This window comes from Petromyzon marinus, chromosome 13, assembly GCF_048934315.1.
Source record: "Petromyzon marinus isolate PM22_M1 ecotype Great Lakes invasive population chromosome 13, UKy_Petmar_22M1.pri1.0, whole genome shotgun sequence".
Taxonomy (NCBI): domain Eukaryota; kingdom Metazoa; phylum Chordata; class Hyperoartia; order Petromyzontiformes; family Petromyzontidae; genus Petromyzon; species Petromyzon marinus.
Window position 1 is genome coordinate 7,702,734 of NC_133679.1, and position 288,358 is coordinate 7,991,091.

The window sequence follows — 288,358 nt, forward strand, 5'->3', positions numbered from 1 at the left end:
GGCAGGGAAGAGGAAGAGAATGGGCAAGATGGAATAGGGAAGCCTTGCCATCTTAATCATTACGTATGTATGTTGAACTTCTTTCGCACCGTACGTAGCCAACCGTGATAATCGCAGGTGCGGGCGAAGGACAACAAACTAAACACAAAAAAGCAGTTCAAAAGAAATGCGTTTTTCAATTCAAGATGGCAAAGGAGGCTAGGAGTAGATCTCGTACAGACCACGCTTTGTGCGTTCAGAAGGGGACCGGTGTTTTAGGCCAGGCGCAATGCAGCAATGAAAACGCGAAACGTGTCTGGTTCAATAATAAAATGCTTATAACACGCACGGCCGTGCTTTCTGCCACAGCCCATTTGATTCATTCATCAACAAACCTCCCCAGCATGTGATCAATAATGCTCATGTGCCACTCGCTGTCTGCGGGCTCTCGGCTCATAGCGCTCACTGTCCTCTTTACTCAGACGGGGTGGGCGGCGCGTTCCGTTGCCACGAGGAACTTTCCCCTCCACCTCAAGGCCGGGCCTATACGGGGATGATCAATAACTTGTCCTTTTCACCCACTAAAGCGGAGAGCGTCACAAGTCCCCGACGAGGAATCCGAGACATCACTTCTGTGTTACCGGTTACAAGGACACGCGGCTGTCATGTCCGATCGCTCGCCGGAACGCGTCTCGAAAGCGCGGTTTGTTTGTGACACCATCGTGGGCGGGCCGACAACGGCGGAAACAGACTGGCGGGCGTTTTGCGCCGCTTGAAGCAAATGTTCCGCCGTTCAGATCAACGATGATTTCATTAAAGTTAGAAGAACACGTGGCGTATTCGTGTTTTGAGATCACGGGTTATTCGTGTGCTGATTTGCGTACTTGAGCATCGGCTGACCCAAGGTGAATATCCCGCACAACCTCTCCTGTTGTCAGTCTGTCCACAAAAAAGTGAATGCTGGATTCATATAGCGTATGCTGGCATTTAACCATTGGCAGCCACTAACTGCACTACTTCCTTTGCTTAAAAACTTATGTTTTGCAAATGTGATATACGTCTGACCCAATAGCCATTTCTGAAAGAAGAAAAACAAGAAACTATAGCAAAGATTCACAAATCAAAGCCTGCTATTGTCTCGTGGCCCAGTCGCCCTTGAAAAAGAGCTCAATGAGCTTTAATCGACAAATACACTTCTTCTAAACTTATTGACTGTTATTTCAAAATTATTAAATGAGTGGTCTTTCGCCATTGTCATTATGATGCATAATTGCAAGACTACCAGATGAAAACAAGATCGCCGTAATAATAAAACCAGAGCGGCATCAATTCAATGTAGTATGGTTTATTAAATTTTAAAACATTCAATTGGATACACGAAGTTACTGCACATAGGAGTGCAAAATCCAATTGCTGATAATCACCGTACGCACTGCCTGTAATTTAAAATGGTTAAATGAGATGTTTGTTCGGGTCACTTATCTTTCAGTGCACATTTAATCGCCCTAAAGTACCACCACACCACCAGATTGGTGCTCATCAGGCACTTACCAACAGTTCCATTCACGGCTCCATGCTCCTCGCCGATTAATGTTTTGCCCTGGGCAGTTGGGTCACGAACATCTGTATGACATTGTGGTGGTGGGTCCCTTTTTTCCCAAGTGGACTCTAAATAAATACTTAGCAGGACCACACGCAATAGAAGACTTGTCTTTCTGTAAACTTCTCCCCGTGTTTTTGGTAAAACGATCCTGACACTTTACACTGATTTCACAAATGAACCCTTTAGAGAATCCCCCCACTAATCACGAAAGTTCACAAGACTGCAACAAACAAAAACAAGTACGTTTAATGGTGTGTATTGCACGTTTTTTTTATTTCCTTTATAGCAGTTAAAAACGTTTGACAGTTTAAGTCTCATAAACAATGCATACAAATGTATGCGGTTATGCCATCGCTATCAATAGACTTTGTCTTCAGTTATTTTTCAAAAATAGTGTATGCTTTCATTCAAAGTATTGCGTAGCAATGCCAAAGAAGTTAGGGCGCAAACCCTTCAGCTTAAAAGCCCCATTGAATTATACATTCTAGATTTGAAGCTTTCGTGACTGCAAGGATTCATACTCTTTGTTTTTTTTTCCGGTAAAGTCACGTAGGTAAAATAAAAGAAAAGAAAACAATTAAATCACGATTTTGTTAACAAAATCGTTATTAATCAGAGTAACATCCCGATTTCGGACAATCTGAAAACAGTACTGGCTAAAGGACTACATTTTGCTGTCACCCCTAAACATATACCAGTAGAGGATATCATCTCTCAGGTCGATGTAGCCCTCAAAGGCATAGGACACATCCAAGCAGACGTTGCGAGAGCTGAAATAGCCACTATTAAGAATGCTAAGAAACCCATTAACAACATCAGGAAAAACGAATGCTGTGAACTCGCAAATTTAAAAAAGAGGGATGATATAGTCATCCTCTCGGCCGACAATCCAGGACCTACTCAATGATGGGAGTTACTCAAAAATTAAAAATGACCCTACTAACAGCCTAACGATAAAAACCAACAAGATCATCACTAGTTCGACTTCCCTAATCGAACCATCGAAACTTCCCTCCCTAAAACCCTCTGCTGCAAGACCTCCCAGATTATATGGTCTTCCCAAGATCCATAAAGAAGGTACCCCACTACGACCCATCGTGTCCACGATCAACTCCCCTACCTACAAGCTAGTCCGTTTTCTGTCAGATACTCTGCTTCCCTTCACTGGCAAGACCACCTCAGCAGTACTTAACTCAACCCAATTGGTTTATATGGTCAAAGACATTGTACTATCTCCTGACGATATCCTTGTCAGCTTTGATGTGGTCTCTCAGTTCACCAAGGTCCCAGTACCTGATACCATAACAATAATTGAAGATTTGGTCCAACATGGACTGGACCCTGATGTACCTGCGCTGGTTAGGCACTGCCTCACCAACACCTACTTTACTTGGAATGGCACCTTCTACAAACAAAATGAGGGTACCCCTATGGGTTCCCCCTTGTCACTAGTGATAGCCAATGTTTTCGTGGAGAAATTTGAATCAGACGCCATCCAGACATCCACCCTTAGTCCTTCCCTTTGGAAGAGATATGTGGATGACACTTTCGTCATTTGGCCACATGGCCTCCCAGCTTTGAACCATTTCCTAGACCACATCAATTCCAGACACCCATCCATCCATCAAATTCACCATGGAAGTGGAGAAAGATGGCAAGCTGCCATTCTTGGATGTTCTGTTTGAGAGGAGAACTGATGGCTCGTTGGGACATTCTGTTTACAGGAAGTCCACCCACACAGATTCATACTTGAAGCCTGATTCCCACCATCACCCGGCTCAAAAGAATGCATTCTCTCATCAAAACATTATACCATAGAGCTCATTGCATTTCTGACCAAGAACACCTGACCAGTGAATGAAAACATGTACATCTAGCCCTCCAGATGAACGGTTACTCTGACCATATCATCTGCCAAGCTGTTTCTCCCACCATACAGAAACAACCACTTGACACTCCAATCAAAATCATCACACTGCCATACATAGCAGGCGTTACCAAAAAGATTTCCAAAATTCTAAACAAACACAAGATCCAGGTTCGATTCAATACAGTACACAAAATCCGTGATCTGATCCCATCCGTAAAGGATGTCATCCCTGACTTACAGTACCCCGGTGTTTACAAATTAAGTTGTATCTGCGGTGACTGCTATATCGGGGAGACAAAACGACATATTTCTGACCGAATTCGCGAGCACAAATCAGATTTGAAACACGGCAGAACGAATTCGCTGGCCGTAGCTGATCATTGTCTCAACACAGCAGGTTCTCATGAGATTGTTTTCTCCGATACCAAAGTACTATGCAAACCTCCCGGTCATTACCAAAGATTTGTCCATGAAGCCATCCAGATATACAAACATAGACACAACTTCAACCGAGGCTCTCAGAGCTTCCCCACTTGATGCAGCGATCTTGCTGTGACTGTTCCACCTGAAGAAGGAAGCTTGTGTTGCCTCCGAAACGTCGTGATTTAATTGTTTTATTTTATTTTACCTACGTGACTTTACCGAAAAAAAACAAAGAGTATGAATGAGACATGTAATGCACCAACACTGATCTCACTGCTGTTCCCCTGGTGGTGCTTTTATTTTGACAGATTGCTCAGTGCTGTCTTATTGGGATTGACAGGGTATCAGGTGACCACTTAACCAAAACACTAATTAAGGTTATTTTTTTTTCCCCCAAGCATGCGGGGGAACTTTAGAATGCCATTTCGAAAGGGTATGATGTAGTTTAGACAAACAATGTAACGATCAACCCACTCCGTCTAAAATATTCAACAGCTGCTTGGTAAACGGTATTCTGGGTAATTCGTTTCTGTCAATGCAACTTATGTTTCTCTTGCAAAGTGTACCATTATAACCAAACCCCTGTTGTCGAGAACAATTCGGCAAAATTCACACAGTTCTCATAACAACGTTATACACGTGCACCCCGTAAACTCTGCCCATCCAAAATACAACTTCGCCAACGCACGTACGGGTGTGCCAGGAAGTGTGACAACACAAATTGGGATTGCTCTCCCAGGGACCAACATGTACGGTTCGTATACTCTACACATCTGTTATGTGAACGAACATATCCACAACAACAAACCCCACGTATTATGTCGCAGCGTTGGGATATGCATACAATGGGAAGCACGCTTGAAGTGTACGCTGGGAATTGAACGGCAAAAAAATCTGCACCGCCACCACCACGCTGGGAAAAAGGATCGCGCAGCTGGTGTGTGAAGTGGCCTGGCACGGGCCCTGCTCAGCGCTGTCTCTGTGTCGCCACCTCCACACCCGTGGAGGTGGCCGGCTGGCGTCCCCCAATATTGGCCCTGGAACAGACAGAGAGCTTGCAGATTTCATCAGCAAAATCCATTTCGCAAATTTGCCGAGGCAGACAAGCGCTCCCAATGGTATACAAGCGAGGCTAAAAGCCTACTCCAGGAACCTTGACATTTTTCTGTGAATAATGATGCACGCCTTCACTTTTCAATTGCTATTTCGCGCGTGCGTAGGTGCGGGTGCGCGCGCACGCAAACACACGCGCACAACAACCCATCCCTACTTTTGCAATGCGATACATGTAGCATTTTCAAGTCTCAGCAAACCCAACAAACCAATGTCCTCAACAACGGAGAAACGTTGGTTGACTAACAATGCTTTCTTAGCAATGGCGATATCGTACGACATCGTGTCGTTTTAAAACTCATCATGACGACCTCCCATCACAGCTTCCATCCAGGTGTGTCAACTCCCATGTTGCCTAAGTGTTCTCACATCACTCCATCACTCAGGGTGGAATAAAAGTAGTAAGCAACAGTATAACATACACATGAGCAGGGCTTAGTTTCAGATGGGAGCTGTCTTGGGCTCCAGAAAGTACTTCAATGCCCTCCTCAGCCCCAGAAAATATTCTGGGGAAATTTAATTAATGCCCAAGAGACCGGGATTTAGTGGCATTTACAAGAGTGGCCTGTGTCATCAAAATGACTAAAGCAGAACTAAGTACAGCAATGAAGAAAATATTAATCGGAGAAAAAATTACAGCGTCACGTGAGAAATCAAAAGTATTGCACAAACATGAATGCTGATAAAATAAAATACATGCTATACTGCTGAAGAACACCCTTTCTGCACCAATTTGGTTTTGGATAAAAATAGGTTTCGTTAAACAGACCCATAATATGCGTGAGGAGACCACGATATTTCACGTAATATTGTACACGCACTAAAATACCATGAAAGGCACGGAAATGTTACATGGTATAAAATGTATTTTGTGAATTCCTATAATGCCATTATGTAATATATAATACAGTATATAATCCATTGACATGGACTGGAATTGCATTATAGACTGTCATATAAAATATGTATTCAATGCACTGGGATGCCATTATATAATATATGATATACATTTACACACGATAACCTGCTTCATGCAGTATATAACATGTATAATATGCACTTCAATGCATTGTGTAGCCTATAATGCGTACTAAATTCACTAGATTACATGTCGTATTATACAATGTATTCAACTAAACTTTTGTTTATTTTACAAGGTAAGGCACACTCAGCCATATAGCTCGTTTTCAGAAGCGACCTGGCCACAAATGATATCTCAATGAAGTGGCTTATCACGTGGAAATTCATATCAGCCAAATACTCTAAACGCATGTTTCTAAATGTAGAGGGAAAACCCAGAGGACGCGGAGAAACATCCACGTGACCAGGGGGAGAGAGACACCGCAAGCTCCACATATACAGCAGCAGGCGTCAGGGTCGGGGTTGAACCCACAACCTCCTGCATACCAGGCGAGGCAGTAACATCTCGCCACCATGGCGTCTATATGTTCGAGAGACGAGAATACTTTACGTTGCCCTCGGTAGACAGGCACCTACTTCAACCGACGTCACCTCTCACACGTTTTAGACCCTTGTCCTCGCTCTCCCTCCCCACGGAGATCATGAAGGCGCTTTCTTAAAGTCTCTTCCAAATGCCCCTCCCCCGCACTAATTTAGTTCATTTAGCCATAGACAGCCCACCACTCCCCCCTTTTGTCCATCTTTCCCAGAGTAATGATTCAATTCTGCATAATTAACCTCTCGGTCAGTTGTAAAAGCCATTTAAATGGGCCATTGTCATCCTTTGACTCAAAACTTTCGTGACTGCAGGAATTCATATTCTTGGTTCTTTCGGTAAAGTCATGTCGATAGAAAACAACAACAATTTTTTTTTATTAAAATGAAAACAAAACCCACGACATTTTGATCGCAACACAAGCGGTCTTCACCGCCTGATGAAGACCGCTTGTGTTGTGATCGAAACGTCGTGGTTTTTTTATTTCCTTTTTAATTTTACTTTATTTTTTAATTTTATTTTATTTTCTATCTACGTGACTTTACCGTAAGAACCAAGAATATACATTGTCATCTTGGCTGGTCTTTCCTGTGTCGCAACCTACCAAGACAACAGGCGTTAATGCACCCCTGATTTACCAAGCTTCCATTCATCTGCCTTGTTACAAAAGGTGTGTTTATATCTTTGAAAATCCCTATAAGCTTACATTGTCTTTGCTACGAAGAAGGGTCATTGCCCGAAACGTTGTCTATTATATGTTTTCCTTTTAGGGCAATGTTGTTGACGAATGTGTTGAGGTGTTATTAAGTGTGCATGCGCACCGCTGACAATGCAGAACAATGTTTCGCCTAATACTGGATGAGTAAATGCACCCATCACAGTATCGGTTTGCTACGTTTACAATGCCGTCTTCACGAATGCTCATTGGCAGGAGAACTGGCAGATCGTTGTTTATTTCGAGTGTGCCATTCATTATTCATTTTAATTGTCAAAATGTACAGTACTGGCAATTTGCATCATAACTCAATGGAAGCAGGAGACATTCTCTCAATTTGTAGTTATATAAATGTGAGAGGGAAAATGCAGTTATCACATGCGCACATGCATGCTGATGTATTCAAATTATTTTAAAATATTGTAATTAACGTATACCTTACGTGTTTTATATTTATTATGTTTATAAATGAGTATCTATAAACACCAAAATATTACATTTCATCAACATAAGCTGTGCTATAAAACAAATAAATAAATTGTTCCAATAAATATTTTTGGCAAAAGCCATTCACTACGGTGGAACACAACAAAGAATGTCGTTATAATGGCGCTGTCCATCCCACTATCCTCCTGCCTTTTCAACAAAACGTACAAAATAAGAGCTGAACTGGTTAAAAGAACAGTCCAGAGAATGCGATTTTTTTGCAAACACCCTCACAACGATGTAAAGACATGCAGCAGTATGTGCATTAACTGTATCATTTACTCTGCCACTTATTTTATGATAAATGGGCTCTTTCCATCTTTAATGCCTCATTTAGCTTTGCATGAGACCGTTCACATTGTGGCTATCACAAAGTGACGCAATTCAATGCCTTATTAACACAGACCCTTCTGGTTTTTGTGCACCCACTTTGCATATGTATGAAGTCAAAGATCGCCCTTGCTTTTAGCATTTTTATGAGTTGTCGATTGCAATATCATTCATAATAAAGACAACACGGCATGAATTAAGGCCACCGAACTCAGACACGTTATAGAAATCTGAAGTTGGATGGGTTAAATCTGCCACAAGAGGGAGCCCACATATGCAGTACTCTAACTATGTCATGGATACAACAAACAGACTGAAAAGCACCCAAAGTACGAGCGTTGCTTGTAATAGAAGGGTTAAATCGCGACATGACATATCAACAAAGGCTTCAGGCAGAGCCTTCTTAACATTCCTCTGCATGTGCACTTTCATTGTCAGAGAAGGGGCTCGTACAGTGTTGTGTTGTAGAGAAAGTCACCTTTAACCAAGAAAATGTGCCTTTTTTTCATGTCAGCTTAACTGCATATGGATGCTTCCAAGTTTATCACAAAAAACCCATGATGAGGGTTCTCTTCCTCTAAGTGCATTTGCATCAGCCACAGCCGTCCATAAATGTACCCTTCTCGCCCAAAGCGAAACGGCAAAGTGCTCCCTAACAGCATTTGCGGCTCACTATGATCTTCATGTTTCCCAGTAATTAGTCTTACATTGCTATTAGCCTCCAAAGTGTGACCAATCTAGACGCATGTCGCCCTCCACAAAATTCCGCCACTGAATTCATGTATTCGCGGAGAGCTGACGTGAAACGGGAAATGGAAAAATCACTTATTATACTTTATTAGCCGTGCCTGAACTTTGAACTGTCCACAGCTTGAATATGAGTAAAGAGCTTTCAGTTTAATCACGAGAAAATGTTTTTTTATATATATAATTCCGAGAACAGTTGAGGTTAATGCTTCTTTTTAAAGGATTTAGCAGAAGAAATATGAACCCGAGTGGCACTGCGATCCTTTCATTCCGGTTAATGGCACACACTCAGTCTCGCTCCGTCACGACTCGAGATCGGTGTGTCCTATTGTGCTCCCAGGCCCCGCATTTATCCGGGTCCTTCAGCAATCGTAGTCGCCAGGGTAACTCAGAAACCCACCTGTCTCATTATCTCAAAAAATCTGCTTTAGTACACATTGCAAAATAAATCTTGATGGTCTAGAGCTTCAGCTGCGTTTAACGTGCTTGTTTGTATTAAACCAAATGTTTGTAGGACTGTATTTGCAAAACGTTGGTTATTCGTCATTTTTGTTTAAATTACAGGGCATGCGATGAGATAGTTAAACATTCAGTTTGTGTACCGCCCATAGACACAATCTTGCGTCCTCTTCCTGGTGATATAATTAATGTTCGTCATGAACAAACAATTTTGGTGGTCACGTGGGTCGAGCGGGCGCACGTCTTTTTTTTGGCCTTGTTTGCAGAAGTGTCGTGATTCGATCCCAGCGGCAACCCTGGTTAATACTGCCGCTATACTCGCCAACAACAATAAAAAAACACGTCGCCTGTATCACAGTGGATGTGAAAGATCCCCGTGGCGTTATTTGCTTCTCAATTTGGTCGCAATTTCACGATTACTCATCACGGTCCAATTTAGAAAATTACTCGCAATTTACTTAATTGGTTTTAGAACACAACAATATCGTCTCCCTAAGTACTACAGACTTTACTTGCATGGAGCGCATTCATGAATAGCCTTGCATTATAAGAATTCCATGAATACCAAATGTACTAAATAAGAACTATTATTGTATTTTAAAAAGGCAAGAGAACCTAAGTTATTTTCATGACTAATTACTGAGGCATCACTTTAAATGTGTCATTCAAAAAGTGTTAAATAATTACATATTGTATTGTACTAATCTACAAGTGACATTAAATTACAATATAATTGTATTCCACAGCAAACAAACGATGTTGAAATGGGGACCAAAATATAGAATGTTTGTTTAAATCGCTCGAAGGTTTAAATGTGTTCTCAATGTAACTTGTTATCACTCCCCCTCCCCACCCCAGCCATCCACGTGTTCCTCGTTATCACTGCTTAAACTAACAAAAACATAAATACCGATTTCGTGGCGTTCTGCCTCACTGCATCACAGATTACCGTGAGCGCATACAACAATTCTTCATTCAGTGGGGCAGCGGTCCCCATAACTCAACGGCTCTATCTTTGCGATGCGTTTACCCGCGTGGCAAATCGGATGTCGAGAAGGCCTAAGGCGTCCTAACCACGTACACATATACCAGTACATATATACCTTTGGCCCACCACCGACTCTACGCTACTGCCTCATGTGCATACAGATGTATCTGGCTACGTCCATGACGCCATTCATATATATCTCTCAAATAAATGACCACATCATGAAAGTATTGTAACGCCCATTTGCTCCGGTTGTCATTATGCGTAATGAACTGTCTCAGCAACCAGTTTCACTTGAGCGACGGCTAGTATTGATAATTACTGTGCGACCAATCGCGAGTGGCACCACAGATTAATTAAAATATTCTGCAAAGAGGACAAAGACTTTACGATGGGTTTTCGTGATAGGAAAAAAAACATCCAAATATTTAAATTCCAAAAATAAGATTTCGAGCATGAGCCCACTAACGTATAAAAAATACCGCAGTTTTGGAAGTGTAATTATAATGGAAATTTTAAAATAAATTACAACACAGTAATATAAATTACTGTGTTGTGAAAATGTTTATCGGATAGTTTTTGGTTCTCATTATTTAAAGGGTTAATACTGCAGAGTATATCGGGTTTTTTAGATATTGGGCCGCAGCAAACTAGTGGCATGAATATTTCATTTATTAAAGAATATATGCCACTAAGCTCTTTTTTTTCTTACATCATCGATGTCACCGATGTCACATCGCCCGGCAATAAATCAAGCGCACATAATGGTTTCGTGAAAATGCTGTTACATCAATCACCGATGCTGGAGTGGCCATTTTAATCTGGAGAACATTAGTGTAAGTTGATTTTTACAGCACATACCCATCAACGTCGTGATGGTCCGAGGAGTTTCCACGCAACAAAAATGTTGATACCATATCCCAAAATGCTGATGAGAAAAGGGTTATCTCAGGTCCAGCCTACACGCAGCACGATGATGACGATGTGTTGTTAAAACACTTATTTAACATCGCGTGTCGCGGGTTGGTTTTTCATGGCAGCAAACGCTCACGCAACACTGAACAGGCTGGAAGAAGAAAAAAATACCTTTGCGAGGCCGTTTACTCTGTGGATGTAAGCAAGCCAAGCAAAGGCTTGGGGCCGCAAGAGGTTTAAGTGGACCTGGATTCGTGAGAGAAAAAATGCGTGCATCTAATATCACCTCAAATACAAATGCTAATAAACATATCAGCTAATAACTATGAAAAGCCAATGAATCTCTCTCACGTATATTTTGTCTGTATCTCATCTATTAACTCACTAGATCCCTATTTTTTGTCTACATGTAACTAAATCTCGTGCCAATATCTCTAATATAGTTTCACACAGATTTTGTGAATTGAAAGGGGAGGGGGTGGGCATTAAATATAATTTCTGCTTAGGGCCTTCATTGCACCAGCACCACTGATAATCATCATTCATGTTTCATATCACTTGTCTGTAACTTGGCAGCAGCATGACAACCACACGAATATGCCCACAATTCTTAATAATGCAGCCTCCTTTGCATGCACTGAAAGGCATCTCTATGAGACTGCTGTGACGGAATTAAGGGAATAATTTTGTGAATATAAAAATATTTATGCACGTTGGCGCATACAATATTCTGTGTTAAGGTTCCTCTAAAAGTATCTTGTGTAATTGTCTCAGCCTAGCAATGCTCATACCAGTGCATTACCGAATTGCCCATACGTACGATTATCAGTGGTATAATATACAGGTATTATTTGTGGGTGTCGCCATTCTAATTGAATCTGCACACTGTATTTGTCAACTACTTTTTCTATACCGTATATGTTATCATGAAGTTGTACTTACCCTTGACCACGTAAATAAAATAACTAATCATAGTATCAATCATTTTTTTTCGATAGACGAGTGAATATGACACACCATCCATAATAAACGTTTTTTGGGTTAGATCGCGTAAATATATAAATGTGTCGTTAAAACCCGCCACCACCCGACACAGCCAACTAGTAAGGTTTGTCACGTAAACAGAACGCGGCCAAATTCGTCACTAGTACAGCACACCGGTGTGTTGGAGAGCCAAGCCACAACATTTACAATCTGGGTGCGACGTTTCGCCAGTAATAACAACTAGCTTCATCAGGCGACAGCCAGATTTGTGGAGAAGTCTTACTGCTTCGTTCCTTACAGAGGCGTAGATGTGTTGACCACACTTTTGCGCTCTTGCACAATGTGTGTGGGGGGGGGGGGATTACTGAGGCAACGTACAATATGCATTATACGAGCCCTTTAAACTTGTCCTTCATGTCTATTGTGTTTATTAAAATAGCCCTACCAACGGTAATCCATATTGAAGTATACTGCCCTTTGTAGGCGTGCATTTAAATAATGCATTATTTGATTATTCGCTTCCACGCAGCACTAAGGCGGTAGCTATCCGAACGGTTAAAGTTATTTTGATTTCTTTCAATTTCGATAGATTATCTAATTAGTCTTGGCCAGTAGCAGCTAGTTTTGCACAAAACTTCAACATTATCAAAATCAATTGAGTGTCCGTGTTGGCACGCGTGTTCTGTTACTGCTGACAGTTGTATTTGGGATAATTTAATATATTGGTCGTGAAAGCCTTCGTGTTAAAATTAAACACTATTAGGCTTGACTTTTGTTAGACTAAATAAATGCTTTTGAGCAGGGGCGGAGCCAGGATTTTGACTTTGGAGGGGCTGACTTCAATATTCAGAGATATCCAGTGTAATGTTTTCCAATGGGCGCCACAAATGTATAAACTAATTTTATTGGATTTGAACGCGAAGTTTATTAATAGGTCGGAGCTGCTGATGTGGCTAATAAGTTTCATCAGTTCGAAAGGCTGCCGTTCAAGCAGCCTGCAGGGCAGCACAAGGTGGCAGCCTGGATTTTGCAGCAGCTGAGCCCCCCCCCATCCCCCCTGTGGCTCTGCCCCTGCTTTTGAATCGACGTACAGTGTTGCAGCTATCCAAGCTCTTGCAATTGCCTTAATGAAAATTATTTAGAAATGATCGAAACCATTTACAAACATATACTGTAACAGTTACACTGACATCATGTGTAGAAAGTAGCGGAATGGAATATTTTACAGGATTCCCCCAAGCCCCAAAGAAAAGCAAACAGTTACCTGAACATTAAAACAAACTGTAAAGGATTCTGAACCTGCGTTTATCCGAAGTCGTTACTCGAGCTCAGTATATTATAGTGACACACGTGTGCAGACAACTGCCTTAAGGGGATTTTAAACAACAGGAATATTCATGTACTTTAATGCAATCCTACTGCATAGTCTATTATTTTATTTTTATCAAATTCACTTCCAATGAAACAAACCAAATCACACGGCAAACGCAGCTTGCATTGGTTTCGACCAAACGCTTTAAACTTTGAATGTGTTGTTGGATTAGTGTCTCTGAGGACACACAAAACCATGTCACAATCAACCATATGTAGTAAAGTTTGCAAAATTAATTAAAATATATTTGCTATTTTATATTGTTTCCAGCGTTTGTATATTTTTTTCCAGCTTTATTCTGGTTTTTTATGATATTTTATGTATTTTTTTCCGAAATGTATCCTGATGATGAGAAGAATCCATTTAGAAATGTCGTAGAGCAATGCAACCACACGCCCCACAGAGAATGACCCGTGGAAGCAGACATCACAGAACAACGACTGAGATCCTTTTAAGTGGGGCAGCAATTTCCTACCTGCCCTCGTCCAAAGTGTCATGTTTGTTACATGACAGTATGTGTGTTGAACTTCTTTCGCACCGTACATAGAAAACCGTGCTACTTGGAGGTGTGGGGGAAGGACAACAAACGAAACAGAAAATCAGTTCTAAAGAAATTCGTTTTCAATCTAGATTTTAAAGTGCATAGCTCCAGTGGCTGGATCGTGATCCCTACTTGAACCACACCCTGCAGACAATGGCTTGTTCAAGGAAAGTTGTTTACCAACTACATCAGGTTGCATTGGGGTGGCCTGTCTGTGAAGTTAGGCTGCCTAAGATGGCTTCAACCCGGCTGCTCCAGCTACAGGATGCAGTTGATGTGTTGACGACCCAGACCCCCAAAAAAGTCTGAATCCAGGCTGCCTTAAAGGTGCGTGTGGACACAACACAATTAGTGTGCGCTGGTAGGGCCGTGCGGTAGCAAGAGAGAAACGAGCAGTATTTATCAAGACATGGCTGGGACTTGAGGAAGACGGAAGGCTTGACCGGTGTTTTGGTATGGTCTGCAGGGCACATCTGTGGGATGTGATGTAGACTTGGAAAGATGAGCCCCAGCTGCAGTTATTCAAGACACCCATTCACTGCTCTGCTCAGCCAAGCCGCTCCATCCGCTGGCCTTTACATTTACTTTACTCTATGTACCATTTACTAGTTTAACACAGATTTTCGAAAACTTTATTTATTAAACAGCTCCACAGTTGGCTGCAGTTGCCAGACATGCAATTTATGGTAAGACATTGCAAAGCAATCAGTTAAAATAACAAGAAGCCTGCCAACACAAAACTGGCTATTCCATTCACCGCCAATGGAGGATGGATTTTAATTAAAAGCCCACCATAAATACACGAGTGAATGGCAGAGACTAATGATTTACCCCCCCCACCCCCCCCCAAATTGATTAACGATCTTACAATGGACAGCAGCGCACTCGCAAGCTAATGCTACGTTAATAACAGATTCTACACTTTTCTTTAGAGCAGTTATCGGCAAGACTCCTGTGAGCGGAACATATGTCCGTCAAGAGGCCGGGGATTTGTGCATACTCTTGACAGCATAATGGAAGGATTGACGTTTTCAGCCGTACCGCAGCCAATTGAACACGTGTAATTGTGAAACGCATGTACTGGGTATTACTTGCTTCAGCACCTTGGGCTTTGTCACTCGCAAAAAAAAACGTGGCTGCAAATACACACGTCCAGCGATATACATCCTGCTGACCTCTTGTGCTCAAGAGGTAACGGAGAGTTTCACTTACAGGACATATTGGCATGCTCTGGGCAATCATGAGGGAGCAGTGTGTGCCTCTCCAATTGCACGGCGTGTTGGAACATTCTACTCAATCAGCCGGTGGTGCTCGGGCTATTTGGATCCTCATCAATTACAAGTGGCTAAATCTGCCACTGTAGAATCGCTTAAAGGCCCCCTGCGATTAGTTCATAAACCAACGATGTTCCGAGCGGCACGGTCTCTTGTGTTCCTTGTGTCACAGAATCATATTTATTTATACTGCAGGAATCCGATCAGCAATGAAGATATTTTTCACACACGTCCAGTAGGGGCGGGTCAGAACGTTACAACAACAAATAATACAAAAAGAGGAAAGGTAAGCAAATCACAAAAAAATACAAATAAGACAAAGCTGTTTTTATTTTATCAGGTAAAAGCCAATGAGCTATTATCTTATTTTTTTCCGAAGCGACCTGGCCACAAATGATAGCTCAACGACGTGACTTAACGTGTCGAAAAATCAAGCAGCCAAATAATCTAAATGATTGTAACGCATGTTTCTTTTTGTGGAGCGAAAAACCGGAGGGCCCGAAGAAAAAAATAGACGCGACCACGGGGAGAACATGCTCACTCCAAGTGTACAGGTGTCGGGGTTGGGATCGAAGTCCCCATCTCCTGCGTACCAAGCGAGGGCGATAACATCAAGCCACTGTGGCGCCTCATAAATAAATAAATAACGTGCCATTAGCAGCACACTCCGAGTAAATTTTCTTAATTCCCAAAACAAGCATCTCCACACCTGGCTGCCCTTGTCGGAACCCTTGTCAGAATTCTACCTCCTTACGATGACAATTTTTGAGGAAATGTCACGGGTTCTCCTTGCAAAAGTAACAAATCCTCACGAGGCAAATGACATATGAGTGTGAAATTAAATGTAAAGCAACGACATTTTTTTTCTCTCCTGTGGTAAGTAAAATTAAGTGCGTAATTGTGCAATGCACTGTTGCTGATGTCAAGTAATATTTTTCTTCTAAACCTACCCAAGAGATGTGACCAATGCGTTTACCCAAGCAGAAGTGCGGGATTTGTGATGAGTGTTGGCTGCTGTAATGGCTGACATTGCATTACACTTGCTTAAGTAAAGGGTTTAAAAAATATATATGTACAATATACGAAAGACACACGTCCATGCATGCATAGCAGAGGAAAACATTTTAATCTTAAGAATAAAGCTTCCATTAACTACATAAATTATAGTTGTCACCAAACTGCAAGACGTTCATGGTAGAAAATACACAGATGCCAGATGCGCTGAATTCTGAACACATTATTACTGTGCTTCATATCGACAGTGAATGCTACAACATTCCAGAAACATAATGAATTATATATTTTTTGGCTCGCATTTCACTTAGAATAAAGGTTTTACAACGTTTTAATATTTCTGTCAGTACACCATGTTCCTGGTAAAACATATATTTATTTATAATCTTGCAACAAAAGCTGCACTGCTTGCACGAATATTAACCTGGATGTGGCAGTTTATCACAAAATCCCTCTGTTGAGTTGGACAATTATTGCATTATTCCCACACGTGTGCCTCACCCATTGCATTAAAGTAAAATTACTGCACTGGCTTCACGTGTATTTTTTGCATGCAGATATGTACTATTTCGGTATATGTCATTGAACGGGTAGACACATTGAAGCTTACAATGGAATGAATTGCAACCCTAGTAAACAACACAAAACATAGGGCCCATTATGTGATAGCTTTCCACATTTAGAATAATGTTTTTATAATTTGAGTCGTAAAATGTAATGAAATATTGATAGGCTGGCAAATATTTTAGCAGTATAATTAATGTGATGGGATGCAGGCTACAGCCCCGTATATGAAAACATTTACACTTAAGTTTCAAATATAATTAGCATTCGTATTAAATGCCCCCAAATATTTAAAGCGTGTTTCATTACTGCCAAGGTGGTGTATAAATTTGTATGTTGTGCTACTGTTACCATTGTTTGTGCAATACATCACTGTTAATGTACAGCTTGCACCAAAAAAACACATTCTGGTCATATCAAGGGAGCATTCGTGCTTACCGAATGCTCGCGTATGAACTCTATAAAATGTGTTTATGGAGTAACTATATAAATCCTTTGACTTTCTTCTTATTCTTCTTGGCGCACTGCCTGAATGTGGCGAATAATCTTGAGTGCCTTGTAGACCCGAGTAGCACACGGTCGTACAGCCTATTACACCTGTTATGCACGGTGCTCGCCCATGAAATCACTATCCAGGCTCAACCCTTCTTACCTTATGGGATCTGACGAGATTTGGGTGCATTCCATGTGATTTTGTCATAACCATCGTACATACACACGTAGAGAGACAGACACACATGCACGCCATTCAGGAATGACTTTAAATACCAGTTTGATGGAGAGAAACAAATTAAAGGAGCATGATTATTTTTCACTTCCTACATCGGTGGCAGACAATAATGCACAATGCGCGCGAAACTATTCATCATTTAATAAACAACGTAGGACACATCCAAAATTGACACACAGAAAAACCCAGTTTGATTAATGTTGCTCCACCTCGTGGTAATTAAATCGGGCTCCGACATTAAATGCATGAACGCATGCACGCTAATGAACACATTATTATTTTAATTAGTGGGTGAATATGTCTATCCATAATAAATCATGCCATTAATGAGCACTTGCATAGGTTTCAGGAAATTACACCTGGCGCATTGCATTGTGGAAATGACGTTGCACCAGAGAGTCTTACTGAACTAAAATCAGAAACCGGTTTTAACCGGTAACTGTGTTCAACTGAAACCTAATCTAAATAAAAATGTGTTGCTCTTGAATGACACCCAAAAAAGAGGATGCGGTTACCGGTTTAAACCAGTTTTATGGGGGGGGGGGGAATCAAAAACATATATGGCTCTTTGTAGTTGGGGTGTTGAAAGTAAGAATGGCCATGATCCCTCAGCCAGTTTCAGTTCTAACCAATCATGCTAGTGGGCACATTAGTGGTGTTCCCTCAGTCATTAAGTGCGACGCCGAGTACACAGAGCTGCAGTACTCGGCATTGAATCAACACAAGGCCACAAGGTGACATGGCCACACTCTGTGCCCCTACATCTACAGTTCTCTCTGTATCTCCATCTCACCGTTTCTTGCAAGTTGCAACACAGAGAGAGAATCGGGTTTGAAGTGTTTTAAACACATCTCTCTGCTTTGCAATAAACATTGCGCAATGGCTCACAAAATATCAAAACGAACAAAATCAAAGCCTCCCGTGCAGCCTGCAATGTAGGCAAATCTGCAAATTTGAACCGGTTTTAACAATTTTAGCAAACGATTCACAAGAACAGAACCTTTGCAAACCACTTTGAATCTATTGAACCGTAGCCGACTCAAAAACCCAATAAGTTCAACCCCTTGCATGGCACCATGAATATGGCATCGCATAGCACTACATTAGTAGCATAGAACTTACAGTTGTATGTATTCGTAAGCAAATATAAACCTAGTGTGGTGCAACTACACCTCTTTTGTATGGTCGGGAGTTCATCATCATTGTTTAAATGTGAATGTCGAGGTTGGTGAACCAGTGATGAATATCTGGAATCTTGCCAATATTTAACAAAGATGACAAAGAACAATCGTAATAAAACAATGGGTTTGGTTTTCATTGTTTCCCTGTCCACCACCAATTGTGTACACTGTTAATGCAAAGCACATGTTTGTATTTTAGATATTGTAAATGCTGTGACACGCCAGAAAACTTTCGAGCCTCTATTAATGGGAATTAGCGCTTGGCTTGATGGACACAGTTCCATCTCTGAATCCATCACTGTGTGACGGTACAATTAAACGATGCTATTCTTGAATTAACACCTGTCGTGACCCGCACATCAATTTGCATAAAGTTATTTGCCTCGTGACTAATTCGGTTCGTAAATCATTCCCTGTCACGTGTTACCGTGGCGCTTTTTTCCGGTGGAAGAAAAAGAAAAACATCAACTTGACACGCAACAACAAAAAAGAACACAACGGTTGATTATTGAATGCAGCCAAAATGATAAAGCGATTGACCTGATCACCACCTTAGGCTGTTATAATATCCACAGTGTCTTATTAATGTTTTTTTTTTACAAATTTTATAATTGAACAAACGTGCCTAACCAGCGTTTGACAGCAAAGTAATAGCTCTTACAATGATCATAAATTCTGGGTTTTCCTCGACCTCGCTCTTAGACCTATAATTTAGTTTGGAAGAAAAGCCCCAGCCTGAGAAGCTGGCCGCAACCCTTTCTGGGCACCCGAATGCTGCGGCCGATCTGTACACGAACCACTGCACCACTGCTCTGGCGAACTGGTGCGTAACTAGCACCAAAAATGCAATTGTATTCAGTGCTGATCTATCCTGTGACGTGAGACGTGTTCATTTTCTGAGTTTTTATCTTCACAGATTATTACAGGAAACCGTCCTGAGACGAGCCCACAGTCGTCAGCTAGAAAACTTTTGAGCAGCCGACCGCCTCTGAAGCTGCAACCTCCTCTGACTTACACAGTAAATATGACAAATGTTTCAATGAAATTGGATAATCATCCCTGTAAAATATCTGCCTGACCTTCATATGCCCTGTAACGTTTTAAACAAGAAACGTACATGATATGCAGTTTTAATTGTGTCGTGCCTTCATATGCTCTTGCAAAGTCAAAATGAAACAACATGAAATACTTTGATTTTCACCGCAACGACTCTTCTTGCAAGGGAAATCCATGAGAAACAAAAGTACGGGCATCCGTTATGACGGTAACATTAGCCATGCCCAAAGGTTCCATGTGCTTAATTGCATGATAATTGGTTACTTGTTAGCTACAAAGTGACTGTAAGCCCTTCCGTTTACTGGTTTGTTAATCATGTTCCAATCACTGGAACAATCGATCCGAATGGGACCATTCCACGCAAAAAATGCACTTCATCCGGTATTTTAAGAGTCGATTTTAACTCTTATTCGTTAAGCCTATATTTCTGATAAAGCATGAGCATTTACATTTTAAAACAGTAATTGACTCATTTTAGATCTCCACTGCAATATGCAAACCTAGTTAATTTCATAAAGATAATCTGACATTAGTGAAAAAATTCAGGCAACAAAACTAAAACCTTTTTACAAGGATTCATGTCTGCATTAACCACAATACCTGCAGTCAAAATGCAAACAAAAAACATACTATGATAATATATGCATTGTCCTTGAAACTGATTGGTCCACACCAAGGGACGGCTTTCTTTTGAGCCTCGACCCAATTGGTGCTCGACCAGATGACGCCAAAAGGGTACAGCTCAAAGACAATGCATTATCAAAGTAATGAGGGCTCGGGGTGAGGATCTACATCATTCGACCTCCTTTGCCAGTACCAAAATGTAATAATAGAGTTTTCCCTTTTTTTCTGGCAACAAAACTGAAACCTTTTTACAAGTTTGATTCCCCGTCACGGCTAACATCATTCGTGATGCACACTTTTACCAAGCCACACTTTTACCAAGCCACGCTCACGAGTGCGCGGAGATGTACGTAAAAAACTACCCACATGGCCGGGAGGTCGGCAACCAAAATAACAAGAAGAGCCGTTTTTTTCTAATTCTGTGAAAAAAAACCCCCTCATGTTTCAAGATCCGCAATGCCACGTGAATACGAGACGGCGGTCCTTAATAAGTAACGCCACGAAGCAGTCCTCACAGAGCCTCATGCAGCTCAGAAGCCGCAGGCTGCTGGCCCCTGCCCATGACCAACACAGCGTTGAGAGATCTTCGGCCGGCTCTGAGCTATTTTTTGTCATAGCAGTCTGATCACACGTTTATTATGTATTAGTATCGCATGTTTTTGTAGCTACGTAACCATGAAGTGCCAATGAGCTGCACAGGCCTACAGTGAATGTCGGATCACACCTACTCCCACATTTGACAAATGTTGCAATTAACATTCCGTTCTGCTTGTAATTTTGATATTGCTGCCTTTACTTTATAAAATTGTTCCAAGCTTATTGCAATCACCGAGACATAATGAGGGTGATTTCTAGTTATTTATTATAATCTCCTATTATGCCATGCCATACAGCGAAATAATTACTCATTACAAAATTAATGCAGACACGGGGAAATTGCATTGTTGAATAACTTTTAAAATAGCGTACTGTGTAATAAGCTAAATAGATCTACGCTGCATGATAATGTATACTGTTAGAATATAAAAATCAATGTTAGTACACATGCTTAAGATTCTGCTGTGGTTTAATGGTTAGCACACAAGATTTGACATTTAGAGGTCACCGGGTGAAACATCGGGACGTATTTCCTTTTCTTTTTTATTCCCATAAGATGGTACAACCACAGTAATTCTATTGATAGGTCATGCGTGGTGGGTACTCCCACCTCTTCAAGGATGTATAGGCCACCTCTTTAAAAAAAGAAAATCGAGCCAACGTGGCAGAGTCGGCCAAAATACCCTCGAGAGAGGACTCCATAAAGCCCCTTCTAGTGGGTGACCTTATGCCAGCAGTGGCGTTAGCAAGGATTTTCATGCTGGCGCCTTCACCTTTCACACGCTTAAAACATACTGTACAAACCATCTGGATTATTTATGATAAAAACGAGCACTACTTACTCCAAGAGAACCCGTGATTAGCATCATTAATTTGATGCCGCAGTTCAGGGTTTAACCTCGGCAGGTAAGTGGCCAATTCTGAATCTACGTTCCTCAGCATCTTCATCATCATTCTGTACTCTGCCTTGTTTATTGAGCTATTGGAGCTGAGTCTTCTATGCCCGCTCATACAAACGGCGCTCGCTGCGTTGATTAAATGATTTCAAATTCTCTGTAGCTCAAGTAAACATACTTCAGCTCCGATCAATACAAGACCTGTGCACAGAATAAAGCAACAAAATCAATTAGCTAGCAGCTTGTCACATTGTCACTGCCGAGGAATAGTAAAATAAAAACTAATTTAGCTGTCTAAAATTTATGTATTGATTTTCTGTTCAGTTAAAAGTTGTGTACTTTGTACAAATATAAATACTGCATTTGATGTACGGGTTTTTATACAAATTCATTTTACGTGAGCTGATTGTCCAGAGAAGGTAATGTGGTCATGGTGTCAACCGGTGATGTTTAGAGTGAATGAAAATAATCATAATATTGGGCAACATAACTCACCCAAGTTTGACAATAGGGGTTTCCCCTTTTTCTGGCAACAAAATAGGTGTTAAGATGTTAAAACACCGAACTGAAGCCTTTTACGAGGAATGATGTCTGCATTAACCACAATGCCTGTGGTCAGAATGCAAACAAAAAACGTACTCTGATATTATATGGATTGCCTTTGAAACTAATTGGTCCACACCAGAGGCAGCTTTCTTTCACGGTCTTTTTTCTTCTGATTTGGTATGTGAGTACATGTTGAGCCATAGTACTTAATTATGCTTTGTAAACATCAATCATGGAAATGAGGAAACACGGCATGGACTCTATAACGTAGAAACACGTCAGGCGTGGAGAGTCAAACTGCTGCATCCTAACAAAACGGGAGGGCGTGGTAATGATTTACAATGGAACAGGACGTCTACATATTAAAGATGGATACAGCATATAACTTTCAGGTACATTTTACTGGCGTGAAAATAAATAAATGAATAAATAAACGCCTAAATAATGTTGTGGTGCAGGGCAGGATCGTGCACAGGGGCAAGTCGGCTCAAGCAGCCTCACGAGCTTCTGCAAATGTGATGACGCTTCGCTTGGGAGCGGTGAGTGATGTGAACAAAAAATATATATATCAGCCCAACTGCCGAGCTCTCGTGCCAATGTGGAAAAACTCCGTTCGTGAATCATGTTCGCCAATATTTACGATTCAATACTTCTCAGTTTTTTACGCAGAAAAAAATCCCACGCAAGTCAGATGTCCCATTTGTGCCGTGGTCACGTCAGGACCACTGTAGTGGCCTCCAGTCTAACTGAAAGTCAGATTATAGTAACGGTTGTCCTTAAACAAACACTAAATTGATTCACCTCGTCCGTACATTTCAATTATAAGCAATACCGTGAGTGGCTTGTTATTGTTTTTGGCACAGCATATCAAAGCACAGCACAGTACAGTGGAATTGGGCAGGACACGTCCCTCAGTATGCATGGTGAGTGATGGTCAACTATAATAATAACGAAGTGGCAGCCAATGAATGACGCACGTCCACGAGAACGTCCACCGAGGAAAATATAACGATGAGATCAGCTCGTGTGCAGGTGCTGGGGTGGAATGTTACATCGCCGGATCGTGAGAGGTGGCGGCAGCTTAGGAAGGCCTTCATCCAGCAGCGGATTGACCACGGCTGTTGCTGCCGATGGATGATTTCTGCTAAGGGAAAACTATTTTATGTCATTTGACTTTTGGTATGGCTTGCGAAATAATCCCGTCTCACTGCAATGCCACTAAGTACGGTGCCAGTGGTAATGCAATGGTTTGTTCTCACACTAGTTCCCGTTCTTTCTTTGCTTTACAATTCCTCTCCGCATGAAAACGCCTACAGTTTATTGACTCATGCCAGTGTGCATATCGCTGGGGATGTCTTAAATAGTGGGTGAAATAAGCCTTTTATAAGAACAAAGTCTATTCAAATGCCACTGAAACCGACTAGTCTTGGTATTTATTCTATACTCAGACATCCTGTGTATATTTTTTTTCTCACGATTGTGTAATCCTAACAAACTGACAAGTAAAAATTGACAGATGTATGACAGTTACGTGGCAAAACATTTGATATTGGCAGAAAATCCAGTAGCTTTGCTCGATGCCAGCAGCAAGCCGGCATGTGGCCTGGCTCCTATACAACTCATCATTACCGTTGCAAAGGATTCCTGCCAAAAGCTGGGCCTCTAAAGGAGAATTTTGGCTGCGTTTTATGAACCGGGAAAGGAAAATGTGGCTCCAAGCATGATGGAGTTATTTTGTGCATGAATACACCGGAGTCGCCAGGGACACAGATGGTCGATGCGCACACAACGACAGTGCTGATAGCTGATTTTCTAAGAAGAAAAAATATATCACGGAACATCAAAGACAAAGAATGGTAGTTCCCTTCAGTATTCGACAGACGTGGGTTTGTAAATTATTTTATAAGAAAACATTAGCCCTGCCATTGGCCAAGGCCCAGGACTGTACCACTCTGATGAGGACCCACATGAGGGTGAAATTAATGTCCCTGGATAATGTATTTTTCGATACAAAGTGAAATTGCAGTTCTTGCTCTTGATTTACTTATTTTTCCTCAGGCAATCTGGCTAAGGGAAGTTTACTACAAAGCACGGGAGTTGTTTTCCAACACAAATTGCCACCGCTTACTACATGGTGACTATGCATCCATGACTGACAGGCCAATGCATAGCGGTGCAGTCCTTTGAATGTTTTAGTATATACTCCTCCCAGAAAAAGAAACTTTATTTTTCAAATGAAAACAACACAATCTAGATTTGAAGTTTTCGTGACTGCAGGGATCCATACTCTTGGTTCTTTCGGTAAAGTCACGTAGGTATAAAATAAAATTAATTAAATCACGTTTCGGGCGCAACACTTCAGCAATTCATATTCTTAGTTTTTTTTGGTAAAGTCACGTTGAAGGGAAACAACAATATAATAAAATATATATTTTTATTGTTTTATATATTTTTATATATTTTTTATTATTTTGTTGTTTCCCTTCAACGTGACTTTACCGAAAAAACTAAGAATATGAATTACTGCAGTCACGAAAGCTTTAAATCAAAACTTCAGCAATTGTTTCTTGCTGTGGTTGTTTCCACCTGATGACGGGCACTTGTGTTGCGCCCGAAACGTCGTGATTTAATTTATTTTATTTTATACCTACGTGACTTTGCCGAAAGAACTAAACTAAAGAGTATAATAAAAACAACACACTTTGAAATAATAATAAAAGCCATGCAATGTTTAATTCAACATTCATTTGCATATCAAAATTAAACCTCAAAACACAGGGGAATCATATGCTCGCCTTGCATACACTTTGCAAAGGCGAAACCCAAAATAGTTATCCACGTGTGCATGAGGTCGTTAGGACAATTGCACAGTCCCAAGTATGAAATTTGCTAATTTATGTCAATGTTTGTTTGGAAGTAGCTTCTAGGAAGGGAGGGATCCTTGTTTAATATGATATATTATGAACTGCAAAGAGACAGAGCTAGCCTGTTCATATGTCTTCTCAAAATACACTCAACGGAATGTGTAAAAAATCTCACCTGCACTGCGTTATTTCTCTAAGGTCTTGACACACTTATGGTTCCATACAACATTTTTTTATGTTAACATTTTCTTTTATCACTTTGACGCCAGGTGTTTATATCATCACCGTCACTGGAAATTACACAGCATCATAGGATTTCGTTTTAGTTTTTTTCTCACCAAAAACAGCACCAACATCCACGTCCAAGCTCACACGAGCACGTAACTACGACCATATTTCAGGTTGGTGTGTAACGCACGTCTCGCGATATAATTAGATTTAAGAAAGCAAATCCAGTCAATATATCGGGAATTGTGAGTGTCTTATACTGCAACTGAGCCACACAGCACAACTACGAAAAACGAAATGCAGTCATAGCCTCCAGACTACGTTGAGGTTACATCCTTGAACAGGAGAAAACGTATAATGTAGCACTCGAGACACGTAACCAGAGGCATATTAATCCAATATAATATCAGCTGGCTGCGCAAATAAGTCAGCTTCATAACGCTATGTGTGTGCCTGGGTTTGCCCATACGAACTGATAATTGTTGTATATTTGATCTGACATTATTTTTTATAGAACAAATGTAGATATGTAACATTACAGTATTGAGTCATGTTAGTTTTACATGTACAGTATGTAAACATATATTGTTACCCTGCATACACGACATCCACTACGCGTGCATGCTATACACACCTGTCCGCATGCATACATGTGTTGCTGGCATGAATTCCTTGGCGATCAAAGGGGTTTCCTGTCCGAGTGGGAGGAAGGGATGAAGCTATGGCTCTGTAATTACTCCTGCTGAAGTACCAATGAGGAAGAGGGCCTGCTGTTTTTAATGTGACACAGAGCACAAGGGACCAACAACGCGAGCGAATCACCTAAAGCACAACGTGCAATGTAATCACTGAAACACACGCAGGCCACCTTGTACTTTAAATGTTCATATCCCATAAGTGCGCATTACGAACACAAGTCCTTAAATACCGTTTTTTTGCGTGAAGAAAACCCAGGCGTTATAAAGAGTACAGTATTTACAAATTATATCAATTCTTGAAAATAGGTTTTCCCTTTTTTCTGGCAACAAAATAGGTGTGAAGATGTTAAAACACCAAACTGAAACCTTTTACAAGGAATCATGTCTGCATTAACCACAATACTTGTGGTCAGAATGCAAACAAAAAACTTACTCTGCTAATTTATGCATTGTCTTTGAAACTGATTGGTCCACACCAGAGACAGCTTTCTTTCGAGCCTCGTCTCAATCGCCTTTTGGCGTCCTCTGGTACTGGCAAAGGAGGTCCCATGATGAAAATCTATTCTTGGTATGCCACTACAAAGCAGAGGACATGTTGCCTTGGCATTTGTTGTGATTGCTGGAGAGAAAAAATACTGGCAATTGTTTTGCAAAGGGATAGAGGATGCTTATTTATGACTTAATTTACCATAGGTGCATTGGGCACTGAACCGAGACAGTCCCATAACGAGATCAAGCTTTCAAAACGGCTCTTCAAATTGAGCGTGGTATTTGTACCTTAATTTTAACATCAGCAGCAGTGTTGTGGAGCTTACAGGTTAAATAGAAAAATACAATTAAGCATGTTTACCGAACTTGGCAAGCATGAATGATACCAGTTATCTTGCTCTTCTTACAACTTCATATTATTCTCATTCGTAAGCTATCTTTAAAATGGACTCAATAAAAAAGTTTTGCTAAAAGGTAACTGATCCATCGTTAAAAACATGTCATCTAGTCACGTGACAATGCATGTTTAATATCCCTAAGCAGCCGCCGCATTTATAATATAATAAAATGCATAGTCCATTGCCCAAGTTATTAATATTACGCATATAGATTGCTGTCGATGGATTAACCGCTTCGGTTTGAAGCAATTCCGGAGCAATGCGTAATGCGCAAAAAAATGTGTTACTATTACATGCAACAATTTTTCATATATTTTATTGAGCACGAGATTAGTTACTGAAACACACAGGCGAATGATAAGCTGTGCACCATTACAATGTGTGATCTGCCATAACATATGGCTATACAAAGACTCAAAATACAGCACTTAACGGATCAACAGCAAAGTATGTACACGGCTGCATGTAGAAAGAATCCACATCAGAGTATAAAAGGGGAGAATTAAAATTCACGAGTGCATAACAGGGGAAAATAAAAATCCACGAGTGCATGCAACGTATCCCGCGTTTGTAACAATCAAGGGGTCAGCACCGACGTGACTTTCGAAGGCTTGAGCTCTGCTGGAGACGGAGTCTGTGTCCTACACGTGGGACATTTTTTCTATTTACCGAGGGTTCACAAGGACCAGAGTATTGCATGTCATCCGTCAACATACACCTACAATATGGTGAATGTTTTTTTTTAACACATTTTACATGAACAAAAACGTAAAACTACATCCGTGGAATTCAACAACCACCCTTTTGTGAGGGACACTACTATGTAACCGGTTGGATGAACACTACTTCATGAACACGTATGCTTTCAAAACTAATATTATCCATTCATGAAACGTTCCAAAAGAGGGTTTTTTTGGGGCGAGAGCACGTAAATTTACACGATCTAACCCAAACAAAAACTATTTTACGGACTGCTTCGTGAATAGCGAAAGCACGGTTACAACAAAAGCACGACACTGGGATGCTTGGAAGAGCACCAATATTATTGGACAGGTCGAGCTGCTCTTTTAACCACAACGACAGTCTGCAGATAACATTTTAACAAGACCTATAATTTTGAAAACGTAACTATACGGCTGCGAGAATAACACTGAATAACCAATCCTGCATTGCAATAGCATGCATCATAGTAGGAACATTAAGATGCATTTTTTTTTTTAGACGGTAAACTTAATTCGGGCACAAAACAGGAGAGGAGAAAACCAGTATAATTGGCCAGATACGAGGCACTCCAAAGTTATCTCCTCATAAACTTACGTGTATATATGTAATCATGAAACAAAAACGAAATATTTCTTGTAAATAATCAATCATCACAAACTGCCAAAAATCTAATTTCTTACATTACCTGCTCTTAAATTTCCAACTTTGGGTATAATTATCCAGCATCTCAGGGAACCTTTGATCGTGAACAAAAATACGATTTAGGTTGACAAAAGATAAAACAATTCTGTATTCAAATAACAGGTTGTTTTGAGTTAGCTGATCTCAAGATTTGTTTTTTAAAAAGGTCATGCAACCATGCAAAAGTTGTATACACAAAATAATTGGCACCACGTGTAAAGACAACATAATACAATTATGATATTGATGTTTACTCATATTTTGATGTTTTATTCATCAATACTAAATTATAAAGTTCCACCCCTGTCTTGCTTTCCCATTAATGTGGCCCTAGTGTGATACAGATCCACAATATTTTGGTTGCTGTAAGAGTGAAAGGTATTCAATAAATAAATCTAAATAAAAAGACCACTTTGGTTTTTGTACCTTATTGAAGCACAACTTATTTACACAGAACATATCAAAGACACGAGAACATTTTTGATCCGATATAGAGAAAATGTAAATTTAAAAAATCTCTTCGAAAATGAAATGCTGCTGCTGCTGATGAATTTGACACCGTGAAATTAATGGCTGGAACACCACAGCAGGTAATTTAACGCTAACGGCTGCCACCAAGCAACTTGACCAAGCTGTGAATGTTTTACAACCAAGAGGTGGAGAATTACTTATCTTGCATACATGTATTTTCATGGTGAAATTCTCTGCATTTATAATAACACAGAAAAAGATCAAATGTCAGTTGCAACTAGGGAAAAACAGATCGCTTCACTATTTATCAGCCGATGGTTATTTTGTCTCGTCCCTTGATGCAACCTTGTGCAAGAAAATAAAAAAAAACTTTCACACGACCGTTTTTACAGATGTAACAAACCTAAATAACACATTCTGATTAAAGTAAAGCATGGTAAATGGCATTCAAATATATTAGCAGCAATGAATTAAAATGTATTATTTAATACACAAACTATTTTACCATGGTTTGAGATTTACAATATTTGCATATTTCTGAGATTATGAAAGTTTTAGAGTTTCAATGATAGTATGTATAATGTGTGTATTCCAAGTTTTGCACATGATTTAAGAGAAATGTTTGAATGACCTTACCAAGGGTTTCTAAATCAAAACCATAAGAATTGAACCGAACCATCCACCATCGTGTTTGAATAAAAATGCAATACATACATTTGCAACAGTGGTGTTAACGTTCATTCGAATCAGAAGTTACTACTGACCAGTACAGAATGTTAGAAGGAAATCTGACTCAAAACGACTGATGCATGAATGTTAAACGCAGATCAATTGTCCATCACCTTGCTTGACCTCACACCAGTACATCTGGACTCCAAACAAAGTTGCTCTAAAGTTGGTGCTTACAGAACAGAGGAGGTATAACAACCAGGGTTTAAGTGACCTATCGAACACATGTGATTGCTTGCATACCAACTTGCATCCCTGCAACAGGGATTAGAAGCCCACAATTTTCCTCCACATACAGCTACACGACTACACGATACAACTACACGACATTAACCATACCGAACTTACTTTACATCATCAAATGCCCTCGAATGTTGTGCATTTTACAGCGGCAAAAGCAGACGTCGCTGCAAACACGATATGTACAAAAGTCAGTGAATGACAATGCAACCGTTGGTGGTTGTTAGAAACCTGCAGCAGATAGCTGGGCACAAAGTACATAACCGTTCGGCCAAAGTTAGGCGACTGGAGTGAGACCCCAACTCTCTCACGTGGGTTTACGCTTTAGTGCTGTGCCACTATAAGCATTGACCCGGGATCGTCTGGCCTCAAGTTCAAGTTGTGAGCCTATATATTTATTTGCCTATTTATGGTGGTTTCAGTTCCAAAGTTGTGAAAACGGTTTCTCTGCAAACACCAGGGGGTAACTGCATGTTATTTTTCACACGCGACGTTGAACCGAGTTGTATCTGTGAATACCGGGTGAGACCCCCGACCGGTGCATTCCGTTTGTAAATCTACAGAACATAGAGACACATTTCACCACAAACCTCCAAATATCGTTGCACTGCACCACAAATCTCCAAATGTTTCACTTCCCCACAAGTGTTGTGCGCAGGTGCAAAAATGTCACCCACTTAAGTTGATAAATAAGTAAATAAGTATGTAAATAAATAATAATTGCCCCCGGCTCTCGTTTTGCATGACTAATTTAATGAGAATAACAAGAATTTAATTATAGTGGCAGTCACAGACAGATGCCAAATTTGGCTGTAAATGCAAGTGTTGCTTGGAAATGTGCTACCTGCTTTTCCCAACTTTTCCCGACGTTGAAAGAAAGCAAAGATAATGCAAAGAGGCAGCGGTGTACCCTACCCTTACTGCCTCTGAGGTTATAAAGAACAGAGCTCTCTCGTGCGAACAAACACGGTACCAGGTGGAGCATCGACTCGGCCCCAGTGCGGGGAGAACCACGTCAAAACAGAGACCAAGGAGAATTATTTATCTTCCCCACGGAGGGCTGCAATCAAACCAAAAATACGGGGAATGATAAATAGCACATGAGCCACTGGGCAATCTATAATATTGCATATTCCCTCAAGAAAAAATATTAATTACTAAATTTTGAATCATGTAATTGGACTTTAAAAAGTGTTCTCGTTGCATGTTGCATAGACGATCTAATACACCATTTGTTACCATGCATGTGTTTTTTTAATATTTACCATCCCCCAACTTTGCGGTTTTGATAACATGAATGCATACAAAGTGCAGTAATATGTGAGTTTTTGGTTGTCGACATAAAAAGTTGACTCAAGAACATTCAATGTAAAATTCGTTACAGACTCTAAGCATAACACAAATAAGGTCAGGTCAAGTAATGTAAGGAAAGTGGTTTCAAGAGCTGTCATTTAGCCTTCTGCAAGCATCCTCATAAAAAAATGAGCAGATGCGCACGAGCCTTTTGCCACGGGCGGCAGTAATGAACTGATGCTCATGACGGTTTGAGTGAAAACGCTTTACAAGGAGTGCTACAGCTGCACTAAGCATTCCATTCCTTTCTCACAGCACATTTCCAGCATTAGCACAGCCAACGGAAACCTCCTATGAGAATTCAGGAGCAGATAAAAAAAATGGACAAATATTACTTCATATTTCCACATAAAGAGACTGCATGGCGCAACAGAGGCTCAAGTGAGTGAACGGTGTGCGTAAAAGTTGGACCAAAATTGTAAATACAACACGTGTGTGTCTGCAAAGAGCTCAATTTAATCTTGATAAAAGTATTGATCGCCTGCCAAAATCGCACAACTTTAAATTGTTTTCCATGTCTGGTGCTCGGCAGGTAACGCTTGCACTACAATTATTCGATTGCTTTCATCCCACTGCAAGGGCTACAGTCACGAATGACGTGTGCCTGCTCCATAAATTAGGGCGCACCCTCACATGGTGTTGATTTGTACGCAGCTGCCTGGGGCTTTGAACATTTGGGCAGCTGGCGAGATGAGGACACCATGCAAAATAAAGAATCCTTACTGAGACATACGAGTACCCTGGGCTAGCGTGCAGCATGCACAAAGTGCTATTGACCAAAAGTATTCCATTTCAACTAAATGTAAAGGATGAATCATAGTCATCGTAAACTTGCCTTGCCATCGAGTGATGTGCAAGGAATGGCAAATGCACTATTGGTGCAATTATTGTGTGTTCATGTGGATCCGTTTCATCCAAGCCTGTAGGTTCTTATTAATTTGAATATTTTAATGAGCATTAACCTGCGTATGATTTAAAGGCTTCAGTGACTTCCGCTATCTCCCTTAATTTGGACATTTTCTATGAAGATATGCCTCTCATTTGTATGCTTTGCTCAGCATACACAACCACGTTATTTCATGTTCAGTGAAGCATGAACAAAAAATAATTTGATCCTACTTCCCTTCATTTGGTTTGTAAATATGTTTTGGCAGGAAGACGGTGATGTATTTTTTACTTTATATTTCTGAGATGCTTACAGCCTCCATGTACAGTATATTATGGCAATTAAAGCAAAAATGAAACCATTTTTTCACCTGTCAAAGTTTCCTCAATGACTTAAAACGTACCATTTATGTCTTGGAAATGTGCCCCATTGCTTTACAGATTTGGTTTTGAGTGCCGAGTTCTGAGGGCCGCTTGTCTGATGCACATTATTTGCATTTGCTTCAAGTGGCATCTGTTTTAAAATGTCTCAGATACACTAACCTCTTTTAGTGAGATTCAGTTGTCGTTAGCGCATGTCTCTATACATGACAGCACTATGCTCCTTTTAGTGCATTCTCCAGAGGCACGAGATGGGATTTTAAAGCACTGTCATGCACAGCTCTCGGGCCCACACTCTGCGCATGTTGCCAAATATTTTTTCAAGTACAGTATCTCATTCCAATTAATGCTTGTAGATGTGAAGAACATTTTACTATGGAAATAATTGTAATGATCATAATGTGGCCTCGTCTTTCTTGTTCATGCTCTGTAATAAGCTACCATTGTGGCTTAGTGTCAGTTGTATTTACTTTGTCTCAACACCATTATTGTGCATCCTATATTTTCGACGATGCAATCAATAACATGAGTATATTTCAATTATATGAGTTAGCAAAATATATTAGAATTTTACAATTAACCTGAAACTGTATTTTTTTTTTACATTACCCTGTTAGTACACATTTCTTGCTTTTACTGATGTTCTGGACACATAAAAAAAAATTACAATAATTTCCTTAATAAAATATAAACTTACGAACCAAGCAACATTTACCAATTTTTAGAAATAAACCTCGGCTGCGGATTTCTTTACGGAGCAAGACAGCAGCCACCAACCCCCACCCCCAGCACTGCAGAGTGAGCGAGGGGTCGTGACCCCACCGCGCCTCTAACAGCACTCCCTGCGACCGGTGAGCACGTGTGGTGGCCGGTTCTCGTCACTATCGTCTGGCGCAGCAGCAGCGGCGGCGGCGGCAACGGCGGCATCGTCGTCTCCGCCTTCCTGCTCGTCCAGGCTCTCGGCGCTGTAGTCGATCTCCTCGGCGAAGCGCGGCTCATCCTCCAGCGAGAAGAACCTGCTCACCAGCATGCACAGAGACACGGAACCACCACCACCACCACCGCCAACCCCCATGTGGCCGTTAACAAAAACTCAACGCACAACCATTAATTACACTGCTTGCAATAGATTTTTGTGTATATATGTAATAGGAAACGATTCAAGCAATGGTCCTTCTTCACAGAAAAGTAAGGCTTCGAGAGGAACCCACTCACTCCTGCACACACACATATACCCTGCGTAGCCTTTTAAGAGACTGTTGAGGCAAGTGCGGTTAGCATGCAAGTATGAAGCCCGGCACAGCACGTGAGGAGGTGGTGTAGCCAACACCATGCCAGGCCGCCTTTGTCTCCACAGTGTTTATGTTCTATGTGTCGCGCCAGGGACTCGTTTAAGGCTGCGTCGACCTGGAGGAGGCCCAAGATCAATCCAGATATCACTTGCCACTCATGTTAATGCGTGAATAGGATTTTAACCCAGGCAGCCAGATTTGTAGTGCGGTGAAATAAAACCACTGCTCCCACATGCACCCAAACATGTATACACACACACATGCACAACACAGATGCACGTACGGGATTGTTAAGACACCGTAACAATCCACACAACCTTGTAGCTCATGCTTTTATATGAGAAGATAGGGTTAATGTTGGGAACTGGTCATCACCACCATTTGTTTTTTTGTGATTCACAACACAGGTCCCAATGCTCAAACTATAAACGGCACGTGCAGGTGCTTTGAACTGGTGACGCCATTATTTATATAAGACAGCAGGTTTAAATCTGCCATGAGTAATTGTCCAACATCAGGAGTGCCAGGGTGGCCAGGAGGTTATAGCTTTCACCACTGATCCAGTTTGCACGCAAATGACAGTTTGATTCCTGCAGATGCCCAGGAATGTCTGTGAGAAATTACCAGAGCTTGCCATCGGCTATGCTTTGGACATTTAAAAAAGAAGTGTCATTACTCAAGTGAATATGCAATGGTGTGCCACCATCAAAGCCTACTTATATTATAGAATTACCCACAAATAAAATGCAGAATATTAACAACTGCCTCCTAAGTAACTGCTTTTAGTCAGCTCTGTCTCATACTCTTTGGTTTTTTCGGTAAAGTCATGACTTGTAATCATGACTTGCCAATAAGTCATGATTTTCAATGGGTTACCATCTAATATACAGAGAGATAATGATCATAAATGTATTATTGTTTTAAATATAGCGCCAATTACGCAGGGGCATCTCAGGTGCCCTGCACATTACATCTCATCGCAATACACTTGAATGAGCACCCCCAGTGGTGGCTGTGGCTGTGGGCACAAGGTACAGTGAGGGGAAAAAAGTATTTGATCCCCTGCTGATTTTGTACGTTTGCCCACTGACAAAGAAATGATCAGTCGATAATTTTAATGGTAGGTTTATTTGAACAGTGAGAGACAGAATAACAACAACAAAATCCAGAAAAACGCAAGTCAAAAATTGTATAAATTGATTTGCATTTTAATGAGGGAAATAAGTATTTGACCCCCTCTCAATCAGAAAGATTTCTGGCTCCCAGGTGTATTTTATACAAGTAACGAGCTGAGATTAGGAGCACACTCTTAAAGGGAGTGCTCCTAATCTCGGCTTGTTACCTGTATAAAAGACACCTGTCCACAGAAGCAAACAATCAATCATATTCCAAACTCTCCACCATGGCCAAGACCAAAGAGCTCTCCAAGGATGTCAGGGACAAGATTGTAGACCTACACAAGGCTGGAATGGGCTAAAAGACCATTGCTAAGCAGCTTGATGAGAAGGTGACAACAGTTGGTGCGATTATTCGCAAATGGAAGAAACACAAAAGAACTGTCAATCTCCCTCGGCCTGGGGCTCCATGCTAGATCACACCTCGTGGAGTTGCAATGATCATGAGAACGGTGAGGAATCAGCCCAGAACTACACGGGAGGATATTGTCAATGATCCCAAGGCAGCTGGGACCATAGTCACCAAGAATGCCAATGAACATCTGAATGATTCAGAGGACAACTGGGTGAAAGTGTTGTGGTCAGATGAGACCAAAATGGAGCTCTTTGGCATCAACTCAACTCGCCGTGTTTGGAGGAGGAATGCTGCCTATGACCCCAAAAACACCATCCCCACCGTCAAACATGGAGGTGGAAACATTATGCTTTGGGGGTGTTTTTCTGCTAAGGGGACAGGACAACTTCACCGCATCAAAGGGACGATGGACGGGGCCATGTACCGTCAAATCTTGGGTGAGAACCTCCTTCCCTCAGCCAGGGCATTGAAAATGGGTCGTGGATGGGTATTCCAGCATGACAATGACCCAAAACACACGGCCAAGGCAACAAAGGAATGGCTCAAGAAGAAGCACATTAAGGTCCTGGAGTGGCCGAGCCAGTCTCCAGACCTTAATCCCATAGAAAATCTGTGGAGGGAGCTGAAGGTTCGAGTTGCCAAACGTCAGCCTCGAAACCTTAATGACTTGGAGAAGATCTGCAAAGAGGAGTGGGACAAAATCCCTCCTGAGATGTGTGCAAACCTGGTGGCCAACTACAAGAAACGTCTGACCTCTGTGATTGCCAACAAGGGTTTTGCCACCAAGTACTAAGTCATGTTTTGCAGAGGGGTCAAATACTTATTTTCCTCATTAAAATGCAAATAAATTTATAACATTTTTGACATGCGTTTTTCTGGATTCTGTTGTTCTTATTCTGTCTCTCACTGTTCAAATAAACTTACCATTAAAATTAAAGACTGATCATTTCTTTGTCAGTGGGCAAACGTACAAAATCAGCAGGTGATCAAATACTTTTTTTCCCTCACTGTAGCTTAGCACCTGGCCGGCAAACGGGCATTAGTCTGCCAGTAGGGGCCTGTGATTGCGGTGTAATCCCAAGTGAGTGATGTCAAGTGTTTATGTGCAACTTGTTTCAATGGGTGCCCTGCCCCCGCAATAACGACCTCATTATTATTTGCCATGAATAAGCGGGGGTGATGTTATGCTGTATGCTCTCAACAATACAAGTAGCAAAAAGAAAAATACATTCAGCAAGCGTGTCACGGTGCCCTTGAGAAGAAGTATATTCCCTGAGTGTGACTGCAACCAGGCTACATTAATGCGGAATTCCGAAATCCTTCAAGCCAACAAATGAATGACAAGGACTTCATCAAAGAAATTGCCACAAAAGGGATAGTACATTTTTATGGGGTCCGATAGAGGTGGAACAAACATTGAATCATCGATTACTATAGACTCAGAAGCTTACGAAACATGCATCAAACTGCGTGTGTAAGAATCAACATTAATGTTTGCATGTTATGGACTTCACACTAATCCTGCGGCCAACAAACGCGTGAGCATTCACCGCAATGTTTAAACTAGGATTGATCCTTGAATCGAATTGCGACAAGTCACTAAAGCACTAGGTGAATCCTTTACACCCAAGACAATCCCTTATCATGATGGCTCCATTTATAAATAATCTCACAACTCTCCACCCGAGTCACTGCACTTCAAGCGTGCATAAAAAAAAAACATATAAGCCACGATCGCAGAAACATCTCTGAAATCACATCGCATTTTCCAAAGCAATTTGATTTGACATATAAACTGAACATCACTCTAAAATGTTGCTAGTCCCCCCCATAAAACATTGTCAGCAGAAATTAACGCATTCTGACCCCGGTGGACCGGGGGCGTGTGGCTCACCGTGAGGGCTTGTACACAGTCTCGATGGTGTCGGGGTCAGGTCCGGCCCAGGCCCCACGTTGGGGCAGCAGCAAACTCTCAGCCGGTGCGAGAGAGCTCTTGAGACGAAGCAGAGCCACGCAGAACTTGGCTCCCATCTCTTCCAGCTCCTGGGAACCCATCTGGCTTCCCTGGCACCATTCACGCACGCACGCCCGCCCGCCCGCCCTGTTATGAACCAAGACTTTACTCGGGATTAGATTTTGGACTTGGTTGCGTTAAAGTGTTAGCAATTATCATTGCTGTTGGATTTTTTTTGCTGCTTCTTCTTCTTCTTTATTTTGCCCCCTCTTCACCCTCCCTTTTTTGTAGCTAAGTGATTTGTTGCTCAGGATGCCTTTTAAACACTTTAATTACTGAAACTTATTTTTTCTCTTACACTGAAAAAACAACAAGGAGAGGACGTATTCCAAGCCGTTGTTGATTTCACTTGAACATTTCCCAGGGCCTAAGCAGTGCATGGAGTAATTTGACCTCTTTTTACACACCAGAAATTAAATTTCTATCCCTGCAAGCTCTCTGGCAACTGTTTCCAATTATAAACACCATGTCAAGTTTAAAGCGATATTTCCCAATTGTCCTGCTTACAAACATGTGTTCGCCCAACATACAATTGTGGTTTATTTTTACATAGCAGTCCAATATACACAACATTGGTATGAAGCAATTTAATCTGTGACATGACATTATTAATTCCGCATTGTCATCAACGGGATTAAACATAGTGTTACAACTGCAATGTCATGCCAATGACTATCTTGCCATACCTATGTGTTGCACATTGAATATGTACTATGAAGACAATCCATCAGGGCTTCATGCCATTGGTCACTATAGATACCAAACAATACATTGGTTGTACATGATGGCCACATATTTAAAATAACAGGTTTTCAAACCACCAAACCAACAGATTTGTATCATGCCATAGGAATCGGAAGGAACAAGGTCAGCTAAATAATGATATTTGGAAATTGTCTCTTTTTTCATCAGTCTCACTTTTGACGATTGGGATAATAATAGGCGTATATAGTCAAATGAAGGGAAAAATAGGTCAAAGCGGTCATTGCAATTGTGTTTTTTTGCACATAAATGCATAATTGAAGTGAACAAAAATACCATATCTCTATGGAACTGAATTCCAGGTACCACCAATGTGATCCCTCCCTGGCACGCACAGGTACCTTGTAGATGCCCTGGTCACAGCCACAATAGGTGCTCTCCATTGTGTAGCTACGCAGCACACCGATGTCCCTCCACACCACGACCCGCGCCGTGGATGCCTTGGACTTCTCCACCACGAAGTTACAGCTGCTCAGGCAGAACGCGGGCGCAATCTGGTGCAGGATCCTCGGCAAGGTCTGTACATGCAATGGGAATAGCAGTTTTGGTGGCGGTGATGGTGGCACACCATCATTAAGGCTCTCAGAGAACCCTCTTGACAGCACTGCAATTTGCATCGTCCCACACTTAATGTCATGTGGCGACGTGGCATCCATACTCTATTAACCCCGATAAGTTATACAGTTGAGCCACTCAGCCACTAAGACGAGTCACGCAGAAATGTAGCAAAAGCATGACCCCAACGCCAATCTCATGATGAACGAGTGGCAATGCTGACCGTGATCAAGTTGCTTTTTGCACGAAAGTCAGTGTCATCATTTTTTTTTAAAATTTCCAGACTGTGCACAATACGTCCATCATTGTTAAATGGCATGTGTGGGGTGATAAAGAGCATGGGTATTTCAAGTCAGCTTTAATTCTGGTAATAGCCAATTCCATTTAATGTAATGTAGTTTGAAAACCCACCACACATTATAAGCAGATTCGACTCTATGGCAATTTATATATTTCCACTTTCTTGAAATAAAATTGATTTTTTTTATGGTAGTTCGACTGCTGTTCACATGTAAAGCATACAAAACAGACTGGCAAAAATCCCAAAGTAAACAATGACAATGCAACATTATTGACGAATAAAGTTTTTCAAATTGTTAGCTTTTATGTTAGCAAGAATAAAAGCAGCAACTTATCTTTAAACAATTATATTTAGTAGATATTTTGACCGGTGGACATGCATAAACCTTATAAGAAAATAATAATTATATAATATCTGCGCTAGACTGAGAGGATTCAGATAGCAGATGTATAAATAGTAAAAGTACACACAAGCTAAACCTCAATTTGCATTATAAAGGCAACACTCCAGATATGTATTTTACCAAATCACTTCGCACACCATTATTGATAAGTGCAACACAAAACAGGGTGCCACAAAACAGGGTGCCGTGCATATAGAAAAGAAGGATGTTTGTTTAGGATGCATTGTTTGGATATTATTTCTCTAAACAATAAGAAAACGCTGACACGACAACAAGGAATAGCTTTTAAATGTGCATGGTGAACCAAATTAGCTCAGTTTTTCTCTCGTGGATTTCAGTTGTGATTTAAGAAGTTGTTTATTTTGTAATCATTAAGAAGTCACCCAACAGAGCGTTGCAAACTGGCAATTCCCCACAGAAAAGTCAATCTGCTGAAACAACCTAAAACAGCAACTGGTGTAATGCCATTTAAATTGGCATTGAGGCAATGGAACAATCTTGACGTGAATTGCACCATGTGTTGTGTCGTTTCGCTTTGTTCAGGGGATTTCGGTTGGAAATCGGTAATTTCTACTTAACTATTACAATGTTACAACAATTAACAAATCTTAATTTTTGCCCATGTACATCTCATTGAATTACCTGCGTTAAGATTTGGTTTTACAAAACAATTCATTAACTGGCAATGTGATGACCAGACTAAAAACCATGCAGTGGCTGGTTTCCAACAAGTGTACATCCTAAGTGAGTATGGCAAGATATTTACCTACCTACTTTCACATCGCTAGGTACAGCACATAACGTATTTCAATAGGAAAAATTTCAGAGCTCAACTGTGGACTGTTATATGCATGATTCTTTGGCCCTACACATGAAGGTAACTCGATGCAGTGGCTGTTGATGATAGTCATTGCCACACGGTCATTCACAATTCTTAGACATGACCCATAGATACTAGGCATTGCAGTCTATAATTATCCGGACCTCCAATTGACTAACATTTTAAATGTAACCATGAACCCGTGCATACCTTTGGTATTGAGAATAAAAGCAATAACTCTATGGAGCTATGTAATCAATTGTGCATGTATAATTTGACATGGCTCATTTATATATTTATTATTTATCTTACCTCATGCTCCTCAATGCCCTTTATCGTTTTTTTTTAATGTAGTCTAGTTAAGCACTGACATCTTGCCTAGGATAGATTTTATATTGTCGAGCTAATTTAATCATGAAAATCTCAGACATGTCCGTATAATTGTATCATGTATATGACTAGAATTATTTCTCTGCAGAGAAAATTACTTCATTGTATTAGACCACAAGAAACTCTTCTGTCAACAATCCCTAACTAAAAGCACACACAATACTTGTACATACATACAAAGACATTCGATATGGTTACTATGCGGGATCTTAATGAATCCAAAATCCCACCCTGTTGCCGAATGCATCATTTGCACTCAACCTAGACACCACTGTGTGTGGTGCGCCTACCCTGTAGCTTAAATCCTCGTAGACAGAAGATGCTTTGGCCTCAGCAGCAGTTTGCCAGATGGTCTCCTTCATGCTGCAGCCATACAAGAAAACATTCTTCTTCCTCGAGTGGCCATGGTAGTCACAGTAAACCTGCCCAAGGGGTGTAAAACAACACATTATTCCACGTGAAATTACTCTTGAGCAAGCAAAGTGATACTCAGCTTGCCTGTGTTCAAACATGTACGTGGATATTCTGAATAAATGTCATTTTTATCTTCAGAAGAGTCAATGAGTCTCTCAAAAATTTCAGGAGATCCATGCATTATACAGAATGATGGGCCAATCTGTTTTAATGAGTACTTGAATGTGAGAGAAAACCAGAGTACCCAGAGAAAACCTACACGTAGGAGGGGATAACAGAGGTCCACACAAACAAATTTAAAACCAATTTTACACAGTCATCCCAGAATCAACTCACAGTTTTAAGAGTATAACACAATAAAATGTGATGCACCATCCTGGCCTTTGAAGTGCTGAATTACAGACATGTGTCACTACATCCAACAACACAGGAGCCTGTGTATGGCATGTAGGCTCACCCACCAGCTAAAAGAAGCTTTCTGAAGTGTTAACACTGGACTCGTACACAGTGTATCCATAATGTAAGGACGATGATAGTCTGATTATTTTTCCTATAAGCTGCTTTTATATAACAAAAAAAGTTAAGTTTACATAGTCAAGACAATGTTTTTATATAAACAATAATATGGATCACTGCTTTTATTTGTTAACTTTACTAAAAAAATAACTGAGTTATAGATGACAGACCCACTGAAACCTTTAAGAAAACAATTGCTTTTAAATACTCGGCTTTATAAACTATGTGCACATCAAACTTTATTTGGGTACATCTAACTGAGGTGTTGGTGTTTCCAGTGAAAGTATCACTGGAAAGTCAGTCCCCCGGTAACTTTCATGAGTCTGGCTACAACTACGGCAAAAATTTGGAGATGAAGTTTAAAACATCAGCAATCCTATTGCCAAACGATCCATTGCATGCCAAGTCTCATTAATCAAACCGCTAAATGCAATGCATGTTTGAGCCAAGAGTATAAAAGCAAAATCTTTCCAGGCAAGTTTTCCTTTCCTTTATGTAATAACTCCTTTTAATACACTTTTGACTTTCATTTATGTTTGAATGGCCGTTTTTTTTAAATAAACATGACATTTTACACTCTCTAATTTAGCACGTGGTTTATGTAATACGTGTTGTGACTTTAAAATCTCAACAGGAACTGAACATTTGCTTTATTATTTTGCTGAAACTGCTCATGTGAATAATGCAAAATAATCCTGCATAATGAAACTTCCAAGTGTTTACTTGAAAGCCATTCAGCTCCGTCATCACAGATTTCACGAGACATCTGTTTCAACGACTTGCAAAGCTGCACTCTATGAAGATGGAAATCTAAATTATTAGTCACGCTCTCACGTGCCAATAATGGCATTCTATCCCTCAGTGCTAGTGCTAGGGTACCGGGAGTTCAATTCTCTGACTTAACTGACATTACATCCTGCCTATAAATGTATTGGGTTTGCATCTGCCGCCTTTGCATGCATTTGCCAAGACTGTGGAAACTCTACCCCAACTGTCAGACAGATAAACTTGAGCTTTTGATGAAATATTTCAGGTCTAAACGAGAACGCTATATTGTATTGCCTTTCGTAAATGTTTATATATTCAGTCTATATATGACTTAAAAAATACATCTAATGCGTTCTGTAAACATAACGATTCGTACTTCCCTGCATGGAATAATATTTGCTCATAAGACATGCGAAGTCTTCTTTAATACTCAGAACTTAGAACAGCCCGAGGCAACATACCATTAGAGAGAAAATAAATAACATTAAACCGCAAATCATGAAATAGCGCACGGTTTACATTTTACAAAGTGAACGTTTGTGTCGAAAATTGTGACCATTTGAACATTTAAACAACGGTCATAATTAAACAAGGATAGAAAATAAATAAATACATGGAGAATCGGCGGATTCATTTCATCCTCACCAGCGGAGTGTGGGCGATGCTAGCCAAGTACTGCAGGAGCCCTTTCGTGTGAAAGATGGTGGGATGCAGCTCGGGGTCTGGGCTGGACCACTGGCGATTGAGATCCTCTCCACCCAGAGAGCAGCGGTAGCTGAACAAACACAAACACAACCGCTGTCAACAGCGGGACTTCACACACACACAACGGTGGAGCACCACTGTGGCGATTAAGCCGGCATCATAAACAAACTTGATCCCATTCACTCATGCAGAACCACGTTGTGATGCGTAATAACTCCTATGTAATGAAGGCCAGCGCATTGCACACCATGGACACATTGGTATAAAAAAAAATATAGCGGAGGAACAATTCAGCTCCCCCGCCTCCAACCACCCCAGTCCAGGCGATTCAAAGAATTGGCACGATTCAGGGTCACAATTTAATGCCATAACGAATTAAGATTTGATGTATTCAATGCAAGCTTATATAATTACGTGAATTGATACATTGATGCACCCCTACTAGCAATAATATTACGAATATTAAACATTTACAAAGCAAAACAACTATTTTTGAAAACTTTATATAAAATTATATTTCAGGACGTTAGTAAATTGAGATATGTGTTAAATACAGTAAATTCATGTGTAAACAGGACAAAATTAATATATGACTGCATGATGGCTTTCTCAAGAGCCTTTCTGGAATCACTTATATCAAGTGATATAGATGTCTGGAATATCTAAATAATAAAAATGTTTGTTTCGTTTTATATATCGGAGTTCATACAAATTGCATTTCACAGCGAGGAACCACAGGTATAAATTGAAGGCAGCCAGGCTGTGAGCTGGTGCCAACAATTATCCAAGCTCTGCAGTCCTCTATGTATTCAGATATTTTCAGCCAATTCATGAGTGTTGATACACGTGGAAGGAAACTGAAGCACCCGCAGAAAACCCACACGTGCGAGGGGGCAACACTCTATCCCATATAGAATGGACAGATGATATCAATCTTCACTTTGCTGTACCACTTTCTTCAAGCAAGTCAGGGTATGGATGGGCACCTCGATGTCCACGGGAAAGGATTTTACAACATTTGTGCAGTGATTCATTAACCCTCGCATGCACAGTGCTGGATTACAGGCATGCGCCACCACTGCTTGGCTTTGAGTTTAAATCGGAAATTAAATTAAATCTAAAACAATGCCTGCAATTCCAGAAACACAGATAGCAGTAATTTTTCAGCAACTACATTTATTACAACGCAATCCAATATAAATTCAAACAGCAGCATTTATTAACTATATAATGACAGGGTGCCATCTGTTGACCAGGAGGGGTAATCACGAGTATGGGTGCATTATAGAATAACCAACTAGAAAGGGGGCGTAACTGGGTTAAAGGTAAAAGGTGGGGTCAGTCGGGAAGCTCTGGGAACCTGCCCTAAGGTTCTAGAAGGGGGCGTGGCCAGAGGCGGGGCCTGGCCAAGCCGGGAAGTATATAAGGGGTACGTGACCGAAGGTTCGGGGCTGTCGTGGGGTCCGGGTCCTGGCTGCCGTTGCTGTCATCTCTCTTCATCGTCCGGCCACGTGGCCGATCCTCTGCACGGCTACCATCGTCGTCGTTGCTATATTAGTCAGCCAGCTATATAGTTAAGACGCCGCCGATGGGGCTGTGCAAATGGGTCAGCTATGCGTAGCCGTGTATATATGTCGCCCAGTGATTTTCCTGAAGTGTGAGAAATAAATAAGAAGCCCTCTACACGTTGTGTCTCGGAAGTCGCTCACAACTACATGACAATGAATACACCAGCGTGAATACGTCAGTATGCTCTTCCAACAAGACTTAGATAAGCCGAAACTATGAAGGGTAAAAACACACTAAATACTGCAGATGGCCGAGTTTGCTGAAACATAATAAAGAAACCCCCGTCTTTTTATAATGTCACATGACATACAAAGTGTCTAAAAACAACACATTTTTTATCCTGCCATGAAAGATTAAAAGCAGTGTATGTAGAACATAGGACCCATGACATGGAATAGAATATATCACCGCAATCACATATCAGTACCAAGAAAAACACATCTGCTGGAGCACATCTCTAACATAAATACCAATTAAAAATTTCTCCCCACGGGTTGGCTTTTCTGCAGTGCTCCACCTACACCCTAGTGCTACTACAGTAAGGCAGGGCACATTCCATCCATAGAGGGATAGTGTCTCCCTCCATTAGTGGTATTTTGTCAATGAAGCTATTATTCTCCTGCAAGACACTTGCAACAACACCCTATGCGTGTCCCACTCTCTGCATAGCATTCCGACAGCCGTTAACCTGCATGAGCATTTTATTAAATTCCCCGTGATAGAGGCAGCCTTAATTTAGTGATAGTGGCATGGTGGTTCTTTGATAGACGTGTTAATGTAATCTATTTAATATTAACCCCTGTTAATATCATGGAACAAAACATTTCTTGCAGCACAATTGCAGTAGGCGAATGTTACATTTCACAAGTTTTTTTATCTCAATGTTTTTTAGTCTAGGAAGCCAACGTGCGGCCAACATATTTCTACAAAAAATGGAGTAAAACGCACCCATGTGTGCGATTGCCACATAAGTGTGCTTTATGCAGAATCTCAGCGTTAAACCACATGATTTCAGCATAAGAGACCTCTTAGGGAAGTGTCCTGAATAGAGTTATGGCAGAGGCTAGCATTACGAAAGAGGCGGCGTGCTGAGATATCTGTGTTTCTCCATAAGGGTTTTTCATTGGCTGGAACAAATTCTACCCAAAGACTTTTTCTCCAGTACTGCCTTTTACATTTCCTGTTTAATTAAAGAGTGTTGCAGAGCTTGATTGGTTGCTTTCGTGACTGCAGGAATTACTCTTTGGTTTTTTTGTGACTTTACTGAAAAAACCAAAGAGTAGTGTTGCAGAGCTTGAAGTGAACACTTAATTTGTTCACTGTGGTCACATAATGGCTTACTTGTGGATCTGTTACCACACGAAATAGGACAGGGTTCTCTTCGACAATAAGGGCTCCTTTGTTGTTGATTCGAACAGCTTACGGGTGTTGGTTTGTAAATTGCAATGTCTCAGAAGTGATTACGGATCCTATCTGGCTTCTGATGAATGTGAACTCTGTACAGGTGTGTAGTGTATTTGCAAAAAGCGATCATGTTTGAATCGCATGGTGTGTGCTTGTATATACATATATACACATCATGCAAGATATTGCAGATGGGTCCTGTTTTTTGTTCCTTCAGAAGGTACATGATATAACGAAAATCATATTGCACATGTCTCACAGGCAAGACAGTGAACAGTTTCGGTACAGGCAGAAGAGAGGGTAAATCAAGAAACTATAAACCCTGCCATTTCCCTGTACTCAGTAAGTAATATAAACTATCCTCTAACATATACACTGACGTTCAATGTCAAAGCACTTTTTTATTCACGCGACTTTGTACGTGACTAATGCTAATAGAAAGTCCAAAAATACAAAGCAAGCTGGTGAGCCATTTATTTAAGAAACTTCAGTTTTAATTCTTGAATTTAACAGTATGAAGGAATGTGCACCTGGGAATGCATAAACATACGCAGAATCAAAAGTACGTGTTTGGTGTGAATGCTTAAACCCACGTGTTCGAGCTTTAATGCTTGCGCTTAAGCCCACATGCACGCCTTCCAATGCAAGTACATATGTAGTGTAACAGCGCCGGCTGGTGGACAGCAGCGGCAACTGTGGTGGACAGATAGTGCTCACACCAGTGAGGGTGTGCACGGTGTGTTGGCAGAGGGGAGGAAATAGGGTAAGGATCACGGAGGACCCCAGCTGGATGCCCCTGGAACCTGCTTGCGGGTTCGAGAAGGGAGGCACTGTTGTCTCATCGCCGTAGTCGCTAAAACGTCTCCGCTAGATATTGCGCTAAGATTGATATTAGTTGGATATCTCAGTCAGCGCTGTCGGTGTTAGACGGCTAGTGTTATATACAGGCTAGGCTGAGCGACTGTGGAAAGTGTGCGGACGAGACCGTGAAAGTTGGTAATAAAGAAAGTGCCTCCTAAAAACTGTATCTTAATTGTTGCCACACACATATTTAGCGACATAGAATGAGTCACTGGAACGCATAGCGCTGGGGACTGTTAGAGAGTGGGATTATGAGTACCAGCCCGGTCTACCAGTGGGACACGTGGGCAAAGCCCGGAGCCTTCTGGGGGAATCCAGAAGGGGGCGTGGCCGAGGGCGGAGCCTGGCCACGCTGAGGAGGATAAAAGGCGAGCTCCGATTTACAGTCGGGGCTGCCGTGGTCTGGAGTGGAACTCGTCATGCTGCCGTCGTCATGGTCTTCGCCTCTTCAAGCTAAGGGTCAGGAAGCATGTCGGCTGTCCTGACCCGGTGTGTAGTTATCCCCTATGGCTGTGAAGGCCGGAATAAATGAGAGTGCCTCCTACTAGTGTCTCTGAATTAGCACACTACACGTACATACACACATAGATGCACTTTCCAATGCCTGTGTTTACACCAATGCAACTATGCGCACACATAGATGCACTTACATACAATAACACGTTAACACCTACATGCACTCACACAGGAGCATAACCCTCGTGCATGCCTTCTAGCGTACACGCGGAAGCCAATGATCCCCAAAAACTATACAGATCTCAATATTGGTATAGATCAAATGTGTGGTATGTTTCATGTTAATCAGCGTAGCCTCTTTTAGCTTTCCTGAAACATTCAAAATCATGGATGGACAAACAGATGGACATACAATGTTTCAGGCATAGCAATAAGCAGCAAATATTCTTCTCAAAATGTTGATACATTACATGTTAAAAGGATGGAGAAGCACATAATGTAAAACCCTGTTAAATCGTGAATAGATCTGTTGACCGAGTGGGAAATAAGACATGGTATATTAAGACTGTTTTCGATTGCTCTGAAATTATACCTTTTGTAGTCTGCACAATGCATGATCTTCACAAGATAATTAACTCCAATAGTGATGATGTCACAGCACACATACTTGTGTTTCTGAAGTCATAGTGTCTCGGACAGAAATGCATATGTTTTAAAAAGCAGAGTGTCCAACAAGAATCAATGACGATTAAAACAATACTATATATTATACATTCTGCTACCAAAAGCAACCTACGTTTATTTATATAATTGCAGAAAAGTAATTAAAATAATCGCTGTCACAGGTGAAAAGATTTTATCATGCACCTATCATTTGGTGATGCTGCACCGGCAGTGGTGCACAAGCACAAATAACAATAAACTTGACACCTTTGTCAATAAAACTACCATAAAAGGAACGACATTTCAGGAAACATCCCTTCTGAGCACGTAAACAGAGAGTCTACACCATGAGGCCCCTCTGGTATATAGAGCAGTCTCCAACTGACCTCTACTTATGCGCTATGACAAAGGGCCACTGCCTGAAACGCCACCCGTTATATATTCTAAAATGCATTGCACCACTTAGTACATCTCACCTCCCATTGATGACCCCGTCAGCGTTGAGCATGGGGACAATTTTGAAGATGTACGATTCGCGCAGGCTCTGGGCCAGGGGGTCATCACTCATGAGGAACTCCAGCGAGCCTTTCATCACCCAGCTGGAGTTGCTCTCGCCGGGATGCACCCGTGAGGTGAGGAAAATATACGGCCGATTCCCTTCGCAACGCACACACGCGCGCAGTCAGGCACATGCGCAAAATACATACGCGCGCACACATAGGGAGCATCGCAATGTACAACGTTCCATATTACCACAGCCTACATCGTTCTTTACGTGGGAAAACTACGACCACAAAAGAGTAACATATCTAAAAACAAGGTGATGTGTGGAAATTTCATGCCGGTGCAACTTTCTTCTATCATCCACACCATTCATTGTCATCTGAAGTGCTGCACTCCCAGTGGCGTGCGTGTACGCAAATTACCCTGTAAGCAGCAACAAGGGCACAGAGTGTGAGCAAGGGCCGAGGAAGGGAGTACACATTTTCAATAAGCCACAGTCCATTAACCCTTTGTGTAGTCAGCCCGAGATTGGGCTTGCTTTCCAGCGAGAAAATGAACCACACAATCGGAATGGGAATGTGCCTGTGAAGCTCTGCCAGCTATTACATCCGGGAAACAGCACTCACAATCGGTTCACAATTTCCGTGAGATTAACATGCGTGTGTGTACTCGTCCACGGTGTTCCACAGCCAACTTTTTGGGGAATTGCTTTGGTGTACATTATTCCACGAATGGGATGTGCCATATGAGCACTTCTGATTTAGCAAATGTGTTGGTATTTTAATGGAGACCATGTGTGTAATGCGTCACAAATAATATTACGCTATAATGTGCAAGCTACTGTGTGGTTTTTGTTTTGTCTTTTACAAATCACATAGTAACTATAGTTTAAATTCAAGCTTGTAAGATATCATACAAGTGCTGGAAACTGGCTTTCATTTCAACTGCTTCAGCAGCTATCAGCCTCGTTACACACATATACCCTACCAAAGAGTAAGAGAACTGCATCTCAGGAGGAAAATTGCCTTTGCATAATGGGCAGTTGTAGAGCTTGCATAGATGCTAAAAGTTGTTGAAATCTGGATAATGACATATAAAAGTGAGAACTGCATGAAAAATGCACCTAAATGCATTTCAACATCACTTTGTAAGCATTATAATACCATTACGATTTACAGCCATAATTAATGTAAAGAATAAAAATGTTAATGGTGTTTCTGTTCGTAATAAATTACAGGGGCATACGTACCAGCACACACTGCCATCATGGCATAACCTTTTGCATTTCGGCTTGCTTATGAATTTTTTATAGACATTACAGGCTCCCCAGCATCAGACTCGAGCGAACACTGCAATTTGTCATACTGGCAGTGGCACCTACAATTTATAGTAATATCCATGAGGCATACCAGATAAGACGACAGGCTTAATGGAACGTTTAAAAGCCAGTGTCAGTTTAGACAAAAACTGGAGCCAGTGCTCCAGCATGTTTAATACTTTTCAACTATGACAGTAAATATTTTTTAGAATTTTTATAATTGAACATTAATTGTACAGATTCAGTATATGCAAATATATGCAATAAATTATTATATTTTATATTTCTTGATATATACAAGCAACCCACGTGTCCCTTGGACATCCGTCCATTGCTCCCAGCCATCCAGCAAAAATGTTAATCTTGTATTAGGGCCCTGTCTCTCTCCACCTTTATACTGCCTTCTCTGTGCTTCACATCCAAATTTATATCGATGTTTAATGTCTGTTTCTCTCTGTTTCTCTATGCCTCTATCCTCCCTTCTACCTCTCCCTCCCTCTAAATTCCTCTCCTCCAATAGCAGCCGCCATTCGCCATTAATCACTTCATGGTATCGCCACAGCACTTGTGCCAGGCTAGGTGCACAATGAGGCCATGTGAAGTGTCGCCCTTTCACTCCCTCCCCACCTCTATCCTCCCCATTGCTCTCAATCTTTCACTTTCCTCCATCTCCTTTCCCCACCTCCCTCCTACTGATTATATCTAGATTGCAATTAACAACCTCCATTTGGCTGAGATGACGGTATTAGTTGTGTTTAAAATAACATGAAAAAACGTAACGGATGGGCCACACGAAAGCTACCGTCTCGGAAAGAACCCTGGCGAACAGTGGAACAGCGCGGCCATCCAGAATAAAAGTCTCATTCGAGATCCAGACATTGCACCTCCTCATGTCTTTGACATTTCCTCAAACACAACGACTGGCGTGACCATCAACCGCATCAGAACATTAATAAGCTGTGATGAACAACTCCAAAGCAAGTTGAGCTAGAATTTGCAGTGCTCTTAGATAACAGGGTTTTGAAGGGTTATCAGAAGCAATTTGGTGATCTCACCTTCCAGAGGAAGTTCTCTAATAAGGGGGGGGGGGGGGGTGTTCTGCTTTCTGAAAGAGTTTACATAGGAATGTATTTATCTCATACCATGATTCCTTGCACAAATGGAATATAATTGACAAAAACTAAAAATGCCTGACCATAACTTGGTGGAAACAATTCACCATAACTTGGTGGAAACAAGTTATTGTTTTCAAAACTTACTGACCACCCCTTTGAGACTTCTTTCGCATGGTACGTAGCCAACCATGCTAATTTGGAGGTGTATGTATAGCCTTTATTTAAACAAGACAACAGCCAATCCATTCTTTATGCCTGTTATTACTGAAGGGCAATGCATGTCATAAAAAATACAGTAAACACTACACAAAACGTCAAAATATCTTACATCGTAAATCTTACATCAATATGAACATTAAACAACCATTAATAATAAATTAACAATCACAAAATATGTACGTACATAAACAGTTAGGGTGTAATACTGTAAACAAGTATAGTGAACATTTACATTGTATGTTACAGCTGCATAGGGTCACTGGCCATAAAAAAAACACCTTACACGTAAGGTTCTTTGAATTATACAACACACTAATTAACAACAAACATTGATTTACAGGCACAATTAATTAAATACCACTTCGTCAGCAGCTGCTTAAATTTCCCTGTTTTGAGGATCTGCTTACTGAGCCTGTAGATGTCCTGCCAGCCGGTGGATTGTGGGGCGGCTGTGATGGTGACCACAGGGCACCCGTTTCCGCCCATGCTCTGGCACAACGTCTGCTGCTTAAAGTATATCTGTCGCTGGTCACAGGCTGCACCCAGGCCCTGTAGGTGAGCCTGTATCAGGAGGACAGAGCAAAGAGAAAATATAAAAAAACAGCACTGCATTCCAGCTACGAATGTAGTTGTGCAATGTGGTGCAAATGAAATATCTGATGTTTCCCCCTTTGTCTTTTTTTCCCCTAACCTTCCCTTCATTTTACAAAAAAATCCATTCTCCTGATCATTGTCCCTACGTCAGTCGGGTAGGCGAGCCCATCTCTCTCCCTTTCCCCTGCCCCGTGAGCACCGCGCCTTTGGCTTTTGTTAGCGGGATTTCTGTGCCTCCTTTACTTTTTTTCCCACTCGTGCTCTGTACCGAGACTTTTCGCCAAAACATATATATACGAAATAAACTTCTGATGTTTTGTAGGTGTGATGATGTTCATGACACAGAAGATATCCTTTTGAAATGCTGTAACATGCAATATACTATTTGTACAGCCCTGTGCTAATCCACTGCTGTATGAAGGCCTTCATGTGACGTTTCAGGCACAGCTGTTATTTGACCGTAGTTTACCATGCCAGTTCGTGCTGGATGGTGAAAGAGAGGGGATTGCCCACGACTGGTTTACAATATCATTCACTGCTGATGTTAGCCGTGACTGGGAATTGAACTCAGGTCGCCTGATTCATAGCAAAGTGCGCTCACCACTACGGGACCAGCCTCTAAGAAAATCCATATGACTATGGGAATTCATTTTTTTTAATTAACTGCTGCTGATGCTTAACAGGCTATAAGATAAACATAAACTCTCCTCTTCAGTTGGAAAATTCTGTCTGAAGGTTATGCATTGATGAATATTAAATGTGGTCACTGGCCAAAATCTAATAAATAATTGTTTTAGGTATTAAAAAATATCTTTAATAAAGAGAGCACATAGAGGAAAGATATATTGCTGGGTATGCCATTTTTACTAAACACTGAAATTCAATCACGGGTCCTAGCAAAAGAATTGCTTTGAAATTGAATTGTATAGATACAGCCTGAAAATAATTGAAAATGCAGTACAATTTCCAGCTGCCTTAAGTGTAAGGGCATGTACTTAATGGGGCATTGTATTACTCGTAACTTTACCATCATTTCCAGAAACATTGTACAGTACAGAGTAAAACCACCTTTTAGGGGCACCACCAACTACAAAACGCCACCGTTTTTGCTGTCGATATTCAATCAATTATTAACATTGCGCCCTTGAACTATGACTGAGGTCGAAGATATTAATTGAATATGGCTGCTCCAAGTTATTCCTGTGCTTAGTGTTTCATATAGATCCTATGCCAAATACAAATATTAATGGTCAAATCTAAAACCATTAGCATGAAGATGTAAAGGTTTTCAATGTATATGTCAGGGTACCATAGCATGGCTACTTGAGCCTTAGCCATTTTCTCCGAATCACAAATAACACAACAGTAAGCTGCACAACATGTATTCATGCAGGCAAATGTTAAGGCAATCTCCTGCAGAAAAATCACAACAAAAGCATTACAGCAAATATAAATATACCCAACCTGTTGGAGAGTAAAATCTTTGAAAACAGCACTTTGTTTCAACAACACTAGGACTACCAATTTACTATAATTGTCAATTATTGTTTTGTTTATTTTTACGGGCACTAAGGTACGATTTGACAAGTGCACCTACCAGAGCACAAACGGGCCGCTCAGGTTCTGGAAAAAAAAACCACGTAAGTGCACAGTGCACTTGCGTGCAGCAATGCAGGTATTCGTGCAGCCATAAAAGGAGAAATTGGCGGCTTATGCATGAAAACTATACGAATGGTATATCCGTGCTCACGTACATGTGTGAATTAGGGGTGGAATGATTCACCAACCCTCCCACACAGCAATTCAATTGTCACAATTCAGGACCGTGATTCAATGCAACGGTGGATTACTTTTTTAACATTGTGGCGAATGAAAGCACCTCAAGCGGTTGCAGAGGTGACTTGAACCCATTATATATAACAAGCACTCATTGGGGAAAAGCACATTTATATATGTATGTTTCAATGCATAATAGGCAATAACTTCTGTGTTGACCGAGGAATGACAGCCATTTTCAAATTTAACACCCTAGCTGCAAAGTGCGATATACATTTTGAACCGGCTAAAACCGGTGACCAAATCTATTTTTTTGGATTTCATTCTGGAAAAATACATTTATTTAGGTTTGTTTTTCAGTTTTGCTGAAAAAAAGGCAGTTTATTCCAGTTCTTGATTCTGGTTTTTGGTTCCACTCTCTGAAATAAGTATTTATACATAGCTCTCAGAGCAAGCAAAATTATTAATGTTATTATTATTTTTAAATGTAAATATTTAGCATATAGAGTGAGGGAAAAAAGTATTTGATCTCCTGCTGATTTTGTACGTTTGCCCACTGACAAAGAAATGATCAGTCGATAATTTTAATGGTAGGTTTATTTGAACAGTGAGAGACAGAATAACAACAACAAAATCCTGAAAAATGCATGTCAAAAATTGTAAAAATTGATTGGCATTTTAATGAGGGAAACAAGTATTTGACCCCCTCTCAATCAGAAAGATTTCTGGCTCCCAGGTGTCTTTTATACAGGTAACAAGCTGAGATTAGGAGCACTCCCTTTAAGAGTGTGCTCCTAATCTCAGCTCATTACCTGGATAAAAGACACCTGTCCACAGAAGCAATCAATCAGATTCCAAACTCTCCACCATGGTCAAGACCAAAGAGCTCTCCAAGGATGTCAGGGACAACACTGTAGACCTACACAAGGCTGGAATGGGCTACAAGACCATTGCCAAGCAGCTTGGTGAGAAGGTGACAACAGTTGGTGCAATTAGTCGCAAATGGAAGAACTGTCAATCTCCCTCGGCCTGGGGCTCCATGCAAGATCTCACCTCGTGGAGTTGCAATGATCATGAGAATGGTGAGGAATCAGCCCAGAACTACACGGGAGGATCTTGTCAATGATCTCAAGGCAGCGGGGACCATAGTCACCAAGAAAACAATTGGTAACACACTACGCCGTGAAGGACTGAAATCCTGCAGCGCCCACAAGGTCCCCCTGCTCAAGAAAGCACATATACATGCCCGTCTGAAGTTTGCCAATGAACATCTGAATGATTCAGAGGACAACTGGGTGAAAGTGTTGTAGTCAGATGAGACTAAAATGGAGCTCTTTGGCATCAACTCAACTCGCCGTGTTTGGAGGAGGAGGAATGCTGCCTATGACCCAAGAACACAATCCCCACCGTCAAACATGGAGGTGGAAACATTATGCTTTGGGTGTGTTTTTCTGCTAAGGGGACAGGACAACTTCACCGCATCAAAGGGATGATGGACGGGGCCATGTACCGTCAAATCTTGGGTGAGAACCTCCTTCCCTCAGCCAGGGCATTGAAAATGGGTCGTAGATGGGTATTCCATCATGACAATAACCCAAAACACACGGCCAAGGCAACAAAGGAATTGCTCAAGAAGAAGCACATTAAGGTCCTGGAGTGGCCTAGCCAGTCTCCTGACCTTAATCCCATGTAAAAATCTGTGGAGGGAGCTGAAGGTTCGAGTTGCCAAACGTCAGCCTCGAAACCTTAATGACTTGGAGAAGATCTGCAAAGAGGAGTGGGACAAAATCCCTCCTGAGATATGTGCAAGCCTGGTGGCCAACTACAAGAAACGTCTGACCTCTGTGATTGCCAACAAGGGTTTTGCCACCAAGTACTAAGTCATGTTTTGCAGAGGGGTCAAATACTTATTTCCCTCATTAAAATGCAAATCAATTTATAACATTTTTGACATGCGTTTTTCTGGATTTTGTTGTTGTTATTCTGTCTCTCACTGTTCAAATAAACCTACCATTAAAATTATAGACTGATAATTTCTTTGTCAGTGGGCAAACGTACAAAATCAACAGGGGATCAAATACTTTTTTCCCTCACTGTATATTGTTTTCTAAGACAGTATATTTTTGGGAAGCTATAAATGTAACACATGGAGCACACCTGTGCACAAATAAATACAAAAATGACCAAGATATATGATTTCGATGTATGTGAAGACTCTGTAGTGCCTCATGCCTATAAGCTGTACGCTCAGCTTGAACAGGGTTGACTTAAAACATAGGTTTTCGTAGCCAATAATGTGACCCATATTTGGTGTGATAATGGATTCGGCCTAAGTTGCATTGACAAAAAACTAATTGCGGCAGGCTCACACATTGCACGTCTAATATGTAATATGTCACGTAATTAATACATGTATAGCGAGAGGTGACAGCTCACCATTAGGCTGGTGTATGTGTAGGGGAAGTGGTAGGCAAAGTAGCAGGCGTCATCCTTGTGAAAGAAGGTCACCGTGAAGGTCAGAGTGTAGTAGGATTTGCCGCGCTGCCCACCAGCTGCTGCCGAGCTGCGCGAGAAGCTGTTCCTAAAAGCACACCGTAGCTATTCAGTATTAGAATCAGAATATGTATTTATACTGCAGGCATCTGATGAGCTATAAAGTTCCTTTTCACAGATGTCCAGTAGAGGCAGGTAGGAACGTGACAACAAACAGTACAACAACACGTGGTAAGTAGCGCAAAGTGCAAGAAAGGTAAACAAACCGCCAAAACACATACAAATAAAACTAAACCATCCCCATCCTATTGAGGAGCCTTTAAAAACCATCACTTTACCCCACATTGCGGGGATCACAAAAACGATCTCCAAAATCTTAAATAAACACAAGATCCAGGTCCGTTTAATCCTGGTTCCGTCTGTAAAAGATGTGATTCCGGACATACAGTACCCTGGTGTCTACAAACTAAGTTGCCTCTGTGGTAGTAGTTACATTGGAGAAACCAAACGCCATGTCTCGGACCGCATTCGTGAACACAAAGCAGACCTTAAAAACACGGTAGGACCAACACCTCGGCCGTGGCAGATCACTGTTATAATTCAGTAGGCTCACATGACATTGACTTTTCCAAGACAGAGGTTCTTTGTAAGCCATCTGGCTACCATGAGAGATTCGTTCATGAGGCTATCCACATATACAAGCACAGAGACAATTTCAACCGAGAAGATGGATTCTGGCTTAGCAATCATTGGAAAGATTTGATTAACCATTTCAGGTCTTAATTAATTGTTCACGCTTACAGTGGCTTTCAGACAGCATACATTAATTTTTCGTCTCCCCCCTCCTCTTTTCAGAACATAGATGGACTAGTCCTTCTAAATAAACTGCCAAATCGCCGCGCGTGGCGCTGACGGTTTTTTAATAAATAAATAAATACACCGTTTAAAAATAAATTAATTAATGCGGACCGTCACACCTGATGACGACCGTTTGTGTTATGGTCGAAACGTCGTGAGAATTGTTATTGTTATATATATTTTATTATTTTATTGTTTCCCTTCAACGTGACTTTACCGAAAGAGCTAAGAATATGAATTACTGCAGTCACGAAAGCTTTAAATCAAAATTCATCCCCATCCTACCAGGCAGAGCCCACTAAGGTATTAACTTATTTTTCAAAAGCGACCTGGCATTCACAAATGATAGTTCAACAAAGTGGCCCATCATTTTGACATTTATAGCACCATATATATAATCTAAATAATCTCAATGCATGTTTACAAATGTGGAGGGAAAAACCGGAGACATGCAGGCAGCCACAAGCAGCCACCCTACGACTTAATGTCACGCGGTCCACATCACTTCGGCTGCACACCAGCAAATGGGGAAGATGATGTAAGAAAGCTAAATGGGGCAATGTCAAGCTTATTTTGCTTTACCAAAAGTCAGAACTCAATTGGCCAGGATTTAGTAATTTGCAAGAATGACCTGGGGGTCACCAAAATGACAAAAGATAAACAAATAAAATACAGTACAGCAAATAAGAAAACAAGCACAATGTATGTTCACAAACTGCAGAGCAGGAATTCTCCTGTTTTTTTCCCTAACGTGCTGGGAGCTTCTTCAGGTACTGAATCGAGTGGCTTACTCCCTCTCTCTCTCTCTGGTATATAGCATTGCTGGCTGCTGTTGGCATATATACGTAGTTGAAGGTGATTGGCTCAGTTCTCTAACATGTGTTTGTAACCAAAACTGAATGCGTAAATTAACCAGCGTAGTATATATTTAGGCAAGCTTGGTGTTTAATAATTGAAATTCGTCATTGTAATCTGACCAAAAGCGTATCTTAATTTTATATGTCTTAACTATTATAAATGATATTTAAAAAATAGTTGCCACACTATTAGTATTGCTGTTTTATATATGTTTTAAATCACTTCAACAGATTGTACAAGTTAAATTAATAGCAATGTACATATTTTAATGGCTTATGAGTATTTTTTACCATAGGAATTAATATCAGAAGCACTTGTTACAGTACAGAAAATTGGCATGGAAGATATGAGATTTTAAACCAAATGTGGTTGACCTTTACATAAAATCATCATGCAATATCTCTGCAGATTGAATCTATTCATGGTCTGGGTGGTGTTCACCTATTAATTTACCTGGAACACTTCATTCTTATTAACAATTGTGTAAAAAAGAATCCACCACTTAAATGGGCAGAGACCATCGCCATCATATGCCTATAAATTACAGACTTCAGCTATAAGTAATGGAAGCTAAATCCAAACTAGCCATGGCTACACCACCATGAATTGCATATAGTAATGCGCATAGGGCATTACATTTAACTGCTACGATAATCTCAAATCAGTTGTGTGAATTATAATGCTTTACGGCGCTGTGGGGGGCGGGGGGGGCAAGGTCAAGAGGGCATGCTCAATTTGCTGGGGGGAATCAGCTTCAACAGAGCCTCAAGCGTCTGGACATATTTATTGGCATGAGACTGACCTTCACCCCCCTCGCAAACAAAAGTGGAAGAATGATAACTAAAAATTGACAAAGGTAAGTAGAGGAATTCTGCTGAATAAAAAAACATGGTGCATTAACGATCCGCCACGCTAAACGGACACCATCCGGAACTTTAGGTAGCCATGAGGTGCTTTGTTCCTGTGTGGTCAACAAACATGCAGGAAGTTTGTGATCTTTTGTGTGGCAAAAAAAATATTCAGTTACACTTGATACCATCATAGAATAACGTGTTAGTCAATATTTCCAAGGATATTACACCTTGTGTAAAATAGCTAAGGCAGCTTAAGAACGGACTAACAATACACAGTTGGAAAAGACGTGAACCACAAACCATCAAACACCAATGGGAAATTTCTAATACGCAAAATAGGACTATAACATTTCATCACATGACATGATAATGAGCACACTGACTAAATTACTATATGTGCCTCTCTGTGGATTCACCACGGAGGCCAATTAAAAAGGGCCAAAATTACTGACGTAGTCAGTGGAAACTCTCTGTATCCATTCGTTGATTTTTGCTTGTGTACACAATCAATAATGCGCAAACATTACAGCAAGAACACAACATGCAACATGGTCGTAAAGTAGAACAAGCATAACGCAGGCGCCTATATCCATGGGGCGTGGTATTAAAATTATGACTGTGCTTTCCCATAACAAATGCTGCTAGTAATAAACAGGTGAAAAGAGAAGCAGTTAAAATGCATCTTTCCTTCAGCCAGGTTGTTTACGGCTCTACCTGAATTAATGCTCAAATCCCATCTATTATGTAGTCGCTCTCCATCCTCGCCCACCGAAAGTGAACTACTTAGCCTAATCAATATGTTTGGGCCACAGGAAATGGCCGATTGACTAAGGAGATAGCGATGGGTCGAACAATGACTCCAGAGCAGTGCTTAACTCTTCCCCATCTATTCCCTGTCCGCTAATTATTCTCAAGGCTTTTTTTCCTACACGTTCTCTGCCACCCGGTTCTCTCAATAACCCCTTTAATTCATCGCCCAGTGCAGCCGATGCAAGACAGCTCTGTACTCACTGGTCACCCATCACCCCATATGCTCACCCAAAAAACCTATTGATTTTTCATTAAGGTAAATAAAAGTCCCCAGTATAAGAGGTCAGAGCATGTCCCATTATGCTGATATTGACTCTGCGCTGACATGGGTAAAACAACCTAAACAGATGTTTTTTAACAGCTTGGTAATTGTTAACTACCATTTACAATATGAACCATAAACAACTAAAAGTATTTTAGGAGGAACATTTCAATAAAAAGGTAGTTAAATTAGTGGTGCATCTCCATTGCTCTCCAATAATTGTAATAATGCTGTTAACATTTTTATAAACATCTGCATTGTTAAAAATGCTTGATATACAAAAAAAACTTGATAGATTTTACAAAAGTAAAATTGCATGGTAAATTTTACATCTTAACTCTACCCCAGGCATCTGCTTGCTTTCTCAAATTGGCTAAGTCAAAGACCATGAGTTCACAAATGTTTATTTTGCCAAACAAATGCTCTCAACTTCAATAATGGAACAAATGCATGCTTTTGCTTCTCCAAAACCAAAGAGATCAGGACGAACCACGTACAGAATATCATCATGTATATTCAATAACCTCCTCCACCAAAGGCTTTTGTAATAAGTGTAAAAATATTGGCGATTGAAAAACGGTCTTTTGGCAGGTCCTGATGTTTTAATATAAGATGATGAGTAACTCGTCAATTGTGGCACACGGTTGCACACGATAAGTTTTGATTTGTGCACGTGAACGTGCGGTCTTGACATGCGCAATTGAATTTCCACTGTCCACAACGTGGGAAACGCACACCACCGCTTTCCCTGTTTAATGATTCGGTAATCAATGCAGACCGCAGTTCAGAATTTGCCAGGCCCTAATCTATTCCAATTAACTTTTAACGCTGAGCCCCAATGGGAAGGGCGTGGTTGGACACCGCGCTTGACCGTTAGTAAATTGAATGCCTGTAATTGTCTTCAAGTTGTGTTTTCCTATGTGGCACACACGGTACAAAACATGTGACCGCCCACACAGCCTGCCCATATGCAATGCTGCTTAAAATGTGATGCTAGTAAATTGCCAGCTATGCTGCAGCTCATAAAGTTACCGTACTTGTAGTAGCAGATGTCTGTGCCGGCCCGTACCCAGTGAGGTCGCCCTGCCATTGCCTCCCGTACTGAATACATGACAGGCTGCATACCTGCAGGACACATGCGGACACACACATTCTAATACACATCAAACTAGTATACGTAAACAAGATATATCCTGATTATATACGAGTTTCCCACCTACAAAATCAGTGGAAAAAATAACTATTCGCTGCTTGAATTAAAATTTTAGTTGCTGGGGTAACTATAAAAAATTGCGTACTTTTTACCATTCGATATTTAAAACTGATATATTTACTATGTACATTTCCCTGCAAAAAATATAGATTTTATATTCTTTCTCTTCCAATGTCATATAACCATGTTGCTGCTGACGTCCCCCATTAGCCTCTGGAGGCTTTAGGGTATCCAGTAGCATTGGGGTTATGATAACCATCTAAAATTCACCTTATATATGCGCCTTGCTCCTGCCATGTAAGCCTGCACCCAAGGGGTCTACAGGTCAGTGGGCAGACCATCTGTACTGGCAAGTAAAATGTGCTTAAGCCAGAGAGACAAACAGACTTGTAGAACCCAATGTCCCTTGGTGGGTAAGTCAATCATCTGCAAACGGTTCAGTTTCAACTTGCTTTTAAAAATAGAATTCATATTGATCTTGGCCTTGTTGTGCTGGCATTACATTGCAATAAAAGCCTTATGCTTCCATTTGAATTCCCAGTGATCCGCAAAATGTTTTACATCATAATCTCATTATTATAATTACAACTATATTTTAAAAATATGAAATTACTCCTTGTCAAAAATGACTTATAGTCTGATAATTACAAAATCTTTCTTCCTTAAATTTACAAAAAATCAGTAGCATTATTTGTCTTGAGCTTGATAGAAGCTAAAGTAACTTATTTGGTGAAACCCTTGAAGACTATTTGTGAAGATTAATGGTGCTGTGTAGACTACATACAGTAAACTGCTTATGATGGGTGCCATTTATTCTCAAAGAGGTTTAAATGCCAGAGGTGCTAAGGATGCTCAAGGTTTCAGACAGAAATATGTCTACATTCTGATGGCACTCACTATCCCCTGAACATTGCAACACGTACCATAGTTGAACTGGCTGTTGACCTTCTCGCAGTTCACGATATTGAAGCGGTACGGCACTCCGCTTTCCATTCCACTCACTTCAAAATAGAACCACTGATGGTGACGGTTGCTGTTAATGTCCGAGTCCAGAATCAGGTCATACTCATATCTGAAGGAGAACAGATAAATCAAAGGCATCAACAGCGGAAATGGACCAATGTGTCATTTGAGGCTTCAATTTTAAGGTGGTCAACTGAATTCACGAGAAGCTGGCTCAAACAATGCGCTCCCTGAATCTGTTGGACGAACAGGAGGATGTCATGTGATGAATAGCATGGTTGTCCACAACTTCAAATACAAATATATCAAATAGCCCCACTAACCACCATCATCGGCCATGGTTTATACACTGGATTAAGGCATCACCACATTATTGCCATCATCTTGTGATGCATCATCTATCTTTCTACTTCACGTAAGCTAATCTCATCCTTTCAGGTGAGTTCCCTCCATTGGCTGTCATTCCATCACCAATCTCATTCATGGCCTTCGTCCGTTCTACCGATGTGTCTTGCCAAAACCAACTTGTTTTCCTTACCAGTCAACAAAATGTCTCTATATTTGTTCTCTCCATGATTGAAATTTCGAAGTGTTAATCTTCTCTCCATACTTGAAGTTTTTATTTACTTTACTTTGTCCGTTTCCAGGACTCAAAACCATACGTCAAAGCAAATAGTGAAGAATATTTTGTTTCGTACTATTAATACCAAACAATTTTAAAATGCTCTTACCATCTGTGATTTAAAGTATCTTTAATGAGATGGTTTCATATAATTGAGCATCTCTGCAGTGACTACTTTAAATTGGCGAAGCAAGCAGGCAAACAATAAATAACAAAGGAGAAACATGTTAATTATTTTTAAAAATTCATGAAAAATGACCAAGAAATAATGAAATATTACTTTATAAATAAAACGAAACTGTGCTCAGAAAAGCAATCAAGCACACACGTTATATTTTTCTGTGTTTAGTTTGTTGTCCTTCCCCCACACCTTCCATTTGCATGGTTGGCTAAGTACGGTGTGAAAGAAGTTCAACATATTACATGACAAGCACATATTTTGTGCAGAATCGAGTGGCCATTCTCACCCTTCACCTGACTACATTATTAGTTCACGTAAATTGTATAACTCATTTCACAGCTTTGACCAATATAACACTGTAGATTTCAATAAAGCTAACCATTTGAAAAGCAAATGAATGTACTCTTCCATGAGGTTCCCCATACACAAATGTATACATGCCAACAAAACTATTCCACATTTAATTTATATGTTCTACACATTGTATGTATGTATGTAGAATTTCTTGCACACCGTATGTAGCCAACCGTGCTAATTGCAGGTGTGGAAAGGCCATCATGTATAACACTCAAAGTTTAATCAAACATAATCAAGCTTTTTTCTTTGGTTCCAAAAATTCCTGAATGGTTGCTTTTCCCTAAACCTGTCGACATCTGTGCTCCCTTGCTCCCTGTCTCCCTCCCCTCTCTCCTGCACCTTTTCCTGGTCGCTCATCTGGGACCCAGCAGTGTGGGACAAATGGTCTGGCAAAAAGCATGAAAATAGTTTTTGAAAAACTGCCAAAATGCTGAGCAACTTTACTCGTTAATTAATGGACTCGTTCTCGGCTATCATAAACGTGTCCGGCTTCATTATAAACAGAGACATGTCCAACAACTGGTTATACGCTTTGCAGAATTACGAAAATTTTGACAATTACCTGCGAATATGAATGGCTTTTCGAAGATTTCCAGACTCAAATTCTGAGCAAAATTTCAGGCAATCTCCATCTTCTGAGACCAAGCTGAAATACATGTCAAAACAATACAGCAAGCGCTCGGCATTAAGCTCTACTTCCAACGGAGGCTTTTAAATATGTACACATAATGGCAAGCATTAAACAAATCCATGTTTCTGAGTATTACCTGGGCATATCAAGGTCATACACCACTCGATCTATAATATCACCAGGGCGAATCAATCGCTCAATGTCTTGAAATATCTTGGACCTTTAATTAAGAAGTTTCAGAAAAAATACATTTGAATGTTAATGACACAGTGTGACAATCGCAATCTGTAAATGGCACACTTCCAAATACATACCAATTAAAAAGGAAAAATGCGAATTTACATAATGTAAAGATAAATTACTTTTGCTATATCGCATAATAAAATTAATCAGATATCACTTGACTTTTATCGTCACTGCATTGTATAAAGATGATTTTTAAAAACAGCACAACAGGCATATTTTGGAATCATATATTTTATAAGTCTTGTGTTATGTGGTTGTGTTATCATTACTCCTGTGGGGGGTGCGAATTTCGCCATGACTCCGATTAAGTCAATTACCTCTGAACGCCATATTCTCTCTCCACCGATGGCTCCCTGTACAGAGGGGGTATATGCCCATAGTAGTCGGGAAAGGCCATTTTGCTGAACCCCGCCACAGATTTGGTATTTCTGGCTAGCAGCGAGTAGAGTTCGTTGTCGTGTGAAGGGTCCGGCTTGTCCCTGGACTCCTTACCACCCATCATCTTCTCCTTCAGATCCCGCTGGACAGACGCTGAGGTCGGGGCTCCGCCAGTACATTTTACATTTGCCTGGGCCTTCTTGGACGCAGCTAGCTTTTGACACCAGTTGGCACCCTCCAACCGTTTGGCTTCCTTCACGCTCAGCTCCGGCGTGTTCTTTTTCAAATCGCCGAACCTGCTTGCGTCTACGTGAATGCACACCTTTGCGTTCAAGCACCCGCAGATTAGCGACTGTTCTGACACCTCCAAGCACAAGCCTCTGAATCCGATGACGAAATCGCGAGAATCGGCACTGTGCCCACAACCCTGCGGATCTTTGAAGCTGTTGCCTTTTGCCATTTTCTGGGCTCCGGGTTCAGAACGAGGTTTCTGCGTTGAGTCGTCGCCATCAATGAGAGGTGATGCCACGCTGTTCTGAATGGGCAGCCCCTTACCTGTTGAGCTACTGCACTTGTCGTTGCTGCTTGCTGTTGGTATTACAATGGGGCTGGGCATGTTCTTTGCACTTTGGTGATTTATATTTTCATTTACTTTGGAAAATGTGTCCTATAGATGGGATGCAAAATGATGAGGAAATGAGTGCAATCAAAGCAAGTGAACATAAACAACACAATTTGATAAGGATACTCATCCTGAACTGTTACTCAAATGTACTTCAATGATAAAAAGATCACAGTGTGGAAACAATCATTAGTTTAACAATGTAAAAAAAATATACAAAAACATTTAAAAAAAGAATTTACAAAGATAATGTATTCCACAATTAAACTTCAGACAATTAAAAAAAATAGTTCTGGCTGCAGAGAAGCTCCAAAAACTGAACAAATTACTTGATGATACTGCATTGCCAGTGGTGCCTCATGTCATTTTCCTCTTAAGGCCACAGTGACATTGACGAATGTGTTGAGTTTTGTACAAACACTGAGGCACGTTGCACTCACCGAAAAACTGTCCAAGAGCTCTGGGAAAAACTGCTCGTACATTTTGAGTGCATCTTCTGAGCGATCAAGCGTAGGCTTCATCTTTAACTTGTCCAGATCGGTCTCAATGTCAGGATCCTGAATAACCAACAATGTTTTTGCATGACACTTTCGCATGCCTATGGACTGAGCAAACACAGTACGTCAAAATAATGTATTCCTTTTAAAATATATCTCAGCTGACTCATGTAATATATAATTTTCTTCCAGTACATGTTTCTATACAAAATGGTCACGTAAGCCATCGTTTAAACTTTTTGAGGCTAGGTGTGCCAGTCTTATTAAATTCACTCTATTGATATGCATATCCATATATATGAATAAATCTGCCTATGACCAAGTCACCTGGAAATACAATGGATCTTGTCATATCCCCGAAGTCAAGCAAGTTTGAGCCTGGTTACTGTTTTAATAAGTGACCACCATTCATAACCACCATTGACACAATGTGGGGAAACACTTATCCAGAATTGGGATTTAAATTTGGCTGTACATGTCCACACTGATATATGTGGTAATATACCGCCTAGACGAGATAAAGACCCAGCTTTCATGGGTACAGTGACCATCTACAGTTTATCACAAAATGTATGTAATGTGCAAACACAACTATTCAGTAGACAATCAGCACTGCAATCACACTGAATTACTGTCCAGCACAGGTAGAGGGGGGAATTAGGAAAACCAATTTTTTTTTTAAAGTTCCGCACAAAATTGTTAAAAGCTTATTATTTTAGAAAACAAATGTATCTCAGCAAATGCAGCCAAGGTTAAATAAATGTCATTCAAGTACTGCAGAGGTGCTTTCACCTTCTCTAAAAAGTCCTCTTCTTCTTCATTTTCATTCTCCTGCTCGGAATCTTGTTCAAGGTTATCATCACTTTCATCGGCCACGTCATCCACTGACAAAACAAGGCTTTCAATTAGGGAAGCGCGCAATCAGTCTAAACAAAGCCTCATCCGTCAAAAAGACGACGACCTTCAGTGTAAAGTGAGATATACAAAAGCAGATTGCTCGTGATATTAGTACTGAAAAGTTGGCTACCTCCGGGGGGTAAGTTGTAGAGCTGTGCCACTGGGCCCGTGGTGGGTATGACAGGCAGCGGGAAGTGGTGAACACTTCGGATGGTGGGTAGAGGCAAGCGGTTCTTGGGGCAGCACTTTCGCATGATCATGGTAGACAAGTTCACCAGCAGGTCCAGTCCTCGGCTGGTAAGGCACTCCTGCCAGGGGGTGCGCATTCGGCAACAATGAAACTTGTTGGCTAGCCATTTGACGCGTAACGTACCTTTGAGATGTGCGACAATGAGTTAACAGTACAGATGGTTATAGTGACACAAGCACTCAAATGCAGCAGAAAACTTTCATTTTTAGCAACTGGAAACCGTGCACATGCAGCTTATTGTGTGGATGGTGTTAACGTTCAAAATATGGATTATTTTCGACAGAACGGGTTTTAAAGCAAGTGAATATATGCAATCCTGCACAGCGGTTTTCAATAAAAGCTTACACAGTGTATACCTGTGCAAGAAGTTATCAGGTGGGGGGGGGGGGTGGGGAATTCCATGCCACCCAGGTCGCAAAATAAATAAAATTCCGCTACGCTTATTCAGTGACACCACGGCGGATTGCCCCATGATCCCACATTTATGATGCCCCTGCTCTTAGGTGATCAGTGTGGTGAGCGTGGAATATCCACTTATATATTTTTAGTTAGTGAAAATAAATATTTCAGATGCAACGTCCATACTTCTCAGCACTATTCTGGCTCTTGAATAAGCTTTCGTGATTTGATGCCATTGTCGCAAACACCTATTTGCCAGGATACAGTGAGGGAAAAAAGTATTTGATCCCCTGCTGATTTTGTATGTTTGCCCACTGACAAAGAAATGATCAGTCTATCATTTTAATGGTAGGTTTATTTGAACAGTGAGAGACAGAATAACAACAAAAAAATCCAGAAAAACGCATGTCAAAAATGTTATAAATTGATTTGCATTTTAATGAGGGAAATAAGTATTTGACCCCTCTGCAAAACATGACTTAGTACTTGGTGGCAAAACCCTTGTTGGCAATCACAGAGGTCAGACGTTTCTTGTAGTTGGCCACCAGGTTTGCACACATCTCAGGGGGGATTTTGTCCCATTCCTCGTTGCAGATCTTCTCCAAGTCATTAAGGTTTCGAGGCTGACGTTTGGCAACTCGAACCTTCAGCTCCCTCCACAGATTTTCTATGGGATTAAGGTCTGGAGACTGGCTAGGCCACTCCAGGACCTTAATGTGCTTCTTCTTGAGCCACTCCTTTGTTGCCTTGGCCGTGTGTTTTGGGTCATCGTCATGCTGGAATACCCATCCACGACCCATTTTCAATGCCCTGGCTGAGGGAAGGAGGTTCTCACCCAAGATTTGACGGTACATGGCCCCGTCCATCGTCCCTTTGATGCGGTGAAGTTGTCCTGTCCCCTTAGCAGAAAAACACCCCCAAAGCATAATGTTTCCACCTCTATCTTTGACGGAGGGGATGGTGTTCTTGGGGTCATAGGCAGCATTCCTCCTCCTCCAAACACGGCGAGTTGAGTTGATGCCAAAGAGCTCCATTTTGGTCTCATCTGACCACAACACTTTCACCCAGTTGTCCTCTGAATCATTCAGATGTTCATTGGCAAACTTCAGACGGGCATGTATATGTGCTTTCTTGAGCAGGGGGACCTTGCGGGCGCTGCAGGATTTCAGCCCTTCACGGCGTAGTGTGTTACCAATTGTTTTCTTGGTGACTATGGTCCCAGCTGTCTTGAGATCATCGACACGATCCTCCCGTGTAGTTCTGGGCTGATTCCTCACCGTTCTCGTGATCATTGCAACTCCACGAGGTGAGATCTTGCATGGAGCCCCAGGCCGAGGGAGATTGACAGTTCCTTTGTGTTTCTTCCATTTGCGACTAATCGCACCAACTGTTGTCACCTTCTCACCAAACTGCTTGGCAATGGTCTTGCAGCCCATTCCAGCCTTGTGTAGGTCTACAATCTTGTCCCTGACATCCTTGGAGAGCTCTTTGTTCTTGGCCATGGTGGAGAGTTTGGGATCTTGATTGATTGATTGCTTCTGTGGATAGGTGTCTTTTATACAGGTAACAAGCTGAGATTAGGAGCACTCCCTTTAAGAGTGTGCTCCTAATCTCAGCTCGTTACCTGTATAAAAGACACCTGGGAGCCAGAAATCTTTCTGATTGAGAGGGGGTCAAATACTTATTTCCCTCATTAAAATGCAAATCAATTTATAACATTTTTGACATGCGTTTTTCTGGATTTTTGTTGTTATTCTGTCTCTCACTGTTAAAATAAACCTACCATTAAAATTATAGACTCATCATTTCTTTGTCAGTGGGTAAATGTACAAAATCAGCAGGGGATCAAATATTTATTTCCCTCACTGTATATGATGTTGAAGTACAACACTTGCTTTTGCGATCTCTGTCGACATGTCTTGTTAATTTCAAAGCTGGCAACCATATATATGGGTGGGCCAACCTGTGAGGTGGTGTAGAAAATCTTCATGCCGTCGGCCTCCAGGAAGGCCCTTCGGCCGTGCTTGATGGCGGTGATCTGCTTGAGGCAGGTGAGCAAGCCACGACGTACAGGCACATGGCTGTGGCGAGCGTCATGACGGTGCCAGTCTTGGTACACGTTGAGCAGGAAGACAATGTTCCCCCGGTCTACCGCTCTTCTCGCATTCGTTTCTGCAGTGAATTTCACAAGCAATGTTGTTAATTTATCCAATTAAATGTGGATGCTTGTATGAGCTATAACGATTCTCAGCTTACACCCCTGTTGGTGATTTGGTGCATTGTTCAGATTCAGTGTCGAAATTATATTTTAAAAATCATTTTAGAAACAGTGTGTTGGATGTGGTAGGGTCTCAAAGCCATTGCATACAAGATATGCAAATTCACAAACAATGAATCTTACACATGCAATTCAATGCACGTATTGTGAGCTGAAGAATATGCATGTATTGATATAGTGCATTTTAACGTCTCTTGTTTAATCTTTAACTTGTCCATTCTGGAATTCACAAGTGTTTACATACTTATTTGTAGACTAACTTCCTGGATTCAATATTTCAACTAAAGGTTTACATAAAAACTATGTATTGAATATAAAATTAAGCACGCTTCCCATATTGACACTCACAACAGACCACTGAAGTTACACTATATATTTTATACTATGCTATTCTTTAAGCTTAAATGTAAATCGAGCAATTAACCTGTTTCTGATTATGAAAACATATACCAAGGAAAAACAGGCAGATTCCCTATACTCAATGCTAACTCCAGTAACCCTGAGAACCCACAACTTAATGTAATTGTTTAAATGCAGCCCATTTATCACTTACTTGATTTTAGTAATGTTGCAAGGGTATCCAAGGTGATCCTGTCAAGGTAAATGAAAGACAAATATAAGTTCCACAAATGTAAGGCTAGAAGGCCAAGGTAAGATTTATGGGAAATGCTTTATCTGCCAAAGGGTCAAATCCATTATATAACCAGCATTCTGCATCGTATTACAACACAGTTGCTAATGCTTGATACTCTCCACTACACAGTACACCCACAAATGAATACTCTACATCTGTGTGCTGCCAAATCCACCCTTCACTACATGGTTGTGTGGCATTTTAGTGTGGGGCATATTCGGTTGCAGTGGTGAGATGAGCTACAGTCCGCTTCTGTTCAAGGGACCCCTGATGTTTTATTTGACTACATGCAGCCGGTCGTACAGTGCCCTCTGCTGGGAAAACGTGAACAGCACAGTCCTATTCATCAGATCTCTCACAAGAGCTTGGGAGCCTGGATTGACGGCACGCTTGAAAGACAATGTTACTAGAGGTGGACGGGTGGTTCAGAAGTCAGCGCACTTTGGTGGCACTGCTGAGATCCTAGGTTCGCATCTCTTATTAAACCGGATCGTCAAGTTTAGCGAGTTTACGATCTCATCCGGGTCACCAATTACTATACACACAATTCGTTTCTGCACTTGCTAAAAAACGCTGAAAATGTAAAATATCAGCTTTACTATCATATAATGAAAATTACTCTCAGTGGCTCGGTGGGTGGGAAAGTTAAGTCCCTTATTGTATGGACCAGAGGTTTGTTGAAGTGATCTCAAAAGGTGGCACTGTGATATGTGATTATGACAAAAATGGCAATAGCACAATTGGACATAAAACATTTGAAAGACATTTTAAAATCAAAAGACGATGTGACTATTGCTGAAAGGTTTCTCCCCAGAGATATAGACAGAGAAGAGACGAACAGTTTAATAGTGGTGAATGATGTTTTAAGTGGAAGAGGCCATACCCTTTCAATCACAAGGTCGGCTGCTGCACACAGAAGTGTTACGCTTTGCAAACCTTTTTAACACTAGACAGGCATCCATTACACTGATGACATCATGCACATAAGCAAAGGTGGCAGTCGCCTGCTCTGCTTTAGGTTATTTCAGTACTCTGCTACTTCAATTACAGTGTGACTCGCACTGCAAAAAAAGTATTTATAACACTTGTGTTGTATTGTTATTTTAAATCATTTCAGTAAACGTATCTCACTTTAGCTAAAAAGTGAACCATACCACTTTCTTGGGATTGTTTTGGTTATATTTCATCTGGATATTTTTAAACCACATAATACATACCTCTAATTGTACTGAGAAATACCTGACATAAAATGTGATAACATATACACGCCACAAATGCTAATATTGTGTGGGACATTCCGTTGAAAAAATGCATTTTAATAACCGAATAGAAATATTTAATAAGATTAAATTGTGGGATGTATAAGCCAGTTAAGTTGAAACTTTAATGCCACACAACCAAAGCACAACCGCTACACGCTTGAGAGCTTGGCTTTGAAACTGCAATTATAGTTCTGATCCCCAAATGCAAAACTGGTCAGTGATGGGTGAAGTCTTTAAAATGCTCTCATTGTAAAACGTGTGGAAATATATTACAAACAAAACAGATCAAAGATGTCAAAGTACACGTGTGAGCATGCATTTCAACAGAGGCTGCAAAAGTGAACTGGAAGAAAGCTATATATTATATTCCATGCTAACAAGAACACAACAGTTGAACCGTCGGCTTTCGCGACTAATATCATCCATAAGAGGTTGTTTTGGGTTAGATCGCGTAAATATATAAATGTTTCGTTAAAAACATCCCCCCCCCCCACACTTTGGGCAAGAGCGAAGAAGCGTGGTCACCACATCTACGCCTTTATATAAGGAACGAAACAGGTGGATTACTCCACAAAACTGGCTGTCGCCTGAAGAAGCGAGTTGTAATTACTGGCGAAACGTCAAACTCAAATAAATTGTAAATGTTGTGCTGTACTAGTGACGAATTGGCATGTTCTGTTTACGTGACACCCCTTACTAGTTGGCTGTGTCGGGTGGTGGCGGGTTTTTAACGACACATTTATATATTTACGTGATCTAACCCAAAAAAACTCTATTATGGAAGAACACAACATCCAACATGTTGCAATGAATTACAGCACATTGCAGTTAAACCAATGTCAATATAAAAGGTCTTACATTCAGATTTGCTACATGCTAATAAAGCTCTGAAATACATTTTTCCATTGTGTGCATTAATAACCATAATTAGTGATGTATTATCATTTTTAACAATGTTAGAAAACGTGTTTCTTGAATGTATTTCATATTAAATGTGACTACACATACAAGGCTAATGATTGTGTTATTTAAAGCGATGGCTTTATGCAGTTCAAAGTGATTGCACAGTTGATTTGTGATGGTATTGGCATTGACTGCTTACTCACTTGATGAAAGTGCTTTGTCTTTTGCTGAATGGGCCGACGATTTTGAAAAGCAGTTCCACCGCACCATTTCTCCCAAGCGAGACAGCATTCACAACTGCATTGATGACAGCAGAAGGCCATGCGCATAAACCCCACCGCTGCAGAAAGTCTCCATTACCATGGAGGCAAAGCCAACTCATCAACCAGAGGCCCATTTACCGTAAATCGCTTTGCATGCAGTGCATTTTTTTGTTTAAAGATGAAAGAGATCAAATGTTGCCAAGTGCGGACGCTCACTGCTGGCGGAGTAGGCCTTGATGGTGTGCATGCAGGGCAGGAGCAGGCGTTGATTGTGCAGATTCTGTTTGACAAGCGTCAGCGTTACTGGCAACGCACCGCACAGTCTGGCTTTTGTTGCAAACTTAGCATCTGAAATCATAAAATAAATTACATGATTGATATAATATAACAAAAGTAGATATTTAATTTATTATCAAACATTATATTTCCACAGTAAAACGGGTTGACATATTCCCACAGTCTTTGGTTCTATTCGGTAAAGTCACGTAGGTAAAAAATAAAACAAAAATCACGACGTTTCGGCCACAACACAAGCGGCCTTCATCAGGTGAAGGGACCAGACTGTCCCGAGGACAGCGCTGGAGTGAACACAGCTAAGCTCAGACCGCGACCTTTAAGCTGTGTGAGAAGAATCAAGGTGCCTTGACAAAGGAATTAGCATAAAAAAATAGCATTTAATTGGCGGGCTTAGCATGATGAAAGGTGAACATGTGCAGGTCGGCGAGGGGGGGAGGTGTGAAAGGGAAGAAAAGGGAAGCACGAAAGTTTGGGGTACCACTACTTGAAAAAATATACTGTACCATTGAAAATTAGTTTAATGTTTGGTTCGATTTAGAACATCTTTCCAATGGTTGCTTAATTTGAAACCATCTTCTCGGTTGAAATTGTGTCTGTGTTTGTAAATCTGAATTGCCTCGTGAACAAATCTCTGATAAAAACCCGTGGGTTTGCAAAGAACCTTGGTATTGGAGAAAATTATATCGCGATCACCCACAGCATTGTAACAGTGATCAGCTACGGCAGAAGAATTCGTTCTGCCATGTTTCAAATCTGATTTGTGCTCGCGAATTTGGTCAGAGATATGTTGCTTCGTCTCCCCGATATAGCAGTCCCCGCAGGTACAACTCAATTTGTAAACACCGGGGTACTGTAAGTCAGGAATAACATCCTTTACTGACGGGATCAGATCAAGGATTTTGTGCACAGTGTTGAACCGGACCTTGATCTTGTGTTTGTTTAGAATTTTGGAAATCTTTTTAGTAACGCCTGCTATATATGGCAGTGTGATGGTTTTGACCGGAGTATCAAGTGGTTGTTTCTGTATGGAGGGAGAAACAGCTTGGCGGATGGTACGGTCAGAGTATCCATTCCTTTTGAGGGCCAGGTGTACATGTTTTAATTCACTGGTCAGGTGGTGTTGGTCCGAAATGCAATGAGCCCTATAGTATAAAGTTTTGATGAGATAATTATTTTGGGCTGGGTGGTGGTGGGAATCAGGTTTCAAGTAGGAACCTGTGTGGGTGGGTTTCCTGTAGACAGAATGCCCCAATGAGCCATCAGGTCTCCTCTCAAACAGAACATCTAAGAATGGTAGCTTGCCATCTTTCTCCACTTCCATGGTGAATTTGATGGCGGGATGTGTGGAATTGATGTGGTGTAGGAAAAGGTTCAGAGCTGGGAGGCCATGTGGCCAAATGACGAAAGTGTTATCCACATATCTCTTCCACAGGGAAGGTCTGAGGGTGGAAGTCTGAATGGCGTCCGATTCAAATTTTTCCATGAAAACATTGGCTATCACTGGTGACAAGGGGGAACCCGTGGGAGTACCCTCATTTTGCTTGTAGAAGGAACCATTCCAAGTAGGTGTTGATGAGGCAGTGCCTGACCAGTGTAGGTACCTCAGGGTTTAGTCCATGTTGTACCAAATTTTTAATTATTTCAATGGTATCAGGTACCCGGTCCTTGGTGAACAAGGAGACCACATCGAAGCTGACAAGGAAATCGTCAGGGGACAGTGCAACGTCTTTGACCATTGAAACCAATTGGGCTGAGTTAAGTACTGCTGAGGAGGTCTTGCCAGTGAAAGGTAGCAAGGTATCCGACAGAAAACGTGCTAGCTTATAGGTAGGGGAGTTGATCGTGGATACGATGGGTCGTAGTGGAGTGCCTTCTTTATGAATCTTTGGAAGACCATAGAATCTAGGGGGCCTTGCAGCAGAAGGTTTTAGGGAGGGACTTTTTTTTGTTGTTTTATTTTTTTGTTGTTTTATTTTTTACCTACGTGACTTTACCGAATAGAACCAAAGAGTATGGATCCTTGCAGTCATGAAAGCTTCAAATCTAGAATATTCCCACAGCAAAACAGGTTGACCAATAATTGTAGCGAGCGCTTACAAACTTGTGAATACAAAAGTACATAGACACTATATTTTATGATTCACTACATGTGCACCAATCAACTCCCATGCAATTCGATGAATTGTCACAAAAGCTCATGATTCAAAAATAAATAATTTTATTTTTCTAGTGGCTGCAGTTAGTCAAATTAACCAATTATGAATAACGTATATGACTCGAAAATAATCAATTCTCACACTCAATTCAATACATTTATCTTAATAAGAACGGATTTCAAAAGATGAATCAATGCATCATTACACTATTTACTTTTCTCACGCTGACTACATATTTTATGCATCGCAGTTTCTGAATTTGATAATCAATTTAGTAAGCAACACATGCTTCTGCCTACCACAAAGAGCCATAAAGACCCAAATGAAACGCAATTGAAAGGCTATGTTGAATGCTGAATACTGACAACTCTAATGCACGTGAATAGTGACTACTGAACGCCTTGAAGAAAGGTTAAATACATCATGATTAGAAAAAATTGCAATACATTCTGACGCACAACATTCTATGCATTCATCACGAGCACTGATTAATAAAAAAAAATGATAAATGCCAACAACGATTAAGGCATAGATTTGGACAAACAAGATGCCAGGCTGGCTGGATTCAAGACGGACCAGGTGAGAAAAGCTGCCCAACCTTTTGGTCCCACTTTGGCAAGCAGAGAGTGAGTGACCAGCATCAGCTCATCATTGGTGGGGCTATCCTTGGCAGCCCTCACCAGCGTCTGAAGTAGAATCTGAGAGCCACCCTTACACACCAGATTGCTCACACGACCTCCGCTGCCTGGACACACACAACAGCCCCCACCACACGCACAGGTGGACAAAACAATGCCGTTAAGCCATGTTATTTATAGTCTTCTTCATTTAAATGTCAGTAACAGCGAACAAGTCCTTGTGCATGTACAACCCTCTGGAAATCCACCGCTGGATGAGGTTGGGTCGTGGGGGTTACTTGACCATGCTTCCCCATGCTGGTCAACGCGGGTTGGCGAAAGTAGGGACAACAGCTGTGTATGCAGCAGCATATCAACATTGTAGTGCTCAATATAGCCCTCCACGGAGCTCCAACGTGGTAGCTTCCTGTTGTACATGGGGCCCATTCACACAAGTGCTATCCAGGCTCAAACTACGAATTCTACAATAGTTTGTGGTAAGGAACTTGCAAACGAGATTTAACTATACATTAGGTTGCTGTGATATTTCTGCGTGCTCAATTTTGAAGAACTTAAAGTAACTCATGTTTTTTAAATATAAACTGTGAGCATGAGCTTGTGAGTTGCCTCGTAAATGCTTTGTGACTTAAAGATAATTGCACATTTAACAATTATGGAGTGCTCTGAGCCAAATTACTCAAAGGCAAAAATTCACAGAGGGTAACACCATTGCATGCATAAGCAGCCTTACACAATTTATATGCATTGCATTACAAGCCAGATATGTTTTTGATAGCTTTGTCCCCATTATGTGTATGAAAGTCCAATAAATATGTAGCAATACCAGCTGAAAGCAACTCCAACAAGATATTCAAAATGTCCATTGTGACCTGGTGGTCCTTTGAATTCTGAAACAGAAAGATTTGTTTACAAAGTTAATAACCTAATAATAATGTACATTCTCAAACCAGTATCGTGATGGATGAAGACCTGCTCACACCTTTTGGTCATATGTTTATTTGACCATACTTCACCAAGCTGGGAGTGCGGGTCAAAGAAGGGGAGACCGAGGACCAGTTTGGATATTACTCGCCACTGATGTTTGCAAAGGCCAGTGATTGGAAGAGGGTTGTTGGGTTCATAGTATAGTGTGTTCACCACTGCCTCACCAGAATGAAGCAGTATTCAATTGGAATATACTTGACTAGATGAGTAATAGTTTCATAATTAAAACAAGCAATAAACAAAACTTAAAAATAAACCCAAATTTATTATCTACTTTATGTTCATTGAGCAGGGCTAGAAATATCAATTTCAAGTTCCACAGATAAACAAACACAAAAATACAGCCGTACACAGTATAAGTATACAGAATCGTATGTGTACATGTGCATCCATGCCCTCATTTGTAAAAAGAACAGAGCCTGCAGACATTCATTCAACATTTCACATGTCTGAATGACATTACACGAAATACTTTTGTGAGCAAAATACACCTGGGCACAATCCCAACACATTTTCTGAGAGCTCACACCTCCAAGGTTGTCAGCATTACATCCATTCCACTGGAGCCCTTGCCAGCCATTTCTTTTCGGGTTTTTTCTGCAGAGCAGAGAGGACCATAAGCACCAAATGATTAGCAGAAGCCTGCCAAAAGCGCAAAAGCAAATATGGCATTTATACAAATAGCCTAATTCATTGGATTGACAAAAACATGCTGCGTAATATTACATCAGCTGAAAAAAATATTTTTTCAGGAATCAATTTATTATGGAAAAGGCTAATATACAGTGAGGGAAAAAAGTATTTGATCCCCTGCTGATTTTGTACGTTTGCCCACTGACAAGGAAATGATCAGTCTATCATTTTAATGGTAGGTTTATTTAAACACTGAGAGACAGAATAACAACAAAATCCAGAAAAAACGCATGTAAAAAATGTTATAAATTGATTGGCATTTTAATGAGGGAAATAAGTATTTGACCCCATCTCAATCAGAAAGATTTCTGGCTCCCAGGTGTCTTTTATACAGGTAACGAGCTAAGATTAGGAGCACTCTCTTAAAGGGAGTGTTCATAATCTCAGCTTGTTACCTGTATAAAAGACACCTGTCCACAGAAGCAATCAATCAGATTCCAAACTCTCCACCATGGCCAAGACCAAAGAGCTCTCCAAGGATGTCAGGGACAAGATTGTAGACCTACACAAGGCTGGAATGGGCTACAAGACCATTGCCAAGCAGCTTGGTGAGAAGTTGACAACAGTTGGTGCCATTATTCGCAAATGGAAGAAACACAAAAAAAACTGTCAATCTCCCTTGGCCTGGGGCTCCATGCAAGATCTCACCTCGTGGAGTTGCAATGATCATGAGAACGGTGAGGAATCAGCCCAGAACTACACGGGAGGATTTTGTCAATGATTTCAAGGCAGCTGGGACCATAGTCACCAATAAAACAATTGGTAACACACTACGCCGTGAAGGACTGAAATTCTGAAGCGCCCGCAAGGTCCCCCTGCTCAAGAAAGCACGTATACATGCCCGTCTGAAGTTTGCCAATGAACATCTGAATGATTCAGAGGACAACTGGGTGAAAGTGTTGTGGTCAGATGAGACCAAAATGGAGCTCTTTGGCATCAACTCAACTCGCCGTGTTTGGAGGAGGAGGAATGCTGCCTATGACCCCAAGAACACCATCCCCACCGTCAAACATGGAGGTGGAAACATTATGCTTTGGGGGTGTTTTTCTGCTAAGGGGACAGGCAAACTTCATCGCATCAAAGGGACGATGGACGGGGCCATGTACCGTCGAATCTTGGGTGAGAACCTGCTTCCCTCAGCCAGGGCATTGAAAATGGGTCGTGGATGGGTATTCCAGCATGACAATGACCCAAAACACACGGCCAAGGCAACAAAGGAGTGGCTCAAGAAGAAGCACATTAAGGTCCTGGAGTGGCCTAGCCAGTCTCCTGACCTTAATCCCATGTAAAAATCTGTGGAGGGAGCTGAAGGTTCGAGTTGCCAAACGTCAGCCTCGAAACCTTAATGACTTGGAGAAGATCTGCAAAGACAAGTGGGACAAAATCCCTCCTGAGATGTGTGCAAACCTGGTGGCCAACTACAAAAAACGTCTGACCTCTGTGATTGCCAACAAGGGGTTTGCCACCAAGTACTAAGTCATGTTTTGCAGAGGGGTCAAACACTTATTTCCCTCATTAAAATGCAAATCAATTTATAACATTTTTGACATGCGTTTTTCTGGATTTTGTTGTTATTCTGTCTCTCACTGTTCAAATAAACCTACCATTAAAATTATAGACTGATAATTTCTTTGTCAGTGGGCAAACGTACAAAATCAGCAGGGGATCAAATACTTTTTAACCTCACTGTAGCTTATCAATAATAGCCATTTTCTTCCAAAAGTAAGTTTGGCACTGGAGTGTCACACTTGAGGAAGTCAAGTGTACCCTTCACAGCATTCAAATGGGCAACACTCCTGGACGACATGCAGTTAATGTGGACATCAACAACAAATAGGAACAATTGTTGGAGTTGTGTTAAAAAAATTTATGTAAAAATAGACTATTGATATAATGAAATGCCTCAATCATTATTCTATGCAATAAGGAACATAAAACTGAATTGAAGAACTATAGTCCATTCATCATCTCTATGCAAGTACAGTATACACATTATTGATGAATATCAATAGGCACGGAAGAATGAAATATGTCAAGGACAACCAACCATGGGAGCAAGCAGCGTTTAGGAAAGGTTTCTCTACGTTGTAGTCAGCCAAGCTCTCACAAATCAAGGACTAAATAAAAAATAATTAGAAGTGATGTAAACAATAGCAAAAATAAACAGCCATAATGAAATGACAAGAACAAAGTACTCAAATTATACTGAAAGGGGAGTCAGACAAAGTGACGTGTTCACCAAAATTATTCAGTGATATTAGAAGATTATTTCTGAAAATGAGATTGGACAAAGGTAAACTTATTCATAGAAAAAACATTAGCCATCTCTTATTTTAATAAGGACAAAAAAATCATCTCGAACAATCAGATATATGCAGTATGTTATAAGGACAAACCCGGAAAATAGCAGATTGTGTACATTTATATATTTATGACAGCTATTTAAGACTGATTGAGATCAAAGTGATGAGAATGGAGCACTTTTGGGAAGATACATTTTGATAATGTAACGCAACACACCCATGTGTCTAAAGAGGACAGTTTTTAATCAATGCATGTTAACTGCGATGATACATGAATCAGAAACATGAACACTGATGTTCAAAATTGTGCACAAAAGTGTGGAGAGATGCATGCTTAGGTTCACAGAGATAGAGAAGAACACATGGATTGGAGAACATACACAGGTTAAAGACATAACTTTAAGAAAAGTAAGCGGGCTTCGGTGGGACACTTTGCTCAGAAGGATGATGGCTGGTGGGCTATAATAACGAGCGTTGCAGGTCAAAGGAGGTAACATGTCTGAAGGGACATCTGCCACCTAGATCAATCAATGATGTCAGCTCCTTTGCAGGTGCTGGGTGGACTGTTACATAGCAGGACCATAACAGACGGTGAGAGCATGGGGACACATTCATCCAGCAGTGGACTGATTATGGATGGTGATGATGAAAAACATGTGAATCCACTACAAAATGTGCAGAAAGATATTAAACAACAACAATTTAATAACCCATCAAAACGCATCACACCCACCGGCTTGAAGTGGCCAGATGCAGGAAATCAAGCAACAGGCACCCTTTGCTTGTGCTGACTTCAAGGTTTCATATATGTTTGAGATTGTCCAGAGGAAGTTGCTATATATATACCGAGATAGTTTTGACCAGGGGGTGTCTGCTCTTCCCTGTCTGACCCAGACAAGCCCACCACCCAGCACACAGCCTCATTTTCCATCTCACTCGCTACCAAGCAAGAGCGTAAGCCTTCTATTTCTGGACGAATGCTGGGGGCACTGCGACTTTTTATTCAGCGTATCGCATATTAATAACGCGAAGCTGGTGTGTGTAATCCAGCACTGTGGGAGGCAAGGGTTAGTGGATCGCACATATGTTGTGAAAACTCCCTTACCATGTGCATCGAAGAGGTGCCATACCCTGGCTTGGCATAACAATGTGGTAGAGTGAAAGTGGCCCTTTCCTCTCCCATTTGTATGGGATACGTGTGGGTTTTCTCCAGGTGTTCCGGTTTCCTCCCACATGTACATACTTATGGCCGAAAAGCCACTACAATATATAAAGTGCCAGTGCTCGAGAGGGAATTTGGCACTGGCTCATCGCCTGCTTGCTCGTCTGTGGTTCCCTGAGCGAAGCGTTCTCTCTCTTCAAGCGTGAGCGAATATTGCACTGCGCGTTACAAGTTGAAATTACTATTATTAAACCATGCTCCAAGTTAGTCCGTAAAAAAAGAAGTAGCTTTCAGTGGTTAGAAATGTACTGTGTTGTATCGTTCTAAAGTTAGATCGAAACGTAATCGGCGAGCGAGCTACTTCTTGTAATCGGACCGCCCACAGCACTTGCTGGTGACAAACGATGGCCAGGTCTTAAATCTGTCGAGGCCCATTGTGTAAAGAAAGACAACTGAAAGTCACGCATGTTAACAATGGTGCCAGAAACTCCAGTGCCACTAATGTCTGGGCACGCTCCACTTAGCAGTAAACACTACTTTAACACACACAGTGCAGCACGTGGTCATTGTTTATGTATTTAACATAAACATATAATTTTAATACTTGTGTCCCTTTGAACCGTCCAGCTGCTGTGATTAGTGGCTCAGCTATTTTGGGGCAATAAAATCTTGTTAAGAATAGATAATATATCTTCATGGTTTCCCTGCTAAAATAAATATTCCTCTTGTTTACTGTGGATGTTTATTTGCATCAGTGTTCCTAGGCACCAAGAGCTGAATAACAAGCATTTGAATCAGCTGCTTATTTCAGATTGCTCCAGTGGACATAATCCATTTACAAATATAGCATGCATTAAAATACCTACAGCACCGCAATGCATGGAATTTGAATGAATTGGATAACTACCATCGTAGGCAATGGTCAAAAATACACTCCTGCTCATTCTCAGTTTTCACTCAACAATGGCAAAGATAATATCACCCAGTCAACCTATTTAATACATCTATTCTTTTTCATTGAACCATAACCCAAAAAAAAACAATTACTGCATCTCTTATCTTGGTAATATGTACCTAGAATCATAGGATTTCCAACACGAGTTTTAACTTTCATTAATGGGGAAAAAGAGGCAACATAGTTAGTCTGGTCCTCCACTAAAGCATCCGTTCCTGCAACATCACTCCCATACGTTTTAATATGACATCAAGACAGTACTGTTACTAGAACGCTACAACACGTGATTTGCTAAAATATGTTTTCATTTACAAACCTAGAAACTCCTATCAGAGATTCTGGGACACACTTCCTATGTGTATGCTAAAACTCCAGGCAGTCCCCGACTTACGATGGGGTCGTCGTAACGCATCTCCATCGTAAGTCGGGGGACTACCTGTACATGCAATTTCTAGTGATTTTTGTTGTCCTTTTGAAGCAGAATAATAAGGCAAAAAGTGAACCATACCTGCACAACATACTATACCGAGATAGCCATTGGAGACATGTTTGCAAATACAATGAAATATTTTTGTTTTAAATTACAGTAGGTGAAAAAAACACAACGGTTCCTCAGCTATCACTTTCTCATCAGCAGCCATGTTCAATCAACTCCTGTATGAAGAATGCTCCAAGCCGCCACCACCATCTCTGACAGTCCTTTAATGTAACTACCCATCTAGTACTTGCACAGGAGCTAATTTAATCACTTCATCGAGGGCGTGTTCTCTTTTTTGGCTGCCACTCAATCATTAGTCTCGACCACCTGGCATTGTTCCTCCAAAGCAACTACAATCCACTGCGTAGAGGCCCTCATCCAGCATCGGATTGACAAAAGGGATGTGCATGTAGGGATAACGATGAGATAAATATATTAAACGTTTAAATTTGTTTATATTTGAATGCCTTTTTTATTAAAAGCAATATTATCACCACCTATCACGTGAGAAGTAATGGTAGCTTTGAGAAGCCTTCATCCAGCAGCCTTGGATTGCTGTCACAACATGAGTGCTCTGTGATGTGGCTCAATAGTGTTCTGCTTACATTGCCGTCTTTAAAATTCTGCCGTTCGTGTTCTGTGCAAGATCTCTATTACATCTCCATCTCAAAGCAAGATGAACAAATTAAAACTCGCATGTCACTGCAACTTTATCTCAATGCCTCCACCAAGTATACATTTATAGCCTCTAACGCTTGTTCTACAATCCATCAGCCATAAGCACATGTGCTTTTTATTTTATAGTCACCCATCATTTGATGATTTCCTATTATTGTTGTAGGTGCCAAAGTCAAGAAACATAAAATTATCAAAATTTAAATACTCTACTCCATTCCATAATAACTGTGATACAGTGGCAGAATTTTTTTCCATAATAGAGGTTTTTGGGTTAGCTCGCGTAAATATATAAATGTGTCGTTAAAACCCGCCAACACCCGACACAGCCAACTATTAAGGGCATTATTTTCTATAAAAACCGAATGCTCTGATCATTGTGGAAGTGCTACCGGGCAGACAGAAGCATGGAATGAGCTTTGTATTATTTTGTTTTAAATTCTCGCTGTCAGCTTTCAGCGTTGATCCCTGCCAGACACGCAATGGACAGCGGCCTCCGTGCTGACACCGTGGGTCCATCAATCTACCTCCACTCCTGTCTCGGGAGGGCAGCTTTCCACCAGGCAGCCGAATGAATTTCCGCTCCTGTCATTGCAGTATTAATTTAAACACATCATGCTTAATAAATAAATGAAAAGACATATGATGCTCCAGGGACAAACTGTGGTATTTTTTCTAAGTAACATGTTAATGTATTATTTGTGGCTTTCTCAGATCACATGCTTGCCTTTCCTGACCATTAGACTGATCTGTCCTCTTGTTCCTATAACCTCTTGTCCACAACACATGCCATAGTTTAAAACATCCCTCATTGTCACGCTGTATTACCGCATTGCATGCTGGGTTGTACATTTCAAAGGAGTAATAACGTGTCACAAGCTGCCAAAGCAATTACAAGTAAAAACATTGATTTGTTTTTTATAAGGCATGTATGTCTGTACCTCTAAATACGGCACTGGCAGAATTACCAAACTCCAAAATGCATTTTTGTTGTTTAACCAGGAAATCCGGACTATGTTGCAGGCCTTTTTCAAGAGAATACTGCCAAATGCTTGCAGTAGGAGGCGATGTTGCTATGTGTAATCCCAACGGAGTCATCTGAAGGTTAAGTTTTTATCCTTGAAATGTTAGGCCAATACCAGTTACACTGTATATAGTTTTGTTATTGGAGGAAACAGGGGAACTAAGAGGAAACCCACAAGCAAACAGGGGGAGAATATAAAACTCCTAACAGAAAGGCACTTGAGTCAGATGTAAATAGCAGACTTTTCTTTTTGTGAGGCACAAATGTTACCACTGCGCCACCATGCCACCCTAAATGCATAATGTGTTTTCAAATGCGAGGGAAAAAGGTTGCTCAATGTGGTTTACAAGCGGGTTTTTAAAATCTTGAACGCGCCTTACAAAATAATCTTTGTGAAACATGTATGGTCAATGTTACAAAAATTCCAATTACAAATCCAAAGCACATGACATGACAGCAAGTGTATGACGTGGGTTGCTAATTGTAAGCAGTATGTGATGGCATTACATTTTAGATACATCACAACCAGGGACAGGATATTTTTGATTGTGAAGTTGTGTCTTTTAAGTGGATTAACTAGTTTCAATTGACCTGTCCAGTTTAAGCTCCATTGTGAAAATCTCTATAAATTGGACAAAAAGACAGGGACACGGTGGTACCTCACTGTCAAGTTAGCAAGTCCATGAGTGGACAGTGAGCAGAACAGCAATGAAAATAGATAACAAGCAATGGTTCAACCACAAGTCACGGTTCCACATAGCTAGGAAGTGTATTTTTTTTTAAAACAACAATTGAGAGCCATACATATTCCAGACACTGTGATGCAAAGTACCAGCATAGAACTACCCCTGATTCTCCTGTTATTAATGTTGTTTTGTGTGCAATTTGCATTCCAAAGGTGGCAAATGGAAAGGTATCTAAGACCGCATTAGAAACACTACACTATATCTCAAGAGTGCAAATGAGAATGAGACACCAGAATGATGCATAAGTTAGATAGCTGTGCAAACCCATGGGAACTGATGTCTATTCTAAGAACTTTGCTTTGGTTTCATGCTTTTAATATCAACTGCCTTATGCCCATGATTGTCTGCATATCACTAGATAGCAGTGGGGATCTGGAATAATGAAAATATGATCTCCATTGGAAATATATTAAACTAGAACTGTGCTGTTGACAATATTACTTTTGTTAAAATAATGGTTTATCAGTGCACCCAAAACAAAAGTATCCACTAAATCACAGTATTGTAAAGTGGTTTTCAGCTTTTATAAGCAAGGCCTAAAAGAGAAAGTGATCTGACATGTTTTTAATGTCAAGAATTTAAAATTTCTCAAGTTTTTGCCACCAATTTTTTTTAGACATCTCTTATCCGCTCACTGTACTGCAGTAAGCTGTTTAACGTTTCTGTTAAAAAGTGTAACTGGACACGTTTCATTTAACAAGATGAATGTGACGACGTTCAAATGGGCTATTTTAAAGATTACACACGAGCAGTACAACACTTATGTATATAATGTATAAATACAAAGGACTGGCCTTGCAATTTCTAAGTTAACCAGAGGCACTGCAACTCTACACTCCGGCATCACTCAGGCATGCTAAGGAATCGTTCCCCTGGTTTGGATCAGACATTGTTGTGTTCGTAAAGGGGTCGGGAACCAAAATAAAAAGAGCCTTTTGGAATTCGGTAAAAAAAGCTCAATCTTTCACGAGCCACGGTGACATGTGAATAACATCATGAAGAAGTCCTGAAAGAGCCACATGTGGCTCAGAGCCGCAGGTTACTGAACCCTGTGCTAAGTACAAGAGCTCAAACTTGTTATAACTTTGGACCCATAACTATTTGCGTGCTTCCATTATACATGAGACCAATAACCCAGTGCACACACACATAGGCTCACCACCCATAGCTAGATACCTACCTATGCAACAAACCACAAACAGAAGTGTATAAAGGGCAATATATCTCAATTGTTTACATGTACTGGTAATACCATAAAACAAACTTTTTCTTTTATATTTGCTCCCAGCCTGTTGCACTTTTACAAGACAGAGAATGAGTGAGTCGTGAGCGTTTGGTGTCTCCTGCGTGATAAAGGTGGGCACGGAGTAGCCGGTGGCTGTCAGGTATCAAGTGAATGGTTACTGTCCTGTAACAGGTGAGTGGTGTCAGGTGAGTATCTGATAATGGTATCAGGTGAGTGTGACCAATGGGGGAAGGGTGAGGTCAGCCGGGTGGGGGCCAACAGGGGAGCGAACAGGGCTGATGGGGAAGGTTCACCCTGCCCATAGGACATGCTGTTCATTATTATAATTCAAGCAAGGGCAAGCAGTCATAATGCAATCATGTGCGCCTTATATCAATACAAAGCTAAATATAGAATACTGCACAAATATAACCACAAAAAGACTATTTCACAACTTTCCCTACAGAAACATTTTAACTAATTAACACGTTTGTGAATTTTAGATTTAAAGCTTTTGTGACTGCTAGGATTCATACTCTTTGGTTCTATTGGGTAAAGTCACGTAGGTAAAAAATAAAATAACAAAAATCACGACGTTTTGGCCACAACACAAGCGGCCTTCATCAGGTGAAGGGACGAGACTGTCTGGAGGACAGCGCTGGAGTGAAAAAAGCCACGCTCAGATCACGACACAGCTTAAAGGTCGTGATCTGAGCGTGGCTTTTTTCACTCCAGCGCTGTCCTCCAGACAGTCTCGTCCCTTCACCTGATGAAGGCCGCTTGTGTTGTGGCCGAAACGTCGTGATTTTTGTTATTTTATTTTTTACCTACGTGACTTTACCCAATAGAACCAAAGAGTACATTTGTGAATGTGCAATACCACAACTAGTATAAAAAGTAAAAGTACTACAACACCTGTCCTACGATCCCCCTATTAGATCCTATATAACTAAGTATAGAATGCTATCCTGTCATGTAAAATTTATGAGGACTGTGAATTATAATCGTAAAACATGGCTTGTAATTTCATAGGGATGGAAAGGAACAGTTGAATTCAACAGAACCACAACATTAATATTTGTCTTCAATGTATTTCTAGTAAACAAAAATATAATATCAAAATATGGTACTGTTGGTGCATGTTAAATGGCTATACCAAAACGATGAAAATGTTCGCAACATAAATTATACGTAAGCACATCCTTTGACCTAAAATCTTACACCGATTCATTTCACAAGCCATTCTGGAAATATTTAAAATATGTCCACTCATCCCTGTGGCAGTGAAGAATCTGAAAGGAGAAATTGTAAACGCACCAGCCAAATGTTTTTGTCCTTATCACACCAATTCTATGTTACAATGTTCAATATGAAAGGTTTACATCTCTTGGTTAAAATGCAAGGTCAAAACTGTCAGTGTTTCCTGCATGAAACTGTTCAATTCCAATACAATTGCACCTGATTTGACCAGTACTTAAGTTCGCATCGGTGAAATTTTTAGGGATCGCCATAACAACCAAGTGTGGCACATTTTAAAAGTGAGTGGAAAATCAGACAATGGTATTCACAGTTCCACTTGATTTTACTTGTGCATTGTAATTTGAACCATCGCCATTAGTTTCAATGTGGGGTATGAAAGGTTCTTGGTTGTGACTAAACAGGTCATTGAGTGGCTACGATGGGCACCTTGTCAAGTCCATGCTGACAGAATCCACAAGACATCTCACTATCTCCAGGTGATTTGTTTGTCAGTTTCCATGTAGTTTCTTTGTTTACCAAAGTTCCTGTGCCTGACACCATTGCAATCATTGAAGATTTGGTCCAACAAGGACTGAATGCTGATGTACCGGCCCTGGTGAGACACTGCCTTACTAACATTTACTTCACCTGGAATGGTACATTCTATAAACAAGTTGAAGGTACCCCAATGGGCTCTCCCTTAGCTCCAGTGGTAGCCAATGTTTTCATGGAATATGTTTAGACAGATGCCATCCAGGCATCCATCCTGCGTCCTTCCTTGTGGAAGAGATACGTAGATGACACGTTCGTCATCTGGCCACATGGCCTGCCAGCATTGAACCAATTCTTCAACCACATCAATTCCATACACCCAGCCATCAAATTCACCATGGAGGTGGCAAAAGAATGCAAGTTACAATTCTTGGATGTTTTAATCGAAAAGAGACCAGATGGCTCATTGGGACACTGTCTACAGGAAAGCCACCCACACGGATGCCTTTCTAAAACCTGACTCCTACTACCATTCAGCCCAGAAGAATTCCCTCATCAAAATCTACACCATACAAGATCCAGGTTCGATTCAACACAGTACATAAAATTCGTGATCTGATCCCATCTGTGAAGGAAAGTGATCCCTGACATGCAATACCCCAGTGTCTACAAACTAAGTTGTGTCTGTGGCAATAGTTACATTGGGGAAACTAAGCGACATGTCTCAGACCGTGTTCGTGAACACAAGGCAGATCTGAATGGGAGGACCAATACCTCGGCCGTGGCTGATCATTGTTTTAACGCTGTGGGCACACACGAAATTGATTTTTCCAAGACGAAGGTACTCTGCAAACCTACTGGCTATCAACAAAGATTCGTTCATGAAGCCATCCAGATATATAAACACAGAAACAATTTCAACCGAGACGATGGGTACAAACTGAGAAATCATTGGAAGGACGTTATTAACCAGTTTAAGTGATAACTGGCTCTGATGTTTCCATCCTACCTGCCGATGTTAGCAGTTATTTCCGACTCTCTGAGTTACATTGCCAGGTTGGAGGTCTTTGCATTGACAGGCTGTATGTCTTACTTGAACAGTCACCAATGCTCCTTTCCCTCGATGTGGCGATGGCTCTCACAGCCTCAGGACGCCCTCCGTTCTCACAATACATTGACATGCTAATCTCTCTCAATACAATGGCCAACCCCACAGCCAAAGAGCGCCCTCCGATCTTACATTAACATGCTAATACCATCTCTAACCCCGCCCACTTACCCTTGGGCTGCACCCATCTCAGGCCTATATAATGTCCTGTTTCAGCAGCTCTCTCGCTGTATTTTTTCACCTGAAGACGATTGCTTGTGTTGCGATCGAAACGTCAAGATTTTTTTATTATTTTTCGATCTACGCGACTTTACCGAAAGACCCAAAGAGTATGAATCCACAGGCTTACATCAGCATGATGCAAGTGAGCAATAGTTTGGTGGAAGCGTAAAAAAACACATTTCACCTTCCACTTATTCCTCAATTCCTACTGCTGATTAGAATGCTTACAATTGAATAGCACTGTAATAATGTACAGTTCTTTGCGATTTCACTGCTGGAGGAAGGCCTCCCTAAACTTGTCCGTCATGGGGGGTTGTTTGACCATACTTCCCTGCCATCAGTACAGTCGGTGAATTAGTGGGGGTCCCAGAATCAATTCAAGTACCACTAAACCTGAATGAGTGAAATGATGACGTCACCCTGCTGCTCTATTTAAGACCGGGAGCAAGTGAGGGTTTTACCATGCTGGTGAATTGCCCGATGATGCTGGATGTAATTACCAGCGAAACGTCGTACTCAAACTGTAAATGTTGTGGATTCACTCTTCAACACACCGGTGGGCTAAAGTAGTGAACTATTTGTCTTTTGTCAACGTGACACTTTTTGCTGATTGGCCGTGTCGGGTGGTGAAGGGTTACGACACATTTATAAATAACGCGATCTAACCCAAAAACCTTTATTACGAATAATATTGGTCGTGAAAGCCTACGTGTTAAAGCCTACATGTTAAACTGATGTATTAATTGTACAGCTTCTCAGTAATATATTTTTTTACTGTGTCTGTACATTTGCTTTATGCAGTCTATTACTAGTAGATAGGCATGCAACTATGCACTAACCACTCACAGGTATGCTGAGTGCATGGCACCAAGGAATTGATGCTCAGTCTTCACTGCTATATATAACGGTGCCCTGATCACACGACCCCAATTCATCACAGTATATCGCATTGACAAGAGAATGCTGTTATGTATGTTTTATAATTAGCACCAAAAGGAACATATAAACTTGTTTCAGTATAACATGGTTTAAATGTAATTGTTTGCATGATGGTTGACTTTTGCTTTCGAGAAAAAATCCATTACAAAAATATTTTTCAATAAGTACAGTGAGGGAAAAAAGTATTTGATTCCCTGCTGATTTGGTATGTTTGCCCACTGACAAAGAAATTATCAAGTCTATAATTTTAATGGTAGGTTTATTTGAAAATGTGAGAGAAGAATAACAACAACAAAATCCAGAAAAACGCATGTCAAAAATGTTATAAATTGATTTGAATTTTAATGAGTGAAATAGGTATTTGACCCCCTCTCAATCAGAAAGATTTCTGGCTCCCAGGTGTCTTTTATACAGGTAGCGAGCTGAGATTAGGAGCACACTCTTAAAGGGAGTGCTCCTAATCTCGGCTTGTTACCTGTATAAAAGACACCTGTCCACAGAAGAAATCAATCAATCAGATTACAAACTCTCCAACCATGGCCAAGACAAAAGAGCTCTCCAAGGATGTCAGGGACAAGATTGTAGACTTACACAAGGCTGGAATGGGCTACAAGACCATTGCCAAGCAGCTTGGTGAGAAGGTGACAACAGTTGGTGCGAATATTCGCAAATGGAAGAAACACAACAGAACTGTCAATCTCCCTCGGCCTGGGGCTCCATGCAAGATCTCACCTCGTGGAGTTGCAATGATCATGAGAACGGTGAGGAATCAGTCCAGAACTACACGGGAGGATCTTGTCAATGATCTCAAGGCAGCTGGGACCATAGTCACCAATAAAACAATTGGTAACACACTACGCCGTGAAGGACTGAAATCCTGCAGCGCCCGCAAGGTCCCCCTGCTCAAGAAAGCACATATACATGCCCGTCTGAAGTTTGCTAATGAACATCTGAATGATTCAGAGGACAACTGGGTGAAAGTGTTGTGGTCAGATGAGACCAAAATGGAGCTCTTTGCCATCAACTCAACTCGCCATGTTTGGAGGAGGAGGAATGCTGCCTATGACCCCAAGAACACCATCCCCACCGTCAAACATGGAGGTGGAAACATGCTTTGGGGGTGTTTTTCTGCTAAGGGGACGGGACAACTTCACCGCATCAAAGGGACGATGGACGGGGCCATGTACCATCAAATCTTGGGTGAGAACCTCCTTCCCTCAGCCAGGGCATTGAAAATGGGTCGTGGATGGGTATTCCAGCATGACAATGACCCAAAACACACGACCAAGGCAACAAAGGAGTGGCTCAAGAAGAAGCACATTAAGGTCCTGGAGTGGCCTACCCAGTCTGCAGACATTAATCCAATAGAAAATCTGTGGAGGGAGCTGAAGGTTCGAGTTGCCAAACGTCAGGCTCGAAACCTTAATGACTTGGAGAAGATCTGCAAAGAGGAGTTGGACAAAATCCCTCCTGAGATGTGTGCAAACCTGGTGGCCAACTACAAGAAACGTCTGACCTCTGTGATTGCCAACAAGGGTTTTGGCACCAAGTACTAAGTCATGTTTTGCAGAGGGGTGAAATACTTATTTCCCTCATTAAAATTCAAATCAATTTATAACATTTTTAATGCGTTTTTCTGGATTTTGTTGTTGTTATTCTGTCTCTCACTGTTCAAATAAACCTACCATTAAAATTATAGACTGATCATTTCTTTGTCAGTGGGCAAACGTACAAAATCAGCTGGGGATCAAATACTTTTTTCCCTCACTGTAAACTACTTATTAATTCATTAATTAGTCATGTATATTGACCATGTAATAGACATGACATGTCCATTACAAGTCCATTACATTGCAGAGTACATATGGACAATCCTATGATCAAATCACCCGGAATGCACTCAATCTCATCAAAATTCAGCCTAGACGGTGCTGGTTTGAGTGACCACAATGCACAACAGGTATTATACGCTGCAGGACTAGATGGTGACCAGCAAAGGGCAGTGCAGCAAAATAAATTGTTGTATTGTACTTTTATGTTCCCCACCTTTCCCAGCTAGTATGGTGGAATATGATAAAATAATCCCCACGACCTGTATGGCATAGGGATGCCTTCATCCATAAATGAATTAACATTCATACATATGACATAGTGATGAGTACAATGCACTATGGTCCCTGTGATCTGGATTAAATTACTGATCATGTTTACTATTAGCAACTACCAATTGGGATATGTGCTTGATGATAACGTCTCATCGGTCAACTCCCTCTAAAAAGAGTACAGTAAATCCCCGGGTTGCAGAAGACCCGACTTACGAAAATCCGACTAAGGAAATGCTCCCATAACTCATGTCAAAAACATTTAAATGTGGAAATGTTTGCGTTAGTTATGTAAGCGCAAATAGTACAGCGCAGTGAGGTTGCGGAGAAAATAACGCAGAGCGAGGTATAAGCCCCTCCACCAAAACGCCACCTTCACCGAGCCAAAGCTTCACTAGGATTAAGGTAAATGGAATGTTTAGTAGCATTGCAATTATTTTCCTTTTGTAGCATTACGTAATTGTTTTCTATGCTTACAACTATCTTTTCTCCCATGTTTCAATTTCTAGTTTCTTAATTTTAAGTTTATTTCACGAATAATTTACTGCATGTACTTTATTTAACACAATTACACTTCGATTATGGTCTCAGCCAACAGCGACCGGAGAGGTCTAGTTCGAGCCTAATTCGGAAGTGACTGCTTTCTGTTAATAATTCATATTAAAATGTTTCGTGGTATTCATAAACAATTGGACACAGTATACATTCCATTTGTTTAATTATGGGTAGTGTTAGGGTAGATATTCGATTAAAGAATAATAGGAAGTACAGAGCGTATGTATAGTGATATGATACGGGATGCGATAGAAAACAGATCACAGCCCGATCCAGTACTGAGTGAAAACGACCTAGTAATCGGGTAGGGGAGGCACAACTATTTCCGACTATGGGATTTTATCTTCATTTTGGGGGGGAAAATTTTCAATTTCCGACATACAGAAAATTTCGGGTTACGGATCATTCTCTGGAACCTAACATTTCCGTAACCCGTGGACTGCCTGTACCTAGTGTAGGTGTCAATACCAACACTAGAGCAACAACAAAGTTTCTGGCCTCATCACTCAAAAATTAGTTCTGCTGGCCATAGTCAATGCCCACCAACAGCACTTGGCCTCAGAGTGAAATATACGTTTTCCTCTGGTACGTATGTATGTTGAACTTCTTTCGCACCACACGTAGCCAACCATGCTAATCGGAGGCGTACATCCTAGGAGAACCAGCAAAACTGTTTGCATTACGTGCTTTTCCACTGGACCAAAATGCGATAGGTTGGCTTCACGTGACATTTGAATCTGGCTGGAGTAAAAGAGGGCTATTTGCTGGGCTAATGATACATTGAATACACGTGACATCGGTCAGTACACCAAAAGGACACAAGGTCACCACGTCATCTACATATGTCGTGACTCGTTCAATGCATGTGACGTCAAAAGCACAGCTCAGCTTCTGTAATGGAAAATCAACTTGGCGTCTCCTGACCCATGCCAAATTGTCTCGGCAAGGCCCCAGCACGGCTCAGTTTTACAGAGGAAAAGAGATATTTCACGAGATGGTGATTTTTTTGTCTTACGGGAGCTGTGTAATACAAGCTATCGGCAAATGAAAGTACACTAAATCTGATAGCCAGAGGTGGATGAACCATCTGCACCTTGTGTCTGCACCAGTTGCAGAAGCTTGCAGCTGACGCTGCGTGCCTGCTCCATATCGCCGCGACCACTTGACGTCAGACATTCGTCCAGTTGAGCCAGCAGGCTGTTAAGCCGGGAGACACTGGCCACCAAGAACACCAACAAAAACGAGTACATTATTTGCATAAAGGAGGCAAGCGGGAGAAACTGCACCGTATGTTTATTTCGCGCTGAACCGTTGCGGTGATGTGGCATTTATTAATGGTCAATAACCACATGCCTTCTTAAGCATTTGCAATTTTTGTCACCATGTCTCAATACGATGTTAACATTTCGCTTGGAATATGTATTACATTGATAATAAATAGCACGATACACTGAAGTGGATAGTATGACATTAGAAATAAATAAAATCTATAAAATAAATCAAATATATCTAAATCTATATTTCACTTTTGTAAATTGAAAATGTTTGGAAATACTGCAAGCGCGGTTGAAATGAAGCAAAGGGCCAATGATTATTGCGAGCACTCTGCTCTGCAGTGTGTGGTTCTTGACAGCCTTCCACAGATGAGATAGTATAGCAGCGATAACATGTCTCACACCTGTGTAGTTTCTATAAGTATAAAGAGCATTTATAGCAGATGATAGGTGTGCCACATACATTTTAAAGTACTCTGTAAATTAATGCTGTGTTTATGATGCTTAATCATTTCCACTAAAGATAATCACGAGCAAGGGTTATGTATGAATAACATGGCAGGTAAAATGCATTATATGCAATTATGAATGACCACTTCATTGCATTTTATATTTTTATAATCATAAACATTACTTCCAAAAGGCAATGTTTCAGCATTAAAGGTAATCACTATAATTAAGCATTTGTTTTTAATTGAATAAAATTAAACCCATATAATTGTAAAAAATTCGTACAGCTTACCTTTTGTCTGGAGTAGATTTAGCCTTGATCATCGTCTCTTGTCCTCTGCCAAAATCACATCAATTATTCATCCACAAAAAGGTGTCCTAGAAAAATGAGTCAATCACCACAGGCAAAAGGAGTGTTATAGTGGCAAATGTTGCTCTCAATACAGTACTGCAATATATATTTTTAAAAATACACGTTATATTGCTGTTTCATATTGCCACGCTGCCACCTCTAAAGTTGTTAGTCAACAATATAAATCAATGTATACTGCGTTAAAATAGGCCTCAAATGCAGAATGTGATCTGTACAGAACTGCTATCCAACACAGAGCAAACAATAACGCGGTCTATCAAAATGCCGTACCGTTTGCTTGTAGCGGATTTCCATTGTTGAATGCTCATTGTTGCAAAACACAAAAGCTATTCTGCCGACTGCCAACATTATTTTTTGCTCCATGTGCTTCACTGCCTATGCTATTATTGCCCTCTAGTGGATAGTTGTATAAAACAGCATAAAAACCCCCATGCAGTGAAAAAGGCATCGTTATAGATTGGTGTTCCACTCATAGTGAACAGAACCCTGGCTTAGCACACGTAACATAAGAAAACACTATTATTATTTGTGTAGCCTATATAAACGTGATAGCTTTTCTGAACATAAGCAAAAACTGATTTCTAATGTTTAGTTAAAATCGGGTTAAAACAAAGGCAGAGGCACCATGTGTTTAAGTGTCTATGTGCCACTTAAAACGGCTTATAATCGTATCCTGTGCTATTGAGGGCCATTGCCCGAAACGTCGCCTACTATAAATTATACATTTTTCCATTTTCAGGCAGTGTTATTGACGAATGTGTTAAGTGTTCTTTTTATTTGTGCTTGTGCACCACTGCCACCGCAACATTATTAAACAATATTTAGCATACTCTTTGGTTCTTTCGGTAAAGTCACGTGGTAGGTATAAAATAAATCACGCCGTTTCGATCGCAACACAAGCGGTCGTCCTCTGGCGGAAAAAAATATAATCCAGCAATGGAACTGCTGAACTAACGAGAGAGCAGCTACACCAAGGCTATATATATAACAAGGCTATATGTAGCTGCTCTCTCGTTAGTTCGGAAATTCTACTGCTGGATTATTCTAGATTTAAAGCTTTCGTGACTGCAAGGATCCATACTCTTTGGTTCTATTCGGTAAAGTCACGTAGGTAGAAAATAGAACAAAAATCACGACGTTTCGGCCACAACACAAGTGGCCAATGGGATTATATTTTTTCCGCGTGAGGACGACCGCTTGTGTTGCCATCGAAACGAACGTGATTTATTTTATTTTTTACCCACGTGACTTTACCGAAAGAACCAACGAGTTATGGATTCCTGCAGTCACGAAAGCTCCCAAATCAGCATTGAATGTTTAGCACTTTAGCCTGCGTAGTTGCCTCCGGGCACTGTATGTACTGGGGTAGCCGCCCAGACACAAAAAACACTTTCAAACTTGCCAATGCGGGCCTCAGACAAAGCGGCGCTTTCCTAAATAAATGACCCGTCACTAATCCAGTAATTGTATCTATATGTCTCCATTGGCCCAGGACAATACTCCCAAGGCTTTCACATATGCTCATTAATATGTATACCACATCAATCATCACATTATATACTGCATGCTAGGTGAACACAAATCCACATCCGTTTTTTGGTTAACGTTGACATTCGATGTTTAGCCGCTCAAAGATGGCAATTTGAGCGAAACATCGTATCCATAATAATGGTTTTGGGTTAAGAGCGCGTAAATAACAGGTCCCTGCAGGGTGGGCTGGTAGGACAAGTCTCTGCGCTGTCTATTGCTGATTTTACACCCAACAGCACGAGATTTCACTTCGTTAAAGTATTGAAAGGGGACGGACGGACGGACACATTAATCTATTGCAGGCTGGTACACTCAGTTTACAACTTCGTTCCTACCAGTATAAACGTGTGGTTAAACCCGTCACCACCGACAGCCAATTAGTAAGGTTTGTCACCTAAACAAAACATGCCAATTCGTTACTAGAACCGTACACCGGTGTGTTGTTCAAGTACGACGTTTCGCCAGTAATTACAACTAGCTTTACTCTCCCATCACACCGGTGTGCTGTACTAGTAATTGGCATGTTTTGTTTACGTGACAGACCTTACGAATTGTCTTTCGGGTGGTGGCGGGTTTAACGACACATTTATATATTTACGCGATCTAACCCAAAAACCTCGACACCGTAGTATGGATGGATATTGGTCGCGAAAGTGTACGTGTGAAACATCGTATGTTGATGTTCAATTCTGCCATGAAAACCACCGGTTAGCCTTATCGGTGATAATATGATCGAAACACTGGCCTGTTTAAATAATATCTCTGTGAGCGTGACAACCTTGTTGGGTTAATGACAAGAATACCGTCATAACATTACCACGTAGCATAACCAAAAACACAAATGTTTCATCGCGTTGGCCACAAAAACCTACATTTCAGGAGATAGTTCAATAAGGCCAGATAAATCCCAGCTAGGTGAGGCCACGCATTGTTGGGACAACGTATCTATTACAGGAATGGGACTTCAAAGGTTTACATTGGTCCAGCTGCGGGTAAACAGCCCAGACAGCCCCATTATCTGTAATGGGCCTACACTAAACACAGAATTCAAGTGTATTTTTACGTGGCTAAACACATTCTGTCAATGCATTGCATATTTTTTTTTTAACAATACAAGGCAGCGTGCATTTTACATGTGCACGTCTTGTGGCCAATGTTGCTTCAAGGGCCCACATCAAGAGTGTTCACACGAGGACTGCAACACTGCGGATGCTAATAATCGAAGAGAAAGCCGTGACAGATGTGCCTGCTTAAATAAATGTTGCCGGCAAATACCAATGAGGACCACGGAACTTGACGTTATTTTATGGTGGCGAAGCAGATTCTGCCTCCCCAATCTCTCTTCTAATTCTGCAACTACCCGTGCCGTGTGCGCTGCTACGTAAAGGTGCGTTCACGAATCCACTGCAACAGTTGCTTGCTTTCGACGTCCGAAACATTTGAAGCCTTTAAGTCGATCTACTGCTCTCAAGGCCACCGCCGTCCATAAATGACGTCACGCGATTTTGGACGATTTTTGACCCCTCCCCCCCCCCTCAAATATGACGTCACAAAGCTCTGCCCCCCCCCCAAAAAAAATATATAAAAATGTGCTTCAAATCGCTTTAAACTATTGCCATTGTAGTGCTTATTTAATGTGCCGCTGCACTCTGATGTTGTAGAAGAACACATTTATTAAAAAGTATATTTAATTAAGTAGAACATGTTGTCTATATTTATTTAAAGTTTAGTATTTTGATCTTACATCACATTTCTCAAACAACCCCCCCCCCCCTCTTCTTTGGTTCTTTCGGTAAAGTCACGTAGAATGAGAATAAAATAATAAATTAAACCAGTAAAATTCTCACGACGTTTCGGCCACAACGCAAGCGGCCTTCTTCAGGTGAAAGGGACAGATCTGTTGGGACGACAGAGCTTCAATGAGACAGCGCTTCAATGAAGCTTCAATGAAGCTCTGAAGCTTCAATGAAGCTTCAATGAAGCTTCAATGAAGCTTCAATGAAGCTTCAATGAAGCTTCAATGAAGCTCTGTCTCATTGAAGCTCTGTCGTCCCAACAGGTCTGTCCCTTTCACCTGAAGGCCACTTGTGTTGTGGCCGAAACGTCTTGAGAATTGTTTTATTTTATTATTTTATTCTCAATCTACGTGACTTTACCGAAAGAACCAAAGAAGATGAATCCTTGCAGTCACGAAAGCTTTAAATCGAAATTTAACCCCCCCCCCCCCCCCTAGGTGCGTGACGTCAATTATGGCCGGCCCCATACATCAAGCACGCTGGTCAGGCCTGGTTTGGTGGGACGGGGTCAGGGATGGGATGGGGGGAACCAGGACCGGGTCAGATACGGCTCGCCACTGACGATTGCCGTGCCCGGGAACCGACGTCAGGACAGGTCGGTCCCGTGCTGCACTGCGTGAACCAACTGCGCGCTCGTTGCAACCGGGCAAACACAAACATCGTCATATACAAAATCAACAATAGCCGATTAATAAATTACACAACGCTTGCTTAACAACCTGCCCCAAACACGGGTCAGCTTGGCACGCAGTTACTATGGAAACATTGCGAAATCACACCCCACGGCACACCGAGCCACAAAAACACAGGAGCTCTGAGCGTTTGGCGCCCAACGTTTCGCAAAAATCAAATCGCATTTTGCGGAAGAAGAAAAAAAGAGGTGGTGGAGGGAGGTGGGTGGGCAGGCGGGCGCGCGGTTTGTAACTGCAGAGTTATAATAAATACCAAACAGCGGCGAGAATCCATCGCCCGCTTCTTGTTGCAGTGCGTGCACTTGCGAACGTCAGGCCGGTCCTCGTTACATCGCGTACGTCGCACTGGCGTAGCCTCGCTACGATTGGCTGCAAACCCTCCCCCCCCCCCCCCCCGGTGTGGGCCCTCGACCAATCGCGAGGCGGAAGCCAACCAGGCTGGCGAGGGGCGCTCCGCCAATCACCTCGCGGCGAACAAGCCCAGCGCGTCGGCTTATGCGGTCTACCGAATGTAATTGCGCGCGCAAATCAGCCGTGGAATTTATTTATTTATTTTAAAATATCTATTTTTTTAAACATTTTAAACATTCAAACAATTAAATCTCTCCGGCTGGTGTTGCGACTCGTGGGTCAAACACACCCGTCAACCCCTTATCACACTGCCTGCCTCATTACGCACCGCGAGCGAGGAGAAACACAAATCGGCAACAACATGAAACTGCTGGCCGTGTTTGAAACGTCTGTACGCAGCATGGACGTGAACGCTCACAATTTGCCTGGACAAGAATACGGTGTCGAGAACCGTGTGTATTGACAGGTACAGGCACGGACTAAACGTTAAGAACCGGTGGAACAAACGGGACAATGCACCCGATCCCCCCTGGATCATGTTGTGTAACACTCCCGCTGCTCCGGACCCGCGGTTTGTTATTTTTTTTTGGTCTTGGCTTGAACCCCCTGAAATGTGCACGTTGTAATTGTCGCTTCTGCGTCTTAACATCAATCGGCTTGCCCGTCGTACGAAGCAAGCCGCAACGACCACACAAAACAAAACAAACCCCCACGTGGCCCGCACCTTGGTGTTGTTCTTGTATCCTCGCGTCAACGCGCGCATATTTAACGACCAAATCGACGACGCCGCAATCGACGCAGCTCCGGAGGCTAAAACTTGACGGGTGTTGCAAGCGCGGCGTGGTGGTGGGGGGGGTGGTGGGGAGGGTGGTGGTGGTGGGGGGGATTTCTTTAACACACCAGCCCGGCCACCAAGGCCAACTAAGCCGCGTTTGTTACCACCAACAACAACACCACCAACAACAACACCACCAATGAGAATTTCGCGTCGCCAATGGCGCGCGCGGGCTCCAGAGGAAACCACGTGCGCGCTTCGCGGACCGATCTGTTTAACCCGTTATAAGGATTTTCGTCCCATAGCATACACAGGGTGCTTCAAAGAAGGGAGAGAGAGAGAGGGTAGGGGAGGTGCAGGAGGAAATGTTTTTTTAACGTTTCCGAGACATTTGCAACGATGCCACGAGAAATTGCGCTGCATCAGGAGCTCTGGGGAGACCACCTGGACAAGATTCCAAGGCACGCGTTGACAACGATAGCGAACAAGTGGAGACTCCCTTTTTGACTTTTTAAAGCTCTTAACATTTTGTTATCATGTTACAGTGTCTTCTTTGGTTCTTTCGGTAAAGTCACGTAGAATGAGAATAAAATAATAAATTGATAAAATAACACAATAATATTCTCACGACGTTTCGGCCACAACACAAGCGGCCTTCATCAGGTGAAGGGACGAGACTGTCTGGTAGGACAGCGCCTGATGAAGGCCGCTTGTGTTGTGGCCGAAACGTGAGAATATTTTTATTTTATCAATTTATTATTTTATTCTCATTCTACGTGACTTTACCGAAAGAACCAAAGAAGATGAATCCTTGCAGTCACGAAAGCTTTAAATAGAAATGTTACAGTGTATTATCCGTTCTTTTTCCGTTACAAACGATAGGCCCCACGTAAGTGTTAACATTTTTGTTGAAGAACCCTGTAACGGTGTTTTTTTTTTGCTCTCCAACACAGCGGTGTTGCTGTTCTGGTTAATTGGCACGTTCTGTTTACGTGTCAGGCCTTACTAATTGGCTGTGGCGGGTTTAACGACACATTTAGCGATCTAATTCCTCCCAAGAACCCCCCTCTATTATGGGTTATAGAGCGATGTTGGGGGTGGGTTACAATCGCAGCTATCTTGCTGTGACTGTTCCACCTCAAGACGCAAGCTTGTGTTGCCTCCGAAACGTCGTGATTTGATTGAGTTGTTTTATTTTAATTTTGTTTTACCTACGTGACTTTACCGGAAAAAAACAAAGAGTATGAGTACAATCGCCGTGTTTGTCAAGGGGGTAGGGGTGGAGAGGAGCCCGCACCATCACAACGCCGGGCGTCGTTTAAAGACCGCGTTGAGAGATGGTCGCTTCCTTCAGCCAAACCACCCGTCCCTCGTCATATTCTTAGCTCTTTCGGTAAAGTCACGTTGAAGGGAAACAATAAAATAATAAATATATATAAAACAATAAAATAGATTTTATTGCTTCCCTTCAACGTGACTTTACCGAAAGAGCTAAGAAAATGAATCCCTGCAGTCACGGAAGCTTTAAATCAACATCTCCCCACATCGTCTTTATACAGCGGCTGGGTTGCTCGCTTTAGACGACGACGTTGTTTTGACGATAGCCTCCCCCGGGTTTCAACACGACGGACGTCAACCCCCCCCTAGTAAGATGGCTAGGGGGAGAGTCACAATAAGTTGCATTAGCAAAGGGCAGCAGTTTGCGTGGGGGTTTGCGTTGGGGACATCTCCATCGCCGTACACGACGGCTGCACGCTGGCTTTAGACGACGTTTTGCCGTGTTGACTATAGCCCCTGGATTCAAACGATGTCAGGCGCGCGTCAAAAAGTAGCATGAGCAAACGGAAGGGCACTCGACGTAGGGCCGCCATCTTACTGAGGGGTGGTTTTTTTGCACACAGCGTCGGCGGCGTACGGTGTTGTTTTTTTTTTCAGGAATATTTTTATGGGTTTTTTTTACCCCCCCCCCCCCCCTGGATTTTCCTGTCTGCACAGTCACATAGTCACTTGAAGATGTTTTTTCTTGTTCGTGTTTTTGTTTGTTTGTTGCGGTTGCACCCGATTCAAGAGCCGAATGGCTCACAGGGGCTATACCAAAATAAATGAAACTATGAACGTCTAATCGACTTAATACCAACGACGGCTGGGCTGGGTTTGCTCGCTTTCAGATGACGTCACCTTTGTTGACGGACCTAGCCCCCCGAGTAAGATGGCAGGCGCGAGTCAAATTTTTTTTTTTAAAAGAGGTCGCGTTTCACAAAACGGAACAAGCATTAGGTGGTGGGGCCGCCGCCTTACCGAGGGGGAGTTGCAACGTCTCGTCGTACCCCCTTTCAATAACGACGACGACTTTGTGCTCTCTCCCCACCCCCACAGGTATTAAAGCACGAGGGACGTTAAGCCCCCGAGTAAGATGGCAGCGCGCGTCCTCGCGTGCTGATCGCGTTGCGCCCTCGCCGCCGCCGCCGTCACCACCACCACCACCAAAGGCGGCCGTAGCGACTACCTACGGCTCTGCTCTCCGCCAGTCCTCGTTCTCCTCGTCGCGGGGGTCAAACCTGGGGCTGGGGTTTGTCGCCGCTTATGAATGGTCAGCGTCTAAAGGGGGCTTTGTTGTGAAAGGTATCGCGAATCGGCGTTGCTGCGGTTGCTGTTATAATAGCCATCGCAGCCTGTGGACGACAGTGTCCGTGGCCTGCCCACCTCCGCCTTAACCAGAGAGCGTCTTTCCCTTGCTCGGCACCTGCAGTGAAACAACATTGTGCATTAAGTATACTGACAAGAGGTTTGAGAATTTACGTGTTAGAATAAACCCTGAAGGTGCATTAGTGTGTGCATTGTATTCGCCTCTTAAGCCTGGCTTATAGAATTCAACCCTAAGAATCCGAAAGTTCCCTCAGTCTGACTCGGCCTCCGACAGAAACCTGACGAACCGTAAAGGTGCCTTAATCTTTCGCGGTATCTTAGTCCGGTTCTATCAGTGCATCAAAATTCAAGGCTAATTATCCTAAAGGTGCCACAGGGTCTTTGAACTTTTGGCCATAACATTTAACCCTATGAATCCCGACGTTTCCTTCGGCTGAACTTCAGGCAAACGCATTGAACTTGAACATCAAAAAGGTGCCTTAAGTCTAGATCTTGTAAATGACAATACAGTGATGCATTTCGCCTCTTTTTTTACAGTTGTATCGTATGTATTCCACAAGCTGTCATCGTCTGACAGCCTTTGGAAGTAACATTGAACCCAAAGATTAGAAAGGTGTCTAATCGGACTGGGAGCCAGAACCACTAATACTGTACTCAACTAAACAATAAACACCAAGCATCTTAAATGTTCCTTGTTCTGACTGAGCCTTGGGAATTAACATTTCATACAAGCATACTTCTGGCTCTGAAATTCAGGCATTAATCTTGAGCCCCAAGATTACTGGAAGTACCTTCATCTTTACTCTGTGGGTCAAAATGAGTATAGCAGCAGTAACCATTGCGTGTTTAACACAGGAGGCCACTATGGTAGTTTGCCAAGCAACAGAAGAGGAGGAGGTGAACTGGGGCATGGGTCTGACTGAGAAGGCAGAGAAAGGCCCAACAGAGTGGATGGAGATCTCAACAGACTTTACAGACTCCTGCAAAGGTAATGCCACACTAAAACAGGCCCGTGTATATACAATTCTAAAACACATCAGACTGTTTGCCTCGGACAGTTATTAAAATGCTTTTGTCCTTTTGCAGAGCTCAAGCTGGGAGAATTAATTCATGACAAGGGGTAAGGAAATTCACGTTCTGCAGTACACCCCCTCCAAAATTAAATTGTCACAATTTAACGTCTCCATTCGATAAAAATATTTGTTTTGTTCCATTGACCAAAATGAAATGTTCTAAGAAAAAGTTCATGCATCACAAATAACCTATTTTTATTCACTATACAATTTCATACAGGCACAGAAAAAGGATATGTTTTAACTTGTGATTGCAAATTCCTTGTAATCTATTTTAATTGGTTTGACTTTTTAAGAATATTAATGCTGACTATATTTAAGCCAAATTTGTAAATACATATTTTAAAATATATTTCTATTTGTATATGTTATGACATTCTTTGAAACATACCTGAAGTCAAAACAAGTTGATGGAATCTTTATTTGTGTATCTCACTTATTTAGTTTTGGCTTATTTGAAGCCATGTCAGCCATCGAAATGATGGACCCGAAGATGGATGCGGGTATGATTGGCAACCAAGTGAATCGGCAAGTTCTCAACTTTGAGCAAGCCATTAAGGTAAGAACATGTCACTTTAACAGGTTATTTTCATTACCATTTACTGTCAACAAATTGTGATGTGTTTAAGGAAAAAGTGTTTATTCCATACTCATTGGTTCTTTCGGTAAAGTCACCTATGTGCAGTTTGCCGTTATCTGTGTGCTCTGTGTGTGATGTCCCTCTGTGTGTTCCCTCACGATATGTTTTGCCCCATTTTCACCTGATGATGAGCACTTGGGTTGCGTTCGAAACGTCGTGATTTATTTTATTTTGTTTGTGATTTATTTTATTTCTATATACGTGACTTTACCGAAAGAACCAATGAGTATAGTAATTACTGTAGTCACGAAAGCTTCAATTCTGCTTATTCCATATGTTGTTATTCCAAAAATAGCTGGATTTTTTAAAATTGTTCCCAAACATTTGGCTGCTTGTTCAAGATACCTGCATAAGGTATTTAACATTTTCTTACTTACCCCAGTGGATATGTTTTGTTTTATAGGAAGGTGCTGTTAAGACCAAGGACTTGACTTTATCTGAACTGATTGGGATAATTGACACGTGCTTCTGCTGCTTGGTGAGTGCATCAATTAAAAACATGTTCATGCTGTTTGTTACCTACCGCAGTGTGTCACTTTAAGACTTGAATGAGTGTTGCAGTCTTTATAAAGTCTGCATTGTCAAAGAATAACTTTCTATCAGAGAGCACATGGCAATTGCACCTCATTGTAATTACAATGCTGCAAGTGGAAGTTCAAACATTACACGTACTTAGGGGGTTTGATATATTAAGCAACACACTGTGTTCTGTCAAACCAACAGATCACATGGCTGGAAGGTCACTCTCTGGCACAGACTGTGTTCACGTGTCTGTATCTGCACAATCCTGAGCTGATCGAGGACCCTGCTATGAAAGCCTTTGCCTTGGGCATCCTGAAGGTGTGCGACATCGCCAGAGACAAGATCAACAAAGCCTCTGTCTTTGAAGAGGTGAGCGGGACAGTTTGTTTTTTACATACACAGCTTGTCAGAGAAATATTCTCATGTAGTGTTCACCAAACCTGGTCCAGTTGCACTGTCCTTAGAGCACACAACTCACAGTGAGAATCTTCATCCTCATCAGCCATGTAAATTTACTGCTGGATGAAGGCCTTCTCATGCCTCCACCATCTCTGACAAACCAATGATGTGTTAGTCCATCTGGCACTTGCACACGAGCTGATTTCATTGCTCCATCTCCTCGATGGATATACTTTCAGATCCAATCCTTGGCTGCCTAGCCTTTGTTGACAGTGGGACGTCTCATTCAAATTCTAATTGTTGGTCAACTCAGCCCTACATCCCACTGGGGTCAATAAAATACTACTTTATGAGAAGTCCGTAGTGGTTGTTATTTAAATAAACTGAACCCTACAGTAGGAATGTGGAATTTCCATCGCTGACTTGGGATAAAATAAGAGATGAGCACCACCGAATGTTCAGTTGAGTAGGAAACCACTTGACTTTGAATAATCACCAAGGCATATATCGTAGGAACATTACTGTTAAAAATATAGTAAATTATGCTAGACGTGATGTTTTAAATGCCATTGTAATTGAATGTTTACAGCTGCGAATATTGTTGGGTTGTTTTATAGGAGGATTTCCATTCAATGACATATGGATTTAAAATGGCGAACAATGTGACAGACTTGAGAGTAACAGGTAATGCTGTTAACACGCATTTTATCGCTGAACATTACAACAGTATATGATGTCGAAGTGCATGAGCTGAGAAGTGTCTCGCTTGCAGGGATGCTGAAAGATGTCGAGGATGACTTCCAGAAGAAAGTGAAGGTAATTTTATCTGCTCATATTGGCAATACAATTGAACATGCTTTTTAAATTATTTTTGTTCATGCATTCTCGTGAAAAGTGCAATACTAATGGTATTAGTAATATAATATACCATTTTAGTAACTCAAGTAACATGAGACAAATATTGGTTTTGCAGAATACAAGAAGCAGACAGGGTGAGGAGAGAGACCCAGAAGTCGAGCTGGAGGTGAGTGTCGAATGACGTGAGAAACTCGCCTTGTAGGTGTTAGCGATGCAGTTTGGTACAGTGGTTCTCGGTTTGTGTGTTGTCTATTTTACTGAATGTTACTGTTGTCATTTTCAGCATCAACAGTTTGTGGCGGTGTTCACCCGGCTGAAGTTCACACGATTGCTTCTCACGGCTCTTATAGCGTTTACTAAGAAAGAGGTGAGATCTTACAGCAATATTTATATATCTGTTTATGTCAGGTAACTGCAAACATGACTGAAATTCATTTTCGATTTAAAGCTTTCGTGACTGCAAGGATTCATCTTCTTTGGTTCTTTCGGTAAAGTCACGTAGAATGAGAATAAAATAATAAAATTAAACAATAAAATTCTCACGACGTTTCGGCCACAACACAAGCGGCCTTCTTCAGGTGAAGGAACAAAAAACTGTCGGGACGACAGAGCTCCAATGAACGCTGCTAAGATTCGTAGCGTCTTTTAAGCTGGTTGAGAGAAGAGAGGGCACCTTGAATGTTACTGTTGTCATTTTCAGCATCAACAGCTATTTCAATGATACATTCTCCTGTTTGATATGTTAACCCCTTTGTCAAGGTGCCTCTCTTCTCTCAACCAGCTTAAAAGACGCTACGAATCTTAGCAGCGTTCATTGGAGCTCTGTCGTCCCGACAGTTTTTTGTTCCTTCACCTGAAGAAGGCCGCTTGTGTTGTGGCCGAAACGTCGTGAGAATTTTATTGTTTTATTTTATTATTTTATTCTCATTGTACGCAACTTTACCGAAAGAACCAAAGAAAATGAAATTCATGTTTATTAGTTTTTGGCAATGCTTTAAAAGTCATTTTGAGCAACATTCCAGCCGATAATGGTTTGGGCTTGTTAACATGTATTTGGTTACGAATGAGCGAAAGTGCCTTGTTTTCCTGGCAGATGAGCGCGGTGCAGGAGGCTCAGAAACTGATGGTGCAAGCGGGTGACCTCTTGCCCTGCATCCTTGCTTCACTCCCCTATGGCATCCAGGCCCAGACAGACTCCAGCAAGGGTGGTGAGCAGCTGTGGTAGTGTGCATTGAACATCCAACATAGACTTCTGTATCTAACGCTGGAAAGTGCATTCATGTTATTTTATTTCCACCCAGGGATTTTTTTTTGTTTGCATTGGAATGTAAATATGTCTTTCCCCGCATATTCATGTTGGGAGCAGACCAGCCGGTGATGATGGGGTTTGAGCCACTCGTCAACCAGCGACTGCTTCCCCCAACCTTTCCACGCTACGCCAAGATCATCCGCCGGGACGACATGGTGGAATACTTTCGGGCACTGATCGAGCGCATCAAGGCTGTGTGTGAACTCATCAATCTGGCCAGCTTCCACAGTGTTCTGGTACGACACAGCGCACTGTAGATCCTATTATTTTATATTTTATTCAGTTGGTGTTTATAAAGCAGTGTCCCAAAGCAAGGTTATCTTAAAGCTACTTATAGACATGACATGGTTACATTTCAGGTGGGTGAAGTTATAAGTGCACAGCCACATCAGGAATATGCTCCGTTGATGTTTTAATTAAAATCTGAATGTGTCTTTAACATTTTCCATTTTTTCCCCCAGGAGTTTTTCATTGCCTTCAGTGAGCAGTCTCCATGTGTGCTGTCACGGTCCTTACTGCAGGTGTGTTGTCCACAGACAGCGCTCTTTCAGCCTTTATTATATATCGTGGGCTACGACTGGTGGTATATAATATTTTTTTCAGCAAGAAATCCTGAACTGCTCCCACATGATTGTTGGCTGTGCTGGCTGGCAGGTAACCTTCTTGGCTGACAACAAGAAAGTGTTTGGGACCCATCTACTGCAAGAGATGCTGCGTGATGCCCTCAGAGCCTTTGTGAGCCCGCCGGTGCTATCCCACAAGTGAGGCCTTGCTTGCTTTTATACATCTTAATGAGTAGCTCTCCGTTGTTTTTTATTGGGTTGTACTGCGTGTTTGGCATGATGTCAGATGTTTCGCCACCCACAAACTGAGCCACTTGAGGAACATGTGAAACGAAATATCGGACACCATGCTGAAGAACACGCGGTACAACCCGAAACCCATCTGAAAACTATCGAGCATAACCACAAAAATCTTTGCAATGGTATTACTGAAATGTGTATTTCTAAATGTGTACATTAAAGCTCGTGGCATGTGTCTTTAATAATGCTATAAGTACCATTAAATCATTTGGGTGGAACACAGTTCGTTTCATTGCATATTGTAATCGCATATAATGTGAAAACTACTTCAAGGATATTGAATTAAATGCACTCTGATAATTGCCTTATTAAAACTCTATTGAGCGTTTCATTAAGGTTATCCATTCAGATTCGTTCTGAGAGTCTGCAACTCGGTACGCTTTATTGTTTGAAGTGCGATAATTATATTGAGATAACCTAATTGCTACTGTGAAACTTTTCAGGTGCTCACTGTATAACCATGCCCAGGCCAGGGAGTACGTGGAGACGTTCTTATCTCATGCTGTCAGGGTGAGCGTTCGCATCTCTTCTTCTCACTCTCGACATTCATTGAGCACTCTTCAACACTACATCCCTCTTGAACCTTTGCACACCCTTATCATTGGTTTTATTCCTGAATAACATGCTTTTTCATGTTGTATTGCTTGTTGTTTGGCATGATGTCCGATGGTTCACTCTACATGCACCTGGAAACCTATATATAATCAAGGATGAACGTGAGCTGCACCATTAAATTCCTGAAAAGTCTCCCAGAACTTGGAGCAAAACATCAGACATCATGCCGAACATTGCGCTGTCCAACCTGAAAACACATCAGAGAGCTACAAAGTCGTAATAATTGGTTCCTTGAACATTTTTTCCTTCTGGGTGCAGCCATTCTGCAGCCTCATCCAGATACACGGGCACAACCGTGCACGGCAGCGAGACAAGCTGGGCCACGTACTGGAGGACTTCTACACCCTGCAGGATGAGGTGGGCATTATCAGTGGCAATCTACATAAATATGAAAGCATAGGTCGATGTGAGATTAAAAGTGCAGCCCTGCAATTACTTGCTCACACCTCTGCTGGCAGAAGAGCCTCTTGGAATGGCTGCCCATCTATATGATATATATATGGCCTATAAGCAGCATTAAGACTGGTCAGTACTCGGATAGAAGTTTATCAGGCAACACCAGGTGTTGTAGGAATGTGCGGCATCTTTGCAATGCGTTAAAAGTTACCCCGTCTTATGCATGGGTTTTCTCCAGATTCCCTCCAATGCAGGCATCATGGTCCAACTTTGCTGAATTTTCATTTAGAATATACACAGCGAATCATCTGAGACCACTGCGAAAACCTGGCAGGACATTCAAGAAGGGAGTAATTTGACTCCATGAGGCTTTTTTGAGTAAACAAGTGTAATATTCAAAGCAATAATTATTGCTGGGTTGTACATTTTGTTTCCAATGTTATGTGGGTGCATACATCATATGGGTTTAAAGAGGGCAACGTTGCGTTTGCTATTCCGAAGGCAGAGAAGGTGGATGCGGCGCTGCACACGATGCTCATCAAGCAGGAGCCACAGCGACAGCACCTGGCATACATAGGCACCTGGGTGCTGTACCACAACCTGCGCGTCATGATCCAGTACATCCTGAGCGGATTCGAGCTGGAACTCTACAACGTGCATGAGTACCACTACATTTTCTGGTGTGCACCTGCATATTCCTTTTGTTTTGATAATCCATATTTGTTGTATTTGTAACAGCTGCGTAAGGTGGAGCAGTGGTGAGTGCACGGCGCTGTGAACCAAGTGGTCGCATTCGATTCCCAGCCATGGCTAACAGCAGCAGTGAGTGATATCTGAACCAGTGATGGGCCCCCTACAATACGGTGTGGAAGACCATGAAGCAGTGGATAGTCAACGTAGATTTTTATCAGCTGCTGTTGGTGAGCACTTGTTGCTTATATTGTGGCACAGCAGCTGCAGACCAGTGCTTTGTAGACAAGGCTTGCTGGATATGTGAAACATTTCTGGAATTCCAGAGCCTGCTGGCCTGCAAAGTGGCCAGGAGATTGTATTAAAGCAAGTGGGTTCACTCAGCTATCTGTGCGGACATTTCAATATTCTTTTATATTTGTGGATTATCTCAAGGTACTTTGGTTTCCTCCGTGGAAAATAATCTTAAAATAGAATTGGCTTGACATCTACTGAAAAAAGTATTGCAACTCAGGGATAGTGTTCTGAATATGTAAATTACAGCAACATTACCATATCGAGATTATAAGGTGCACATTTTCTCATGTATTTTGAAGAAAAAAGTTGGTGATGCTGCTTATCCCAGTGTGTGTGACCAGAGTTGTAAAATGTTATTTACACCTGACACAAGTTTGGGGCCCGTCTTAGTTTCCGGAGATTTTTATCATCTGGAGAATGCGGTGATATAGTTGTTCAGCCAGTTCAGGCACCATGCGCCCTAAGCTTCCTTTATGTCCTTTGTCATAGAGGGCCCTTTTGGCAACTTGCCGTGTTATATTCGATGCCCCACAGGTACCTGTCAGAGCTGCTCTACGGATGGCTCATTTCCACGCTCTCACGAGCTGACGCAGCCCAGCTAGCCGAGGAGAAACTTTCTGAGGAGACTCAGAAGGGGCGGAGCAGCAAGAAGTCCAAGAAAAAGAAAAGGGGTACGTTAACAGCAGTGATGCCTCTTATGTAATGGGTGAGCTGAATTTATGTACTAGGTGGGAGTCTCTCAATGTTTCCCTCATTGTATTGGAACGTTTCGGTTAAATTATTTTGATACTTTGAATGGTAATATGTAGCCTGAGGATTTAGTTCGTCGTACAGTCATTTTAATGTTGCAACTTTTTTCATAATGTAAATATCGTTCCTCAAATAGGAGAAATGCTCTGATCTTTGTATGTATGAACTTCTTTTCGCACCATACGTAGTTAACAGTGCTAATCGGAGGTGCGTGAAAATGGTCATATGTTATTCAATTGTTTTACCTGGATAATCCCTTGCGATGGAACGTCTCAGTTACAAGAATGTCCAGGGTGTTCTGTGTTGTACCGTTGCACTTATAACAACTATGTAAAAAAAAAGTCGCTTCGATAGTTTTTGAATCTATTAACGTGCAGAAATAACACAAATGTGATATTGTATTGGTTTTAGCACGACCACTTGGAAAAGAAATCGCTATGAACCAAGCCTATCAGAGCTACTGTGCAGGCATGTATAAGGCAAGTGCTAAACATATGACATACCTTATTCATACACATGGGGGTGTATTATATCATTCTAGCAGGAACCCACGGAACTTCTGCAGTAAAGATGGTGAATATGAAGATTCATAAACTTGGAAATAATGCATTTTCATACTTATAAGCTGAAAATAAATAACAATTCACGATTGTACATGTATTACAATGCATGTCATTGATAAAAGCATTTTAAAAAACAATGTGGGCAATGGTTAGCAGGAAACACTAGCAAAGAGCGTTAGAGACAAACAAGATTCATACAGTAGGATGAAACAAAACTTCAGGAAGCACAGGCTGCACTCTCTACCCACTGCCAAATCCCACGTGATGCCATCAACCCCTTGTCATCACCACTCCCTCTCCAGCTCACCCATGTCGCATGAGGCCATCAGCCACTCTCCTCACTACCCCCTCCTCGCCAACTAACCCCAAATTTGCGTGACATCACCCTTCTGCTCTGACTCACCAGCGTTGCGTGACATCATCACTCCTCCCCTCTCAACACCCCAGCATCTCTGACGTCATCAACCCCTCCTTTCCACCTCACCTCAATCGCGGGTGATACCGTCAGCCCCCCTCTCCCCAGCCAGCCAAACTGTTACTCTTTTATTTTCGGTATGTTACAGACAGACAAACATGCGTATTATATAGAGATACGATATTAAAGCTAAATATCTTAGGAACATATGGAGATTGACCATGTGATTTAAAGGTCCGTTTTGTTGTGTTCCCCCTTGTGCAGGCAATGGTGGGCTTTGACCTGGATGGGAAGGTCGTGAAGCCCACTTTTGAGCTGGATGGCGAGCAAGTCCGTTTCGAGCACCGCTTTGCGCCCTTCAACAGCGTCATCACCCCACCGCCCGTGCATTACGCACAGTTCAAGGTGTCCACTGCTCCCAGCACTTGTCGTGGATTCCAGGGAGAGAGAGTTTATTGCACTGGTTACGTTTGGTGGTGGCGGTGTTAAAAAAAAGTGTAACAGTGGTGCACTGAATTTAAAGCTTTCGTGACTGCAGGGATTAATATTCTTGGTTCTTTCGGTAAAGTCACGTAGAAGGGAAACAATAAAATAATAAAAATATACAACAATAAAATTATCACGACGTTTCGACTGCAACACAAGCAATCATCATCAGGTGTAAAAACCACAGCAAGAAAATTTGAAAAAAGTGGTGCACTGGTTTAAGAACAATTAATGCATTTGCTGTTTGTTTGCAAGGAAATGACAAATCTGGCCAAGTACAACCCCCCGCTGCAGGCTGAGGACTTCTACAACTCTGCTGGGAAGCACTTCCAGCAAACCAAGCTCATCCTCGACAACATGGCCAGCCCAGATCCTGAGGTTAGCACACATTTGGCACAGTCCCCATTCTAAACCCCACTGTATAGGGTCATTCACTTATAGATACCCCACTAATTTCTAATGACCCTGATCCGGTCCAGTACGTGACTGGTCGATGTGGAGCAATCACATGCCCTCCCCCCGTGTACGCCTGACGTAACTTTGTTGGAATTTTAATTTTAGGGTCATGTCAAAGAGCACATGTGCATGTGGAAAAACCATGAGATATCATTTACCTTAGCTTGCACATTATTGAATGTTGTAAGCAAATCACACCGGCTATGTTGGTCAAAGTGTAGCAGGAGAATGTCAAAATATTTCATTTGTGTTGAGATTTGTGGAAGGCATATAGATGGTCTTAAATAGAATGAAAACACGTTGTTCATCAAAGCCTGTTCCTTAACCTATCACAAGTCGCATTGGCTTGACATAGCAAGCTCTCACAAAGTCTAAAAGCTGAAAACTAACACAAACCCTTTAACTCCACACCATATAAACTTAATGTAGCCTAACTATAGGTTGCACCACTGTCCATATAATTACGCTGCTGTTTATGATAGCAAAAACTTTCAGAAACATGTTATAGACAAAAGTTACACTGTATGTATGTTGCACTTCGTTCTCACCATACTTAGCCAACCGTGCTAATCAAACATTCAGGAATAAGTGATGTGGTCACAGTATGCATACTTCAATTATTAAACATGCATAAATAACATTTCAGAATTTACTCATGTTTGGTTGGTGCAATTATGTACTGTTTAAATAAAAATACAGAAATTGAGGATTCATTTATTTTTTCCAGATCAACAGTCTGCTTAAGATTGTGAAGACCAACTATGTTGTAATGAAGCTTCTTGCTGGAGGCCACAAGAAGGATTCAAAGGTAAACCATTCTGCTACACTGTTACCTACTGCAGTCTATTGTAACTTCTTAGTCTCTACTGCATACCACAGTTACATCAGAACTGCCAAATGTATCACTGGAAGTACATAAACATACTGATTGTACCTTATTCTCCTTTCCAGGTTCCTCCAGAATTTGATTTCTCAGCACACAAGTACTTTCCTATAATCAAGCTTGTGTGAACCCCTGCAAGAGACAGAAAATAAAGAATATTAAGTGAAACTGCCTAGATTTTTAATTGTCAATTCAAATGTTTCTGTTCAGCAACTGCCATGCTACAGTTCTATTTTTTGTATATACATAAAACTTTAAATGACTCGCTACACACCTTTTACGAGCGATGTAGTGGTTAAAGAATGGCCGATACAAAGGAGTCTACTATGAAAGAAAAAAAATATCTGCACCAGCCAAAGCTGATGTGTGCAAGCCATAAAGCAATCATTTAAATACTTTCTAACAGGACTGAATACAGTTAGCATTCTGCAACATTGAGATGAGGATTGCTCGTATTGTTTTACTTGGTAAAATTATTGCATTAATTGGTCATGGAATTGTCAGTTCTTTAGGAAAAAATGGAGCCCCATGAGCATCATAAAGGTGTACTTCAATTTAGAGTGTTCAAGTCCGAATTTCATTTAGCTACCGTTTGTAAGTTCATACACATTTGATCTGCAGTATTTGTTAAAAGTATTCCTAAATGTGCTTTGAAATGTATCAAATCAGATGGTTAAAACAACGATCCTACTATGATGTCTGCTGTAAAATACCCACGTGAACACTGAACGCTTATCAGGATTTACCTTGAAGTTGAGTAAAAAATGGTTGTCCTTTTTTAAGATTTGTAAAAACATAACAGATTTATTTATTTGCCAATACATTTTTATTACAATGTGATGCAATGATATATGGACCCACAAGAATCACAGTGACATCAAAACCTGTCGTAAAAAGGTTTTTTATCCTGTGATCTCGGTGTACATAAGTCGTGTAATGAAATTAATGGTAACTGTTGATGACATTTTCACCTGTAATTGATCCTTGTGTTTGGTTGAGATTTAGCAGTTTTCTGTTTCCATGTGTTTAATAAAAACTTGCAGCAAGCCTCTTAAGGATATGTTTGTCATTTCAGCATTTGACTATATAGAGCCTATGCAATGTATTACAAATCTGTGATGATACTTTGACAGTGGTACACAAGCACATTTATCAATAACTGCCAAAGAGGAATATATATACAGTACTAGAAGACAGTTTTGGAAAATGACCCTACTTAATAGAGTAGGAAACCCTTTGCCTAAAACATCGTCTGTTATAAATTTGCCAAATCAGGGAATTGTTATTAATGGGGTTTTTTTACATTGACAATTGTACATTGTAGGCCTACGTGTGAATGATTGTAAGAAAGAATGTAATATTCCAAAGAGAGGATTTAGGACATAAAACCTGAAGTAGCCAATTGGCTCCGGGGTATAAAATGTCAGATCACAGGACTGGTAAACCGGGTTCTCAAGTGGAGCGAATTGTTGGTCACCGCAAAGATCGCAAAAAAGCACTTTTTTTTCTCAATTCATTCAAGCTCCTGAAATATTTTGTTCGACATGCGAAGAAAGCTCTTTGCTCGGCACATACAAGTTATGCCCCGAGTGTGTATGAATAGGCCGATTCTATTGTTGCGTGTGGCAATATGTTCAGGAATTAAATGCTTATGTCGAGGTCTGCTAGCCACGAGAGTGCTTCAGCAGAGAGTTCGTGTAGTTTTGCTACTCCGTTAAAGGAGCGCAGAATGCGGTGGTTTACGATGTGGTCCAAGTTCGGGTGGGAAACTGTCGCCTTCTCGTGGCCCACATTCTACTCTACATGTTCTCATGTTACCCTAAACACAATTGTAATCTCGGCGAAATTGACTTCAATCATTCGAATATGCCGATTAAAGTGGTTTCAAAGTAACAAAATAATACAGACACAATATCCCCTTCATATATCTGGCTGTCCACATAAATACCAGTGTTTTTAACTCTTCCTGCCAACAAGGCATTCTGCGAGTGCATAATTTCAGCATTATTATGTGTTGTGATCGTATGTGGCTATTCTATAACGAGGATTCCAAATAAACATTTCTTTACGACGTGTGATGGTTTGTATTTATTAACAATAACACACGGGGTCCCTAACACGAAGGGGTAATAATGGCCCCTTCTACCCGACGACCTGAAGAGGTATAGCATCTGGGCTAACGTGCCCTAGTCACTGGGACCACCTAATCTTAGCCCTCTGGCTAACGGGACCTATGTGAGGCTGTCCCGACCCAGCCAAGGTCCTCGGGTCTCGACCACTGGCCCACTCAGACCCGGCCCTGATAAAGACTTCGGGTCCGGGGATCATCAGGGTCCTAGTCTTCAGGCGAGCTCTTCAACTTGACGCTGACTGCCGGAGCCGCTCTGGGGTCCGGCTTTTATGGGGCTCCCAGGATCACTCCGCCTTTGGCCACGCCAACTCTCTGGAACCTTCTGGAGGGACCTAGATTGTTGCGCAATTCTCCAGCCCTCACTTGGGGGCCTGGGGTATCCACCTCCAGTTCCTAACCGCCCTTCAGATTGCCTGACCAACCAGTCCTACTTGGTCCAGGCTGGACCCGCTATTGCCCCCTGTTGGGCCCTGACTGGAGCTTCATATTTTCCAGTAGTAGTGGCGGCGTATTACGCCTGACAATTACCCACCACACATGCACTGAAAGTTGTTCAGAAAGTAATTGGGAAAACGAAGCACAAAAATTTTCAAAGCAATTTAAGAGGAAGTCAAAAGTGTCACGCCTTAAAGATATGCTTTAATCGTTTAACCAAATGAGTTCACGCACAGCAAATAACGCCCAGTACTGCAGTAATCAGCGAAAGCCAAAAAAAATCTTAACATTTAACTTAATATAACAATAGGTTTTACCCTTTATGGCAATAAAACAGGTGTCAAGGTGTTAAAACACCAAACAGAATCCTTATTCAAGGAATCATGTCTGCATTAACCACACGAACATGCAAACAAAAAAACATGCTTGAAATAATATATGGCATTGTCTTTGAAACTGATTGGTCCACACCAAAGACAGCTTTCTTTTGAGCCTAGTCTCAAAGTGTTAGACCAGAGGACGCCAAAAGGTGTACAGCACAGAGACAATGCCACTATCAAGGCATTTATAGCTCGGGGTGAGCAGCTACAATACAAGAAAGGGTAAAACACATTGTTATATTGTAATACTGGCAAGAAAGGGTAAAACCTATTAGATTTTAATACTGACAAGGTCCCATATTGTAGCTGCTCGCCCCTGGCAATAAATGCCCTGATAGTGCATTGTCTCTGGTGTTCTCTGGTCTAACACTTTCAGTCTCGGCTCAAAAGAAAGGTGTCTCTGGTGTGGACCAATCAGTTTCAACGCAATGCATATATTATACACGATGTAACACAATTTTTGTTCCTGGGTACTAAGTGCAAATTTTTTAATTGCTTATGCCTAAAAAGTATAGAAAATGGATATTATTCCCCGCAAACTTTGATTTTGTGACCAGGACTTTATGTGATGGAATGACACAAATGCACACCGCGTTTTCTCATTGAAAATAGGTAGATTTAAAAATATCACTGTCCTGGTCACAAAAGCAAAGTTTGTGGGGAATACTAGCCATTTTCTGTACTTTTGAGGCATAGGCAATTCGGATATAACATTTACTACCCAGGAACAAAAAACATTTTTGTGACAGTGTTATCAAAGCATGTTTTTTGTTTGCATGTTCACCCCAAGTACGTGTGGTGAATGCAGACAGGATTCCTTGAATAATGATTCTGTTTGGTGTTTTAACATCTTGACACCTGTTTTATTGCCATACTGGGAAGAGAGGTCTCATATTTAACTGCATGTTAAAGTGATTTAAATTATTACGGTAATTGCTCAAAATAATATTGAGTGTTGCGGTACATATAAATAACTAAATAAGCAATGTCTCTTGCACACATCCGTCTCCACATTAAATAAACATATCTTACACAGCCAGAGTTTTTCTTATTTTGAAACAATCCTGAATTTATTCAACCCATAAGGGGCCGTCCATAAATGACGTCACGCACCTTTGTGGCGATGCGTGACGACGGGGGGGGGGTGAGAAATGTGACGTCACACCAAAATGCGCAACTTTAAATATAGACAACACGTTCTACTTAATGAAAGACTTTTTAATAAATGTTTTCTCCTACAACATCAGCGTGCAGCGCCACATTAAATACGCACGACAATGACAATAGTTTAAAGCGATTTGAAGCATGTTTTATTTTGAGGGGGTGGGGGGGGGGAGCAGAGCTTTGTGACGTCATATTTGAGGGGGAGGTCTGACTTTTTGTGACGAAGGGGGGGGGGGGTTAAAAATCCTCCAAAATCGCGTGACGTCATTTATGGACGGTCCCTAAGACCACGGCGGCTAATGGGTTGTGTAAGAAACATTTTTTTTATTGGAGACTGACATGCGAAGGCGATACTATCCTCAAATTTATTTTGCTACTCACCGGTTGCTTATACCTTTAATTAGCGGCATGAATACGACATGCACTGGGAATAATGCATACACGGTATTGTTTACAGAAACACGACAATGCTGTGGTCGACTGAAGATTGATTTAAAAAATCGCGTTTTGTGATTGTGTCCACTCGACGACCCGTGGTGACTCCGTCGCCTTGGTAACCCGCTCCTCCTCGGCAGCTCCGGTCAACACAGCGGCCTGTTGTTATTTACCTCAGAATTAACTAAATAAGTATACGCGGTTAATTTATGTTCGCGATAACGTGCGGCGGATAGATCAATCCGTATATCTTTGAACGTTTAATTAATTTTAGATACCGTGTAATTTAAATCGGACGCGCGTTTTGAACTCCGCGGACAGATGCCGCGCAACTTCGGCTAGGCCCGAGGCGTGAATCACAAGCTGCTGAAAATAAAAAAATATCAGTCGAGTAATTACTACCATTATTACTGGAGCGGCGGTTAGTCGTCGTGGTGGCACTGGTATCATAGCTCTTAGTTTATAATTGACGACAAATGGCTACGAGTAACGGTGGGAGCGCGAGCGATGGCGAGGCGCGCAGGCCCGTCGTGCTGGAGGTGCCGAGCGGTCGCTGGGCCGGGACGGAGGAGGAGGAGGCGGACGGAGCCGTGGACGGGAGGTGAGGAGAGGCGGACTCGGCGGGGTTCCTCCTCCTTCTCCTCCTCACTTTCTAGCGACTCGGGAGATTGGCTTCCCATTTTGCCCCGTATCTTCTGTCGTCTCCTTCCCCGGCGGCACCGAGACATACTTGAGGATGAACCTCCGCCGCCTCTGGAGCGGGTGTTCTTTAATAATGCTCAGGTGGGGGAAGGCACTTTCGCCTTTAGGGCCCATCCATTTAGTACGCACGCACGTACGTATGGAGGGAGGTGGGTTAACACAAATGCGTACGCTTGCGTATGGGGGTGGGGGGTCTACTGACAATGTGCGTACGCATAGGAAACGTGGGGGGCGGTGAAGCCTCGCTAATAATTTGTCTACATTGCACTTCAAATGAGTTCGTCCGGCGGTGGACTATCTGTTTACTTAAACACGTTAATAGTATTATTAATCCTTGATCGTTTCTGCGTGGATTAAATATCGGCCGTTCTGTAGGATTCGAGGGGCGGGGGGTGTAAAAAGTCCGCGTGCGTACAGGGAAGGGGGCAGGGGTCAAGTTTTGACAGGTTTTTGCGTATCTACTCTGTATGGCCCCTTAAGATATCAGGGTGAGGGCCGTCACACCGCCTGCAAGGGGAGTTCTGATAAGGACATCCGTGCGTATTGTCGGGGGGCGCACTAAACGCCTCCAGTGGCCAGCGGACCTTGCAATGAAGAACGCTGCTCTAGTTAGAAATAGTTGTTCATGTTCACCCAGTGAGAGACTCGAGCATTTACCTCCCCAGCATGTGGAGTCTTGGACACCTCAGGATCCTCTTGTCCGCCTCCCCCACCCAAGGAGTGTCTCTTTGCGTTGACCACCACCGTGTTGTCTAGATTACTCGTCAGTGGTGTCGTGGTCTACCTCCAAAGCCCTTGTGCATACCTAAACATTGTCCCACAATGTTCTGTATCCAGTAGTCAAACGGTGTTTTTTTATAGCGAGCAAGCTTCTGTGTGTCTCATAGTCAACTACGTCAACAACTCATGTATGTACCGTAGAGGTAAACACTTGCCATAGCTGCGTTGCTGTCAATGTTCAGGCGGTGCAACTGCACTGGGGTCCACAGAGAGGGGGGTCCAGTTACCCGGTCACAAAGAAATGGACATTGGATACGAGACCACATTTCTTGTATTGCATCCTGGGGTATGCCAACGATCCTATGCCACTTGACAGCAGTGCACTAGCATTGAACACAACTGTGTGAATAACAAACATCTTGAGTTATCCAATACTTATTTCTTGTCAGCCTCAACAGCAGCCACTCCAGCGATCACACAGAAACTCCGTCGACGAGACCCAGTTGCAGCGCCAGAGAGAGGAGGCGGAGGAAAAGGGGTGGTGACTTCACGTCTGGCGAATGGAATTCCCCTCCTGAGGACAAACTGCCCATCGCCATGAAAATTGCAGAGGCACACATGAGAAACAAACAGGTAGTACCCAACAGTATTATTTGCCAATGTTGTTTTAGATATTTATAGTGCTGATGTGAATATATAGGTTGTGTTCCGAACGGCAATCATTTTATTTTATGCATGCAATAAAAAATATATATTCAAGACAGTTGCCGAGTGGTCTGCGGTACACACGTGTCATCAGTGTCTCCGAGGCGAGGGTTGTTTGATCACTTAGATTTGTGAAACTCCCAAATCCACTTGGTTGCAAAGTGACATTTCATCAAATGTATTAATGGCCCACCATTGTGAGCCTTTGCGTGTTTATTCCCTCGTATGTGATGGTTTGCCCTGGGTATACCAGTTTATTCCAACATTCACAATACTCGATCAAAGAAAAGTGTACAAACGTTACAGTGCAACACCCTCCTGAGAAATGTGAGACTCGTGCTCTCCTGGTTAAAGACATGATATTAGTATTACAATAAATACCACGGAGTGATTAGATTAGTTATGTTACGTTATGCTTCAACCAGTGTCACCTCGTAAAAAGTTGTGTAATTATGTTTAAGTGGAGTGATATAGAATATTACTGAAAGAAAAGAGAAATGTGATGCTTATACATTATCTTCATGCTGATTATCTGTGTCTAATAAATCCATAAACTTTTTGCTATTTGTTTGTTTATTGGGGTGTATGTATATGCAGATACCTGAAGCTATGACAGAGCTTATACGGTGTGTGGCTCTGAGTCGAATTGTTTTTGGAGATGAGCACTGGCAGGTGGCACAAGCTTATGCCAACCTGGCTCATGGTTATCTAAGCCTGAGAGGTGAGATACTTTGAGACTTTTTCTTCTTTCGTATGGCAGATGTAGATGCAGAGCAACAACTACAAATTCACATTCCGGTGGTCAAACCAGACTTTGGGACTAATGGTCAAACATGGATCACACGTAAAATACAGAGAAAAATAGATGTAGGATATTAACTGTCACTTGTGTTTTAATAGCTGAGATCATTTATGACCTGTATCATTTTGCATTTTTTGTTGATAGGGCATCCCAGCTTTGATTAAGGGTTAAACATATTTTCTACTTATCATCTAGATTAATTGATACAGCTTAGACGGTTCTTGATTTACTGCTGTGTACACCAAAAAACAAGCCATAAACTAAATCAAATGTAAATATGGCTCATCAACACAGGCGATCTATAATAACAAACATTAAGATGTAATTATTGTGTTAACTTTTATCACACCCTGCTCACCCCGCCCACCCCTCTTCTCCCTCAACCCCAGGCCTGGCACCGCAAGCAAAGCTGCACTGTGAAACAGGCCAGGCGATCATGTTGACAGCGCCTCACAGTCCCTCGTCACCAGGAGAGCGCACCAACATCCTCAAAACTCTCTTCACAATCTACTGCACGCTGGGAAAGGCCAACACTCATCTAAAAAAATATCCTTTCCATTGTGCAGCAAACTCCCGTATGGAACCACAAGTATTGTACTGAACCTTTCACGGATGTCTGTGAAGGTTTATATGTTAAATTTTTATTTAAAGCTTTCGTGACTGCAGGGATTCATATTTTTTTTTTCAAATTTTCTTGTTGTGGTTTTCACACCTGATGATGATTGCTTGTGTTGCAGTCGAAACGTCGTGAAAATTGTATTGTTTTATATATATTTTTTATTGTTTTCCCTTCTACGTAACTTTACCGAAAGAACCAAAAATATGACTATATGTTGTCTGGTAAACAAAGGTCTCTTTGCAAAGGCTTTTCTATGTTGATGTTGTATTCTCTTTTGTTATGTACATTTTGATAGCGATGCTTTTTTCGATATGGAACCAGGAAATAGCGTGGTATATATTTATGTTCAATTAATACTTTTACAGATACAAAACATAAAAAACGTAATGATTCACCCCCCGCCCAGCGATTCCATGAATTGTTATGATTTGATAAAAGTTTTTTTAGTTTTGATCATCTTTTTAAAAAATTGTGTCAAAATGTGTACAACTTTACTCCATTATCTGAAATGTAACCGGATAATTTGCATACATTTAAAATAATCAATCCTTCAAATATCTGATTTTGTGAGCATAAGAATGTTTGTATAATATTCTAATGCACATGACTTCTTGACAAACATCACTTTGAAAGAGGCAGAACAAGGCCTGCTTAGGGCAGAGCAGATTGCAAATGAGCTGTCAAAGACAGGGATGGTGCTGGAGAGAGAACAGGGGGACATGGACGTGGAAGTCACACAAGCCCTGGGCAGGTGCTGTTTTATGTAGAACACATTATATCACCACAAGTAACTTTTTTTTATTAGATGACTTAATAGAATCAGAATGTTAAATCCCATTTACAGATTACTGGGAATGCAACCATATGTCTCTGGTTTAAAAAAAGCTTTGGTAGGAATAATTTGAATCCATTATGTACTAAAGCCGTTGGACATTTTGTCCATGGTATGCTTGGTTTGATTCACCTGTGGATGATACGTTTATCTATGTCAGAGATGCATTGCATATATAAGACGTCCATACTATAATTGATAACCATGCAAATAATATTAAAAATAAACGATCCATATAAAATCAACAATGTAAGAGCCAATAAATTAGGTTTTAGATATATCAGAAACTAAGGTACAGTAAGTAATTAAATTTCACGTGTTATAGTTTTTATTTTAACATTATATAGCATGGTATACCACGAGGGGTCTGATTTACAAGGGCTAACCTATTGTAATTGTTATCCTCGTAAACTTGCTTATACTAGAGGCATTCATGCATTGTATTGCAGATGTTTTGATTCTTCTGTGAAAAGAGCTAGTATTGAATGATTCACATTTTTCTAGACTTCAATTATAAAAGTGAATTTGAAGGTGAGGACTAGGCTATCTCATTTTAGTGGCTGCACATCTGCTTGGTGTGTGCTTGGTTGCTATCAGATTGTCCATACAACAGGAGAAGCCAGCTCTGGCAGTTGAGCGACTGAAGAAGACACTTAAACTACTGCAGTTGTCAGTTGGGGAGGACAGCCCTGAGCTGATCCCAGCCTACCAGGATCTGGCCCATGCAGAGGACGCACGGCAGAACCACCAGCAGGCAATCGAGAACCTCCTGCAGGCAAGTCATGGCTGTACTGTGCTCACTTCGAAGCTTTCAAGAGTTCCAGCTTGGGGCATCTTGACCCGTAGATAGCATGCATTCAGATTTCTGGATTAAATATGGAGTGAGCCCTTAAGATTTTTTATTTCAAATTCACAATGGACTTTATATGGTTTGTCATTTGTTTTCTCATGGATGGTTATATTAAAGGCAGCCTCTCGGCCAAAGTGAACTTTTCCCATCTTTTTTTTCCTCAATACTTCCACAAAAGCTGTACCTCATAATGGCTCTGTAAAGAATGGCACTACATGATGGTGCATGCGCCTTAGCTGCAAGCTGAAAAATAGTAAAATGAAATTTGCGTGTCATTCATAATGAAAAGCATTCACCGAAGTGAGCCTCATGTAGACTTGCTGGATGCACTGCAGGCTCACTCCATTGCGCTGGCCTCTTACACCACCGACAGCAAGGAGGCAGCAGAGACGGCTCACATCATGGCCAAGGCATGTGCAGCAGCCAAAGATGAAGAGTTTGAGGGTAGGCCGAGTACATTCTCAAAGTGAACAGTGTTGGTGTGTTGTTTTTAATTGCTTTATTTAAAAGCATAATGTGACATTAAAAGATTACGTACAGAAATGGGGCAGCACGTGCAGTTTTATTGATTGGGGGAATTTTACTGTCCGTTAAGTCGATAAAATGAATAACACTTCGTGGGATGCAAATAGGAGTCATGCGATCAACAGACATGCTCCGGCCAAAGGAATGAAGAATTCCCACCCCTGGCCCAGGGCTGTAAACAGATAAGAACTGCCTCAGTCCTTTAAGTTGGGAGCCATTGCATTGCGATGTGTAGGCTATGTGCTCCACTAAACATGAACAGATTGTGTTGGCAACAGTGTACAAATGTACTGTACAGGAGGCTAACGTCTCCTGTACAGTATATCGAAGTTGACTAGCAAATCCTCCGTGTGCACCATCTGTTATTGCTTACCATACTGCCTCTTTCAGAGCTCAGGCACGTGTTCATTTTAATCATACTTAGGTATATGGATGTATGGTTCAAAGAGCAGTTATGACATGGCTCTTCAAGCTTTTCTATTTTCATGTACTTGTGCCAAGCACCTGAGCAGGACCAAAATTGTGAAATACAAATGGAGTGTGCTTTAACTTTTCAGAAATTGTGGTAAATTTACTGAATTAGGTGGACTAGGTTCCACGGCATGCATCGATATTTATTAACATTTTACATACCCCAAAATGCATTGTTGAAGGTTTTAACACAGGAATTATTTACATGGAGAATAAAATAACAATTATGTATTGCATTGACTGTTTCAATTGTTTGCATCAGGCTTGGCTGAGAAATACTTTGTAGAGAGCCTGAACTCCTATGAGCTGGTGTATGGATCTGACAGTCCTGAGTGGCTTTGTGTGCAAGATGATCTCTGCCACCTACTGGTTCGCGCCAAAAGACATCAGGTACATTACACAAGTTCTATAGATGGCACAGAACACTCATAATTGCAGCCAGTTTGTCCAATAACTTATTATAATTGGGAATCATTCATGTTAGGAATACGGAAAAGGACATTTACTAAAGCTGAAGTCTCTTCAATACTTAACAAGCAAGGTTGAACGAATTAATCCATTAGCCGTGTCATTTGTCTGTAATGGGGGTCATTGTAACCTAAAATACACGCATTGTTTGTATAAAGTTGCATCATTATTCGTGAATTACCCTACAGAAAACAAGCCAGATTGCTCAGTTGACAAAAATGTGTTTTTCACAATAAAATTAGCCGTGTTCACATTTAATTTCAGTACGAGACCTGATAAGACTGATTTTCATGTAATAACATTTATTTGAAAAAATAACGATTTAATATATACTGTAACCATATTTTTTGACCCTGATCATCATGATAAATTAGTATATTCTAATAATAGTAGAGGGTAAATATTAGATAAGAACACAAACATTAAGACATTTAAACGAAGGACTTTGTCAATATCAATATTTGCAATTCAAAAATTAAATCTAACATCGAAGTAAGTTTAGCAGTTATCACTGAAAAATACAGCAGCGCTCAACAAATTGCAGTAAGACACGCATGGTTTCTGTACACAATGAAGCAAACTAATGACATCCAAAAGTGCTTGATAAAAGTAAACTGTCACTGGTCCATAGTCTTCTCGTGTCAAATGTAAAAGATGCAGCACATTATTTTGCTGGTGGAATTGTCTATTTGCTACAGGAAGCAATTATCAGGCTCCAAATCTCCCTGAATGTCAAGGCGTCTGTGTTTGGGGAGTTCAGCAAGGAACTGGCGGAGACTCACCACCTCATGGGAGGAATCCGAATGGCCGAGGGCCAATTGGAAAAAGCTTACAAACACCTCAACAAGGTAGCTTTGCTAGGGAAATATTGGGAAATATAGCAATCAACATGTGTAGACCTTATAAAAAATATGATTTTGTAGTTTCACAATGTTACTTCATATTGCATAACGTGCAGATTCCTCAAAATTTAGCAGTGGGTTGGTCTTAGGTATTCACATAAAGCATACCCTTGCAAGTAATGTTAATACAAAAACACATTGGTAGTGCGGTAGTGGCACAGTGGTTTATGCCCTGTACTACGAATTTGGCCATTTGAGTTTGATACCAAACCTTTGGTTATATCCGTAAAACGTAATATCTCATCTGGTCCTGGCCATCAACCTTCAATCTTCATTTACTAGCATTAGTTATTATGGAGCATGAACTATGGTTAAACAACTACGATGGTTACATGGCATGGGGAGGCAGTGGATTGACAAAAGGTTGTAAATTATTACTGCGTTTTAGCATCTTATGTAGGGACAATATATTTTTACCTTGATTTGGGAAAGTATGCAATTCAAGTGAAAGAAGACTAGGTGCAATATCCCTTAAAAGGTATCATAACTATAACACCATTTTTATGTCGTGTTGACATGAAGTTGAACACCGTATTTTTTTAGGCATATAATACTTTGTTTCGCTTTTATCAGTGTCTGGATGTTCAAACAATCCTGTACGGCGCTCAGCACAAGAAAACCAAGTCTACACAGAAAACCTTAGACATGCTCTCCAAGTACGATAATCACCTTTGTTTGTATTTTTGCAGGCATGTCACATTGAATTATAATTACTTAGCCTGGAACTTGACATGTATTTACAGTGTTTTTGTTATTCATTCACTTTTAAGATATAGCATTTGATTAACTCTGAAGCCAATGAAGTAAAACGAATGGCAATAGGCTTGTGACATGCAGTAATAACGGACACATTTACAAATCTGCACTTCATTGACGTTCTAATATTAGCAATATTACTGTCGTATTAGATCATTCACAACTTTTACACTGCAAATATAAAATGTAGATATTCCTTTTGTTTAAACCCTCAACCACAGGGCTCCGTCAATGGCAAATAAACAGAAAATCTCTTCTGCTGAGAACATCAAAGGGCGACCGCTATTCACTGCTGTTGTCAGCAGACAAAAACCACTTGGAGGAACCAAGGGAAATGTCTACGATTGAAGTAATGTTTGTAACCACAAGACCAAGTCCAGTTCAAACTGTACAGCAGGAAAAGACGATGAAAAGTGTATATTTATGATTTTTACATTATAAATGTTGTGTTTATAAATGATCACATTTACAAAGACTCAATATAATGCAGTGTCTTTCGGAGCCTCCATCAATATACCACTTATCAATTATTTATTGTAAGTTGAATCACCTATCCAATGTTTATACGTTACTATGCAACATTAAAATATGAATAATATCCAAACCAATGAGTTTCCTATGAGACTGCATTAGACCTGTCTGCATGGCCACATGCTTTCTTTTAGAAGTAGTTGCCACGTGCAAGCATGGAAAATGGTGCTTAAGAATTTTAGAATCAAATGTTACAACAGAAAACTAACAACACTATCTATAATCACCACTTATTGAATATCAATTAAAGTCCTGGCAAAAAAATGCTTTTCTCGAACTGCGGCGTTTGAATCCTTGTTCGCGGTAAAACATTTTATTCTGTATTTTAATCTAGACATCGGTTTGTAAAATATAAGTATGATTTAGGCTTTAAGCATGCAGTCCATTTATGTTGGAATTTGGACTAATCAATTATCTTTTATGTCTCAAGTGTACATTTTAAATAAATTGTCATTGCTCATTATGAAATGTTTGCACTTTGTTGCCAATACTCATTTTAAGATGAACGATTGCGCTTCAGTGACAAAATGTAATTACAATACTTGCAAAATCTAAGTTTTCCTAGATAATGTATTTGAGGTGTTTAGTCTTTGTTTATTCAGCTGTTTTGTATTTGGACACCCAAGAAATCAACCTGTTTCCACTGCAAGGAGTCCAATGGAACAGCTAATTCTCATTTACATCCCTCAACTGCTTAAGAAGCAATTTCAATCATGCAGGTGCTCAGATGTAGCATGTGGTATCATTTGTATGCATGTGCAAGCAGATGCACTTTACTATGGCCATGAAGATATGTAAACACATGCATAATTCAATTGTGTGCACAATTAAATACATGTACGTTACTCTTTGGCCTTGGAGAAAAATATCTTCATTTTCATAACATTTGGCTATTTAATTCACAATTTTAAAGTAGTGTTATACAACTATCCATTGAAATATTGCATTTTGATGTCGATTGTAAATTTACTATACTCTGTACAAAAAGATACAAATCTTTCTGTACAGATCAAAACATTTAGTTTTAATCATACACATTTCCATTGTGGCATTGAGTTTCCAAAAGTATTCAGTTTCCAAAATATTTTTTTTAGTAATCACATGTTTAAAGTAAGTTTATTGAAACAATACAATTACTGTGCCATCTGAAAATAAGTTACCTAAAGCCTATATTTTCCTTTCAATTAAAATTGAGGCAGGGAATGCTGTTGAAAGAATGATAAATATTATACTGGTAGGAAACGTGGACTGGAAGCCCAACCGGCATTAATTCACAGAAGGCAGGGGATTAATTGTGTATGTCTGTCCACGTGGGAGGGGTGGGGCTGGGTGGGGAGGGGCAGGGTGGGGAGGGGCTGGGGCTGGTACTGGGTAGTGGACTGGAAGCCCAACCGGGATTAATTCACAGGAGGCAAGGGATTAATTGTGTATGTCTGTGGATGTCTGTCCACGTGTATCCGGACACCCGGATAAAATGGGAGGGGTGGGGCTGGGTGGAGAGGGGAGGGTTGGGAGGGGCCAGGTGGGTAGGGGAGGGTGGGAAGGGGCTGGGTGGGGAGAGAGTGGGGCTGGGTGAGGGGTGGGGAGGGTGGGGCTGGGTGGGGGATGGGAGGGGTGGGCTGGGCTGGGTGGGTAGGGGCTGGGCTGGGTGGGGAGGGGCTGGTCACCCCGTGGTGCCCTTATAAAACTCAACGTTTAACCTACTCACGCCGGCTTGTGCCTGCCCTCACAGTAGGGCATATGTGCGGAATACACCACGTGGTGCCGCCGTTGACCCTGCCCATTGACCGAGCAACCCAACGTTCCTACCAGCTCCCTCCGCAGGAATGTGTTAATTTAAAAGTTTACAGTGAGAACAGGTTACTATTATATTCTTGGTTCTTTCGGTAAAGTCACGTTGATAGAAAATAAAAATAACATTAAAAATTATGAATAGAAAATGAAGCAAAAACCCACGACGTTTCGATCGCAACACAAGCGGTCTTCATCAGGTGGAGAGAATAGAGGGGGCAAGCCTCCAAATGCAACTCCTTATAAGGGTTTCCAAAGTGAGTAAGCAGGGGACGAGAGCTGGGAGGAGGAGAGTTGGGCGGCACAACCAGCATGGGCGGGGCAGCCAATCAGCCAGTGGCAATGTAGGAGTAGACAAATGGGGAGTTGGGAGGAGAGATGTGTGGCATAGGTCAGCCAATGCTAATGTAGGAGTAGACAATGGGGGGAGGAAGGGAGTAGAGATAGGGGAAGAGACAATGGCGGAGCCAGGATTTTCAGGTAGGGGGGGGCAACCCCTCTAGCAATTAAAAATGATAGGAGTTGTTAGTAATAAGTAAGGACTTGTTCCTTGCTTGTTATTCGACGCGTGTGCGGCGATGGCGCAGCCATCGATCGAGGGTCGAATTCGAACCGCGTTGTGTGATTGGCATCGCGCTCGCTGAAGGTGTTGATGCATTCAGGGAAGTCGTGTACTGTATATGTAACTGCGCACAATTATGCGAGTCGCTTAAACTGCTTTGCCATTACTTTTGCCAATTATGGACTCAGACTATTGTCCTATCATCTCATAGAGTCCCTGGCACATAATATGCTACACAGTGGCAGTGGGGGTCGCAAAATACCGATTTATTACTAATAAACCCCAATGATCCGATCGAAATTAGGGATTTCGATCGGATCATTGAGGGGGCACGTGGGGGGGGGACATTGCACCTCGCTACACACATCCTCCCAGCTTTCGTCCCCCGCTCACTCACTTTGGAAACCCTAAAAGCAGTTGCATTTGGAGGCTTGCCCCCTCTTTTCTCTCCACCTGATGAAGACCGCTTGTGTTGTTGCAATCAAAACGTCGTGAGTTTTTGCTTTTATTTTCATTTTTTTTTCTTTTTCTAGCTACGGAACTTTACCGAAAGAACCAAGAATATGAATTCCTGCAGTCATGAAAGTTGTAAGCCAAGGGTTACTATTAATCAAATAAGCCATTGCTGCAAAAATATTGACAAAACTGTAGCTTGCTAAATGCCCCATTTTGATGTAGGTTGCAAAGGAGTTAAAGGCTGTGGTATTGTTTAATGGCTCATCGATAAGCAGACCTTTGATTTAAACATTAAGATAGTTCAGTTGCAGTTTTGCACCAGCTCCGCAGTTATGTATTAGGTTGATCATTCTAACCAAATCAACAAAGTCTGTTTAGGAACATAAACACTTTCCAATGAGGCTGACAGAAAATCAATGCAAATGACATGTCAGTACAGATAAGGGTACATCAAATTATTGCCCTGCTCCGCACTAAATGGCCTGGTTCCATTTACTGCTGCTGAAAAATAATTGCATTGACCAAATCAGCTATACAACATGTATTTGCAAACAAGAACAGGTGCCCCAATTGCTCAACCTGCTTTTGCAGATCGAAAGTGGCAGAGTGTACAGAGCAAAGTTGCATGGGCATGATTCTCAAGTCTTACACGCAGGCTTTCAGAAGCAGGTGATTAAATGGGAATGTGGTGCTCGTGCTAAAGGCAGCTTTCCTGCACATCATCCAACTGCTCCAGCATGGCCTGCACGATTAGCTTAAGAGCGTGGCCCAGCAATTCAGCACTATATGGCTTGTCCAGTGGGGGTACATGCACAAACGTCGCCTTGCCATGGCTCAGGAACAGCGAATAGTAGTAGGTGTAGTCGCACAGGTACCTGCAAGCAAAACAAGCAGGTGCACACAGGTAATGTCTTCCACACTGCCTCAGTGCAGATGTATTCATCAGTCTGCTGAACTGGTGGGAGCACATGGATGTTATATATTGTGCATGTTGCCCCTGTTTTTGTACAGCATCTTGGGACACATTTACATTTAGATCCTTTATAAATACAATGTTATTCTCCAGAAAGATTGAACATTGTCGAGTCAATGCATATTTATTTTCTTGCAAGTAATAATCCATTTGGGCAAGGACCAGGGTACACATTGACCTCTGCATGAAAACTAAATAAAAAAAAAATAATCATCAACGTACATTTTTCAGCAGAGATCGCGCGTTGATAATTTTATACCTAATTTTCTTGACGACACCAATGATTGAACTCTCAACGCCGTGCAAACTGGCTCAATGGGGAGTGTGCGAACAACTAAGCCACCGAGCTGCCCTAGATATGGAATGGTACAGGATATTTTTAGTTGCTGCGCCTGCATGCTGGAAACAAGGGAATGAAACCTACAACAGAGGGAAATAACTGATGAATATTTGGAGGCTTTTTGAATGCTCAGTTGAGCAAAGAAATTACTGACTTTATTTTATCTGTGTGAGCTGCACACATTCTGAGAGCCACTTATGCATTTCTAGGAATGAAAAAAATGTGACATCACCCTTATAACAGCTGTGGCACAGGACCTGGCCTAATCACAACTGATTATGGACACTCAGAATTATGCGATACATTCAACGACGCATTATTTCATAATGAACACAACATTGTAAACGTGAGTTTAACACGTAGGCAAAAAACCTTTATTATGGATTAAAATTGAGAATTACTGACCTTGCATCAAAACTCGCACAAAGAAGACAACAAAGCAACATTCTGGCATTTTCTATAGTAATGTATACTGATCCCACAAATATATTTTAACAGGATAGAAAACAAAAGTAGAGCTATGCTGTGTTGTCAAGGACTTTGCACATAATGCTTTCAAACAGACCAGCTAAACAAAGCAATGGCATCTGAACCCAAGTCTCAAAATGTGACTTGGGATAAAATTATCCTGAATGTGCCCAATGTCAGTGGATCTCAGAAGATAAGCAGGGGTTCGACCTTGGTTAGTAATTATATGGGCAATGTATGCTCTGGCTGTGAGGTAGCCAGAATATGGCAATATATCAATATACTCTTGAATTTATCTTGTGAAGGTTTTAGTGCTACCCTCTTATGTGTTTGGGTTTTCTCCAGATACTCCGATTTCTTACCACCTGGCAAGCACATATTAATGGGATTTGCCCAACATCTCAATGCAGAACCCGTCTAAATAAATCTCAAAACCTAGTGAGGTTTTCCTGGATGAAAGGTATTATTACTCCTCCTACTGTATTCTCTGGATTATAGGCACTTTTTTCCATTGTATTTTAAAGCACTGTGTGTAACCATATTTGTATAACTTTGTTTATGGCAGACAAAGTATTTAGGTGCTTCTTACATTACAGAGCATCTTATGAAATGGAGGATAAGGTATTGCAAAATCGCAAAGCTATTCCACATTTGATCAGGCGATGTCTGCAGACCCATCACCTACTGATGAGCACAAACCCTTTGCGACCCTTGCCCACCAACCGGGCCGTGTCTTACCTGCCTGCGTCATCCGACACGGCAAGCTGCAGCTCGAGCCCCTGAGCGCGCACCTTGTCCCGCACGGCCTCCATGTTCACCCTGGAATGGAGGCATTCTGGCCCTCCCTCCACGCAGCAGTGGCTGCCCGGGCAGCAGCGCGCATTGTCCAGCACCACATAGCCCACGTTCTTCCCACACTGCTCTAGTGTGACGGCTTGCGCCACCCCCGACACCCCCACGTGAACCATCAACTGCGGAGGTGGTCGGTGTTGAGTTGTGTTTTGGAGGAAGGAAGTAGAGTAGCAGCAGAGTTTGGACAAACCACAAGCAAAAGTAGCATTTACACAGTGAACAACTTTCACAGCTTTAATAGAAGTTTAGCACTGCCCAAGATTTGGTCTTTCGTGGATGAAAGCGAATACAGTACAAATAACATTATACGAGTAAAATAAACTCATGTGTGTAAAGACCTCTATCCTAGGTACAGATTTTCTTAATCAGCAGTTAAAATGTTTAAAGAAATTACTGATTTTGCCCGTCAACTGTGACACAGAATCTTTCAAACATGCAATGAACATACACTGGCCAGATGGGAAAAAAATACTTATTTTGCTGAATGATTAATTGGGTTATCTGCATTTACAGTATACGAGGCACTCAAATGTGCTATGAAATTACAGCAATTAGGCATCTAAAGAGACAGTGGTTCAATGGTAACTTTTATTACGTACTAACTTTTAAGAATGCACTTCAGCCATCAGAACAGTTTCCCCAAAAGGAAGAATTCCACTGCTATGAATCACATCTCCCTAGAATACGAAAACACCTGGAAAATGTTCGAGAGTAAGATTAACTTTGTTAGATGACTGATAAAGTCAACTGCAAGAGCAGACAGCGCAGATCACTAACATTGGCAGAGAACTCCCACTGTCCAACGGTTGGCAAAACATTATGCCTCTAATGCCATAGCCAAGACACACTATTCGAAATCAAACATCGTGCTTTCAGTTATAATTGCAAATTAATTTGCAAATGTCCTTCGGAGACAAATGACATCCCCGGTGGGCAAGTAGATGAGTTGGCATTGTTTTGAAATTGTGAAAGTGAACAGTACAACAGCGTAGAAAAACATACCTGGGGGTTGTGCAGCTTCCATATAGATGGCACAAGCTCTTGCACCTTCTGGTACTCCACAGGGATCTCAAACACTTTCAGGTCAACGTCCTCACCCATACCCAGCTTCTCCAGCTCCTGTGTAACCATAACACAGGGAGCACAGATGAAGACTTTGCTTTTCAGTTTCTGCATTGCATAGATATGTGGACTATGGTGCCTGTACCACATGTAAGTGACCTATGTCTTATCTTTGTCTTGCAGTGGTCCATGTGGTTTTCGTCAGAGGGTGTATTTTGCTTGTCGTAACTTGTGAAAATAATTTAATGGAAATCATGTTTAATTTTACCGGTAAGCGTGGTTCAGATGCAAACACAGGTGACGCTGGTCAGGTTGGCAACCTTTTTTTTTGTCAAATAGTACTTGATAACGTAACTCTGAAATAACGAATTAAAAATATAATGTATGGGCATTTGTCTATCCACTGCCGGATGAAGCCTCCACACACAGTGTCGTTCAAGGGGGTTGTTCGACCATTGACTATGCTGGTCAGAGCGGGTTAGTAAATAGGGGTGGCGCGCCGGTCCTGGGCCGTTCAGATATCGTTCACCAGTGATGTTTGGCATAGCCGGGAACGAAACTCAGGAGACTGGGTTCGTAGCACACTGCACCATTTGTTTCACAATCCCGCAATAGTGATATATATCGTTTTTTTGTGTGTTTAATTTGTTGTCCTTCCCCACTCCTCAGATTATCACGGTTGGCTATGCACGGTGCGAAATAAGTTCAACATACATACATACATATGAAAGAGCAGTTAAAAAACATACCTGCACAGCCACCCAACTCGCATTTACATTGTGCTCTCGAAATGGACCGAACCCTGTAACACAAGCATGAACACATGGACTTGAGCATGGACTCCACCACTGCACTCCCTCACTCCGTTAGTGTCTGCTTAACATGTTCCATGCTCTAAGTGTCAGATCCCCATTAAAAGCGCAATGGATTGCCTACCGTTTAAATAGAAAACACACACTTGCGCCTCTCGAGAGAGCACGTGTTCTACAGTTTAATCCAACTATTACGTGACCAATGTACAACTGTGCGTAAATTTATCAAGTGAATGAGTGAAAATCTACTGTATAGTTTTACGCAAAAGTAAAAAAACGTGAAAATGGTTTGAGGAGAGCTCCTTATGACATCAGCAAAAATGTTTCTGTTCTTTATTACACATTTTACAGTTTGTCATACCTGAGTGATGGAAATGTTGGATTTCAGGTTTCTGAAGCCACCTCAACCAAATGGACTCACACCGGGTTATAATAATAATAATAATTTACAGCCCTGAGTCAATCCATTTGCTGAAGTCAAAATCTTTATTTAGACTGGAAGAATCCGATGAGTTATGAAGCTCTTTATCACAGATGTCAAGTAAGTCATCCCTACACTCTGTCAGTCATGGAGGTTATTTGACAATACTAAACAACTTTATTATTACAGTCGCCACCTTTCCCACAGACCAAACCTGGACATATCAGTCAGCCCTGGTCTATAAAAACTGCACTTTACAGTAATAAAGTTCACAATACCACCAGATCTTGGTACAAATTAATTTCTGCCACCCAAACACAAACAGGTGACACTCCTTTCGATTTAAAGCTTTCGTGACTGCAGGGATTCATCTTCTGGGTTCTTTTGGTAAAGTCACGTAGTTTGCATTAGAAGAAGTTACAGCAGCAGAGGTTAGTGTAAATGCGGTTGGTATTACCTTAGAGACTCGATTAGCTGAGCCTTCTTATCCCGGAGTTTGTTGAGGGATTCCACATAACCTTGAGATCCTTCAACAAACTCCGGGAAAAGAAGGCTCAGCTAATCGAGTCTCTAAAGTAATACCAACCGCATTTACACTAACCTCTGCTGCTGTAACTTCTTCTAATGCAAACTACGTGACTTTACCGAAAGAACCCAGACGAGGTGACACTCCTTTTATGAAGTTTGATGGATACTCCTGAGGACCAGAGCCTTGCTAAATATTAAACTGCAACTGTGGCTGGTTCTAGATGTTCTTGGTAAAGGTGCAGCCCTGCACTTTCTTGCTCACACCACTACTCTTTCACACGAGTCAGATATCTTAAAAAAATGTAATAATACCCCCACTTTACCCCACCACAAGCTGTCCTTCGATCGACTAATTGTGGTGTACCCATTTATACTGCTGGGTGGACAGATGTGCGAGTATTTAGGAAATTCGCCAAAGTTTGCAACTGCCTCACTGGGATATGTCCCACTGGTCTGGAATCATCAGAAATCATGTGGACTCAATGAAGACAGAGTTTTCATTCATGGTACTGTATACAATAATTTTTGACCATTGTATTAAACACGTGCAATGTTTGCAATGGCAGTTATCACCATTAACATTAAAGCAATTGGAACTGTGGCCCATGTAACGTCATATTTAATTCACGACTCCAAAGTGCTAGAAGTGCTATGCAACTAGAATGCAATTTTTCATTGTACATTGCTCACATCTGCTCATAAACACGAGTTTAAGTGTATACGTGTACAGTTAATCATTATGTGGATGGTGAAGCATTCCATTATCTGGGTAACTTATGAACTGCTGCTATGCTATAAGCAAGCAATACTGAATCTCTAAATGAAAACATAGTTGCGGCAGGCTAGTCTATGGCACGATATTTGTTGCCATGTTCAATTCTTTATAATGTTGAACGACAAAATATTGAACAATCATTTTAAAAAGTCCTAAATTATTGACATTAAATAACATTTTACGTATTTCATTATCTAAAACATTACGTCTGCTGCACATATTAACATAACTGATACATTATTTGCAACTATTGAAAATGTTTGATAAGCCAGGCACATTTAATCAACAGGTAATGCACATGTTCAATAAAAAATGTGCTGAATTTAAATTAGATCGAATATCAAACATTAATATGTGTGTGAAGTTTCCAAGTAGTAACCTGGTAGATATCGGGAAGTATGTGAAAACATTTATTGTTACCAGTTATCTTTGTGGGACAGATTACCATGTTGTAACGTATTAGGGAATTAGCTGGAAGTCTCTAAATATCTTTCATGTTACGAGTTATCTTGGTGCTATAGGATATCACAGGAGTGGGTCATGGTTTTACTACTCAGTGGTGACTGTTAGATTAACTGTAACTAATCATCCATAATAGAGGATTTTTGGGTTAGATCGCGCTAATATAAATGTGTCGTTAAACCTGCCACCACCCGACACAACTGATTATTAAGGTTTGTCACAAACAGAACATGCCAATTTGTTACTAGTACAGCACACGGGTGTGTTGGAGAGCAATCCACAACATTTACTATCTGAGTATGACGTTTCACCAGTACCTAATCAATGACAAAGATATTTTTTCCTCCAGCATTTTCTCAAGGGATACCTCATCCATGTATTTTTCCCTTGAGGTGTGAGAACTGGTTTAGGGTGAGATTGGAACAGAGTCAGGGCTAGGATGTGATCATCTGATCTGGAACTCAAAGTTCCAAGAATACATTTCGGTCACTCCTCGTTGGTCGTGCTGCCGTTGCTGGGTTTTTCGCTCCCCTTAAAGAAATGTCTGTGCCAATGCAGCAAGGTTTGATCAACTGGAGCTGAGTCCTTGTTGCTGGTAATTTAGCACTCGGAACTGTGATTTTTTTTTTCCATTTTTGAATGGAGTGTAAAAGTGCTAAACTTGCCTGCATCATCGTTATTCACCCTCGGACACTCATGACTGTGGTGCATGTTATACTCTACCGACTGAAGTTTCTGCATTGCAATTGCCTGGTTTTTCTTTGTGTTTTCGTCCAAATGTAATTTTTTGAGTGTGGTTGTTGTTTGTAAATATTTTTGAAAAGTGTGCTGGTGTGGGAGTCTGGGGTCCAAGTAAAAAATGGATTATCCAATTCTAAAACATTGCATCGGCCTCAAAACCACAGGCGCGTTGGAACATTTGGGAGGCTAACTGCTACAAAAACTACATCCCGACAGGGTATCAGGAAAGCTATATACCATGTTGGAAACCAAGAACAGTACTCTTAAAATAGATAATCAGAACTGGTGACCATAAGGGCACCACAATGCTGGGTCCCTCAACTCTGCACAAACAAAACATTGGGAAGACGTCACTGCAGACTTGGATTTAACTCACTCCACCAGCAATGAAGCCTGGCAGCTCCTCTGGAACCTAGTTGTCTCAAAACCAACAGAGCACAGAAATACATTTTAAAAAACACAGCAAATCATGTGGCTTCCTACATGCTGTCGTGCTCAAATGCATATATGGACAAACTCACCAAAGAAGCTGTCTGGAAGCAACTCACCATCACCTTAATTTCACTAACAAGACAATACACTGTCGCTTAAGTGACCCTCAGGGCCACAAAGTACAAGGCACCGGGATATGATGGTCTGCGTCCTGGGTTCCTAAAGAACACTGGACTATATGGGCAACAATGGCTTGCAATCCTATTAATCGCCACACACAGGGCAGGCACAATCCCTCCAAGCTGATGGAACGTGCCATGCATTCAATACTTTCCCCCATTGCTTCTCCAAACGATCCGGCTTTCAAACTGGCCACATCTGCTGCGAACAAAGAATTGCCTTCACCACCCTCCCAGAAGCCGGTTTCCAGCGTCAACAGAAAACTGGCACAGCAATGATTGACCTCTCTGCTGCCTATGACAATGGGCGTCATGGCCTGCTGACGTTCTATACGGTACACCTAATTGACATGACGCTCAGCAACTGTACGTTTAGGGTTCACCTCGCTGGTAAACACAACCGCAACAGAAATATCAACAATAGCCTCTCTCGAGCACCGTAATAACCATTCAAGTGACCTGACAATCTTGCAAGTTCATACAGTATATACAAATGACATAGTCCTTAATGCACTGGGGCAACAAACCTCGCGAACGCTGCAGATACTCTGACAGCTGATCTAACTTTATTGGAGGCATATTTCCGTCGCCGAAGATCCCGACCAAATTCATCCAAAACCACCACAAGCGCTCTCCACCTGAACAATCACGCAGCAGATACCACCCTGGGTGGTGTCCTGCTGTGGTAGAGCCCTGTGCCCTCTGACCCCACTAGAAATATATAGGGGTTGTTATGGCGAGGAAGCATGACCTTCAAGCCCCACATTTATAAAAAAAAACAAGATGTGTTCTGCCAAACATTCTGTCACCAAACATCCACAGAGACATGAACACAGCACGGGAGTTTACGCGTGTTCTTACCCATAAACCAAGACCTCAACAATGTACCTCGCCCCCGACTCAAGTTTCGATTCCCCTTCTGGGGTCGCTCTGCCACCATCCGAGGACCTCAGCGCACGCTGGCGAACAGTGGAACAACCCACACCACCCACCCACCACCCACCTCCGGCTTTGACATTCCTCCTCGAAGGCACCGACTGGGGGACACCATCAGCCGCATCAGAACATCGACACATACATTCACGAACGGGAAATGAATGACAAGCCGCGGCGCGATTGTGGCCATTCATCTCTTACGGCGCATATAGTAAACCACTCGTCCGCGCTCCTTCAACGGAGAAACAGCAAAATCACACAAACTCCCCTCTCTCCATGAAGCCGGCTTCGTCGTGGCAAGCACACCTCGACCCATTTATCTCCTGAACGTCTTGCCATTATACGCAAGAATACAATGGTAGCAGCAAGAATGAGAATAGCAGCAACAGGAACACAAGCAACACCAACCTGTTACAACAACGGTGCGACTCCTGTTCGGACGTGGAGCCATGGTGAAGCCAGCACCGATGGAACAATAAGTCAGATCCTTCTTGTGCGGCGGGGGGGTGGTGGGGGACACACAGAGCCGAGCTCAGCTCCTCTCTGTATCTTGTGTCTCTTCTAAAGCCTCAATTGCCAACATGCGATGATGTGGTGGACAGGCCACCCACAACAACACCCGGCGTGTCGGTACTGTCAGTGCGCGTTACCGAACAAGCTGTTTACAACAACAAGAAGAAGAAGACGACGAAGACGAAGGCACGCACACCGAGCAAAGAGACGAATGAGTGTCTCTGTGTGCGTGTGCTTTCTTTATCTATCGCCTGTGCGTCTGCGCGTGGGAGATCTCTCGCTCGTTATACCAACCCGGCGCCTCGGTATGATCCGCGTCGCACGTCATCGCGCCCGGTGACGTAAAACCCGCGCTTCGATAACATGACGTCATACGGAGAGGGGCGAGCATGAGCAGGTACATCACGCGTTGCGGCTGAGAACGTCGTCATCACGCACAAACCCGCCCCCCCACCACTCCCTCAAGGATCGTATTGTCGCCGGATTGGTGATGTCATCACGCACGCGTTGGGGGGGGGGGCACGGACGTCGGGGTTTGGCGAAGATCAGTGACGCCATCGCGCACGCACGCGATCCGTTCCAGGCGAGGTCACGTCATCACGCAAACCCGTACGCGAATTACGCGCCGGTGACATCATCGCGCGGGGGGGGAAAGTGGGTAAAACCTATGACCTCATCGCGCACGCACGTCTGCCAAATCCGAGTCGGTGACGCCACGACGCACGCCGACTTTGGATCGCAAACGTCATCACGCACGTACGTAACACTCCCCGCCCCCCCCGCCCGCGCACCCCCGTAAGCCGATACCGGCGTTGGGGGCCACCGCCAACCCCACCAGAGACGAGAGGCGATCTCCCCCGGGTGGCTGTGTCAACGTGAACGCATTCAGAGCCACTGATGTGGAGGCGGAATTTTAATACAAAATAGCGAGCCACAGGGGAGCAAAGCGTGGACGTACCCGGCGTGTGTGGTGAGACATTTTTAAAAAAAATATATATATGCGTGTATCTTTATTTTTTAATTGCAGTATTTCTCCCGTATTGTGGCCGTGGCCCTCTTGCCATAGCGTTGTTGCATTGGTTACGTGATTATTTTGTAAACGGTGTTGCGTTTTTTGTCGAGTTTATGGGTCTTAAAGAAAGCCGAATAAAAGTCGACGTACATGTTCTACTTGTTTAAAGATGTGTCTTGCAAGGTGTGTACAAAATTTGAATGATAAATGCGATGTTTAAGTTGAATTTCAAATCGTCCACGGGTGTGTTTACATTGATGGGGAGGTGTATGGTTTTAAATTCAAGTGGAATTCAGGTTTTTTTTATTAATGGTGTTAATTGACAATGTTTCAAGAGAAGTTACTCCAACGATGTGCAAAGTTATGGAAATTTACGAATGTAAACTGGCCGTTAAGGTTATATCTTCAAGGACTTTGTACATTTAAGTATGTAGTTCCAAAATCATAAAGTTGTTGTTTCAATAACGGCGAGTCGGGATTACCCAACGTTTAAGTTTGATTAAGTGTTAGGTTTTTAATTAAGTTCCATGTGTTCAGTGTAGTGTACTGGGGCACTTCACTTCTGTACTGTGGTATACGGGGGCTTTGTCTTTCTCGATATTGTGGTTAATTTTAATGCGTGAAGCATACGCAGTCGACGTGAGAACATCATCAGGCTGAAGGCCTACACACACACGTTGTCACGCCATCCCCCTCACCACAATCCATCTCGCTCCTCCACATGGGGGGGGGGGCACATCTTATGGACCCGTCCTGTGACAGTAAAAACACTTTTAGTCGTGAGCACCGTGAAGGGTGGAGGAATAGCAATCTCTCTCTCTCGTGGTAGCGAGCAGACATCGACATTTGGTTGGCATTCGGCTCCCGAACCTATTCCCCATCGCGCGCCACGGATGGAGAAATATCAGATCTCATCATCACTCCGTCGCCGGTGGCGTTATCCTCATGGCATGCCCTTAGCCCCACTTTGTTTACACAAGCATGAGATCACCAAATTGTGTTTGTTCCCTGATCCCACCCGTGCGTGTTATCTTTCTGTCCTTGCGTACTTTTAATCGTTCATTCATTTTGTGAGCCCCGTTTTCGTTGTTTGCAAGTTAACGTGCGCTGAGTGAAAATGTTTATTTTATCTTGATTGGTATTTGCTTTTCATTATCACATTCTAAAAAACTATACATCCCGCTAGTTTGCCTCTTCATCATGATGATCTTGAGCCACAGGTAAATGTACATATCCTGAACTCAACTCGTGCATGACTTTTGTTTGGCTCGTATACCTCTAGGCCAAATTTGTTGCCTTTGTTAAGTACAGTTACTCAATTATGCCCTGTAATTAAGTGCCATTGGTTGTCATAATCACTATTAAATCATGTAAACTGAGTGTAGATGTTATTTTTTATAAATGGTTTTGATTGTTTTATATAATTTATTTCAGCTTTAGTGATGTATTTTGTCAAGCCCTTGAAATAGTACAGAAATTGACACTTAATCAAATGTCAACAAAATCTAGGCATAATACTATTTAGTATTTATATCGACTGTATATTTATATACTGTACTACGGTATACTGCATATGCTATCCATGGTAGAAAACCCTTTTCTAAATACAGCTTGTTCATATGGTCGGTTGGCCTCGAAACCAAAAAATACAATTGAACTCCACAATGAGCGACTTAAATACAATGTAAGCAAAACAGCAGAGATTAATTGAAATATTACATGGAATGCATTTGATGCACAACAGTTGCCAAATTTGCCGCAAGGCAAGTCTGTTGCTTATGTAAATTTCAGCCACCACATGCTGTGACTACCTTCAGCTTTTGAAATGTTTCTCTGCATATAGTAATTGCATAGTATATAAATTACGATAAACTTGTGGTTGTGACGTACATGTTATAATTCACATGTTTCGGTCAGTAGCGTTTTAGGTTGTATACTGATATATGCAAATCCTATCTCCAGTTATGTAAGCCGTGGCTCAGTGAGGTGATGTAGATGTGCTCTGGCATGGCAGTCGTCTGTGTTCAGTATTCGCTTCCAAATTGCCCAGGGTGGTGCATTATGGATTATGAACGCTAGGCCGAGTAGAGAAAGAGAGTTGGAGCTCTCTTATTCACACATAGCAGAACAAAACGGCAGCTGCTATGAGTGTGCAGGGGATATCCTTGTACCCATGATAGGTGGAACGGTTTATGGTCATAAGCTGTCCATGCATTGGATGGATGGCACACACCAACCTGATTGTTCATTCACTGGAGTGGAAACTAGTTGATTGAAAAAAATTGATTCCCATTAAGGTGATAATTATAATGGCTGAAACTTCCACAATGTACTTGTGCTCAAAAAAACCATGTATAAGTGTAATTTTATTGTGTTTAAAATATTGTTTTGTTAAGTTGCCTGATCATATTAACTTGAAGCTGTCAGCATTGCAGTTGAGGTCTACTCTGTTAATAATATGGTTTAATTTAAATATGGAAATCGGCATATGCAGTATATGTGTACTGTACTGTGTGGCATGTATGGTATTTTACTGTTAAATGTAATGGCTGTGAGTACTGTAAAGGAATTCCTGCCAGTAGCCACCTCCTGTGTCTACAACTTCTCACTGTTATAAATGTATGTCCTATAACTCCGTTAAAGTAAAAAAAATGATACATTGCAAGGTTGGAAAAAAAACCGGTATGAGTTGTAATTTGGTTCACATTTGAAAGTATATTACCGGGTATTGAGCATTGTAAATGGTCTTCTGTGCGTTTTACTTGTGTGCTGACTGCAGCCACTGTCCAGCCTGCATGCTATGCTGAATCCTGATTACAGTTGACAAACCAATCAGGCGTGCAGAGATTCAGTCATTTGGAAAAATAGCTCTTAATTCAGCCTTTATTTCTATAGAGGCTTATTAATAACAAACTTTTCAGCGAATAGTAAAAATGGGAAAACTTAGTAACATTAATGTAATATAAACCTTGATTTGAAGCTTTCGTGACTGCAGGGATTCATATTCTTGGTTCTTTCCGTAAAGTCGCGTTGACTTCTCCAAGACAAAGGTTCTCTGCAAGCCATCTGGCTACCATGAGAGATTCGTTCATGAGGCTATCCACATATACAAACACAGAAAATTTCAACCGAGACGATGGATTCTGGCTTAGCAATCACTGGAAGGATTTGATAAACCATTTCGGGTCTTAATTGATTGTTCACGCTTACGGTGGCTTTCAGACCGCATCCATTATTTTCGTCTCCCCTCTCCTCTTTTCCAAGCATAGATGGGCTCGTCCATATGAATAACTGCCAAATCGTTCTCCGTGGTGCTAACGTTAAAAAACCGCCACTTTTTTCAAATGTTTATTGCTGTGGTTTTCACACCTGATGATGATTGCTTGTGTTGCAGTCGAAACGTCGTGAGAATTTTTTTGTTTTATATTTTTTCTTTTATTGTTTCCCTTCTACGTGACTTTACCGAAAGAACCAATAATATAATATAAACCATTAATTAATGTATTCATGTAGTTTATTTCAGGCCAGGTGAGGGCCCATTCAGTTTAATTGTTTTTAAAACTAGACCATTTGTGTCAGTCCGGTGAGGGCCCATTCAGTTTAATTGTTTTTAAAACGAGACCATTTGTGTCAGTGCTCAGGCAGGTGCCAGTGACCTGGGCCAGATCACTGTTGCAATGCAACAGAACACACTTTCCAGCCTTGTCCACAGTCCAGGAATACCACCTGATTACTACCTTCCATTTATACCAACTGTCAGCTTACACCCCCCTTTCACTGCAGGACATTTTTTTTTATAATGTAAAGGAAAGCAAAAGAAAAGGAAAAACATTGAGCGAGGTGGCAGTGCAATTTTCAATCACAATAGCCACCATAGGCCCAACAAAAGGGTAGACAAAAGCGGTATGCCCTCCTGGTGGTTGTCCTGATTGTAAAAGTCACGTAAATTTAACTTTGCCTCAGAAGGCATACCAACTGAGCTACCATTAGTAAATTAGATGCTCCACGTAACTCAAAGCAAATTAACAAAGTAAATTAACATGTGTACCAAATGTAATTTCATGGGATCACGGTGCCATGCAAATCATGCACACATGTGCTTTCTTGTGTAATGTGTATGGCGCAGTTTTGTAGCTCACCCAAAATGTTTGAGCAATTGCATGCTGAGTTGAAGGAATGCAGACTAAAATGTTATATGCCTTCCTAGGCACATAAAGATGTTTTTTTCATGCACTAGCAATGAATAAATATGCTTTTTAGCAAGGTGTATCAAATGTTTTTCACTCAAAACTCAATGAATGCTTGTATGTACAGAGCATGAAAAGGCACAAGGCTGCCTAACATAGGCACACACAACTGCATCGTGGGATCATCTGGGTGCTTTTTTTTATAGAAATGCAGTTCCCGGTGGATTTCTTGGTGGACACGTCCCACGAAGTCCTGGAGAGAACGGCCATATCGTACCTGGACAACCTACTCCACTGCCACCCAAACAACCCCGAATTCTTCAAGCTTCCCAATGGCTGCAAGGTTTCACACTCCTCCAGCCTCACACTGTTGTTTGATTAAAAAAAAAACTACAAGAGCCATAGTTTATTTTTTTTTATTTTGTGGTTATGCAACTTTGCCCCTTGGGCAGCACACAGTTTTAGGAGACCTTGGTTGTTATGTGCGTTATATAAAACTAAGAGCTTAAAATTACGTGAGCTAAGCACCGAAGTATGTATTCTTTATTTCTAGCATCTGCAGATGGACAAAATAGTACCAATATCGTCCCTTTACTTGCAATCCTGAACACTCATGCCTGAACTCATCCTGCTGCTCTACAAAACAGATGTTGAATATGTTATTGAATAACAAGTGCATTACCATTGGACCCAGAATTGAGCTGTTATTGAAAACTGAAGAATGTGTTTGGTCATATCACTTAATGCCCTGTTGAGGGCCTGCTCCAAAGTTCCAATGCATTATTTTAGGCACTGGAGATGCAAGCTAACAAAATTAAGAAACAAATGCTGTGCTCCGTGGTAAATAATAAAAATATATATCTAACAGGAGAAACATTTCCTTGCATTGGAGATTTGCATATTCTTCATCGTTGGTGCTTCATAACAAGAGTATAATGAGTCACATCCCCGACACGTGTAGACGGTACTTCTTTTATTTCTTACACGGGCACAACACAGGCCAACCTTATCCTTCTCACTCTGAGTACAACACTTTAGATATTAACGTCTCTCCTGGCTACACACACGGCCGATCACTCGGCGTGGTCCCACCGCCCTCACTCGGCTACGCCGCTGGTTGGTGGTGTGACGAGGATGGCGATGGAAACCCCGCAGATCTTCCACGTGACCAGACGACGGAGAGAGATGACGGCGAGCAGCGACTCAGTCCGGACCCAAGAATCCACACGCGAACCCGAGCCCCGGGTCCGCCCCCGCTTATATCTCCCCAGGCGCGGCTAGGCTCCGCCTCCGGCCACGCCCTATCGTGGAACCTTTGAGCAGGTTCCCGGAGCATCTCGGCCAACCCTGCCTGTTACCTTTGCCCCAGATACCTCTCCCTTTCAGATCGGATGTTGTCTTTGCGGTGCCCGTACCTGTGCTTCCCGTTCCCAGCCAGCAGGTATCATGTCAATATATCCCCCCCCCCCATAATAAAAGAAAATAGCCATCACGGCTAATATTAAGATAAACAGGTAAGTGCATTTATGCACAGGTTAAAGTATGACAATAAAAGAGATATCAAAGCAGAACTCCGGTGTTTTTTCTTAAAAGGCGGAACAACCCGCAGGAAAACACCTAACTAGTAGGGAACAAGGAGAGAGAAAAACAGTGCAAAGGGAACAAGACAGAGGGAAGAGAACACAACTAACAACCAACCACAATTCTAGATTTGAAGCTTTTGTGACTGCAAGGATTCATACTCTTTGTTTTTTTCGGTAAAGTCACGTAGGTAAAATAAAATAAATAAAAAAGTAAACAACTAAATTAAATCACGACGTTTCGGAGGCAAAACAAGCTTCCGTCTTCAGGTGGAATAGACACAACAAAATTCGCTGTATCAAGTAAACAGCTCTGGGACATCCCGAGCTTATATACAGGTTAAGGGGGGGGGGGGAGCCAGGAAGGGACGTGGGTGGGGAGGGGAGGGGAGGGCTAAGTTAAGCCGCCTTTTGTTATGCTGCAGGGGGTTCGGGGGGAGTGGTGGTGCACTGCACGAAAGCGGGCAAAACCCCCTTTTGTTATGCTGCAGGGGGTTCGGGGGGAGCGATGGCGTGCTGCACGAGAGCACGCACCATCCTGGTAGAAACGGAAACGGCTGTACAATTATCAGCCAGCTAACGTTTGACTTGGTTGATGACATCTTTCCAAAAGTTGCTCAATTTGAAACCATCTTCTCGGTTGAAGTTGTCTATGTTTGTATATCTGGATGGCTTCATGGACAAATCTTTGGTAATAACCGGGAGGTTTGCATAGTACTTTGGTATCGGAGAAAACAATGTCATGAGAATCCGCTGTGTTGAAACAATGATCAGCCACGGCCGAAGAATTCGTTCTGCCGTGTTTCAAATCTGATTTGTGCTCGCGAATTCGGTCAGAAATATGTTGTTTCGTCTCCCTGATGTAGCAGTCACCACAGGTACAACTCAATTTGTAAACACCGGGGTACTGTAAGTCAGGAATGACATCCTTTACGGATGGGATTAGATCCCGTATTTTGTGTACTGTATTGAACCGGACCTGGATCTTGTGTTTGTTTAGAATTTTGGAAATATTTTTGGTAACGCCTGCTATGTATGGTAACGTGATGATTTTGATCGGAGTATCAGGTGGTTGTTTCTGTATGGTGGGAGAAACAGCTTGGCGGATAGTACGGTCACAGTATCCGTTCATCTTGAGGGCCAGATGTACATGTTTTAATTCACTGGCCAGGTGGTGTTGGTCAGAAATGCAATGAGCCCTATGGTATAATGTTTTGATGAGAGAATTATTTTGAGCCAGGTGGTGGTGGGAATCAGGCTTCAAGTATGAATCTGTGTGGGTGGACTTCCTGTAAACAGAATGTCCCAAGGAGCCATCTGTCCTCTCAAACAGAACATCCAAGAATGGCAGCTTGCCATCTTTCTCCACTTCCATGGTGAATTTGATGGATGGGTGTCTGGAATTTATGTGGTCTAGGAAATGGTTCACAGCTGGGAGGCCATGTGGCCAAATGATGAAAGTGTCATCCACATATCTCTTCTACAGGGAAGGACTAAGGGTGGATGTCTGGATGGCGTCTGATTCAAATTTCTCCATGAAAACATTGGCTATCACTGGTGACAAGGGAGAACCCATAGGGGGTACCCTCGTTTTGTTTGTAGAAGGTACCATTCCAGGTTAAATAAGTTTTGGTGAGGCAGTGCCTAACCAGCGCAGGTACATCAGGGTTCAGTCCATGTTGGACCAAATCTTCAATTATTGTTATGGTGTCAGGCACTGGGACCTTGGTGAACAGCGAGACTACATCAAAGCTGCCGAGGATAACGTCAGGAGATAGTACAGTGTCCTTGACCATAGAAACCAGTTGGGTTGAGTTAAGTACCACTGAGGTGGTCTTGCCAGTAAAGGGAAGCAGAGTATCCGATAAAAAGCGGGCTAGTTTGTAGGTAGGGGAGTTGATCGTGGACACGATGGGTCGTAGTGGGGTACCTTCTTTATGGATCTTGGGAAGACCATGGAATCTGGGAGGTCTTGCAGCCGTGGGTGGGTTTTAGGGAGGGACGTTTAGTTGGTTCACTTTTAATTTTTGAGTAACTCCCATCATTGAGTAGGTCCTGGATTTTGTTGTATGAGTTTTTATCCATAATGGCAGTGGCATTGCCCTTGTCGGCCGAAAGGATGACTATATCATCCCTCTTTTTTAAATTCGCGAGTTCAGTTTTGCTAATGTTGCTAATGGGTTTCTTAGCATTCTTAAGAATAGTGGCTATTTCAGCTCTCGCAACGTCTGCTTGGATGTGTCCTATGCCTTTTGAGGGCTACATCGACCTGAGAGATGATATCCTCTACTGGTATATGTTTAGGGGTGACAGCGAAATTTAGTCCTTTAGCCAGTACCGTTTTCAGATTGTCCGAAATCCGGATGTTACTGTGATTAATAACGATTATGTTAACGTCCAGTTTTGTGATGTGTGGTTCTGGCCTCTTCTTTGATAGGTTGAATTTAGCGATCAGGTTAGCTTTGCATTTGACTGACAGTGAATCTGCAGAGGCAACAGTCATGTTGTCAACGTGGTTCCAATCAGAAGGGGACATTTTTTGTGTTAAAATTAAATGTGATTGTAGGAGAGTCCTGTCTAAGCTATCGAGTTCAAATCGGAGTACCCTTATTCTCTCTGAGATTCGTGATAGGCTAGCATTAAACAGAATCCGTTTAGGGTTCGGTGTATCTTTTTAGAGTTCGGTGTATCTTTGTCTCCTGCTCGGGCGGTGTGCACACCACCGGAACCCCCGGAGAAGTGGGTTGCAACACATTCGGCACAGGTGCAGTAGACTCGGCGGCAGCAGGCACGTCCTCGCTTCCGGAGAAGTTTCGAAGTCCGTCCACGGTCACAGGCTCAGATGCTGTGGGCGCCACGACACCATCCTTCTGACGGACGCCCTCCGACCACACTATCTCTGGCTTTGCCGGACACCAGACACCGGCAGGCCAATTTTTGGAGATGGAGAGGCAACCCTCGGAGGAACAAACGGCTTCAGCCGAGATGGATGGGCAAACCAACGGCGGCGGCCCACCCTTATACGCACACACTGGCCGTTTGACCTTGCCAGGGCTATTGCAGCTTGGGGGACATACCTTCTGGGTAATGCAACCATGCCCTGTCACCAATGGACCACGGCAGCACGTGATCCCGTTTCCCCGCATTGCGCTTATTGGTCGCCTGTGCTTTGGCGGCGTTAATTCTGGCCACTTCCCGAGCCATCGAAATGCGTTCCAGGGTAATTTTCACTTGCTCAGGCAACTTGGATTTTCCCTTATCCAGAGACGAACCCAATTGAGCGTCCACAGGAGGCACATTTCCCCTTCCATACATGAGAAAAAACGGTGAAAATCCTGTGGAAGCATGAGGGGCCATCCTATACGCGAGGTACGACCAATATCAAATTCACTTTTGCTGAACACATCGGAGAACTCGCACAGGAGCGAACGCAAATCACTTCGCTGCTCCAAAGACAAATGCGAATTCTCCCGACACCAGTGCTTCCGCCCACATCCCGTTCACAATCCAATTTGCTCTACTGCACCAACCACACCTTCCGACGGAGTGGTATCATTCTCACAAAATGCGGTCATGGCTTGAGCCAACACCGTGTCCACCTGAACCGCAACCGTACCCGGACCCAGGTTAAGCACTTGTAAGAACGGAGCTTGGTCGGGGCGAAGGACTGTCTGTGCGTCAACTAGCGCCAATCCGCATGTCAGAAGGACTCCCGCCATCGGTTCAACATTTCTCAACTCTTTGCGATAGCGCAATGGTACAAGCATCCGTGAGCCCGGCGGGATCTCCACCGAGTCTCGAACAAGAGCTTGAACCGTGACACACGCTGCCGTACGCACATGCGAAGACGGCAAAAAAAACAATTTGCGACCGGGCGGCATTTCCACATAACCCTGATCAACCAGGATTTTAATAGGCATCCTTTTTAGAAAATCGGTACCCAAAAGGCAAGGTACTGCCAGCGTTTTTGAGATTAGCACGGGCCTGACCACAGCGACCTCGCCAATTTCGATGCGGGCATCCACTTGACCAATGATGCCCATGCTCCCACAATTTGCCGCGACACAAGCATTAACGACAGGTCGCACTTGTCGAGCAGAGATCGACAACAATTGAAAAATAACATCAGAAATAATGGTGGCCGAGGCTCCCGTGTCTACCAAGACACGTACCTCAATACCTTGAATAGAGTCAGATACCGCCGAGGAACCTGCAGCTGCCGACGCGCCAATTTCTTCCACTGCATCCCGGAGCAAGACCACCCATGCGTAACCGGATTTTGTTGCCCGGTGTCCAATGTGTGTGTCATGCTGAGTGTGGATGAACCCTGAATCATTAGATGTCTGAGATTGCAAAATAGGCCGGGTGTCTGATGCGTCTCGACTCGCCTATTGGGGTTGTGATTGAGCTGTCGGAAGAACAGCGGTTGACGGAGCCATGGTCGGTGTCCGAGGATGGTTTTAGCATCCCCGCACGAAGTGTCCCGGTTGACCGCAGCGAAAGCAGCTAAGAGATGGCCTCCGCGCCACCCAATCCTCCTGCTGACGCGGTCTCCAGCTCCACTGACGCCGCGCAGCGTCCCCTCTTCTCCGGTTCCACGCCGGGAGCGCAGCAGCGACGTCCTCCGAAGTCGCATCGTCAGGCGGAATCACCACGACTTTCCGTGGTGACCACCCCTTCGGCTCCCCATCTCGGCTGGGGTCCCCTGTCCATGCCGCCATTTGAGCCCATCGCTGAAGATTCTCGTGGGCCTGAAGACACCTGGCGGCCCACCGGGATGTCTGTATGTCTTCGTCACACACAGGTAAGACCACGCCAATTTCTCTAGCCAGTCGCAACATTCTTTCCATGACGAGCGAGTCGAGGACCTCCGGGACCACCCCAGGGTAAGCCGCTCCCGCCAACGTAAACGGCGCGCTGCGGTAGGCGAGAGGCGTCTCGGCCTCCCCTCACCTACGCTGTAGAAATTTCCTGTGCATGTCCCAAGGCGGCTCGTACACGTCCGCCATCTCAGCATAAGCACCTTGAAGTGTAGCCTTTTTAGCAGCAGGAATAACTCTGAAGACAGCAAGAGCGTCGTCGTCCAAAATAGTCGGCAGAGTGATCAGCGTCTCCTGTCCAATGTACTGATTGGAAAGCCGCTTCAAATCGCCAAGTGAAGGTGCTCCAATCGCCTCTTGCCGCAACGAATTATTTAATCTGAGGTAATCTGCAAGTACGATCGGTTGCACTCGCCACGTTCCTACCGGCGGGTGCCGCGTCTTGCTTATCACGCTTACTTCGTAAAATGGTGGACTCCGCGCCTCCACCGTGCTGCCCGAAATGGCAGCGTCCGGCTGCGCGTCCTCCTCGCCACGTGTAATGGCGGCCGTCGCGCTTGCGGACGCTCCCGTCAAGGACGTCGACACCGGACTCCTGGTCGTTCCTCCCCGGCGATGTCAGCGTCGAGCGCCTCGCCATCGTAGTCTCTGTGACGAGCGACACCAGCTGCACGACAACCGCCCGCAACAAGTCCAGTTGCTCCGACACCTTCCCCCAGCCGTCTTCAGGTTGCTGGTGTGGAGATGTTGTGTCTGGATCTAGCGCCTCCGGCGCAGCCAACGCCACTGCCGTGGTTTCAATATCCGGGACTATGATTCCCGGGGTCGGCAGGAGGTCTTGGGTCGCATTTTTGTCGTCGGAAGATGCCACAGGTGGGTTCCGTTTCTTCTGATGTTTGGACATACTGAATCTTCGCTGTTTAACTACTACTTCTGACTCCAATGTAATGAGGAACTTCCGCGACACGTCGTGTTGAGCGTACTTCTTATATTTCTTACACGGGCACAACACAGGCCAACCTTATCCTTCTCACTTTGAGTACAACACTTTAGATATTCACGTCTCTACTGGCTACACACACGGCCGATCACTCGGCGTGGTCCCACCGCTCTCACTCGACTACGCCACTGGCTGGCGACGTGACGAGGATGGCGATGGAAACCCCGCAGGAGATCTTCCACGTGGCCGGACGACGGAGAGAGATGACGACGAGCAGCGATGCAGTCCGGACCCAAAAATCCACACACGAACCCGAGCCCTAGTCGGCCCCCGCTTATATCTCCCCAGGCGCGGCTAGGCTCCGCCTCCGGCCATGCCCTATCGTGGAACCTTTGAGCAGGTTCCCGGAGCATCTCGACCAACCCCGCCTATTACCTTTGCCCCAGATACCTCTCCCTTTCAGATTGGATGTTGTCTTAGTGGTGCCAGTAGCCGTGCTTCCCTTTGCCCACCAGCAGGTTTTTTTACCCTGAAAATCAATGACATTTAATAATGGTTATTTTATCTCTACTTAGATAAGATGACTAGTAGCTTGAGCATGCTCTATTATCATATCCTTACAGTATACAGCCGTTAATTGAGCAAGAGAACACACTTCACAGAATCACACGCATTGTCTCACTATTTCGCGGGTACAATTTTCATGTTGCAACCCATGTATAAAAACACAACCATCTGCTCTGGGCAAATACAAATTAATAAATAAAAATTGCATATATGTTATGGTTGTTTTACATTTTGTTTCTCTATTCCAGGTCCCGATAACAGCAACTTCGGTTAGTTTTGTTTTGCTCTATGGTGCAAGCTCCCAGCACAAGCTTCTTGCTTTGTTTTCTCCCGAAGATGCATTCACAGGTGAGGGCCCCATTGCTATCAAATGTGTGCACTTGTAACGTGTGCTGCTTCTACTTTCATAAGGCTGATATAGATACAGAGCAACGACGACAATTTCACATACAGGTGGTCAAGCCAGATAACCACGTCCGGAGCAGCGGCGTGTACTGCTGTGATGTCTCCTTTGTATTTGTGGATTGAGCATTGCGTCATTATATGTTGTATGGTTTGTTCTGGATGACCACAGTCGCACACTGGAGAGTTTTTACTTTTCCATTTGTGCATCAGGTAGCCGTGTGTTGCTAATGATGGGCTAATGTGTTCATTGCTGCACTTTTTTCTTTGTGTACGGCCTAGGCATTGCCCACATCAGTTAGAGTAAGGTATTCTTCCAGTTGACCATGAGAACATGCAGGGTCAGTCCTCTACAGCTGCCTTCCCATTCCCCTCCCATACCTATGAGATGACACGGATTACGCAAACCTCACCTTCTCTACTCCATAGGGTCCTCTTTTGGAGGTAGCTTTTGGGAGAAAGCTGTAAGTCTTCCCAGGATATAAAAAAAACAGTTTTTGTCAGTTGTGTAACAAAACACCACTCACGACAATACATTGATATGTAGTTTTTGTCCCGCTTTATGGTATTGTGAGGTATTCTTTCCAACATATGTAACGGTATTCTTTACTGCAGGAGGCAAACCCTACTTCTGCACCATAGTGCAAGTTTTTTCTTCTCTTATTCATTTAATCATGTTGTTCTTTAACTTGAGGCAATCAATGGAAGCCACAGGGAAGATACGCTCCACTGCAATATCAAATCACAGTAATTCCATCCAACAGACCAGACGTTTTCCTCTTTGGCCCCAACCGAAAGAGCGAGGCAGCCTCGGGTGGCCGCTCGGTAAAAGTCTTGCAAGTGCCCCGTGTTATGGCTACGTTGGTAAGCGGATCTCACGCAGGGTGGCAGTGCACTCCACCCATTGTCAGGGTGGAGTAGCGACATACTGGGCCAGCGCTCGCAAAGTCGTCTTGCAGGAAGTTCATAGAGTAGTGACCTGGGTGATGCCACATCCATTAATGCGCCACTACAGACTCGGTGCCATGGCCTCTGTCAATAATGGCCTTTGGTCAGGCGGTGCTCTTCTTAGGTGGGGGTGCCACACCCACCTTCTTGGCAGCAATGTCCTGTTAGCAATACCTGCGGGTTCTGAAAGCCAAACAAAAATGTAAGGTTTAGCATTTACATAAAGATCGTTTTTTGAAGGTTTTAGCAGCTCCCACTCTTCCCCAGAGTCCGCAGCAAGTGGCGAGGAGATGATCTCTCTTCTTTTGCGGTCAGATCATAGGGGGTATGGGTGGATATTTGTCTCATTGGAAGGATAGATGCACCGTGGTAACTTTATATCAATGTGCATAGGTGTGTACACAAATGCTCTTGATCGCAATGCGAGGTGTTTTTTGAGCCTGTCTTTTAGTCATGGGAGTGGGTGGGAAACTAGATGGAGAATAATTGGTCAATGTTGGGCATGGTGGTCACCCAGAGGAATACACCTATTAGTAACTAACGTGGGTGCTGGCAGATACTTAAGTGAAATATCATTGATATGTGGGCATGTCTCCTGTGACCTCAGCTGTGGCGTTTTACCTGGACGATGAGTGGTGGGCAGTGGAAGAGATCCTGAAGACAGCAGACCCCACCCGAAATGGTATCATACAGGTCAGGGCAGGGTTCTAGTGAATGAGAGCAAAGCTAATTTGGTTTTAATTGTTTTTTAATTGCATGTTTTTATTCATTTTACAGCCACACATTTTATTCAGGTCTTTCTGGCCACTTGTTGGTTCTCAATAGGCCATGTGGAGAAATTACGAGTTTTAATTTGGCTTTTTGGTGGCTTGTTTTTTTAAGTACCAAAATATGAGAATAGGTTTTCCCCTTTTTTCTGGCAACAAAACAGGTGTTAAGATGTAAAAACACCAAACTTAAACCTTTTACAAGGAATCATGTGTGCATTAAAGAAAGAAAGCTGTCTCTGGTGTGGACCAATCAGTTTCATAGACAATGCACATATTATCAGTGTTTTTATTTGCATTCTGACCACAAGTATTGTGGTTAATGCAGACATGATTCCTTGTTAAAGGTTTCAGTTTGGTGTTTTAATATCTTAACACCTGTTTTGTTGCCAGAAAAAAGTGGAAAACCTATTCTCATATCATTGTATTGTGATTTATATTGCCTTTGGCCCTGCACTGAACACATGGGTTTGTTTTGATTAATGGTAATTCCTCAAAATCCATTAAAATAGTGCATGTGTACCTACTAAAATACAGTTCATTAGACAGCCATTTTTTCATTCTGTCATCAATAAATAATAATGTTTTTAAATTTGATCATCAATGGTATTCTCTATTTTAAATTGAATGTTTTAAAACTAGCACAAAGAAACTGGCAAACTTAACAGTACTGCAGGAATTCAGTGCTAAAATTCTAATGGATAGAAATTCTTACAACTTTGTCAGAAACAATTGAGACTACACGTCTCTTTTTCAAGGGAGACCTGGGTTACTAAACAAATACAAAAGGTGTAGCAAAAACCATACAAGAAACAACTGTTATAAACGTGAATAATCCGTATATATGTTTGACTGGAAAACTACTAGACCGCTCCAACAATTTCGATTATTCATGAGTCATATGTAGTCTATGCAAACCTGGTTGAAATAATGAAAAAATATTTAACATTGCCCTCGTGATTTAGCCTTTGTGTGGCTTATCTACTCTACTATTTTGCAATTGTCCAGTGTGTCAATCGCCAATTTCAAAATCGTACAATGGATAGGCATCTGCTATTAGGGAGCGTTTGTGTGTGGGAGCGGGGGAGCTTGCAGAGAACCGCATTGACTTGATTACCATTTAACGAGCTTCCCACTGGTCGTTATTGTGGATGCCTGGTTTGTAACGGGACACTACTGGCCGTGGCCGGTGTGCGCAGGTTCAGAGTGTGGGTGAGCGCTTGGTTCTCTACACGCTCAATCGCCTCGTGTACCGCACGCGGGAGATGGATGCTGCCGAGTGGACCTTCCTCTGCCACTCCCCCACCGAGCACGCGAAGCTGCTTTGGCAAGACGGTGAAGCCGTGGGCTTTTACAGCGTCAAGCCCACAGGTGCTGCTGCTCCATCTCTCCTTCCACTGTAAATTATCAAAAACAATTTTGGTAATTTTGTTAAAAAGAATTTGCCATCTTGATTCTGGCACGATGGCACATTGGTAACACTTGTGCCTCATGGCAAGAAGCATCTGGGTTCGATGCTTGGGTGCTTATCTCTGTGGAGTTTATACTTTCTCCCACATTTCTAATTGGGTTTCCTCTGGGTTCTTTGGTTTTCTCCCATAAGAAATAAAACCACTGCAAATAGTATTGGCCAAACATCCCATTACTAAAAATAATTCTGCAAATTGGTCAAATGGGATTACACATACCAACATCACCCCTCCTGCAAACACCTGAAAAGACCCTCCTGAAAAAAAAATGAATGCTCTCAATCATTTTCTATTCCAATGATGTAGGTGTATGTCATCAATTTTTCTTACAATTTAGTTCCGATGACATGTTATTGGAACGGAATTGGAAGAAAAACTAAAATAAAAATGTAGTTGGTTCAAATGAAACCTACGGCCACTACAGACGTTAGTGTTTTCCAGTGTAGAAAATATTTTCTTGAATTAGATTGCGACAGTAGATAAAATCGCAAGAAGGGTTCATTATCATAGTCCTAGTAATATTTGATTTTGTTCCTAATTGATGCACCGTCCACCTCCATTCACCACCCGTTAACTTAACGATTTAAAGCAGTAGTTGGCGGTTCATTTGGCCACGACTGAGCTTGTCATGGCCATGTTGAGTCACGCGCACTGGCTGGTGGTGAAATGTCATTCTGTATTTTTTTAAACAGCTTTTGTCTTTATAGCTGCACATCGCATGAGTTTGCTTCAGCATTTTTCAACGTCTTTTTTATGAGCTACAATATGGGTGTCTCTAGCCAGTCAGCTGGTCAAACATAACGTCCGATGAACATTTTCGGAGTGTGGCATTGGGAGGTCATTGGTTTGCAATTGTTCTTTTAAAATGATGGAAAAACTTTACCAACAACCCCAACAATTATTGCAAATGTCTTGGCATTTAAGAGACACCTGCTTATGTTATGTTACCTTGTTCTACATTGATAGTTTTAGGCAAGAGCCTTTTTCCATGCTGTGTGTGAAAGGTGTTATACATGTTGATGATGAGCAACCCCAAAAAACAGTGCCACACTGTTGATTTCTGAGCTTACTTGTACAATAGCTACACATCTCACATGTTTGGTAAATTTGTCATGAAGAACAGTGTCTGGCTCCTCACAGTTTCCCGATTTTCCCAACTTGCAACCGAGTAATGCCAGATTATGAAGGACCATCATGATAGGTTTGCGGTCGTGAAAACCAAATGGATCAAGGGATTTTCAGATTATCCATGTTGTGCTGCAGTCCGTCTTTGAAGACAGTTTAGATGCTTATGTAACATGGAACATGCAGCATTAGTAGACAACATGAATTGCAATTTGTTGATTATGTTAAACTAACACTTTCAGGGTTTGCTGGATTGGTTGAAAGGTCATTATGACTTGCTTTACTACTCTTTCACAAAGTGTCTACTTTTCAAATCTACTTAAAATGAAACGTCGCCAGCTTATTGTGTGTTTGTTTTTATCAAGTATCCTAATGCATTTATTTTAGCAGGATGAGAACAATGCTTTGAGAGACTTTTTTAATCAGAACATGCGTGATTAAATCTTTGGTTCTTTCAGTAAAGTCACACAGAAAGAAAATTAATTAAATAATAGAATGACGTTTCGATTGCAACACAAGCAATCGTCATCAGGTAGAAAACAAACCTAGTAAAATTAGAAATACAATGCAATACAACACAGAGAGTCGGCTAACACAACAGTCAACACCCTACCTGATTGATTACGTTCTTCCAAAGATTGCTCAATTTTAGAGAGAGACAAATTACAGGCACGGAGACACACAGACAGACACAAGCAGAGAGAGAGATAACACAGACACACACACATAGACACACAGAGACACAACGCCTCTGTGTCGAGGCCTTAAATAGAGAGGGGGGGGGGTGCGGCAGAGAGAGAGGTGGGAGTGCTGGAGCAGAGAAATTAGCATGTCAATGAGAGAGCTGTGTGGAATTCCAGCCCACGGCGGCCGGGGCAGAGAAAGACCCATACAAGCCTGGTAAACTTTAGAGAGAGAAATAGGAAGTTGGAGAAAACTAACTTCGCAATTTTTTTGGAAATGTAATGCATTGCACACACAGTTAATGAATAGCCTGGTTGATTACGTTCTTCCAAAGATTGCTAAATTAGAAGTTAAATGTGAAATTTGACAGAGACACATGCGTGATTAACTGATGTAGGTGCCTTGATAATGCTATTATTTGGCTTGCTGTGCTTTCACTTACAGCCAATAGGTCACAACATTAAGGTTTACCTCTTCTGCACTGTAACATTTACAACAAGCAAATCTGCAAGAGCAATGTGCAGCTCATCGAGTTTTCACCTGGTTTAAATCATTGTCAGCCATGGTCAACCCACTGCTGGATTAAAGCTGCCACCATTTTTCACAGCCGCACAATACAACGTATATAGCTCCTGCACATGATCTGTTTTCATCACTATATCTCTATGATGGGTGTCCACTCAGGCATGTTACCTCCTTTGGCTGCAACTGTCCTAAGTCTAAATCGCTACTAGCCATGTGTCCTATTTAAGTCCGCTATTTCTTAGCAGTCAATGTCTTTAACTCGCATTTCTCCTCGAATCCACGTCTTTCTGTGTCTGTGTAATTTAAAGCATGCACTTCTCCATGTTTCTCTGCCACATTTCATCTTTTCTTTTGTTAAATAAAAAGATGGAATGATTTACGGCCATTTATCAATCCAGTGCCGGATGAAGCTCTCCCCACAGAGGTTGTTTGACTAATTCACGATGCTGCTCAGTGCGGATTGGTGAAGGGGCTGAGGTCTAAAACCGGTTCAGATATAATTCACACTGATCTTAGTCATGGCTGGGAATCAAACTCATGTCACCAAGTTTACAGTAGAGTCCACAAACCACTGTCCCTACACTTCTCCCTTTACTTAAACATACCACATGAAATCATGTTACCCGTCCGCACCTTTTACACGAACTGCTAACAGCTGTGAGGATGGAGGAGCTGTGCGCCGACCGCTGCTGTGTTGGTGCGTACCCCCCACGCGTCGGGGTGGCGCGTGTGCGTGGCTCTTGCAGGGAGTCTGTGCACGAGCTTCGTGAGCCTGCACTATAAGCTGCCCGTGCTGGACTCTATGTTCGTGACGCGGAGATGTCGCGGGCAAGGCTTGGGCCTCCTCATGCTGCAAGACTTCACACAGAGCTTCCCCGATGATCAGCTGGGCCTCAAGTACCCATTGCCTCCCACCATGTGCCGAGGTGATGCCCCTTCCCGCATGCAGGACGACTGCACGAAATATGTGTGCAATACAGCAACGCATATCCCATCGTGAGCTGCTTGTTTTAGAATAAATGGCTGAAGATCTTCATCGTTTCAGTCATTAAATATCACCAAGGGTTTATTGTTAAACGCCCCAATATGCATCTTCCATACATATTCTGCATGCAGAATGATTGAGTACCACAAGTGCAGTATATAAACTGTTTATTTACATTAATTGTGCATTGAATATTGCTTGTTGAGCTGCCACTTCGTATATTATAAAAGGACACAGGCCTCTAATGCAGCACTTGGGAGATGACAAGGGTTGATGGATCACTGACATTTGTGAAACTGCCATTCCCCATGAGCAACAGGAATGGCCAAGAAATGGCAGAACAACAAAATGTTTATTGATTCCATCTATGTATTTTATTATCCGTCATATTTGTGCGTTTTCTTTACGACTCATTTTCTACCACATGCAAAACACTGCTTAAATTGGAATTTGCCAAACATCCAAATTTACAACTCTGCTGAAGAAGTCTTCAGACTCAATGAGTCTTTGCTGCATGAGTAAACATTATATATATACAGTGAGGGAAAAAAGTATTTGATCACCTGCTGATTTTGTACGTTTGCCCACTGACAAAAAAATGATCAGTCTATAATTTTAATGGTAGGTTTATTTGAACAGTGAGAGGCAGAATAACAACAAAAAATCCAGAAAAACGCATGACAAAAATCTTATAAATTGATTTGCATTTTAATGAGGGAAATAAGTATTTGACCCCTCTGCAAAAGATGACTTAGTGCTTGGTGGCAAAACCCTTGTTGGCAATCACAGAGGTCAGACGTTTCTTGTAGTTGGCCACCAGGTTTGCACACATCTCAGGAGGGATTTTGTCCCACTCCTCTTTGCAGATCTTCTCCAAGTCATTAAGGTTTCGAGGCTTACGTTTGGTAAATCGAACCTTCAGCTCCCTCCACAGATTTTCTATGGGATGAAGGTCTGGAGACTGGCTAGGCCACTCCAGGACCTTAATGTGCTTCTTCTTTGTTGCCTTGGCCGTGTGTTTTGGGTCATTGTCATGCTGGAATACCCATCCACGACCCATTTTCAATGCCCTGGCTGAGGGAAGGAGGTTCTCGCCCAATATGTGACGGTACATGGCCCCGTCCATCGTCCCTTTGATGCGGTGAAGTTGTCCTGTCCCCTTAGCAGAGAAACACTCCCAAAGCATAATGTTTCCACCTCCATGTTTGACGGTGGGGATGGTGTTTTTGGGGTCATAGGCAGCATTCCTCCTCCTCCAAACACGGCGAGTTGAGTTGATGCCAAAGAGCTCCATTTTGGTCCCATCTGACCACAACACTATCACCCAGTTGTCCTCTGAATCATTCATATGTTCATTGGCAAACTTCAGACGGGCATGTATATGTGCTTTCTTGAGCAGGGGGACCTTGCGGGTGCTGCAGGATTTCAGTCCTTCACGGCGTAGTGTTACCAATTGTTTTCTTGGTGACTATGGTCCCAGCTGCCTTGAGATCCTCCCGTGTAGTCCTGGGCTGATTCCTCACCGTTCTCATGATCATTGCAACTCCACGAGGTGAGATCTTGCATGGAGCCCCAGGCCGAGGGAGATCGACAGTTCTTTTGTGTTTCTTCCATCATTAAAATGCAAATCAATTTAAAACATTTTTGGCATGCGTTTTTATGGATTTTTGTTGTTGTTATTCTGTCTCTCACTGTTCAAATAAACCTACCATTAAAATTATAGACTGATCATTTCTTTGTCAGTGGGCAAACGTACAAAATCAGCAGGGGATCAAATACTTTTTTCCCTCACTGTATATTCACATAATTATATATTCCCACTTATTAGACTGCTTTCCACCAATGGCATGTGCTTTGTAACATCGTCACTCTGCCTACCTTCAATTAAGACGATGTAGTGGCGGTGTTTATTTCATTGCAGTGGTGGAAAGATATTTGCAGCAGTACCCGAATGAGCTGGACCTACTGTGGGAGGTGCAGGCCCCTGGTGATCCGTACCAGCGGGTGAATGTGTGGAAGAAGCTGCAGAGTACGCCGGTCCCCCAGCAGAGTAAGCCACAGTGCGACATTCACACGCTTATAAACGCCACGCACGTTGCCGGTTTGTAGCAGCAGCAGCAGCGTTATCGGTTTTATCAGCTTTTAATAGTTGTTTATTAGGGGGTGTTTTTATTTTGGATTATTGTTAGTATAAGATAAATTAGGGCAGTTCCACAACTTTAGACATCATTTTAGACAATTTAATTTGGGTATCATATTGTGGCTTTATACTTGGGTATAGTGTGTTAATTGGAACTGTAATTCCGGTATAAATAATCATCTGACTACCTTTTTGATGAGAGAAATGCTCATAAAAACCCATAATGTCTGACAGACTCAAAAACTGACTTTTACTTGCACTTTGCACTCTTGGATGGTGATAATGCTTAACATTTCATGTGTTTGTTAAGTCACTGTCTTGTTGCATAAATAAGCTGCAATTTCCAAAACTATTGTCAATTACCATCAAAATTACATGCCATATTATTAGGTTGATTTTTTTATTTGACAGTGAGGTTGCATAATTTGTGCAACAACTCATTAGTTTAATTTACAGGGTCAGTTGGAACAATCGCTCATAATCCTAAGGTTGTGAGTTTCCATCCCGGGCAGGGTTCATTGTACCTGTCCCTCCTCTGTAAAACCAGCATCACATTACAGCTTTGGTTTTTGTGAGAGACTGGCCTCTCAACAAGAACATGGAATTTAGGTCATTTTCTCAGAGCCACTGTTAGAGATAAGCACTAACCCGTGCTAATTACAGCATAGGAATATTGATTTTTGACGTGAAGTAAAAAAACTATGAACTTGTAATATATTAATCTGTTTTTTTTTCGGTAAAGTCACGTATAAATAAGAAACAACAAAATAACACAATACCGCACGACGTTTCGGTTGCAACACAAGCAGCCATCATCAGGTACAGTAGAGCTAAATTTAAGAGAGAGGGGAAACACACAACCCCAGATGTATACACAGACACCCAAGTCGGGGGAACTAACACCGACACAATAGGGGGCACAGAGAGAGAAGCATACAAAACAGACAGAGTTTAGCAGAATTTGGAAACCATATAAAGCAACACAGATGGTCGGTCAAAACACAATAAACGCATAGCCTGGTTGATTACGTTATTTCAAAGATTGCTAAATTGCAAGGTAAGTATGAAATTTAAGACACAGACGGCACACACACACATAGACATTCAAGTAGAGCGGACCAGCACAGGTACAAGCACACAGTGAAGTCGCCTTAAATAGGCAGAGAAGGCAAGGCTGAGAGATAATGGGACATATTAGCATGAGAAGGCAAGGCTGAGAGACAATGGGACATCTTAGCATGAGGTATGCATAGAGCAAAGTGGAGCACGGCAGCAAACATTCGGAAGCACCAAGACCTACACACAGGCAGAGACAGCACAGAGAAACAAATCCAAGCACAGACACAAAGGCAGATACACAAGCAGAGACAACACACAGACAACACAAGACAACACAAAGACAGACACAAAGATACAGACCTTATACCTCCCCGTAGAGGCGGTTTAAACTTGGTTCGAAGCTTTCGTGACTGCAGGAATTAATCTTTGTTTTTTTTCGGTAAAGTCACGTATAAATAATATATTATTTCATGAAATCAATGCGAGTGGTATTTTTAAGGACTGAATTTTTTTTAAAGGTCATACCGTATGCACCGATTGCCAGAGGCCCCAGACATCTTAGTGTATCCATACAGTATCGCAACGTTTTTTAATTCTAGTCCACATATAAAAAAGTCGAAATAATGCAAATGGCAGATGGTGCTGAGATAATCCCCGATTGCACAACCATTACCGTGGCGTCACTGTTTCACAGAGCCGAGGAGAGAGAATCGCACTGCCATCGCAGACGCACCGGTGGAGAGGCAAAGCGTGGCCATACAAACATCCACAGAGGAGGTCATGCAAGCGCATGCTCCTCCTTCGAATGCTGGAGAGCAGCTGTTACAGAGCGATGAGGACGAAGAGCTACCAGGAGATGACATCGGGAAACAGCCACCCTCCAGCAATGAGGAATCATCCATCTCCAATGGTGCAGATGAAGTCACAGCTGTATACAGAGGAGATCTGCCCACGGAGGACAAAGAGGTGATCGTCAAAGATGACGAAACGCCAATACTTGTTGAAGATGAAGAGCAATTGCCAACAGATGACAACAAGGAATTAACGCCGCTCGCAGATGATACGGACAACGATCCGCCCATGAAAAATATAGCGGAAGAGATGCCCTCTGAAGATGAAGAGGAGAAGGTGAATATGGAGGAAGCGGAAGAAGAACCGCCCATGAGTGATGGTGATGCAAAGCCACTCAATACTCCAGAGCATAACTGCCAGGTTGGTCACCCTATGCTGCATGTGATCAAATTCCCATTGCAATCATTTTAGAAGGTTGTGTTTGTAGGGGCCCTGGTATGGTACAGACTTCAAATTGGATCAACCTATCTTATTACATTTAGCAGTGGTGTAGATACAGGGGATTGATATATGTAAAAATTGTAAACACGAACAGTTGCAGAAGTGATTGCACAGTGAATAGTGTGCACTGTATTATGAACTCAATTCGATTCCAGGTAACGGGATAAATCAGAAGTGAACGACATGCATAGAGAGGCCTTCAGCAGTGATCGATGAAGGGGTATAAATCATGATTATTAAATATTGCAATAACCTATCTGCCCTTCCTGTTCTGAAAAAGGGGGATTGCCCAAAATATTGGACTATCTCTGTTTTCATGATGGAGTATGTCCAGTTTCACTCAACACTTTTGTCTGTTTTAGGAAGGGTCTCCGTTGGGGTACTCTATTCCTGTGATGGTCATTCAAGATGAAGATGGTAAGTTATTGAGTTTTTTTTTTACTTCTGTTGAAAATTAAATATAACCAAAAAGATCAGATGTTGTATGAAAGAGAACAATACAGAAAATGTTCCTATTTTTCAAATAGGCTACAGGCATACAATCTTTTAAGACGTTAATTCACATATATCCAAACAAAAAACAATGCTGTGTTCCTTGAGTGGACACTTTAACTTTGAATCCATTTAACCACCACCTTTAACCCCCTTGTGTTGTCAACGGGACAACACAATCAGGAAATATGCTGAGTGAGGAGGAGGAAGATGAGGAGTCAACCTCAACGACACAAAAATCAGCAACCAGATCCAACCCAGCGCAGTCCGTAGACTCTGGTAAGGCCCACAGCAGACCTTGTCCACCATTGGTGATGTCACCATCCCCCCCCCCCCCCATGTTTTTTGCGCGCGTTTAACTTAGCGTTTTTGTTAGTTAATTTATATCAAACCTATCGTAAGTGCAGTTTAAATTGACCACAGGTTGCCCTTACAATCTAAAAGTCCAGATTGCCTTATTAATGCTTTCCAACCAAGATTGAAAGCGTTAATGCATCAACCATGTCCATCTGTCTTTCTGTCAGTATGTTTGTAGGGGGGGGGGGAGTGGGCAAGATAACTTATAAAGATAATCCAATGGTAAAATCAAAAAAATAATATCAAGTTGTGTTGCTGTTAGTGACTTGCCCGACAGAAAACATGCCACTTTGATCAAACGGTTGCCCAAATCTTAGCGATAAACCCCAGCTCTATGACGATTATCCTTGGCAACGAAGGCAATAATGAATGGCATCTTTCTACGTAGTATGTCTTGTCCGTACCTCCCCCCCCAAACCCTCATACAAATGGAGTACCGTCATCTCATTGTGGCGACTTGGAACGGATGTTTATCATCGCTAATTAATTACTTCCGAGGACAAACATGTTGAAAAGCGTTCTAAAATCCATGTGCATGTGAATTTTCATGCGTATGCACGTTTGTTTTTCACTCAAGTGATGTTGGGTACTTTTTTATTATTTGGTAACCAATGGTAATTGGTCGATTCCTAGAACAAGTAAAATGTCAAAAACAAAACTTGCAAATTAGGTTATTAAATTTAGGTTCTTTGAACATAATACCATAAAACTGCACTTAAAATACTTCACTGCACCGGTGAGTGCTGGCTGGTGAATCGTTGGTTGGGGAGAGGGTCCAAGATATCACTCGCTGCTGCAAAATGTGGCCGAGATGGTGAACTCAAGATCACCAGTTTCATAGTGCACAGTAGTATCCACTCTTCCAACCTCTTTAAACACGACCATGTTTTAAAATAATTCCTTGTTGTGTTTATCAGCACACGGCCACGCATTTTATTCTGTATAATACCTCACTGTGAATGTCATTCTCATGGGAGAGCAAAAGGTAACATGGTCTGCTGGGTTTCAGGGATCGAGGAAACCCCGATCGGTATTAAGGAGAGAGATGTGAAGCACAAACGGCTCCACTCGGAGGAGCTCTTCGTGTGTCTCTCCGAGGTGCTGACAGGACAGGAGTCCCCCAAGAACAGCTCAAACGCCGGCAGAAAGTAAGAGGGCACCACCTGTAATTTTACATCTGAAGGATCGTTGGTGTTATATGCTGCGTGACTGCGTGGTGACCAGCAGGTGTCAGTGCAGCAAAATAGATTGTTGATACTCTTTGGTTTTATTCGGTAAAGTCACGTAGATAAAATAAAACAAAATAAAAGAAAATAATTAAATCACGACGTTTCGGAGGCAACACAAGCCTCCATCTTCAGGTGGAAAAGTCAACGCAGAATATCTGTGTCTGGAGCACAGTTCAGAGACAACTGGGATTATATACAGGTTGAAGAGGGAGGAGTCAATAAGGGGGCGTGGGTGGGTGGGAGGGCTGGGTTAAGCAGCCTTTTGATAGGCTGCTGCGGGTAACAACCACTTTGCACTGCACGGGAGTGGGTAAAAAACCCACCTTTTGTTATGCTGAGTGTGGGGTCAGGGAGATTTTGGAAGCGGGTGCAAAACGGCTGATGCTGCGTGGGGGGTCGGGGGGGTTTTGAAAGCGGGTGCAAACGGCTGTTCAATTATAAGGTAGCTAAAGTTTGAAATACAACCACTGAGAAAAGGAAATGGCTGTACAAAAAATTGAGAGGCAGCTAACGTTTGACTTGATTTATAACATCTTTCCAGTGATTGCTCAATTTGAAACCATCCTCTCGGTTGAAGTTGTGTTTGTAAATTTGGATGGCCTCGTGGACAAATCTCTGATAATAACCAGTAGGTTTGCAGAGTACCTTGATATCGGAGAAAACAATATCATGATCACCCACAGCGTTGTAACAATGATCAGCCACGGCAGAAGAATTCGTTCTGCTGTGTTTCAAATCTGATTTGTGCTCGCGAATTCGGTCAGAGATATTTCGCTTCGTCTCCCTGATATAGCAGTCCCCGCAAGCACAACTCAATTTGTAAACACCGGGGTACTGTAAGTCAGGAATAACATCCTTTACTGACGGGATCAGATCACGGATTTTGTGCACTGTGTTGAACCGGACCTGGATCTTGTGTTTGTTTTGAATTTTGGAAATCTTTTTAGTAACGCCTGCTATATATGGTAACGTGATGATTTTGATCGGAGTGTCAAGTGGTTGTTTCTGTATGGTGGGAGAAACAGCTTGGCGGATGGTACGTCAGAGTAACCGTTCATCTTGAGGGCCAAATGTACATGTTTTAATTCACTGGTCAGGTGGTGTTTGTCAGAAATGCAATGAGCCCTATGGATTAACGTTTTGATGAGATAATTCTTCTGAGTCGGGTGATGGTGGGAATCAGGTTTCAAGTAGGAGTCTGTGTGGGTGGGCTTCCTGTAAACAGAATGTCCCAAAGAGACACCCTTCCATCAAATTTACCATGGAAGTGGAGAAAGATGGCAAGCTACCATTCTTGGATGTCCTGTTTGAGAGAAGGCCTGATGGCTCTTTGGGACTTTCTGTTTACAGGAAGCCCACCCACACAGACTCCTACTTGAAACCTGATGCCCACCACCACCACCCGACTCAGAAGAATTCTCTCATCAAAACGTTAATCCATAGGGCTCATTGCATTTCTGACAAACACCACCTGACCAGTGAATTAAAACATGTACATTTGGCCCTCAAGATGAACGGTTACTCTGACGTACCATCCGCCAAGCTGTTTCTCCCACCATACAGAAACAACCACTTGACACTCCGATCAAAATCATCACGTTACCATATATAGCAGGCGTTACTAAAAATATTTCCAAAATTCAAAACAAACACAAGATCCAGGTCCGGTTCAACACAGTGCACAAAATCCTTGATCTGATCCCGTCAGTAAAGGATGTTATTCCTGACTTACAGTACCCCGGTGTTTACAAATTGAGTTGTACCTGCGGGGACTGCTATATTGGGGAGACGAAGCGACATATCTCTGACCAAATTCGCGAGCACAAATCAGATTTGAAAAACGGCAGAACGAATTCTTCTGCCGTGGCTGATCATTGTTACAACGCTGGGTGATCATGATATTGTGATATTGTTTTCTCCGATACCGAGGTACTCTGCAAACCTACCGGTTATTATCAGAGATTTGTCCACGAGGCCATCCAGATTTACAAACACAGACACAACTTCAACTGAGAGGATGGTTTCAAATTGAGCAATCACTGGAAATATGTTACAAATCAAGTCAAACGTTAGCTGCCTCTCAATTTTTTGAACAGCCATTTCCTTTTCTCAGTGGTTGTATTTCAAACTTTAGCTACCTTATAATTGAACATCCATTTGCACCCGCTTTCAAAACCCCCCCGACCCCCCACGCAGCATCAGCCGTTTTGCACCCGCTTCCAAAATCTCCCAGACCCCACACGCAGCATAACAAAAGGTGGGTTTTTTACCCACTCCCGTGCAGTGCAAAGTGGTTGTTACCCACAGTAGCCTATCAAAAGGCTGCTTAACCCAGCCCTCCCACCCACCCACGCCCCCTTACTGACTCCTCCCCCCTCAACCTGTATATAATCCCGGTTGTCTCTGAACTGTGCTCCTGACACAGATATTCTGCGTTGACTTTTCCACCTGAAGACGGAGGCTTGTGTTGCCTCCGAAACGTCGTGATTTAATTATTTTATTTTGTTTTATTTTATCTACGTGACTTTACCGAATAAAACCAAAAAGTATGAATCCTTGCAGTCACGAAAGCTTCAAATCTAGAAATAGATTGTTGATACTGTACTATGCTTCCTTGTCCGATTTATGTACGTAAGTTGAACTTCTTTCCTGCCATATGTAGCCAACAACGCTAACCGGAGATCCCTTCCTTCACCAGGCCACATAGACAGCATAAAAATCATGGTTAGATAACGCTCCTGAATCTGACAGCGTGGGGAAGCCTGCAACCAGCAGTGCTGTATATGTATGGTGATGTCCACGAGTAATTTGCTGCGCGACGGTACACAGCAGCATTTAGGTTAGTGGCCGTGTTTACCACTTTGTCTTCCAGATTAAAGCGAATGAAGCTCGAACAGAAAGACGAGAACAATCAGCAAGTTGAAATCGAAATCCACACGTCCCATGTGGTGGTGGTGGACGACTCTGAAGAGGTGAGATGTGTTTATCTTAGTAAAGTACGAAACTTATAAACAGTATAGTCTGTTGAAAATGCTACCATATTGCAGTTACCTGCAAAAATGTTGATTTGATTAACTTATTTGCACGTAAATGGATCCTGTTTTAGTGTTTAGTAGTTTTAACTCTCTCCCTTCCTAAAACTTCCCCTGAAGTTCTCTTAAATGGAAAACTGGCTGTATTTAGGGGGCATTCCACAAGATTGGGATCGTCATGGAACTTTCATGCAGATTCTTTATCCTAACACTTTTCATTTTAATGCAGTAGTAACAGTAATATCCAACTAAACTAAGTTTATATTAAAAGCTGAACTAACCATAATTTTACTTCTGTTACGGAGGGAAAATTTAATGTGTTTAGCCTCAATGTAAAGTTGAAAAAACATGTTCGCTTAAATTAAGCCATTTCCTCATAAATTACACAAATATGCCACTTTTGAAATGAGTACAAATACTAATGCATGTCTTAATTGACTGAGGAGAATGCCCCATCTTGGTATTACAAATGAATTCCACCGTCATCCCTGAGCCTGATGTTCTTTGCATTGTAACTTTTCAACTCCCCGCCATGAATCTGCCGCGATGTCCACGACAAGGAGGAAGAGGAGGATCCCAGTGACATCGTGGCAGCAGAGGTGGCAGCAGTGACGGAAAACGATGAAGGCTCGGCCGCTGCTCCAGGCGTGGAGACGGACAATGTGGAGGGAGACGGCGTGCAAGGAGACACCAGCAACGCTGCTGTGCATGTAAGTGGAGCAGACGAAGCAGCAGCGGAGCAAGACAACGGCGAAAAGAAAGTGGTCTCCACTCCTTCCAGCCAAACCCTTGCCAATGAGAACATAGACACCTCCGTTGCTGCCAATGTAAGTACATGACGATTAATTAAGCACTCTTTACCTAAACATATTTTCACACATTTTATGTCCATAAATATGTAAGTATTCTGCAAACCTCGATATAATAATGTACAAAATACAGGTAAGTTAACCCTTGAAAACCCATGTGATGCTACATCAACCGAATCCAGCTCTTGTCTTGTGCGCAGATGCAATGCCGCATTGCACAGTAAACCACAGCATAGTGAACCCTCCTTTATTTGCAGAGATGCCACAACTCACTGTTTATCGCAGGTTCCTCCACCCACTCCTGAGCAATCTCAGCAAGACAGTGCTCTCAGCTCCGTGGAAGAAGACCCAACCCAGAAGGAAACCTCAGAGGCAGATGCAGAGGAGCAAATATCTACCACCGAGGAGGCACAAGTGGCAAATGAAGCTACCCCCACCAATACTGATGCTGCCTCCGACACCCCTGTCAAGGAGAATATCGTTAAGAAGAAGGCCAAGGCTGGAGAGATGAGCTCCCCTTTAGTGGCTCTGCAGAAGCCAAACACCAGGAATAAATTTAAGAACACCAGGTCAAGCAAAAAGCGTGGGATGCTCGAGTGACTGAGATGATTTTGTGCGCGGCGCCCATTTTAGGTTGTGCTTAAAATGTTAGTGTAATCATCTGTAAAAGGATGCTGTACCATTTGCCCTTTATATTGAACTAAAATTTGTGAAATGCAGACGTTTTCTTTTACCAGTAGTACTGAAGTGATGCAAAACCAATTGATAGTTTATACAATTATTTTTGTTGTCGTATTGCCATGTAACACTGACCTAGTGAGTTCCATTTTTTGGCTTAACTATTCCTTGTTACAGCAGTGCCAGCCTAAACATTGCACATTTGCAAAGGATTGTGTAGGAGAGTAAAATTAATGGCGCCAGAGGGGGGGGGGGGGGTCCCTTTACTCACTAGCATCCGTTGGGTTTCAATTATTGCCTCTAAACAAAAATAGTAATATTTTGATCATGGCTTTTGTTGGCTCAAAGTACAGCGAGGGGCAGTGTTATGCAAACTGATTAGAAGGTGAAGATTTGCAGTCCATTGGCATTATTAATTTGCATTTTTGCCCTGACTTACCTAGCCTAGAAATGTAGCATTGAGCTGCTCGTGTGTAGGATCATAAATCATGTGTCTGCACAGTCCATGGGCCAGAGCAGTAAAACTTTAGTCGTACTTATGTATTCATACGACTAATAGTGAATTATTTGATAACCCACTCATTTTAAAGTCATCACAATATTTACGTATTGGAACCACTAAAGTGATGCCACCTCAGGTGGTACCAACAAATTAAATCTCTTGCCTGGGTTCTTGGACTAAATGGAATGACTGGTGTTCAGTGCAATTGTGCTCACCTCACTAACTTAATGGCTGTTCAATTTCTAACCAGTATTTACCTTAAAATGGGATTTGTTAATGTAGAATATACTTAAATGATCATGAGTACTGCAGTTTTGTCCTTCCCAGCATTTCTAACAAAGCCGTCGTCTGAATATATCACCTATTGTGTCCATCGTGTCTTGTGGTGGTCCTTAAAGCGGTAAAGAACATCACACTACAAATTTCCTTTACATAAAGGTGTGAATCCTTTTTTGAGCTTAGAATAAACATTTGCAAATACTGTTTAAAACATAAGGTTACAGTCCTACAGGTGTCATTCTTTGATCGTGTCTGTTGTATCATGGTGTACCAACAATTTTTTAGTCTTGCTAGAATTTAATTGTACTCAGAGATATGGATCATATGTTCACAGGAAGTATTTTGGATAACAGAAATCCTAAAATTAGAACGGCAATTCATATTCTTGGGTCTTTCGGTAAAGTCACGTAGATAGGTTCAAAGAAAATAACAAAAAACTACGTTTCGATTGCAACACAAGCGGTCAAAACGTAGTTTTTGTCATTTTTTTAAACCTATCTACGTGACTTTACAGAAAGACCCAAGCATATTAATTCCTGCAGTCACGAAAGCTTTAAGTCAAGATAGAACGGTAATGTTTCTCAATGAGGGTCCATAAGTCCTAAATGTTTTAAGATCAACGTTTTCATTGCTTTCATTTAATATGCTTAAGACTTGGTAACCTACCAATTTTACTGATCAGTTTTTTTTGTGATATATATATACAACTTACCAAGATGCACAGCCATTTCACATTTCTGTACTCACATGGGGTTTTGTTTTTTCAGACAAATAAAGAGAACGTGTAGTGACATGGGACGTCACTACTGTGTAGGCCCGTACGAGGACTGGGGGTGCCTGGGGGGTCACGTGGTGGAGGACCCGGACCTTCCCAGAGGTGGGGGAAGGGAGGCGTGGCCTGGGCAGAGCCGGCCACGCCAGAGCGGTTATAAGCGGGGTGTGAAGGCAGAGCGGGGCTGTTCAACCCCGAAGTGAAGAAATCATCGATCCTCAAGTCCCGGGTCATCGTCTGGGACCAACAGCCTGTTGCCTGCCTGGGTCACGCTGTATAGTGTTCCAGAGTTGTTAGTGAGTTGAGGAAGGTGGTCACCACCTTATGTACAGTGTTATATTACTTACCGTTCTAATAAATAGTGTTGCCTCCAAGCTGTGTGTGCACCTAATTCGAACCCACTACACATGTACAAGTATATCTCGCCTGAATCGCCAAATAACAAAAAACTGGTTCAGAGTATGGACAGTGTTCGTGTATGCTTCACTTAGGCAGTGTTGCCATGGGTGTGGGATGACCTGCCCACGAATGGCAATCCCAACACACGCAGCACAAGAACTTAACATTATTTAGATGTGCACCATTTGGTACGGACAAATATTTATGCCAGTTTTATGACTTAATTGAAAACTGACAATTTTTTTAATCCGAAAACGGGTGAAGCAATAATGCAGCCCCTCCCCAGTGGTGAGTGTTAACTGATCCGGTTCTTGGCACACCCTTCACGAACCTGCACTGCAAGCCTGGTAAAGTATGGTCAGGTGTAGGGAGGCCTTCATACCACACAGTAGATTGACAAAGGGCTATAAATGAAATAACTTTTTTTAAACAAGTAGACTTGCACATTTTACAATTATACGCATTTATTGAAACGGGTGTAAAAAAATACTTTAAAATATATCTTAAAAAATTAGACCTCTCCATTGTGGAAACTGCCAATAATTCCCAATAGCACAAGCATACACCAATTAGACAGCGTCTTCCTCTTGGTGCTGCAAGCCATGGAGGATCTCTCTCAGGGTCCACTCCTCGCGCTTGCTGTCCACAAGGGCGACGCACCGAGCCGACTTTGGCAGATCCACAGGGGCTTTCATGGCTGTTTTCTGAAAGGCGATGCAACCATCTTCGCCGACCAAGATGCCGCAGTGTTGGCACAGGCTCCGCGCCTCGCCGGCGCTGTCCAAACCCAGCAGCTCCGACAGACGCGCCAGCGGGTAGCGGCAGTTGCGCACGCTATGGCCGTGCGAGTAGGTGCGCAGCGCCTGCTGCCGCACGAACCGGAAGTGGCGATGTGCGGCACAGCTGTGCAGGAAGGGGAGGTGCCGCACCAGTCTGAAGAAGCGCACAAAATTCCCCTCGAGGTAGCAGCGATTTATGTCCAAGGCAAGTCGCATGACCTGGGAGTTCCGGATCTCTGGCGGTCGCTGCAATGCGTAGTGCATTGCTTTGAAGGAACCTGATGAATATCAACAAGACAGGAAATAATATTAATGGGGTTTTGTGAATACTTGCATAAATAAACATAGCTTTTGAGTAACATTGAGTCAATGTGAAACGGAATAGTTTTTTTGGGTTAGATCGCGTAAATATAAATGTCTTTGGGTAAAGTCAAGTAGAACAAAAAAATAAAACTACGACGTTTCTATCGCAACAACCAATCGTCATCAGGAGGAAAAAAGGATGACGATTGCTTGTGTTGCGATCGAAATGTCATAGCTTTTTGTTCTACATGACTTTACCGAAAGACCCAAAGAATATGAATTCCTGCAGTCACGAAAGCTGTAAGTCTTTAAATGTGCCGTTAACCCCACCACCACCTGACACAGCCAATTAGCCAGGTTTGTCACGTAAACAGAACATACCAATTCGTTACTAGTACAGCACACCGGTGTGTTGGAGAACAAATCCGTTGTAGATTTGCTCTCCATATGGATGATATTGGTCGTGAATGCCTACGTGTTAAACTAATGTGAAACAGGACTTAAACCAAGTTCTGATTTATGAAGAGTTTGGATTTGTGTATGGCTTCGCAGCCATACACCAACAGGTGTCCTCCCTGTACAAGAAGCATTCCTCTGGTCCCCAGACAAAGGCAAAGCTCGACCACGTGGCCATCGCGCACATGCGAAAGCACGCCCTGCACGCAATGCCTCGTTCTCACGGTGATGACAGGCTGCGCGGAGGGCACTTACAACGTCCTAGAAGAGTGCCACATTAGACGGCTGGCCAGGTTAATCCCCGCCATCAATCAGTCGGGGCTTGCGGAAAGGAATCACTTTGGCAAGGAGCACAGTGCTAAAACCTGTTTCAGTGGTCTCCACCATGTGGGGAAAATGAGCACTCTGGAACTCGTAGTGAACCCATTTGGTGAAACAACCCCCACAAGTGAACGGCAAGAAAATTCCCCCATCCAAGCAAGCGGATCGACTAAAGGGCTGTACGCGTCTGAGGTATGTATCCTGGCGCGTGCACTGCACGAGAACCGACCGTGGGCATCAATCGCACAGGCCCGCTCTGAATGTGGACTCGCGCCGCACGCACCCATGTTGTAGAGGATGTGCAGGGCTTGGAAGTCGCCCTCGTTGTGGCAGCGCTCGGATGAGTAGTTCCGCAGCAGCCAGCTGAAGCACTCCTGCAGGTGGCAGTCGGTGATGGTGGGCTCAAAGCGGGCGAGCGTCTCCTCGCAGAGGCGGTAGGTGGCGTAGACCATCACGCGCACGCTCTTCTCCAGCACGAGCACGATGTGCGGCCCTCCGGCGCGCTGCACCACCGCATCCTGGCGCACGGCGCGCAGGCGGTCGAAGGTGAACTCGTAGGCTTCGGCGAACGGCGTGGAGCGCGCCGACGCCTCGTCTGCCGGGCACAGCACGCCGTCGATTAAGTAGTCGACGGTGCGCAGCAGCACGGCCGGGGGACGCAGCTCCGAGGCCCTCGGCCGGTGCTTGCCGGCGGCCGGGCGCGAGTACTCCTGACGTGTCAAGCGTCGCGTCATGGAGCGGAGGGAAAGGAAAATATTGAGTAAGCTTATTTCATCCCGTGGAAAGATTGTCAATCGCCACTGCTTGTTAAGGAGAACGCATATAAGGTAGCTGATATTGTGATTACCCGTCACTGTCATTTAAGGCCCACCGACCATGTATTTAGTATTTAACAAGCAAAATATTTCCGTGAAATATGGGCCCAAGTATGACACAAAACTACATAAAGTAATACATGACAAGATATTCATGTGTAGTTAATGAACAAGGACCCATATCTAATAAGAGAGAGTCCTCACCCATAAACGTCTGGCTGTTCTCCAGTATAGATTTAAGCAAGCTGGACTACTGATGAGACACTTAAAAACCAAAGCTGCGAGAAAAAAATCACTCCCAGAAGACTTTGTGGCTGATAGGATATGTAAAAAATCCACTTTATTTTTTTAACGTGGAGGAACACACATGGGAAGGAGGCGTATTGTCTGCTTACTTAATTTGTAAGTTATATTCTCCACGACGCGAATTATTATTGAGACTTGGGTAAAATATGAGGATAAGCGTGTGACGATAGTGGCAGACGGGCGATGGTGGCGCACGCTGTAAATCCAGCACCGTGGAGGCAGTGGGGATTGGTGGATCATGCAAATGTAGTGACACTCCCTGCAGGCATCTAGGATGATACCCTGACCTTCCAGGAGAATGTGGTACAGCTGGTTTGGACTAATCTCCATATGTACCATCTGTATATGACTGTAGGGCGCCATGGTGGCGAGATGTTAAACACCTCGCCTGGTATAGAAGAGGCCGTGGGTTCGATCCTGACCATGACGCCTATTTGGAGTTTGCGTGTTCTCCCTGTGGTTGTGTCGATTTTTCTCTGGGTCCTCCGGTTTTTCCCTCCACATTTAGAAACATGCTTTTAGAGTGTTTGGCTGCAATACATGTCCACACGATAAACCACTTCGTTGAGCTATCATTTGTGGCCAGGTCACTTTTGAAAAAGGGCTATACAACTTAGTGGGGCCTTATCTGGTAAAATAAAACGTTTTTAATTAGCTTTTTGTCCCCACGCTCGTGTGAGTTTACTCCGAGTGGTCTGATATTCCCCTCTCATGTATAGACACTCATCAGAAGATATCTTAATATATGCCTCTTTGAAGCTTGCAGCTTGCACAGAATTGTGTGATGCAGCTGCACGAAAATGACGCTGCATGGCCTCACCGGTAGCAACGTTCGCCCCTTGTTGTAGAGGTTCCCAGTTCGAATTTAGCAGCCGCCCTGGTTAATACTGTGGGTGAATTGACCACAGAAATACATGCCGTCCGCTTCACAGTGGACGTTAAAGATCCCTGACATCATTCACATGAGAAGGCCATCGTGTGCGATCCCAATTTTTAAAATTCGAGTCCCCTAAGTGCCACTGGGGGGCACGCTTTCAAATGTGTGAACTGGGATGTTGATGTAAAGCGCTGTGAGATGCCCCGACGTGCATTCGGGGCGCTGTTACAACAACGAATCATTCTCAAGATTATTATTAACATCATCAATAGGTCCAACAGCTCGCTCACCTTGACAGCACGAGCCGGGTCGGCCCTGGGCAGCCGCTCCCGTTCGGAGCCCGGCAGCAGCTCGAGGCGATGGAGTCGCCGCTTGCGCTCGCGCTCGGCGCGTTCCCCCTCGGGGCACATGGCGACGCACGATGCCGGCAACTGCTCCTCGGCCTGCATCTCCGCACGCAGCATGCAGACACATCGCAACCATCAATCACCACCGCCGTGACGATCGCCTGCGGTGATGTAACCTAGCGGCGGGGCATTTGCCACTTGGTGCAGGTTCACGGTTTGAATTAAAACAGCCACCCTGGTCGTTACTGTGGTGTGTATCAACCGCAAAAAATGAATGCCGTCTGCTTTAATGCGGACGTTAAAGATCGCGTGACGTCGATTGCAAGGCTAACCCATTGTCGACTGGCGTCATGGTCTAAATTTCGAAAACGACACTGCAAATGACTCAAAATGGGATGAAATTTAAGCAAACATTGCCCCCTACTGTGAATAATTGGAAAGACCCTCCTGGAAAAGTCACGAGACTCAGTGAGGCTTTGCAGATTACGCAAGGGTAATAATACAATAAATAATAGCAATGTCCCGGTGCAGTATCTACTCACCATCGAACCATTCACCTCCTTGGGATACTGTATCATGAATTGTCATAATTCGAGGTCATGATTCGATTCGAAGAATTGAGTCTGTGTTTTCCATTGTGGTCAATGCAATGCCTCGAGTGGTTGAAGGGTTTTTGTTCACCCTTTTGGATCATCATAACAAGCCACGCTCAATCCACCTCTGGATGAAGGCCTCCTCTTGCTGTCACCCAAGTTTGTCAGTCCATCTAAGCTAATTTCATCACTCCAGCTCCACACTGGACGTTCTTCTCGGGTGTTTTTCCAATCTTTGGCTGCCAAGTCAGGTTTTAGGACATTGGTTATGTGGGTATAAAACCTGTGTCACTGAATATTTTCCTGGTTGCTGACAAACTGTAGTAGTAGGTACGTGAATAATAGCAACAGCCATACTGGATGCGGTGTGCCGTGTGCGGAAATATTCACTGGGTCACCGACCCTGACAAGAAAATCAAAACCTGGGTGTTGGTGTTTAGGGCAGATTCGAAGAGATGGGTATAGGTTGTCAAGTTTTAGGGGATGCGTTCCGGGTTATGTGTTATGGCCAGGTTTTAAGAGAAGGGATTGAAGGGGTCCAAGGTTTAGACGAGTCAGGTAATATCCAGGGTCTTCTTGAAAAGTATTCATGCTCAGTAAATACACCAGGAGCTGCTAATATCAACATAAGAGGTTCAGTACTTAGCAGTGAACTGCACACCATCCGCCATGCCAGTCCAGTCCTATACACAGTACTGGACTGGCGGCAAGATTCAACGGACAGCCGAACAACTCACAGCCTGACTCACAGCCTGACTCACAACTCACAGCCTGACTCACAACTCACAGCCTGACTCAACTCACAGCCTGGTCCACAACTCACAGCCTGACTCACAACTCACAGCCTGGTCCACAACTCACAGCCTGGTACACAACTCACAGCCTGACTCACAACTCACAGCCTGACGCAACTCACAGCCTGACTCAACTCACAGCCTGATTCACAACTCACAGCCTGGTCCACAACTCACAGCCTGGTCCACAATTCACAGCCTGACGCAACTCACAGCCTGACTCACAACTCACAGCCTACATCATGGGACCTCCCTTGTCAATATCAAAAGTAGAAGAACAGCTTTTACCCTTTCTGCCAATAAAACAGTTTGTGTTAAGATGTTAAAACACCAAACTGAAACCTCTTGCAAGGAATCACATACACTTGTGGTGAACATGCAAACAATAACATCCTCTGGTAGTATATGATGATGCATTGTCTTTGAAACTGATTGGTCCACACCAGAGACAGCTTTCTGTCTCAACCAGCGTTAGACCAGAGGACGCCAAAAGGCGAACAGCACCAGGACAATGCCACTATCAGAACTTTGAGAGCTCGGGGTGAGCAGCTACATGATGGGACCTCCCCCTTGACAGTATAAGAATGGGTTTTACCCTTTCTGGCAATAAACCAGTTTGTGTTAAGATGTTAAAACACCAAACTGGTCCACAACGTGACTCACAACCCACAGTCTGCCTCAAAACGAGTTATAAAAGCCAACATCGCGTTAAAATACAAAAAAATAACCCCACCTGCTTCAATGAACTTGTAACACCGCTTCCATCACACGCGAACGCATCAAGCGAGAGGTTTAATGCATCAAGCGAGAGGGTTTAATGCATCAAGTGAGAGGTTTAATGCATCAAGTGAGAGGTTTAATGCAAGGACGTAGCCATGGAGTCAACATTGGGGGGGCCCAAATCTTTCAGGGGGTCCCAACTCAGAAAAAATATCTAAATTTGAAAACTAATTTCCTGCCTAAAACATAAAATAAATTCACTAACACATGGGATGGACTTTTTTTTGTACAATAATGTCTAGTAGTGTATTGTATTACATTGCTGTTTTTACTTTTTTACCATTTCTTGTTTCATTGTATGTAATGTTTGAGATAAGGGCTCAATAAAGTACAACCGTAACCACAATCGTATAAACAGAAAGCTATGCATTGATTTATATGAAGGCAAGTCCAGATATTGTGGCCAAGGTTTAGCAAATTGTTGTTTTTATTTACATAGCATAGCGATTATTTTTTTTAAATAAATAAAAAAATATATTGGGGGGTGACATTGAGAATATTTATATAGTGGACAAACGGCCAACCGGGCTTTCACGATACCTTAGTGTCTGTGCATGTATAATAAGTAAGGTTTTTAAGATAAGTTTTGAAGTATATTTAACGCCGGGTACTTCCCGCTAGTAATATTATAACTAGGGCCTTGGTTTAATGAATCCGGGCTTCACGTAAAAACCGCGCGCGAAGACAAGAGCGCGACATTAGACACGTGCGTCTCGTCGTTGTTTGTTAGTTGTTGTTTGTTAGTTGTTGTTGTTTGTTAGTTGTTGTTGTTGTTTGTTAGTATTAACTCCATCGTGGCGACGACTCGCGCGCGACCCACCGAGAACTCGACACGAGTCGACGGGCCTTCGGCGGCCGCGGATTTCCTTGACGACGACTTCGCGTGGCTTTCTCTCTCCCCCGCCATGCGGTCACCACGGCGATGTTCCGTTGTCGCCGTCTCCTCCCTGTTTAACGCGTGAACACTGAGGGGGGAGGAGGAGGAGAGGGTGGTGTGAGGTTCACGAGGAGCACGCGTGACCGGCGGTGAACGCGGGTCGCGCTCATGGATGGGTGCGAGTTGATTGGGGAAGCCGCCGGGCATCAACCATGGAGGATGCTCGGCGCTGCGATTGCTCCGCCTGGCACCGCCCCCCTCCGCCTGGCACCGCCCCCACTCCGCCTGGCACCGCCCCCCCTCCGTCTGGCACCGCCCCTCCTCCGTCTGGCACCGCCCCCCTCCGCCTGGCACCGCCCCCTCTCCGCATGGCACCGCCCCCCCCCACCTTCAACCGCTCCCCCCCCACCTCGAACCCCCCCCACCTCGAACCCCCCCCACCTCCACCCCCCCACCGTTAAACTCCTCTCCCCCCACCTCCAACCCCCCCACCTTCACCCCCCCACCTCCACCCCCCCCACCTTCACCTCCACCACCACCCCCACCTCCAACCCTCCGTGCTCTTCCGCGTGTGATAGAGGAACAAAGACAAAGATACGCCCCCCCCCCCCCGTGTAGCCTCAACAGACTGTTGGGGCAAGTGCTGTTAGCGAGTAGCAGCGCCTATGAAGAAGACGAGGGGGCTGGGTTGTCGGGTGGCCAGCAACCACGCCCGGTCGCCTTTGTCTCCCCGGTGGTGGTGGTGATGATGCTTAGGGGTCGTCCATAAATGACGTCACGCGATTTTGGACGATTTTTGACCCCCCCCCTTGGTCACACGGCGTCACAAAAAGTCAGACCCCCCCCTCAAATATGACGTCACAAAGCTCTGCCCCCCCAAATTAAAACATGCTTCAAATCTCTTTAAACTATTGTCATTGTAGTGCGTATTTAATGTGCCGCTGCACTCTGATGTTGTAGGAGAAAACATTTATTAAAAAGTCAATTTAATTAAGTATAACGTGTTGTCTATATTTATTTAAAGTTGCGCATTTTTGATGTGACGTCACATTCATTTCTCAACCCCCCTCCCCCCCCTCGTTACACATCGTCACAAATGTCTGACCCCCCCCCCGTCCCCCCCTAGGTGCGTGACGTCATATATGGACGGTCCCTTATGCACCATCGCACCGGGTGACTCGTTCGAGGCACCAGCACCGGTTTCAGATGTAATCGTCACGTGGTGTTGGCCGTGAGCGGGAGTCGAAAGTCGGCGGGCCGGGTTGGTCGCTCGAACCGCTTCGGCGGAGGCGCTGGTTGTGGTGGGGTCGCACAAAGCGACTCCCTTGGGCCTCGTCAGGGTGGCAATACCGTGGCTTGCCAGGAGACGGCGGTATGGGATAGAGTGTTGTACTCTTAGCACACGCCTGGGCTTTCTCCGGTCTCTGGTTTTGTTATGGGGCCGTCCATAAATGACGTCACGCACCTAGGAGGGAGGGGTGGGGGGTGGTCAGACATTTGTGACGATGTGTGACGAGGGAGGATGGGGGGGGGTTTGAGAAACGTGACGTGACATCAAAATGCGCAACTTTAAATTAATATAGACAACACGTTCTGATTAATTAAATAGACTTTTTAATAAATGTTTTCTCCCATAACATCAGATTGCAGCGGCACGTTAAATACGCACTGCAATGGCAATAGTTTAAAGCGATTTGAAGCACGTTTTATTTGGGGGGGGGGGGGCAGAGCTTTGTGACGTCATATTTGAGGGGGGGTCTGACTTTTTGTAAAAAATCGTCCAAAATCGCGTGACGTCATTTATGGACGGCCCCTAGGTTCATGAGGTGGACGCGGCTGACTTTAGAGGTCAAAGATCAGAGGCACTGAGCTTGCCACCTTGAAGATTCTTGGGTTAAAATCCAGATGACCGCCTGTAATTAAAGCCAATTCTCAAGTGCTTTGTGAGTTGTTGGGTCTCAGCTAGGTCACCAATGACTGTAATTACAGCAGGTTCTCAAGTACTTTGTGAGTTGTTGGGTCTCAGCCAGGTCACCAATGACTGTAATTAAAGCAGGTTCTCAAGTACTTTGTGAGTTGTTGGGTCTCAGCCAGGTCACCAGTGACTGTAATTACAGCAGGTTCTCAAGTACGTTGTGAGCTGTTGGGTCTCAGCCAGGTCACCAATGACTGTAATTAAAGCAGGTTCTCAAGTACTTTGTGAGTTGTTGGGTACCAGCCAGGTCACCAATGACTGTAATTAAAGCAGGTTCTCAAGTGCTTTGTGAATTGTTGGGTCTCAACCAGGTCACCAATGACTGTAATTAAAGCAGGTTCTCAAGTGCTTTGTGAATTGTTGGGTCTCAACCAGGTCACCAATGACTGTAATTAAAGCAGGTTCTCAAGTACTTTGTGAGTTGTTGGGTCTCAGCCAGGTCACCAATGACTGTAATTACAGCAGGTTCTCAAGTACTTTGTGAGTTGTTGGGTCTCAGCCAGGTCACCAATGACTGTAATTACAGCAGGTTCTCAAGTACTTTGTGAGTTGTTGGGTACCAGCCAGGTCACCAATGACTGTAATTACAGCAGGTTCTCAAGTACTTTGTGAGTTGTTGGGTGTCAGGCAGGTCACCAATGACTGTAATTACAGCAGGTTCTCAAGCACTTTGTGAGTTGTTGGGTCTCAGCCAGATCACCAATGACTGTAATTACAGCAGGTTCTCAAGTACTTTGTGAGTTGTTGTGTGTCAGCCAGGTCACCAATGACTGTAATTACAGCAGGTTCTCAAGTACTTTGTGAGTTGTTGGGTCTCAGCCAGGTCACCAATGACTGTAATTAAAGCAGGTTCTCAAGTACTTTGTGAGTTGTTGGGTCTCAGCCAGGTCACCAATGACTGTAATTAAAGCAGGTTCTCAAGTACTTTGTGAGTTGTTGGGTCTCAGCCAGGTCACCAATGACTGTAATTAAAGCAGGTTCTCAAGTGCTTTGTGAGTTGTTGGGTCTCAGCTAGGTCACCAATGACTGTAATTACAGCAGGTTCTCAAGTACTTTGTGAGTTGTTGGGTCTCAGCCAGGTCACCAATGACTGTAATTAAAGCAGGTTCTCAAGTACTTTGTGAGTTGTTGGGTCTCAGCCAGGTCACCAGTGACTGTAATTACAGCAGGTTCTCAAGTACTTTGTGAGTTGTTGGGTCTCAGCCAGGTCACCAATGACTGTAATTAAAGCAGGTTCTCAAGTACTTTGTGCGTTGTTGGGTCTCAGCCAGGTCACCAATGACTGTAATTAAAGCAGGTTCTCAAGTACTTTGTGAGCTGTTGGGTCTCAGCCAGGTCACCAATGACTGTAATTAAAGCAGGTTCTCAAGTACTTTGTGAGTTGTTGGGTACCAGCCAGGTCACCAATGACTGTAATTAAAGCAGGTTCTCAAGTGCTTTGTGAATTGTTGGGTCTCAACCAGGTCACCAATGACTGTAATTAAAGCAGGTTCTCAAGTACTTTGTGAGTTGTTGGGTCTCAGCCAGGTCACCAATGACTGTAATTACAGCAGGTTCTCAAGTACTTTGTGAGTTGTTGGGTCTCAGCCAGGTCACCAATGACTGTAATTACAGCAGGTTCTCAAGTACTTTGTGAGTTGTTGGGTACCAGCCAGGTCACCAATGACTGTAATTACAGCAGGTTCTCAAGTACTTTGTGAGTTGTTGGGTGTCAGGCAGGTCACCAATGACTGTAATTACAGCAGGTTCTCAAGTACTTTGTGAGTTGTTGGGTCTCAGCCAGATCACCAATGACTGTAATTACAGCAGGTTCTCAAGTACTTTGTGAGTTGTTGTGTGTCAGCCAGGTCACCAATGACTGTAATTACAGCAGGTTCTCAAGTACTTTGTGAGTTGTTGGGTCTCAGCCAGGTCACCAATGACTGTAATTAAAGCAGGTTCTCAAGTACTTTGTGAGTTGTTGGGTCTCAGCCAGGTCACCAATGACTGTAATTAAAGCAGGTTCTCAAGTACTTTGTGAGTTGTTGGGTCTCAGCCAGGTCACCAATGACTGTAATTAAAGCAGGTTCTCAAGTGCTTTGTGAGTTGTTGGGTCTCAGCTAGGTCACCAATGACTGTAATTACAGCAGGTTCTCAAGTACTTTGTGAGTTGTTGGGTCTCAGCCAGGTCACCAATGACTGTAATTAAAGCAGGTTCTCAAGTACTTTGTGAGTTGTTGGGTCTCAGCCAGGTCACCAGTGACTGTAATTACAGCAGGTTCTCAAGTACTTTGTGAATTGTTGGGTCTCAACCAGGTCACCAATGACTGTAATTAAAGCAGGTTCTCAAGTGCTTTGTGAGTTGTTGGGTCTCAGCTAGGTCACCAATTACTGTAATTACAGCAGGTTCTCAAGTACTTTGTGAGTTGTTGGGTCTCTGCCAGGTCACCAATGACTGTAATTACAGCAGGTTCTCAAGTACTTTGTGAGTTGTTGGGTCTCAGCCAGGTCATCAATGACTGTAATTACAGCAGGTTCTCAAGTGCTTTGTGAGTTGTTGGGTCTCAGCCAGGTCACCAGTGACTGTAATTAAAGCAGGTTCTCAAGTACTTTGTGAGTTGTTGGGTCTCAGCCAGGTCACCAATGACTGTAATTACAGCAGGTTCTCAAGTACTTTGTGAGTTGTTGGGTCTCAGCCAGGTCACCAATGACTGTAATTACAGCAGGTTCTCAAGTGCTTTGTGAGTTGTTGGGTCTCAGCCAGGTCACCAGTGACTGTAATTAAAGCAGGTTCTCAAGTGCTTTGTGAGTTGTTGGGTCTCAGCCAGGTCACCAATGACTGTAATTAAAGCAGGTTCTCAAGTACTTTGTGAGTTGTTGGGTCTCAGCCAGGTCACCAATGACTGTAATAAAGCAGGTTCTCAAGTACTTTGTGAGTTGTTGGGTACCAGCCAGGTCACCAATGACTGTAATTACAGCAGGTTCTCAAGTACTTTGTGAGTTGTTGGGTCTCAGCCAGGTCATCAATGACTGTAATTAAAGCAGGTTCTCAAGTACTTTGTGAGTTGTTGGGTCTCAGCCAGGTCATCAATGACTGTAATTAAAGCAGGTTCTCAAGTGCTTTGTGAGTTGTTGGGTCTCAGCCAGGTCACCAATGACTGTAATTAAAGCAGGTTCTCAAGTACTTTGTGAGTTGTTGGGTCTCAGCCAGGTCACCAATGACTGTAATTAAAGCAGGTTCTCAAGTACTTTGTGAGTTGTTGGGTCTCAGCCAGGTCACCAATGACTGTAATTAAAGCAGGTTCTCAAGTACTTTGTGAGTTGTTGGGTCTCAGCCAGGTCACCAATGACTGTAATTAAAGCAGGTTCTCAAGTGCTTTGTGAGTTGTTGGGTCTCAGCTAGGTCACCAATGACTGTAATCACAGCAGGTTCTCAAGTACTTTGTGAGTTGTTGGGTCTCAGCCAGGTCACCAATGACTGTAATTAAAGCAGGTTCTCAAGTACTTTGTGAGTTGTTGGGTCTCAGCCAGGTCACCAATGACTGTAATTAAAGCAGGTTCTCAAGTGCTTTGTGAGTTGTTGGGTCTCAGCCAGGTCACCAATGACTGTAATTAAAGCAGGTTCTCAAGTGCTTTGTGAGTTGTTGGGTCTCAGCTAGGTCACCAATGACTGTAATTACAGCAGGTTCTCAAGTACTTTGTGAGTTGTTGGGTCTCTGCCAGGTCACCAATGACTGTAATTACAGCAGGTTCTCAAGTACTTTGTGAGTTGTTGGGTCTCAGCCAGGTCATCAATGACTGTAATTACAGCAGGTTCTCAAGTGCTTTGTGAGTTGTTGGGTCTCAGCCAGGTCACCAGTGACTGTAATTAAAGCAGGTTCTCAAGTACTTTGTGAGTTGTTGGGTCTCAGCCAGGTCACCAATGACTGTAATTACAGCAGGTTCTCAAGTACTTTGTGAGTTGTTGGGTCTCAGCCAGGTCACCAATGACTGTAATTACAGCAGGTTCTCAAGTGCTTTGTGAGTTGTTGGGTCTCAGCCAGGTCACCAGTGACTGTAATTAAAGCAGGTTCTCAAGTGCTTTGTGAGTTGTTGGGTCTCAGCCAGGTCACCAATGACTGTAATTAAAGCAGGTTCTCAAGTACTTTGTGAGTTGTTGGGTCTCAGCCAGGTCACCAATGACTGTAATAAAGCAGGTTCTCAAGTACTTTGTGAGTTGTTGGGTACCAGCCAGGTCACCAATGACTGTAATTACAGCAGGTTCTCAAGTACTTTGTGAGTTGTTGGGTCTCAGCCAGGTCATCAATGACTGTAATTAAAGCAGGTTCTCAAGTACTTTGTGAGTTGTTGGGTCTCAGCCAGGTCATCAATGACTGTAATTAAAGCAGGTTCTCAAGTGCTTTGTGAGTTGTTGGGTCTCAGCCAGGTCACCAATGACTGTAATTAAAGCAGGTTCTCAAGTACTTTGTGAGTTGTTGGGTCTCAGCCAGGTCACCAATGACTGTAATTAAAGCAGGTTCTCAAGTACTTTGTGAGTTGTTGGGTCTCAGCCAGGTCACCAATGACTGTAATTACAGCAGGTTCTCAAGTACTTTGTGAGTTGTTGGGTCTCAGTCAAGTCACCAATGACTGTAATTAAAGCAGGTTCTCAAGTACTTTGTGAGTTGTTGGGTCTCAGCCAGGTCACCAATGACTGTAATTAAAGCAGGTTCTCAAGTACGTTGTGAGTTGTTGGGTCTCAGCCAGGTCACCAATGACTGTAATTAAAGCAGGTTCTCAAGTGCTTTGTGAATTGTTGGGTCTCAACCAGGTCACCAATGACTGTAATTAAAGCAGGTTCTCAAGTGCTTTGTGAATTGTTGGGTCTCAGCCAGGTCACCAATGACTGTAATTAAAGCAGGTTCTCAAGTACTTTGTGAGTTGTTGGGTCTCAGCCAGGTCACCAATGACTGTAATTACAGCAGGTTCTCAAGTGCTTTGTGAGTTGTTGGGTCTCAGCCAGGTCACCAGTGACTGTAATTAAAGCAGGTTCTCAAGTGCTTTGTGAGTTGTTGGGTCTCAGCCAGGTCACCAATGACTGTAATTAAAGCAGGTTCTCAAGTACTTTGTGAGTTGTTGGGTCTCAGCCAGGTCACCAATGACTGTAATAAAGCAGGTTCTCAAGTACTTTGTGAGTTGTTGGGTACCAGCCAGGTCACCAATGACTGTAATTACAGCAGGTTCTCAAATACTTTGTGAGTTGTTGGGTCTCAGCCAGGTCATCAATGACTGTAATTAAAGCAGGTTCTCAAGTACTTTGTGAGTTGTTGGGTCTCAGCCAGGTCACCAATGACTGTAATTACAGCAGGTTCTCAAGTACTTTGTGAGTTGTTGGGTCTCAGTCAGGTCACCAATGACTGTAATTAAAGCAGGTTCTCAAGTACTTTGTGAGTTGTTGGGTCTCAGCCAGGTCACCAATGACTGTAATTAAAGCAGGTTCTCAAGTACGTTGTGAGTTGTTGGGTCTCAGCCAGGTCACCAATGACTGTAATTAAAGCAGGTTCTCAAGTGCTTTGTGAATTGTTGGGTCTCAACCAGGTCACCAATGACTGTAATTAAAGCAGGTTCTCAAGTGCTTTGTGAATTGTTGTGTCTCAGCCAGGTCACCAATGACTGTAATTAAAGCAGGTTCTCAAGTACTTTGTGAGTTGTTGGGTCTCAGCCAGGTCACCAATGACTGTAATTACAGCAGGTTCTCAAGTGCTTTGTGAGTTGTTGGGTCTCAGCCAGGTCACCAGTGACTGTAATTAAAGCAGGTTCTCAAGTGCTTTGTGAGTTGTTGGGTCTCAGCCAGGTCACCAATGACTGTAATTAAAGCAGGTTCTCAAGTACTTTGTGAGTTGTTGGGTCTCAGCCAGGTCACCAATGACTGTAATAAAGCAGGTTCTCAAGTACTTTGTGAGTTGTTGGGTACCAGCCAGGTCACCAATGACTGTAATTACAGCAGGTTCTCAAGTACTTTGTGAGTTGTTGGGTCTCAGCCAGGTCATCAATGACTGTAATTAAAGCAGGTTCTCAAGTACTTTGTGAGTTGTTGGGTCTCAGCCAGGTCATCAATGACTGTAATTAAAGCAGGTTCTCAAGTGCTTTGTGAGTTGTTGGGTCTCAGCCAGGTCACCAATGACTGTAATTAAAGCAGGTTCTCAAGTACTTTGTGAGTTGTTGGGTCTCAGCCAGGTCACCAATGACTGTAATTAAAGCAGGTTCTCAAGTACTTTGTGAGTTGTTGGGTCTCAGCCAGGTCACCAATGACTGTAATTACAGCAGGTTCTCAAGTACTTTGTGAGTTGTTGGGTCTCAGTCAGGTCACCAATGACTGTAATTAAAGCAGGTTCTCAAGTACTTTGTGAGTTGTTGGGTCTCAGCCAGGTCACCAATGACTGTAATTAAAGCAGGTTCTCAAGTACGTTGTGAGTTGTTGGGTCTCAGCCAGGTCACCAATGACTGTAATTAAAGCAGGTTCTCAAGTGCTTTGTGAATTGTTGGGTCTCAACCAGGTCACCAATGACTGTAATTAAAGCAGGTTCTCAAGTGCTTTGTGAATTGTTGGGTCTCAGCCAGGTCACCAATGACTGTAATTAAAGCAGGTTCTCAAGTACTTTGTGAGTTGTTGGGTCTCAGCCAGGTCACCAATGACTGTAATTAAAGCAGGTTCTCAAGTACTTTGTGAGCTGTTGGGTCTCAGCCAGGTCACCAATGACTGTAATTAAAGCAGGTTCTCAAGTACGTTGTGAGTTGTTGGGTCTCAGCAAGGTCACCAATGACTGTAATTAAAGCAGGTTCTCAAGTGCTTTGTGAATTGTTGGGTCTCAACCGGGACACCAATGACTGTAATTAAAGCAGGTTCTCAAGTGCTTTGTGAATTGTTGGGTCTCAACCAGGTCACCAATGACTGTAATTAAAGCAGGTTCTCAAGTACTTTGTGAGCTGTTGGGTCTCAGCCAGGTCACCAATGACTGTAATTAAAGCAGGTTCTCAAGTACTTTGTGAGTTATTGGGTCTCAGCCAGTTCACCAATGACTGTAATTAAAGCAGGTTCTCAAGTACTTTGTGAGCTGTTGGGTCTCAGCCAGGTCACCAATGACTGTAATTAAAGCAGGTTCTCAAGTACTTTGTGAGTTGTTGGGTCTCAGCCAGATCACCAATGACTGCACAAACAAAAATGTTGGTTGTGCACTTAGAGAAATGAAAAAATACTGTATCAGTTTATCATACAACGAGCATAACTCTCAGTGCCAGAGTGTGTGAAACAGAGGTCAATTAAAGGCATCTTAGGCGTTCCCCTGTGATTACATTCACATCAGAGGTCACAAAATACGATTGTCCAAAGCAGAGGCTATTAATACCCAAGATGTACAGTTTGTGTGCTTGGTTTTGATTTTGAACATTTTGATGACACAGGTGACGATTGCAAATGAGACTCACCCTGGTCTCTTGTGCTCTCAGCTGGTTCAACAAAGTAAATGTGGAACGTCGTGGCTAACTACATTGAATTGTGACCGTCCTTTTAAACACTTGCGTTATCGGTACTGCGCTGCAATGTTTTAACAAAATAACTGCTGTCCATCACTACGGGTGTTATCAACAGGTGAAATATCTTATCTGAGGACATGGACTAATATCAGTGTCGATGCCAGCAGTGGGCTTGCCTCGCCGTCAAAACACCTGCCAGTGCATTAGAACAGCTTAATGCAGAGTCATTGTTTCACGTGTTTTGAACTTCTTTCGCACCGTACGTTTCCAACCGTTGTTAGCGAGCACTGCAAAGCGTAGTCGGTGGACCAGAACGAGCGTGCCCTGTAATTAATGAATTGAGCAGGGGCAATACCGCAATGCGTGGGTGCACAGTGGTCCAGCAGTCGAGAGCCAATGGCGTGACTTCCCTGCAGGGTTCCTTATTTACAGAGGAAGAGTACAGTACCTGCCACTAGTTCCTTGTCAAGGCTAAGGTTCGGTTGTCAATACCATTACAGTTGAGTAGCACCGCTAGCCTCTCGTCAAGGTGCTGCTAAAAGCCCTCAACGCCAACGCCGCGTGTTTCGGACACCGACTTGAGATTGTTTGACCGTGGAGGAGGGGGGGTGGATCAGAGTTGAGAGGCTGAGCTGCGGATTATGAGATACAGCTGCAATGGTGAGTTCGTACTTTCATAATTGTTCTCTGTTAACTTGTTCTGCACAGTGGTCTTCCACCATTTTTGCTCTCTTTCTGTTTTAACGAAGACCTCGCCTTTTGTCTGAGCTCGTCAATAATGTTTTTTTCCACAAGCATCTCTTCTTGCTGGTATTTTCAAATCGCAGCTGGCTGTTCATATATATTTGCATGGCTATAATTGCATGGACAATTGTGTTTATTATGTGTAGATGTCACCATACGTCAGTTTAACAGGTGGGCTTTCGCGACCAGTATTATTCATAAGAAAGGTTTTTGGGTTAGATGGCGTTATTTATAAATGTGTCGCAACCCTCCACCACCCGACACGGCCAATCAGTAAAAAATGTGTCACGTTGACAAAAGACAAATCGCCCGAAGATGCTGGATGTAATTTCCAGCGAAACGTCGTACTCAAATTGCAAATGTTGTGGATCCACTCTTCAACACACCGGTGGGCTGAAGTAGTGAACTGTTTGTCTTTTGTCAACGTGACACTTTTTTTACTGATTGGCCGTGTCGGGTGTTGGAGGGTTGCGACACATTTATAAAAAACGCGATCTAACCCAAAAACCTTTTTTTTATGAAAAGTCACCATAAGTGTCATTCGTGTTTGTCATTTTAATTCTGGGCCAGCTGGGGTGGGCCCTGCGTCACCAAATGTCCCTCTAGCCCACCCAAGTTCCCTCTTCGTCGCGATATGTTACTGTTATGGTGGCCCACGCATGAGTTATACCCCCCCCCCCCCATCCACTGCTGGAGGAGGTCCTCCCAAAGCTATGGTGGTCGTGAGGATTTATTGAGTTTACGTTATCACGCTGGTCCATGCAGGTTGGTGAAAGGAGGGGAGAGGGCAGGACCGGTTTGGATATCTCGATATTAGCCATGGCCAGAAATAAAAACTCAGGTCTCCAGGTTCAGAAAAGCGTGTGTTAACCACAGTGAGACCACTTCCCACGACTAGGACCACAGCTGGTGACAAGAATATAAAACAGGGAATTGTTGTGACAGCCACAACTATAGACTTTCGCAGCACACTATATCGTTGATGAGAAGTGGTCGAATTATATGGAACTAACTCACTGTTGAGATAACTACATTATTTCAAATTATTTTGTTCGTACAAATAAATGTAAATCTTTGCTTCTATAATTAATAACAAGTTTTGAGTTCACAATGTGTGTGATTTGTTTTATTTGTATGCGGCATGGTTTGAAAAAGGGTCATAATTTTTTTAAATGTAATAATAGCAGTGGTTGCCTTGAGGATGGCACAGATCATGCTATTACAATGTAAAATTCCACCACGAGTGTTGAACCTCCAGCAAGAATGTACAAATTATCATTAATTGTATGAAAGCATCTTAAAGTACATATGCACTTCCTCGTGTTGCAGAATATGCAGCGTTGTGGCATACATTTGTCATGAATGGTGTTAGATTTTAAACGCTCCCGATCATGATTATGATCGGGGCTGGAGTGTCATCCCTGTCACTGCTAAGTCTTGAGCCTGGCCACTGTGACTCAGTCCCAGGATCAGTGCCATCTGCGTTGAGATCCCAGCAGCCCTAGTCAACTCCACTTATTTACTGAGTGATGTGTGCATCCATTTTGGCTGTGGATGAGAAATGCCTTAAGAACACGTTTTCCGGTACTCTAGACATATCCCCCCAAGATTTAAATATGCTTAAAATGTCCCCCCCAATATATTGATATTAAAAAATATTTTCAAAATAATAATTTCTATGCTACGACAGGCAACCACGCACAGCCGTCCGAAATTATCATTAGCAAATGTAATCATAATCATGACTAAACTTAACAAATTGCCATTATTACTACTACCGGTTCTAGTATTACGGTGTACTGCAGTTCTGCGTGTGGTTTGTCCAAGTATTGTTGCCGTACCCCAGCAGAAGCCGTTACTCGACTGCTGTGGGTAGGTACAATCAATATCAAACACTGTCCTGTCTCTCCATTTCATTACTTTCAAATTTATTAAAAAGTGGAAAACTAGAATGTAATTAAGAGTGTTACGTAGGCTGTCTCACTGTCGAGTGGGAAGAAACATTTTTGGTGAAAATGGGCCGATTTGCGATTGCTAATCAACAAACCATTTGGAAAGTTACTTGGGAAGTTAATTAGCCACACATTCACCCAGCGACCAACAGTGGCGCTCACGGGCGCATTCAACTAACGTAAATGTCTTTATTATGTTATATTTGTCAGAAAGCCCACGTGAAGTCTGAGTAAAGTGTCAATCATTTATGTTGCAGCTGCATTTGTCATATTTGTAGACAGTAGTAGATTTCATTTATTGCATATTCGTAGAGTATAGCGTAAAGCTGTACTTATGGTAAATAGCATTATTAGTGTTTCTTTGATTAAAGTGCAAGCAGTTTTATTACAGTCAGCTTTCATTCACAGTAAGTGTCATCATGAGCAAGAGGAAGGGTGGCAGATTTTTTTCGGGGGGGGGGGGACCCCCAGACCCCCTGGAAGATTTGGTCCCCCCTGGAAGATTTGGTCCCCCCCAATGTTGACTCCATGGCTACGGCCTTGCTCTAGTGGTGAAAATGTGCAAAGGGAAAAATCACAAAAACCCAACAGGAAAGCATGTGTCCTATCAAGATGTTGACTGTTTTATTGTACCAGGTCTACGGTTTATAATCTAACCAAACATATAATGATTGGGGTTTTCCCTACTTCAAATGCAACCCTTTGAAGGGGAGGGGTGACCAGGTTTCCCAAACTGAACCAATACCTGGTGTGAAAATGTTGGTGCCTTTTCTTATAAAAGCGTTTGCCAATGTGGTGTAATCTTAATGCATGCTGCCTTGGCTTTCGTGTACCTGTTCTCGATGCTGTTGAATGTATCTGACATTGAATACATGTCGATGGTATAAGTTGTAGATTTGTAAATGTTTGTATACGCGTCATTATGCGTTTGCTGTCTTGTCACTTGACACCCTTGCAATGGAGATTTAAGATCTCAAGGGATTATCCAGGTAATATATTTTCGTAGAAAATTAAGTTTTCTTTCGGCAAATTCTTTTGTTCCTGGTTAAAATCTCCACCAAGAAATTGTATGTATTAAAAGCTCCAAAACGAAACAGGCCATTTCACCCCACAAATCATTCATGAGTGTAATTATAGTCCAGATTCAGGAATTAAGCATCGCACAGATTCAATATATACACACATATCGGTATAAAATAATGTGACGAGGAATTACATACAATGTGGTTCTGATCATTGTATCGTCATGTATCGTATTATGTTTACAAAGAGTATCATCATCATCTGCCAAGATCCATTGACTGCCTGTTGAAGGCCTCTCCAAGTTGTCGCCATCTGTCCTGCTCTGGTGATGCAACAAGCCTTCTAGCTCCTGTACGCGACCTGATTTCATCGCTCCATCTCTGTGGTGCATGCACTCTGGCATTAAGTACATAACACAGGCTGGTAAATTGTTGAATACATTGATGTACACGCATTATAAACACACACAGTTAATTGGATATGTTTCAAGAGTGCAAATGGCTTTGAAAGCTGCAAGCTAAGCTGGAGTTTAATTTCTCACTCTATTTTCCTGAACGTTGTTAAGCTGGCTTATAATAGGGATTATTGGCGTAAGGCACTACCACTCGCGTTCAATGTACATTCATCCAAGATAATCCTGTATCACTGCACCCTATATTTAAAAAAAAATCATATGAGAGGTTGAGGACAAAATAAGGCAAGGATGGATGTGGTTTGGCAAAATATATTTCAGAACAAGCGTTCCTGACTGTTCCGGCTGAAATGAAGCACTGAAGCTAAGCAGGGCATGGTGTGGTGACATGGCCTAGTGACGGCGTATTCGCCACTCGTTGCAGAGGTAGCATCCAGAAGCCACCCTGATTAATATTGCGGGTGTATTAACCATAAAATAATACATACCAGACGTTAAAGATTCCGTGATGTCATTCGCAAGACTAGGCCATTGTGCGCTGGCGTCATAGTCTATATTTGGCACATTTTTTACCGTGAAAATTACTGAATTGGGATTATACGTAGCAATAATCACCCCCTCCTGTGAAAACTTGACAGGACCCTCCTGAACAAGAGTCATCAGACTTGATGAGGCTTTCTTGGGGGAAAAAACAAGCATAGTAAAATAATAAAGGCTGTGCATAGACATTTTTTGACGAAGACTGCCACATGTACTGTGCGTGCATACACGCACAGTACACGTGGCAGTCTAAAAGACAATGCACGTATTATCAGAGCATATATGTGTTCATGTTTTGCCACAAGTAAGTGTGGTTAATGTAGATGATCCCTTGAAAAGGGTATCTATCTGCTGTTTGAACATCTTAGCACCTGTCTTGTTGCCAGGAAGAGTAAAACTAATTCTTATTTTTCATAATTACTGCGCATACATTTATCACGCTAACATTTTGGATGCTGGCTCTTCTTCACAACGTTTGCAGTAGGACGGGTAGTGCAATAAGCGTCGTATCACTTCTCCCTTGTGGAGCGTGTCGTAAGGCGCTGCGGTGACAGGCCCCTTCGTCGCACATCCTGTGTGCGAAACGGACAAGGAATGCGTGCCCATGTGACTCATCCGCACATCTGGGTGGCTGCATCCGGGCGCATTGGACATGCTTGCGGGAGGCTGAGAACAGGGACGATGGGGGGGGGAGACACTTAATGGCAGTGTTTGTCAACACTGTGCACGTGCAGGGAGGGCTTGGTCTGCGTCCCACAAATTGAATGGGAGTCTAGATTTAAAGCTTTCGTGACTGCAAGGATCCATACTCTTTGGTTCTATTCGGTAAAGTCACGTAAACTAGAATAGAACCAAAGAGTATGAATGGGAGTCAGCTGAAGTCGTCTCAAAATTCAGGGTCGGTAGGGAGCGAATTTACTCTGAATCACCTATCTGTACTGACGAGCTTGTTCAAGCAATGTCAAACAACCTCCATGAAAGATGTGTAGTGAGGGATGGGGTTTGATTGACCATACTGCAGTGATGGCAACAGGACAAGTTCAGCTCTCACTTACCACTCATGTTAGGAGTGATCAGGAAATATTTCTCTGTTGTGTACCCATTAATACTGATGAGTGATTTAAAAAAAAACACATTTGCCCCATTGTTTTTCAACTGCCATGCCCGGAGATTAAATGAGCGATTTCTGGAATGCGTATCCAGTGTGCTGACCATTACACCACGGCAGTGTCCAAAATGATAAAAAGTCCCAAAAATTTCGTACAAATTCACTCCACTACAAAATCCGCACGCATCGTCTTCAGCCTTACTGCTTTCTCTTGAGTTGTCCTCATTCCTGCACGTGCATTTTCCTCTCCCTAGATCTCCTGCATCATCCTTCTCTTGCTGACACGGTCTCATGTACCTCTAAAAATAAAATAAAAATCACTCACCATATTAGTGTGAATTGAACTGGTGTTTTGAATTATTTACAATTATGTGTTTTTTTTATTTAGTGTCCTGTACACCGGGGTATTTTAGAGCACTATGCATCACATCTCAAACATTTGAAAGGGCACTTCCAGTGGCTGCTGTCCCTGAGGGCACAAGATGACTCGGCACGTGGTCTGCAAACGGGAATTTGTCTACAGGCAGGGAACAACGATTGCTTGACAATATCCTAATTTAATAATTTGTGGATAGTTTTCGAATTTAGCAAATTTCAATCCTGACGCCAGCACACAATGGCATACTTATGAAGGATGTCAAGGGATATTTAATTTCCACTCTGAAGCAGACGGCGCATATTTATTCCGCTGATTCCACCATCAGTAATCACCTGGGCGACCGCTGGATTCGAACAATGAACCTCTGAAACTAGCAGGAAATGTGCTAGCGCTAGGCCCTGTCACCGCCCAATTAAACAATTTACAATTTTATTTTACCAGGTAAGGCCCACTGAGCTATATAGCTCGTTATCAGAAGCGACCTGGCCACAAATGATAGCTCAACGAAGTGCCTTATCGTGTGTAAATGTATTGGAGCCAAATACTCTAAACGCGTGTTTCAAAATGTGCAGGGAAAAACCGGAGGAATCGGAGAAAAATCCACATGACCACGGGGAGAGAGACACGCAAAATCCAAATATTACAGGCATCAGGGTCGGGATCGAACCAACGACCTCCTGCATACCAAGCAAGGGAGTTAACATCTCGCCACCGCTGCACTACTGTGACGTCCCTATACATGCAGCATGGGGGCAAGTGGGAGGTGTAGCCAACACTTTGGTCGGTTGTTGTCAACGTCACGTTGATGGGAAACAACCGAGCGCGACCACGTCGACGTTTCACGAACACCGCACCAGGAAGTACGAGAAAACAGTATTTCCATAAAGCAACTGTTATATATGTGTACACATTTAATAAAAATATACACATTGTCTACTGTACGTAAACTCAGTTCTCATGCCCTGGTAATCATATACAATAGGCGACATTTCGGGCAATGGCCCTTTGTCAGAGTACATGGCCATGGTGCCATGAGGATGGGCCACTGCTCGGAACGTCACTGATTATATATTTTCCTATCAAAGCAGTTTTATTGACGAATCTGTTGAGTTTTTTGTATATGCGCTTGCGCACCACTGCCAACACATCACCAAATAATGTATTTGTAATCAATACGGTATATGTCAGTGTGTATAATAGCACAGTATTTGTGTTTTGGGCTTAGAAACCACACTTTAGAGGTACTTCTGCAAGAGGTCTTGTGAAATTTGTTGCATTTGCAAGTCAATCGGACATTTCCTGTAGATTATTATGTTTTGTTGGCACCATATTGAATGATGTCACTATTAAAGTAATTTCCTTTTTAAAAAAAGGTGATATGTTACAAAGTACAATAAATCTGCAGACTGCAAATCATGGAAGTCAAGAAAGAGTATCAGAATTCATGAATACTAGTTTTGTGTGACCATTGTCATGTATTTTATGTTTATTTATGTAGTAGCGAGTGTGCAAATGTGGGGAGCGGTGGTGAACGGGTAACGTGCTGCATTTCGAACCCCAAGTTCAATTCCCACTCACGGTCAACACCAGTGACGATTATCTTAACCGGTCCTGGGCCTCCCCTAGGTCGACTCAGCCTCAAATTAGTACCTGGTGAGATGTGTAAACATCACCCCTGGGGAGAAAAAAAAAGGCGATCGGGCATGGTGCTGGCCACCCACCCCCTCGTGTACCGTGCTGGCCTTCATAGGTCCTCACAAAGAGCACTTTCCCCTAAGTCTGTTAAGGCTATACAGGGGATCTTTGTTTATTGTGTTAATATGCTCATTGTATCATGTCAATTACGCATTTGGGAATAGTACGTGTCGTTTTTCATCCCCATTAAAAGTAAATCTGGACCATCGAACTCCTGATTAAACCTATAATCTGGAGTGACAACGCCATACACCTGCAGGTCCAACACAGACACAGCTTATGAGAAAGAGTTGTTATGACGAGCATGCGGCAGGGCTGCAAGCAATGCTGACCTGCAGTTACTTAAAGTGCAGTAGAGCACATTGTGCTGTGAACGTGGAAACGTTAATTGATTACACTTGTTAATCCAGGAAAGCCCACTGAGACACGACTCTTTTTCACGATGTTCCTACCAGGTTTTTGAAGTAACGGGCGATGATGGCTGTTTCTGCATATTCCATGTGAGCGATTTGCAGTATAATTTCAGAAATATTTTTCAAGTCTGGACCATGACGTCGACACACAATGGCCTTCTTTAACTTAGCAGACTGTGTAATGTTATGATTTACACACACTGCAGTACCGTGTTAATGAGGGCGGCTGCTGGATTTGAACCATGCACCTCTGCAACAAATGGCGACCCCGTTACCCGCTCGGCCTTGTCACCGACTGGAGTTCAATTCCCAGCCATGAACAGTGTCGGTGGTGAGTGAACCGGTCTGACACTGACCAGAGTTGTCGAGCACGCTAGTGTGCCCTAACATGACTGACACGGCACGAGGAGGGCCTTGCTCCAACAGTGGATTGACAAAGTGCTCAACATTTTCTTTATTATTGATGATTTTTTATATGTATACAGTGAGGGAAAAAAGTATTTGATCCCCTGCTGATTTTGTACGTTTGCCCACTGACAAAGAAATTATCAGTCTATCATTTTATTTGAACAGTGAGAGACAGAATAACAACAAAAAATCCGGAAAAACGCACGTCAAAAATGTTATAAATTGATTTGCATTTTAATGAGGGAAATAAGTATTTGACCCCCTGTCAATAAGAAAGATTTCTGGCTCCCAGGTGTCTGTTATACAGGTAACGAGCTGCGATTAGCAGCACACTCTTAAAGGGAGTGCTCCTAATCTCAGCTTGTTACCTGTATAAAAGACACCTGTCCACAGAAGCAATCAATCAATCAGATTCCAAACTCTCCACCATGGCCAAGACCAAAGAACTTTCCAAGGATGTCAGGGACAAGATTGTAGACCTATACAAGGCTGGAATGGGCTACAAGACCATTGCCAAGCAGCTTGGTGAGAACGTGACAACAGTTTGTGCGATTATTCGCAAATGGAAGAAACACAAAAGAACTGTCAATCTCCCTCGGCCTGGGGCTCCATTCAAGATCTCACCTCGTGGAGTTGCAATGATCATGAGAACGGTGAGGAATCAGCCCAGAACTACACGGGAGGATCTTGTCAATGATCTCAAGGCAGCTGAGACCATAGTCACCAAGAAAACAATTGGTAACACACTACGCCATGAAGGACTGAAATCCTGCAGCACCCGCAAGGTCCCCCTGCTCAAGAAAGCACATATACATGCCCGTCTGAAGTTTGCCAATGAACATCTGAATGATTCAGAGGACAACTGGATGAAAGTGTTGTGGTCAGATGAGACCAAAATGGAGCTCTTTGGCATTAACTCAACTCGCCGTGTTTGGAGGAGGAGGAATGCTGCCTATGACCCCAAGAACACCATCCCCACCGCCAAACATGGAGGTGGAAACATTATGCTTTGGGGGTGTTTTTCTGCTAAGGGGACAGGACAACTTCACTGCATCAAGGGGACGATGGACGGGGCCATGTACCTCCTTCCCTCAGCCAGGGCATTTAAAATGGGTCATGGATGGGTATTCCAGCATGACAATGACCCAAGACACACGGCCAAGGCAACAAAGGAGTGGCTCAAGAAGAAGCACATTAAGGTCCTGAAGTGGCCTAGCCAGTCTCCAGACCTTAATCCCATAGAAAATCTGTGGAGGGAGCTAAAAGTTCGAGTTGCCAAACGTCAGCCTCGAAACCTTAATGACTTGGAGAAGATCTGCAAAGAGGAGTGGGACAAAATCCCTCCTGAGATGTGTGCAAACCTGGTGGCCAACTACAAGAAACGTCTGACCTCTGTGATTGCCAACAAGGGTTTTGCCACCAAGTACTAAGTCAAATACTTATTTGCAGAGGGGTCAAATACTTATTTCCCTCATTAAAATACAAATCAATTTATAACATTTTTGATATGCGTTTTTCCGGATTTTGTGTTTGTTATTCTGTCTCTCACTGTTCAAATAAACCTACCATTAAAAATTATAGACTGATAATTTCTTTGTCAGTGGGCAAACGTACAAAATCAGCAGGGGATCAAATACTTTTTTCCCTCACTGTATAACTTAGAGTTTATTGAGAACGGCATTTTTTGAGTCAACGCACAGATGGGTTTAAATAAAATACAGAGAAACAGGAAACAGATTTCAGGGCAGGAAAACAAAATAACCCAAAATAAGACAGAGAAGGTCTCAGTCTGGAAACTTTTGTCATATCGCTCTGGTGTACGTTTTTGCATAACGTTTCCTAAACACGACGCCATAGAAGCCAGCTATTACACTTGCAATATTTGCTTGATACATGGTCTCTAGAGGTAAATAAACTGCAGGGTTAGCAACCTTGTGGTCTGTGAACCTGGATTGTTGTTCAGAAGGATGGTGGCACACATGAATGTAATGTCAATATTCAAAGTGTCTTTGTGAAGGGAGATCTGAGTGAAATGACAGGGGAAGAAACAGAAAACACCAATGAGCAAAAAAACATATCTTGTAAGACAGTGAGCAATTTTTTATTAAAGTAAATATTAAAAAAATGAATATAAAAATGATATCACAATACTTGTCTATGTAGAGCTGTTATCATTGTAGTTGTTGATATTTTTAAACACATACGATAAGTGGAATACAGTCATTGCATTCGGGAAAAAACGTTGTTGTGGCATATGGTCATTTCCTCCCGTAAATTCTGATGGCCTGAATGAAGTTTGCAGCAAAAGAATGATCACCTGCCTTTTTTTGTCTAAAAAGTAATAAATCCAGTCCAAAAAACCCCACTGCCTAGGAGCATGAATAATTAAAAGACAAATAGTACCCGTGCAAAACTGTCAGCCACGCTGTAAAAAAATGCACATTGGCAATTTTCTGGTCACTGTAATAGATCTTGTTATAAATTACTGCCTCTTCTTGAAACTGAAACAGCATTCGGCATTTCATACCCTGCCTTTAGCAGTGCAGGTTTTTCTTTTTTACATTTTCCCACGACGGGGCGCAGTGGCTGTGACTCTTAACAATTTAGAAGCAGGGTGATTAAACGTGCCCACGATTCGCTCACATTTTGCACACCTGACGGGGACATCCGCAAAACTTCCGTAATGTCTTCACACTTTACCCTGTTCGATCACGCACCCCATCTGGAATGCCTTGAGATACGCGTGGGAACTAAGGCTGCCACCTGGCCTGGTTTTTCCCCTGGATTGTCGTTTTTTTCTTGTTGTTGAGGAAGCTGTCCAGGAAAATCTTTAAGTCTTCCCAAGACATTACAAGTCCCGGTTTTTTTTTATCAGTTTCGTAATACAACACCACTCAAGGCAATGCATGCACGGTGTAGTTCACTGGACTTCTGGTATTTTTATTGATATTCTTTTTCCCATGTACCTCATAGTTGGCAACCCGAGTAGCAATGGCCAAAATTGACCTGTGGTTATGCCGTTGTCTTTAATAAAGAAGCAACCCAAAGATAGACAAAAACATACCAAGGCTGTGTGTCTTGGGACTATTCCACACGAGACTGAAGCTTTGTTCATCGGACTCGGCATGGTGCGTCATTTTGGCACACCAGAGATGCCACTGCGATGACATTCTTATATTGAACCACAAAGTTAAAGTGGTATTTTTTCACGAACAAAGCTCAAAGCTTACGTTGTGAACAGCGAGGTATGAATCAACAAGATAAGAGTCGTTTTGTGAGTTGTGTTCACCTCTGCAGGGGGTCAGCACACTGTAGACAAATGTCGGCTGCGATTGAGACCTCCAATCGGATTTTTGCACCCACTGGGATTTTTGCACACAGCGTTGGTGTACGGTGCTATTTCAGGAATGTTTTGATGTTTTTTTTCCTGGATTTTCTGTTTGCACAGTCACATAATCACTTTAAGATGTTTTCTTGTTCATGTTTTTTGTTTGTTGCGGTTGCACCCGATTCAAGAGCCGAATGGCTCACAGGGCTATACGAAATAAATGAACTAAATGAACTATGGAACTTCACCAGGACCAACTGAGCGCCATGTGCAGCTTCCGAGTGGAAACTGCACAACCCTGCTCTCTTTAGCTATCTCCGTGTTTCTGTCTCTCTGTGTCTGTGTGTGTGTCTCTCTCTCTGTGTTTGAGTCTCTATCTCTGTGTGTATAACTCTCTGGCTCTTCCACAAACTGCTCGGGGCCCTGCTTAATACTGAGTTTACTCTGAGCACAACTTCCCAGGCCCCCGTATAGGCCGTGGGTTCCAAAGAATAAGAATATGTATTTCTACTGGAGGAACCCGATAAGCTATCAAGTTCTTTTTCATAGATGTACAGTAGGGGCAAGTCAGAACGTTACAACAGCAAATAATACAAAACACATTAGGATCGCAAATTATTGGCAAGAAAAACAAATCACTTTAAAAATATATACAAATGTTTACTCTTTGGTTCTATTCGGTAAAGTCACGTAAAAGTATAAAACAACTAAAAATAAAAATACAAAAATAAAAAATTCACGACGTTTCGGCCACAACACAAGTGGCCTTCATCAGGTGAAGGGACCAGACTGTCTCGAGGACAGCGCTGGAGTGAACACAGCTAAGCTCAGACCGCGACCTTTAAGCTGTGTGAGAGGAATTAAGGTGCCTTGACAAAGGAATTAGCATAAAATTTTGCATTTAATTGGCGGACTTAGCATGATGAACGGTGTAGAGGAGGTGAACATGTGCAGACCGGCGAGGGGGGGAGGAGAGTTTACATATTGATGGTGTCAAAAGGGCATTTAAGCAGCTGCGAAAGTTTGGGATACCACTACTTGAAAAAACATACTGTATCATTGAAAATTAGTTTAAGTTTTGTAGTTTAGTTTTGTTGTTTTATACTTTTACATGACTTTACCGAATAGAACCAGAGTATGGATCCTTGCAGTCACGAAAGTTTCAAATCTAAATACAAATTTTTGTGTAAGTGTGTGTCTCTCTCTATGTGTCTCTCTGTGTCTCTCTCTGCTCATGTGTATGTCTATGTGTCTCCATTATCTGTGTTTTGTCTCTCTCTCAAATATAGCAATCTTTGGAAGAACTAATCAACCAGGTAGGGTGTTTAGCTGTTGACTGTTGTGTTAGCCGACTCTTTGTGTTGCATTGCATTATATTTCTAAGTTTACTATGTTTATTTTCTCATTCATTCTTATCTGACGATGGCTGTTTGTGTTGCAATCGAAACGTCGTATTCTATTATTATTATTTGATATCTTTTGTTTCTACGTGACTTTACCGAAAGAACCAAAGAGTAAAGCTATAATATTTATTTTTTTATATATATATAGTACTCGGTAAGGCCCACTGAGGCATTAGCTTTTAGTTTCAGAAGCGACCTGCTCACAAATGATAGCCCAACGAAGTGTTGCCAATGATAATTCGCCCAGCACCGCTCAACACAAACGCGGGTGTCTCATCCATCACAGGGGAGCAAGGAACACTACCACTGGACGAGTGGCAATGTGAAGCACAGCGGTGTGGACGACATGGTGCTGCTCTCCAAGGTCACGGAAGATGCCATCGTGGAAAACCTCAAGAAGCGCCTGATGGACGACTGGATTTTCGTATCCTGCCGAATGGCCCGCTTTACGCACGGGCACGGAGCGTCCCTGGCAGCCCCCCCTTGCAGTGTGGCTGATGATGATTTGGGCGGTATTGGTAATGGCAATGATGACGAAGATGACACTGACAGTAACGATGAGGAATAATGACCGTGATGACGATGATCGTGGCCATGATGATGGTGATGACTCTGCAGCGTGACTATTGATTGAAAGGGGGCACACACAAAACTCAAGGAGGGATATAACACAGCCAATCTTAAACCAATTTTAAACGAAATCCTAAACGCTGAACAGAATTAGTCATCGTCTGTCTTTGTCAATTATGCAATTTGTCACGCGTTCTAACCTCCAATCTTTGTTTACTACTGAGGGAGGGCTGGGCCTTCAGCAGCCTCCAGCCCCCGTGATGCTATGCGGCCGGCCCTTAATCACGTCACTACTACATCTCTCACTGCAGATTAAGTAACTTTTTATAAATATGATTAAACAAAAATTGGACACGACACTTCCTTGTGTAAGTAAAATAAATGCAATGTTGGGAGTGACTAGCTCGACGGCTAGTTCTCTATCAGCTGTTTGGAGGGAAGCGGAAAAGGAACGGTGGCGCAAGACGTTGGCGTGCTTCTTACCCAACTCCCGGCCTTAGTGCACGACGTCGCAAAACTCAAATAGCCGATTGGTGTTATGGAGCGGTGACATGGTCCAGTGATAGCCCATTCACCGCTTGTTTGTGGAGTTTCACGGTTCGAGCCCATCAGCCCGCCCTGGTTACTACTGCGGGTGAAAGATCCCGTGGCATTATTCACAACAACAGAAAAGTTGGCCGGTGCGTGCCGGCGTCATGGCCAACATTTGGAAAATGTAATACTTGCAAATTACTTTAAATGGTATCGTACATAGTGACGCTGTATGACCACTCACCGGGTGTTACCTGCCACAGGGTGTTCTCTGACGCAGGGCACCACGAGATGTGCTGCATGAGAGTCGTGGTATATTTAGTGATGATGAGTATGCAAGACATGCAGAAACCTTTAACTTTCATATACTGCTGCAGACATACATTGGGCCGGTGCTGATCTCAGTGAATCCCTTCAAGCAGATGCCGTACTTCACCGACCGCGAGATTGACATCTACCAGGGTGCTGTGAGTCCTTTTGTCTCTCTATCAATTTGTTTATTTGGAGTTGGTGTTCAAGCCACTTCCGAATGAAATACTATTTTAACGAGGACTGGTGCTGCTCAGCGCGCGTTGGTGCAGAGGTAAGTTTAAAAGTGCGTAGCTCCAGTGGCTTCCTAATATCGGAAGGAAGAGCGTTCCAGACGGCCGCAGAAGTCCATCGGAAAGCGCGTTCGATGCAGTGACCATCTTTATTCGATGGCTAGCCAGAAGCCGCTGTGAGGATGACCGGAGTTCACGTGATGATGTATGCTCCTTGACGAGATCAGCGAGGTATTCTGGTCCTTGACGAGATCAGCGAGGTATTCTGGTTCATTTGTGGCAAGCACTTTGTGTGAAATGAGCGCTACCTTATAATGTCTAGAGAATTACACTCTGGTCTCTGGGTTCAGAGTGTACCACGGGAACTGATCTTCCACAACCAGGACATTCAAATAACAATATTCCATTATGAGCAATGCCTAGTCTGTGACCAACACTCACGCAACATATGTATGTTGAACTGCTTTCGCACCGTACATAGCCAACCGTGCCAATCGACCACTCAACCCTGAATCTCGTTCTTGTGCCTTTCCCCTGTTCAGGCCCAGTTTGAGAATCCACCCCACATTTACGCACTGTCTGACTTCATGTACAGGAACATGCTTATCGACTCTGAGAACCAATGCGTCATCATCAGGTGAGAAAAGCACATTTTAGATTTTCAATTTTGCATGTATGTATGTTGGACTTCTTTCGCAATGCACGTATCCAACCGTGCAATGTGCAACAACATATTCTCGTATATTGTGCATATTGTCCACATTGTTGTACACATAGGCTTTCATGACCAATACCATTATTCGTAAATCGTTTCTTGGATTAGATCAGGGGTGTCCAAACTTTTTTTCCCGAGGGCCACATACAGAAAAAATATACGAAGGACTGGGCCACTCACTAGAGGTGGGTCATACTGCCTCACTTCTCATGCACTAATATTGGCAAAATCAATCAAATGCAGGTAAATTACGTTTGATAATTGAACATGTTTGAAGAAAAAAAGCCTCCATCATAGCTCTCCATTAGTAGATTTTCATTTTATTTTTTACAAAAAGGTTGGCAGGTCATTCTCTCAGTGACAGCCTCAGATTGGTTCTTAGGGTGCTGATCCCCCTTCCTTGTCCTGTATGAAGGGAGAGACAAGAAGAGAAATATGGGTTGTGGATATTTCAAGCTTATTACACAAATAAATTATTGGGCTTGTTAACACATAAACTAACGTTTGTTAAAAAATTGTCATCAACTTTAATTGACTGAATTTATTAAGTAATTGGGCTTATTAACAAATGAAAACGGTGTGTATATTTTTAACTCACCTGTAATGGCAAGAATGTTGCGCTCAGTGGGAGCAGTGATGCTGCGCTTTGGTGTGAAGGATAGCTGGCAGGTAAGGAGTAAGTTTGGTGGTTGAGATGCGAAGGACGTCACGGAGATGGCTGTCGGTCGTTCTGGTTCTCAGTCTGCTTTTGTTCAGCGTTAACAGAGAGAATGTCTGCTCACAGATGTATGTCGAGCCGAACAGACTCAACATTCGTTTTGCGTGGCGTCTCATCAGAGGAAACTTGGCCTTTTCCAAGCTCAGGTAGAAGTCAAAAAGGGAGAGAAGCTGATGCTGAGTCTTCAGAGAATCATCACACTGAATTTCGATCAGTTCTAATTGCAGACTCTCCTCCACTTCTTTTGCATCCATTGAAAACGGAGCCGCAAATAGTGTGATTTCCTTCTCAATGACAGAAAAATCTTGGAAGCGCTGATTGAATTCTGTCATGAGAGATGTGATCACAGACACATATTCTCCCATTTTTGCAGAGAGCTTGGCATTTGGAAATGCGCATTTGATTTTGGTCATTGTGGGGAAGTGCGCTACATTGAAGTTGCGCAGTTGTGACTCGAAGAGACGGAGCTTCGCACGGAATGCTTTCATGTGCGCATACAGCTGTGGTACCAGCTGCTCTTTGCCTTGTAGTCTCTTGTTCAGGGTGTTGAGATGTTCAATGAGATCAACTAAAAAAGCCAGGTCTGGCAACCATAAAGGGGCACTGATCTCATGGAGAGGTCTGCCCTTTTCTTTCAAAAACTTGTCGATATTTGATCTAAGGGAATAAAACCGCTGCAGCACGGAGCCGCGACTGAGCCAGCGCACTTGAGAATGGTAGAGTAGGTCCCCGTATTCAGCATCGACATCAGAGAGGAACGCTTGAAATTCTCTGTGGTAAAGCCCTCGTGCCCGAATTATGCTGACAGTTTTCACAACTGTGTTCAGCACATCGCCAAGCTGGATTATCTTGGCACAGAGGGCTTCTTGGTGGATGATACAGTGCATTTTGACAGCCTCGCCTCCGCTCTCCCGCACCTTGGCACTCACCATAGAGGCCATTCCTTTGCGCTCGCCTGTCATTGCTGGAGCCCCATCCGTTGTAATTCCATACAGCTTGTCCCATTTCAGTCCAGCCTGGTCAATTGCATCTGACACAGCTATTAAACATGTCCTTCCCAGTTGTTGTCCCCTTTAGACTCTGAAGATCGAGCAGTTCCTCCATAATGCAAAAAATTATCATCAACTCCCCGCAAAAAAATGTACAGCTGTGCAGTGTCCGTGGCATCTGTGCTCTCATCACATGCAATCGAGTAAAAATCGAAAGCACAAGCTTTAGCTGACACTTGCTGTTTTAAGTTCGCCGACAAGTCTTCAATTCGCCGCACAACCTTATTTCTGGACATACTAACATCGTTGAAATCCTGCATTTTCTCCGGGCACATTATTCCCACGACTTTAGTGAGGCACTGTTTGATGAAGTCACCGTCTGAGAAAGGTTTCCCGTGTAGGGCAATGAGTCGAGCTACTTCATAACTGGCTATTGTTGCATTTCCTTGAGCTTTGTTAGCACGTAAAAAAAAACCTGCTTCTGCGTTAGCAGGCTAGCTGCCATTTGCTTTACCTTCTCTCTCCGCTCGGCGCCAGTGTAGGACGTGAAGGTCTGATGTTTCGTTTTATAATGCCGTCGTACATTGTACTCTTTCATCACGGCAACACTCTCATTACAAATCAAACAAACACACTTCCCCTTGGTTTCTATGAAAAAATATTATTTTTTCCACCGAGTCTGAAATTTTCTGCACTCGCTTGCAATCTTGCGTCTCTTCGGTTCCGGCATTTCTGGTGACCCTGAGCAAATTTTTTTCTTCGATTGCTTGCTTTGTGGAGACGCTGCCTTCTTCAAGACAATAGCGCCACCTAGCAGTTGGCCCGCGGGCCGTAGTTTGGACACCCCTGGGATTAGATCGTGTGTGCTTAACGTCAGTAGAGCTGTTGCACCCTCCACCACCCGACACGGCCAAACAATTCAAGTTGTCACGTGAGGCAAATACAGTAGAAAGATTGATTTTGTCAACGTGACATCTTGATTTGTTTGGCTATGTCGGGTGGTAGAGGGTTATTATAGGCAGTGCCAGAAATGTGAAGAAGTTATGACTGGAACAATCCATAAATAACCCCCCCCCCCGCCCTAGTTTTGAGCGCAAGGGAGGGGTGGTGGTGGTGGTGGACCGCAGAACTGACTAATACAATCACATGTTTTTGTTTTGCCTGTTTCAGCATCTTCATTCAAATAAGAATAATAATTATGTATAATCACAAACTCTTTGTATATTTCGGAGATCCACAGCGTGACCTACAGCCATTACCTACTGATATAGTAGCTATATAGATCTAAACTAAATTCTTTATTTTACCAGGTATGGCCCACTGAACTCTATAGCTCTTTTTCGGAAGCGACCTGGCCACAAAAATGATACATCAGCGAAGTGGCTTATCATGTGTAAATGGATATCAGCCAAATACTCTTCATGCATATTTCTAAATGTGGATGAAAAAAACCGAACGACCTGGAGAAAAATCCACACGACCACGGGGAGACCATGCAAACTCCAAAAATACAGTTGTTAAGGTTGGGATCGAACCAACGACCTCCTGTACACCAGGCGAGATAGTTAACATCTCGCCAACGTGGCAAAATAAAAAAAAGTTTAGTTGATATATCGAGACTGCCCAGCACTCCACTTGTCGCTGGTCCCATTTCCACCACTGGACTGCCACAGGTGGCAACCCTACATCCAGCCGGTGCATACGGCGATAAACTTGAGATTTTTCTCTGATGGCCTGCAATCCGACGCTGACCCGTGAGTTGCACTTTGTGTGTTGCGGCAGTGGGGAGAGTGGCGCAGGCAAAACGGTGGCCGCCAAGTACATTATGAGCTACGTCTCCAAGGTGTCCGGCGGCGGAGACAAGGTGCAGGTAAGACGTGGGGAGACAAGGTGCAGGTAAGACGTGTGGGGCTGACCTCGCGCACTGGGAACACTTCGAGCGAGCTTCCACGTCCTCCATGAATTGCACGTCGGTTGCAATCGTGGACAAAATCAGTGTTGTCGTAAGCCGGGTGTTGCGATGTCAACGCCTGTAAGCTTTAACTTTGGGAGACAAAACGTTGGTTAATCGATCACAGTAAGCCGCTTTTCACTTTTTTGGAGCTACACTCTTGTTCGCTCAAGATGTCCCTCCCACGGCTTGAGCTGCGCCAAAAAAAATATAAATCGGCGTCGCCAGTTAGCGGGCATCTGCAGCACACAAATCCGTGACCTTGTGACGCCACGTGCTCATTAGCATACGGGCGGACTCGGGTTTCCCTGCGGTGGTAGCGCAGAACGAGGCCACGCGTGTTCCACGTTATTTTTGTTTGAGCGCGCGCGATCCCGCCGCTGTACGCGTTTGCCGCAAATTCCCCAAGAAATGCGCTACATTCTAGAGCGCTGATAATATAGTGTAAGAAGTTTTTTTTTTATTGCACCACAATGCGTGCATTTAAAGTAAAACAAAAATATTCTTAACATTGGACATATTACGTGTACAGTGTGCGCATTGTCACGGGTGTTGCACAATTGAATCATAATTAATGCAGTCGCGCAATTATGTGATGTAATTAAATCGATGCACGTATCATTAATTTGAGAATGTTAATTGCTGTGTCGATGTATCATTAAGCCCTTAGCTATCCCCTCGTATGCGTGTGTAGGTTTTCTCCGGGTAGACTGGTTTTCTGCCACGGCAGAACACTGCTGAAATAGAATTCACCAAACAAACTTGCACAGGAACCTCCCGAAACGGAGTCACGAGACTCAGTGAGGTGTTCTTAATAAATAGATAAAATGGAAATGTCAAGGTTGTTACAGTCTTCATAACAAGATATGTTATGAGCATCCGACCTGAATCAAAATCAGAAAATATTTATTTCGACTGGAGGAATCCTATGAGCTATAAAGCTCATTTTCACAAATGTCCAGTAGAGGCAGGTCAGAACGTTACAACAAACACCACCAGCAGATTAACACGTAAGCTTTCGCGACCAATATCCTCCATAATAGAGGTTTTTTGGGGGGTTAGATCGCATAAAAATAAAAAAAATGTGTCTTTAAAACCCGCCACCACCCGACACAGCCAACTAGTAAGGGTTGTCACGTAAACAGAACATGCCAATTTGTCACTAGTACAGCACACCGGTGTGTTGGAGAGCCAAGCACACAATATTTACAATCTCTCTCCTGCACCTCTGACAGCACGTCAAGGACATCATCCTGCAGTCGAACCCGCTGCTGGAAGCCTTCGGCAATGCCAAGACGGTCCGCAACAACAACTCGAGTCGCTTCGTGAGTGGACAGCACTCGCATGGGTTTCGTGGTCAATTGGGGAGTCAAAGGCGGCTGGGCGAGGTGCTGGGCAACACCGCCTTCCTTAATGCGTCATCCCGACGTGTGCAGCAATGTGTGTTTCTTAGCATTTAGAACTCTGCACGGATGTACATCAGAGCCCTGAATTGAGTCAGGTAACCTGTGGATACCTGGAGGGTTACCCCCGTACCTAGCTCGATGCAGTACTTTAAGATACATTTTTTATTTAATCAGCATTTACGTATTTTTATTCATTGTTTATAGAGAAAAAAACATTTCAATGACTAAATAAATTCCACGTGCTAAGACTCGACTACAATTCCACAGGTTGTCGTCGACTACACTAAGAAAACAAAAACTAAAATTCTGACTACATTTATACTGGTGTGAAATTAGTTAGCCCATACCACGTGGGTGTGTCCTGTGACCTCCTTCCATGTGTTCCCACGTGTTCTCAATGTACACCTAACCTGGCACAAATGCTGTGGTGACATCATCGCAACGCGAGTGGTGAATGGCGGCTGTTGTTTGAGCGGTGGCATAGTGCTGATGAACCCAGATAGCCTCATGTTTGATTCCCAGCCATGGCCAACATCAGTGGCCCGTGGTATGTGAATCGGTCCTATGCCTCCCCTGGGTCGACTCAACCTTAAATTTCGAGTTCCTGGTGCAGTGTGTAAACATCAACACCGGAGGAGGGGGGGAGGAAGGAGGCTGGGTTATGGTGCTGGCAACACCGACTCCTTATGCACCATTACGGCTGGCTCACAGCACTGTCCCCAACAGTCAATTGGGGATTTTTTTTGTGGGATGAGAAATTAAATGACATAATTCTTGTTTTTGCGCAGCACTTAAGAGGATGTGTCGTCAGCATCTTGTGGTAGGTTGGCCAAGTCTAAACTGAGCGTCTGGTGTGTGTGCATCACTACCACTGGAAAACAATGGCACGTGTCTCTCTCTCTCGACAGGGCAAGTATTTTGAGATTCAGTTCAGCCGAGGAGGGGAGCCAGATGGCGGAAATATCTCAAACTTCCTTCTCGAGAAGTCACGTGTCGTGAGCCAAAACACAGAAGAGAGAAACTTCCACATTTACTACCAGGTCTCTCTCCGTGCACAGCCTCCAACCAACATCGCTTAATTCCCCCCACACTTTCCACAACATGCTTATTAATCTGAAGTTATAATTGAAGACGAAATTGTGCTTGCAGGTGGATCATCATTGGAGCGGTTTGAAACTTTGCTCTCACTGTATTCCATCCTGTCCATGTCAGAATTCCTTGTATATGTGTCTGTGTTTTTACAAATCTTATTCCAACCGTACCAGTGGTGCATAATGTGCAGTATTATGTATTTATTAAAACAAACAAAAACTAGTTAGCCTGTGGCCCCAAAGGTATTTTACTTCCTACGACTGCACGTATTTGATTCTTCTGTGCTTTCATTACATTAACGAAGGAGACATCACAGCGATACACTCCGCTGCTCCTGACGCGGTTATCTGCCATGACCACCCGAGCGCAACATTCTCATTGTTGCTCTGCAATCTACATCAGCAGCCATACGAAAGAAGAATAAAAATGTAACCTTAACATGGACGGTCAACCTCTGTAGGCCCCGCCCCATCTTTAGGCCCCACCTCTCTTGGTTAGGCCCCGCCCCTTCTTCTTTAGGCCCCGCTCCTTGATCTGGACAACGATTTGGGCTCGTGGTGGGGTAGATTGAAAACTGACATCTCGTTTGATAACTCATTTCTTTAGAACTGCTGTGTTTAGTTTGTTGTCTTTCCCCCGCACCTCCGATGAGCACGGTTGGCTACGTGCGGTGCGAAAGACGTTCAACGGGCATACGTACACGCACAGCGGTGGTGGTGGGCAGAGACAGGAGGCAGGGGTGGGGCGGATACAAGACAACCAACATCCCTCTTAGAGCAGCAATATTTATTATATACACTATCATATGTGTAGTGGATTCAACTGAGTCGCAGACGTACTCTTTGGAGGCAACACATTTATTAATACCAACACACTTAACACAAAGGGGTAACTGCCCCTTTACCAGATAACATCCTATGGTGGTGGACCACCAGGCTAATTACACCCTATGTTGGTGGACCACCAGGCTAACTACACCCTATGTTGGTGGACCACCAGGCTAACTACACTCTATGTTGGTGGACCACCAGGCTAACTACACACTATGGTGGTGGACCACAAGGCAAAGTACTCTAATTACACTGGGAGTAGCCACAACGGACCGGATCCCGGCTTGGGTCCAGGTCCACGTGTTGGTGACTTCTTCTTGGACGTAGAACGTAGATCTTCAGATGACAACAGCAACGCTGAACCCGGTCCCTCTCGGGGACCCGGTTTATATGCTCGCTGGCCGTGGCCGGCTCCGCCCTTGGCCACGACCACCTTCCCGAACCCTCTCGCAGGATCTCGCCCCGGCATGTGACCACCCCCAGCTCCACTTGGGGCCCCCTGTGTAGATCTTACTCGTCGCGTGCCTTCTAGGGTCAACCAGAGTGCCATGGCCTGGGGTAACCTCATCCCGTGGCTGACACTCTCACACTCCATCCTGTAGGAGTCAGCACTGCACGCCACGCGTGGTGCCACTGAGCGCTATGACCCAGCGCTCACAGAGCCCCCACTAGGGCTGGTACTACACCCACATATACGGGGTGTCCGCTATGGTAATACATCGCACGCCGTGCCTCAAAAGAAGCCGGCATTACCCAGTGACATCCACGATGTCGCTACATATGTATTACTACATACACTTTATATTAAATGCAACGGAAATAGGAGACAATCCTGTGCTCGGGAGCACTAAAAGTAATCAGCTGTTTTGTACATTATAAAATGCCAGGGTACTATGTATTGTGAGTATTTTTTTTACATTCTCAAAGATTTAAAGAACATTATGGAGAAATAATTACATTCACAGGAGCATAAATTCAAAAATTATAGCAATTTTAAATGTATCCGTGTCAATATTTTGTATTCGTTACTCCTGCCTCTTCGATGTCTCTATTAAATGTCTTCCAAACGTCTTCTGCCGATTAATTGAAATTAAATGTGTATTTGTTACACGGAAAATGCCGTGTTTCCTTGGCAACGCCCCGCAGCTACTAACAACATAATTATCATTGGGGTGGAGAGGAGCCCAGCCAGAAGCCAGCCAGGAACTTAAGGCATAGATTATTTTTAAATGTACCTGTAGTATTCTTTTTTGTAAAAGGGAAGTGTTAATACGGGAAGTCTTTTTTTTGTTATTCATGCTAGTGCACCAAAGCCAGCAGAGTTCCTTATTCCTGCGTTTGCGCGAGAGTTAATAATGAGAGACTCATTAAAACTGAGATGAGAAGACCTCACTGCAATAAATACTTCATGTCCCTGCCCTTCCTTTTGCTCACACAGCTCTTGACTGGAAGCTCTGGGACGCAGAAGGAGAACCTGGGAATCTCTACGCCAGATTACTACTTCTACTTGAACCAAACTGGCACTTATGTTGTGGATGACACTGACGACAACAAGGACTTCCAGGAGACCATGGTACAAGGGGTGACTCGTACAGACAAAGGGTCGCTGTTTCCCCACTTATATTCCACGTTACATTAAGTCGACAAACGTAATTAACATTTGTCACGTGACAATCTTACAGATGTGTTTCATTATCACAGCTGTGATGTGAGTGAGCACTCACCAAACCGTAAATAAAAGGCAATTTATTTTTGTATGATTTTTTTGACGCAGTCATTCAATGTGTGGGCTCACACCATTGACTTGTCACACTTGCGATTGGGGATTACTGCTCGGACTTAACCCCAGGCGTCTCGGCAGCCCTGACTCAGTGTCCTGGCACCAGGGACATGGAAGGTCAAGAGCAGGAGCTCAGCCACTGTGGGTGCCATGGGTGGCCACACCCCGCCCCCCCCCCCCAGAATATTTAGATATGGCTAAGGAAACACCCACAACATCTTAGACAACAATCCTGGTGTTTTTTTGGTGCATTTTTCTCCCTTCAACAAGATGGCAAATTTTGATTATGCCGATGGCGGAACCCTTCGTGACACAGTCACGCACGAGCAGTTAGGTTCAGTACTGAGTCAGTCGCCAGAAGTTGCATAATGCATGTTTAATTGGGTGCATCTGTTCTACGACCAGCGTGGCAACACTTATTAATGAGAGCAGCACCAACGGAGTCATAGGTAGACGTTTTGGTGCTCAGGACAAGGTGCCCCATCCTCAGACTTCCCCACCAAAAAGTGAGTCATCAGTATCCACTGCTTGCTTGTTTCCAACAGTTCTATCACCCATACAGGCAGCGCTTCTCCCCCTCCCCCCACTTGGATGGGGGCCCTGGGCAACCAACTTGCCGGCCCCCACTACCCCGCCTACCGCGTTCCTCCTATGACACTGATGAATAAATTACGAGTAACTACATCTGCAATGTAACCAATAACCACTGGGTATCATTCGCTTGCAGCCCCCCCCCCCACAACTTCCAGAGTGTGGCTGTGCCTCTGACCCAGAGCCACGGGCCAATCTGGTTTTTGAAATGTTTTTGGGCGCCAGGCTGCGATGCAGGTGATCGGCATTCTCCCCGACGAGCAAGCCATGGTGTTGCAGATCGTGGCCGGGATTCTTCACCTGGGCAACATCTCCTTCATGGAGCAGGGCAACTACGCTGCCGTGGAGAGCCTGGACTGTGAGAGCACCTCCGCCCACACGCACGCCCCTGGCAGCAGAGGGACCCGCAACGCTTAGGACGCGCAACAACCCCTCCCTTGCATGTTCGCTCGGCGCCTAAACCGGAATGCTGCTGTGGTGTAACAGTGCACTGGTCTTGGGATCCAGAGGTCGCCGGTTCGGTTCCATCTCCCTGTGTGACGGAGTATTTGGCTGCTATACATTTCCACGTGATTAGCCACTTTGTTGCGGAAGCATTCGTGGGCAGGTAGCATCTGAAAAAGAAGCAAAATAGCTCAGTGGGCTTTACCTCGTACGATAAAAAGAATAGTTAGATTTTATTTGAGTATTATTGTTAAGTGATTTCTTTACCTTTCCTATACTTTGCACTTCGATCGTGTTTTTGTAGTGCTTGCTGTGTTTCAATGTTCTGACCCGCCCCTACTGGACATCTGTGAGCTTTATAGCTCATCGGATTCCTCCAATATAAATTAATATTCTGAGTCTGTTGAAATGATCGTGCAAGTTTCTTAAATCCCACCTGCCTCTGTACACGAAGCAGTATATATGGGCACACTACAAATGTGGTGTGCCCATTCATACGTGTGGTGGGGTCAAGTGTGGGTACTCGCACCTCTGCCAAGACGTTTTGCAGCTTCATAGAGTAATTACAACTAATTACAGCCCAAATAACCTATATTACGGATGATATTGGTCGCGAAAGCCTACGTGTTAAACAAATCCATTGCTGAAAATGTACTTCCATGCTGGCACGGCACCTATGCTCCCCGCCCCCACCAATACGCAGCGACTAACACGGTGAAGTGTGGTCAAATGAACCCCACGATCGGGGCACGGCGTGGGGGAGGGCCTTCATCCAGCTATGCGTGTTTCAGACCTGGCATTCCCAGCCCACCTGCTGGGCATCGAGCAGGACCGGCTCATGGAGAAGCTGACAAGCCGCACTATGGACAGCAAATGGGGCGGCAAGTCTGAATCCATCACGGTGACGCTCAACACGGAGCAGGCGGCTTACACGCGCGACGCGCTCGCCAAGGCCCTGCACTCTCGCCTCTTCGACTTTCTTGTGCAGGTGACCTGCCCGCCTGTCCCACCTGTTCACTGGTCAAATTGCCTGCTTGCTTGTCCACCTATCTACCGGTTAAATTGTTCAGTCTGCTGGCCCATCCGTTCAATGATAAGACGACCTGTCCATCACAGCCGCCTGCTCCCACGTCGCATGATCTGTCTGCCCATCCGCTAGTTCAACAGTTACCTGACCTGTCTGACTGTCCACCTGTTTACTGGTCACATCAACTGTCTGCCCACATTTCAACGCACCTGTCAGATGACCTGTCTACCCGTCGACCCACACACCTTTCAGATTACATGTCGACCTATCTACTCACAGACCTGTCAAACTACCTATCTACCCGTTTACTCGCACACGTGTTGTATGTACGTGTATGTCCGTTGAACTTCTTTCGCACCGTACGTAGCCAACCGTGCTAATCGGAGGTACGGAGACAAGGGCAACAAACTGTCTGTTGGCGAGCGTCCCTGCCTGCCCGCCTTGTCTAATGTGCTGCAGGAAATTAACAAGGCGATTAGGAAGGAGAGGGAAGAATACAACATTGGGGTGCTGGATATCTATGGCTTCGAAATCTTTCAGGTACAAACATCTGACACCTATTCAACACAACGTGCATGGGATTACTGTTGCAATGATGATGGTCCACATTCGCTGAGTGTCAGTACGTTGTCCAGCTGACAGCTGATTATTAAAATCCAACACCGTCTGTAAATGATGACGACAATTCAGTAAAACGGGAACTTTAATTGGTGGTCTGGACAAGGCTGAGAGCTGTGTACGCGCAATGTGGTGGTCGCAAGACTTGCATGCAAGGCGTCGTTTCTGCCTGCTGTTTGAGAGTAGCACAGCTTTGCGTGTTGTTATTAAGATCTGCATATAAAGCAGGGGATAGCGGTGAGTAAATAACAAGGCAGCCGTGAAAGACAGTTTGGGACATTTCTTCTGCTGTTTCTTAATGACCTTTGTGGCGTTTCTTATTAGTTTGGCGGATGAAGAGCAAATAAAAACACTTCAAAGCTCATTCATCAATACATGTCTCATCTATGCCTGGTGTGTGCTGCAGAAAAATGGTTTTGAGCAGTTCTGCATCAACTTTGTGAATGAGAAACTGCAACAGATTTTCATCGAGCTCACACTCAAGGCAGAGCAGGTGAGCCATCGACACTACCACTTTACAAACTCCAGTCTCTGGAGGATTACAAATAAATCCATCCCAGGATTTCTCACCAGCTGTAATGCTTCATCGACGACATGTACTTACTGGTTGGACCAGAATTAGTCTGTAAGAAATCCCGTTTAATATTTAATTTCTTAACCACATTGGAGAACGCTTTTTCACTGGTACGCTTGACCAGCTCAGGATTATAACGTACCCCTCCACATCAACCGATCTGCCACAGCTGTGGAAGCGCCATCAATAGAAGCTGCAGGATTTCTCTCGAACTGCCACAGCAGCAGCTGGTTGTGTGTGGCTGCCCCAGGTCTTGTGCCATATCAAATAGCAATACAGAAGTGTCGCAGAAGCCAGGATTAAAACACATTATCTTAGCAGTACTGGTTCAGTTATCGCTACCATTACATTACGACAATTTGTATTCATATGGCATCCAAATACAACTGCAGCTCAAGGTTCTGCACCTCTAAACAGTGTGGCACGCATATCCTGTATACATCAGCACAGCATGAATTCCCTTGGCCACACAATCTCTGACAGGGGTGATCATTGTTGTCGCCCGCTAAGCCCCGTCTGTTATCCATTTTGCAAGCTGCATGGTGTGCTGATGAGCGGCTGAATCTGCAGAGGTAGCGAGAGCTTTGCTGCGTGCATTGGTATGTATTTTCACGGTGGCGAGGTGGTAACTATCTCGCCTGGTATACAGGAGGCCATGGGTTCGATCCCGACCCTGACGCCTGTATATTTGGAGTTTGCATGTTCTCCCTGTGGTCGCGCGGATTTTTCTCCAGGTCCTCCGGTTTTTCCCTCCACATATAGAACCATACGTTTACCGTATTTGATTGCTATAAATTTCTACATGATGAGTCACTTCGCTGAGCCATCATTTGTGGCCAGGTTGCTTCTAAAAAAGAGCTATATAGCTCAGTGGGTCTTGCCTGGTAAAAAAAAACAATTACAGCAAATGGTTCTTAAGGATTCGCGTATCGCTCTCAACTACTCTCCCTGCAGGAAGAGTACGTACAGGAAGGCATCAAGTGGACACCCATTGAATACTTCAACAACAAAATCGTCTGTGACCTAATCGAGAACAAAGTTGTAAGTGGCACGGGTCCCTTTGCTCTCACGCATCATACCGGCAGGGTGAGCCAGTAATACAACTTGTGCCTCACAGTAAGAAGGACCTGGGTTCGATTCCGGACTCGGACACTTTTCTATGTTGTCGAATGAATATGTTCTCCCTTGCTCTGCAGGGGTTTCCTCCAGGTTTTCAGGTTTGCTGTCATAGCAAAACAAATGTAGATATATACTATAACTGTGTTTGGTAAAAATCCTAATTCTGAAATGTTACCCGCAAATTACTCAACTGGATTGCACATTTTGATTTAAAGCTTTCGTGACTGCAGGGATTCATATTCTTGGTTCTTTCGGTAAAGTCACGTAGAAGGGAAACAATAAAATAATAAAAATATAGAACAATTAAATTATCACGACGTTTCGACTGCAACACAAGCAATCATCATCAGGTGTGAAACCCACAGCAGGAAGGACCTGGGTTCGAAAATTGCAAATTTTCTTGCTGTGGTTTTCACACCTGATGATGATTGCTTGTTTTGCAGTCGAAACATCGTGAGAATTTTATTGTTTTATATTTTTATTATTTTTTTGTTTCCCTTCTACGTGACTTTACCGAAAGAACCAAGAATATGGATTACACATAGCAACATTGCCCTCTGACTGAGGAAAAATACTTGGCAGGACCCTGCTGAAAAATAATTATGAGACTCGGTAGGATTTACCAGGTTAAACAAGCCGAATAAAGTAATCAAAACATAAATGTCCAAGATTTTCTAACCTAAAAGGAATATTATTGTCATCTTCATCTTCACACATACTCATGTTAGAACTACCACCTCTGCGGTCCAAACAATCCTGACACATCATGGGAAGTAGAATACATATTATTATCTCACAAATCCGGAAGTGAGGATAACTACATTGGAATGCATTGTCTTGAGTAGCGCATCATTATAATTATTCATCGGTGATTTCCAATGACATCTAGAGGATGACCCTGGAAAAACCATGGCAGGTGGCACCACAAACTCACGGGCCTATTTCCCTACTCTGCTGGTTGAAGGCGTCGTCACATCGACCGGCATGCTTCAAATCTTCCCCCCCCCCCCTCCCCCCCGGACAGAACCCGCCGGGGGTGATGAGCATCCTTGATGATGTGTGCGCCACCATGCACGCTAAGGGCGAGGGTGCAGACACCACGCTGCTGCAGAAGCTGCAGGCCGGCATCGGCTGCCACGAGCACTTCAACACCTGGAACCGCGGCTTCGTCGTGCACCATTACGCCGGCAAGGTGACGGCGGCGTGCGCCGCACAGCGTGGCCGGCGGGAGCGGCTCCGGTGCTGGGGAATGAAATGGGGGAGGCCCTGCTCAATTTTCAACCTTAGAAAATATATATATATCCTGGTTGCGCTCCTGGCATTGTGCACACTCACTGCTATGTATGCATGCATGTATGTTGAACTTCTTTCGCACCGTATGTAGCCAACCGCACTAATCGGAGCTTGCTGTGTTAACAATGCACTCATCCTTACACACCCACTCTCACAGATACAGTACGTATGCCACTCGCGTAACCGCTATACAGATACGACTCGAGCAATGGGGCATAAAGTTCGCACTCGCGCCAGGCCCTGACCTCGCTATTTCCATGCCCCCAGGTCTCTTACGACGTGGAGGGCTTCTGCGAGCGCAACCGAGATGTGCTTTTCCCTGACCTGGTCGAGCTGATGCAGAGCAGCCAATAGTGAGTATCCTTTGTCACCGACGCACGCGCTCACACATAGGCACATGTGCACGCACGCTTGCGTACGTGTAGAGGCACTTCATAAAAGGCACAACCCAAAAAAAGGCAACTTCGAAAGAGCACATATTCTCTTTGGTCACCTTGCGACATTTCCCAAATCCCGCAGCCCCTTCTTCTACAGCCTCTTCCCCGAGAACCTGCAGGTGGAGAAGAAGGGCCGACCCACCACGGCTAGCAGCAAGATCAAGGTGCGATGTCTGACTTCACTCTTAAGACTTTAAACTAAATGCTTCAGGGACATTACACTTGCAAAAAACACACGGCCATTCAGATGGAGGTGCTCTTGCCAATAACTTCTGAAAAAAATCAGCCTATTTTGTTTAACAATGACGAGACCCAGAAGCTCAAAACGGGTACAGAGTTTTCTGGCTTAAACACATGTTGCGGGATAATATTGGTTTGGAAAGCCAATAGGCCGATGGACTAAAACATGTTTTTTAAATGTATGTGTGCAGACAGAACGGGGCTCCACTTATATATGATTTTACTCGTGAAATAGCTAATTACAAAACATTCCCAAAAAATGTACTGTCATAGGGGGTGAAAATAAGAGCTTCATATTTTGGCTGACTGGTTTTCTTTAGGAAATATATTAACTGAGAGAGTCTTGGTTAGGTTGGGAAACGAAATAATGGCATGCGTATGCTAATTAACTTCATAACCGTTATTTTGCAAGAGAGACTTGTATTGTGAAAATAAAACAATAAAAAATGTATTTCAGTGCAGGGGAATGTATGGGAAAAGGAAACTTGCAGGTAAAAATGATTTTAAAAAACTTCCGTGTGATTGGTCGTTATGCAGTTGGCATTCCTCCAGGATAAACAAAGATTTTGATTCTCCATGATTTGAAGCCTATTTTAAAAATAGACGTATTTAAAACGTATTGTACATTTAGTTAATATCATGTAAATATACAGCAATCTGCAACTCATTTGATTGAAACCTTGTGCGCGCATTGACCGCGTGGCCCGCGCGCCTGTGCGCACGCGCCCGCGCGCGCATTTGCTCTCGCTCGCGTGCAGAAACAAGCCAACGACCTGGTGAACACGCTGATGCGATGCACGCCGCACTACATCCGCTGCATCAAGCCCAACGAGACCAAGCGCCCTCGCGACTGGGAGGAGAGCAGGTGCCGAGGGCCAATCACACTCGCGTTACCACCACCTCTGTTCAGTTCGTTTTGTTTAACCGGGGTGAGGGTTGGGGAGACCAGAAGAGTCTCAATTGCAAGCGCATTGATTTTTTTTCTATAGGATAAAATATTTCGTAACATAAGTTGGCTTGCTCAAACTACTTTGTAAACGCTCACAATACAAAATAATATTCGAGACAATACAAATAATTAAATGTTTAGATTGTTGTCCTTCCCCCGCACCTCCGATTAGCACGGTTGGCTACGTACTTTGTGAAGAAGTTCAACATGCATACACATAAATGGGTCATATCTTGGGAAGAAGAATATCTCCTGATACCAGAAGAGGGGATAACTAGGTGAAATCGCATTGTCTTCAGTGGTGCATTATTGCTCAACTGATAAAAAAAAAACACGACTTTCTTTTGTCCTGGGTTAAGCCACATATTTCTTAGGACAGCGACGGCAAAAAGAAGAGGACTATTCTGGAAAACCAGAATGGGTGGCAACTCTAGTATACACACAACGCACACATACGCAGATGTACTAGCACTCACCAGTGGGCCAGAAACTCGATCATATATTCTTTCAAGTAACTCACATCATAATAGATTTTCCAATGCCCACGTCCTGATAATCATCAGCCCTGATCCGTCCACCGCTGCATGTAGGCCGACCCACACCGTCTCCATCGCTTTTGCAATGCCACAATCCATCTGGCTTCTGCACAGGAAGTAATCTCATCGCTCTATCTCGTGGGTGGCCGTCGACTTCGGCATGTTCCTCCTTTTACTGCCATTCCATCGCCAGTAAAATTCGGGCAAATTGTGGAACAGCTTTGGCCCTCTGAGTCTCATCATTCACTGTATATCCATCAAGTATTTTTGTAAAATGTTCATTTCTTCTGTATTTCTAAACATCGTTAATCTTCATTATTATTAAGAATGTTTTACCTGATGAGAATCCCATTCTTCTTCATCTTTATATGACTGATGTTGATGTAGAGCAGTAATATCTATAAATTTACATTGAGGTGGTTGAGCAAGATGATTGCATCAGGAGTAGCGGAGCGTATCGCTGTGATTCCTCCTCCCTATGTGATTTGGGCATTGAGTTGTTATATGTCCCATGGTCTGTTCTGGATGACCACAGTCGCGGACTGTAGATTGTTTTGACTTTTCATTTGGCATCAGGCGTCTGCACCTGCCACAGTTAATGCAGATGCAGTTTAGGGGTCGTGACCCATAAGCTTCATGGACGATCGAAGCCAGGCATTGTCTGCCTGTCAGGATTTCCACGGGGTGTCCGTGACTTCTCGTGGACATCCCAATTGGGCTTTCCAAGCGTCGCCAGCTTTGAAGTCGCATTGTCGAAGTTGAAGGCTGCGTGCGTCCAAAAGGTGCTCGCTCGATTGCAAACGGCGGCGAGAATCCCACCGTGGCACGGGCGACTCTTCCCTCTTTGGCAAGGCCGACGCGGGTCCGCTCGTAACTGACTTTGCTGCCCGTGCACCTGCGTGCCCGTGCCTGCGTCCGCGACGTGCAGGGTGCGCCACCAGGTGGAGTACCTGGGTCTGCGGGAGAACATCCGCGTGCGCCGCGCCGGCTTCGCGTACCGACGCGTCTTCCAAAAGTTTCTGCAGAGGTGAGCGCCGAACCCCCGGCACGCGAGTGGCTCAGCCAACGTCCCCCCCCCCCACCCACCCCCTGCTGGGATTGTCCGTGCAAGGCAATATTCATGACAAAGATCGCCGGGGTTTGTGGCGAGTACCCGTAACTCATACTCGTTGGGTCTTACGATAAAGTCACGTAGATGGAAACTTAATGCAAATCACGACGTTTCGATCGCGACACAAACTGCAGGTCTCCTGCTGTATTTTTTTTTTAACCTGAAGACGATTGCTTGTGTTGCGATCGAAACGTCGTGATTTTTTTTATTATTTCTCTATCTACGTGACTTTACCGAAAGACCCAAAGAGTGCGAATTCCTGCAGTCACGAAAGCTTTAAGTCAAGATTTATCCATAAGGGGCCGTCCATAAATGACGTCACGCACCTAGGGGGAGGTGGGGGTCAGACATTTGTGACGATGTGTGACGAGGGGGGGGGGTGAGAAATGTGACGTCACATCAAAATGCGCAACTTTAAATAAATATGAACACGTTCTACTTAATTAAATGGACTTTATAATAAATGTTTTCTCCTACAACATCAGAGTGCAGCGCCACATTAAATATGCACTACAATGACAATAGTTTAAAGCGATTTGAAGCATGTTTTATTTTCAAAATGGAAATATGGTTTTGGGGGGTGGGGGGGGGCAGAGCTTTGTGACGTCATATTTGAGGGGGGGGGTCTGACTTTTTGTGACGAGGGGGGGGAGGTCAAAAATCGTCCAAAATCGCGTGACGTCATTTATGGACGGCCCCTAACTCGTTGTGCCGATGTGAGACGCGCAACTTCACTCGGCCATGGTGAAGGTCACCGACAACGCAGGGGGACTTTCGACTGGTCTCTAACGGCTACATTTTTGAAGAAAAAAATAATACACTTTAAAATTGATTCCTGTTCTTGGTTGCAGCCATTGAGATGTTTCTTCGTGAAAAACGTCACTATAGATGAAGGTGGTGGCATTGGTTGTGATAATGTCTAGAATGATGATGATAATTATATCAGCAATTGTAATGATCATGGTAACGGTAATGACAATGATTACTATTACAATGATGATGATAATGATAGGAACGATGACAATGGCAATAATTATAACGATGACTGCAAAAAATTATGACAATGATGGCAATGCTGCTGATAATGGTGATGATGACAATGGGAATTGCAATGACGATTGTACCAGAACATGACTGGTGGTGGTGAGAATGAAAACGACGATGACCGTGATGAAAATGGTAATTTTTAATAATGATTAAAATGATTACGGTGGTGGTGATGATGAGGATCACGATGATGAAAATGCAAAACGGTAATGGTGGCGATGATGGCAATTACAACGATGATGGTGATGATGACGACGACGCCGCCGCCGCCGATGGCGACAACAACCTTGGACGATTTGCGCCCCGCGCGGACAGGTACGCAATCCTGACGGCGGAGACGTGGCCGGCATGGCGCGGGGACGAGCGCCAGGGAATCACACACATCTTGCGCGCCGTCAACATGGAGGCCGACCAGTTCCAGATGGGGCGCTCCAAGGTCTTCATCAAGGCCCCCGAGTCGGTGAGAGGAGAAGGCCCCCCCCCCCCCCCAGCTCGTTAACGCGTTTGCACGCCGTGCCGCCCCTCGGCAATGTGGCAGGCTAGAGTGGTGGTGAGTGGTTGACTGTGCGATCTGTATGAGAATTACTTTTATGTGGAGAGATATATACGAGGGAGACACACGATGGCATCTTGATTGTGCAGGGCTGCCTTAAGGAGTGTTAAATGTTGAGTGTGCTTGAGTGCCTGTCTGTGGTAGAGTATCGGTGAGCACGCTGCGGTACGAACCCGGCGACCCGAGTTCGATTCCTGCTCACGGCCAACATCAGTGAGAATTCTCTGAACCGGCCCTGGGCCTCCACCTAGGTCGACTCAGCCTCAAATGAGTATCTGGTGTAGCGGTGTGTCGTAAACATCGCCACTAGAGAGACAAAGGCGGCCGGGCATGGTGTTGGCCACCCACCCCCTCGTGTGCCATTCCGGCCTTCATAGGTGCTCGCTAACAGCACTTTTTAAAGCTATATGGGGGATCTTTGTCTTTTGTGTGCAAGCGTGCTAACATTCTATGGGGAGCAACAAATATTTGGTGACAAATGTGTTTTACCTGGTCCTGGGCCTCCCCTAGTTTGTCTCAGCCTTTTAAATGAGCACCTGGTGAGGTGTGTAAACATTAGCATTGGGGAAACAAAGGTGGCCAGGCATGGTGGTAGCCACTCATAGCCTCGTGTGTCGTGCCAGCTTCAATAGATGCGCCCTAACATCACTTCAAGTTTCAAGTTCAAGTTTCATTTATTAGGTATAGCCCTGTGAGCCATGCGGCTCTTGAGTTGGGTGCAACCGTAACAAACAAAATATGAACAGAGAAACATCTTAAAGCGACGACGCGCAACAGCAACATCCTGGATAAACCAGCAAATCTTGCAGGAAAAAAAACCACCGTATTACAACGCTGTGTGCAAAAATCCCAGTGTGATGCAAGTCAAACAATAACAACCATAAGACAATTTAGATTCAAGTTATCAGGCCAACTCCGCACTTCCGCAAAAACATGGCTTCACCATATGTTTTCGAAAGCGCTGTCCTACCAGACAGTCTCGTCCCTTCACCTGATGAAGGCCGCTTGTGTTGTGGCCGAAACGTCGTGAGAATATTATTGTGTTATTTTATTTTATCAATTTATTATTTTATTCTCATTCTACGTGACTTTACCGAAAGAACCAAAGAAGATGAATCATTGCAGTCACGAAAGCTTTAAATCGAAATTTACACCAAAATAAAGCTATAAAAATAATGTAACAACAGTAATCATAGGAACTGTGATTCAAATTTAACAATAAACGATATACATATACAGTACTTGCTCCAGCAGTCTGTTAAAGGCTATTTTACGGGAGATCGTTGTCGCTGTGTGTTAACTCTGTGGCCTCTTTCTCAGCTATTCCTCTTGGAGGAGATGCGCGACAGGAAATTTGACGCCTTTGCTCGCACGATCCAGAAGGCCTGGCGCAAGTTCAACGCCTACAAGCAATACGCCCGCATGCGGGAGCAGGGTGCGTAATTGATGAGTGTGAATGTCTTGAATTGAATAAGGTTCAATTGCCTAAATGGTGGTGGAGGGGGAGGGGGAGGGGGGCATAAAACCCTGGAGAGGGGGGCACAGCACAGTCAATGTTAAAACAAACTTTAAATAAAAATAATATAGAAGGGGGAGCTGAGGAGCAGTGACGGGCGAAACCCCGTCACGTTCTATGTGAGTCTATGGCTCTCTGTGAGGTATCTGGGTCTCCGTGTAAGTCTACTGGTGGGTCTCTGTGTGAGAAGTGCTGATGAGAAAGTCACTACCAGCCACATGCCAGTCCACCTGCGCACACGGAGACTGCAAACCCCAGCTGGAGCCATGAACATCCACGTATCCAGGCCCTGTTGAATGACAATCAAGGCTGGAAATAGGAAGGGAATTACTGGGGGACCTCATAAATGCCCCTCCAGCACACACACACACACATATATAACCCGCCACTACACTTGTCCCTGGTTCATTACAGAATGCAGTCGGGTTAAAATCTTTATTCCCACCATGACCTTCTGGGTCATTCAGGCCTAATTCGAATGCTGATGATACTTTTCCTTTTGTCAGCTTTGAAATTGTCTTCTCAATGATACCCATAAGTCGTAGTCGTTGAGAATAATTTTGTGTTCACTAAAACAGTTACTGTAACCAGTGTATCAGTGCCACCGATGGCTTAGCACACGACGACGAAACGCCACCGCCAGTTCGGCTATCCTTATCGGAACCTTTTAGCATGCAAGCTCAAACACCCGTGTGCTGGATTCCTGCAGCCTCGGACATCCTGCTCAACAAGAAGGAGCGGAGGAGAAACAGCATCAACCGCAACTTTGTCGGAGACTACCTCGGTATGGACGACCGACCAGAGCTCAGACAGTTCCTGGCGAGGCGAGAGCGTGTGGATTTCGCCGACGTCGTCACCAAATACGACCGCCGCTTCAAGGTGCCCGTCTCCCAGCTCTCTCACTCGGTGCCGCCTGGGCTGGCGAATGCTGCCGGTATGCACCACGGGCAGAAGGTCTCTTACGGTTCGTGTGAATCTTCTACTCCCCTCGTGTCACCCGGCAGTTGGTGAAACGTGACCTCATCTTGACCGCTAAGTGCCTGTACCTGATCGGGCGTGAGAAGGTGAAGAAGGGACCCGAGAAAGGGCAGCTGATGGAGGTGCTCAAAAACAAAATCGAAATTGACAAAATCCAGTCCATCTCGCTCAGGTAAGAAGCACGCGAATTTTGCCGAAGTTGTAAAACTGTTGTCACATCTGGAATGGAGCACCCAGTTTCTGCCTCATTGCACCTGGTATAATTCAACGTTACCATCAAGTCGATTAATGATCCAGCACTCACTGATTCACTCCATTCACTGGTGAACAGTCACCTCCTTATGACTCTTCTATCGCAACTACCATGGTCAATGTTCCTATGAACTCTACTGATTGATTGTATGTATGTTGAACTTCTTTCGCACCGTACGAAGCCAAACGTGCTAAGCGGAGATGCAGGGGAAGGACAACAAACTAAACACAAAAAGTAGTTCCGATTAAGTGAGTTTTCAGTGTAGATTTAAAAATGGAGTCTACCAGGCTAACTTGTTTTTTTCTCATCTGTATTGTTTTCACTTACCATCCTGCAGGTCAAAACTCTTCTCTTTTCTGCCTCTTTCCTTTCACTGCTCTAAATTTAATTCCCTCCCATCGTCTCTCTTACAAACTTCTTATAACCTTGCTCAAATGAAGAAATATCTGAACTCTCATGTATACCTTCAAGAGTGCTGTTTTTTTTCACAAAGGATGAGACAAAACAAATGAAGACGACGGACCAAACGATGTAGACAGATTGACAGCACAGAGAAGGCATTGCACATAATAAAATTATAACCTCCAATTGTGAAAATTGATCACAGTGGAAACAGAGGTTAATTTTATCATGCCTAAGCGCTACCGTTCTGTATATACCTGCGTAAGGGTAAGACAGATCATGATGTCTGGTATTTCTACCCTATCCATGGCTGAAGCGAACTTATAATTGAGCACTTTGCCACAACTTTAGGATCTGGCAGACGGAATGAAGCAATGGCAAGGTGTGGCGGTATCTTCGGGCACAAATTGACTATGCGATGATGATATAATACTGTAATTGTGATGTCTAGTCTTTGTAAGCCTGTATTCGTGTGCCTTTGAAAATCATCTGCGCCTATTAATCTCATGTAAAAGCCGCGGCAGCAGTAACGTGGGCTGAACGTTGGCTACTGTGTGCGTGAGCCACTACGCACGTGGTAGTGTAGTGGTTAGCGCTTCGCTGCGCTACGAACCCGGGGTCCCGAGTTCGATTCCCGCTCACAGCCAACACCAATGACGATTAATCTGAATTGGTCCTGGGTCTCCCCTAGGTCGACTCAGCCTCAAATGAGTACCTGGTGCAGTGTGTAAACATCGTCACTAGGGAGACAAAGGCGGCCGGGCGTGGTGTTGGCCACCCACCCCCTCGTGTACCGTGCCGACCTTCATAGGTGTTCGCTAACAGCACTTGCCTCAACAGTCTGTTGGGGCTATACGGGGGATTTTGGTATTTTTTTTGCGTGCAGCACTTTGCAGGATGACATGTTCATCGTTCACGAGCGCGAGGACGACAATCTTCTCGAGTCTGTCTTCAAGACCGAGCTCCTCAGCCTCCTGTGCAAGCACTTTGAGGAGCTCACCAAGCAGAAACTGGCCCTCAACTTCAACAACACGTGAGGCCGCGCTGCTGTGATGCCGCCTGTCCGCCCCTGTGTGCGACGATACTGTGTGAACCCCCTGTCTTCTGATCCCCCCATCAGCCAAAAATGTTATACACATTATAGTTCTCATTTATCAACAAGAGCCTCATTGAGCGTCAAGACTGCATCGGGGATATTTGGCCAGTTCCTCATGAAATATTTTTTCCAAAGATAAACGGAGCGTAGAATGAGAATAAAATAATAAATTGATAAAATAAAATAACACAATAATATTCTCACGACGTTTCGGCCACAACACAAGCGGCCTTCATCAGGTGAAGGCCGAAACGTCGTGAGAATATTATTGTGTTATTTTATTTTATCAATTTATTATTTTATTCTCATTCTACGTGACTTTACCGAAAGAACCAAAGAAGATGAATCATTGCAGTCACGAAAGCTTTAAATCGAAATATAAACGGAGCGCCTGCAGAAAACCCTAACATGCGAAATGACGACACTGTCATAATAATTATTACAATCATAATCAATTTTATTTATTGGGGATAACTTTGCTGAGTCTTGGGACCTTTTTTGGGGGGGGTTTCTGCATTCGGCATGTTTGGCAAAAATTAATAAAATGAGTGTTTGGCACCAAAGAAATCTGATAACGAAAGGTCAGAAACCTCATTTCGCTACTGCTATGTACTGGCCTCCTCACAGCCTAGCAGTTTTAACATCCCTCACACAGTGACATATCTACGATCCACCTCATCGGGTTTACGGGGTTTTGCGCCACCGTTATGAGCATAAGCCAACGCCACTTATCTTACGCGCACTCTACCCAATGCAAGTCACTTCCCTCTCACTCTGAATGACACTTCTTGATTCTCCATGCCTCCCACCCACCCCCGACGTGTCCCGTGAAGGCTGGAGTTTAGGGTGAAGAAGGAGGGCTGGTTTGAGAAGGGTGGCACCCGCCAGGTGTCATTTGTGTGCAAGACTGGAGACGTCGCAATTTTGAAATCCAGTGGCCGAGTTCTTACCGTGACCATCGGCCGGGGACTGCCCTCCAGCTCACGTGAGCAGCACCGGAGCCGCGAATAGAATTGCCACCTGTCCTGCTTTTTCCCAGGATCGTCTCAGTCTATTTTGTATTGATGCTTGCGCAGCCTTTATATTTTTCACATGCGTGTACATGAGTGTGGACGTAAATATTCGTAAAGGATTACTCACTTGTACGTGATACTCTGGACTTGTACGTTACTTTTTTTTGTTCTTTTGAGATGTGGGCATCGCTGGTACACAAGCATTTATTGCCCATCCCTATAGTGCATTGCCAACCGAAATAACGAGAAGAACCATTTACGTCGATTTCGGTAAAAAATTTTAATATTCCCAGAGCCAAAATGTACGTGACTACAAGACGGTCCTGAATAAACAACGTCACGAAATAGTCCCTAAAGTGCCGCATTTGGCTCTGGAGCCGCAGATTGCTGACCCGTGCCGATGATAAACTAGACTTCCATACTCTTTGGTGCTATTCGGTAAAGTCACGTAGGTAAAAAGGTGCACTGCCGTGTGCTACACCTTTCATCATGCTAAGTCCGCCAATCAAATGCTAATTTTTTATGCTAATTCCTTTGTCAAGGCACCTTAATCCCTCTCACACAGCTTAAAGGTCGTAGTCTGAGCTTGGCTCTGTTTCACTCCAGCGCAGTCTTCGAGACAGTCTGGTCCCTTCACCTGATGAAGGCCGCTTGTGTTGTGGCCGAAACGTCGTGATTTTTGTTTATTTTTTACCTACGTGACTTTACCGAATAGAACCAAAGAGTATGGAGCCTTGCAGTCACGAAAGCTTCAAATCTAGACTTCCATGGTGAACTGGACTCGCACGGTAAACTGTGAACTTCCATAGTCAATTGGACTCCCATAGTAAACTGGACTTCCTTGGTATACTGAACACCAATGGTCAGGAGTTGGCAACCAAAACAACAAGAAGAGCCATTTTTTTTCTAATCCGGTAAAAAAACCTCAATATTGTAAGAGCTACAATCCATGTGAATGCGAGACGGTCCTCGCATTCACATGCGGCTCCAGAGACGCAGGTTGATGACCCCTGCTTTAGCGGAACCAAATACATATATATGACTCTAAAGCATATAATTTGAGGCCTAGAACCAAAACTATTGGTCGAGGCATATTGTCTCAGCATGCTCACATATATTTAAAACTGACAATTCCATTTAATTGTCGTGCACTTTACAGCATGTATGCATTGTGGGTTTTAACATGCACGCCGGTTGTAATCATCTCTGCCCTTGGCACGTTACCTTGCAGGCCCAAACAGAAAGGAGATTATGAGAGGCACGGGGAGAGGCAGGGGCTTTACAGAGCAACCGTCCTATAATAAACAAATCCAGCAACGTCCACTGCCAGCCGTTAACGCAGGTAAGCAGCCACACACAAACACAAGCATCAGATACACAAAACTCGCCCTCACTCCATGCTAAAATTCCTATCACCAATGTGCCCGATCTCATCAGATCTCAAAAGCTAAGCAGATTTAACCTGGCTAATATGCAGATGGTCAACCACCATGCACAACAGAATGTTATAGGCTGGAGGGCTACGTGATGGTGGGTAAAGGCATCGTTTTCTCTATTTTGCACTCCTATCGGGTTTTTTAAATATATTGTTTGTTATTGTAACTTGCTGACCTGACCCTACTGGACATCTGTGAAAAGGAGCTTCATAGCTTATCGGATTCCTCCAGTCCAAATAAAGATTCTGAAAAATGGTCAAATAACCCTGACGACCTGCACGACATGAGGAGACCCTCACCTATAAGCGGATTGACAAAAGGGTCATACATAAAATTACATCAAAGACAATGTTTGTGATACTGTGTTGGCAGTGGAGCACAAGCACAAATGAGAAAAAAAACACTCAACACATTTAAATCTTGACTTAAAGCTTTCCTGACTGCAGGAATTCATATTCTTGGGTCTTTCGGTTAAGTCATGTAGATACGTAACTTTACTCAACACATTTAAAAGTAACACTACGCTAAAGAGGAAGAATAAACGATAGACATTTTGCTAAATGGTCCAATATGCAAAGCAAAGACATTTGCTATGAATAGGGGTCTATTATATATTTTTGTTTCCTATTGAGGGTAGAGTTATTGACAAATGTGTTGAGATTTTGTGACAAGTATAATAGTAAAATATGCACAAACACCATACCCGTCAACCTGTACGGTTTACCCGTATTCTTGTACAGGGAAATTGACTTTTCAGGTCCATACGGGGTACAGCCGTTTCAATACGAGCAAGCAAAAAAAAAGTGTCTGTTTGTGTTTCTCCCTTGCGATGGTGACTTTGTAGGATGAACGTTGAGATTTATAAGGGGACACGCGGTGACCAATAAGGTCTGGATTGGTCTCTAATAAGGTAGGCACTGATAATGGGTTAACAGGTATGAAACACTCAACGTGTGGGATCACGCCTGTCCAAGCAGGCTACAAAGGACACCAGCAGCAGCAGCAGCGGCACCGCAACGGTGCGCCGCCTTCTCAGCGTCAACCCACGGGTCCAGCCAAGGCACCCGCCTACGCTCAGCCCAACATAAGGGGTGGCACCAAAAGGCAGCAACAGCAGGACCGACCTTCCCTGCCACGCCACGCGACCAACGTGCACGCCCCTACCGCTGCCCAGACCAAACGTGACAGGGACTTCATGCGGGTGCCGGATCAGGGTGCGGCGGGGTACGTCATCGTCCTCAACTAGTGCTACAGTCTCCCCAAATCCCTCGTCTCAAAACTTCCACTGCGAGACTTCTTACCCACACCCATAAATAAGACCACATTATCTCCACTGGCTACCAATCCAGTATCCAATCGATTTCAAAATCTCACTCAACGCCTCAAAGATCCTTCATAGACATGCCTCTGCCGAATTCTCCTCATATCACTCTGCTCTTGTCCACACATTCTCTGCTCCAGCGACCAAAGTTCTCAGTCACGACCCCCCTTTGTATGAAACTCCCTTGCCCCAGCCACCTGTACTGTCAAATCCCTGCCCCTAATCAAGTCTACGCTGAAGACGTTGATTTTTTCCCCTCTGCTTATAAGTGACTGCCTCTCTCTAGCACATTTGTCCCTTGTGTCGTCTGTGCAGCATCTTGCGATGCGGTTGCCTATAGATTTATATTGTATCATCCATTACCTGCCTGCTGTTGTGTCGCCACCACTACATCTGGTGCTCAAGCATTTGCAATTCATCTCATCTGCGCATGTGCATTCATTAGATCCGTCACTCCATCTCCGCTTTGGTTACTGCTCCCCCACCCCTTCCAACACATGCATTATATCTTTGTTCACAGTTTTGCACTGCTTCAGAGCACGAGTTTCCCATGGTTGGTATCCGTACGTGGTGTGTAATTTTATTTGCTCTTTTGTGGCTTTGTGAACACGCGTGCGTCCTCGTTCAGCATGCAGAGGCAGGCGTCCCAGGTTCGCCCTACGCCGGGAGGCGGAAGATCCAAGCTTCCCATGCAAGCCAGAGCAGCCGCTTTCCCGCGCTGTCGTGCCATATACCAGTACGACGCGCAGGACACGGACGAGATCAGCTTCAGCATCGGCGAAGTCTTCGACCTCATCCGGGAAGGTGGGTGGTGCATGTGTAAGGATGGTGCGTGGCCTTGTGGCCGCGAGTAATGATTGCAGCGATGAGGACAGGCAGGGTCAAGCGAGGTAACTGGGTGAGGAACCTGGCAGGTGCTAGCGAGGCTAGGAAACACTCCGGCAGAAGAGAGTTCGGAAAAAGGGGTGGGGCCACAGCCGAAGGGAGATATAAGGGAGCGCGTAGCGGGGCTAGGGGCTGCCGTAGGAATTGGGGGTCCGGACCGTCGTCGCTGTGGTCATCATCGTCCTCATCGTCTTGAAAAGCTGGAGAGGGAGTTATATGTCTTCGCCGTGGCTACTACATCAACGGCTCCTATATAGTCAGTCAGAGAAAGTGAACATCGTGTAGCAGCTACATAGTCACCCAGTTGTATATAGTCAACCTTCAGCATGTCATCGAGTCAGGTGGACTATTTATATAATAAATATATATATAACTTATGTAAGACTGCATCTCTGAGTGCTACACTACACATATAAACATCGTCTTTGCCCGGTGATAATCCGTACACGCGTAAATGCTTCGCTGAGCCTTGTGTGTGTCACTGAATCCACATGCACATCAATAAAACTTTTTCCAGCTTCAATGGAAGAACCTTCAGTGTCTGGGGCTCCGGTGTGTCGGTTTCCCGCTGACAATTGTAGCCGTGTATTTCTAACAATGACAGCCATACCTAGGCGATCATATACGTGTGATGCCTTTTTTCTGAGAATGGAAAATTATAAAGTACAGCCCTTTGTAAATCCACTAATGGATGAAGGCCTCTTCATACCATGTCAGTCATGAGGGGTTGTTTGACCGATTCTTCACCACGCTTGCCAGTGCAGGTTGGTGAAGGAAGGGCCTGGAATCAGTATCAGAATATTTACGCTGGAAGAATCCAATGAGCTATAAATCAATTTTTCATAGATATCCAATAGGGGCGGGTTAGAACGTGACAACAAACAGTATACAAACATGATAGTCGTGCAAAGTACAAGAAAGGTAAAGAATTCACCCAAACACGTACAAGTGAAACTAAACCAACCCCATCATACCAAGAAAAGTCCACTGAGGTATTAACTTGTTTTTCAGAAGCGACCCAGACACAAATGATAGCTCGACAAAGTGGCTTATCATTTGGACATTTATAGCAGCAAAATAATCTAAATAATCTCATTACATGTTTCTAAATGTGGAGGGAAAACCCGTTCACTGATGTTAGCTGTGGCTGGGACTTAAACTTAGATCACCGGGTCCATAGCATAGTGCGCAAATTACGGCACCACCATACCCTATGGGCATGTATTGTCTTATTGGATACTGCAGGTGTAACCATCATTGGTTCATCAATTAAAATATAATATTATGGTCGTGATGCATGGACTGAAGTGAGCGTGTAACAAGTACTTATGGATTAACGAACTGAGAGAGCAGATGATATGGAACAAATGAAACAGATGATGCGAAGACATCATGACACACACGTGTGTATGTTGAACTTCTTTTGCACTGTATGTAGTCAACCGTGCTAATCGGAGGTGCGGGGGAAGGACAACATCGGCTTTCTTGACCACTGTTATGATTCATAAATTGGTTCTTGGGTCAGATCGCCGTGTGAATAAAATGTGAGTCCTATACCATCCTCCACCCGACACAAATTATTACTGTTGAAGCAGTAATTACTCATGAAGTAGCAATTCCAAATCAAGACAATTTACTACAAAGGGGCGTATTATTTTGTCTACCAGATTCCATGTGGCCAGCACGTGATTTTACTGCAGTCCATGTACCCGTGCAGTCTACTCACAACCTTCCACTCAATTTTGCATTTGCACGCTGAACTTTAATGTCTAAATTTTCATGACATCACCTGCATGTTACAGGTCATTATTTTCTAACATGGTAGTCTGTTCCCTGATTTTTTTTTATTTACTTATTTGCTGTACTTTATTTTATTGTTTTAATCATTGTGGTGGCTCGGATCATTCTTGCAAATGAGACTATCTTGGTTTCTTACCTGGTTCTTACCTGGTTAATCAATTGAACTTGGCCTACTGTGACATCCTGGGCAAATGAACTATGTAAATATATGCATTATTTAATGACCCAACTTCTGTTTGTTTATAGATCCATCAGGTTGGTGGAGTGGGTGCATCCGTGGCAAGGAGGGAATGTTTCCTGGGAACTACGTGGAGAAAATATGAGCAGCTTGGCCTTGAAATGTGCAATTTGGGTGTTCAAATCCTCAGCATGCCTTCACAGTGGCAGAGAGCAAAAGTGATAACATCTCTTTGTGCTTGATCTCAAGCACACCTGGCAATGTATGTGTTGTTTCCTCATTAGTGCACTCACTTGCATATTAGGCAGTGGTTCTCAACCTTTTTATTATGGTGCCCCCCAACCCCAGCCCCTGTGCGCCCCCCCATCCCCCCCCCCCCCCCACCATGAGAAAAAATATTGAGCAATCATCAAAGCTAATCAGATACTGAAGAAGCACTGACTCTACAAATTCAAGTAATTTTCCATGCATCCAGCTGCCTTCTGGTTGGCTGGATGACACAGCCCCTCTTTGTCTCTTTAATTGGTGCCCATGTGCCAGCAATTGAATCTCATGGTATTTTCATGAGGACAAACTTGATGCAGGGCTAAATAAAGTGCCAGGGTAATTTAATTGATAGAAATGTAACAGTTTCACTTTAATATTATTGGTTATTTCGGTAAAGTCACGTAGATATAAAATAAAAATAATAAAATTAATTGAAAATAAGAAAAGCAAAAAACCCACGACGTTTCAATCACAACACAAGTGGTCTTCATCAGGCGGTGGCTTCACTTTAAGCCACCGTAAATTGCCATCCAGATAATGCATTTGATAATAAAGTGCATAGTTTCACAGAAGAGACATACCATGATATTAATCTGTAAACGTATGAAATTTTCTCATCCCCAAAAAAATCTGTTTTTATCTACACAGATATTTGGAATATGAATCATGATTTTTTTTATTGAATTTTTTTTAGGTCTTTGACTTCTATGAAGTCTACATCATGGGGCCTCCTTTGCCAGTACCAAAATATGAGAATGGGTTTTCCCCTTTTTCTGGCAGCAAACAGGTGTTAAGATGTTTAAACACCAAAATGAAACCTTTTACAAGGAATCATGTCTGCATTAACCACAATACTTGTGGTCAGAATGCAAAAAAACGTACTTTTTGGCGTCCTCTGGTCTAACACCGTTTTGAGACGAGGCTCCAAAGAAAGCTGTCTCTGGTGTGGACCAATCGGTTTCAAAGACAATGCATCATATATTATCAGACTATGTTTTTTGTTTGCATTCTGACCACAAGTATTGTTGTTAATGTAGACATGATTGCTTGTAAAAGGTTTTAGTTTGGTGTTTTAACATCTTAACACCAATATTCTTGGTTCTTTCGGTAAAGTCACGTAGAAGGGAAACAGTAAAATAATAAAAGGGGAAAACCTATTCTCATTCTATGAAGTTTTTTTAGTAAACAAAACAATTACATCTGGTATTCATAGCATGTCTCCAATGATTCCATTTACTGAAACATTTACATTTTATTTTTACAAGGTTACATTTTTTCGATGCCATTATTGATGACTATAGTATAAACATGGTCTTTTTAAGCATGGGTATTCAAACATCATACGTGAAAATGTTTCACTGTTTTGCAATTGTAAACGATTGTCATTTGAAGGCAGTTGTTCAGAATTTTCTCTTTGCCACAGCATAAAATATGGTGTTTTGTTAAATGAAGCAAAGCTGTTATTTAGCAATAGATTGCTATAATTAAAGAGTAATAATTCATTGCTTTCCATAACAAAGGTGTTTGGGATAGATCGATTAAATATAAATGTCGTTAAACCCGCCAACACGTGACAGAGCCAGTTAGTAAGGTTTGTCACGTAAACATAATATGACACGTTAAATATAACATGTTTACGTGACAAACCTTACAAATTGGCTGTGTTGGGTGGTGGTGGGTTTAACGACACATTTAAATTTACGTGATCTAACCCAAAACCTCTAATATGGATGTGTTAAAATACACTGCTTTATTACAGTACGTGCAAAAATGTACACAGTACTATCATGTTAAGTGTTAATCACACGTTAATACGTATTCATGAGTTGGAAATTGAACCCATTAATCTAAACACAAATGCAAATTGCTTTGTTGTACGGTCAGTGACATTGTGAAATATGCAAGTAATAAATACATGTTGCAAACAAAATGAGTTTTTTTTTTATTACACGCTTTTATTTAACTCACTCTGTTGTTGTTGTGGTTGGCGTATCCTCAAATCTTGTAACTCAATTTTAACCCACTTCTCAATGTGGTATTGACTGCAAACTTGGTATACTTATATTCTTGGTTCTTTTTAACGTAAAAAAACGCGACTTTTTTTCAAATTTGATCAAAAGTGGCGGTTTTTTAACGTTAAAAAAACCGCGACTCTTTTCAAATTTGATCAAAAGTGGCGGTTTTTTAACGTAAAAAAACGCGACTTTTTTCAAATTTTCTTGCTGTGATTTTCACACCTGATGATGATTGCTTGTGTTGCAGTCGAAACGTCATGATAATTTGATTGTTTTATATATTTTTATTTATTCTTCTTTTATTGTTTCCCCTCTACGTGGTGACTTTACCGAAAGAACCAAGAATATGAATCCCTGCAGTCACGAAAGCTTTAAATCACCAGAGTCTCTTACGTTGTGGCAAGCTTCGGGGCCTCTTCCTGGAGTCGTGGCGTTCTGCCATTACTAGTACGGTAAATTTCATTAAAGCGTGTTTTTTTTTAAAAAAGCATTTTTAAATATTACTTATTCATTTGAAAAATCAACCATGTACTCCTGTATACCAGTCAACAAACCTTCAAGACAGCGCAATTTAGCCGTTCTAAATTGTGTTGCTTTGAAGAATCTTGCACTTAACATTGGTATGTTATCACTTTTAATCGTTTATTATTTATAATTTGGTCATTTTCATCATCCAGTGGCATTTGTTTAAGAGGCGGCTTTGCTCCCGATGAGACTCGCAAAGTTACCCCTGATCCAGCGTTTAGCCCCATCGGTTGATGGACATATTTAATTTGTGCATTAAAACAAACCCGTGTCTATTTAAGTCACTTTTTTAGGGTCAGTGTTATGAGTACAGCATAAGCTCATCTTCAGTCCACTGCTGGATGCATTTCTATTACTACTGTAGTATTTTTCAACCTTTATTTAGATAGCTACCCCCCCCCCATACTTATGTTAATCCTTGACGCATCAAATCCTGTATACATGACATGCGACAGCTGTTCAGGATATAAACAGTATGATTTGCTTCCCAAATAATTACAATCGAGTGAACATTCTCAATCTGCAGTGTGGTCCACATGTCTTGTGAACCCCATTTCATTCTCTAAAACTCAAATTTTTGTTTGTAAGTAAGGTTGATTTAAAACTGAAGCGAATATGCAAAGGAAACATGTTAGTGGGGGGGGGTCACAAGACATCTGGACCACACCTGTGACACTGCTCAACATTCTAGATTTAAAGCTTTCGTGACTGCAAGGATCCATACTCTTTGGTTCTATTCGGTAAAGTCACGTAGGTAAAAAATAAAACAACAAAAATCACGACGTTTCGGCCACAACACAAGCGGCCTTCTTCAGGTGAAGGGACCAGGCTGTCTCGAGGACAGCGCTGGAGTGAAACGCAGCCACGCTCAGACCGCTGTGTGCGAGGAAACAAGGTGCCTTGACAAAGGAATTAGCATAAACATTTGCATTTTATTGGCCGACTTAGCATGATGAACGGTGTAGAGGTGGTGTACATGCGGGTGCACATGCCGGTTGGCGCGGGGGGGGGGAGGGGGAGTTTACCTATTGATGGTGTGAAAAGGGAATTTTTAAGAGCTGCGAAAGTTTGGGGTACCACTACATTTTCAAATCGCGTTTCGACGACGAATACGAAACGAGGCTCGTCGCGCACCGTACTATTGCCGGAAGCGACGTCGCGCGCGCGCCGATCCGTTTTGGCGGGACGGGGATTCGGTGCGGAGGAAGCTGCCCAGCACCGCCGGCGCTGTTTGTGTCTCGCCGATATCGTACGGTAAGAACAACGGCGTTGTAACATCGGGACATTCACAGGAGGGCGGCGGGGGGGGAGTGGTTTGAAACGTCTGCGGCAGCGTGCGACTTTGATCGCCCGCGACGGACCCCGTGGGTTGTTTACCGACGAAGGCTGTCGATGCCCCGGGTTCACAAACGCGACGCGGCTGGTCTGAGGGCTCGTTCGTCGACCAACTCGATGTAACAACATCATCATCATCGCTGTTTGGCTCTCCCGTCAACGTCAGCCGTACGAAGAAGGATGTTATCATGAGTTGTATTCAGCAGCTGCTATTGAACGAAAGCGACTCATGGCGGCACTGAAATAATTATTAGTAGACTTGCCTGGGCCTCTTTAACACAAAAAAATACTCCCCATGTAATTATTTTGTTAACAGTATGATTACGCATGCCCATCAACCGCACGGGATTCTGCATATTTATCAGCAGCATTAATTAATTGTAAGCAAGCAAACTCTGGACCGGTTTCGACGTAGGATGTCTTATCGCTTAAGCCCCGTAAGCCAATGCTGGTGAACTGTCAGATGTGATAGGTAAGGACCCTGTCTCTCTCTCTCTCCCTCTTAGACATGGGGCTGAATGTCGAAACCGGTTCGGAGTTGTGCTTGTGTTGAACCAATGCTGCTGAAATTATGCACTCCGGAAGGTCATGTGGCTGACGGGATGTGTAGAAAATGTTTGTTTTACGTGGCGGGGACATATTCTGGAGACGGGATTTGATTAGCCTTTTTTTTTGTGAGTTTATATGATTATTTGTGTGAAAAGGTACTCGTGGCTATGGTTATGTTCGTAAAGGTGGTTGTGATGATGATGGTGCTGTAGTACTAATTTTTATTACAATTGGGGTCGTGTGAAGATTCTATTTATGCTGATTATTATAAGTGATGATGCATGGGATGGTAATGTTAGAAGTGGTGAAGATGCTAATACAGTATATGGCGGTGATAGTTGTATTGGTTGGATTGTGATGTGCTGATGGAGGTAGTGCAATTCTGATGGCCAAAATTGTTTAATGATGGTAAACATCCTAATGTGTTATGGTTAGTGCTAATAGTAATGATGGTGTGAAGCTAAAATGACATGCTGGTGACTCAAATTTGAGACCTGGTCATCTCAATGCCATAAATAAAGGTTGAGCGTGGACATTTGTTAATGTAATTTTGACGCGTGTTATACAAGTGAATCGTCATGTAATGGTGTTTTGATTTTTATGTTTTCAGATTTAATTGGACAGAAATTACCTGCATTCTTTGGTGTGATATGGACCAGAAATGTAAAGAGGTAATTAAATTTTATTGGTCATATATTGCATAATGACAGCAAAACACAAACTAATTTATGCACAAGTTAACATTTTTATAAGTTGGGTCTTTTCGCATTCGTATCTTTTCGTGATGACTGTAAGTCATTTACTGCTGGGAGTGTGTGGTGATTGCGTGAAGTTTCGAGGCATCATCGGTAAAAAAAGGGTTCAAACTGGGTGTTGTATATGTGCTGTTGCCCATATGTGAAGTGGGTGTTTTGGTGCCACCTGGGTTGACAAATGCGACGGGTATTAATATTTTTAAAGCATTTATCTCATGCCGTCACATGCATTTATGATAGCAAGGACACCATGGTGTCTTTTTATTATAAAGAAATATATACTTGTTAAAATAATTTAATATTCAAAGTTTTCCAAAAGAGGTCTTTGGATATAGAGCTTTCAGAAAATGTATCTTATGCATGTTTATTACTATCTGAAACTGAACTTAAAGCATTACTTCTGGTTGGCTTTTGATGGTTCAAAATATGTATTGGATAAACTGTACTCTCTCCTTACAACAGATTTAAATTGTAAGCCATTGCATCTCAATATTTACTCTTGTATGCTTTGCTTACTATTATTGTCCCATCCACAGTTTGCTATAAATAATATGGTTTGAGTTACAGCAGGCAAGGTCATGCAGGTAGTCTCAATTATGCATGCCGAGATTTAAATCCACGGTGTAGTGGCTTCCATTGGTTGGAATAGTACAACACAGCCTGATATACATGAGTGAAGACGAGTAAGACTGCATACTGCAAAAAGTGTGATCATGAACAATACCAACACTTATTTACAGCACTGATATGATAATATCTCCGAATGTGATTGTGTAATATTGCCAAATTAAATAATATGGACATAGGATTGTTGCGTCCTTTGAAAATGAATGCCGAAATATTTCAACATAAAAATGTAAGAAACGGTGCCAATTAACATGGACCTTATTACCAATTATCTTCAATTTGACCTTTGCAGAGTATATCACCATCCCTGACCGTGGAGAGTGAGATTCCTGCCACAAAAGCCAGACAAGATCCACAATGCATTATACACTGCAGCGATGATAATACCAAATTGATATGTCCTCAAACAATGGAGTCATGGCAGACCCTCAAGAGAGCTGGTGAGGTTCGCAAAAATACAATGATATTGGCCATTACAGCAAATTTTACAGAAGGACAAATACCAAATGTGCATTACCACAGAAAATGCAGAAGCCTTTTCACCCTCAAAAGAGACCTTGACAAGATAGCGTCGAACAAAAGCCAAGAAGGAAATGTTTTAAGTGAAGAAAGAAAATCAGCTCCAAGTAGTGCATCGCAAGTGCTCGAGAAGGAATGCATATTCTGTAGAAAGAAAGATAAATATCTAAAAGGTGTAAAATCAAGAGAACAATTAGCTCAAGCATGTCAATTGAGGATAAACAGTACAATCAGGAAAGCTGCAGAAATAAAAGAAGACTCAAGAATTCTGGCTCTTCTAAGTTGCGAACTTGTTGCTGCAAAGGCTCATTATCACCGATCCTGCTACAAATCGTACACAAAACCAATTAAAGAGCCCAGGGCCAAGCCAGAGAGTGAAGATAATGAAGATACTTATACAAGGGCAGAGTCCACAGCTTTTGTGAATCTGTATAACTTCATCAGAAATGATATGTTTGTCAATAACAGTGTTATGGAGTTGTCAGAACTCACTGGTATGTTGGTAGGATGGATGAATACATTGGGTGTGCACAATGTCAAACCATCTACAAAGAAACATATACGTAGAAAGATTACTGCAGAATTTGCAGACTCTTTGTGCATGGTACACACTGAAGCAAATAAGTTATTAGTGTACCCTGATAGTTTGACACGAGACCAACTTGTACTTGCAAACCATGAACTTAGAACTGAAGTTATTGCATTGAAAGCTACTGGTTCAAATGTTACCGGGAGTGATTTAAGCATAAATTAATCTTCAAACGTCTGTCAAGGAGCAATCCATGATTTAGCCATGGCCACGTAATTATTTTTAAGTTCACGAGTAACAAATATAAATACCACAACCTGTTGACACGTTTCTGCAAGATTGGCTCAATGCAGGTGAATCAGAACTTACCTAGAGATTAACCTGGTTCATGATATCTATTGCTCAGGATGTGATGTTTGGCATGAGCAGAGATAGATACAGTTCTAAGCCCAGCTGGCTAGTGATGGGTTCTTGAGAAAAGAGGACATTGAATTTCTGTTATATACATGTAAAACACATGCAAAAGGGGACTTGCAAAATACACACAAATGGTAACATTCTCAGAACTACGTATATGAGCTGCTTCTAATAACCAACTGAAGATGGGAAAGACATCAAAATATAAAATGATGAGGAATCATACTCTTTGGTTCTTTCGGTAAAGTCACGTACAGTGAGGGAAAAAAGTATTTGATCCCCTGCTGATTTTGTACGTTTGCCCACTGACAAAGAAATGATCAGTCTATAATTTTAATGGTAGGTTTATTTGAACAGTGAGAGGCAGAATAACAACAAAATCCAGAAAAATGCATATCAAAAATGTTATAAATTGATTTGCATTTTAATGAGGGAAATAAGTATTTGACCCCCTCTCAATCAGAAAGATTTCTGGCTCCCAGGTTTCTTTTATACAGGTAACGAGCTGAGATTAGGAGCACACTCTTAAAGGGAGTGCTTCTAATCTCAGCCTGTATAAAAGACACCTAACCACAGAAGCAATCGATCAGATTACAAACTTTCCACCATGGCCAAGACCAAAGAGCTCTCCAAGGATGTCAGGGACATGATTGTCGACCAACACAAGGCTGGAATGGGCTACAAGACCATTGCCAAGCAGCTTTTTGAGAAGGTGACAACATATTCTTAGCTGTTTCGGTAAAGTCACGTTGAAGGGAAACAATAAAATAATAAAATATATATAACAATAAAAATTCTCACGACGTTTTGACCATAACACAAACGGTCGTCATCAGGTGTGAAAAACAAACTAACGGCAAGAAACATTTGAAAGAAGTGTCGGTTTGCATTCATTTATTTATTTTTAAACGGTGTATTTATTTATTTAAAAAAAACGTCAGCGCCACGCGCAGCGATTTGGCAGTTTATTTAGAAGGACGAGTCCATCTATGTTCTGAAAAGAGGAGGAGGGAGACGAAAAATTAATGTATGCTGTCTGAAAGCCACCGTAAGCGTGAACAATCAATTAAGACCTGAAATGGTTAATAAATCCTTCCAATGATTGCTAAGCCATAATCCATCTTCTCGGTTGAAATTGTCTCTGTGCTTGTATATGTGGATAGCCTCATGAACGAATCTCTCATGGTAGCCAGATGGCATTTTTATTGTTTTATATATATTTTATTGTTTCCCTTCAACGTGACTTTACCGAAAGAGCTAAGAATATGAATTACTGCAGTCACGAAAGCTTTAAATCAAAAGGTGACAACAGTTGGTGCGATTATTCGCAAATGTAAGAAACACAAAAGAACTGTCAATCTCCCTCGGCCTGGGGCTCCATGCAAGATCTCACCTCGTGCAGTTGCAATGATCATGAGAACGGTGAGGAATCAGCCCAGAACTGCATGGGATGATCTTGTCAATGATCTCAAGGCAGCTGGGACCTTGCTCCAGACTAAGGTCTGGAGCAAGGCTAGACCACTAAGGTCTGGAGCAAGGCAAAAATAATGGAGGGAGCTGAAGGTTCGAGTTGCTAAACGTCAGCCTCGAAACCTTAATGACTTGGAGAAGATCTGCAAAGAGGAGTGGGACAAAATCCCTCCTGAGATGTGTGCAAACCTGGTGGCCAACAACAAGAAACGTCTGACCTCTGTGATTACCAACAAGGGTTTTGCCACCAAGTACTAAGTCATGTTTTGCAGAGGGGTCAAATACTTATTTCCCTCATTAAAATGCAAATCAATTTATAACATTTTTGACATGCGTTTTTCTGGATTTTGTTGTTATTCTGTCTCTGTTCAAATAAACCTACCATTTAAATTATAGACTGATCATTTCTTTGTCAGTGGGCAAACGTACAAAATCAGCAGGGGATCAAATACTTTTTTTCCCTCACTGTAGATACAAAAATAAATAAAACAAAACATAATATCGTATTGGTTCTTTCGGTAAAGTCACGTAGAATGAGAATAAAATAATAAATTGATAAAATAAAATAACAATAATATTCTCACGACGTTTCGGCCACAACACAAGTGGCCTTCATCAGGTGAAGGGACGAGACTGTCTCGAAACGTCGTGAGAATTTTATTGTGTTATTTTATTAATTTATTATTTTATTCTCATTCTACGTGACTTTACCGAAAGAACTAAGATGAAAGCTTTAAATCAAAAACATAATATTTTGATTTAAAGCATTCGTGACTGCAGTGATTCATATTCTTGGTTCTTTCGGTAAAGTCACGTCAAAGGGAACAATAATAAAAATATATTGTTTTATATATATTTTATTGTTTCCCTTCAACGTGACTTTACCGAAAGAACCAAGAATATTAAACATAATATATCACGACGTTTCGATCGCAACACAAGCGGTCGTCCTCAGGCGGAAAAAATAATCCAGCAGTGGAGGTGCTGAACCAGCGAGAGAACTGTTACAACAAGAGGTAAAATAACAGCTCTCTCGCTGGTTCAGCAATTCCACTGCTGAGAGAGCTGTTACAACAAAGTTATATATGGTTATACATGTTGTAACAGCTCTCTCGCTGGTTCAGCGGTGGAACTGCTGCATTATTTTTTCCGCCTGAGGACGACCGCTTGTGTTGCGATCGAAACGTGATATATTTTTTGTTTTATTTTATTTTTGTACCTACATGACTTTACCGAAAGAACCAAAGAGTCACAAAAACTTAAAATCAATATTGATGAGGAATCATTCTTATTATTTATAATTGCCATCAGAAATTGTTATAGTTATAGAAAAATTTGGATGAAGTTTGTATTTACATCATCTTGGGCCATGGTACTGAAGTATCTAACAGTGTTTAAGTACAATAAAAATTACATTCTCATATACATCTTGTAACTATCTCTCATTTGCATACGTGTTCATTGTGAATTTAAGTTCATTATTGCTTGAAAAATGTTAAGCCCTTGTAATACAATGAATAAAACGTTTTTGAGAAAAAATGTTCATATTTCCTGTTTGTTTTGTGTTAAAATTTACTTTAAATGGCCCCGAGCACTTTAATATCCATAAAACATTCATAAGTCATACATTTAGTGAGATACCTACACATCTTTCTTTCCAAAATGTGACGTGACAATTTGTCCAAAAACTTGCTGTTGCTATACAAAGCAATATATAAGCCAGTCCACTCTAGGCAGAAAGCTTAGCGTATACACTGTCTTGTTTAGTCTAAAAACCATTTATTTACAAATTACACAGATGTTACCGTTCATGTTTTTTGCTGAAACTATTATTTAAAGACTTTTTTTCTCATACAAATCTGGGATGACCTTGCTATTACAGCTGTGGTTTAAAGATAAATTCTCCGAAGAAAATAATTGCTGGTATTTCCACCCAGGGGTTGTATTGATAAGCCACGTTTGACCAATGGCTTGAGGACTGTAAAAAGTGTGCTGAGTCATAGAGCAGAACACAGACCAAAATGGTAAAATTGTCTGCTATTGCTGTTCTGGTAATAAGCACACTACACTGGCTTTAGCTGTCCAGCTTCAATTCCTGACCATTTGCAACTTCAGTGGCAATTGGAATGTCCCCTGTTCTTTTATTCGGTAAGCTTTGCCTAAAATGAACGTGATAGTCATGCTTGGGAGTTAAGTATTGACATGGTGTTGACCTCACTTATCCTCATTATGTTTGGCCATAATAGCCTAAATAAGCAATACTTATCAACCCCTGACCGGGAAGTTAACTCTACCTTCTAGTTTGTGAGTCACACATGCGCAGCACTGTACCACTCTTGTCAGATACAAATATATTCAACTACAAAATATTCTCAATCAATTGGTTTGCTGTATGTTTTTTATCTAGATCTCCTTTGAAAACTGAGTTTTTGGTTTCTATGGGTTTTCATCTGGTTATTAATTTATCAGAAGGATTCTAGCATTATTTTTGGAGTATGGGGTGATGTAATCCCAATTTAGTAATTTGAAGGTAACTTTTCAGCCATAGGATGTCTGCCTAATACTATACATGTGTTTTTAGCTATGGAGGAAACCAGAGAACCTGGTGGAAACCCCACACAGGTGCTCGAGTTGCGAATTGAACTCGGGACTTTCGCTTTGAGGCACAAGTGTTACGACTATGCCACCTTACGGTTATAAATTAAATCGACCTAGAACCCACAGAAAAATCTCCAATGCAGGGTTCTTCAACTGACAGACCCGCGGGCCTGATGTGGTCAGTGAAGGCTCTTGGAGTGGCCTGCTGAGAAATTTTGGTCACCGAGATGTAAAGCGATACAGCTTAGTGAGATAAGAGATACAAATGGAGAGCCGTATACAAGATAAAGATTTGTGTGAAGAAAGAGATATGAGAGAGCTGAAGAAATTAAGTACGCATAAATGGTCTCGATCAGTGGCAGTTGGTGTCTATATATAATGGAGGGGCAGATAGGGGAAAGAGAGAGGGAGGGAGGTGTATGCAGATTATAATTAGCAGGTAAACACTGTTTCGGTCAAGTTTTTTTTCATATTGGACTTAAGTTTATTTAACTAGGTAAACTCATTCTCATCCCCACCAGCCTCTAATAACGAGCCACCACTGGCTCACAAGTACAAACATCATTTCATGACTGCATTGATTCATATGCTTGGTTCTTTCAGTAAAGTCACGTTGAAGGGAAACAATAACATAATAAAATATATAGGTGTGAAAACCACCTGATGATGACTGCTTGTGTTGCAGTCGAAACATCGTGAGAATTTGATTGATTTATATATATTTTATTGTTTCCCTTCAACGTGACTTTACCGAAAGAACCAAGAATATAATACAAACATGATGTTAGGAAACCATGTGACAGCATAACGTTCACTCGTGACGCTAAGAGACACCATGTGACACGATGTCACAAGGCTTACCAGCACGTGGCAATGTTATGCGGCCTGCCAGAAAATATAGCTGAAGGACCGTGCTGTAAGGCAAAATCCTTGTCTGCTTCACACAGGTGCGGGAATGGCTGAGCCAGGTGCTGGGGGAGCAGCCCATGCCACCGTTCGAGGACAACGTCCACACCGTCGAGCTGCTGCACAGCCTCATGCAGCAGAACCGTGAGCACGATCGCTGCAACGCTCTCCTCCTCGAAGACTACAAGCAGAAGTCCCTGGAGTACCAACTGGAGGGTAGGCCTCTCGGCGGGGGATGCAGGGGCCAGAGCCGCCCTGTAATTACGCTTTTAAGCATGGTGCAGGGCATGCAACGACCCATCGAATCGTCAATTCCTGTCGATTCAAACTCATGATACATGGGTCGGATTGTTCATGTAGAGATTGATTATATATTTACGATGTTCAATATTGCATGCGATATTACGTGCAAATGTTAGAATTGACCAAGGGAGTGAATTATTACACCTGTGGTAAAGTTGATTTGAAGTTTAATTTGATAATTGTAACATCGCCTACACTTATTACACCAACTAATGTGACGCGATCCATTGTAAATCATTTCAAAACCTATACTTTTGCTGAAACATACTGTAAATCTGAAGCTGACCAGTTAATTTATTCTTGGCCTTTGTGAATGATAGAAGTTGTGAAAATTAATATAGATTCTGATATACACGTTAATCAAACTGATGCGAATGAGCGAGTGAATATTGAACTGAAAGACACATTTACCATGGCACTCTTCCAGCATTATGCATTGCGTAGACAGTAAATATATTTACAAATAACCACAAATCAAGGCATTGATTATTGAATACCGTGAGACAAATCATTTCTAAAATTAGGTAAGTAAAACAGAATTTTAAACAAGATCACTCTTGAATTAATAAAGCATGTGCTGTCTTATCTGCAATATATCAAAATATTTTATATTATCAACAGTTAAATTTCCAGTGCAGTTGGAATCGATCAGTAGCGGTACGCAAGGGGGTGCTTTTGTCCTACTCGGGTCAGCAACCAAAATAATGAGCCATTTGTTTCGAATTCGGTAAAAAAAATACCTCAACATTTCAAGAGCTGCAATGCACGTGAATAACAGTCACGAAGCAGTCCTTAAAGAGCCGCATGCAGCTCTGGAGTTGCAGGTTGTCGACCCCTGGTTCCATACGAGTATATATGTATGCTGAACTTCTTTCGCACCGTACCTAGCCAACCGGGCTAATCGGAGGTGTGTGGGAAGGACAACAAACTTAAGCACAAAAAAGCAGTTCTAAAGAAATGAGTTTTCAATCTAGATTTAAAAGTGCATAGTTCCAGTGGATTCCTAATAGCAGAAGGAAGATCGTTCCAGACAGCCGCAGAAACGCATCTGATGGCGCACAATGCAATGACCGAGTGTGCGTGTGCGTCTGTGCTCTTGCCCAGCCGAGCGCCTGCAGCAGCTGCTGATGGACGCGGTGGGTGTGTCCCCATCGGCCCTGTCCTCTAGCAGCACTAGCAGCCTGCAGGCCATTGTCCAGAGTGCCATGGTCCTGGAGTTGAACAGCACTTCAGAGAGCAGGTGCAGTCAATTCCCTATGCGAAGGGAAGGGTGGCCCAGATCATATTTTAAAAATATATGGATAATATATTCTTGGTTCTTTCGGTAAAGTCACGTAGAAGGGAAACAATAAAATAAAAAATATATAAACAATACAATTATCCCGACGTTTCGACTGCAACACAAGCAATCATCATCAGGTATGAAACCCACAGCAAGAAATTTGGAAAAAAAGTTGGCGGGTTTTTTTTACATTAGCACCACGGAGAACAATTTGGCAGTTATTCAGATGGAAGAGTCCATCTATGTTCGGAAAAGAGGAGGGGGGAGACGAAAATAATGGTTGCGGTCTGAAAGCCACCGTAAGCGTGAACAATCAATTAGGACCGGAAATGGTTTATCAAATCCTTCCAATGATTACTAAGCCAGAATCCATCTTCTCGGTTGAAATTGTCTCTGTGTTTGTATATGTGGATAGCCTCATGAACGAAATCTCCCATGGTAGCCAGATGGCTTGCAAAGAACCTCTGTCTTGGAGAAGTCAATGTCATGACATATAACAACAATAATCCCTGATTGTCGTACACTACATTACAAAAAAACAATCCCACGAACAGGCTCAGAGGAATTTAGGGCGCGTTGAGGACACAATGAGGTCGGTTGGATGTGGCACCATTCCGGATTTGTCCTTGCTTCATGTGAGCGCGGCTATTGCTGATCGTGATGCCGAGTCCTGCTCGACACCTCACGCATCGCCTTCGTCGACATGTTGGCAGCTCGCAGCCTGAACTATTTTCTCCCTGTTCTATCTCACCAGATAAAGGCCCGCTGAGCGATGTAGCTCTTTTATGAGACGCGACCTGGCGAACCGCGAACGAATCTCTCATGGTAGCCAGATGGCTTACAAAGAACTTCTGTCTTGGAGAAGTCAATGTCATGTGAACCTACTGAATTATAACAGTGATCTGCCACGGCCGAGGTGTTGGTTCTACCGTGTTTCAGGTCTGCTTTGTGTTCACGAATGCGGTCCGAGACATGTCGTTTCGTTTCTCCAATGTAACTACTACCACAGAGGCAACTTAGTTTGTAGACGCCAGGGTACTGTACCGGAATCACATCTTTTACAGACAGAACCAGATCACGGATTTTATGTAATGTGTTGAATCGGACCTGGATCTTGTGTTTATTCAAGATTTTGGAGATCTTTTTTGTGATCCCCGCAATGTAGGGTAAAGTGATGGTTTTGAAAGGCTCCTCAAGAGGGTCCTTCTTCATGGTTGGAGTGACTTTACCGAAAGAACCAAGAATGAGAACTGTTTGGTTTGATCAATTAATGCGGTTGAATCAGAAATTATTTTGTTGATTTATATGACGAGGCTGTTTGTGGGATCTCTTTTTATTTTTGTATAGCTGCCATCGTTGAGTAATTCTTGAATTTTGTTGTTATATTCTATTTTATCCATGATGACAGTGGCATTGCCCATGTCAGCTGAGAGGATGACAATGTCATCCCTCTTTTTTAATTTATATAATTCAATATGCTCATCTTTGCTGAGGTTGCAAGCTGGCATTTTAGTGTTTTTTAGGGTTGCAGCGATTTCAGATCTTGCTACGTCTGCAGCGATGTGACCCAGGACCTTGAGAGCCACGTCTACTTGGGCAATGATATCATTAACTGGTATGTGTATAGGTGTGACTGCAAAGTTTAGCCCTTTAGCTAAAAGGGATTTCAGACCATCGGAAATATAACTGTTACTGCGATTAATTCCGACTTTGTTAACGTCTAGCTTTTTGGTGTGTGGGTCCGGTCTTTTGTTGGAGAGGAGGTTAAATTTGGAAATCAGGTTGTCCTTACATTTGGTCGACATAGTGGCAGCTGAAGAGGCAGTCATATTGTCTACATGTTCCCAATCGGATGTGGACATTGTTGCCGTCAATTATAAGTGTGATTTGTAGAGTGTCTTGTCTAACTGATCTAGTTCGGTGCGTATAAGTCTGATTTTCTCTGAGATAAGAGCTAAGCTAGTTCTGGAAAGAATTCATTTCGCATTAGAATAAGTTACAGCAGCAGAGGTCAGTGTAAATGCAATTGATATTACCCCAGAGTCGCGGCATCTCTTCAGAAAGGTGAGAGACTCGATCAGATGAGCCTTCTTATCCCGCAGTTTGTTGAAGGATCTCAAAGTTATGTGGAAACCCTCCCCGTAGAGGCAGTTAAATTTTGATTTAAAGCTTTCGTGACTGCAATGATTCATATTCTTGGTTCTTTCGGTAAAGTCACATAGAAGGAAAACAATACTTAATAAAAATATAAAAAATAAAATTATCACGATGTTTCGACTGCAACACAAGCAATCATCATCAGGTGTAAAAACCACAGCAAGAAAATCAGGACAACCTGATTTCCAAATTTAACCTCCTCTCCAACAAAAGACCGGACCCACACACCAAAAAGCTAGACGTTAACAAATTCGTAATTAATCGCAGAAACAGTTCTATTTCCGATGGTCTGAAATCCGTTTTAGCTAAAGGGCTAAACTTTGCAGTCACACCTAAACACATACCAGTTAATGATATCATTGCCCAAGTAGACATGGCTCTCAAGGGCCTGGGTCACATCGCTGCAGACGTAGCAAGATCTGAAATCGCTGCTACCTTCAAAAACGCTAAGATGCCAGCTAGCAACCTAAGTAAAGATGAGCGTTTTAAATTATATAAATTAAAAAAGAGGGATGACATTGTCATCCTCTCAGCCGACAAGGGCAATGCCACTGTCATCATGGATAAAATAGAATATTACAACAAAATTCAATAATTACTCAACGATGGCAGCTATACAAAAATAAAAGTGATCCCACCAACAGACTCCGTCATACAAACCAACAAAATCATTTCTGATTCAACCTGCTTTAATTGATCAAACCAAACAGTTCTCGTTGAAACCTTTTTCTGCCAGGCCACCAAGATTATAGAGCGTACCAAAAATACATGAAGTAGATACACCCCTTCGTCCCATCGTCTCTACTATCAACTCCCCCACCTACAAACTGGCTCGTTTTCTGTCTGAAATCCTGCAGCCTTTCATTGGAAAAACCACCTCTGCGGTACAAAATTCTACTCACCTGGTATCGACAATCACGGGTATTTCCCTGTCCCCAGACGACATGCTTGTCAGTTTTGATGTAGTTTCCTTATTCACCAAAGTTCCTGTACCTGACACCATCGCAATCATTGAAGACTTGGTTCATCAAGGACTAAACACTGAGGTACCCCCCCTGGTGAGACACTGCTTAACCAATACATACTTCACTTGGAATGGAACTTTCTACAAACAAACTGAAGGCATCCCAATGGGCTCCCCCCTATCTCCAGTTGTAGCCAACATTTTCATGGAGAAATTTGAGATTGACGCCATCCAGACTGCCACTCTGCGCCCAACCTTATGGAAGAGGTACGTGGATGACACTTTTTTTGTCATCTGGCCACATGGCCGGCCTGCTCTAGACCAATTCCTCGACCACATCAATTCCATACACCCAGCCATCAGATTTACCATGGAAGTCGAAAAAGATGGCAAGCTACCTTTTTTGTATGTCCTAATAAAAAAGAGACCTGATGGTTCAATAAGCCAGTCTGTCTACAGGAAAGCTACCCATACGGATGATTATCTGAAACTGGATTCCCACCACCATCCATCCCAGAAGAATTCCCTCATCAAGACTCTGCACCATAGAGCCCAATCCATATCCGACCAGGAACACATAGCCAGTGAACTCAAGCACGTACACCAAGCTCTTAAAGCTAATGGTTACTCCGACTACACAATCCGCAAAGCTATCACTCCAACCATGAAGAAGGACCCTCTTGAGGAGCCTTTCAAAACCATCACTTTACCCTACATTGCGGGGATCACAAAAAAGATCTCCAAAATCTTGAATAAACACAAGATCCAGGTCCGATTCAACACATTACATAAAATCCGTGATCTGGTTCCGTCTGTAAAATATGTGATTCCGGACATACAGTACCCTGGCGTCTACAAACTAAGTTGCCTCTGTGGTAGTAGTTACATTGGAGAAAGCAAACGACATGTCTCGGACCGCATTCGTGAACACAAAGCAGACCTAAAACACGGTAGGACCAACACCTCGGCTGTGGCAGATCACTGTTATAATTCAGTAGGCTCACATGACATTGACTTCTCCAAGACAGAGGTTCTTTGCAAGCCATCTGGGTACCATGAGAGATTCGTTCATGAGGCTATCCACATATACAAACACAGAGACAATTTCAACCGAGAAGATGGATTCTGGCTTAGCAATCATTGGAAGGATTTGATAAACGATTTCGGGTCTTAATTGATTGTTCACGCTTACGGTGGCTTTCAGACCGCATCCATTATTTTTGACTCCCCCCTCTTTTCCGAACATAGATGGACTCGTCCATCTGAATAACTGCCAAATCGCTCTCCGTGGTGCTAACGTTAAAAAAAACTGCCACTTTTTTTCAAATTTTCTTGCTGTGGTTTTCACACCTGATGATGATTGCTTGTGTTGCAGTCGAAACGTCATGAGAATTGTATTGTTTTAAATTTTTATTGTTTCCCTTCTACGTGACTTTACCGAAAGAACCAAGAATATGAATCCCTGCAGTCACAAAAGCTTTAAATCAAAATTGATATGGATAATGTTAAACATGTAATTTGTGGCCTACTTTGCCAGTACCGAAATATGAGAATAGGTTTTCCCCTTTTTTCTGGTCTAACGCCTTTTGGCATTCTCTGGTCTTACACCATTTGAAACTAGGCTCCATAGAAAGCTGTCTCTGGTGTGGACCATCAGTTTCAAATACAATGCATATATTATCAGTGTTTTTTTTTGCATTCTGACCACAAGTATTGTGGTTAATGCAGACGTGATTCCTTGTAAAAAGTTTCAGTTTGGTGTTTTAACATCTTAACACCTGTTTTGTTGCCAGAAAAAAGGAGAAAACCTATTCTCATGTAATATGTGTAATATAAACCCCCATATTACCAGCAAGGCCATTTAGAATTTCAGCCAATGAGGGTGAAGATGTAGAATGTGACATCTGTTTTTATTTCTTCCTTAAAATTATCGTTTGCCTGACGACGTGTTTGCGGTCACGTTGGTATTGCGAGCACGGTCATGTGAAATCTGGATAAATCACCAACAGATAGTTAACTGCAGGCATGTAACTACTATTGCATATTCTTGGTTCTTTCGGTAAAGTCACGTAGAAGGGAAACACCTGATGATGATTGCTTGTGTTGCAGTCGAAACGTCATGATAATTTTATTTTTTTATTGTTTCCCTTCTACGTGACTTTACCGAAAGAACCAAGAATATGAATCCCTGCAGTCACAAAAGCTTTAAATCAAAATACTATTGCATAATTAAGTATGTAGGTGTATGAAATTCCTGATTCAATATAAATAATATATGTATATGTAATATTCACAAAAACAGTATTCCAGTTCCACACAAGTTTTCTCTTGTGAAACATTCACAATTTATCTTGAGCTTGGTTGTGTTTGTTGACTGTGAACCGTGCGTGTTGCGATTTCTGTGTAGCCTCATGCAAGCGATAAGCGAGCTGAAGGCGGAGGCGGAGGAGGTACGGGTGGAGAAGGAGGCGGAGGAGCGCCTGGTGAAACGTCTGGCCAGCAAGGCAGCGGCTGCTTTTACTCAGCAGGAGCAGCTAAAGCTGTAGGTGGCGCACATCTCACATTACCAGCCGACAGGTGCCAATGACTTTAGTATTTCCGTGACTGTTTGCGCAGCCACTACGTGTATGTAAAATCTCTTGTGAATGTTCCCACTTCACTGACATGGTCGAGTAGATCATTGTGCATTGATGAATTAGCCACCCAACTCACCAAAGTGGCCACTAACAGATAGCGTATAACGTATTATACAGAAACTAGTCATTGTAAGCCCCCTGCGCAAATATCAGCTGAATACATTATTGACCAAATTATTTGAGAATCATATTTATTTATACTGGGGGACTGCATTTCTGTGTACTCCTCAATAGACTCACCGCAGTCAGTCAACTCACTGCAGTTAGCCATTCGTGTTGTTGCGTGTAGCAGGGGAAAGAGTTGGTACTCCCACCTCTTTGTGTCTGCTGTTTGTGCAACTGTGTGCGTGTGTGCTCACGTTGACTGTGGGGCACCACGGTGGTATCCAGGAGGTCGTGGGTTCGATACCAACCCTGACGCCTGTATTTTTGGAGTTTGCATTTGGAGTGTGCATGTTCTCCCCATGGTTGCGTGGATTCTTCTCCAGGTCCTCCGGTTTTTTTCTCCACATTTAGAAACATGCATTTTGGAGTACAGTATTTGGCTGCTATATTTCAATGTGATTAGCCACTTCTTTGAGCGATCATTTGCGTCCAGGTCGCTTCTGAAAGATAGCTAACAGCCCAGTGGGCTTCATCTGGTGAAATAAAATAGTTACGAGTTTAAATGTCTGGCCACAATGGAAGAGGTGGCCAAATACCCTCTGGAGTGGCTCTTGAGCTGCCCATAGTGGAAGCCTTTCTGCCAAAAGTGGCGTGAGTAAGTAAAGGTCGGGCTGCTGCTGCACCCTTTACCTTTCATTTGTGCAGGGACTTGGCACGGGTGGAGCAGGACGCAGAAGTAGAAAATGCCAAGAAACAGAGATACCTGCAGCTCACCGACTTCCTGCAGAGGAAAAGCGTGGACTACAGAGTACAGTTAAAGTCTGCCCAGGTCGTTCCATCCATCCTGCTTTGCTAACCTAAATGCATGTCTGTTTTTTTCTGTCGGGAGAAAAGTATTTTTAAAAGCACACCTTTAAACACAATTTGCATGACGATAGCAACTATGCCGGCAATGTTATTGCAATGTTATTGTGTTTTATATTGGTGTGTTATTTCCTTTCAGGTGAAACTGGCTGCATCTGGCGTAGATCCATCTCTGTACCACCAGTCACTGGTCACAAAGGGGGAGGTAAAAACTATAATAATTTTATATTCTTGGTTCTTTCGGTAAAGTCACGTAGAAGAGAAACAATAAAATAATAATAATTATGATTGCTTGTGTTGCAGTCGAAACGTCGTGAGAATTTTATTGTTTTATATATTATTATTTTATTGTTTCCCTTCTACGTGACTTTACCGAAATAACCAAGAATATGAATCCCTGCAGTCACGAAAGCTTTAATTTATATTAATATTGCTTATTTATCCAGTAAATACTCACGTGTGGGATAGCACAAATGTCCCATCATTTTGACTCTGGTCTAAATGACAAAATAGTCACACGTTTAGTTATTTTGAGTTGGTGGTCTGGATAAGCTTTTGTACATGCAAATGCGCACCTTTGTGTGTTGTTGAATCTACTTCCTGAGTCCCAACACGTTTTGCGAGCACCCAAAGTAACCCCATGCATTATTAGGGCACAGAGGTCCGCACAGATGAATTGGTGAGTCTACTTTCCTGCCATCTCTTGGAAACCTCGTAGCCCGGTGAGGTTGGGTGTTTCACAAATAAACATGAACCACCAATTCTTACCCTGGATTACAGGGCCCTGCACACTGTAGACAAAAACTATAATCGACTCAGCCTCAAAAGGACGAGTACATGAAAAAGTGCTTGAATATTTAAATGTAAGAGAAAATGTACTTGAACATAACACCAAATAGACACATTTTCTGACATTATACATGTGTAAAAGTGTCTAAAAATATCTTAATATTTTCCAGGAACTTACCAAACTCAAGAAGAAAGTTTCTACGCTAAAAGCGGAGCTGAACGTTTATAAGGATCTCCCCCCGGTGATTTAAAAGGCTTTTTATTTATGCATGCACAGTGCCATAGAGCAGTGTCGAGTGAATCCACATATGGATTGTCAGCCCCTCTATGATAAACATGCCCGGAACAATCATTCAGTCTGACAGACGATCAGGGCTTCCTCGCTTTTTAGGGAGCAAGCAGACAGCGAGCTGTATAGGAGCGTTGCTTGCCATTAATGTTTAGTGCCTGCGTTTTAGTCTTGGCTATACAATTTCAGGCGTCCAAAGTCGAGTCGTTAAAATGTATGTGAATTTTCATTTTCCTTAGAGTCAAACGCTTGCAAAGTTATAGTTTGGAAACATCCAATATATTTATTTTTGTGTATATTTGTAATGCTTCTTAATTATGTATTCTCGCTTTCCATTTTACAGAATGTGTCACTGGCAAGAATTAAAATTGAGGAAGCCAAGAGAGAACTGGTAGGTTTCTAATGTTTGCAGGGAATTGAATTTAATTGGCACTGGTCGCGAGTCCCTGAAAGTATGTCACTACTTATTTAACCGACAAATGTTTTTCCAGCCATATACAGTGAGGGTAAAAAGTATTTGATCCCCTGCTGATTTTGTACGTTTTCCCACTGACAAAGAAATGATCAGTCTATAATTTTAATGGTAGGTTTAATTGAACAGTGAGAGACAGAATAACAACAAAAAAACCAAGAAAAACGCATGTCAAAAATGTTATAAATTGATTTGCATTTTAATGAGGGAAATAAGTGTTTGACCCCCTCTCAATCAGAAAGATTTCTGGCTCCCAGGTGTCTTTTATACAGGTAACGAGCTAAGATTAGGAGCACACTCTTAAAGGGAGTGCTCCTAATCTCAGCTTGTTACCTGTATAAAAGACACCTGTCCACAGAAGCAATCAATCAATCAGATTCCAAACTCTCCACCATGGCCAAGACCAAAGAGCTCTCCAAGGATATCAGGGACAAGATTGTAGACCTACACAAGGCTGGAATGGACTACACGACCATTGCCAAGCAGCTTGGTGAGAAGGTGACAACAGTTGATGCGATTATTCGCAAATGGAAGAAACACAAAAGAACTGTCAATCTCCCTCGGCCTGGGGCTCCATGCAAGATCTCACCTCGTGGAGTTGCAATGATAATGAGAACGGTGAGGAATCAGCCCAGAACTACACGGGAGGATCTTGTCAATTATCTCAATGCAGCTGGGACCATAGTCACCAAGAAAACAATTGGTAACACACTACGGTGTGAAGAACTGAAATCCTGCAGCGCGCGCAAGGTCCCCCTGCTCAAGACAGCACATATACATGCCCGTCTGAAGTTTGCCAATGAACATCTGAATGATTCAGAGGACAACTGGGTGAAAGTGGTGTGGTCAGATGAAACCAAAATGGAGCTCTTTGGCATCAACTCAACTCGCCATCCCCACCGTCAAAGATGGAGGTGGAAACATGCTTTGGGGGTGTTTTTCTGCTAAGGGGACAGGACAACTTCACCGCATCAAAGGGACGATGGACGGGGCCATGTACCGTCAAATCTTGGGTGAGAACCTCCTTCCCTCAGCCAGGGCAATGAAAATGGGTCGTGGATGGGTATTCCAGCATTACAATGACCCAAAACACACGGCCAAGGCAACAAAGGAGTGGCTCAAGAAGAAGCACATTAAGGTCCTGGAGTGGCCTAGCCAGTCTCCAGACCTTAATCCCATAGAAGATCTGTGGAGGGAGCTGAAGGTTCGAGTTGCCAAACGTCAGCCTCGAAACCTTAATGACTTGGAGAAGATCTGCAAAGAGGAGTGGGACAAAATCCCTCCTGAAATGTGTGCAAACCTGGTGGCCAACTACAAGAAACATCTGACCTCTGTGATTGCCAAAAAGGATTTTGCCACCAAGTACTAAGTCATGTTTTGCAGAGGGGTCAAATACTTATTTCCCTCATTAAAATGCAAATCAATTTATAACATTTTTGACATGAGTTTTTCTGGAATTTGTTGTTGTTATTCTGTCTCTCATTGTTCAAATAAACCTTCCATTAAAATTATAGACTGATCATTTCTTTGTCAGTGGGCAAATGTACAAAATCAGCAGGGGATCAAATGCTTTTTTTCCCTCACTGTATCCTTTATTCTGGCTCGCTCATATAGTACATTGCCTTCTGATGCAAGTAAAGTTCATGATGTTTAACCAGAAGGTGAGAACTCAAGAGACCAGCATGAGCCTAATTTTCAAGAGTGACCTGGGTTGCCAAAATAAAAAAAAAAGCAAAACAAATAAAACTTTCTTTGCATCAATGAAGCAAATAGAAATACAGAGTAAAAAACAACTGTAGTGAGAAATCGAAAAGAATGCACAAAGTATAAATCAATGTTCAATAATGAATTCCCTGTAGCATGTCAGCTCAAATTATTTTTAGACTTTTCTCAGTCTTTTTTTCCCAATGTTGTCTCCCTACAGGCTGCCCTGGACAAGGAACTTGAGGAGGATTTCCAAAACTTCTGAAAATATACTTCGTGCTGGCATTGAAACCATTTCCATCCTTGCGTTCGTACATTTTTTGAGCTCACCAGGAAGGTGTTGACATTCAAGAGAACCCGTCTCATTCTCTCTCGAATACCGAGTTATAACAGGACATATATAACTCAAGCTAACATTTTCAGGCAAGAAACCTTCAGTGGCCTTTCTTATAAGTGGTCTGCCATTGTTCGAACCGTTAGCCTTTTATATGTTTTTCCTAGCAAAGTGTGGGTCGTGAGGGTTATTTGGACTATTTTACCATGCTAACCAGTTAGGGTTGGTAAAGGCATTGTTTTGATTTAAAGCTTTCGTGACTGCAGGGATTCATATTCTTGGTTCTTTCGGTAAAGGCACGTAGAAGGGAAACAATAAAATAATAAAAATATAAAACAATACAATCCTCACGACGTTTATTGTTTCCCTTCTACGGGACTTTACCGAAAGAACCCAGAATATAAAGGCATTGTCGTTGCAAGCTTTGCAGAGTACAACAATGTAATCTGCTGACAGTGTAGCATCGGCAGCAATCTACAAACACCGGTTTAATGCAAGGTTGGTCACCCACCAAAATACTATCCAGGCCCAAAGCTGCTTAGCTTCTAGGATTTGATAAGATCGGGCATTCAAATCGAAAAGCATTCATTCTTACGTGATTCGGTGCCATGCATCGTGATCTTCAAAGATATATGAATCGATACATCATCACATTAATAATATTTATATAAATAGGATATTAAAGTTGGATTTATTCCAAGTCCTTGTAAATTGTTTCATTAATTACTCTTCATAAAAACCTTATGTTTAAAAACCCTGGCTTTGATTTTGTCACTGGATGCAAGGATTTGGTATGCGTTGGTGACTCGTTCTCAACTTGTGATCAGATTGGTTGTGTGTCCCTCCTGCCCTTGGACAGATTATATTTTGTTTTGCACCAATTTATAATAGAATTTTGAAACCCAAGGTAAAGTCTTATTTTCTTCGTGCAGTAATCAACTTTTAAAACAATCTAGAGAACGTGTTAGAAAGTGACAAAGCTTTATTTTGGTAGTTCATCGAATGGAGTATATAAAAAAGATACTAAAACGTGTTATATAATACACTTTACATCACGCACCAGTCACAACACCGCCACAACCACCCAGTCAACTTAACAGGACAAAGTTTGCTTGAAAATGTATTGATGATGATGCTGCATATATCTTCACTCATTGCAAGATACCGTAATGTGGATTTTTTAAAGTAACTTTTAAAAAATATATATATAAAAAAATCAACAATAACCTAAATCTGTCAGTATGTAAAATGCCTAAAGTAAATGTACGTAAAATAGTATTGCATTTAAATTATGTTACAATACCTGCAGTGATCTGGCCATCATTTGCATTCTCATGATTTCAAAAATAAATTTAAATATGCGGGGAATGAAGATCGCAGCTGTAACAATGAGAATAAAACACTTAAAAACATAGTCATCTCTTATAAAAGTTACATTTATGCAACGTTAACACTGGGCATACTGTACTCACAAGAGAACCGGTCCTTATCCATAGACGTAAATGCCTACGCACCCACATAAGACGACTGCTTAATATCCATGCACAGCTGGCAAGCTTAAATACAATAACGGATAGCTGCATCTGTACAAACATGTGTGCACAATGGCTCTCTTCTGTGCGGTCACGGACACAGCACGCATTTAACACGCCCTGCTTGATGACAAATTAACCCTGGCCACACACACAGCGCCTTTTCGTGGCTTGATGCCAACCTGCATCGTGCCACAAAGACCAATATTGGCATCGGGCAGAGGACAGTACCAATTTTGCTTTGTTATGGGTGTCGCGTCTTCTTTGCTTGTGTCGGAGGTATGTCCAGCATTGTGAGTCCCCCCGCAATGCATTTGAATGGTGTGTCCTCCACATGGTGCCAATTAAGCTGCTGTGTATGTACAAGTATAGCCCTTTTTGTCTTTCCACTGCTGGATAAGGGCCTCCCCACACCTTATGCAGGCTGTGGGGGTTATGCGATCATACATCATTGTGCTCGTCGATGCGTGTTGGTGAAGACGAGGGGCACAGACGTGGGAGCGTTGGAATACAGTACGGCAATAGATTCTGCTCCACTGACCTCACCACGTCGCCCCCGCAGTCTATGGCAACCTGTTTGTGTATGGCAGTCACCAATACAGCACTACTCAACGCTCATCTTTGCTTAGCTTCTGCATTCTGAGTGATATGGCAACGTGTGCACATGAAAGCAATACAACGCGGCGTTTTGAGTTGAGTCGCAGGACTGGGAATTGTGTTTCATTGGGCATGACGGGCTAACGGATGTTCTTCATGCTACAACCCACCGCGAGTCTCCATGCAACTATCTACCCACACTTACACACGACAGCACATGTCGATGTTGAACCTAGGTGTTACGGTACGATGTATGGCGAGTACAGATATAACTTGACTATAAAGACCGTGAGCACCTTGGTGGGTTACTGATAATCGCTGTGTGTGTGCGTGCACTCTAAAAGGCAACAAGGGAACTGCTGCAAGCAAAGGCTGAATGCTGTAGATTTTCTATACCACTTGGTTCTCAACCCTGCACGTTGCAACCCCAGCTTCGATTTTTTTTACGTTAGATAATGTCTATTAACATGCATCAATTGATAAGTGAGGCATGTGCAATGTATTCAGCAGGTTCATGTAGCTATGGAAAGCCCGGCAAGTGATTGGTCAAGATTAAATTGGCTACCACTTGCAGAAGACGATGCATCGGAGGCCATTCTCTGTGTAACATTAAAGTAAGATACTGGGGCTTATTTTAAAAAAATATATTCCGGAGCCCAAACTCCGAACTGGAGACATTTCCCAGAGCTTTGCCCCAGACAGCTCCGGCTGAAATCAAGCCCTGCTAACAGACCATGCATGGCCTATACCCAGGCATTATTTTATTAAAGGGGCAACTCCCGTTGCTGTACACTACCTAATATCTCAGAATTGTTTGATTGAATTAACTTTTCATTTGCCCCATCCTATATGGGCGCTACCAGCAAACGGGCACGATCACGGCCTTGGGGCGTTGGCAGGGCCTTGTGGTATAGTAAGTTCGCCACTCTGCAGAGTTTCACGGTTCGAATGCGGCACAGGAGGTGTTTTAACCGTATTAAAAGGTGCCATCTGCTTCGCCGTGAATGTAAAAAAAAATGCTGTTATGTCATTCGAAATGAGTATGCAATTGTATGTTAGTGTTGTCCAAACCAGCAACATTTGTAAAAATTACTGAATTGGGATTACACAGCGTCTTTGTGATTGCCTTGCCCTTTAAGAATGGCACAGACACCAATGTACTGAATTATTCTTTATTATGATCAGCCAAGTGCTTTAACTTTAACAACCACTGTATGCCTGCTGTGTATATCATAATGCCAATTCATTCCCTTCCTCTGTCTAGATCTGCACTACATATTAAACATTTTAGCACCATTTGTTATCCTCTGCCCAAGACTACAGACCGACTGAACTTTTTATCGATACAGCTAGTGTTGGTGCCACATCTGTTGAAGTTGGGCTTCATCTCGAATACTTAATTTACTTAATCTGCCAGCCCTTCTATTTGAACCGCTGGTTTAATGAAGTAATGTTGTATTAAGATACTACGGTACGGATGACATCACCACCAGGGGATGTGCCAACCCACTTGCTGGTCCAGTAGGGTACAGCCCATGAGGTCCTGACACGATGGTGCTGGGTTTGGTGGGCGACATTAAATTAGTGTCACGCTGCTGTGCCTGGTATCATGTGTGTGCGCACGCGTGTCGACTCCTGAACTGCATTTGCCTCGGCCGGTCGGCGCTCGTCAGCCCCAGAAGCGGAGCCGTGGCGGCGATGGTGCCGTGGGCGCGAGATCCGAGGACTGCAGGAAGAGGCGGTCAAGGCCCAGCGTGAAGAGGCAGTATAGGTTGTAGCAGAGCATGGCGAGCGCCGGAACGAAGACGAGGCTGAACCCGAAACCCCGGCATCCAGGGCACAGCACACAGCTCAGCAGGTACACCAGCCTAGATGAGATACAGCACACAGCTCAGCAGGTACACCAGCCTAGATGAGATACAGCACACAGCTCAGCAGGTACACCAGCCTAGATGAGACACAGCACACAGCTCAGCAGGTACACCAGCCTAGATGATATACAGCACACAGCTCAGCAGGTACACCAGCCGAGATGAGATACAGCACAGCTCAGCAGGTACACCAGCCTAGGTGAGATACAGCACACAGCTCAGCAGGTACACCAGCCTAGATGAGATACAGCACACAGCTCAGCAGGTACACCAGCCTAGATGAGACAGCACGCAGCTCAGCAGGTACACCAGCCTAGATGAGACACAGCACGCAGCTCAGCAGGTACACCAGCCTAGAGATACAGCACACAGCTCAGCAGGTACACCAGCCTAGATGAGATACAGCACGCAGCTCAGCAGGTACACCAGCCTAGAGATACAGCACACAGCTCAGCAGGTACACCAGCCTAGATGAGATACAGCACACAGCTCAGCAGGTACACCAGCCTAGGTCAGATACAGCACAGCTCAGCAGGTACACCAGCCTAGATGAGATACAGCACACAGCTCAGCAGGTACACCAGCCTAGATGAGATACAGCACACAGCTCAGCAGGTACACCAGCCGAGATGGCACAACACAGCTCAACAGGTACATCAGCCTAGATGAGATACAGCACACAGCTCAAAAGGTACATCAGCCGAGATGAGATACAGCACACAGCTCAACAGGTACATCAGCCGAGATGAGACATCACACTGCTGAGCATAGAAGACTGCATACAGCGCTCACATCCGTATAGGACATCAGTCTGCATGAAAATTTCACAGCGCCACGATAAATCTGAGACATGGGTCTAAGATTTATCGTACTTTTATGTGTCAATACAATCTCCATCACGGACAAATTCAACCTAACGATGGGATTTGCTTAAAAACTCCACGATCGTTTCTTTGGCAGCTTAATTGGCATGTTATGCCAGGCATTCATGCATCGGTGAAAGTTTATTATACATCTGTCAACAACTGGCGAAAACATAATTTAACACGTAAAATAATAAATAAGCAACAAAGGGTCTGTTTAACCCTATTGAAATAAAATAACATTTTGGTGAACCAGTTTATGAGCCTCCTGGACCAAAGTTTTCCAGCAACATTTCTTTAACATTACGCAGTTGGACGTACAGTACTGTATTTTCATTGCCTGCACATACGTTTCATTTTCATCTAATTTTTTCGCGACAATGTGCGATGTCTCCATTACGTACAATGGGGGCAAATCGCCAAAACGATTTGCTGCAGCCATTTCATCGAGATGGGAATCTGGCCCACAATCTTTTAAAATCAAATGGGAGCCCAAGAGAGCCTCTCTTGTAATAAGCCACTGGGCTCAACATGTCTTTTTTTACCCAACAGTCCTTGGGTTGGCAGGAAAGAGAAATCACTGCAGGATGCATGGAAGCAGACACTATGTGTGTGTAGATTGTATATGCCAAACACTCACTCACTGATGAAATTGGACAAACATCCCAATGCAGGACACTTCAGAAAAAAAGGAGTCTTGGAACTCAGGAAGGCTATCACATTTGGTATCCAGGGCTGATTTTCAGATTTATATTAATCTCAAAATTAGGGCACATCCCTCACATGCAGTATACTGACGAGAGATGGGCAGTTTCTAAATGCAAGCAATTTAATATTCCCCATCCTTTTTGTAATTTTTTTGTTATATTTTGTAATTTTTAATTGGTAATGTATTTCTAAATTGCAAAGGACACCGTTTATAATGTTTATATACACTACATCACTGGAGTAATTTTTTATGAATTTTACAACATTCAATTCGCACACACTCCAGCGTTGTAGATATGATTACGCAACAACGGTTGAGCTGGCTGAGACGTGTGTGCAGGACAAGTGAGCGCCGATCGCCGAGGCAGGAATTTGGGACAGTCTCCGTTAATCTGGCGGCCAAGGCGGAAGACCTAGGAGCAGATGGTGGGAAACTGTTAGGGAAGACCTTTGAGGTCGTGTATCTACTGTGCAGCAGCTGCCAGATCTGGCGGAACATAGCGTTGCCAAGCTGCGGTGCCATCAACGGCTCACGGCCATTGGTGACATCTCGAACCTGTGACCTTCGCCCACAATCCTCGACCAACGCACCTCCCGATGGCGAAGAGAGCGGCGAGGCTGGGCAGCACCTTGAGGTCGGCCTGCTGCAGGTAGGAGGCGAGCACCAGCAGGTTGAGCAGGTAGAGGAGCAGCTGCTCGGTGGAGCCGGCGGCGTGGCGTCCCCACGTGTTCACCCCGCGCTCCCGCTCGGCGCGACGCCCCGGCGAGCCTCCCGAGCAGGCGCAGAGCCGCACCACGCCCTGCGCCAGGACACCTGGGGCGACACGGGGTGAACGTGCGTGCAGGTCGGCAGTTCGCTCGCCAAAGCTTGTTTTATTTCCACCCCTCCGCCACCCCCCCCCCACCGTGGGTGGTGTAGTTACACATTGACGTGCCACAAAAAAATGTCTCTGCGGCGTGCACGAGAAAGTGGAAATGTACGTATGTACGTTGGAACTTCTTTCGCACCGTCCGCAGCCAACGCGTGCTAATCGGAGGTGCGGGAAATGGTGGCATAGTCTTGAGAACAACTGACGAGAGAGGAGAGATAAAGAAATAAGCTGAGGAGCGGAGACCGAGAGAAGGGGAACGGAGCTGTGGGCAACAGCGGAAGAGGTGGTCGGATTAAAGCGTAACAATACAGATGCCGCTGCTGGACAGGAGCGACAGGGTAAAGAGAGGAATTGAAGGAAATGGGGCAAACCCTTTGCTCAGCGGTGGGAAGTTAGGGCTGACAACAATGCCAACAACAGGCGTGAAATGCATTGTGGGAAGCAGAGAGCTGTGCAGCAAACCCCACTGCTGTGCTGCCACGTCTACGCTCCCCTGCTTTGCCAACCTACACACTGACCAGCGTTGTGCAGGGTTACCAAATGACCCCCCTATGATCCACACATCACAGGGAAGCCCTCATCCAGCAGTGAGTTGATGACAGGGCTGTACATTTACAACATCGATGGATGCGTGACTACTCGGTTTGTAACCGTTCAACTGGAAGCTGAATAAATTGTCACGATTCAGTGTCATGCTTCTATTCAATATTGAATCGTTTGGTCTAATTTGTGTAGCCTGTCTTGTATGTTGTGTCTCGTTTGCTCTGTCTTGTTTGTCATAAACAAATGGGTATGTTTGCATATGATTTACATAAATAGTAAATAACCAATTGCACAAATCCATGTCAATAACTCCGTACTTAAGGGCTGTGTCATCAATGACACAGCCCTTAAATGAATAAAAATATGATAGGCGTCATTCGTGCAAAGGCGCTTCTATCATAGCAGAGAGATGAAGGGCCATTGCCTGAAACGTCGCCTTAAAGTTTTTTTTACTCTTATTTACGAATGCATTAAGCTTTTGTTAATTTTGCATGTGCGCCACTGCCAATGAAGTATCACAATTATTTTATCCACAATATATGCATCTCAAGCTTTAGTTCGTTGAATAGATTTAGTCCAAAAGGTAGGGAGTAATACAAATGGAAGTTTGTTGGCTCTAAGGTCTTTAAAAGTAATACCATTTTGTTAAGAACGGGGGGTGGGCACTGGCACTCAGTTGCATCTTGTAATGAGCCACGGTAGCCTTGCTGCCCACCCCCCCCCTCTGCTGAGCAGAGCAAAGGCTAAAAGTCAAGAGAAATGCAGCGTGTGACTGGAAGCTTCTTGCGTCAGTAGTAGTAGACTTGCTCGCTCTCCTTCTCTGAGCTCAAACCCATGTGGCCACATTTGAGATATCGAGTAGATGACACGAGATATGATGAATTATACTCTTGTCCAACTGGAACAAGCAGTTCCACCTGGTAGAAAGGCCAACACCTGCAAATAATGAGTATAACCAAATCGCAACAGGAAAGCGCGTGCAGGCTGTTGGGATTGTCAAATTGTTCAACTCTTCGTATTGGTGGTCTATACAACAATATTGGCAGATGTTTAGCTCCTAAGCTGGTGGTCCGCATAAGGCTGAGAGCTTTGTACATGCAATGTGGTGATCACATGACATGCAAGGCATGATGGGAATTGTGGCTTCCTGCTGCTGTGTGTGTTATTAAATATAGTGATTATGCAAGGCTGGTCCCCGCTGAAAAAATGTGGAAATTATTAATTTTCCTCAAAACCTTGATCAAATATAAGCACAGCCCAGAGCTTGTTTGAACACAAGGTCAATATCACTTTTGATGACACACCATCTAATGTAGCACCAACCCTTTGTAAGGTTTTGCACCGATCACACTCCTAACTCCGAGCAAATGGAAAGCCATTCTCATGTATGGATTTTTTTGTTGCTCTGAGCTATCAGAGTAAATTTAAAAGAAGCAGGACTCAGATCTAGTTCTATAACTGGACCGTTACATTTTACAATATATTTCAAATGGAAGAATATGTCCCATTAAGGATAAAAGTGTGTCTTCAGGCTCATGTATAGAACAGAAGATTAAAATACAAATATCTGAACATTACATGATAAGACTCAGATATACACAACATTTGTATTATATTACATGTCCTAACATGCTGCATCATGAGACATACATATACCAAACCGAGATTTAAACAAACAAAAACAATGTATAGCCTGGCGTGTCGCGTCGACCATGCAGAGTGCAGGCCTCGCACTCACCGAACACTGTTGGGAAGAGCGTAAAGAGGCCACAGCGCAGCGCGTACACCATGCGGCTGGCCAGGTCCGGGCACACGGGCGCCTCGTAGGGCAGGTACTCGTAGGCGGCAAAGAGGGCAGCGGGGGCAGCGAGCACGGCCAGTAGCACCGACACCACGGCCTTCGCCTGTGCCCTCACCGCCGAGTGTCCGCAGCAGCGGCAGCAGCAGCAGCCGCTCCGCTTACGGCGCCCGCAGCGCGATCCTCCTCCTCCGCTGCCACCGCCGCCGCTGCACCCTCCACGTCCTGCTCCTCCGGGCTTCCCTGCGGCCCCGTCGCACGCCGAGGGGGCTTCGGCCGCTTCCAGGCACGCGGCGCCGCCGTCTTCACACGCCAGGCTGCCGCGAGACGACGGCCGACCTGAGAGGCCCGCGACGAGCGTCTCGCCGTCGGAGGAGGACGACGGGCGCAGCAGCGGCCGCGTCTCCGGGCTCCCGGGGACGCCCTCCCGCCGCGCGTGCAGCGGGGACGGCGACAGGTCGCTCTCCGTTTCCGGCTCGGCCGTGCAGGCGACGCGCCCCGGCCGCTGGTCCGCGAAGCTTTTCAGCGGCAACACGGTAACCTGGTGGCCGCCCTGGCCCACCGCGCGGCCCGGCCCATTCCCCGCGGTGGGCACCGAGCCGTTGGAGCGCAGGCCGGATCTGTCCGCCGACGTTCCCCTGCCGCTGCTGCTCGACCCGGCCATCGACGAACGCTTGGAGGGGGCGCCGTCCTCCTTGACGCCGTGGCGCGCGGGGTCCTGCGGGTGGGACTCCAGGAGCTCGGTCTGGGACTCGGACGACTTGGGCCGGCACTCGGACGGCGATTCCAGAGCGGACATCGACGAAGAGGTGGAGGACGAGGCCGAGGAGGAGGGCGAGGATCGCAGCTCGTCCAGGGAAGAGCCGAGGCTCTTGGAGGCCGGGACGACCGTGATTTGCGTGTCCAGGTCGAGGAAAGGCGCAAAGGAGAGGCCGCCTGCGTCGTCGCCCTCACCCAGCTGCCCGATGATGTCCGCGATGGACTCCTTCACTCTCTCGATCTGCTTTAGGTCCTCGGCCAGGCCAGCAGTAGATGGGCACGGCGGGCTCGCCATGACCCCGGGCTGCATGCGGGGCCCACGTCTAGAAACCTATGCAGGGAACCTTTCAAAGGGGAGAAAGAAATCCAGTGTGGGCAGTGTCTTCTGCAAGTCATAACGTTAAATGGTGATCGTTGGTTACACTGCAGACATCGGTATAAGTGTTCTCCATACGATCGTCCTGCTGAACTCAGCATGTTCATTATTTTTTTTAATTTAATTTCATAGTATCTTTAGTTTCCGTGAGAATTTTAATGTGCGTGAGATATGGCGACAACTTGGGGAGCAAGCAGTGGATTGATCATGGCTGATGATGATGACTACCTTTAATTTGCTTACCACATGTATTCCATATTACTCTTAATTTTCTGGTTCAATGAATGTATACAGTCAATAACAGGTTGTTTAAAAATAACAGAAACGTTCTAAATCAAGATCACAAACAGTTGAAACAGTTCCTGAAAAAGTGAAGTCAAAACATTGCGATATTCTCTCTCCTTTCCTCCCATTGAAAAGTAGAAACCTCATTATATATATATTTTTACCAATGTCTGATTCTATACTGCAAAGGGATAACGACACATCGCACATATTTTTCGTGCAGTATTATGTTAAACTTTGGATATCCACATAGCTGCCAAAGATCCCTCTGGGCAAATCTGCCACATGCCAAAAATGGGAACTGCGATGATAATGGAGAGAAAGGAAGAACACTCCCGACGTCTTGGCCTCCACAGTGGCAGAATATTTGGAGGATCGAGCTGCCACGGTTCAGTGAACGTCTCGCTATCACAATGCAACGAAACGGCCCCTCCGTGTGGTCTAATTTTCCCGATCTGTGTCCGCGCTGGGAGCATGAGATTCGTTTTATTTTGGAGCCGCAATTTCCAACCTCGTGTTGGGCCCCAGGCTCGGTGCACCTGCGACTTCGTTTTTTGATCAAAACAGACGTCATCTGGAGTGCGTTACAAACGCATGGGCTGGAAAGGGGTCCTGGACTAGGAACTCCCACGCAACTTTCATGTGGTCAATGTCCAACCCACGTTCGAAATCTCAGATGAGAGATCAAAACAGAACTTTCTTTTGCTGCCAGCCAATAGTATTTTTTTTAAAGATGTCTGTTTTTTTCCAGTTGACATATTGTTGAGATCAGCCATGCAGAATTTGTTTTTTTCCCTTGTCAGTAAAATGCTTATAATTACAAAGAATAGTATTTTGTTAATGCAATTACTAATTAAGTTGTTGCGTATACAGTATTAATTGCAAGTGTTTTGTTTGTACGTCTATGTACCATACAAATACCATTTTCTCACGGGATTTATTGTTAAATCTTGTTTTGTATTAGCCATTTTTATATTTGTACATATACATCAATTTGGTCAATCCACTGCTGGATGAGAGCCTCCTCATGCCATGTGATTTATGGGCGTTATTTTGCCATACATTAGTGTGGGTTGTTAGTCTGGGTTGTTGAAGGCAAGGAATACAGATTTTTGGCGCATGTCTTTTGCTGAACTTCCCTCTGCTGCCCACAACTTAGCCCCACAGAAGCCTATGTGCTTGCATCCCTTTGTATGCAGGATGGCGGCCGCCACACCCGAGCAGTATCCAGGGTCCAAACTGCTTATTCAAATACCTGAACGAAATCGAATGCATTGCGAGTGATCGGGCATATCCGTGGTTATTCTTATCATTTCACAAACAAACGTTTGCTTTCTGTCCAAACGGGAATGACCGTCCTCCAATTCGATCCATCAGAATTATTTACATCCAGGAGCGCTGCTGCCCTCTGGGCCCCAGTGCACTGACTTATGAGTCGCTGCGGGTGCGTGAATTTCATTGTCTCTCCTGACCCGTGGTCTGGATGAGCACGAGGATCCCCGTGGATTCATTGGCCAGGGTTGTGACGGCCACGCTCTCCCCACCAGGCGTCAATGGTCGTCTTTCGAACGACCCCATTCCTTCATCCCGCAGATTTAAACCATTGCTTTTTATTAAATATATATTTTTAAACAACATGTGTACATATCCCCCCGGTTGCATCTCGCAATGTGCTATCGGCATCACGTCACGAAACGAAAGTATCCAATCGGAACTCGCGCAGAGCAGTGCACCCCCCTCCCCCCTCGTGCTCGTGAGCGTCCCACAGAAGCGGATTGTCGTAGAGCTTCACTCTGTATACATCACGGTGATGCGTTTTTTTTTGTTACATGACAGCCGAACCAAATATGTTTTATTCTCAGAGCTGGAATTTAGGCAAATTAAGTGCAGGACCAAATTTACTGTGATCATTGGTGACTGGGTTGAGACCGTCAACTCGCTATATTCGATAACCTGGTCTAAGCGCAAGCAGCTGCTAGGATTCGAACCCAGGACTCAGCTCTGACGTTTGAGCCACCTGGCCACCGGTGATTTAATACATTTTAAATATTGGCGCAGTGGTTAGCGCACTTCGCTCTGAAACCGGTGACCCGACTTATATTCCCAGCCATGGACAACAACCGTGGCGAGTGAATTATGAACTTATCCAGGCCCCCCCCCCCCCCATGCACCAACTCGCAGTGACCAGCATGTTGAAGTATGGTCAAATAACCATCATAGCCGACACAGCATGGGGAGCATTTTGTACCGGAGCAGCTGTACAATAAGGCCTGTTACAAAAACTCTATTTTCCGTCTCATTACTCTAGCCATTTGTCGTCCAACCACCACAATGGGTGATGGACAGAGTGCAATCCCAACCCCCTCTTCGCCTTGTTCAAACACGCGCTGCTGTGCACTCTCTGATAATAATCGCTCAATACCTTTTGCTTTGGGACTCGCAGATGGCAGTGAGGCGGTGGTTGCATTCAACATTTTTTTTGCCCGCCGTCCGTGGGTCAGGCCGTGCCCTCTCAAATTAAAAAAGCAAACATCGGTGGGGAATTTTGTACTGCAGGTTTCCCGGTGTATTAATCCTTTTATACTTTTATACTTGCTACATTTGTGGGTATCGAGTTACTATTGTGTAACGACAGACAAACATTTGAACAAATCACGAATAGTAGGATTTCCCAGACGAGCAACGTTGCCCTGCCGAGCTACCCAGCCAGCGCAAGCTGCAGTCTATCGTCGGCACCAACTTTCATTTTTAAGTTTTACGGGAAGGCGTGGGTGGTGGGACACCACACACACACACCAGCCCCCACGAATGCAAAGCAGATGTTCAACCCCCTGTAGGTCGTCAGATCACTATTAAATACCCTTATGCTAATAAACACATTCTCATTTGGCCGTTTATGGAATTATTTGGCTGTTTGGAGAGCTTACGTTTGTATTTTGTTTAAGCAACCACAGCACGTGTGTGTGTGTTTTGGCTAAACGCTCGTCTAAAATGCTACAGAATTTCAAATATTGTATGGCTGGGAGGACCCCATGGGATTCATCAATGTCCCGTGTAATGTAACCCTGTGTGATTTGCATTCGTATGATGCTATTGAATGGTATGTTAATTAGTGCAGGGGGTTGACCATACTCGCCATACTGGTCAATGCGGTAGGTGAAGGAAGTAGATTTTGTCTTACCGAGTGCCGGACTGGTACTGGTGCTGCTACCAGGGCAGCTACTCGGGTCTACAAGGCTCTCAAGCCTCTTTCGCCCCGGCAAAGCCAATGCTCCGTTGAAGATGTGATAACTATGACCATGATGATGATGTTAAATATTATCCAGAGGGGTGACAGTTATTGAGAAAAAGCTCAGCGCATACCCAACTTAATGTCTTGACTGAGAGACCGTGTCACTGAGTGTGTCTGAGCAAAAGAAGGACTTCTTCTAGATCAGCTCAGCAGTAAATGAAAGCAACACTGCTAGCACTCCGGAGGACAAAGTTGTGATCAGGGACACGCAGATGTTCTGAGTTTAGAAACAAGTGCGCGCCAATAGCGTGCGCTTGTGAGATGCGTGCGGTAAGTGTGTGAGCGGCTGAGCGCGCTCCCTTCACTTCAACAGTGCAGATTACCGAGGATTCCAAATAACCCACACCACATCATTTTATATCCATTGCGTGCTGTGTATGACGAGGCCATGCCTGCCTTTTAACGCTGCGCTGTTTTGAATTCACGTTTGCACCAAACGATGGGCATGGAAAATGCAATTTCCAAATGGCTTCTGAACAGATGGCTTCTCTGGACAATGCGTTTCTCGAAAAGAATTGCAGAATGGTTTTTTTTTTTCCCATTGGCACTGAGCAGCTCAAAACACCACAGCTCATCCACACATGACTGTGGTGGGTGCCAAGCACTGGATCTTGGACTCTACAATAATTAAATTAAAAAACACAACCACAAATCCAGTGTCCTCCCCAGGCAAAGCTGTTGTTTGGGCATGTTTCGATAGAAGTGTATCCAGACACGGTTGCGTTTTCGGGTCTTTAAATCGAAAGCCAGCCACCTCCAGACACAACATTACTCTGCGGTGGACAACCGACTCTTAATACAAAACATACTCTGATTATTTTTTACCCCCCCCGTTGAGCTGCTTTCAATTATCTTCTAACGTTGTGTTGACGCCACACCGGCTGTGCGGTGGCCAGGGAACATCTCGCCAGGGGTGTAGCGATTCATCGATTCTGAAGTTTCGTCAAACTTCCATGGAATGACAGATATAATCGTCGATGATTTTCACTTCATGCCAGTGACGCACTCGTGTTGCATTGCGGCTCGTGGAAAAGAGAAAGTGGCACAAACGAAACGGACACAAGCGAAGAAGCACTGCAGAAAAAAATGTCAAAAACTTGATTTATGAATCGAATCATGGACGAGACTCCTCACAATGGTTTTAACTGCCAGTGGAGGAATGGGAGTTAATGTTTACGCCCCGAGCGAGCATCTATATTGAACCAGTGTGGGGTATGGATGGGTATTGTGCCTGGAGTAAAGCCACGTGCTAACCAATAATAATCATACAAGGCCTCTTTGTCAGTCCACTGCTGGATGACTGGAAACTGAACTCAGGCAGCCGGGTTAAACGTGCAATACCGGTAATAACGTCGCTCTGTGTAACCAGATACGATTTCATTAAGACCAACAGCTAAAATCCACGTGCGCTGGCGCAACAATCCATATGAGTGTACAACATGCAGGTTTTCACGGTCATCATTTTGATTCGCACCCAATTGTTGCCGTTATTCGAATTGTTCAACTTACCTGTGAGAAGAATAAATTGGCGCGTCGTTAACCGCCTATACAGTAAACGTCGTGAGAATTTTATTGTTTAATTTTATTTTATTATTTTATTCTCATTCTACGTGACTTTACCGAAAGAACCAAAGAAGAATATTCATGTATTTTGGCCAAACCCAATGTATATTTGAAAGAAAAAAAAAGCGTGTGCTTTGGTTACGCGTCGGTGTATTGTGAGTGGAAACTGGGTAGGATGGGGCCTTTGCGGCTGAGATCGTATCAGGGTACAGACCCACGTGCTGCTGTGGACTGCACGTGGTCCCAATTAGAGCACCTCAGAGGTGCTGTCTGGGCTCTCCACTGCCTCGTATCCCACTGACTTGGACTTTCAGAGCCATGCACTTATATCAATCGCAGGCTCCAACTACTATGTAGATGCGTGTGGTGATGCGTAGTGTCCAGCCCTTTTATCGATCCACTGCTGGTTGAAGGCCGATCCCCGTGGTGTATTGGTCAAATAAGTCGTTGAGTCGTACTTTTCCATGTACGCCGGTGAGTGCGGACTGGTGAAGGGGGCAGGGGACCAGTGCCGGACTAAGCTAGTGTGGGGCCTGTAGCATATGTTGTTATAAAGGGACCCTAATTTTTATTTGTTTAAACACATAAATATTAAAACATACATTTTTTTTTACTTTCATTGGCTATACGGCCAGATAATACGACAAATCGCTAACCTAAAACACCCAGTCGTTCGTAAAAGTTGAAGGCGGTATAGTACTACAGTAATCGAGCAAGTGCAGAATCACTTAACCGGAATTGATAGCTTGAAAGCGTTTAGCGCGGGGCCCTTGGAAGTGCGGGGCCCGTAGCTACTACTACTACATGTGTAGCTACTACTACATGTGTAGCTACTACTACATGTGTAGCTACTACTACATGTGTAGCTACTACTACACGTGTAGCTACTACTACATATGTAGCTACTACATATGTAACTACTACATGTGTAGCTACTACTACATATGTAGCTACTACATGTGTAGCTACTACTACATATGTAGCTACTACTACATGTGTAGCTACTACATATGTAGCTACTACATGTGTAGCTACTACTACATATGTAGCTACTACCTGTGTAGCTACTACTACTACATATGTAGCTACTACTACATGTGTAGCTACTACATATATAGCTACTACATGTGTAGCTACTACTACATATGTAGCTACTACATGTGTAGCTACTACTACATATGTAATTACTACATGTGTAGCTACTACTACATGTGTAGCTACTACATATGTAGCTACTACATGTGTAGCTACTACTACATATGTAGCTACTACTACATGTGTAACTACTACATATGTAGCTACTACATGTGTAGCTACTACTACATATGTAGCTACTACATGTGTAGCTACTACTACATATGTAGCTACTACTACATGTGTAGCTACTACTACATATGTAGCTACTACATATGTAGCTACTACATGTGTAGCTACTACTACATATGTAGCTACTACATGTGTAGCTACTACTACATATGTAGCTACTACTACATGTGTAGCTACTACATATGTAGCTACTACATGTGTAGCTACTACTACATATGTAGCTACTACCTGTGTAGCTACTACTACTACATATGTAGCTACTACTACATGTGTAGCTACTACATATATAGCTACTACATGTGTAGCTACTACTACATATGTAGCTACTACATGTGTAGCTACTACTACATATGTGATTACTACATGTGTAGCTACTACTACATGTGTAGCTACTACATATGTAGCTACTACTACATGTGTAGCTACTACTACATATGTAGCTACTACTACATGTGTAGCTACTACTACATATGTAGCTACTACATATGTAGCTACTACTACATATGTAGCTACTACTACATGTGTAGCTACTACTACATGTGTAGCTACTACTACATATGTAGCTACTTTTGCTACTGGGATAATCCGGCACTGCAGGGGACAGTGGCCCGGAATGAAACTCAGGAACCCAGGTTAACAGTGCAGTGCGCTTACCACTTGACCATAAGTAATCCAAATTTATATCAAAAATGAGTTGTATGTGCTTTATTTAGTTAAAGGTTTATATATAACTTGGGTTTGTATCCCGCAAAGATTTGGATCTCTTACAAAAATAGATACTTGGTCACAATAGCTGTGATGGGTTTGTACGTACGCAACAAAATCCCCATAAACGCTGTGTACTGTGTGTGGATGGGGTTGTGTGTGGGATTGTAAAAAAAAACATACGAGCGTCCACAATGTATTACATCCCAAGCGATGGGGATTACGACCATAACAACCAGAAACTATGTGAGAGAGAAAAAAACTACAACCGCTTCGTATGAATATTTCTGTGTCCTTGCATGGGGAGGGAGGGGGTAAAAATCCATTACGTTGCCAAAGACAATACAGACACACGCCAGTTTTAATAACGTGTGATGATTTGCACACACGGGGAATTAGGACCACAGTGCGCGATTATAGCTCGAGTTATTACACTGTGTAACCATTTTTTTTTGTTCCTGGGTAGTAAAGTGTTATTTCCTAATTGCGTATGTCTCAAAAGTACAGAAAATGGCTATTATTCCCCACAAACTTTGCTTTTGTGACCAGGACAGTGATATTTAGAAATTTACCTACATTCAATGAGAAAACGGGCGAATTTGTGTCTTTTCGTTCACATAAAGTCAGAAAAAAAACAACACATGAATGAAAATGAACATTTATTTATACTAAAGTAATACAAAAATTACTACAAAGATTTAGAAACCAAGGCGCACTACCACAAGCGGGACTGGCCATAGTGGACCGAGTTCTCTGTGGGGAGGAACAATCTCGAAAAAGTACTCACTTCTAAATCTTTTTTCGTCATTCTTGTATTACTTTAGTATAAATGTGTTAATTTTGATTCATTTGTTGTTATTCTCTGACGTTATGTGAACGAAAATACAAAAAAAAATTCGCCCGTTTTCTCATTGAAAATAGGTAAATTTCAAAATATCACTGTTCTGGTCACAAAAGCAAAGTTTGTGGGGAATACTAGCCATTTCCTGTACTTTTGAGGCATAAGAAAATTACGAAATAACACTTACTACCCAGGAACAAAAATTGTGTTACATAGTGTTATCGGAGTTTGGGTTGCGATCGTATCGAGTCGGCTCTTTGTCTGCCAGCTTGGATTTCGAGCTCTCAAAAACCGACACACGCTGTCGTTGAAGGTATCCTCCGTCTGACACCCTCGCCATTGACCCCGGCGTTCCACAAGGCCCCACCACCACCACCGCCCGCGTTGTCCTAAGCCACAGTCTGTTCTCTTTGTTACACCGTGGGGGTATGGGTTGGAAATGGGCGAGAACGTCTCAGTGGCCCGCGCGATATCATAAGAATGGGACGATAACCCCCCCCACACACACACACACTTCTACCCTTGCATCGCTACGGGCATCGGAGGAAAGGAGGGCCGGGGTGAGTCATGACCCATGCTGGGTGCATTCTTGTGCCCCCAGGGCCGTCATGGAAACGGCCGAGACTGTTTCACTTCCCACCGACTTCAAACAAAACTGCAGGACGTTGTCAGTGGCCACCGGGCGTCCTCCCTCCGTCTCCCCCTCTCGGCAAGCACGAACTCTCACCCCCCCTCCGTCTCCCTCGCGAGTCAGATTCTTCGCTCTTTGTGTGCCGCCTATTTTTGCGAAACCGTGCGTGCACGTTGACTTTGGACGTGCCGCGGTGGCGAGATGTTAACTCCCTCGTGTGGTGTGCAGGAGGTCGTGGGTTTGATCACGATCCTGGCGCCTGTATATTTGGAGTTTGAATGTTCTCCCCGTGGTCCGGTGGATTTTCCCCTCTATATTTAGAAACATGCCTTTAGAGTATACTCTTTGGTTCTTCAGGTGCGAGACGGTTGCTTGTGTGGCGATCGAAACGTCGTGATCTATTATTATTTTTCTACCTACCACGTGACTTTACCAAAAGAACAAAAGAGTGTGGATTCCTGCAGTGACGAAAGCGTCAAATGAAGAATGCCTTTAGAGTATTTGGCTGCTATACATTTCCACGCAATAAGCCAATTCGTTCAGCTATCATTTGTGATGGCCAGGTCGCTTGTGGAAAAAAATAGTAATGTAGCTCAGTGGGCTTTCCCTGGTAAAATAAAAAATAGTGTTTAGTTTAGAGCCGGTGACACTCCTCCCACGACGACAGGCAGACGAGATACGCACGCTGTTTAACACGCGCGTCGTGTGAACGAGCGCCACGTGACGAGTGTCGGGAATTGTCGAAGCGGTTGCGCATTGGCTTCTTCTGTCTGTCCGTCGAGAGGGGGAGCGGTGGGGCCCGGGTGGCAAGCCGATTTTGCACATCATCAACCACGTGGTTGTTAAATGAGTACCACTTCGTGGGATATCAATGGTATTTTTTTTTATCATACGGGTCCCCGTCATGGAAATGTGGAATTCCCCAATCGGGCCACCGATGTAGATGAATGCTGCCCCTCCCGTGGCTGCCCCTGCCGTTCGTGACGAGTGCTGGGAATGGTCGCAGTTTGTCCACGCGCTCTAATCCGCTGCTGGTAAAAGAAGTCCACTGCCACCACTACCACCTCCCCACGTTGATCCCCACGTTGATCCCCACGTCGTCTCTCGTCCTGTGCGGCACCGTGAGGTTTGACTGCCGCTCCTCCTACACTGATTGAATCATTCTATCAGCCCCCCGCCCATGCCACCCCCTCCCCCCGTTGATTGCACCCCCAAGGCATGTGCTCCCATGGGTCTAGTCCCATGTGGGCGTCTGATTGCCTTCCCATGAAGGAGTTGTAATGAGAAACGACTGCATTACGTCATTGACTAAAGCTGGGTTGTGGTTGATATTGAATCCATTAATTGTTACAATAGGCATAGACGCAGTGTATTGCATTTTTGTGTATGTATCAAGACGTGGTTTGCTCAAAGATCTCCTAGGGTTTGTATAGAGTTGGCAGACTATATGGATCAAAGGAAGTCACCCTATTGAGATTAGGCTTCTTTATTTAATTATGAGCCACAATTCAATGGGAACTCTTCTCGGTTGGTTAATTCGGTCCAATCTTATTTTAATCATCTGAAGCAGATAATGTATACAACTTTATATTTTACTTGCAGTACATAATGCATTGAGAAAGAAAGTGTAACAAAAGCTTAAAGTGTGCATAGAAGCGTGGAGAGATATGCACTCAAAATAATTACATTGCGTCGCAGAGAGAAAAAACGAACACGTGGATAAGAGATCATCAGCAAGTTAGAGGCTTCACTTCGACTTTTGGGCAGGACGACACTTTCGTCTGGAAGGGACGCTGCTAGTCGAGACTAATAACAGGGGCAGCCAAGGCAGGGACAGCATTCATCTACATTGGTGGGCCTAATGGGAATTCCACATTCCTATGGCTGGGGACCCGTATCCATAAGATTACCCCACGAAGTGGCACTCATTTAACAACCACGTGAGGATGATGTGCAGTTTCGGCTTGCTCACCCCCCCCCCCCCTTCGTTATGGACGGACAGATAACGAAACTATGGCACAACTGCTTTCAACATTAGTTTGGAATGCGTAAAAAATATACGAATTCTCCACGAAATGCACCGAGAAGCGAGCAGGGCATGTGACGTGGAGGGACGCCTAAAATGTGGACGCGCCGGCTATAAATAAAACGTTAAAAGTGCTCACTGCAGTGCCCTCTTTTTTGAGTTTCCTCTCATCTCCAGTGACCGCGGCCGCCTCACGAGGAGTTGTTTGGATTTTCCAGAGCCGCTGAAGTGTTTCTGTGAGATGGGGGAATTGGCGGAGAAGGGCCGGGGAGGGTGGGTGGATGGGTGGGCGGAAGGTTTTGGCAAAAGATTAGTAGGGTGGCCAGACTGGAAAGTGCTCTGTGTAGTCTGTATTGGCCGTCTGTTAGTCACCAAAGCAGCTGCCATCTGATGGGCCGTGACCTCGCTGCCCCGCGTGAGTGAGTTAGGGGGTTGAGTGGTGGTGGTGGCATGGACGTTTGAGAACTTTCCTAATCGTGACATGTGCGACTGTGTTTATAGCAAGGGGCTCGCAAAGTCGTTGGAAATGCAGAACGCTGGGAGTCACACCCGTCTTTACATATCCATTAACTTGTATCTTTAAAACCTTTAATAGTCTAGATTTGAAGTTTCCGTGACTGCAGGGATCCATACTCTTTGGTTCTTTCGGTAAAATCACGTAGGTATACATAATAGTGCTGTTTGTTTCTGGCCGCTTGTTATTTTTTGCAACGGCGATTTCAAATCAGCATGTGCATCCAGTCGTGTTTTTATTCTTCACAGAAGCATCGTGCGTTGTATTGGTGGAGCAGAGGCAGATAATCCCGGCCACCTGAATTCGATTCCCCACCACGGCTACCATGAGACATGAGTGCCTAATAATTTCTGAACTGGTCCTGCCCCCATCGTTACCACTGGTCAGCGTGGTGAAGTATGGTCAAACAATCACCCATCACCGACTCGGAATGGAGAGGTCCTCATCCAGCAGTGGATTGAGAAAGAGCTGTACATTACACTGTTACATTACAGTTGTATTATAACACACCAATTACACATACACGATTGTGATTGGTGTAAATCCTAATGGTGTTCTGGAAGGACTACAAAGTTTAAAATGTTCACAGTCAACGCGTCTAATTATAAACAATACGATATCCAACACTTTAGATTTTGGTCTCGTTGAAATTACAGCCCGGAGGTTGATTGGTTTCACTCATAGGGCAGGGTCAGCCTGAAGTTCACCATCGTCTTGACGTCTGGTGTTAAGCACTTGCGAATAACGTGATCTCAATCACTAGTGAACCAAGTCATCCCTCCACCCGTGGAGTGTGCTGGTAAAGTTGGTGGAAGCTAAGCTTTAAAGTTGGTAAATATATCCACACAAGTCAGGGTTTTTTTCATATGCGTACTACAATACACAATCGATCACGTGGCCATTATGCTTTTCATTAAATGTGTTCATTTTAGTCTCAGATAACGTCACTGTGATTGGACATTCCGAAGCGTAACATTGAGTTTCACTGCTAACATGATTTAATTACATGCTAATTATCGATAATTGACAATCGCGTGTCAAGCAGTAATTATAGCTCCTGAATAGATATGCTTACTCAAGAAATGTACGGTATCGTGTACATCCAGCAATGGGGAAGCTACGTGGCAGGGATATGACACACACCGTGATATACAAATTATAAACGCAAATGTAGTTATGTATACTATTGCAAGCACCGAGTGTATACTATGCATGAGTGTTGTATGTGTGTAATGCATATGAATGGATGTATTATATATATGAATGTGTATAACAATGCATGACATGGCCTGACTGAAATTTTCATTATGTAACGTATATTGGTTTCATACTCTTTGTTTTTTTCGGTAAAGTCACGTAGGTAAAATAAAATACAAGAAAACAATTAAATCACGACGTTTCAGAGGCAACACAAGCTTCCGTCTTCAGGTGAAACATTCACAGCAAGATCGCTGCATCAAGTGGGGAGGCTCTGAGAGCCTCGAGCTTAAATACAGGTTAAGGGGGGGAGGAGCCAAGTAGGGGACATTGATGGAGTGCGGGGCTAAGTTAATCCGTCTTTTGTTATGTTGAGGGTGCGGGGGATGCGGTGGGTCACTGCACGGGGGCAATATGAAAATGGAAACAAAAATGGAAAAGTTCGGAAAGAATATGCTGTGTGCTTACAAGGTAGCTAAAGTTTTGACTTGGTTTATGACATCTTTCCAGTGGTTGCTTAATGTACCTGCACTGGTTAGGCACTGCCTCACCAACACCTACTTTACTTGGAATGGCACCTTCTACAAACAAAATGAGGGTACCCCTATGGGTTCCCCCTTGTCACCAGTGATAGCCAATGTTTTCATGGAGAAATTTGAATCAGACGCCATCCAGACATCCACCCTTAGTCCTTCCCTGTGGAAGAGATATGTGGATGACACTTTCGTCATTTGTCCACATGGCCTCCCAGCTTTGAACCATTTCCTAGACCACATCAATTCCAGACACCCATCCATCAAATTCACCATGGAAGTGGAGAAAGATGGCAAGCTGCCATTCTTGGATGTTCTGTTTGAGAGGAGGACTGATGGCTGCTTGGGACATTCTGTTTACAGGAAGTCCACCCACACAGATTCATACTTGAAGCCTGATTCCCACCACCACCCGGCTCAAAATAATTATCTCATCAAAACATTATACCATAGAGCTCATTGCATTTCTGACCAACACCACCTGACCAGTGAATTAAAACATGTACATCTAGCCCTCAAGATGAACGGTTACTCTCACCGTATCATCTGCCAAGCTGTTTCTCCCACCATACAGAAACAACCACTTGACACTCCGATCAAAATCATCACACTGCCATACATAGCAGGCGTTACCAAAAAGATTTCCAAAATTCTAAACAAACACAAGATCCAGGCTCGATTCAATACAGTACACAAAATCCGTGATCTGATCCCATCCGTAAAGGATGTCATCCCTCACTTACAGTACCCCGGTGTTTACAAATTGAGTTGTATCTGCGGTGACTGCTATATCGGGGAGACAAAACGACATATTTCTGACCTAATTCGCGAGCACAAATCAGATTTGAAACACGGCAGAACGAATTCGTCAGCCGTAGCTGATCATTGTTTCAACACAGCAGGTTCTCATGAGATTGTTTTCTCCGATATCAAGGTACTATGCAAGCCTCCCGGTCATTACCAAAGATTTGTCCATGAAGCCATCCAGATATACAAACATAGACACAACTTCAACCGAGAGGATGGTTTTAAATTAAGCAACCACTGGAAATATGTCATAAACCAAGTCAAAACTTTAGCTACCTTGTAAGCACACAGCATATTCTTTCCGAACTTTTCCATTTTTGTTTCCATTTTTCCATTGCCCCCGTGCAGTGACCCACCGCATCCCCCGCACCCTCAACATAACAAAAGACGGATTAACTTAGCCCCGCACCCCATCAATGTCCCCTACTTGGCTCCTCCTCCCCCCCTTAACCTGTATTTAAGCTCGAGGCTCTCAGAGCCTCCCCACTTGATGCAGCGATCTTGCTGTGACTGTTCCACCTGAAGACGGAAGCTTGTGTTGCCTCCGAAACGTCGTGATTTAATTGTTTTATTTTATTTTATTATACCTACGTGACTTTACCGAAAAAAAACAAAGAGTATGAATCCTTGCAGTCACGAAAGCTTCAAATCTAAAAGTATATTGGTTTGCTAAATCTACATGTTAAAGGGCATGCGTGTGCAAGTGAACATGTATATATTATATTCGTATGGGATACAGGCATGCATTTATATATGCATGTACATGTACCTATATGTACATGTGTTATATGTATACGTGAGCTGTGTCACAGTTACATATGTAAGTAGCTATGTATGTGCATGCGCATGTGACCACTTATTTGCGTATGTGAAGGAATGCATGCATGTTTGTATATATACCTGAATAATGATGCATGCATGCGCATTTGTGTGTGTTGCGCATTATGTACACACTATGTATTACATACTACCATATGTATAATTATACATCTGCTTATACGTGAGTGCACACATATATATGCGTGCACGTACACATGCAACGTATGGGCCATGCACATTACAAACGCATGCATCGCTCGCTCTGCGTGCACGCGTGGCCGTGTCTCAGTCGTGCGCGGCTCACGCCGCACTGCATACTAAGCAGAGGCCGGGATCAGCAATCCCACAGCCACCCGGGTTCCTTGCAGCCCCCCCCCCCTCCTGATCGCCTCTCCCAGTTCTCTCGGGTTCCCCACCTCCTTCTGTGTCTCCTTTCCCAGCTCTCCTGCTGCCCTTCACAGTTCTCTCTTACCCCAGCCCACCCACCCACCCCGCGTCCGACAGGTCTCACCCCCACTCCTATCCCGTGTCTTCCCCGGGAAAACATCACGCATCACGCCGGGAGAATCCCTCCATACCCACCCACAGCCATACGCACGGCCGTGTGAACGATATTATATGCATTACGTTGTGTGCGTGTGTCTGTATCGCATGTGCACTATAGTGTGCATGCGTATACATGCACATATGTAATGGTGTAATGCATGCATTGCACGCACTATGAGTGTACATATTCGCGCATGTGCGTGTTTCCACACATACAATACGCCGTATGCATAGCCTAGCCATAGCAGTGACACGGTCAGCATTTGACCACAGCATTCACACGGTCAACGGCTCCTATTAAGATCCCCAACCCTGTGTGTATGCGTCGACAGTGGCATGAGGGCGTATGTATGCATGCGCGTGTTTGATCAGTACGTCTTCCAATTATGCGATTTTCAACCCATGCAAAGTGAAAATTAATCACCGGCCAGTGAACACGTATGGACATACAACCCCCATGATCGACACGGCATGTGGTAGCCCTCATCCAGCAGTGGATCGACAAAACGAATGTAGTACTTGTAATTGGGTCTCAATACAACTGCAGTGGTAACTTAAAGCGCCTTTAATTAATTTATATGTCGGGTCATGTCGCGGGAATATAATGACAAAGTGTGTCGTACGCCATAATTCACCCGCAACATCAAAATAAGCAAATGTGCATCATTATCCTGGTCGGGGAAAGCCAAACTACGTGTTCATGCGCCCTCTTAACAGGACGCGTCATGAGGTGTGTGTCTGTGTGTGCGCCCTGTGGGCACCACAGCATGCGCTGGCACACCTGTGATGTACGTCTTTCCCGTACGTCTGGTGTAGGCCACACACACATATGCGCGAGCTGGTTGTTAAACACAAGGATTCCATCATGGCATTCCGCGCGTGTTGTTGCTGCCGCCGCCGCTGCTGTTGTTGTTGTTGATATTCCAGGAGGCTCGCTCACATCAACAAGCGCTCAGCATTGTCGGTGCCCTCGCATCACGCGCTACCGAATTGATGCCGACGCGATGGAAAATGAGGAGGAGGAGGCTTTTGAAACGGCGTCCTTGTGTCCGCGAGTCTCGATCAATTCATATTCACAAGCATCTCTGGCCGTGGCTTTAGCTCCGGGAAGGGTACATTGTTTTCGTGGAAATTTGACCTGGCAGGCTGATGTGTGCGCGCGCGCGTACTAACAGCCCCATTCCAGATAATTATCGATGTGCTATGAAAATGAGTCGCTGCCCGAAACGTCACCCATTATACATTCCCCCCCCCCCTTTTTCAAGCAGTGAGTTGTTGACGAAAATGTAGATTAATATTTTTTTGTAATTCCTCCCAACATACACCCGCACGGTTTTGTCCTATTGTTAAACATCACTCGCGCTGTGTGTAAGAATATAGGAACGACTATCCAGTAGTTTATGGCGTCATTGGATATTTCACTCAGCATTCCCACATGAGCAATCAGATATCAGGGTGGCTAAAGATCTTGTCCGCGTCATTTAATCTAAACGGGTATACAGGTCGCTTAATTAATGGTTTCCGCCATCGTCTTACTCATCTATGGTAACACCGTTGGCCTCGACCTGACAATGAACAACATGCGAGTATGCAATGATACAGCAGCTAATTACGCGCGCCCTTAGCCGGTATAGAATTCACCCCGAATGCCCGCGCCCCGCGTGCACAAACGCGCACCCCCAAGACCCCCGTCTCTCGCTGTAACGACGCCTCATTGCCTCCACATGCATCACACACACACGCACACACTAATGCATTCTCCTCTCCCGTGGTAAGTCGCTCCGATGCAGCCAGCACTTACCGCAATGGTGTGCGTCCTATCCTTCCGCTTGCAGCAATGATGAATTATATGTTCATCCTCCCTGCAAAGAGAGATGTCCTCCCTGCTGTACGGCCGCCACCACCACAACCACCACGGCCGCACGCGCACACGCAACCATAAGGCATCTGCCCGTCTGCTCACACTCGCTGGCCGAGCACACTGGCTGGCTCAGCAGCACCCGTGCCGGAATGTACCACTGCCTGTGCCCCGCGCGCGCGTGTGTGTGTGCGTGCGTGTGTCAAGGGTGTGATGAGGCAGGGTGCTGGGACCACAACCTCTCCGTGTATGAACTTACACACAATTTGACGCGGGGCGGGGGGGGGGAGGCTGATCTCAATTTAGCGCGTGTACATTCGTCACCGTGCGCGTTGCAACGGTGCGCGCTGGATCGAATTTGAGTTCCATCTCTTCGTGAACGCTTCCATATCGACGCGTCCCCGGCACCCCTCCGTGAATTGTGTGGTTCCAGAATGGCTCACTCCACTCCGGGCAAAGAAACGCTTGCTGATTTTAAGCAAGTTGTGCTGATGCTGCAAAGTTGCCACACACGGTGATGATGATCAAGCAGCTGCTGTAATCGCACAAATATTGCACGGGATGCGTTGGCCTTAAAGGAAACTGACAGACATCATTTTTGCGCAGTTTTTTGTTGCTGTTAAATATGAAACCAAGGAACCTTTGTGGGGTTCGACCTCGTTCCTTGATGCATGATGCAGTCACGCAGGCATTGTGGCTTCGGGCGAGAGATCAAATGGAACGTTGTAATACATTTTAAATTAGCTTGCGACGTGTGAACGCTTGGCACAATACAATCTTCGCCATTCACCACGACTCAGAGGCGTGAGGAACAACAACCACGCGGTCAGCCGGTGCCAACAATTACCAAAGATGTTCAGTCCTATTATCGGCAAATTAATTAGTGTTGATATGAAGGTGGAAATTGGAGGACCCGGAGAAACCCGAAGCGTGCGAGGGGGGCGAAATTCGATCTCATACAGACGGAACAGGCAAGTTCCACATTTGCTGTGCTGCCTTCTCCTGGCAAACCAGGGTTATGGCACCTCGACGCCCACGGGAAGGGAGTTTCGCGACATTTGCGTGATCCACCAATCCTCGCCTCCTGGATTACAGGCGTGCATAGCCACCACCGCTCGGGTGCTGGGCAATTGCATTTGATGCGTCTGCTGCCGTGAAATATTCCTTGTAAAATGTAACAAAAAAATCCCTTAACGTGTACAATAGCCGATTCTGAATGACCACCAATTATTAATTCACTTACTCTAGAGGGACTCGCTCGAGCTGCGTCGAATGAAGGCCCTTCTGCCGGCAGTGGCAGAGCAGGCAATTGCAGGGCTGCGCCTTCACCTTGACCTTACTTTCGAGGATCTGCAAAAACAAAATATAGTCGCGCGTGCTTTTATTTTCTCAAATGAAATGTATATGAAGAGTGTAATGGAATAACTTCGCCAACAAGGATGCGACGTTTGACTGAAGAAACTTATAAGCAAAACTAAAGAAGTGCGCAACAACTCGATTGCTAAATAACATCCAATAATTGCTGTAAGGAAGCAACTTTAAGGATCGGGATCTAACGGGTGGAATGTGAGTGCAGGACAGAGCTCTTTTGGAAAACTTAATTTGATCGTGGAAATGTGCCTGAAGAATGTTTTCAATTAGTACCTCTTTACAGCTATGGGGCCGTCCATAAATGACGTCACGCATCTGGGGGGGGGTCAGACATTTGTGACGAGGGGGGGGGTTTGAGAAATGTGACGCCACATCAAAATGCGCAACTTTCAATAAATATAGACAATACGTTCCACTTAATTAAATAGGCTTTTTAATAAATGTTTTCTCCTACAACATCAGAGTGCAGCGCCACATTAAATACGTACTACAATGACAATAGTTTAAAGCGATTAGAAGCATTATTTTTTTTTGGGGGGGGGGGGGCAGAGCTTTGTGACGTCATGTTTGAGGGGGGTAAAAAATAGTCAAAAATCGCGTGACGTCATTTATGGACGGCCCCTATGACATGGATCAGAAACACGCGTACTTAAAAATGGAACACGAGTTGAAGAGAATGCATATAGTTCACTTGGATCAATGAGCAAGGGTAAACTTAAGAGAGGTTTTACCCAACTGGGATTACACAACATTCCCCTGTTAACGACGGGCTGTTGTAGGTACAGTGGAAATTAATTAACGTATTTATGAACTATGTTTCTTTCAATATTATGTGTATATAATGTTATTAGTATCTTTATGTATTAATGTCCATTGCCTAATTATTTTAAATT

At 43.1% G+C, this 288,358-nt stretch overlaps 10 protein-coding genes across 24 annotated transcripts; 5 read left to right on the forward strand and 5 right to left on the reverse strand.

Moving 5' to 3' along the window:
* Positions 1-27,440: 27,440 nt before the first annotated feature.
* AGTPBP1 (ATP/GTP binding carboxypeptidase 1) lies at positions 27,441-100,069 on the reverse strand. 5 transcript variants are annotated; one of them, XM_032953294.2, is made up of 26 exons: positions 99,467-100,069; positions 94,293-94,378; positions 93,370-93,491; positions 76,888-76,955; positions 76,198-76,261; positions 75,335-75,481; positions 72,500-72,631; positions 72,224-72,317; positions 69,775-69,812; positions 68,907-69,115; positions 66,425-66,602; positions 66,190-66,281; positions 65,341-65,457; positions 64,218-64,945; positions 63,791-63,874; positions 63,586-63,669; positions 61,824-61,972; positions 60,725-60,812; positions 55,989-56,133; positions 51,590-51,743; positions 48,503-48,683; positions 43,014-43,143; positions 40,961-41,092; positions 38,543-38,719; positions 37,320-37,489; positions 27,441-33,619 (listed from the first exon to the last, which is right to left on the reverse strand). In XM_032953294.2, exons 2-26 carry the CDS (start codon positions 94,322-94,324, stop codon positions 33,433-33,435), a joined length of 3,702 nt encoding a protein of 1,233 aa, XP_032809185.1. In that variant the 5' UTR covers positions 94,325-94,378; positions 99,467-100,069; the 3' UTR covers positions 27,441-33,432. The 5 variants fall into 5 exon arrangements, with proteins under 5 accessions (XP_032809185.1, XP_075922943.1, XP_032809184.1 ...); XM_076066828.1 differs by lacking the exon at positions 99,467-100,069 and adding an exon at positions 98,645-98,771 and having other exon boundaries at positions 64,218-64,600; XM_032953293.2 differs by lacking the exon at positions 99,467-100,069 and adding an exon at positions 98,645-98,771.
* Positions 100,070-101,721: 1,652 nt separating this feature from the next.
* Positions 101,722-114,433, forward strand: NAA35 (N-alpha-acetyltransferase 35, NatC auxiliary subunit). Of its 4 annotated transcripts, none has more exons than XM_032953299.2 (23): positions 101,722-101,893; positions 103,019-103,151; positions 103,250-103,283; positions 103,681-103,795; positions 104,280-104,354; positions 104,600-104,767; positions 105,415-105,481; positions 105,570-105,613; positions 105,771-105,821; positions 105,939-106,022; positions 106,749-106,863; positions 107,022-107,200; positions 107,426-107,485; positions 107,619-107,725; positions 108,271-108,337; positions 108,701-108,799; positions 109,340-109,518; positions 110,360-110,496; positions 110,987-111,054; positions 111,818-111,958; positions 112,295-112,417; positions 113,223-113,303; positions 113,447-114,433. In XM_032953299.2, exons 2-23 carry the CDS (start codon positions 103,028-103,030, stop codon positions 113,504-113,506), a joined length of 2,178 nt encoding a protein of 725 aa, XP_032809190.1. In that variant the 5' UTR covers positions 101,722-101,893; positions 103,019-103,027; the 3' UTR covers positions 113,507-114,433. The 4 variants fall into 4 exon arrangements, with proteins under 4 accessions (XP_032809190.1, XP_032809189.1, XP_032809188.1 ...); XM_032953298.2 differs by lacking the exon at positions 101,722-101,893 and adding an exon at positions 101,907-102,139; XM_032953297.2 differs by lacking the exon at positions 101,722-101,893 and adding an exon at positions 101,907-102,107.
* A 3,346-nt stretch (positions 114,434-117,779) lies between these two features.
* TTC23 (tetratricopeptide repeat domain 23) lies at positions 117,780-127,278 on the forward strand. The gene is made up of 11 exons (XM_032953301.2): positions 117,780-118,524; positions 119,795-119,978; positions 120,648-120,771; positions 121,242-121,398; positions 122,097-122,222; positions 122,901-123,078; positions 123,489-123,597; positions 124,412-124,539; positions 125,316-125,465; positions 126,093-126,175; positions 126,497-127,278. The coding sequence occupies exons 1-11, from the start codon at positions 118,400-118,402 to the stop codon at positions 126,621-126,623; spliced, it is 1,491 nt and encodes a 496-aa protein (XP_032809192.2). The 5' UTR covers positions 117,780-118,399; the 3' UTR covers positions 126,624-127,278.
* Positions 127,279-129,849: 2,571 nt separating this feature from the next.
* Positions 129,850-139,487, reverse strand: LOC116941930 (pyroglutamyl-peptidase 1). 2 transcript variants are annotated; one of them, XM_032953308.2, is made up of 5 exons: positions 139,005-139,487; positions 134,060-134,112; positions 133,251-133,367; positions 132,135-132,367; positions 129,850-130,490 (listed from the first exon to the last, which is right to left on the reverse strand). In XM_032953308.2, the coding sequence occupies exons 1-5, from the start codon at positions 139,045-139,047 to the stop codon at positions 130,313-130,315; spliced, it is 624 nt and encodes a 207-aa protein (XP_032809199.1). In that variant the 5' UTR covers positions 139,048-139,487; the 3' UTR covers positions 129,850-130,312. The 2 variants fall into 2 exon arrangements, with proteins under 2 accessions (XP_032809199.1, XP_075922944.1); XM_076066829.1 differs by having other exon boundaries at positions 139,404-139,452.
* A 385-nt stretch (positions 139,488-139,872) lies between these two features.
* Positions 139,873-172,136, forward strand: FAM169A (family with sequence similarity 169 member A). 3 transcript variants are annotated; one of them, XM_032953302.2, is made up of 15 exons: positions 139,873-140,079; positions 144,515-144,651; positions 152,464-152,563; positions 154,173-154,258; positions 155,532-155,703; positions 158,882-159,061; positions 161,042-161,170; positions 163,014-163,531; positions 163,975-164,029; positions 164,288-164,383; positions 165,471-165,609; positions 168,563-168,662; positions 169,283-169,549; positions 169,817-170,100; positions 171,758-172,136. In XM_032953302.2, the coding sequence occupies exons 2-15, from the start codon at positions 144,517-144,519 to the stop codon at positions 171,963-171,965; spliced, it is 2,469 nt and encodes an 822-aa protein (XP_032809193.2). In that variant the 5' UTR covers positions 139,873-140,079; positions 144,515-144,516; the 3' UTR covers positions 171,966-172,136. The 3 variants fall into 3 exon arrangements, with proteins under 3 accessions (XP_032809193.2, XP_032809194.2, XP_032809196.2); XM_032953303.2 differs by lacking the exon at positions 171,758-172,136 and having other exon boundaries at positions 139,874-140,079; positions 169,789-169,973; XM_032953305.2 differs by lacking the exons at positions 139,873-140,079; positions 144,515-144,651; positions 152,464-152,563 and having other exon boundaries at positions 154,173-154,247.
* A 471-nt stretch (positions 172,137-172,607) lies between these two features.
* On the reverse strand, positions 172,608-179,684 carry SAC3D1 (SAC3 domain containing 1). The gene is made up of 4 exons (XM_032953307.2): positions 179,353-179,684; positions 176,309-176,461; positions 174,304-174,730; positions 172,608-173,218 (listed from the first exon to the last, which is right to left on the reverse strand). Exons 1-4 carry the CDS (start codon positions 179,614-179,616, stop codon positions 172,731-172,733), a joined length of 1,332 nt encoding a protein of 443 aa, XP_032809198.2. The 5' UTR covers positions 179,617-179,684; the 3' UTR covers positions 172,608-172,730.
* Positions 179,685-189,302: 9,618 nt separating this feature from the next.
* Positions 189,303-237,018, forward strand: LOC116941931 (unconventional myosin-Ie-like). Of its 2 annotated transcripts, none has more exons than XM_076066830.1 (28): positions 189,303-189,535; positions 202,567-202,704; positions 203,759-203,848; positions 204,466-204,560; positions 208,128-208,215; positions 209,532-209,621; positions 210,611-210,742; positions 213,063-213,197; positions 214,221-214,353; positions 215,231-215,427; positions 215,926-216,006; positions 216,491-216,577; positions 217,613-217,699; positions 218,802-218,969; positions 219,338-219,423; positions 219,590-219,671; positions 220,506-220,612; positions 222,161-222,259; positions 223,706-223,850; positions 225,264-225,378; positions 226,169-226,338; positions 226,464-226,609; positions 227,979-228,125; positions 229,022-229,173; positions 230,433-230,543; positions 231,573-231,861; positions 232,587-232,762; positions 234,890-237,018. In XM_076066830.1, the coding sequence occupies exons 1-28, from the start codon at positions 189,533-189,535 to the stop codon at positions 234,964-234,966; spliced, it is 3,426 nt and encodes a 1,141-aa protein (XP_075922945.1). In that variant the 5' UTR covers positions 189,303-189,532; the 3' UTR covers positions 234,967-237,018. The 2 variants fall into 2 exon arrangements, with proteins under 2 accessions (XP_075922945.1, XP_075922946.1); XM_076066831.1 differs by having other exon boundaries at positions 189,306-189,535; positions 231,615-231,861.
* On the reverse strand, positions 199,627-207,681 carry LOC116941932 (general transcription factor II-I repeat domain-containing protein 2-like). The gene is made up of 2 exons (XM_076066832.1): positions 205,237-207,681; positions 199,627-205,043 (listed from the first exon to the last, which is right to left on the reverse strand). Exon 1 carries the CDS (start codon positions 206,316-206,318, stop codon positions 205,260-205,262), a length of 1,059 nt encoding a protein of 352 aa, XP_075922947.1. The 5' UTR covers positions 206,319-207,681; the 3' UTR covers positions 199,627-205,043; positions 205,237-205,259.
* A 1,713-nt stretch (positions 237,019-238,731) lies between the features above and the next one.
* HAUS1 (HAUS augmin like complex subunit 1) lies at positions 238,732-259,986 on the forward strand. The gene is made up of 10 exons (XM_032953318.2): positions 238,732-238,882; positions 240,123-240,183; positions 247,375-247,549; positions 248,741-248,876; positions 254,447-254,581; positions 255,486-255,609; positions 255,784-255,849; positions 256,604-256,675; positions 257,066-257,113; positions 259,119-259,986. Exons 2-10 carry the CDS (start codon positions 240,163-240,165, stop codon positions 259,161-259,163), a joined length of 822 nt encoding a protein of 273 aa, XP_032809209.2. The 5' UTR covers positions 238,732-238,882; positions 240,123-240,162; the 3' UTR covers positions 259,164-259,986.
* Positions 259,987-260,196: 210 nt separating this feature from the next.
* Positions 260,197-286,526, reverse strand: LOC116941933 (uncharacterized). Of its 4 annotated transcripts, XM_032953313.2 has the most exons (5): positions 286,038-286,522; positions 279,960-280,054; positions 267,957-269,119; positions 265,395-265,617; positions 260,197-263,229 (listed from the first exon to the last, which is right to left on the reverse strand). In XM_032953313.2, the coding sequence occupies exons 3-5, from the start codon at positions 269,083-269,085 to the stop codon at positions 263,031-263,033; spliced, it is 1,551 nt and encodes a 516-aa protein (XP_032809204.2). In that variant the 5' UTR covers positions 269,086-269,119; positions 279,960-280,054; positions 286,038-286,522; the 3' UTR covers positions 260,197-263,030. The 4 variants fall into 4 exon arrangements, with proteins under 4 accessions (XP_032809204.2, XP_032809202.2, XP_032809207.2 ...); XM_032953311.2 differs by lacking the exon at positions 279,960-280,054 and having other exon boundaries at positions 286,038-286,519; XM_032953316.2 differs by lacking the exon at positions 279,960-280,054 and having other exon boundaries at positions 263,089-263,349; positions 286,038-286,526.
* Between the last annotated feature and the right edge of the window lie 1,832 nt (positions 286,527-288,358).

Bases quoted from the DNA above. Each gene is read 5' to 3' on its own strand.
- LOC116941932 (XM_076066832.1), bottom strand. From the start codon at position 206,318: ATGACAGGCGAGCGCAAAGGAATGGCCTCTATGGTGAGTGCCAAGGTG.
- LOC116941933 (XM_032953313.2), bottom strand. From the start codon at position 269,085: ATGCAGCCCGGGGTCATGGCGAGCCCGCCGTGCCCATCTACTGCTGGC. The intron at 265,618-267,956 runs GTGAGTGCGAGG...GTGTCGCCCCAG, and splicing joins GCTCTTCCCAACAGTGTTCG to GTGTCCTGGCGCAGGGCGTG. The intron at 263,230-265,394 runs GTGCGTTGGTCG...TATCTCATCTAG, and splicing joins GCTCTCTTCGCCATCGGGAG to GCTGGTGTACCTGCTGAGCT.
- FAM169A (XM_032953302.2), top strand. From the start codon at position 144,517: ATGCAGTTCCCGGTGGATTTCTTGGTGGACACGTCCCACGAAGTCCTG. The intron at 152,564-154,172 runs GTGAGGGCCCCA...CTGTGACCTCAG, and splicing joins TCCCGAAGATGCATTCACAG to CTGTGGCGTTTTACCTGGAC. The intron at 170,101-171,757 runs GTCAAGCAAAAA...TTGTTTTTTCAG, and splicing joins AATAAATTTAAGAACACCAG to ACAAATAAAGAGAACGTGTA.
- HAUS1 (XM_032953318.2), top strand. From the start codon at position 240,163: ATGGACCAGAAATGTAAAGAG. The intron at 240,184-247,374 runs GTAATTAAATTT...TGCTTCACACAG, and splicing joins TGGACCAGAAATGTAAAGAG to GTGCGGGAATGGCTGAGCCA. The intron at 255,610-255,783 runs GTCGTTCCATCC...ATTTCCTTTCAG, and splicing joins TACAGTTAAAGTCTGCCCAG to GTGAAACTGGCTGCATCTGG.
- AGTPBP1 (XM_032953294.2), bottom strand. From the start codon at position 94,324: ATGATCAAGGCTAAATCTACTCCAGACAAAAG. The intron at 61,973-63,585 runs GTAATTGTCAAA...GTTCTCCTTCAG, and splicing joins AAAGCCATTCATATTCGCAG to ATATGAGTATGACCTGATTC. The intron at 43,144-48,502 runs GTGAGATGTACT...GTGTTTGTTCAG, and splicing joins GACGGGGTCATCAATGGGAG to CTACCGCTGCTCTCTGGGTG.
- SAC3D1 (XM_032953307.2), bottom strand. From the start codon at position 179,616: ATGCCCGGCGGCTTCCCCAATCAACTCGCACCCATCCATGAGCGCGAC. The intron at 176,462-179,352 runs GTGGGTCGCGCG...GCGGAGATGCAG, and splicing joins CGACTCGTGTCGAGTTCTCG to GCCGAGGAGCAGTTGCCGGC. The intron at 174,731-176,308 runs GTGAGCGAGCTG...TTGACACGTCAG, and splicing joins ACCCGGCTCGTGCTGTCAAG to GAGTACTCGCGCCCGGCCGC.
- NAA35 (XM_032953297.2), top strand. The intron at 107,201-107,425 runs GTACGACACAGC...TTTTTCCCCCAG, and splicing joins CCAGCTTCCACAGTGTTCTG to GAGTTTTTCATTGCCTTCAG. The intron at 107,486-107,618 runs GTGTGTTGTCCA...GCTGGCTGGCAG, and splicing joins TGTCACGGTCCTTACTGCAG to GTAACCTTCTTGGCTGACAA.
- TTC23 (XM_032953301.2), top strand. From the start codon at position 118,400: ATGGCTACGAGTAACGGTGGGAGCGCGAGCGATGGCGAGGCGCGCAGG. The intron at 123,598-124,411 runs GTAGGCCGAGTA...TGTTTGCATCAG, and splicing joins CAAAGATGAAGAGTTTGAGG to GCTTGGCTGAGAAATACTTT. The intron at 125,466-126,092 runs GTAGCTTTGCTA...CGCTTTTATCAG, and splicing joins CTTACAAACACCTCAACAAG to TGTCTGGATGTTCAAACAAT.
- LOC116941931 (XM_076066830.1), top strand. The intron at 215,428-215,925 runs GTGACCTGCCCG...AATGTGCTGCAG, and splicing joins TCTTCGACTTTCTTGTGCAG to GAAATTAACAAGGCGATTAG. The intron at 219,424-219,589 runs GTGAGTATCCTT...CAAATCCCGCAG, and splicing joins CTGATGCAGAGCAGCCAATA to CCCCTTCTTCTACAGCCTCT.
- LOC116941930 (XM_032953308.2), bottom strand. From the start codon at position 139,047: ATGGCTCCACGTCCGAACAGGAGTCGCACCGTTGTTGTAACAG. The intron at 132,368-133,250 runs GTATGTTTTTCT...CCACCTCCGCAG, and splicing joins GGAAGCTGCACAACCCCCAG to TTGATGGTTCACGTGGGGGT. The intron at 130,491-132,134 runs GTAAGACACGGC...TTTTGCTTGCAG, and splicing joins GTGTCGGATGACGCAGGCAG to GTACCTGTGCGACTACACCT.